Below are 210,429 nucleotides of genomic sequence, written 5' to 3'. Positions count from 1 at the left end.
TTTAGCTCACTGAGTCTCTCAGTCTGACAGGAGAGGACTCTCCTCCACTTTGTTGTTGAAAAAACTCCTTATATCCGTTAGCGTAGCTCGTTAGCTCCAGAAGCTATGAACAACGATCTCCGGTACCGGTGCGCTCTCTCTCTCTCTCGCGCACACAAAATGGCTCGTTCCACACACACAGAGACCCAGACGTAATAGTACTGTACTGTATCATATTATTTTCGAATCAATAATTTTTCAAATTATGATTTTTTTTTTTTTTTTATATAACCATTTTTCCTCCTGGTCTCTCGCGCCCCCCCTGGCATGCCTCTGCCACGCCCCACACTTTGAGAACCACTGCTCTAGGTCGACCTCAGACGAGCCCTCCATCGTTGCTTCCAGTCATCCCGGTTCTCCATACATGGCCAGTTTATTGGTACTTTGTGCTCCTACGTCATTCTTGAGTAAACCCAATTTATGTTAATTTGTAAAAATACTGTGTTGATTGGCTACTACATCATATCAAAAAATAAGCATATCATGTGTTTTTATATGTGAAAACACATGATATGCTGTGTTGAATAAATGTTAATGAGTAAAAAATACAATATCTGCCTCTGAACTGTATACCATTGAAAATAACTACAGTAATGATTACTGTGGTATTTGCTACCGTGTTTATAGATATATACCTTTCTTTCTCCTGAATGAAAACAGCAATGGATCAATGGAGTATCAGTGACTCCACGGCGACACTATCTATAAATACCACATCTGTAGTGCTTTATGAAGTCAGTGAATTATATTATCATGATATTCATAACGATTTATGTGTAACCTAATAAATACACTTACAGTACATAGAAGTGGACTGATAAGGCTTTAACATTCAAAAGTTATACTCACCTATACGTCAACATTCAGCTGTTGTAAGGACTCATAGTATACCATAATAGTCCATGCATTTGTTACATAAATATTTTATGTGTGGGAGTGAGAGGGTGTGTTTCAAAAGTATGGAACAATCATAACAAAGTAATTATCTGCTGGGTGTAACTATTACAATGGCTGTACAGCTGATGATTTGTTAGAACATCCCAACCTATTGCTTTGGAGAAGTATTGAAGTTCGTTACGGAAGCAACATCGGAAATATCAGTAGCAAGATGTACCTTAAATACATATTCTTAAAAGGAAAATACAGTTCAATTAATTAATTTTACAATATATATTTTATAATTGATATTTGACAAAGCTGGACATGACGATCTAACTTCCAATTTATATTTATTTATCACATTTCAAATTATAATACATACACATTCCAGTATCTTTGTTAGAGCATGTCATTGAACTACATCTTAAAAAAGCATTGCAGAGACTCTGAGGCTCGTCATCAACACAACTTCTTTAAGACGAGCAAACCGTTTCTTGCTTCCATCACTCTGGAGGGGAAGACTGGCCACTCTTCTCTGCTGAGGACGGGAAGCACATTATGTGATCCGTAAATGTCTCCATGGATATCTCATCTGGGACCGCACCCTCCAGAGAATACTCAGAATCTCCACCTGGACACACAGTAAAAAGTGATGATGTATTTCAGCTGTTTTTTGAGTTCTTAGTATTGCCTGCTTGTTAGTGAGGTTTAGCATTTACATACTCTTAGATGTATTTTTGTCATGCCCAGAATGTTGTCTTCCTCTGGCTTCTAGTGCCTTTTCTTCTCCTTTTTCTTTGTCTTTATTGAGGCCTAAAAGTGTAGTGAAACACTCTGCCATCTCTTCCTCTGTCATGTGTTCTCCTGTCAAAGATAATATATGATAATGAATTTGCATGTAGAAACTGGAAGAAGAGCAATGTGACAGTATTCTGACTGGAAAGACTGCAGCATACCTTGAGCCTGTAGGAGTTCCAGCAGTTCCTGTCTCTGCAGAACAGGCCGTCCTCTCTTATCAGGGTCTCCAAGGATATGAAAAGCTTGAGCAAGCTCATAGTTAGAGATGCCCAATGCTGGCCGGTGGTTGACATACAGCTTAATTACCTCCTCCAGGTCAATGTCAGTCACATATTTTCCTGTTTCTGCATACTTGCTGAACTTGACCTCGTTATGCATATTTTCTATCTGGTAAGAAATAGAATGAGCAATTTGTTACCACATTTGAGTTATTTGTAAATCATTTCTCTTGTAATGAATCTGTACTGTCAGATAGAATCACATGCACCTTTGAAACATGTTGCTTCATTTTCACACATTGTACCTCTTGCTCAGTTGGGAAATAGGCCAAAGCTCTCATTAGAGAGGGAACCTCTGACAGGGGGATTTTGGTTGACAACTGCCATTCCTTCGTTGAGTCATTGCCTTGATGACGGAGTTGGCAGTAATAGAAAAGGTCCTCCATCTCCTAAAGACAGAACAATCTCATAAAACTGAGAATCTATGGATAATACCATGAATGCAATTATAAGCTATTATCTTGATAGTGTGGCATTTTATAATCCAAATATATCATATACAGAATGTGTGAATATGGGCAATGCTCCCCTATATAAAATACAACATTTTATAGTAAATGTTACATGTGTGTTAAATATTGTGCCACTAAAGAATCCACTGTCCAAAATAGTCACTCACCCACCTTTTCCACTTGTTTAGTGTATTACATTTCTGTGACAATTAAGATCATACTAACATACTGATAAAGAGTACAACTCTTACAAATGGTAAACAGGAAAATGCAAGAACATATATAAGATTGGAAAAAATACAAGTGCAAGCTTTCTTAATATAACAGAGCTTTAAATAACAGAATAAAAGATGAGTGTTAACCATAAGGGAACTTACAAATGTTGACCCCAAAAACTGACCAACAAACCAAGTTCTTAATCAAAATCGAAATGCAAATGATGCATTTTAACCTTGATGACACTACACCTTAACGAACAGAGCACATGCTTCTTCTTTTAAGTAAATGAAAGAGAAATATGTGGCTGTTGATCAGTGAACACAATTGTAGGTAACAAGGAACTCTTTCAACGGACCCTGTAGAACTTTCCGTCTCTGCCTCCCTCTAAAAGAGCATAAAAGGGCAATATGTTCTTTCCTCCCAAGGCAGCTGCCCCCTCCAATGCACTGCAGACACAATAAGAGAGACAGTTAAGAATAGAAAACTTGGCCACACTGCAACAATGCATTTCCTTCTATTATCTGGTTGGTACTATTTGACTTTACTTGAAGCTTATCTCCCAGGACAGGACAGTGCTGTCAGATCCTCCTGCAGTGAAAACAAACTGGCCATCGTAGGAGCAGGCTAAAGTGGACACCCCTGTCGGGTGGCATACCACAGCATTGGACTTGTAGGGGTTCCCGTCCAGAGGCAAAATCTGGAGACCAACCTGAGAATATTACACAGTTTTAGTGGCATTATCTTTATTGTGAGAAATAGTATTTTCTTAAGTGAAAAAGCCCACTTTCATCTACATCCTTTCTTATATCCAACTGGCCTATCTCACACTGAACCAAATACTGTGACAAGAAGCCACAGAGAAAATAATGAATGAGAAATTAAAAGAGAAAAGCCTTGCACACTGAGCTGCTGGCAAGGTGATCATGTAAAAGTGTTTGTACTTGTGACTTCCCACAACCTGTACAAATATAATTACATTATTTGTAATAAGACTAAAAAGAGCAACAACTTTTCTTAAAGGCTTGTAATTGTTTATAAAACGCAAACATTTAAGAGAAATACTTTACACATCTGACGCACAAACCTTAATTTTTGATCACAAACAAAATAAAATAAGCATTAACTTACTAGAAAATACAAGACACAGATTCCAGCACTGACCTTGTCCTCTGTGATGTATACCATGTAAAATGAGTTAGTGTCAGGGTCTTTAGACAGAGGAAGGACCATGGATTTCTTAATGGGCGAGCCATACGTTGGGCCAAGGAGAGTCTTTCTGTTTTAGTGAAAAATGTTGTAATGTATATAACATACAATACAATATAAAGTATTTGTAAAGACAGTTTGAGAAATACAAATACATCTGATTTCTATATATCTCACAGACCTGCACATCTTGGTGGTGCTGTTGAAAAGCTTAATCTTGTATTGGTCTGAGGAAACAAGTAGAAACTGCTCTGCAGTGAGGGGTGGATACCAAGTCATGCCAGTTGGCACTTCACTTTGCTCAATGCGCTCCGAGCTTAGGATGAGAAGTTCATTCACGTCACTTTTTTGTAGGTCATACTCCACCTATTATTCACAAAGATGTGTGTGGGCATTAAACACACGACTCTTAACTAGTCCACAGTGATGCAACTTTGACAAAGGGGACTAACCAGTCTGCGGTCCATTCCCAGAGAGAGCAGTCTAGGTTGAGTGCTGTCCAGGTGAACTCCAAAAAGAAGGTCTTTAATGGGCTTGTAGTGGGAGTAGTATCTGCCCAAATATGTCCAACGAGGCTTAGAGCCTTTACTAGTCTGCAAGCGAAACACCGTTACTGCTTTCCCATCATCCTAAGAGAGAACATGGAAGTAAAACATGTCAAACGTGAAATCATAAGAAGATAAGGATGAAAATATACTATTGCAGTATACATTATCAAAGCCTTAAACCTATTGTATTTCGTTGCTCACCGCAGTAGCAAGATACTTGGAGTCTGAGGAGAAAGTGATGTGATGGATGCTGTCTTTACTGTTATGGAAACACTCCGCGGGATCACTTTTTAAAGTCCTGGAATTCAATATGTGAACGGCTCCACTGCCAAAGCCAACTGCCAGGTATATCCCTGTCCAGAGACAAGGAAGAAGAAGAAGAAGAAGAAGAAGAAGAAGAAGAAGAAGAAGAAGAAGAAGAAGAAGAAGAAGAAGAAGAAGAAGAAGAAGAAGAAGAAGAAGCAGAAGAAGAAGAAGAAGAAGAAGAAGAAGAAGAAAGAAGAAGAAGAAGAAGAAGAAGAAGAAGAAGAAGAAGAAGAAGAAGAAGAGAAGAAGAAGAAGAAGAGGACATACTTTATTTATCTCCAACAGGGACATCTTTTCACTCTGTTTGTTTACACACAGGACACACAGGCTTGTTATACATGCACAAACAGAAGCATATGCAGGATAGGAGAGGGGGCCTGTCAGGAGTGGAAGGGGCAGCCAGTTAGCCGGCACCCAGAGCTTTTGGGGTTCAGTGCCTTGCTCAAGGGCACCTCGGCAGTGCCCAGGAGGTGAACCGGCACCTCTCCAGCTACCAGTCCACACTCCGGATTATTTTGGCCTGATCGGGATGTGAATCGGAGACCATTTGGTTCCCGGCTAAGTCCGACTGAGCCACTGCCGCCCAACAAGGCTGGTGTTTACATAGCAAAACACAATGGCAAATTCCTGCAGCTACTGGCTGGTAATATGCAACATGTGTTTGTTACAAAGAGAGTCAGTAAGCAAGTTGGCTAACCTTGAGGGTCAAAAGTGACACACTGAATCTTCTTCTCTGTCTCAAAGACCCTGCTGCAGAGGATCACTTTGGTGTCAGAGTCCCACACTTTTAAAACACCCTTATGGTTGCCAATGGCCACGGTTGGCTGCTCAGGGTGGCAGGCCACTGCATGTATAGGACCACATTCTTTGTGTAGCAGGATGTCGAGCCTGCCATTCTGTGTATTTACATGTACCACTGTGGAACTGACTGTGGACACAACAAAGTTCCTGCAGAAAAAGAGAGGTTAGAATGGATTCAGAATCAGATACACATAACATCAAGACTGAAGACATAATAGATTGTGTTTCCTCTACCTGATGATCAAAGGTTTCGCCTCCACAGTGCAGTCCTCTAGGTATCCCTCTGTACACTCTTTGGAAAAGGAAATGGAAACAATAGCATCCAGGTGGAATTTAGTGTACGAAGTGAGAATCAGGAATTCTTCATCGTAAAAGTTGATGTGGCCTTGAGTGTCACCCGTCACGAAACAGCTGTGATATCACAAGACAAACAAACAAAGAGACATTAAAGACAAAATACATGACACTTTTCTAAAACATTATGAATATTATGTTCTGGCTACCTGTCAGTTACAGTGAGAGCAGTGATCGGGTGCTCCTGAATGGGAATCAGCTTGACTGTGTGGAGGCTTTGGTTTGCAGCTAAGTCTTCCTCCAAATCCCACACCACAATGCTGCCTGCTGCAGTCGCTGTTATGATTTCAGGCTTGCTCCAGTGGAACACAGACTGGCTCAGTGACCCAGCCATGAAGGTTGTCTGAGAAGTGTTAGAAGAAGACAGAAAGTATCAGATCCATGGAAAGCTGCATCATCAGACTGCAATGTTGAACAATGATGTATATTTATCAAAAAATGATTTGCATTAAAAGTCAGAAATATCTTCGATAATTTGATGGCAGCCTTTAAGAGATTTTGATTATCATGTCACCTTTTTAGCCTTCAGTGCAACGTATTGAAGAGCCCCAGGGGTCTGAAAAAGACCAGATGATTATCGCAATAAACACACCACATAACAGCTGGATTAACTGTTTAAATTAAAAAAGAACAAGTAAAAGCAAGACTTACCCTGCTGTAAAACAACACATGGCTTTCACTGCTGCTGAGCAACTGAGTGCTATCATTTGGATTAAAAATGATGTAATCCTAAAAAACAATCCAACATTTAAACATTTGATCTGCTGAATGCAATATATCTAAGATAAGGTGGCATTCAATTGTTAGAAGAAGTTACCTGGAAACCATGTTTAGGATCGAGTTCAGTAAACCACAAAGGCTTCATGTTGGTCATGTCTGTTTCATTTGTCCAATCCCAAATATACACACACTGTAAAAATAAATGTCAAATGGTTAATAGATTGTGACTAGATGGTGGTGTTTGGTGGAGCTTCATTTAAGAAGGTCAACAGTCCTGGCTGTCATTTCCTTTCATCATAAATGAAGACCAGAAGGTGATACTTTGTATAACAACAGATATTATTATGTGTCTCCGTTTTTTTTTTATGGATTGTGTAATTTACAATCTATATTAAATAACACTGTTAACTTTATTTGTTTAACTGCTGTGATACTCACTTGAACTTCCTCAGCCCCAAGGGTTACCAGATGCTTCGTGTCTCTTGAAAACGCCATTGCCATGACATCACTCTTAAGGTGGCATTCAAACAATGTATGTACAGGAATGCTGAAACATTTATCATTAATGTGGTTACCATTTAGAGCAAAGGTTAATACATAAAAAGCCTTTATACATGTAGAATAAAAAGCTACCCAGAGTAGGAGTCCCATATGATCACTGTGCTTTTTGGACCCCGGTCTGCTGTTGCAATCCAGCGTCTGTCTTCACTCACACACATAGTTGAGATGGGATGGCAGTGACCCTGAAATAATTGAGTATATACAGAAGGTTATTTGAATCAACACTGCAACCTGCATGATACTTGTGAAAAGATTGCTGTAGCAGTGAAAATATTCAGATCCATAGGTAAATATAAATACCCCACTACAAAAATAAATCCTTTACAATAAGATTCCTACATTGAAAATGCAACTTAAGTAAAATAATGTAGTATTTATCAGGTGAATACTCAAATTAAATGCATTATGTATTATATCATTGGGTTTTTATTATGCATACTATAATTTGAAAGCAGGATTTTACTGATGTAATGTAGCAATTAATTAATATTATGTTATTATTGATTAATCTTGTTAAATTCTGAAAATAGTGAGAATGTTTGCAATAATCTTAATTTGTAAATTAACTAGTAAACAAAGCTCAATAATTGTATTTGGGTTAAAATTAGACTAGAATCTTCTCTACAATACAAACATTTCATTAGACTCTGAGCTGCATTGGAGTAGATCTGGATTGTGGCATTATGAGAAAAGACTCAAGTAAAGAATAAGTACTTGTAATGTGTACTTCAGTACAGTATCTGAGTAAATGCTTACTACTTAAATACACCGCCACTGTCTGGAGATGTTTACCTATAACTTAATCTAAAGGACGCTGTCTCGTCTCATTTTCATAACATATTCCATTAAGTTGTAAACTGTTTATTATGTTTTACTTGAAGTATGTGCTGGGAGTTGGAGGTGTGATTGTAGAGGACCCCGACATGAGCTCCAGCATAGAAGACCACCAGCTGGCCGTGGTCTTGCAGACAGAAGGCAGGCAAAGCAGGATTCATCCCAAATACCCATTCTAGGGACTGAATGAGGAGCAAAAGCAATTGTTACTACAAGTGCAGAGGGTAAACATAAAAAAAACATTTATTTTAGTAGAAATATAGGTCACCTATATTCGACAGAATATGCTTACCAATGCATGAGTTCCATTATGAGTAATCTTCTTTGGGAACAGTGTGTCTCTGGTTGCAGTGTAGACCTGAGACTGCCTCTTGATCTCAGCATCTGTTTCTTCTCTTCTCAATTCTAAACTCTCCGTGAATTCTTCCTTAGCCTCAGCACCTGACATGATGATTAACCTCTCACTTGTTGAAGGTTATTTTCTCTTTTTAAACAACTTTAGAGAACGTCTGCCATTGTCCTGTCCTCGAAGTCTCTTTTTGTGATACGAAACATACTATTCGAAATGTAAACAGAAAACACATTATCAGGTCCGCTCTTGAACAACTGCCTCATTCGTGTCGAACGCATACACTTTTTATTTGGGTTTAGCTGGTAAATTTGATTAAAAAACCCCACAATCTCTATAATTTTGCTAGCTCCTGCGAAGCGTTTCGTTGCCTGGTTACCGTAGCGAGGTTGGGGAATGAAGGAATTGTTTCCTGCTATTCCTTTCAAGTTAAAAGCGCGATCATTTTATAATCAAATAAATTATATCAGACTTCAACATTTGGCTTTAGTTCGCTTTACTCAAGTGAGTGAGAGAGAGTTTTAAAAGTGCAGGCCTTGTCTGTTTTATTTCAATGTATTTATCACAGAATCATTAGCTTTCAATAATGATGGTTCTCTTTTTAAAACAACAAAATAGTGATGCTTTTTTGGTTGAATGGACAGATAAAATTCATTATTCAAAAATATTTCATCAAAACAGACACTAAAATGACAATGAATGCAGTAGTTAGCTTAAAAAAGCACTTATAAATGTTTTAATTTAATAATGTAGATACAAACCGCAAACACTTAAACAAATAATTGTAATTTTTTTCTGTTTTGGTCATTTTTTATAACTACCGTTATGCTAGATACGATATTATAATAAAACTTCTGGTTAAAACATTAAAATATAAAACTTGTATAAGAGACATGGGTGTAGTCACGCATTGTGACCACTAGAGTGTAATGTAGACACGGGACTGTTTTTTTTTTTATAAAAACAATGTTATTCTAGTGAATTTATTTATTAATTATTATTTGTATTTTATGTCATTGTATTCATTTATTTATTAATCATTTGTACTGATGCTTTTCAATGCTCTGGGGACAACCCCAGAAGTAAAAGTCAAGGCAGGCAAAAGCAAATAAAGATTTCTGGTACAGATTTTCAAAACAAAATACGTATGTTTCAATTAGAGAGAAATCAGGTTATAGCGATTACGGAACGTGTTTTTATTCTATATCTATAGTCTTGGTTGAAGGATAAGTGATGCTGACTTGATGTTCGTGTTTTGGAGGTAAAAATATCGTGTTTACTTAGGGAACAGGTAACATTTGTTGCGATATCTTTGCTTTGAAAGGACGCTGCCTGGTCGATTACAGCTTGCAACTTGACTTTTTATTTCCCTCAATACTTTCCGGTTGCACAGGTTTGAAATCAGCTGATTTTGTCTGCGTTTCTAATTAGTTCACCGTGAAGTTTACCTACCTTTGTTTAATTCTTATTTAACAACATCTCATCGACCTCATCGCTGAAGATTATGGTTTTCATGTCATACTTATGATGAGTTTGTGACAGTTAAGAAACCAGAAAGGCGACACTGCGATCAGGAAGCGGCTAACTTAGTTATGATGTCACCAGCTGACAGGTGAGGAGGCATATCAATAACTGGACCTTATCATTACACTTATTTGCTTTTTACCTGCGACACAAGTTAAATTAGATTATACATTTAACTACAATAGTTGTCAGCTTTAGCCAATCGGCGTTAGCTAACAGCCATTGGTTCTTATCGCAAATCCCCTCAGCTGACAGGCAGCTTTTTACTGTTAGCTAACAACTTAGCCAACACTCATGAACACAGTTTTGTATAGGAAATGTAAGCCTGAGTTTCAGCTTATTTTCTTACTAGACTGCTGACGCTTTCATGTAGTATTAATCATTTGAAAACTTTTAGGAAAAGACTATTATGGACTTGCATGAAATAATTAGAAAGAGGAAATAAAAGCAACAGGAGTGAAAAGATACAAAAACGTACTTTCAATTAAACTTTGCATGTTTAGGTAAAAACATTGATACATTATTGGATAGTATTTCCTTAAAATGTATCTTCCTTAAATCAATATGTTTTGCCTGAGCACAAATCTTAATTTTTTTCAATTACTGGATAACACACTATTTGGTTATTTTCAGTACTTAGCTAAATATTAAATGTAAACGTATTTATATACGCACGACACTATGTTAGTTGTCAAGTGCTTTTGGTTGTTGTTTTCTGCTGTTTATAAAAGAAGCTGTAGTTTTTATTGAAGCAGAATATCTACATTTTTAAACCAGTTCAAGCTAAAAATACAAAATGTCATCCCTTTATGACACAATGTAGTGTAGTGTTCCTCGGTTTTAAGGGCTGAATTGCAGCATTGTGTGTCCTAAAAGGCTGTCTAGATGAACAAGTAAGATGCCTGAGGTGATGTGCCAAGTTGAATTCAACTTTAAATATGAATGTTTTGTCCAATAGGCGAAAGTAGTATATGAAAGAGCTCCACAATGTCGACAGATAAGCAAAGGGGAATCCACGTTTCTCAGGAGGAGCTGCTCTGCAAGAATTCCTGTGGGTATTATGGAAACCCTGTGTGGCAAGGCTTCTGCTCCAAGTGCTGGAGAGAGAAAGCACGTATAGCTGGAGCTTCTAGGCAAGACACAAGGTAAATAGAAATATTATTAAACAGTCATTCTGACTCAAAGGAGCCTTTTAGATCTTGATATATTTGCCAGCAGTCATGTAAGTCACATCTGAAAAGCAACACGTGAAAGAAACGTCATAGTTACGACCTTAATGACTATTGAAGAAAACAGTTTCACATATTAATTAATTACACATTTATGGGAAAATTCAATACCATACCTAGTAAAGTTCTTACTTTATAAAGTTCATTGTAGTACCAACTGGATTTGTAAGGGTAACTAGTATGTCATAATGATATAATTGCTGAACATAAAATAAGTAACGTACGGAACATAAGTGCTTTTGGTTTGAACTGTCTACAGATTTGAGGTCTTATGTTGTCATTCTTTGTAGGCCGAGCAATGATGGAACTCCTCTCACCTTCTCCAAATTTGAGGAGAAGAAAAGCACTGAGAAAGGACGTCGTATTAACACAATGAGGAGACTCTTTTGGGGCAGCCCATCCCCTCCTAAACTTCAAGGTACTTCTGTTTGCTTTGTGTCCTCTGATTCATTCTCTGCAAAACAGTATCTGCAAGCTACTCCCAACCAATTTAAGAGACCTAGTAACAAAGGTAGAATATAAAAGTGTAACCAATGTGTAGCTTCGACTGCACACTGCTGCATATATATGTTTTATTATCCTTAAAATAAATTCAGTCAAAGTTAAAACGCACCTTGATTTTTATCTGCGCCATAAACCAGCACATTTAACATTACTGCTTCATGAGCCATAGACCAAATATTCACAGCAGATAGCAGGTTTTCAACCTCAAAGGATTCTGAAGGTATCTGCTGTGAATTTTGTCCGCTTGGTGATTCATTTTTTTATATTCTCTGAAAAAACGTTTTGATTTCTGTTTGTAGCACTTAAAGGGGGTGACGTATTTGAATCCAATGAAGTAGCACTTAAGATTGGTTTGCTTATTGAAAGCTAATGTGCTTGAAAGATTCAGGCGGTTTTTGGTCTCTTCATGGTTGATTACTGTAAATCGCTTTGGATAAAAGCTTCAGCTAAATTAAATGTCATTTGATTTTACCAAAAGCAGTGACTGGGCCGGAAGTCTTTCAAAAATCTGACGCCATTTCAAATATGATATTAAGTTTAAACACGTGTTTATTTATTTATCTAACAATAACATACACCTCTTATCCCTCTAGAGTCTTCTGAAAGCCATGCTAATGTGCTAAAAGCTTACCAGAGCCTCGGGGCCGGGGACTTCACCGGTTTCCTGAAGATACTAAAGAGCCCTTCCTCACAGCGCTTGCAGTCCCGATGTACAGCCTTCCTCAACACAATGGAAGCTTATCATGTAAGTAGCTGTTTAAACGTTTGACAATACACTTATTTTAACCTTTCTTTGAATGGCCAGAGCCGTTCTGATAAGTGGCTTCTCATCATCTTTACAGGATCTGCCGGTACAGAAGCAGTCAGATCTCGTGCAGGATTTCTACCAATCCTTTGCTGAATATTTTAATAGTGAGTCAGATTAATTCAGTATTTCTTGTCCTGTTTATTCTGAAATCAAAAACATTTGAATGACTTATACATTTTAATAATATAACTGTATATGTTTATTTTAATTTCAGGTTTTCCTGAGGCTCAGGTAACTCAAATAATGGAGCATGTGGAGAAGCTAATAATGACCCGGTTGCACAAATGGGTTTTCTGCCATGACAGCTGTGATGATGAACAGAAGGACCTGGCTCTCCAGAGAAGGATACGGTAACCCTTATATACCAATCACCTCTGTTGATTTATCAAAACCTCTTACCTACAACCCTGTTTAGACCATAATGTCTTTACTTTGCAGCTCTTTAAACTGGATCACTCCTCAGATGCTGAGCGTACCCTTCCCTGATAAAAAGATTGAAGTCACAGGCGACCCCTTCCTGCCTGCTATAACAGGTGATCACAAGGACTCTTTCGTAACTTTGGGAAATATGTTTATTGTTTTTCTGGAGGATAGTTAGCTGAGAAGATCAATATAACAATCACATCAGATCTGAGAGAAGGGTAGGGAAGAGCGAAACAGGACAAACTGACTATGTTCCTTTTCTTAGATTAAGTGTATTTGTATTGATCTCCATGTACCTCTTGAGCGGAAGTATATTTCCAAACAATAATTCCGTAAATGTGGTTGGGAAAAGCCCTTTTTTTAAGCTCATTGGAGAAAGTAGTAGGTTTCCCATATACTGTTAGCATCACTGGAAGGTCTGAAGTGCTAGCCTTTGATATTTCGTTCTGCCCTCTTATTTCTTAACAGCCATAATTGAAATGGATGCCAAACGAGCGCCTCAGGACAAACTTGCATGTGTGTCCAAATGCAGTCAGCATGTCTTTGAAGCGCTCTCCACCTCGAACAGTGAGCCCGCTAATGCTGATGACTTCCTGTCAGGCTTGGTTTATGTGGTGCTGAAGGCCAATCCACCCCGCCTACACTCGAACATGCAATATGTGATTCGCTTTGGTCTTCCTCACAGTCTGATGGCAGGAGAGAGTGGATACTATTTCACTAACTTGGTAAGTTTATTGCAAAGTGACTCATCTGGTGACCACGACAGGATGCTGTGGAGCGAGGTCAGTTATGCTCACATCTTTGCTTTTTGTCCCCTGTCTTAGTCTTGTGCAGTGGCCTTCATCGAAAAGCTGGATGGACCGGCTCTCAACCTCAGTCAGGAGGAGTTTGAGGGCTACATGCTGCGTCAGCGTGCTCCTTCTGCAGGAAAGAGGCAGCGGGTTGTCAGTGACACACAACATCTGTTAGAAGAGCTTCAAGGCAGACAGGAGAAGCTCGACCAAGGGATGGATTCTCTTAGTGTGCAGCTACAGAGTTGGGTCCATGCTGTTAATTCACAACTGGATGAGGCCACAGCTCAGTTTGCTCTGGTACAGACGGAGGTCACCGCTAAGACTGAGTCCTCACAGGTTTTATCATCCTCATCTCATGATGCGTTACTGCAAGGTGACGATAAAGACGAGTCTGTGCTGAAGCTTATGGATCAACATGCAGGTCCACAAGATACAGACTGTTAGTTGTATTTAAAAAAACACCTAATCTGGTACTAAGCTCTTTTTAATCAGCATTACTAACGAAACAAACAGATTTATATTTCACACATTCCAACTACAGAAAACCGGGATTTGGAAGCCAGTTGAACATGAAGGAAAGCTTTTTGAAGGGAACCTTTTGCATTTGGTATCACGGAGCACACAGAGGTTTTTAATGGCATTGATTAAAAAAAAAATTGCACTTGGATCCTGTTTCAGGATGAAGGACATTCAAAATGCATTCCAATTTGTATTAACAGATATGATCAGAATGAATACTCAAGCACTCAGGGTACACAATACTTGGAGCTGTCAGCTAATACTTCAAGAGTGCTTATATAATATTCACTTTTTTATTTACGTGTACACCAGTGTGCCTCTATGTAAACCGCTGTGAAATGTAAATAAAAATGCTACAGAGGAAATGTGAGATGCCAGATGTAGACCACTACGAGTCAGAAGGTGTATTTAGTTATACAATGATTTTTTTCAGAGCTGTGGATCTGTTCTCAACATGCTGCCTTGAAGAATAGCAACACATTTTGTCATCTGCATTAGTGTGCTAAATGTTTCCGTTGTTTACAACTTCTTTCTGAAGTAATTATAGTGTAAATGTTATGAGGAATTATGTATCCAAAATTATATTAAAGGTTACTTATATATAAATATAAATGATGTGTTTTGTGAGAAAAAGAAATCGACGGACAACTCTTAAAAATGAAGACATTAAGAGTACAGCTTTTATTAAATGGTGTTGCTTCAAACACAAGTAAAGTATTTAAACACCAGGTTAAATCCAGTTCTTAAATAATGACTATAAGAGTAAATGTGTCTGTTTGGTTATTTATTTGAGAGGGGTGCTTTGAAGTGGGAAGTTTAACAGGTATTCTTTTGACTTTATTTTTTATGTTGGTGATATAAAAAAATAAATAATAAAAACGTAGTTCACCTAATGGTAACATACTGTATCTGCTCTTCAACGGTTTGAATAATAATCCTATGTTTATAATCACTTGACTATAATCAATTTCATGTATTGTATGCTATTCAGGAGCTAAATACATACTTTGAACATACTGTATAATAATGCACTTTACTGTGAATATCTGAGGGTTAGTAAAGTAAACATGAATATAAGAAATCAGATTTGTTTTTGTAAATGATCTGGTAGAAAGAGAAATACCAGTAAAAGTATCCTTATTATTTTAGCCCTAATTTATCAGAAATGTTGCATATCAAATGTAAATAATAATAAAAAGGGCATTAAATGCAAAATAATATGTACTGCCTATTATGCCTACCCTTTTAACATAGCATATTCCAATAGACAACTTACTTTTATAAAAATATAAAGATTAAAAAAAACGTTTTTCATTTCATTTCAAACCTTTATTTATCCAGGTGTATCTCATTGAGATCATTGATATCTTTTTCAAGGGAGACCTGCTGCACGTTCTTAATTACTTATCAGTATTATTCCACAAACTACATTTTTGACAGATATTCATCCTTTATATATATATTTTTAACTTTATCATTGTTTTGTAACCCCTGCACTTCCCTTGGAGAACAAACGTATTTATGTATTTAATGTAATGTTCACATCGACCAGTTGGGGGCGGTATAGCGCGAACACTGCCTTAAAGCTACCAGATAGAAGAACCTGGATGGGATGTACGACGTGCAACCATGAAGATGACAGGGGAAAACAGTGCTGGAAATGTGGAAATAACAATGGATGACGTTAAAAACCTGATGAAAAAGAAAGATGAAATTGAAGAACAGATAAAGGCTTATTATGATGTTTTGGAAGACGTAAGTGTGTCTGTTAGACATATTAAGAAAGCGACGCAAGGCTAACACAAGGCTACATACATTAACTCTGAATAATCTAAACATGCCTTCCTTTATTTTTTTATGTTTACAGCAAGGTGTCGGAGTTGAAGGTTCCTTGGTCGACCCGGAGGGCTTCCCCCGAGGAGATGTTAATGTATACCAGATCAGGACAGCAAGGCACAGTATTTCATGTGAGCAGCGTGGTTGTTGTTGTTGTTGTTGTTGTTGTTGCAACTTGTTCCTGTTCGCGGACGACTCAGCCCTGCTGGTCTCTGACAGGAACGGGTTGCAGGTTGAAAAAACCCTCAGCTCCGAGCTCGGCAGAATCTGCACCTGGCTCGCCGATAATAAATTATCATTACACCTGGGTAAAACAGAGTCCATTCTCTTCGGTTCGAAACATAATCTCAGCAAATCCGACGACTTCTCAGTTGCAGTGGGCGACATTATTGTCACAAGTAAGAAGGAAATTACATACCTAGGATCTATTCTTGAGGCAAACCTCTCATGTGACAAAATGGCATCCAATGTAATAAAAAAAGTCAATCAAAGAACTAGATTCCTATACCGGATCTCCTCTCTGGTAAACAAAAACACCCTGAAAACTCTGGCAGGAGCACTCATTCAAGGGTACTATGACTATGCTTGCACGTCATGGTACCATAGCACCTCCAAGGCGCTAAAAATAAAACTTCAAACATCGCAAAATAAACTGGTCAGACTACTGCTTGACCTTTCATCTAGAACCCACCTCACCTCTGCCCACTTTGACAACCTAGGATGGCTTAGAGTAGACGACAGAGTACAGCTACTTGCAATGGGCCTGCTCTACAAGATCCACTACACCTCTATGGTACCCATGTACATGTCAACATTTTTCCCAAAGGTCAAGGAATACCATGATCATAACACCAGAGGGAGCTCCACAAATCATGTGAAACCCAGATTTGGCACAAAAAAGGGGGAATACACGTTTCGCAATTATGCCACATCAAGGTGGAACGCTCTTCCCACAACTGTAAAGGAAAGTAAAACTATACTTACCTTCAAAACCTCTCTTAAAGAGCACCTTCGGGGGAGAGCATTGCAAAACTGGCCCCGGTAATGGTACAAATCTCAACCTGTCGTTCAATGGACAGCTTCCCCCCCCATCTATGTATATACTCGCATTTTAGACTCTGTTACTAACTGTATATCTGTAGACTTGGTATGTCTTAAATGTCCGGTTAGGATGTATTAGAACGAAATCTAAAATGAAAATTGTAAATAAGCAATCTGTATGTAAAAAACCACCTGTATGTAAATTGTAAATAAGCCATCTGTATGTCAAATATGTCTTATATGTCTTAAATGACATGATGAATTGGAAATGGGGGACCCTGATGTAAACAAGACGAAAGTCTTTCTCTGGTCTGCATCCCCTTAACAATTGTATGTTTTGAGCTGTACTGTACTGTACCCAATATACAAGCTGTTAATAAACTTTTCAATCAATCAATCAATCAGTTGTGTAACTTAGTCTGTGAAAGCCTGTGATGGAACAACAATTTAGATGTTTTACTTGGGTACTTAGATACCCAACTGTAAAAATACTATGTTACAACTAAAAGTCCTGCACTAAAAGTGTTACCTTAGTGAAATGATGTATGTATAATCTTGAAAATGGTGTTAAGAATGGAAGTAATCAATGCATTTCTCACATTTGAGAAGCTGAAGATTCTGGGAAAAACTGCAAATCTTATTATATTAACAGTTTAGTTGCTCGTTAATGGTTAGATCTTGTTTTCCAGGCCTGCAGAATGACCACAAGGATGTGATGAAGGAGATAGAAGAATCCCTTCACCAGCTGCATGCTCGAGAGAAAGCCAAGCAGGGTGGGGACGCATCAGGAGGCCAGGAGGAGCCCATGGAGCAGCAGGTCACTCTTCATGCTCCCTTTGCACGGGTGGACGCTGTCACACAGGGCTCTCCTGCCTGTAAAGCTGTGAGTGATGTGAATGGTGCTTTGGTATCTGATTAACCGTCAGTATTCTTTGACGAGTTGAAATTAAGAAGAAACCAATCTGCTTTTGATCCTGGCATTAAAGTAATCTTTTTTTCTTTTCAAAGGGGCTGAGAGTGGGTGATGAAGTCACTGAGTTTGGTTCTGTGAACACGGGGAACTTTCAGAACCTGCAGAATATTGCTTCTGTGGTACAACACAGTGAAGGGGTAAGCTACAGCAGCTGTTTGTATTGTCACACTGCACAAAGAGTACCTTTTTCTTTTTAAAACAACGTTTTGACCCATATATCCTTTCAATAATCTCCTATAGTGCCTGGCGTTGTCTGTACCTTCAGAGACCCGCAGTCCTCTGCCTGTATTTCTTTGTTTGCAGTGTTGGGGAAGTTTCTGGGTGTCAACGTCTGTAAAAACATAGAAACCAGGTTCAGGCATGAGCACACATCTAAGAGGAAGCTATAGAGATGGAGGACAAAGCCTCGAATACTTGCAAACATAGGAAAGCAAAACATCAAGCTGGCAAAGCTCTTTGAAATAGTCTCTGGGATTGTCTTTCACATGCTGGCAAGAGCTTTGAGTGTTGTGTTGGAAAACCACAACCATCACATTCTACTCATTGTGCCTTTAATTGTGTTGTGGTAGTTTTATTATTTTGTGATACAGATGGATGTGTGAGTTAACCCCAAAACGATTTTAATAACCAAGCATTTTTAAATCCCATTTGAACTACATTTTTATTTGATTTATTCAATTAGGTCTGAGAAAACCTATCTGTCCTTTAGTTAAAATTAGAAGTCTTCTGGTAATCACTGTATCCTTTCTCCTCATTGCACAACCATAGGTTACATTTTGCTGAACACTCTTAATATCTGGAGTGTAAACTGTAATATTGTGTCCTTTTACAGAAACCATTACGTGTCGCAGTCATCCGGGATGGCCAGAGAGCTCAGGTGAGCCTGACTCCACAACGATGGACCGGCAGAGGTCTGCTGGGGTGAGTGCTACAACACAGTCATGTACATGAATTGGCACAGATTTATTGGAGTTAATATCAAGAAACAAAAATAGCTGTGAAGCCCATGTAACATATCTGTTGAAGGCTTTGAGTGATCCAAGCAGACATGTTAATTTATAATAATAATAATAATATAATAGTGCATGTTTTACATGACCACACGGCAGGGATATTGGTAAGATATTCTTTAGTACATCATACTTACAAAACTTAGTTCACGAATGGCAGTAATAAAATTGTTCACTGGTCCTTGTTCTTTTTCAGATGCAACATCGTCCCAATTATACAATAGAAGTCTTCTGAAGGGGATTTATGAACATTGAGTGTCACAGTACTTTTGTTATGACGACATGCTGAGTTTCCCAAATAAACATTGGTTGACCAACTTGTAATTTTTTCCTGTCCAATGCTGTTATTTTGTATCTATGAAATATTGCTCTTGGGGAAAGATGCCCCATCGACTATTATGCATGAGCAATAGCAAATCTGGGATTTTTGTGTGATGGTAAAATATCAGCAAAAGGTTTATTCCACAAGTAAGATCTTATTTTGAGTAAAGTTCAACACAGCTTCTTTACCCATTTAGAGAACCTCGACCAAATCCATTGTAGTCATCTAATCTAAGTCATATATTACGTCAACACATTGATTCAGCCACGAATTAAAGAATATTCAGAGCAATATCTGAAAATCCCAAAACTAATGAGAACGGCAACAAGCTGGGAGACAATTATAGGATGTTTTTTTATTTTATAAAAATGTTCATAAAAAATCAGAAAGGTATTTTTTCCAAAAGCAGTGAATCCATTGACATGTAAGTACATTTAACATGTTCATATGGCTAAAGGATGTCACTGAAGCACGTACAAATCTATACCAAACAAAATGGTATAATCCTAATATAAAAATGAAAACTAAATCCACTACATTATTTCTATTCTAGCAGAAATCATGTTTGTTGCTTGAGTTTCTTCTTTTTGGGCTTGACCATCTGTGGTAGTTGGATTTTGAAGGCAGTCCTGAAAAGAAAAGGAATTATAGAAATGTGAACCAAAAGGAGATTAAATCAAACTGCATGATTTCAGGTGAATAACAGTAGTTCAAATTTAAGAGGTTTTGTATTGAATATTTGATATCATTTTTTGTTAACTCACTCGCAGGTTGTGCAGATGGGGCTGAAGTTGCAGAATACTTAGAGATAAAGAGAAAACAGGAGAATGCGTCACCACAACAAATAACTAACTGCAGCTTTTGACAACTATTTAACTAGTATTCAAACTTACTTGATAGACATACTGAGCACACATAGCCAATGTCAATGAGGTTCCTGTGGCAGAAGCATGCGGCTCTGTAGTCCACGTGCACAGGTGGAGGGAGAACCAGCTGGGCCCGCTGCTCACAGTCAGGCAGGAACACCCACTGTTCAGAAAACACCACCATAAACAGAAAGCAAAGCTCATAACAAAAACATGAGATGAACGATACTGTGATATACATTGTGTAAATCTGTGTTGCACTCTCACCAAAAGGTATTGTGCCAAAGCAACTTTTTGTGGTATCTTGAGGTACAATCCTCCAGTTATATCGCAAGCCTACAAAGGACAAACATATAAAAGTAAAACTGAGTATAAACACACAGGTTAGGACAGCACAATACAGTTGAAGTATGACCATTCAAAAAAACCTGTACACTTGGCCAATAGAGTGCCACAGTGACGCGTCCTAAAACCCGGAAGTAAGTTAGCATTTTACCACTTTCGAATCCTAAATCTTATCGATAGATTTATGATCGATAGATTTATGATTAGAAAATTATAAAAGTAGGGTAGACATGTGGATATTATCCGGCTGAAGAAAACGTGATCTGTCTCTTAAATGTGTGTCAACCACAGACCTTATTTCCAGCTATTTTCCAAAATCCTATGGAGAAATTGCATTGCTTTTTGTCGATGGAACCGGATGGAGTTTACTTCCGGGTTTTAGGACGCGTCACTGTGGCACTCTATACCAATGTATTTTTATTTAAAGCTTTTTTTATTTCATTACATTTGAATCTCCAACAAAATCCTCAATTATTTTGTATTAAATCAACTTCCTCTAATAATTATACATTTTCCATGCATGACTCACTCTTGTATGGCAAGCAGGAGAGCAAATTGTTTTTTTTAATATGGACGGAAGCAGTATATTTGGCAAGAAAATGTATTTGGTAAAGATTACATTTATATATTTTCAATTTACTTGGGATTTCAACCCACTGGAGTTATTGAACATGTTTGGATCACAGAAGTCTAAAACAATCCTGATGATTTTAATAAACTAAAAAAACACTTAAAAAGAATAATATAAATTATATTGGTTTGAGAGACAATTAATGGATGTTGATTTTCCTTTAATTGTTCTACAAGTTATCCAATATTATTGCATAGTTGTGTTTGGTATTCTCCGGTTAAGCCTTTGGATGGAAATGTCCATCATAATAAAAGTATACAATTAGATTATTGTCAACGTCCTAAGAAAGCCATAACATTGTACCTGCTGAAGGAGACCCGAGTCTGAGTCCAACACACAGGCATCTATCAGGATGTTCTGTTTTAAAATACAAAACAAATGTATTATAAACATATGTAAATGTTAAAACAAGTAAAATAATACAAAACTAAATTGCGATCAATGATTGTACCTGCTTCTGGGAAGCAAAAATGACATTCATGAAGTTCATGTACTGTAGGGCACAGTCCTCGGCTGCTTTTATCACCTATTCAGTCAAATACAGAGATTGATTTCAAAGGCACGGACTAAAACAAAAGCACTCTCAAGCCAAATTCTACTTTTTAGGGCTTACCAATATTCTTGATTTTGTTTCTTGTCCAACTTAAAAAGAAAAGACAGTATTATTAAGTATGACAAGGAAAACAGAACCCGTTAAAGAGTATAAATTAAGATTAATAATAAAATAAACATTTAATTACCTTCATGATCTTTTGCGACTCTGTTAATATCTAAAGTTAAAGGATTAAGGAAAACTAGAAACAAATGTTTTGCCTCTCTCTCTCTCAACCACAATCATTGCTGTGTACAGAAAGAAAATGAGAAAAGCAGATATTACTTTCAACGAAGAATCCATCATCCAAGCAAGGGAATGTAATAGCATATAAAAACACAAATGTTATCTTCCAACATATACAATTCAGTATCATTCATTAAAGTAAATGTATTAGTCAATGTACCTGTTCTTAGATAAATCCTGATCTTGTAAAAATGTCAAATTATTATTGAAAGGATACAGCACAGAGCTTTGGCCAGTGACCCAGCCAACAGAGTATCTGTTGAATTTCCCATCACATCCGCTGTAATCACATAAGACACATTGTACATTTTAACAATGCACAGTGTCATTAAACACTTGAACCAACAAACAAATCAAAGCTACAAATACAAGACATATACAACGCATTATCGTAAATTCAACAACCAAACTTTTTGATATTAGTATTTTGAGAAAGCTACTGTCTGTGTGTGTGTGTGTATATATACATATATATATATATATTGAAAGGTCAAGATACCCTACAACAACAGACGTGTACTTACTTTTTGCAATAACCTTCCTGATTTCTTCAGCGATAAAGTTATTAGCGACTGACAGGAGTTCATATTTTCCATCCCCACTGGAGGAAGCATCCTCCTCACAGCTGTCGCCCGCTCCCCAGCTCTTACCGGGATATAGGAAGTGACTGAAATAAAGGGAAGTTGGATAAATGAGGCACAGGTTTGTCTTCATGCCTTTTTATTTATTTTTTATTTTACTATACTTACTTGTTTGCCTGTCCTTATTTGTCTATCCTCCCTCATACTGTAAAGCGTCTTTGAGTTGTGAAAAGCGCTATATAAATCAAATGCATTATTATTATTATTGTTTATTTTGTTGTCTGAAAATGAGAACATTTACGACAATAGTCTATATTCCTAAGGGCCATGAGTTAAAAATGAACAAACGTTTTTTAATGTAAACAATTTCAATTCTTAAACTGAAAAGTCACTTGCAACTACAGCTCCCAAATAAAGGTAGTAGAGTAACATATAATAATACAACACATCCAACCCCACCCCCTTCAGTAAATGCACTTGTATTAATTATATATTGCTTTTCACCACTGTTAGCTGCTCTATAATTACTTAGACCTGAAAGGGTTTGGATTACCAGAAACTAATTTACTTTCAGGATTATTGTGGTTCTGAATTGTTATCCTTGTGAATGATTGGACTTATTGTAAGTGTATTTGGATAAAACCTTCAGCTGAATGAAACGAATAAAAGAAAAGAAGACCATAATAAAGTTACCTGTCCTGACAGTGGCTGGCGATGACAGCCAGCTTGTTGGTCCTGGACATGGCCATGTGGGAGTTCCCCAGCACCATCACTGCATCCAGACACTTGGACAGGGTGAGCTAAACGGAGACAGGAGGACAGTACGTGTTCTTTAGACATGTAATAACTACAAACTGAAAACCATTTATAAAAAGGTCAGAGAAATATCTGATTATACTACCTCTGTCTCGCGTTGAGCTTGCTGCCCCCACCATATCGGATTTACATCCACGACGATGACCAGCAGATTAATATCATCTTATAAAGAAATGTTGGAAAATTCAAGATAAACCAGTGTGTAGCCTACAGGAAAAGGTAACTGTATGAGATAATCATCTGGACCACCTACCTGATGCCATGTTGGGATTTATCTTTCAATGAAGAGAAACAAGAAGTGATTATTGTTGTTCTCCTGGTGCTTTATCTTTTGTTACATTCCATTTTTGCTCTGAAAATACAAAACACATATTCAACGTTTTTTTTTTAAAAGTCTGGATATCCCTACTATGATATAAAAACCCTGACATTTGTAAAGTGCAGCCCTTTTCATTCACTGTTGATGTTACCCACCGTATTAGCCACATTAGCCGACCATGTTCTTCTTCTTCTACTGTTCATATTGGTACCACACGGTGCATTGCTGACACCTAGCGTTAGTTTACGTAATGCCTCCTACACACACACGCGCGCACACACACACGCGCGTGCCCACACACACTACTAAAAGTGTACTGATAATGTATGTCATGATATAACAATGGAAAAAAAACTAAATTAAAAATAGTTGGCAAGTATATGTTGGCTTCTGTAAGTATCGAAAGTAAATTAGGTGTTAAGCAGAGAACACGTTTTTGTATTACATAATTGTACTGTTTATTAATACAAGTGGAAGTAGTATTGTACTGCTGTAGTTGGTTGATGGTCATCCCTATGTTCCAAGGGACCTATGTTCTGATGTAAACATTGGAAGTGTTGGTAAGGGCTATCCTTGCAGTTCAAAATGCAAAAATACAAAGGGACCATGTTTCAAATGCAGTTTAGTATACTGTAAATCCATTTAGCCAATGTGAAGTTCAATTCTAAAGTCAAGGCAATTGTTTAGATAGCAGATTTGAGGGTAAGGGTTTCCTAGACCTAGATTATAACATCAGAAAGCTTTAAGATACAGTATATGTGTTATATTTCAACATATTAACCATGGGAGACATTCAATAAAAAAAAACGTTTGAAGGTCTACTTTATGTCTCATTAAAAAGGACATTGAGCTGTGAATTAGGATCCTGGAAACATACAGTACATCCTCTTGGTTGATTTCTTTGTACACTCTGTACTGTTGGGTAATCAAATTGCAAAAATCCAGTGATAGAGTAAACTAGAGTTATTTCCAAATAATTCCCTGAGTGTCTGGTTATTTTTAGGGCTTTGGATTTGTCTGGGCCTGAATTGAGCCAGTCCTGTATCTCTCAGTCTGGTAGACATCTGACTCGATGGCCTCGCTGCAGTCGTTCAGTGTTACATATACACTCCCTTTGACCTCAGTGACCTTGTGAATCCTCTGCTTGACACCCTTGGAGCGCCAGTGTGTCCTCAGGGGTTTGACTGTAGGGTCATCCACGGCTTGGTAAAGCCCTTCCCCTTCTGCTAGTGTGATCTTGTACTTGTGCCACGGACACACAATACATAGCCGCCCATTAAACTCCTGATGTTGGCACAGCATGAAGGTGATAAGAGGCATAAGAAAGACACTATTAGCGGTTTTTGAAAGTTTTGAAAAAAAAGGCAATGTTTTTTAGAGAATATGTAAACTTACCTCGATGTCTCCATGCTGTAATGGACCACCTGCATCTGTAAGTGGAACATTTGTGTCATCATCAGTAGTAGTGTTTCACAAATGTGATGAGCCATTGCATTAATTTTAAAACCCTTAAAATAAACATTAAAATAATGAATGTCAACATCTTTCTAAATGTTTCAACAGGAAATACCTAAGATTATGACAGGATCTTACAATTATAGCTTTATGCATAACATTTCCATACATTTTTCAGCCCTCAGTAGTATGGGAGATTTCAGTGTTTGCTTTATGCATAACATCAACACAAACACAGAGCTTACGATAGCAGCGCAGGTCCATTGCATGAAGTGTCCCTTGGTGGTACAGGACCAGTATTTCCCTGCATACATTCACAGTCTTGATCAGGCGCCCTGCCTTGACAATGTCCTCCTTCCTGCCGATGAGATGGGATGCAGGGGCAGGTGAGGAGGATGGAGGGGGAAAGGAAGAAGGAGTGGATGTCTGAGAAGTCTCCTCCTCAGAAGACATTTCTTGATCACTTCTTACATCAGTTTTCCTGATAAAAATAAGAATATAGTTAGACAGATATTTGAGATATGATATGGTTGAAGGAACAAAATATTTTTTAAAGATGTTTTTCTTTGCACAGGGAATTGTAGACAAAGCAAGGCAAGGCAAGGCAAGGCAAGGCAAGGCAAGGCAAGGCAAGGCAAGGCAAGGCAAGGCAAGGCAAGGCAAGGCAAGGCAAGGCAAGGCAAGGCAAGGCAAGGCAAGGCAAGGCAAGGCAAGGCAAGGCAAGGCAAGGCAAGGCAAGGCAAGGCAAGGCAAGGCAAGGCAAGGCAAGGCAAGGCAAGGCAAGGCAAGGCAAGGCAAGGCAAGGCAAGGCAAGGCAAGGCAAGTTTATTTATATAGCACTTTTCAACACAAGGCAATTCAAAGTGCTTTACAAAAAATGAAAGACATTAAGAAAATGGCATTTAAAATCAGTCATTAAAAAGAAAAGCTAATAAAATAAACATTAAAAGAAAAAATACATGGATAAAAGTTACAGTGCAGTCTAAGATATGAATAGTTCAATTAAACATTAAAAGAAAAAGTACATGGATAAAAGTTACAGTGCAGTCTAAGATATGAATAGTTCAATTAAAAGCAGCGACAAAAAGAAAAGTCTTCAGCCTGGATTTAAAAGTAGTCAGAGTTGCAGCGGACCTGCAGGTTTCTGGGAGTTTGTTCCAGATATTTGGAGCATAATAACTGAACGCTGCTTTACCATGTTTAGTTCTGACTCTGGGGACAGAAAGCTGACCAGTCCCTGAAGACCTGAGAGATCTGGATGGTTCATAATTTAGCAGGAGGTCAGAAATGTATTTTGGGCCTAAACCATTCAGTGCTTTATAAACCAGCAGCAGTATTTTTGAAATCTATTCTTTGACACACAGGAAGCCAGTGTAAAGACTTCAGAACAGGAGTGATGTGATCCACTTTCTTAGTGTTAGTGAGGACTCGAGCAGCGGCGTTCTGAATCAGCTGCAGCTTTCTAATAGATTTTTTAGTGAGACCTGTGAAGACACCATTGCAGTAGTCGAGTCTACTGAAGATAAAAGCATGGACAAGTTTTTCCAAATCCTGCTGTGACATTAGTCTTTTAATCCTAGATATATTCTTTAGGTGATAGTAGGCTGATTTAGTAATTGTTTTAATGTGACTGTTGAAACTCAGGTCAGAGTCCATGACTACACCTAGATTTCTGGCTTTATCTGTTATTTTGAATATTGCAGACTGAAGCTCAGCGCTAACTTTTATACGTTCTGACTTGGCTCCAAAAACCATTACCTCAGTTTTATCTTTGTTTAATTGGAGAAAGTTCTGACACATCCAGTCATTGATTTGTTCAATGCACTTACTCAGTGTTTGAATTGGAGCATAGTCTCCTGGTGAAATTGTTACGTAAATGTGTGTGTCATCCGCATAGCTATGGTAACTTATTTTGTTGTTTTTCATTATCTGAGCCAGTGGTAGCATGTAGATGTTAAAGAGAAGAGGCCCCAAGATGGAGCCTTGAGGAACCCCACATGTCATATTTGTCAACTCAGATGTGTATTTACCTATAGAAACAAAGTTGTTTCTGTCCTTTAAGTAGGATTCAAACCAATTTAGAACTGCTTCCGAAAGTCCCACCCAGTTTTCCAGTCGGTCTAGTAATATGCTGTGGTCAACAGTGTCAAACGCAGCACTGAGATCTAATAATACTAACACTGAAGTTCTGCCACTGTCTGTGTTTAAGTGGATGTCATTAAAGACCTTTACAAGAGCAGTCTCAGTGCTGTGGTTTGGACGAAAGCCTGACTGGAACACATCAAAACAGTTATTTAAATGCAAGAAATTACTCAACTGTTGAAAAACAACTTTTTCAATGATTTTACCTAGAAATGGGAGGTTTGATATGGGCCTGTAATTGTTCATTACTGAAGCATCTTGATTATTCTTTTTTAAGAGCGGTTTAATGACTGCAGTTTTCAGGGCCTGTAGAAAAATACCTGAGTGAAGAGATTTGTTTACTATATGAAGTAGATCTGAGGCCATGCAAGGCAAAGCATCTTTGAAAAATCCTGTTGGAATAATATCAAGGCAGCAGGAGGAGGATTTCAGAAGTTGAATAATGTCCTCTAGGTTTTTATCATTAATCTGATGGAATTGTGTCATGGTGTTTGAATTGATATTAGGTGGACACAGAGACAACACATTTGCTGTTCCTGATGCAGAGGCACTGACTGCTTGTCTGATTTTCTGAATTTTGTCAGTGAAGAAGGAGGCAAAATCATTGCACGCCCTGGTGGATAGAAATTCAGAGGCTACTGACACTGGGGGGTTAGTTAGTCTGTCGACGGTAGCAAACAAAGCATGTGCGTTGTTTTTGGTAATGATGTCAGAGAAGAACGATTGTCGTGCGTTTTTCAATTCCAAATTATAAAGGCCAAGTCTCTCTTTATAGATTTCAAAGTGAACCTGGAGATTTGTTTTTCGCCACCTGCGTTTAGCTTTTCGACATTCTCTTTTTTCTGTTTTCACGGTCATGGCCTTTCTCCATGGAGATATTTTCTTGCCAGACACTTCCTTTACCTTAGTTGGAGCAATGGCATCTATAACATTTTTAATTTTTTAATTAAAATGATCTACTAGCTCATTTACTGAGATGTTGGCAGGGGCAAGTGTGGAAGAGAAATTCTGAGTAAACATTTCCCTAGTATTTTCAGTTAAATATCGCTTTGTGGTTACCTCTTTTTGAACATTTTTGTGAACAGAAATAGAGCTCTCAAAGAAAACACAGGAATGGTCAGAGAGTGCAACATCAGTCACCACAACCTTAGAGATATTCAGACCCTTTGAGATAATTAAGTCCAGAGTGTGCCCCTTATTGTGCGTGGACTCCGTCACATGCTGAGTCAGTCCATAGCTATCAAGAACACAAAATAGTTCTTTAGCCCCTCTGTCCTGGGGGTTGTCAACATGGATGTTAAAATCACCAACAATGACTAGACGGTCAAAGTCAATACACACTATAGACAGCAGTTCAGTAAAGTCATCAAAAAAGCTTGCACAGTATTTGGGTGGTCTATAGATATTTAGGAACAGAGCTCGAGAGGAGCATTTCAGCTGAAGGGCCACATATTCAAAAGAATCAAAGTTCCCATAAGATGTCTTCCTGCATTGAAGGGAATCATTAAACAGAATAGCAACTCCACCCCCTTTCTTATGCATTCTTTCCTGACTCATAAAACTAAAGTTGGGAGGGGTTGATTAGCCTATTTGGGGAACATATCTGCTGAACTATTCCTAGGGTCTGGTGAAGCTCCTGTAACATGCAATATGTCTATTCCTCCCCAGTCAAAATGTTTACCTACTTTTTTACTTTTTCAAGGTGATTACATTATTTGGCATGGATTTTTGCAGAAACAAACTAATGGTTGAGTAGTTCCTAATTTTACCTCCAATAATCCTATGATTAATCTTTGATTCAAAACATTAAATCTACCTACCCATATGTTGAGGGTTCACATCTCTGACACTTCCCAGGTCTCTAGTAAACGGCTTTGGTCGTCATCTTTCTGAATGGGTCTGGTAACCTGGCAACTAGTTTCTGGTTAAATTGTCTTCAAGTACTGGGCCGGAAATGAGAAACTTAACCTCACTAAAATTACACATGTTGCTAAATATGTATTAAACAGGCTCTGTTAATTGAGCGTTTAAAGTTATCTACGGGTCCAGTCTGATAAGTTTGATTTGAGCAGAGGTGGGTTGAGGAAGTGCTTATGTTGTGTGTTACGTCCAATGTTGTCCCCAGTGAAACACGGGTTGATGACATTGATTCCTCGATTTCCTTCACGTCCATGGTTTAACCAGCGCCGTATAGATAGATTATATTATACGGCTCTGGGTTTAACTAAGCATACAACACAAGTATGCACTCATATGTTCCCTGCATGGATGTGTACAAAAGTTATATAACATCGCCTTCTAATATCATGTATATCATGATAGTTGCAGAGATGTATGAGGACCCGAGTGTGTATAAACAATTATAATAATAAGAAAAATGAATAGACTCTGTTAGTATTAGATACAAATGTATACTTGTCTTTTTCGTGTTTATTAATCAATCTATGCATTTATCAATTTGTTTTGTTAATTTTTTGTATTTTTTGTATTTTTATAATATATTAAAATGTGCACCAAAAAAACCTCTAGTAACAACAATATTAAACAATGTGTGTTATCATTAATAAATAATAAACCATAACAACACATTTACATCCATTGTTCAGCCCTCAATACAATACGTCGTAGGGCTACAGTCATTAGGGCACATGTCATAATAGTTTAGTCTAAGAAGGCTTTTGTCCTAGCAGGTTTGTTGGTGGGTATTAAGCCCTCCGAGGGATTATCTCTCTTTCATGCTGAACTGAGCGTAATTTGACCGGCTGTCCTTCTGAATTCTGCATTTAAATAAGATATGATATCCTTATTTCTGCCACCTGCCACCTCAGGAGTTGTGTTCACGGATAACGGGAACTAAAATCCCCCTCCCAAAACCGTTTTCGTCGCTATGGAGACCTACTCTGTGTACGGAAATAGTGATACTCCTCAAGCAAGCAACTTTTTAAACATTAATGCATTTTGTCAGTTCAGAATGTTCCATCAGATAAAACGTCATGCTCACTCATTTGCCTTTTCAGGTAAGTGTTCTATTTACTTTTGCCAATTTATGTTACAGTATTTACAGCTTTTCACTCAGTCATTCAATTATTTGGGAAGCACAAGCTCCCAATGATAATAATGTATTGCCCAATGTTTGATGTGTATTATAATGTGACAATGATTTTAAACTGGAACTTACCTTTTTTTTTTATTGAGGGTTTGTTTGATAGGCAAGGCAAGTTTATTTATATAGCACCTTTCAACACAAGGCAATTCAAGGTGCTTTACAAAAATGAAAGACATTCAGACAAAGGCATTTAAAAAAATAAAAGATAATAAAAGAATATGATAGATAGGAGTTAACAATCCTCTTCCACTTTACTTTGTGTTATATGGCTAAACCAGCCCTGTAATGTAAACTGCTCTGCTGGTTGTCTATCTAATTTGCAGAATTACCAGTTGCTGACTCTCAAATTCCACCACGTGTTCAATGGGACTGTGACCCCACCTTATGGAAATATGGAGCTCTAGGAGGGGGATGATTCGAAGAGGTGTACTGTTTCATAAACACAGTAATGAACAGCACTCTCACCTTAATGCATTTGAGTCATATGGTAGTAATATTGCAGCTGCCAGCCAATCTACTGTAGAAGTCAAAGAAGCAACAGTTGCATTCTTATGTCTGCTATATTTATCATGATACGGTGCATGTGTCTGCCCTGGTTCATTGCTGACCAAGTGTCACATTTCAGCATCATACCAGTGTCGTGTGCTTTGCTTGACACCACAACTGTGCAGTGTGGTAGTATGACAAAGTGACCAGCCAGACCATTGGCAATCGGTCTCTGACAGGAATCACTGAGGGAGAGAAACAGACAGCAAGGGTTTACTGTGTTGGAAAATAGCAGTGTGGAGCTTGTGTTGTGGGGGGGGGGGGGGTTTAGTGTGTAGTTGTTTGGAGTTTTTTTTTAATATTCAGCCTGTGTCATAGAATTTGTCTAGCTGCACAGTCCTATCTTTCTTTCTTTCTTGCCTTTGCTTTGTGTGGCCAACTGATGGAGAAACTAAAGCGATATGTCTACCGCCCCCAGGGTAAATGGAGGGAAGAAAACGAGAAACAAAAGAAAGGGGAGGAAATGTCACTTTCCCTGTATGAGTGTCTGAAGGCCATTGGGCTTCAGCGTCACTATGCTAGGTAAGCTCACTCACATCACTTCCAAACTAACACTTGCCCTGCCCCCTCCTCATCTGATCATATGTCTCCCTCTGTTTCCTTTCCTTCAGGTTTACTTCTGTGGGTATTTGTCGTGCAGCCCACCTCTCAGCGCTGACCATGGAGGACTATCCAATCCTTGGGATCTGCTGTATGGAGGACAGGACGAGACTCTTCAATCTGGTCCAAATGGTCAAAGCTCTTGACCTAGAATATGAAAATAGTGAAGATTATGGTGCTGACAGTGGTGATGAAGGCTACACTGCAGCAGATAGTAGCTTTTCTTATGTTGGTGGTGAAGATGAAGAGGATGTTTACAATGATGAGAATGAGAGGGGTGCTGCTGAAAGTAAGCTTAATTCAACGCGTTTTACAAAACCCTCATCCGTTCGCAGACGGCTTGATTTTAATTGTGAAACCATCGATCACAATCTGAATCTTTTTGTTTATCCTGATGCCTCTGTATATGTAATGAATAGTGAGGCAGGGCAGGGCAAAGGGTCGGCCCTATCTGTGCAGCTTGACTCTGGAAGTGCTGCGGTATGTGGCTGCAAGTGGAAGAACAACCACAGGCTGGATTATCATAGGTATCAATCTGGTCGTCACACAGGAGCAAACACTGAGCCAAAGATTATGGAAGGAAAATCCATGTTAAATTTTCACACCAGATTATCACCAAAGTGCGAATCATCCATCAAACCAAAACCCCAGCCTGAAACAGTGGCATCAAAGTTGTTTAACAACAAACTATTTGGGCATAAAGATAGAAAGGGACTTTTAAGGAAGAAGAAACCCTTGACAGAAATTAGCAGTAATGCGGCTTCTGAACACACGCCTAAGCCAACACCTGTTTATGAACTAATGAGAACAGCTGGCTACAACTATGGACTACCACTGAGTTCCCCTCCTGCTCCAAACAAAACGTGAGTGGCAGTGGTTTGTGTTGTTTTTGTGTTTAGTCCATATTTACAATTAAGTATCTTAGTGCAGTAACAGTACTAGATACATGTATTGAATATGAAATACATTTAGATAGTAATATCAAGTATCTAAATGGCTACAACATTTACATCTAGGCAATGATAATCATGTTTTTCTTTGCACATGATAATCATGATTTGGTTTGTCTGTGATTGGTGTGTGTTGCAGACGACCAGGGGCGCAGCGGATCAGTGTGTGTGTGAGGAAAAGACCTCTGACACGCACAGAGTGCAGGAGAGGAGAGACAGATGTTTTGACAACTCCAAGTGAAGAGTGTGTTATTGTTCATGAAAGCAAAGAGGCTGTGGATCTCACACAGTACATACTAAAGGTAGATATAAAGTCAAGATATGAGGCAATGTCTGAAACATCATGTAGGAAGAAGACAGCATTTTCTTCAAATAAACACTTTATCATTAAACTGTGATGATGTGAAATAAAGCAGGGTGGATTTTCACTTTAAGATCTACTTCTCAAACCATTTTGCTGTTCTTCCTCCTTGTTCTTTGGTCCCTGCAGCTCAGGTTCTACTTTGACCAGGTGTTTGGGGAGGAGAGTTCCAATGAGGAGGTGTATCAAAGAACAGCATATCCTCTGGTGCAGCACATGCTCAATGGGTAGGTTAGCAGTAATGTAGTGGCATTTATGGAGTTGTGTGTGTGTGTTGTCAGCTTTACCTGCCTTTCTAATGAAGTCAGGGGCGCCGTAAGGGGGTGAAAAGTTAGGAGGATTCTAAGGGCCCGTGACTGACAGGGGCCCAAACAATTTTAGAAAATTAAGAAAAAATGTTTAAGTAACCAATGTGATTATCTTTTCATGGGGCCCAAAATCCCTGGCGGCGCCCCTGAATGAAGTACATGCTTGTACATGGTTTTGGCTTTATGTTTCTACCAACCAGTGCTCCCTAACTATCTTTATTTGTGTTGTGTTTGTGTGTCCATAGAGGCAAGGCCACCTGCTTTGCATATGGCCAGACAGGTGCAGGGAAGACTCACACCATGCTCGGTTCCCCTGTGAGACCAGGGTTGTATGCTCTGGCAGTCCGGGACATTTTTGCTCACCTCTCCACCACACACATGAACTCTCCCTTGCTGGTGTATGTCAGTTTCTTTGAAATCTACTGTGGTCAGCTGTATGACTTGTTGGACCACAGAAAGAGGTGCGTGTTTGTATCAGTAAGCGTGTGTATGTGTCTTGTTGCGAATACAATTGGTTAAACGTTTTATGGAGTAGCTATAAAAAAAAGTAGCAATTGGTATAAAAAACAGATGAATAATACCCCATTTGTTCCATAGGCATGATTATTTTTTTGGTAATCCACCATCAAAATGAACCTCTTTAAGCTTGATTTTTCTTCTTTCTTGAGTTATTCTCCCTCTTAATCTCGTTCTTTTCTTTCTTTATTAGATTGTTTGCCAGAGAAGATGGACTTAAGGTGGTTCACATTGTTGGGCTGCGTGACGTCAGAGTGAACTCAGTCAGCTCACTGATGGAGGTTCGCCCTTTTCTTTCTGCTGTCCATGCTGTGTAGACAAGAGCTAGTCTTCTGGTTAACACATTGATGCAATGAGCAATTCCAAAATCAGAGATCTACCATTAAAAATAAACATCAATAGAAAAGTATAACAATATATTGTGAGGATTATTCCAATCTTAGGTCACGCTTACTTGAATATTACCTATCATTATGTTTTCTTTGTCTCTCTTTTTAATGATTTGTCCTCCTTTCTAAGGTGATTTCACAGGGAACAGAGGTGCGCACACAGGGGGTGAGTGGGGTGAATCCACTCTCCTCTCGCTCCCATGCCTTGCTTCAGATTCAGCTAAGGGATGCAAACCAGCAGATAGCTGGAAGGTGAGTGACAACATGTGCTTTTATCATATTGTAGGCTTATTATACTGTACACACTATCTGATTGTATTGTCTTGTGCTCCCTTGTTTGTGTGCTTTCAGAATGTGGTTTGTGGACCTGGCAGGAAGTGAGCGGGCATCAGACACCAAAGAAGACAGGCAGAGTCGCATGGAGGGAGCAGAGATCAACCAGAGTTTGTTGGCTGTAAGACACATGGACACACACAGACACACACACATGCTGGGATTTTATATATTTTTTCATTTGTTTGTCTTTCTTTTCTTTTCTCAGCTTAAAGAATGCATTCGGTCCCTGGATCAGGAGCAGTCTCACACACCTTTCAGACAGAGCAAACTGACTCAGGTACTGCAATATTCTGTTGTGTGTGTGTGTGTAATTATCATGGCTGATTTTTTTGTCCAGCTTGATCAATAACCTCTCCTGTGTTTTGCAACACATTGTTCCTTTTCTAGGTTTTGAAAGACTCATTTGTTGGTGACTCAATGACGTGCATGATTGCCAACATTTCACCTGGTCACTTAGCAACTGAAAACACACTAAATACACTGAGATATGCTGACCGGTAAGTGCGTGTGTTTCAATATAGTTGCTGGAACGTTTTTTTTCTTTTCTCAGAGACCTAGTGGATTGCATTCATCCTACTTTGAATCCTGATTAAATGACTTTGGAAAATGTAAAATATAAATGTGATGTTTAAGAACAAATTTTATTTTCATCTTACTCCCAGTGTTGACAACTTACCAAGTCTTTTTATAACGTTTTGTTATGGACTGTTAAGGTAATAATCAGTAACTGCTATTTGAGATATTACATCTTATATTTTTTTCATAGGGTGAAGGAGTTAAAGGGACTACGAGGAGGAAGAAGAGAAAAGACAAATCACTCCCCCAAGCGTAACTTGTCAAACAGCAGCAGCAGCAGCAGCAAAAGCACAAGCAGCATAATTGGCACCCGAGGGAAAAGTCCTCCCAAAAAGCCAAAGTTAGGGAGACATAGGGAGGATTTTTGCCCCATCTCGCCTACCATTAGATTGACCATGGGAGGCGAAAATCTTTGCTCTACACCCAAAAACAGCAGATGGGGAGAGGAAACAACTGCAACAACAAGAAAGGGAATTGACTTTGAACATATAACACCTGTTGGAGGTTTGCTGGGAATGAGTGGTAGGAGGGACAGGATGGACAGAGCAGACAGGAGAGAAGGTAGAAAAAGAGAAAGGTATGGAGTATCTGACAGTGTAGACAACACAGTTGGTGACCAAAACATAGAGGCAGAACTGGTCTTGAGACAATCAACAGATGAGCGGCTTCACTTGTGGGAGGTACCAAGAGAATCTGGATTATGCTACAGAGGAAAAGAGAGACAGCGAAGTTCAAAAGGGGCAGGAAAAGATGAGAATAGAGGGATGGAACAAAGAAGAAAAGTGGGAATCAGTAGAGACACATGTGATGAAGCAGAGAGGCTAAGGGAAAAATATTTGAAAAAGGCTGATGAAAGGGAAAAGGACAGAGAGAGCCATCTGAGACAGTATCACCAGCAGTTACAGCAGTTCATGCCCTCATCTTCATCTGTCCTCTTCTCATCCTCTACATCCCCATCTATTTCTTCCTCAAATCAGGCCTCTCTCTCTTCTTCTGTCTCTCCTTCTACCTTTCAACAATCTTCCAGCCTCTCAGTTTCTGCCCTTATGTGTCATGGTTTGGAAGGAGTTTTTGATACATACGGGGCTAATGTTAAGGTCAGGGTAGATAGTAACAGAGGACAGTCATCTTTCTTCCCCAGTCAAGAGATTTGCTTACAAACTAAAACCTCCCCTAGCTGCAATACAAACAAGGCTGTGGTTAGTCCTGGTGACTCAGGTGGATCTGGTGATGCTTGGAGGGTATCCAGGGATGGGAAAGAGGAAAGATTTGGGCAAGACAGAGATACACATGAGAAGTTAAGGTCACTGAAGGCAGCAGGGGAAGGTGAGGTCAGAGTAAGGAGGGAGGAGTGGAGACCAGCAATGGAAGGAAAAGGAGTGGGGAGATGGACCTGGGTAGCATCAACAGAGACAGAGCAGGCACACAAGATGACAGGTGCAATCCCCGATGAGGCAGTAGTGTTGTACAACCGTCACACAGAAGAGGGTGAGGAAGGTCTTAATGTTTCAGATGTCACAGCTGATAGAGTGTGTAGTACTGAGGAGCGAAGAGGAGCCGACAGTTACGGTTGTCTGTCCTCCCAAAGAAACATTGACAGTAGCAGCCTTTTTAACCGCCCTCTGGATGAGTCATCCCGTCAGCGAGCTATAGCAGAACAACCTCTCTCCCCAGCCTGTGGACAACCAAACACGCCCCTGACCCCTAATCCCTCCTTTGAGTTAAAACACACTACATGCACCTCAAACATCGAGCCAATACCATTGGAAAATGCTCATCAGGAAGTACCATTAAGCAGCTGTAGAGTGAAGCCACCATGGTTCAATGCCCACGACAATATACCTGATTTTTCAAACTCTCAATGGGCCACACTACCTCTCACTACTCCCACAACACAGAATAGAGGTAAAATACCAGCAGAGCCTCTCAACATTTCATCTGAAAATCCAGCCTACACTATGGCACACAACGGTCCAGATGCTGACGCCAAAAAGTCAGAATTACCTCAGGAAGAGACTGCAGGTTCAATCAGCTTCGTCATGGACCCCCTCAGCATCTCCTTGCTTCAAGTGGACCAACAGGCTGACAACCTTTCTTTCCTTCAATGGGATCAGAACAGAACCACTGCATCCCCACCCAAAACCTCTACACGTTCTTCTATGCAAACTTCTGTCATGCAGTCCAACTCCTCCTCTGTCAACCAGTCTGCAAACACAGGTTCACTGAGCACACACGATCTAACGACCAATGGTCCCAACCAGAAGCCATCAGAACATGCACACAATATGCACAAAGAACTTTCTTTGGCCATTTCAACACCACAGTCAGAAAGGGTCTTGGGCCAGTTGACCACAGTGCCAAAGCATTGTCAAACTGTACATTCAAACACCTCAATCCAAACCAACAGTCCTTTACAATTAAATAATCAAGAGAGCACCAGCAATCAGCAAATTAGACCCATCTGCCTTTCTAGGCTGGAAGACTTGGATCACGGCCAGTAAGTACCAGACATGTCACAGTTTTTACACAATCATTTTAATGTTGTTAATGAGTGTTTCAGAGGCCAGTGCCCATTATAATGAGACAGACTGGATTGTATAATTCCCCATTGTGTTAGGTTGATATTTTACTCTTGTCACAAGTTGCTTTGTTTTAACATTTGATTTCATTTACATTTAAGTGGATCCTGCAGACATGATACACACCTTTTTGGTGGTCAATTTAGAAAACCTGCTGTTTATTTCAGAGTAACGGAGCAATCACAACCTACAATATTAGATGAAATAAAAGCCTTGTACTGTAAGAAAAGTATGTATTTTTTCCAATCCAATTTAAGGTGGCGTGTTGTCCAGGCCCACTGGGAGCAGCTAGAAGAGATGGAAGCTTTATGTCGTAAAGAGGGGATGCTTCTGTGTCGTCAACCTGATATGGTCAGAATAGATCAAAGCCACATATGTGAACTCCTTCATTTTTGTATATTACATTTTAACTTGCCCATTTAACCTCTATCCCAAGCACTAAGGCTGCTTTTTAGATCATTCTGCAACCAACAACATCCCACATTTATGTATTTATATATAGGTAAATACTGCTGAGTATCAAGCATTGTTATAATGTTTTGATGGACTTGCAGAAAGATCAATTCACTCATCGCTTCTATCACTGTCACAGATTTACAAATGAAGAATTGCTGTGTTTTGTCTCATATGCCACTGCCAAAGGCATTTTTGTTATTTGATGCAAGTCTAATAAACAATAAAGTTATTTAGATCTGAATACATTTTAAATTAACGTGTGTCTGTCCTTACTCTCTGTCTCTCTCTTTATAGGCATTTGGGGATTATATCCACAAACTGAAGGAGATCATGGAGAGAAAAGCTCTGTGTGTCCACATCATGAAATCTCACCTACAGCAATACCTTAAACCCAGTCAGTGTAATCAACCACACCACCAAGAAAAAGAATAATCATGATCCAATTCATTGAATTAAATTAATAGGCATATAGGAATATTTGCAATATCTTTAAGAAATGGCAGGTTTGCTAAGGTGGGCTGTTGATGAGTGAAATTTTCCCTGACAGCACTAAGTTTGTGCATTATGCACATTGATGTGGTCTGTGTATGTATGTGTGTATATGTATGTGTGTGTGTATGTTTGTGTGGGTTTTGTTTTTGTCTTCGGTGCAGGAGTGTGGTTGTTTGGTTTGTGGTTTATTTTTTACATTCTCAGTACTGTTGAAATGCTTATTCAGATAAATACTGTTATACTGTATACTATAAGACATATTGCCTGGGTTCTTTGAATTATAATTTCAGTTTTTCTGCACAAATACCCACCGAACCTGGTCTTCCCTTTAGCTATTACTTAAACTGTGACTCTGTAATGATGATGCTCTGAACTTTTTTTTTGTTGCAATTACAATTGGAATTTGTTGCTACTTGTTAAATACAGTTCTTATAAGACTTTAAGATTAAATGAAGTTTGTCTAATGAACTGTTCTGTCTTGTGAAATATGTATCTCGCGTATAGGGTGAATATCATTTGAATAGAAAATGCCATCATAAGACAGTGGATTTAGTTGATGCTAGTATCAGTAAAGAAACTTACAAAAACGGTTTGGCTGAAGAAGAAAAAACTCCCTCTTAAACAAAAAATAAATAAAACATAACCTATCATATGTGTATTTGATATCGTATCAGAAATTACATGTGTGCCTAATTAGCTAAATATGGGAAAAATATCAGCATATTTTATTTGTAATAAACTATTTGTACAGTATAAGGTTTAATTTCACCATGGTTTTCACTTGTCCTCAGACTCAAACATAGGCTGGACTCAACCCTGGAAATATTACAGCAACGCGCGCTCCCACACAGGAACGCGCACGCAAGGGCACGTTGTTGAACCACGTGATCATCTTGTAGGGTTATGGTTGGCAGTGTTGGCTTCTCCTCGTTGAACAACGGCGCGTTGGGTCACGTGACAGCATCTGCTGCTGCTGGCTGTGCGAAGCGTGTTAGCAGGTAAAATGAAGAATATACATTTTGTTGTTATATTGTTTTCGAATTGAAAGCCGTTTGAACGACACAGTCAGCCTATCGTACAACTTTTACAGTAGTTTATAGAAAAATGATCGGTCGATTCAGAGAAACAGTTTGTCCTTTTCGGTGGTGTCCTAACTAGCTAACTTACTAGCTAACAAGCTAGCGTCGTATCCGTAATGCTCATTGTATGCGGACGGGCCGTTCACATGCCGGGTCAGTTCGCTAACGTAACTGCTGATAGCCGCTGGAGTTAAACATGAAGGGGACACACGATTCTTCGATACGTCCCCCCACACACAAACAGTAATACAATATCAGTTTAGATAAATGTTGATAACCTCTCGTGTGTTCGTTTAGTTTCGGTTATGTTTGCTGCTGCTAACTTTAGCTACATGTAGCTTTGAGTGACTAACGTTAGCTTCTCTCTTGGTTAACACAATAGGGTACATCGTCGCACTTTGTTTATTATTTTTACGTGAGTCGAGGTGACTTCACGAACCCAATCACAATAACGCACAGGTTAACTTACTATATAAAAAAACACTGATATCTTGGCGGTAGTTGTAATATTATATTTTAACCTTATACACCGTGTGTGTATCGCACACGGAACAAAGACGAGGCAGGCTAAAGCTAGCCCGTGCTAACGTTAGTTGACAGAGCTAAAGCTAATGTGAAAGTTAGCAGTGTGGCTCATATTTCCTTCGAGCTTCTTGTAACGTTCACTTTAATGCGTTTACGATTCCGTATGATCCGAGCCGGTCGACATCATTTGTTGTGTTAACAGGCTGACATGTTGTCACTTGTTAGCGTTAATATTACTTGCTCAAATGAGTCACTTTATGTGGTACAATCTAACCCACGGAACGTGTGTATGCTTGCAATTTCCTTAGACACAGCTCAGCATGGCGTTAAGCCCAATATATTTTGTGTTAGGTTACGTTATACTTTTAGTCGAATTCCGAATCGCTGTCGCTATCTAAACGTATTTATTAGGTGACGGTTATTATTCTTAATACCCTTAACATATGGTGGGGCATACTCGTTGTGTTTTTGTGTGGTAGACTGAGGGAGGGTTGTAAGTTGACACCCGGATAGTCCCCTCTTGGCTGGCTAAATTTAACCCGGGGGGGGGGGGGGGGGGGCGACAGATGGGGTTATAGACTTACATGGTATACTTAACAACAGTAAGTCTCAGTCTGCTCTTAGCTCGTTTATTGTACTTGTATTCGACATTTATTCAGTATTATATTTCACATAGCGATTTTACTAACTCACAATTCTATGTCATTCAACTTTGCTTATGTTCCCTCTTCCTCTCTCCCCCAGATTTTTCTATTTTGTACATACATTGTTTTGTATATACTGTATATGATGACTTCAGTGGTCAGCAATCCAGCCCGAGGGCCTCGGGACAGAGTGCTGCCCGCCACCACACAGACAACACAGCCACAGAAACAGATACAGGTGAGGGGTCACTGTTGGACATTCAGAGGTGAATCCAGGCCTCTCCTGTTCAAGTATTATTGTTTAATCTAACCAAAGGTTGCCTCAAAGTGATAAATACATTTTTAGTTAAAAAACGTTATCATACTGAATATGGATGGAAAGATAAAAGGTATCACAGATTGCAAAACAAGTTAGGTCGATTGAATTCCCATTTTTGTGATAATCGTGAATATCCTCACATTAATGTCTTCAGAAAGCTTCTTTGCTTACAAGCATGGTAGATAGGTGAGAAATAGTCTGGCATTAAAAGATAAAGGACAGACTCTGTCTTCTTAATGTATTGTTTTAAACTGAAGTCTGTTTCTCTACCAGGCAACAGCAGAACAGATTCGCTTAGCCGAAGTGATCTACGACAAAAATGATGCTGACTTTGAAGACAAGGTTAAACAGGTAACAGTCTTCTATATTCAAACTTAACATTTTGAACATTACAGCCCTCATTGATGATCTAACATAAGACTGTCTGTTTTTCCTACTCAAAGCTGATTGAGGTAACTGGGAAAACTCAAGATGAGTGTGTGGTTGCCCTCCATGACTGCAACGAAGATGTAAACAGAGCCATCAATTTTATGCTGGAGAGCACCTCTGACCCAGTAAGAGTCTTATAGATATATTCCTGAGCCAAACTGATATGATACTTTTTATTATGCTTGTGTTTGCATCTGTTTGCAATTCCTTTGGGTTTTGAAGAATTCACATATGCACAATACAAGTGTTTTTAAAAAAAATGTATTTAAAAATTCTTCTTCTCTGGTTTACCTCTGTCAGAGCTCCTGGGAGACGGTGGGGAAAAAGAGGAGCCTTGTGAAAGAAGGACCCTCAGAGATAAAGGAGAGCAGAGAGAAAAGGGGAGGAGAGAGAGAGGCTAGTCGAGGACGTGGGGCGTCCAACAGGAGGGGCAGAGGCATCAGTCGAGGGCGTGAAGGTAAGCCTCTCTATATGTTTTATGTATCTGCTGCATGTTCCCTGTTAGTTTGTTGAAATAATGTCCTCATTGACGACTGTTTATTATCACTGTTATGTTGCTTAAAGTATGGTTGGTATATGGATTTGTCAACTAACCGTCTCTCCCAGATTTAATACACTTTAATTTACCAGCAGGTTTCATTAAAAACCCCCACGTTATTTTTTTATTCCACTTTATTGTTCACAATGAGCTTCCTAATTTAAATGAATCACTGTTTGTTTGGTTCCAGGTCGGTTAGAAGAGAATGGGTTTGAGGTGGCACCTGGAGAAAGGGGGGGAGACCGTGGGCGCAGAGGGCGTGGCAGAGGTGAGTCATATGAGAAATTACACTCCTTCATGGATTATTTACTACATTGCCATTTGTTAGCAATGAAACCAAAAGCTCACAGTTTGAGTATACAATTATTATGGAATAAAGCTGGATCCAAAGCTACAACCACATTTTTCAGATGCTCTTTTTACGATACATTAAAAAAAATGGAATGACTGCAGGCTAGAAACTGAAATGTATGCTTTAAGAACATTTAATAATGTCTTCTTGTCAACAGCGATGATAAGATAGGGTTTTTTATGTTTTGATGAAGTAGCTGGCAACACATCTATTTGTGTCTGCAGGCATTTAGAGTGTTGCAGCACTCAACATGTGTGGAATGTGCTCAGTCCCTGCAGCTGCTTGAGTGTTTGGTGAGGCAGGTTGTCAATAGATAAAGAGATTGAAAGGGAGTAGGATCTGACTTGATGTGTTGGCATTTTGTGATAAAGAATGGTGAGGTTGATCAAGGCCTGGTTCAGAGGAAATTGGGTCAGATTTGTTGTGCTTTTAACAGCGGAGAAAGGAAACTTATTTAATATCTATGAATGTTTTAGCAGTTTAGTCGCTAAATCAATATTCCCAGAGGTTCAATGATTCTGAACATAGAAATGCAGACCTTATGAGTTGTTCAGACAGCCTGTCAACAGTTAATAGCTCAACCTCAATAGCTCATGCTTCTTAATTTGTATCCTACAGATTGGTTTGGTATCAATTTCAGGCAGTTAACTGCTATGCTTTCATTGTAGAACAAAAAAGGGAAAATATAACTTAATATTAAAATAAACAGACACATTAATGCAGGTATGCTAATGCTCAACAAAGATCAATGATTACAACAGATGGTTGTTTTGTTTCCTCAGGGGCAGGGGTTCGCGGTAGAGGAAGAGCAGCTGATGGCACCAGGTTCTCCGGTGAGGGAATGGGGTAAGAACATGTGTCCATTGTGATCTTAAGTCGGATGAGGAGGTGATGATGGTAATAACAAGCACATATCTTAAAAAACAAACGTGTAGATGAATAACGTTTCTGAATCTCCTCATTTATTAGCGACAGCATACCAGATGATATTCTCATTGATTTTTTTTTCTTGGCTCATCTACCTTACCTGTCTCCTCACCTTTCTTGTTTTCCACTGTCTACTTCTTTCAGCACCTTCAATCCATCTGACTATGGAGCTAACTCTCGAGCTCGCCAGGAGGCATGGGATGGCAATGGACCTGCCGAAGGATCTGGTAAGTAAAATAACAGAACATAAGATGTTTTGAAGCAGGCTTTTAATTTGACTTTTTTGATTTGGTATCAAATTTGTTTCATATAGCCCAATATCACGCATTTGTCTCAGGGGGCTTTCATGGGTGTGCAGCAGACAACACCCTCTGTCCTTAGACCCTGACAATGGACATTGGAAAACACCCAAAGTAACTCCACAAAAAACCTTTAAAAAAGTATAATAACATTAAAACATGGCCAATATAAAATGCAAACTTATATATAATAAAAAAACTATATATATATAAACGTTTTGTATTATAGCAGCTATCGGATGGAATCAATACATTGGCTGCACAGGTTGTCATGTCCGACTATCACAAGTAGAATCATAATGTAAAATGTGCCTGTAGAAAACGGCTTATGCCAAAATAGGATAGCAACAAGTTGTCAAGAGTCAGTTTAGCTTCGGTTGCTAAGCTAACATCACCCATTTTATACCAGAGAAACTTTCATAACAGCGTTGTGATGCCAAACAGCGAGCAGCACTGCAGCGGTCGGTAAATGCCGCTGAAACACATTAATAAACAATGAACCACGGCACTCTGGAGAAAAGTATAAGTTTGGAGAAGTCGTTATTTAATTTAATCTGGCTTCGTGTGATTAAAAGCAACACGATCATTGACCCGACGCAGTCCCCCATTGTTGTTGTTGTGTGCGCCGTTGGGGAGAAAATCAGCGACGTAAACGGTGACGTCATGACGCAGCAGCGGCAGCACCAGTCGGGCTCTGGGCGGTGTGAACAAAACGGGGGGCTGAAAAGGAAAACCGGTTCCGAACCAGAAGAGCGCAAGCACAGAGCTGCGTTGGTGTGAACGGGGCATTACTAGGGCCGGGACTTTAACGCGTTAATTAAGATTAATTAATTACACAAAAATTAACGCGTTAAAAAAATTAACGCATTTTAATCGCACTTATTTTTGCACCACGGAACGTTTCTCACTGGATGAGTTTCAGGCGTACCGATTATACTGGAGCACCAACTAACGTTCATGACTTCAGACAACAACAAACCACAGTGAACAACAGTGGGAAATGTTGTTTTAAAAAACGGACGGATGGAAGCGTCGATAAGAGCACGGTTGTGTGCAAATTATGCAAAAAGGAATTCGCATATCACCGCAGCACATCAAGCCTCAAGTATCACCTCAATGCAAAAACATATAGCAGCTAGCGTGGACGTTAGCCTCTTTTATCGCGTTCACACCATACAGTCTATGGTTCACACCAAAAAGAGCCGGTACTAAAATTAGTTCATGAGAACCTTTTTACCCCCACGAAAGTCCCTGCTAGAGAGCAGAGAGCTGCTAGAGAGCAGGGACTTTCGTACGGCTCTCTTGTGAGAAAAGAGCTATATTTCTGATTGGCTGGGCGGATTGCAAACCACGCCCCGTAAAACTCCCAAAAAGTTTGGTGAAGCCGCCATTTTATTATCCTCGCATTAGCATTATTAGCATTAGCCCAGCGCAGAAACGCAGAGAGACTAACTTATGGCAACACAAAATAAAACATGGAGCGGTGGAGATGAGGAGGTGTCGGCGTTCTGGCGATTTACTCGGAAGGCTTCAGTAGAAGCTGCTGGGACTCCCAGCAGCTTCTACTGAAGCCTTCCCCAACTCCGGGGACTTTGGGCGGCAGTATACGCCGTGAAGTGGTTTGCTGCCTGCCAGTAAACCCAAAGCAGAAGAAGAAGAATTGACGTCAGCGGCTTCATTTGTTCTCATGAACCTTTGTGGGAAAAGTACTGCGGTGTGAATGCGCCTAATGGTATACTAAAATCCATGTGAAAAAAATTGCTTCTCACTGTTCTCGGGTCAAATATTTATATGCGATTAAAAATGCGATTAATTTCGATTAATTAATTGCAAAGCCTCTAATTAATTAGATTAATTTTTTTAATCGAGTCCTGGCCCTAGTCATTACATTACTCTGCAAATGTGGCTATATAAGGAAATAGCCTTTTTGCATAAAACAGTTGTGTTAATTCAATTATTGTGCAGTTGGGTTATTTGAATACTAGACTTTCTTACCGGATTACACCAGACATTTTGGAAATATATATTCCTTGATGACTTTGGACTGGAGATAATGATGACGTTATCAAGCACATATCCTAATCCTTTATGTGGAAATAATCGACTGAATCTCCCATTCTCGTGCTAATGTATTTTGTTAAAGGTTTTTATTAACCCAGTTCAGCAGATTGAGCACTGAGGTTGTGCTAACCAATTGAGTAAAATTGCCATTCTTGAATCAAGCGTTTATTCCTAATGGAAATTGACCAAACGATAAGTCCTCCCCTGGTAACCTCAGTAGCTTTTAATACTGACCAACTTCCAGCTAAGAGACACAAAAACTCTAGGGATGCTTAGTTAGTAACATGCATTTAGGGCATACGAGTGCATACATGTAAAAACAAAAAAAGTCCCCAAACAGTTGAACTCATAGCACTGAGTATGTGAGACCCTGGCAATACTAACTTAGCTGATTTCCTTGTCTTTTTTTTATTTTTTATCCTAGGGCCATGGACAGGCCAGGTTGAAGACTGGGCTTCAGAGGACTGGAATGAGGATGTAAGGCTAATGAATATGGCTCTGAATGGTTTCGGCTGCACAGCACATATGCCTAGATTAATCTGATGGGTGCCTGTGTTTGCCCATGTCTTTTTTTACAGTTGTCTGAGACCAAAGTATTCACTGCCTCTTCTCCTCCAGCCAACATCACACCTGGACAAAAGTAAGCCACCCTGCCCATTTGTGCATTCAACTTAACACACTTCATAAAATAAATTAAGCTTTTTACACATCAAGCTTATTTTGGATAAACACTTTATTTGATCAGTTTGGTTATCTTTTCCTTTTTGACCCACTTCATTAAATTCCTTATTTCTCTTCCTCTCTATTCCCCTCACTCTTTCTGCTCCCTTGTCCATTGCTTCTCCTCAGTGCGGACCTTGCTGGTCTACTGCCTAATTCTGGAGTGGACTCTGACTTGGGGGCCATAGTTGATGGACCTTCAGCTGAGGATTTGGGCCAAAGCCTGGTGTTTACCAATTCCCACCACAATGGACGCACTGCAACACACAGCTACGCACACGCAACAGCCAACAGCTACGCCCATGCCGCCTCGGCTAGTTCCACCTACGCACATGCTGCACTGGTACAGAAAGCCACACATACATGCACTTACACATGACAGCACCAGCAAACACTTGTACATGGTATCAGTGTATTCAACTCTTATTTTGTTTCTCTCATCCTACCAGTCCTCTGTCCTGGGTTCCGGGTTCGGTTCTCTCAATGCGCCTAAGCCGACCCCTGCCGCTGATGTCCGGGCGTCAGAGCCACTTAACGGGCCTCGGCTCGGTCAGAGAGCTGGTCCGACGTTGGCATCAGCCAGCAACGTCAGCGGTTCCAAAGACGCAGGGCCATCCCCGATACAGAACCCTGCTCCTGTCCCCTCTGCAGAGATCAAGACTCAGAGAGTGGAGAATGGCTCTGTTACTGCCCATCACAGTAAGTGGATGAGAAATCTAACACATTGTAAGACATGCCTATTACCTCTTTACTATGCAAGATGTGCACTGCAGTAAAATGATAAATGTATCTCCATTCTCTTCAGTGGCCATGAAGCTTCAACCGGAGCCTTCAGCGGTGCTCAGCCAGCTGTCGCTGAGGCAGCAGTCCTCCAACCTCCCCAGCACAGAGCCTCTGGGCATGTTGCATGCTCCACACGTCCCTACACCGCCAGGTACGGCTGCATAGCGGTGGTATATTAATAATTAATAGATGTATGATATAAGGCTAGCGAAGGTGAGGGCAACATTTGAAGTGTACCTTTTGCCGTTGTGGACTGTGATCACTGTGGACTGAAAAACACAAAATTATTTTAGCCTGCTATACAACTACCTAAGCAATTGTTTTTCAGTGCATCTGTAGAAGTGCAAACGCACTAACAGTATCTGTGAATTATCATTGTGTTCTGCTCTGACAATTACTTTGACTTTAACAAATGTGTTAATATTCTTTAGGTCATGAGTCCTCAGTCTCTCTTATGAGAGATGGAGCCTCTCCAGGAATGAAGTATCCAGGCATGGAGCCTTCTGTCACAGAACCCCCTCAGCGGCAGCTAAAGACACAGAGACGCCGAGTACCTCCTTCCTCAAAGGTAAGCGCCTCTAAAATATGAAGGTTCTTATATGACAACACAAGTGTTAACTTCACTGAAACCATAACAAAGGACTGTTACTTGTTAGACATAGTAGAAGCTGGAATTATTTTCAGTAATAGATCTGCTCTTGCATGCTTGACAAGACGATGTGACAGGCTCAACAAATAGTTTCCTAAAGCTGTAAACTGAACTCTCATGACTTTATTTTTCATAATCACAGAGAATATCTTGTCAACAAACACAAAGGGTGCAAATAAATATTCAATACTTTTTCGGTATATCCATCTGATACCTTTTTATTTGTTAAAGCTTGCTGCTTAAGTCATGGCAATTTATACTGTAACACATTCAAGTGGCAATTTGAAATATTTTGACTGAACATTGCCATTAACAAGTTAACACCTACATTCATTTTTGGACTAAAGAGAACCTTGCACACACACTGAAACATCTGATGCTTTTATGTATCATACATAGTAGAAAAACACATATATATATATAAAAAAAAACATATATAAAATTGGTTATAAAGTTATCAGCTATACTCAATCCCCTCCTGTCTTTTCAGATCCCGTCATCGGCAGTAGAGATGCCGGGCTCAGCTGATATCCCCGGCCTGAATGTTCAGTTTGGGGCTCTTGACTTTGGCTCTGAGGCTGGTGGTGGAGCAGTAGACATGGGACAGAAAGAGTCGTCCAGGGAACACGCCCTGACTCAGGGCCAGGCTCCGGCAGCTCCGGTTCCCATGACTGTCCCCACCGCTGTCCCCATGCAGCAGCAACAGCAGCAGAGCAGCCTGTTCTCCCAGCCAGGATCCATGAGGTTTGTGTGAGTTGTTTTGAAATGGTGTAAGGCACAAGTTACAAAGAGAAAACTGCTTTTATGTTTTCAATTAAATCAGTAATAATACATCCCACCTTTTACTCCAGCAGTACAGATTTAAACACATGTATCTAAATGATGTTACATTTTAACACAATTACTACCTGTTTAATGAAACTACACACTATGTATCTTTTATTTATTGCGTCCCCTTTTTTTCCTGGAGATAATGATGACGTTTACAAGCACATATCCTAATCATTTTATGTGGAAATAATCTACTGAATCTCCCGTTCTCGTGATAATGTGTATATATTTTATTATCCCAGTTCAGAAGATTGCATTTAGCACAACTGACAACATTAAGATGGACATTTTAGGCAACTTTCGCAATGTACTTTCTTTTTCTTATTTGGTTGCTTTAGTGCAATTTTATGTTGGCTGTTTAAATTAAATCAGTAATAATACATCCCACCTTTTACTCATTTAGCTTTCTCAATGTTATTGTGTATTCATCCATCTTTTCCCTTCTCTTGGTCCTGTGAACAGTGAACACATGAGCAGCCTACCCACCATGGGCGTCTCAGATCCCAGTTTCCCGTCACCATCCTTGGGTTTACCCAGCGCCACGCCCTCCCCCTCTATGGGTCTTCCCAGTGCATCGGCTCCACCCTCTTCAGTCGCTCCTCCAGCCAACCGGATGGACACCAGTGGGCAAAGGTCCCTGCCCCCTCATATGGGCTACTCTCAGAGCCAAGATGTTCAATCAGCTGCTTCTCTTACAGTGAGGACAAACCTTTTTCTTCAAGTGCATAAGGACCCCCCCCCCCCCCCCTGAAAACGAGATCATCTCAAGGGCAGAGTTCCCGTTAGAATATTTTTTCGCCGGTCAACATGTCCGTTAAAGTTTAAATCTTCCGGACAAAATTTGAAAAGTGCCGGTCAAAAGTCTTCTTTGTTATGTATTGTGCTTTAAAACAAATTGATATTATTCGATATTAACCAAACTAATTATAGTAGATTAACTATTCAAAAGTCTACAGTAATTATAATAACACAGGAATAATAAACGGAGCGCTCTCTCCTTCTCCTGTCAGTATCATGCGGCTCACGGATCAGTAATGAGTGACCCGACAGTAAAACTAAACTTATCTATAACTAGTTTAGGTAGTTTGAGAGGTCATTAAAATAGCTACGTGTGATATTCTAACCTGAAGTGTGTTTTGTTCCGCTCACCGCTGCAGGTGATCATGCAGAGCTGCGTGTCGACTTGTCAGCAGCAACTGATCTCTCTCTCCTGTCAGATTAGACTTCACTCGCGTTTATGTCCATATCGATCAGATCTAGCTGATGATAGGACTACCTGCTTATTAAAAGACATTTAAACAATAAGCGTTGCTATGCTACCGGGTGAGGCCACAACGTATAGCGCAGCATTATGCATTTGTTTACATGCCCCGAGGCATTACCAACAGATCAACGCACAATCAACCCATACAGGACATCTCTTTCTCCACATTAAGTGTTAGACATTAGAATTGACTATTCTTGTCTGTCACATCAGTGGCGCAACTGATGCGGTATTGCGCTAAGGGGAAATTATTTTGACCGGAGAGATTTAGATTTGCCGGTCTACAGCATATTTTACCGGTCATAGTCTGGTAATTAGCGGCTAACGGGAACTCTGCTCAAGGGGCTTATCCTAATAATGCCTCTAATGACAATAGGATGTGTGCTAACTTCACTGTTATTTCTAGAAACGGTCTACTTAAAATCTGACATAACAAATCAAATGATAACACTTAGATGATTTCTTCTTTTCATAGAATGGCTACAATGGCATGAAGACACAGAGCAATCAAGAAAGTAAGTACACTCGGCAACCGGAGTGGCCAATCAAATCCAATATGATATTGATTGCTAAATGCATCCAGTAGTAAATGGAAACTGTCCTTTTACTGAAAGTGAAGGATGTTTGATAATCACCAGGACATACTCAACCATGTCTGGTTTTTTTCCGATTACTTGTCATTATTTTCTCTCACAAACAGCTTGTAACATCAACCCACAAAAATTGACATCAAACATTTTATTTTTGTTCAGCTACGTCAGCGTCCAGAACAGTGATGACTGAGTCTCCCATTATGACGAGTGACAGTGGCCACCACATCCCTTCCCCTGCTGTTACACCCTCCCACTCAACATCCATCCCCTCGCTCAGCAGGTACGGTGGTTTAATGGTATTTTGTATTGCACCTTGATTAATTTATTTTGTCCCTTTTTCCCCCTTGGAGATAATGATGACGTTTACAAGCACATATCCTAATCCTTTTGTGTGGAAATAATATACTGAATCTCCCATTGTTCTGCTAATGTTTCCTGTGTAAAGTACTTTTGTCGCCCTAATAGATTTAAGCAGGTTTACTGAATTATTTTTGCTTCCTCTAGTCATGTGACCAGTACTCACTCAACTGGATTGGCCCTTGCCACAAGCTCCTCCCTCACTGTAAGTGTTTGTTTATGCTTACACACACACACAATTACTCTTACATTACTTTGCAGATATGGCTATATAAGGACATGGCATTGTTGCATAGAACATAGTTGTGTTAACTCGGTTATTGAGCAGTTGGGTTATTTGAATACTAGACTTTCTTGCCGGATTACACCGGACATTTTACAAGAAAATATATTCCTTGATGACTTTGGCCTGGAGATAATGATGACGTTATCAAGCACATATCCTAATCCTTTTATGTGGAAATAATCTACTGAATCTCCCATTCTCGTGATAATGTATTTTTAAAAACAAGTTTTGTTTTTGTATCCCAGTTCAGCAGATTGAGCACTCTGCTGAAGTTGTGCTAACCAATTGAGTACTATTGGTCCTTGAATCAAGCATTTATTCCTAATGGTAATTGACCAAACAAGAAGTCCTCCCCCCGAACGCAGGACTCCATTGTAACCTCAGTAGCTTGATGGGGGTTGGGCCTGGCAAAGGATCAATGAGCAAAAACATAGTTATTGTTTTAACTCAGTTATAGTGCAGTTGGGTTATTTGAATACAGGACTTTATTTTAAGCTAAGCTCTCAGGAAAACTAACAGTTGATTTATGAAGATATCATGACCTGATCTGAAAGACTAAGTGGTTACTTCCCGCTCACTCACTCTGCTCTTGTCCTGTAGCAGCAGATGAGTCATGAGGAGAGCAGCCACCTCCATGCCTTTTCGTCGGCCAGCCAAGCTGTCCATTCCATTCCCTCAATTCCTATGGCTGTCAACAGTTCAATCTCCAATGGTATGCACCTATCTGGAGCACCAGGACTTACTCCTAACGGCACAACCGCTGCGCTCTTAGCTGCTAGCAACCGCGGGGCCCCCCTGCTCACCGCCACCTCTGGTAAGCTCAATGTTCCCATCACCGTAACACAGGAACTCATTTACAAAAGATTCTTTCAAAGGAGAATGACTTCCTCATCCCAATTGCCTTTGGAATCAGGCACTTTTGACACTCATATTAGGCAGATGTTAAATTATAACAAAATGACTTGCTGTTAAATGAAGCTACACACACATCTGTATGTATCTTTTATTTATTTCGTCCATTTTTTTCCTGGAGATAATGATGACGTTATCAAGCACATATCCTAATCCTTATGTGGAAATAATCTACTGAATCTCCCATTCTCGTGATAATGTATTTTTCGTATCCCAGTTCAGAAGATTGAGTTTAGCACAACTCATTAAGATGGACATTTTAGACCACTTTCGCAATGTACTTTGTTTCTTATTTGATTGCTTCTATGCTATTTCATGTTGGCTGTTTAACAGATTATCTTTCTCAACTTCCATTTGTTGTCTTCTTTACTGTCATTTTCTGTAGTATTATATAAATCCCAAGATAAGTAATTACTTAAACAATGTCTGATTTAATTCAAGCCAAAAATCCTTGTTTGTCCTCTTCAGGTAAAGCTCCTCCCAACTTGGCACAAGGAGTGCCACCTCTCCTGGCAAACCAGTACATCATGGGCCCGGGGGGGTTGCTCCCTGCTTACCCGGTAACTATACACTTTCCTGATATCTTTGATGTACTTGTTTGTGTATTCATTAGTTCCCTAGTGATCCAAAGGCTTGATTACCAAAAGGAATTGAAGTGTTATATTATATGGAAACTGTTTAGCATCTTCATTCTGTCAATCTTAAAGAGCCATGTGTTTACCAATAGTTAATAAACTGAAATGTGTTTTGGTTTTGACACTCCTTGTTCTATAGAGCTTGTGATGACTGGTTTAGTAGCTTCTGATCAGACATGACGTCTATGGCACGCACTGATTAAAGCAGAGTAGATGAAAGTTGAGTTGGCAGGAAACCGTGAGGTTAAGTAGGTACTCCCATAGATGTGTATCCCATACGCAGTATTTTATCATCACTAATTCTTCTCCACATTATCTTTTTATTTCGACAGCAAATCTATGGATACGAGGACTTGCAAATGCTGCAGTCTCGCCTTCCTATGGTGAGTCTGGTTATCCTGCACTGTACCCGGCTTTCTGGAAATCAACACATTCCCAAAGTAGTCAGCTTTGATGTATTGATTGGCCACCTTTGGCTTTTAAATTAATTTGTTTCTCTTTCTACTCAGGATTATTATGGTGTTACATTCCCTGGTACTACGGCTGCTATGCCTGGAAGAGAGAGCCTGGCCAATAATCCATATTCTGGTAAGTCCATTTTTAACACAATTACTCCCGGTTTTATGAAATGTCTGTCTTTTGTATTTATTTCGTCCCTTTTTCTGGAGATAATGATGATGTTTACAAGCACATATCCTAATGCTTTTATGTGGAAATAATCGACTGAATCTCCCATTCTCGTGATAATGCATATTTATCACAGTTCAGCCGATTGAGTTTTGCGCAACAGATTACATTAAGATGGACATTTTAGGCTCTTTTCCTTATTTGGTTGTTTCTTTTGCTAATTTATGTTGGCTGTTAAACGGATACTTTCTTTTCAACATCCGTTTTGTCTTTACTGTCATTTTCTGTCAAGGTGAGGCAACAAAGTTTGGCAGGAATGATTCTTCATCTCCAGCCCCCCCCACCAGCCTGTCCTCTGCGGGGGTGCAGTCGCAGGCTCCACAGGCCGGAGTGCAGGGGCAGGTCCAGAGCCAGGGGCAGCAAGCTCAGAACCAGGCCTTCCTCAACCCCCCTCTGCCCCCTGGCTACGGATACACTGGTAAGGAACTGGGATGCCATTCTGTGGAACATTTTCAACCGTTGACTTAATTGACAACACCATTCTTACCGGATTACACCAGACATTTGAACAAGAAAATATTCCTTGATGACTCACGGAGTTAATTTGATCTCTGACGTTGTTTGGCCTGGAGATAATGATGACGTTATCAAGCACATATCCTAATCCTTTTATGTGGAAATAATCGACTGAATCTCCCATTCTCGTGCTAATTTAATTTTAGTTATTTTTTATGAGGTTCAGCAGATTGAGCACTTTGCTGAAGTTGTGCGAAACAATTGAGCACAATGAGTATTGCCAGGCCACTCATCCTTGAATCAAGCATTTATTCCTAATGGTCCCCCCGAACGCAGGACTCCATGGTAACCTCAGCAGCTTGATAGAATAGCAGCGAGGGGTGGGACTTCGCAAAGGATCAATGAGCGATGGGAATTTATCATTTATTTTTTACAGGTCTGCCGTACTACGCTGGTATGCCAGGTGTTCCCTCAGCGTTCCAGTACGGCCCCACCGTCTTTGTGCCTCCTGGTTCGGCCAAGCAACCGGGAATGGGCCTTGCCAACCCCTCCAATCAGTATCATCAACAGCATCAGCCCAATTACGGACAGCATGCATATGGCGCAGGTAAGACTAGAACAAAACAAGAAGGTTCTGGCTGTCACTGCACTGACTGACTGACTGACTGACTGGTGTTTCCAGACAGCACATCGTATTTTAGTCAATTAATGATAAAATGTTTGAAATTAGGAATTCATCCAGTTTTTATTTGATGTATCTTACTTAAACCTGTGCGTTGCATTTGAACACAGGTTTATCTTAAAAATATTACTGCAAAAATATCTCAATCGCACAAACTGTCACAGCCACAAGGAAAAGGTGGAAAGGTTACTTGATTTGATGGACTTCACCAGTTGGAAAAGTGCTGGTGGTGATTGGTGCGTTATCTGGCCAATCGCTTCTGTGTTATGATTCTAAAAAGTACACAAGTTACTGTCTTGTAGAAGTTTTGGCGTAAGGACTCTTTGAATTCCATAATGTGTATTCCGAGACCTTGGAATGAATTGGGGGTGGACAGTGTAGAGGGAGAAAATACCATTTAATTTCCAACCCTTTATACACCTTATGCTGCATGTGTGTGTGGACTTGGGCCTGTGTGTTTTTGGCTTGTGCTGCATGCATAGCTCAAACCCCCTGCTGAAGTTGAACACGGCTCAATATAGACACAGCTGCCATTTTAGTCAGGTTACCTTACTGCCTCTCTCTCCCCTGCCCCCCTCTCTTTTCTGTGCCCATCATCTTTCCTCTTCTTCTCTTCACCTTATCTCGTTCTCTTCTCTCCCTTTCCTTTGCTCGCTCTGCATCCTCTCTTCTTCTGTACTCCTGCTCCTCCTCCTTCAGCCTTTGATGACCTGTCTCAAGCCCACGGTGGGGAGTACAGTAAGGGAGGGTACGGAGGCTCTGTCCAATCACAGGCCAAATCAACGGGCGGCGGCCCAGGGAAAGGTACATACACAACACATGTGCGCACACTCTAAAAGCCAGTCAATGTCAGTGGGCATTTCCGTGTAGGGGAAAAAACGGATGTACTCACAATTGCAGATGATTCTACAGTCAAGAGTGTACTGGAGGGAGGTGTGTAAATGCACGTGTGTGTGTGACTGGACTTTGATGTGCATTTAAATGAATATAGGCAAAAGTGAGGAACATGCCTCTGCACCTCCTCACTTAATATGCTTCTTCCTACTGGCTGGCCCCCCTCTTACTAACAGTGGAGATTGAAATGTTTCATATTCAATTATCATCAGTGAAGTGACACAGTTGTACTTCTTCTCCCTTAACCCCCTCTACTCTCCTCTTCTCTCTATGGTTTTCTTCCCTCCCTTTTTGCTTTCCAACCTTCTTCATTTCAATCTTTCCTTTTTATCTCTTTCCTATTCCCTCCTATTCTTCTGCTCTCAGCTCCAGGACTGTCAGGCTCAGGTAACAGTGGAGGCGTACCTGACATGGGAGGGTCAATCTACAGCAAAGCTCAGGTGAGTGACTTCTGCCTGTATTTAGTGCAAGACGTAATGCTTGTTAGATAATGGTCTTAAAATAACTCCGGTGACCCATTTAGCAAATAAGTCTCTTCATTGAAGCTAGAAAATACTGTCACTTTATCAGCACATTTTGAATTGCCCGTTTACTTATATTGTAAACTTTGGTTACAGTAGCATGTTTATTGAAAGCTAAATGATATTAGCTCTTTTTCTGGACTTGCAAATGTAACGTCGTATGTCTCTGTTCTCTCCAGTCATTTGACAAGCAGGGCTTCCACACGGGGACACCGCCTCCCTTCAGCCTGCCCTCTGCACTGGGGGGGGCGGGGCCCTTGAACCCCGGGGGGGCTCCTGGCTACGCCCCTGCTCCCTTCATGCACATCCTGCCACCGCACCAACAGCCCCACTCCCAGCTGCTGCACCATCACCTCACACAAGATGGACAGGTAAACAAAATGTCATGCATCACATTCTGCCTACCAGGGTTTTCACAACACAAATATGCCAAAAGAAAAGGTTGGGCCTAGTTGGGCTACTAGACAAGTCAACTCCTGTGCAATAATGGAATTCTTCACCTACAAAAGGACCATTTTTAGATCAATCACCCGCCTCATGTTGCCTTAAATTCTTGAGAAATGTTTTTCCCTTGCATAACTCCACAGTGAACGAAAGATTCCCAAAATACGTAAACGAGGGCCGCGTTGAACGATTGCAAAACATGCGAATGGTCGGTTTTTGTTTATAAATGTAACTTTTGTGGGTTAATTATTCTTCAAAATGTAATGGGCCTTTATGAAGAAAATAGTTAAGGATGGTTTGAACTTTAGTCAGGTTCTCTTAATGCTTAAGGCTAAGCAGTCAGTAGCATCGGGACCAATTCTTGATCTATAGATAGATTTTTGTGTCCGTGAAAAGGTTCATGGAAAATATTCCTGAAGCTGGAAGTCTATCATAGAAACAAAATAAAATGTAATAAACCTGTTTCTCTTTTTTCACCATTATTGACTGAATGGCTTGTTTCCCCCCACAGGGTGGTCCCGGTCAACGCAATCAGTCCAATAGCATGCAACAGAAAACCCAAGGCAGCAAGTCCAGCTATGGCAGCTCCCCCTACTGGGCCAACTGAGGAATGCTTTCCGCCCCCTCTCCCCGAAAAGGATGTGTGTGTGCGCGTGTGTAAAGCTAAAACAGAGACACACTACCTTCACAATGAGCAACCTTGGGCCTCCTCGTCCCGCTCCCCCCACCTCCACAAGTCCTCATAAGTCTTTTGGATTCTCTCTTCCTCCCCCATTTCAAAATTGGTTGTACATGTAAGATATTTATGTATGTATTTATATATATATATACTGTATATGTAATAGTAGAACATAAAATGTGGTTGCTGCATTTTATTTTTGAAGGACTTTTTCTTTACTTTTTTCAAAACTGCAGGAAAATATGTTACATTAAGACGGAATGGTAATTATGATGAAGAGAAATCTAAATCTAAAACTTCCTGTAAGAAACCAGAAAAAGAGAGCTATAGCACTGATTGCGTATGAGGACATTTCAGATGGGGGTGGGGTTTATAATAACTAACTGCATCTGTCTAGTCTTTTTTCTTTTTTTATACATAACTTCCTGAATGACCAGGCTCATCCCACAAACTTAATTTTGTAGCTTCCTGTCGTTCCCCTCCTGCCTCTTCCTCTTCTCCTTGTGTCAGCTCCCTCCCTTTAAAGACAGACCTGCCCATCTAAATTTTATATTTTTATTTAATTTTAACCCTGATTTCCCTCGAAATAAAAGTTCTGAGCAGTTCAAAATCTGACTTCTGAGTTTTTTTTGTGTATGTTGCGCATGATAGTTTTTTTCACATGGATTTATTTTACATTCTTATACAGGCACACATTTTCTGATCTGTCAGATTTCAAATGTCAAAAGCCTTCTGGCCACTCATCCATTTAGATTTACAGTTCATGAAGAAACAGAAAAGGTAACCTGAAGACGTTCTCCTAATTGCATGGAAACATTAGTATAGGTGCCTGTATATAGCTCATACATTTATTTAAAATGACATTTCAAAATATTGTATTTTTCATTTGTCAATCATTGCTTAAAGATAGATCTTTCAAATATTCACAATCAGATGTGACAAAAGTTTACTTCAAAATATTTATATTTAACTTGAACCAAATCTGGAACAACATGTTTGGTAACACTTCATTGGGATATCCTTAAACTCCACTTCCTAAACGTTTATAAGATGTACTATATGCTACAGTTCATTACCATGTCTACATGTACTTGAATTACGCAGCCAACCATTGCTATACAAAATAAATCATAGGTTGAGTGAGCAGTTAAGTATATCATTATACATTGTGGCTTATATGATGTCTCAACAGGCCTTTTAAGCAGACATAAGTTATATAATACACAAGAAAGATCACACTAATTGATTAATTAGATTTCATTTGCATTACTGTAGCTCCTCAGTGAACTAATGAGATGTTTTCCTTTCATTAACTGGTGAGAGGTTCTGCTGTAAATATGCAGAGTTGTGTGAAGCACTGAGGGAGCTGGGTATGTTTTATCCATGGGCAAATGAGCATTTTCTGTGATCAGGTTGCCATAAGGTTCTCTGTAATAGTCTTTTAAGCCATATGGTAACCCAGCTGGTGTGAGATGCAGGTGGCTCTATCATATGAAACCTGCATATTACACGATGGTATTAATTAAAAACTTTGTACAAAACCAAAGGAACGAAAATGAAACGGTTTTAACTCAATATTGGGAATGTATTGTGCTTGGCTCTGCTCTTATAGTTTAAAATAATTAAATATGAAAAGAAGTAACAAGACAACGGAAGAATTTGGCTTCCAGACTACAGCAATTAACCAACATCACGTTGTCTTAGATGTGACGTATGCAGCCTTGCAAAACAAATGTGAAAGAGTAAAATGGTACACAAGATGCACTGGGATATCAGCCTGTTTCAGACCTAGCTAGCCCCATTTGCTTTTCTTAGAGAAGTAGTAGCGCAAGAGGGAGGTGGATACAGTTTTGTCAAAGATAATGTTCTCTAACATGTTAAGGGTAAATCCTCTCCTCCTGTAAAAATGTAAAATGGCACGAATATGATAATATTGATAGTATTTAACTGTTAACTCATATTTGTAATTCTATTAGTGACCACTAGATGGCAATATATAGCTATGTATCGTGAAGCAACATGCCGGTTCCATACGTTCCATACCATACACAGCAGTCTTTTTTTTAAACAGGAAACCAGACCAGGTGGGACATAGCTCCCAGGTAGGCCTACAAAGAAAATAAGTAATTTCATTCAAAAGGTGATTTATAGTGCATAACATTGACCTCTGTGCTGAGTAAATGCCATAGACTGGTAAATGCACAGTCACATTCAGTACACAAGAAGATGGGAGGCTGTGGCGCAGTGGGTGGTGCTCGGATCAAGGGAGCACAGGTTCAAACCCCACTACAGTCAGCATGTTGTGTCACTGGGCAAGATACTTCACCCCAAATTGCTCCTGTTGGGATTGTCCACAGTATTGAGTATGTAAGTTGCTTTGGATAAAAGCGTCTAACATTAACATGTAATGGAATGGAATACATCATAGTAAAAAATGCATTGTCAATAATACACAAATTAAAGGAAGTCATGTAAAACAATTCATCTTATGTGTTGACATCTGTGTGACAATGCCTGCACTTGAGATAATGAAACCTGATAAACTCTTCTTACATTAATTGACTTTTTTCAAACTGTTGAATTGATACACATTACCATACTGAATGAGTCCATTGAAGATAATAAAGGATATTCCTTGTGGATGCAGGAGACCAGACCTTGACTTGCATTGCTATACCGCTCTATCTCTCTCTGTCTCCCCCTTCTTCCATCTCTCTACAGAATGTATAGTAAGTGTGTTACCCCAGAAAAGCCTGTCTCACACTGGTATGTGTCTGACAAAGGAGAGGGTGAAGAGAAGAAGAACGGAATGGTGGTGATTGGAGGGTGAGATGCAGAGCAAAGAGGATGGAAAGTGGGTGAGTGGCAGGTTCTATTGTGGCCTAAGTGCAGGAGCCTACAGCTACAAGGTCAAAGGTCAAAGTGAAGTTGAAAGGTCAACCTTTACTCACAGGAAGCCCACCCAGGAAGAGATACAGATAAGGGGGGTCATAGAGAGCAACTAGCCCGAGGCCATAACTGAAGGAACAGAAAGGTACATGAATGAAAAAAGAGTGGAATCAAGATGCAGACTTGGTGAAACGAATGAAAAAACCTCTGAAAGAAATACAGGCTATAAAGAATGGATTCAGATTTATAAAAAAAATACAAAAAGTGGAAAAACATAAACAATCAAAGCAATAATCGTGAAGCAAAGGCTTACCCCTAAATGCAGAGACATTAAAGAGGTATGGGGAAGCAGTGGTTGATGGGTAATCGCAAGATGCCCTTGAATGCAAGATGGGCACACGTTTGATAACGCCCCTGTATTGATGGGATGAGAAAATCACGTGGGAGGTTCTCCCCTTAAGATGTTGGGCTTGCTACTGAATGAACAAATTAGCTGTGTCCTTGGTGAATAAAGCGTCTTGGCTGCTGTTCCCAATTGGAGCCTTCCATTATGTTGTATCCTGGGGGTTGTGTGAAGTTTTTTTTAAAGTTGTGTTGGGCCTAAACACGCGATGCACCACGTTTTTTTAATTGAAGAGGCGCAGGAATGCACACAGGAATGCCCCTCAGACTGTTTGTTGACACTCATGACCGATCCGCTCTCACATGTTGACAAAGACGTTTTGTTGGGGTTCACTCGGTTCACTCCCTGGAGAAACCCGGGGAGCTGTGAGTCTGTCACACAGGATATCGCGACACTTCGGACCTGAATGGAAATTGGGGGCCCTGGTTCTCAAGGTGGCCTCGTGACCTGGGTACTTGATTTAGACACTCAAATTAATTTCTTCTGTGTTTCGTCTCCTCCCTTTATTTATTTTTTATTTCAAGCCCCTTCATCTGCCTGAATGGAGAATGATCACTGAGTGTTTTTTTTCTTATTATTCTCTTTGATCTCCATCTGGGGGACCATGAGATGTTCTTGTCCCCCTGTGTTGTGAGATGTGACAGCGGGGTCCATTCAGTGAGAAATTGGCTGCAATTAGTGCAATTATGCTGATTTTCACTTGTGTCCCATGAAGAACAGACTTTTCGCTGTGCACAGAGACATCCCCGGGAAACTGCTGCAAAACAAAAACCCATCGATCAACAAAGGCCTTGAATGAAAGGCTCAACACGGATAATACCGGGCACATTCCATAATGACAGCGTTTAGTCAGCTGTGACCTGTGCTGCGATGTGGGGCATGACGTCTAGAGCTTCACTGATTCAGGGGGAATATGCAATAAAGTTGGCCAGCGCATGGCAGTGGTGGTCATGTAACCCAGACACAAATGAATATCCCTGTGGTTGTTTACAGGATGACAGGTAAACACATCGGACATCAGCTCAAGACCAGCGATTTAGCTGACTCAATCTTGTTCACCCACTCTGCTGCAAGATACATTGCAAGCTATTCAAACGGTCAGCCATAAATAACTGACATTCACAACAAGAAAATGATCAAGTTGAAAAATGGCTGGTTGTTTTAAGGGAGAAAAATAGTAATATCATGTTCTTTTTAATATATATATTTTTCTGTGGCTGTTTCCCATTGGATGATGACTGAGGTGGAAGTCATGGTTTACCTAACATTGCTTGTCAATATTTCCTAGGAGACCAACAAGGCTTGCTTTCAACAGCAGATTTAAAGGTGTGGGACGGGGAAGCTATATCCAAACGTAATGCATCCACTTGTTAACAGAGGGACATTTTAAAGTAAACTTTCAGAGGAGAATAATTCACTTTTCTTGCCGTGCATCAGATTGTTTCACTAGCAAACATACTAATATTTAAGTCACCCACGGAAATCGTTAGAACACCACCTTAAAAGTCTTTAAAGTAATGCTTTAAAAAAAAGTCACCGGTTTTTACAAAAAATAAATATGTCAAATGCCTGTTACTACTTGTATTTTTTTTAATTTCTATCGGAGTTATTGGAATTTATGACCTGGGTTATAGGGTCAGTGCAGGGTCAGGGGAACAGGGTCAGGGTTATGGTTACTATGTAGGAATGCACCACAAAAAGAACCATATTGTAGCAGTTGTGATGTAATGCATTCTTGATATGGAAGTAACAGCATTGACATGAGCACTGCCAAATATAATATGTTTCTTTTGTCATTTCAATTATGACAATCAATACAAATAATCAATTTTTATTTACTTTTTGACCATTTTCAGTAAATTATTCTTAATTTTAACAATAGGCCCTCCTGGAGAAAGCCCTGGAAGCTGGTCCCCAAGTGGCTCCCTGGCCCCCAGTTTGACCCCCCTGTCTGTGTCTGGCTGGCGGCGGAGTGTCTTTAAGACCCAGCGGAGCTCGGCAGGGAAACCCCGCGGCTTCAGTTGTTTCTACTCTCCGGAGTGTCAGCTAGTTATTTGTGGGGAGGCGCTGTAGCCATTTCGCCACATGAAAGCCCGATGAGTTGAACGACCAACATCCGAGTTGTTCGTGGAGAAGAGAAATCAGCTTTGAGGAGCTCCGCGCGCACACACACGTACACGAACTCACGCGCAAAGACGCACGGCGCGCAGACACGTACACTTCTCCCTCCTCCGCCGTGGAAAAAAAAATACAGCGAGAGAGGAACAGAGAGAGGGCACACGAAACGCAAACTTCCAACTCTCCCATGTGGAAAGCAGAGGTTTGAGGATAAGGTCGATTTTTCCTCCTTGGGGCTCCGTTCCTCCCCCCCCCCCCCCCCTCTCTCTCTTTAAACGTATTTGCACCGGATAGTTGTGTTTCTATGAGAGTCTTGCTCGGCAAGAAGAGAAGTTTGGTTGTTCGCCTGGTCGGCTGAGGAGGAGGACAAAAGTCGGGTTAAAGTGGGGGCAAGATGGTCCAAAACGCCGCTTGTAGAAGAAGCTTGCTGTGCATCCTGGCGCTCAGTCTCAGCTTTGCGTGTCCGCCGTGCAATGCTCGGATTTACACCAACCACTGGGCGGTCAGGATAGCCGGTGGACCCGATGTCGCCGAGAGGATAGCGGATAAATACGGCTATAGGAACATGGGACAGGTAAGTCGTCTAATGCTCTATCAAAAGTTGCCTCTTATTTGTAGGGATGTGTCGTTTCTTGTTTTTGACTAATGTTGTTATTACTTTAGCAGTAGACAAACAATAGGAAGTCAGTGGTCTGAAGTCCAAACCTGAGCCACAGACCTTCTCTAACTCAGCCTGGTCTTTCTGTAGCTGTGTGTCCCCGAGACAAGGAGAGAGAACCTGCAGGGAACAAGTAAAGAAGGGCAGAATGGCACAACAGGTGCCTCTTCACTGTTTCTGCGGTTCATGTTCAGCCACAGGGAGCTCTCTACCAGCCTCTCAGCCACAGCAGTCTTATGTGCTCGGTCCTTTTGACAAACAAGTGAGACTGCTGTTTGGCTTGTGGTCTGGGAATTGACATTTAAAAGAACCACAGTCAAACTGAGCCTCATCGTGGTTATTTGTTATTTGTTTGGTAGTTTCCCATACTTTCCAGGACTGTTTGATAACAACAAAACAACTCCTGATTTACTTGGAAACATTAACTATTTCATTTAAGAACGTGCCAATATTTTACATTACAGAAGAGATGATCCTATGAGTATTAAAACGTATCCATGTGAGCCCACTGGGTCAGCTGCTAGTAATCAGCACTGTTGAGCTTTGCCTTCAATTAGGATAATTTGTAAAGTAAACACTCGCATACACCAACATAAATGACAGTTTAGTTGTTTTTCTTCTGTGTTTCTTAATTAATTATAATCCACCACTAGCTGCACACATTGAAAATAAGCTTGTCATCTATTGGTAGTAGTAAACCACCAAGCACATGTGCATCAACAGTGTAACACCTTACAATTCAGATCTGACCTTCAAGGCCAAATGGAGGTTAAATCTAACATGAATTCCAACCCGAGCTGTAAAAAAGGTACATAAGTACGGGAGGGAAACACTGCGGTTTGTCTGTCTCTCGTCACATTGTGTAATTTTATTATCCAACAGGGTCTGTACAGGTCCAGGAGGAGGGGTTTTAATGGTCACTTTGTTTTGGCAAAGTTTAAAGAAGAATCCGGTGTCCCTTTTGTAATGAAAAAGAAATGCACCACACAAGCATGGACCCCACACATACTTCAGAGTATCGTGACCAAAATACGTGGGTAGTTCATGCCTGCACTTTCCGACGCGAAAACGGCGTGGAACAGAGGGGGGCATTCTGACAGGTTGTTGTGGGGTAGCCTAGTCAACAGCTATTGAACCCCCCCCCTCCCTTTCCTCTTCGCCTTATCCAGCCCGCCCACCCACTATACTCCCCAGAGAGCAGGCCTTAATGGCCTCGTTTATCCCCTCTCTTTGACGGGAACTAATGTGTGGAGTCCTCCCCCCCCCTTTCCATACCAGCCCCCATAGGAATTCCCCTGTGGAGTGCACTGTCGCCCCCAACCCCCACCATTCGCTCTAATTTCCATCTCAATATGGAGTGTTCATTGGACTTTGACACCTCATAGACAAGAGTTTTACTTCACTTCCTGGTTTTGGGGTCAGCTGAAAGCCGCTCCCATGGGAGCGATAACAGCACACTCTGGTTTCCTAATGTGAACTTTGACATCCCCATCATCAACCCCCTCCCTCATATATCAGTGCAGCACTAATCAATATTGAACATTGATTTTAACTTGTCAAGTGAGAACACATATGGCATTTGTTTGCAGTTGGAAATTACTGTATATTGCGAAGGCACACAGTAAAAGTTATTTCAACTAAACTTGCTTTGACTATTCATAGTCATTGGACTGTTTGCAATACACTATTTAGGTATCGTACTGATAAATCTAATGGGGTTATTCCATGTAAAGGAAAGCAAAACAGGGGGATGGGTAAGGAAAACATGTGACATTGGGACAATATACTCTTCTTGACAGGGGTGTAAAGAGAAAAACAGACAAAGATAACCACACACAAGGAGATGGAAGGAGGAGGGAGAAAAAGAAGGGACGATAGATGGACGGAGGGATGAAAAGAGTTGGCACGGAGTGAGAGAGCATCTCGTTGGGGAATTCTGGGTAATCCTCTTAACCATGGAGCCCCCTTCCCAGACTAAGACACTGGCCCAAAATGAGTCTAATCACAAGACAAGATCCTTGATGTGGATATCTGTTGAAACTGAAGAGAGGAGTTGGATCCATTGAGAGGTAGACCTATGATCTGTACCCAGAAAGGGGGCATTGCATCGATAACGCGTTCTGAGATTATTGGTTGATCTGTCGGTTCTTTAAGGAATCAGGCCTGGGATGTTGTTGTTAATAAGAAATGTATCACTCATGCTGATCATTTGAACCAAGCTGATAATCCAGTGTTGATGATGATTAACAAAAACAATCAGTGTCTACCCTGATCCATTTTAATTCTTATGATGGGCCAGTAGATTATATTGCAGTGTGACAACAAGCCTTAACAGAATAAATACAATCTCAGTGTCAATTTGCCTCCATCTATCCATATGGGGACTGGATTGTATCAGCGTCCACCTTGATGTCACACCACGTAGGACAAAGTTAGATAACATTTATTTTGTAATTCCAATTACACTTTTGTAGGCACACCAGATGTTTACCTCACGTCTGTGGCAGCAAATATTTATCTTATTCTCACTTATTCACGTCAAGCCTACACCTATATCTTTGAAGTCTAATCCAAGTATTACACACCCTGAATCTGTCCCGGCAAAAGTGGTATTACTGTAAGTCATCTGTGTCAAGTAAGATTGAAATGGTAATGCATAAAATAAAAAACGCCTGTGGCGCAATACATCATGAATCAATGTTGCCAGTTGTTTGGCTTCACACATTTGTTACGACATAATTCCTGGTAACCAAAGATGAAGTTCCGATTAATTGAGTTCAGTTTACGTCATCACCGCTGCCGTTTGTTATTTATTCTATTTTCAAAACTCAATAGGAGGATGAACTCCTCGAGATGCCACAAAGGTGTCCTCAGACACAAAAAGTGGAAGTTAACAAACATTTAAGCGAGGGAGATGTATTACAAGTGGTGTTGAAGCTATGATTAGGATGTGCATGTCACTGTATTAGGTGATTCTTCTAAAAACACACATTGTAGATGGCTTTAAAAAGAGCAGTGCAGTCAAGTTTAAAACCTGCCTTTAGGGTTTTTTTAAATTCTGTGTGTAGAGCTTTTCCCTACAGACACTCGTGGAGTGAGGGGTGGCCTGCTAATGGGAGTGCAGATGTTGGGTATATTAAATAGGCATTGGAAGCACGATATCTTTGGACCTGTTTACATTATGAGAAGTATCCAAAGTGGTAGCCGTCTATTATGGCAGCACATTTTATGCAGAATGTTTAGCCGCATGTTTAGCTAGTGTTTGCTGGAAGGTGATCAAGAAGGGCCAATTGGCACTTTCTTGTTTCTCATTTCATCTGCCTTGAAGCTGTAGAATGTGTGTATGTGCATGAGCTTTGAGCTGAAAGCTGATCTAATGGGTTGTGTAGCGGTGGAGCTCAACTGTGGATCAGTGACGCGCCACAGGACCCTTGGCAGCCATGACAGTTTGGATTGTATGGTCTTTATCAATTATTAAAAGTAATCACCACTGTCCAGCAGCTTGACGTTCTCCTCATCCCTCTGTCACTCAAAGTCTGTGTACACTTGTCCGTCTGTCTCATTCTGTCTTTGTGTGTTTTTGTTTGACTTGTCTGCCCTTTCTGTCTCACCTTTTAGTCCACGTCTTCTTCTCTAATAGTTTAAGACCTCAACATAACCCTTTAATGTTTGTTTGTATAGGGGCAGGTATGTAATATCGACGACTGACATAGCCAAGGAATTGCAATGCCTATGCCGAGATGGGCTTTTTTTTTTTTTTTTTAGATACAGCAACAAATAAACAGGAGACTAAACAAAACACAATCTCAACAACAGGTACATACATTGAAACACAAAGAACTAAACGAGAAATACGGTTAATTTAAGACAAACCAAAGCTGCAGAAAAGAAGAAGCATCATATCACTTATGATTACTTCACTGGTCCTTTTATAAAAATGATCCCAGTCAGGATACACTTTTTAGTTTTCTAGGAAAGCAATTCCACATGTTGATCCCCCAAATAGGAAAAAGCTGTTTTCTATAAAAAACGAGGATTCATGCAGGGTCACATTTCATGTTGTTTTAAAAAAACTCAAGCTTTGAGTGGAACCACAAAATCGCTCAGCACCGATCAACTTTTCAAGGATTTTAAGATTAGAAAACCGATTTAAAATGATCAACAATCAAGGCTACCCTACATCAACACATTTGACAAACATGGGTATTAAAACTATAACCTACTCTACTACTTTGAGAGAAGGACCTCAAATTACACATGTGTTCTTTAAAGTACTCAGTCACTCACAACAGGACGTTACTCTATTCATAATTTCTGTCTTGTGTTTGTACAATGTGTTTACAGCACGTGTCTATCTGTTTCAAAATGCAAAACGTCTCTAGAAGAATAAATAGAGGACACGGTTGATGTTTACATTTAGTTGGTTACAATAATGAGTTATGTGAGGTAGAAAGGGTTATGGAATTCATAAATACGTTTTTAATTAAATAATAGATCACAATAAATAATGTATACATGTGTTTTGCAGATCGGGGATCTCAAAGACCACTATCACTTCTTCCATAGCCGGACCATCAAGAGGTCGACATTGTCCAGCCGCGGTCGCCATAGTTTCATCTCCATGGAGCCCAAGGTAAGCCTGATGTATTGTTTTGTGAATGATGGGTTGAACTTGAGAATCCAAATACTTTATATCTCAAAGATTTATATTTAAATATCTGTCCTATTCCATCTGGAAATGGAGTTATTTAATAGTAAATTGCCCTATGGCCCGCTGATTAAAGCCCTTTCATTTGCAGTATTATAAACTGGGTGTCTGTGTAGTCACCCCTGGGGAAAAAACAAAAAACGGAGATCTTCAAGTATCTGGAGATAATTTCTTTAACTCGAGGTTCCAATATCAGCTTTAACGATTAATCAATAAAGGTCAATTATCACGATAAATGACATTTATTTGTCTTATTGACTTATCGATTAGCAGTCCCAAGTTAATTAATTCAGAGTAAAGGAGAAAAACAAATCTCATATGTTTTCTACTTCACGTTGTTTTGGATTGCCTTATTAAGTCTAAACAACATGTTTGCAAGGCATCCTAGTCATCTGAACAATATTTAGTTTTGTGTGAGTTTGACCTCAGCTAAACCCTTCCTCTTGTCCTGTCAGTGCTCCTCTCATCACTGCCCAACCCTCGCTGCATTATTAATGAAGCCTGAACTTTACACCACTCTGAACTTAATCAAAATACATAGAACAATTTGCCAATTCAAAGCAGCACATTGTTATTGTTTAGCCATTTTCCTTTACTGATGATTAAGAGATTGGTGAGTGTTAGTCATTTAAATGACATTACATTACATTTAGCTGACGCTTTTATCCAAAGCGACTTACAATAAGTGCGTTCGACCAACAAAATACAAACTTCAAGAAAACAGAATCATATAAGTACATCAGGTTTCATAGAGCAAAAACATTTCAAGTGCTACTCAACTGGCTTTAGATAAGCCAGTCCTTTATTAGTATATAAGTGCTTTGTTAATAGTTCTATCGCTCGAAGTGGAGTCGAAAGAGATGAGTTTTCAGTCTGCGCATGACATGACAATACAGTTTGATTCTAAACTTGTGAAAGCCTCACTCTAATAGAGTATTGTTTTGTTAAAAGTGGATTTTTGCCGGTTTTATGAAGTGAAACCAAGCCGGCTGGCACATGTCTTGAGAAAATAAGGTGAAACTCTCCTTAGAAATATTGACTTTTGGAAATGAAGGGATTTCATCCATCAGCAATGACTTTGTGAGAGTGTTAAGGGCAGTCGAATCACGAGCATGCAAGTTTGTTTGCTTCTGTGGTACACATGGATGCATGCTGACCGCTGAGGAATAATAATGACGTATCAGTGTGGCTATAAGAAGAGAGGATTAAATAGGAACAGACATAGTGAGTGAAACATAAAGCAAATATAACACAATGGCTGTCACCTTTTGTTATCAACCTAACTTGTTTTTTGCTATCTCCTTGTTTCTTTTTAACTCTTCCTTTCTCTACTTTTTGGTCCACTCAGCTTGTTTTGTCCACCTGCTGTCCTTACCTGTCATCACGTTCCTCTTCTTTTCTTCCTCTCCTATCTCCTTTTATCACTTTCAGCACACTTGTCTCCCTCCCTCCGCCTTTGGTCCTCTTGCTCTCTCGGGCCTGACACTGTGCCACAGTGGAGGGTGGTTTGTGTCCTGACGCCAGCTGGCCAAGAGATGGAGATTTTAAAGGTGTAGATCAGAGAAGAGAGGTTAACGGAGAGAAGAAGGAGCTTCAACAACAGGAGAGGAGCTGAGGAGAGAAGGGAAGAGGGGAAAGATGAATTAGAGAAACTGAATAAGGGAAAGGCAGTGTGGAGAGGAATGGAGCTGTCAGTGTTTTCGCGCTCACTGGTTCTACTTTCAGCGTAATCTGCGACCTGTGTGTGTGTTTGGGATCAACATGATGTCTCGTTTGGCACCAGCGTAGTCTGGCATTGTGCTAATGATGTTTTGCAATCAGGTTTTGTAATAATGACAGCTTGTGTGCAAGTGAGTCAGATGGGTGTAGCGGTGCCATGAAAGACGCACCCTGCCATCCACAGTAGTTATTGGAACGCATGTTACCATGGTGATGCAGTACAGCAGCGATTACTGCTTTATGGCATCTGCCTTAACTGCAGTGTCACTTACCTCTCAGGTCAAAGATAGATGGCTTCTTATTTGTTCACACTGGTGTATGACTCTGTGAAGGCCGTTGACCTGGAGAGAGTGTGTCTTGAGTTGGAAAGCTGCTCCATTTGATTCTGTTTTCAAATATAACATTTAGATTTTAAGACTATTATGGGATTGTTATATGATCATTTCTGGAAGACAGAGAAGACCCAAACTAACTTGTAATCTCAAAATAAGGACATTTCTAAATGACCACAATTTCAATAACACTCTTATAAAACAACTTTTTGTTCTCAAGTTATTGTAGTGTCGTTGTAATTCTACTAAAATGCCAGTTACACTCAATGTTTGAAATGTAGGTTTCCCTTTGTGAATCACCATCTGTAAATCAATATGAGAAAGACAAAGTGGTGAAATGCATCTGCAGAGGCATTAAACAGGCATATACAAACGTGTATGAGGAGACCTTCTCTTCGTTTGTTCACCAGCACTCGGCTTGCACCTTGCACGGCTCTGCTGACGTGCGCACATGACTCATTCATACTGGGAGTTCCAAGAAAATGTGCACAGCCAGATTTTTTTCTTGTAGCTCTGCACTGTTATTAGTTTTTGTTGTGAAATGAGTTCAAGTAGACTCGGCCTGCTTTGTTTAAAATCCATTTCTAGCCATGTTGAGTTTACTGTAAACACCAATTGGAGTACTACAGTGATTGTGCCTCCTTATATAATGGCTTTTGAAGTCTGTGCAGAGATTAGTAGAGAGGAACAAGTGCTGGATGCCGGCTGTCTGTCCGCGGCAGGAGCGTGGTGTTTCCATACGGTTTCACTTAGCGAGACTCTTATTTACTCAAAGTCATTTATCCAGAAATCTGCTGGAAATCTGAGAGCCAGGTGTGGTCCGCAGCTGAATCCTCGATGGGATGTACTGAAATGCAGAATTGCTTTGACGCCAAAATGTAATTTCAGTCTTTTTATAATATCTGAGTTGCAGGCTTCTAGAAGTCATGCCACAAAGAAAACTATATTATTACATTTGAATGAGCTCAACTGATTGAACAGTCTGCTCAATAGTTACCCATTACGGCGGTTGGATATTTTCTTATATTTATGATCATGTTTGGAAGACTCACAGCATTGTGGAGCGTGTGTACCTTGGGGGTAACTTCACTTGCATATGCTTAGGTAACATGAGCCTCCACACAGTCCCAGATACATGCATCCATAAAACCAGAATGCTTCTGGGACATTCTGCCAAATACTCCCCGATCAGTTTTTGCCTTTAATTTGTTCACCAGATGACCCATTAAGCAGTGGATGCCCTGAGAGGAGCACCTACAGCTGGCCAGCACAGCACCACAGGGCTCAATCCGTCTGTGAAAAGTTGGGCTGAGGCCCTAAATTGCACTTAAGAGAGCAGAAAGACCGGCTCCTCATGTCGGTCCAAGGGTTGTTGTGGGTGTTCTGCTACACAAGCCTTTTGACCTTTTTTTAAACTCCCACATTTCTGTTCATTTGCCTGCAACTCAAACGGCGTCTCAAAAACAGCAGTGAAAGTGGATCAATTTGTTCCCATTTGTTCTTTTGAAGTGAACTCTTCCCCAGTTTCCCCTGGTTACTGACCCAGCCAGCAAGAGCCACCTGCTAACTCTTACACAGAGAGGGAATGAGAGAGAGAGAGGAGGGAGGAAGGGGGTTGGAATGGGAAAAGGAGAGAAGGACAGGCAATCTAAGAGAACAAATCGGCATCTGCGGAGAAGAAGACCTGAAATGCCACCAAGGAGAGACGGCGAGGATGGGATCGAGATGAGAAAAGTCAAAGAGTGAGATAGGAGAGGGAGAAATGAAAAAAGCAGGGTGACGGTACAGGTGATCGCACATCATTCATCTGCTCCACCAAGCTGGAGTTAAAAATATTGAGTAGATCATATCTTCATGCCCCAAAGCCTACCCGCACATTGGCAAAGAAACATTACATGTTACTTTTATCCAAAGCGACTTACATACTCGATACTGTGGCCAATCCCCACAGGAGCAATTTGGGGTGAAGTGTCTGCAGTAGGGTTTGAACCTGTGCTCCCTTGATCCGAACACCAAACGCACTAGTCCACTGCGCCACACGCCTCCCTCCCAACAAAGGCAGTGATACATGGCCACGTTTTAGAGGCATAATGGAGAGCAATATTGTCTTTGTTTGGATCGGGATTGGCAAAGGTGACACAATTGAGGCCAATAACCGCAGGCTGTTACCATTGAGTGGTGTTCTTGCAGCGAAAACAAAAAATGGCATAGCCCTTGATTGCTTTAGATTAGCCCTTGATTGCTTTAGAGTAGCCCTTGACTGCTTTAGAGTAGCCCTTGACTGCTCTACATTTGAATACCATTTATTCACCTCAGGTCGTCCTGCAAATAGAGGATGAATGTGTTTTTAAAATATATTCATGTGAAGAAAGATGTTTGTTCCCAGTTCTTTATCTAATAAGATAGGGGCTCGTTTAAAATAATCTGTGTTCTCTTTTTTTAACTTTTGAATGTAATCGCATGAAATACCTGAAAAGACACATTTTGTAGTTCAACTTTTTATTAGAAAGTAACACGAAAGATTTGAAAAGCAAACCAATATTATTTGGACTAAACGGCACAAGGTAGATGAACACTTGAGTGTTTCTGCTCCTGCTGTTAAAACAACGCATTAGAAGATCTTGTAGCACCAAGGTAAATGTACCGTATATAGCTAAAAATAAAGCCTGGTACTTCACTGATCCTAAATGCTTTATTTAGCACCTCTTCAGGGAGGATCAAAGACATTATTTTCTGCAGAGCAGCACCTGACAGAGGTGTAAGTGTGTCAGTGTCTTGTGAAGGACACTTGTGGATACTTGCCAGAACCCAAATGCAGGAACTTGTCACATTCAATTTAGCTGATGCTTTTATCCAAAGTGACACACAATAAGTGCATTAAACCGTAAACATACAAACTCAGTACAACAAGAAACATTCAGGTTCATTTGCTTTGCTTCAGGCAACTTCAACACAAATCTGAGACATCTGAGGTTAACTACAAACCAATTTATTTCCCCCCGCCATTTGTTAAGGGTCCATCTCGTCTGTCTGCAAAATAATGTATGGCTTAGAGCACAGATGGCAGTGATGCATTATTTGTCAGACCTTTTATTGAATTACCAAGGAACAGACGAGAGCAGTTAAGAGTTACGGTGCTGATCAAAGATTGAGGTTGATGCGATGCTAATGCGTGCAAATGTTAACGATACGCCAGAGCTTCAGCACAGATCCACACGTATGCACATTTCCTGATGACAGTGTTGTTTTTGGGGCCAATGGCGTGTGTAAACGGTCATTTTGAAGCTGATGTTCCTGACAGGACTTGGCGCGAAATGAACTGAGACCTCAGCAGACGTACGAGCACAATGCTGAAACGAAACGTCTCCCTGCGCTTTGTACTCATTCTCTTCCCTGGTCTGTCGTTTCTTTTCCTCCCATACCTTGCCCTCGTATAAGCAAGGTCTCCACTCTTGGGTGTCATTTACCGACTCATTTTCTGCTCTCCCTCCTTTACGATCTATAAAAAGCGATATACTTGAGTTATTAAATCAATTTGTAAAGTCAATCATCCTCCCTCCACTTGCTGTCTTTTGGTCTCACTTGCCATTTGTTTTCTCTTCCCTCCTCCTCGGGCTCTGTCTTTTTTTGTATTGACTCTCCAGGGTCTCGTTCTCTTCAGCTCTTTATCACCTCTCCTTCTCTCGTCTTATCTTGTCTTGTTGCCTTCCTCTCCAACTCTCCGGAGAGCCTGGCAGATTATTTCAGTGCATGAGAGCAGATAATCACTCTGCAGTCATTATGTCAGCTTTTCTCTCCTCACTGTCTGCTAGAGTTGTATTGATGTGGAGAAAGGCTCTCTCTTTGTAGTGGGACATTATTCACCAAAGCCTCAGACTCCTGGATCTAGCAAACGGAGCATCCAAACACTTTTTCTGTGTGAAATGTATTCTATTGATTGATCTGTTATAGGCAGAGTGTGTTTGTCAGTAGATGTTCATCGCTTCAGCAGGAGTGCACATTATTTACCGTATAAATAAAAAGTAGCCGTCTGAACTAGTTGTTTTCCCGAAGTCTGTTGAAAGGATCCTACTGAAGTCTGTGTAAGCTGTCACTCAACCAGGGTTTTTGTGTTAAGAAATCATTTATTTATCCACATTAACATATCAAGATGCTTTCATACAGCTTCGCACATGCTCCCTCTCAGTTTTATGCCTGCTGATATTTTAGGTTGTGTGTTTTCATTGTTGCTACAGAAACACTTCTCATGGTGTCTCTTTAGACAGGTTAAGTTTGCAGGACTTAATGTAGACTAAACACAAGATGTCAGGTTTTAAAAAGAGGTGACCAGCCCTCTTGTTCAGATCCAATAATGCTGATTTTGAAATCGGAAAATTCCGTCTGAAAGTGAAACGAAATTCCTGCCAAGGAATGCCTTGTGCCTTGAAGCGAGCCCATAACATTTGAGAGATTGATGTTACCTGAGAGACATTTATGTCTTTGGTGCATATGTGTGTGTATTAGTCTGTCTATTTTGCAGATGGGAAGAAAAGTACTGATGGAGAGGGAACATTGGGTCCACTAAAAAACCCTTGTAGGCTAAAACTAGAGAGAATAAAAGGTGACACTTCTTGAACGCAGGATTTCGGTTGACTTTTTGTTCTATAGTTTATCTCAGATAAAAGTCTTAATTTACTCATCTTTGTTGCAAGTTATTCAAAAATGAGTCATATGGCTGAAATCACTTTACAGCTGAGCATTGTCACACTTTTAAAAATGTTTTCTTAAAAATGAAAATCACCTTTACAAGTGAAAGACTGCTTTTTTTTATTCTGCAAGTAAAATGTCATCTGGATTCATGGCTCACCCATAGCAGGAATGTAATTCTCCTCTGCTGCTTTTTTATGTTTTGCCTGTGCTGGTCAGGCACCTCAGTATATTCGCCATATCTATTCTGTGAAGATAGATATTCCAAAAAGAGGAAAAAGAACCAGGATGTTCACTTTTCTGTGGAAGATGCAGCACTCATTCATTAAAAAGATCCCAGGTTTTTCACAACGGTATATTTTCCTGAGTGTAAATGTTGAATCATTTACACACCATTTCAAATGAACTTTGATGACATTCCACCTTTTGCCCGATTGCACTGGTCATCCAGTATTTCTATCACTGTGTGGTATTGCTCGATGCTTACTCCGTTTGTGTGTGTTTCAGGTGGAGTGGATACAGCAGCAGGTGGTGAAGAGGAGGATCAAGAGGGATTACCAACTCGTCCCGCCCCTTTCCCTGACAAGCCCCGCCCACAGCAGCCCGGCCCAGAACAACATATTCTATAATGACGCCAAGTGGAGCAGTATGTGGTACATAGTGAGTACGCTGTATACTCCTAACGCAGTTTGCATGTTTGACGCACCAAAACACACATATCGCAGTCCGAGGCAAATGCTGCGCAACATCATTTAGGGTCCTTTATGCTGTCTTTGTCTGCTCCCCATATTTATCGGGTTTGTGGGTCAAAGGTCAGCCGAGATCATGGCATGATCCTGATTACTGCAGGGTCAGTGAAGCTGAGGGATTTGCGTGTCTGTTTCTCTGAATGAAAGGCTAGAAGAGCCATAGTGATGACATTTTTTGACTTCATTTGAAAACAGAAAATGTAGGGTCAGGGTGAGACATTCAGTCCACAGCGTCCTGCTTTTTCAAATCATTTCCCATTCAAGCGTGCACACACAGAAGCACACACACTCACACAGTACATTCAGATTCTCATTGCAGAGATTTGCCTGCTTATCACGAGTGTTTGCATACACCCATTAGAACATTGCTCTTTAAGATACGCATTTGTGTGTTTGTGGTGGAGTGTACTCTGCTCTGTCAATTGTTAACTTTGTGAAGATAACTGCTAATACTTTGACCAGAGGTTTAAAACATGTTTTTAGTTGTAGGAAAGACTCTCTGAACTGTGTTTGCAGGTGTACTTTGAAACAAATGCTTCCTCTGCTCATTTTACTGACAAAATACTTGTCATTTGACACACATAATGACACTGAAATATGTTGTCAGTTTGTCCACAAGGGATTTTGATCCAATTTATTAAAAAAAAATCCAGTTGCGTACAAATGTTAAAAAATAACTTGGACTTTTGAATCAAATGAAAAGTTTAATTATTTAGTTAACATACTTTCAAATGTATTTAAGGTATCTAAATGTTTATTTGGCATGTAAATAAATGACAGCTGTTAGCACATGCAGTGAAGTGGAGGATATTGAATTGCACAATAGCAGCAAGAAAAAGTGTTGTGACTGAAACAGCTGAGTAAGAGTTGTTTTCCTAAGTTGTCTGAGATTTCACTTTTTCAAACACTTTGAGACTTTACTTGTTTGGACTGGTTTATATGTGTCCGTGCCTCTATGTAAAATAAGGTATGGCTCACATACCATTTTTGAAGTAAAGTGGAAAATGTCATTATTTGAGCCTTTTCATATTTAAGGCTCTGCATCTGTTTTTGTTTTGTTTTCCCACTCCTCTTATTTGTCACCTTCTCTTTTTTCCCCTCCTGCCCCCCTCACTGCAGCACTGTAACGACAACGTCCATAACTGTCAGTCGGATATGAACATCATGGGGGCTTGGAAGAGGGGCTACACGGGTAAAAACGTGGTGGTGACCATACTGGATGACGGCATCGAGAGGAACCACCCAGACCTCTTTCAGAACTACGTGAGTGTGTATGTATGCACGTGTAGGGCGGCATTGTATGTGTGTGTGTATGTGTGTACATGTTGATTCCTTAGTGGTCACTGAAAATGTAAAAAAACAAAAAACCTTTTCATCTTTATGTCTGGGTGTGAAGTTTATAGTTATCAAATGTATATATGGAATCTGTATTTGTGTGTTTGGCTACAAGTTTGCCTTATTGAGGATTAACAAGTCCCATTGGTAACAGCATTTCAGTTGTCTGATTATAAATATATCAACAATGATTATCTTTTTAAATAAAGTACTATTGTTATTATACTTTGATTTCATACATATTAATTGGTTATTCCCCTTGGAATGTTAAAAGATACCTAAGTCTCAAAATGTAAACTACATTTCGATACTGTACTATGGATCAGATAATCATGCGTCATGGATCACACTTCCAAGGAAGGCTTCCCGGAACCTGTGGGTGTTCAGGAATGCTGACATGTTTATTTGTTTGTGGTTACCTTACATTATGTGCATGCAGAGGTATGTCTACGTCAGACCAAGGCTGGATAGTTAGAGGAACTTTTTTGGCCTGTGGCGGTAGGTAAGGCCATCAATCAACTGTGCAGATAAAATGATTTGCCCCCTGTGTGACAGCGCCTGCTCTGCTGTTATTAGCTACTCCTAATGCCTGGATTTGTTTATGCCGAGGGGGGTGCGAAGCAGCAGATGGAGTTTGCTCTGATTGCATTCGATTTACAAAACTGTTGAGTAATGCTAAAGTGAACTATTTGATTGGGTTAGAGAAGCTTGTTTGTGTTCTAATGATCTATTACTTAAACGCACACCGCACACACACACACACACACACACACACACACACACACACACATACACACAGGTAGTGTTGAACCTACCTTTCTAATGAATTTATATTGAATATTCTCCCCATTTTCATTATTGCAACTGTCATTTTTTTTAATGTTTGATTTACTTGCTCTGACCTCCATATCTCCTCCAGGACCCTCAAGCCAGCTTTGATGTCAACGGCAACGATATGGATCCCATGCCTCGATATGACGCAACCAATGAGAACAAGTAAGAATAACAATCTTTATTAAATCATTTGAAAAGGAGACATTTCATTCTAATTCTTACAATATGATTCAGGTGAAAATAAGGATGTCAGTGTTGCGGGGTTACATTGAGCCAAATGTCCGTCTGTGTGTTTTTCTTATTGATTTTTACCAGAATTGCTTTGCCTCAATATGTTTGTGTTTGCTGAGCCTGACCTTGTTGTGGGTGCAATGAGTTACATTAGAGAATTTATTTGTGACAATTGTGGGTGGGTTGTGGTTTTTCTCTCTTGAAGAATTGTTGTGCATATGTGTAAGCAAGAGTGTGTGTGTGAGAAGAGAGGGGAAAAGAGAGGCTTGCTTGTCTAAGCACTTGTCTTGTGCCAGTTTTGGCTTAGTGAGTGATTTTGCGTCTGTGTGTGTGCAAGCGTGTGTATGCGCTTGGCTGCAGCAACCCAAATGCCTTGGCAGCGGCTCAGTCCCTGCTGGTAATGCATTGTCTTAAAGAGACATGAGGCCTACAGATGCAGCTTAATGATCGGGTTTCCTTTTTTTAGGCTGAATTCATACTTGACTATTATGTTAAACGTGTGGACAGAAATCTTGTCATATTACTATTCTTTTTCGAGGGGTTTTGTAGGATATAAACGCTGGAAGTAATGTTGTTTAGTCATAGCATTATAGTACTGAGAGAGTCTGATGGAATAGATTTGAAAGAATGGTGCGTTGAGGTCGGCAAATTATAACTGGTTATTATGCTGGAAAGGCAAGAAACACACTCTTAAAATAACACACTATTGAGGAATAACGCTAACTTTGTTAACTAGTTTTAACTATGTTTTGGTTATCAAAACTAATGATACAATGCTGACTTTATCATAATGTCAGTCGACATTAAATGTGAGCAGGAGGAGGAAAAAAAGCAACTTAGAAGTAATACATTTGGATGCACCAGCATCTATTGCTAAGCCAGTCCTTTGTGTAAACTGACTTTTAAATATTGTCCACAGAAAATCTATCCAGCCCACCACGGATTTAAAAGGATGGTATGACAAAACAATTTGCGGAAAATCCTGTTATGTCTGAGTAGATGGTTCGTCACTCAGCTTCCTGAAAGTTTTAAACAGTTGGGAATCTTTGGGATTCTCTACCTGCTTCTGAACTCGCAGATCTGCTGTGCATTAGTCACTTTGTGTGTGTGTGTGTGCGTGCGCGTACGTGTGCGCGTGCGTGTGTGTCCAAATGAACAAAGCTGCAAATTGATTTTTCACTATGACCTTCTGCTAACTTTCATAAAACACAACACAAAACAAATATTACTCTCTAAATAGATCTAGGAAACATAAAATGTTCTCCAGTATTCTGCCATACTAAAACTATAAAACAAACCATCAGGCACACACTGAAAAGCTCTAAAGAATATATCTGAATTGGAATTAAACTATTTGAAATGATTGAAAGCCTGAATCACAAACAACCAACAAATAGGATATTTTTAATTGTTAGAGTTTAAGTTAAAGGCAAAACACACATTTCTCAATAAATGTGTGTACTACAGAGAGTTGAATGTGAGTTTTAAGAGGCTGTGCCCATTGAAACCTTCAGAAAGGGTAAGAAGTATGTGTTTCAGTTGAATAATTACTCTTGTGTATTGTTCCGCTTGACTTTTATCGATTGCACAAACATTATAAGACTCGGGTTGAAAAGAGAGAGCTCCCTGAGTGACACAGATGTGTATACAATGGAAAATGCAGGCAAACACAAAGACTGGAAAGGCAGCCAGACAGACCATTTTATGGATTAGTGGAGTGAAGTGATGTGAGTAAAGACTGCTGGAGCGTTTTGAAAGAGGAAGCCAGCAGTTTGGCTCATTAACTGTGACAAAGCGGCCTATCACGGATGTGCAGCCGTTTAATATATTAAAGCCTTCTTTAACCCACACCGTTTGATCTGTGTTCACTTTTCTGTAAACTCATACTCAACAGATGATAAGGTTTCCACATAAACACAAAGGCTGACACATCTAATATATTTACTGGATATGAGTTTAAACTACATCTGCATATCATTATTGAGTAGTTTCAGTTGAACACGTAGAATGGGTTCTGAGATATACTGTGCAATGAGGAATGCCAGAATCCCGTTAAAGTCGAATTACTTGAAAGTAAGTACTTGAAAGTTGTCAAGGTGTTGTTGACAGAATTATTGTTAATTTTTAGAAAATACACATTCACTTTCCAATCGGCAGTAGATCAGAATATGGATATGACCCTTTATAGGCTGTCTCTTAAAAATGAAATAAATGCAACCAGCTGTTTAGCTTAGCATTCACCAAGTGAAATAGCTAGCCTAGCTCGGGCAAATGTTAATCTTCCTATCTTTTGAATTCACATATTGACAAATTATATATATCTTGTACTGGATTGGCCTGATGTTGTTACCTTTGGACACTGACAGTCTAGCAGTTTCCCCCTTTTTCTATTTTAAAAGGTTGAAAAACATCCACTAATTTCATGATAGGTTCAATTAAAGTTCTCAAAACGTTTGAATCACCTTTGTTTTGTATTGCACGAGTGTAGGGGATTATTAAATGCTGGAGCAGATTGTGGGTGGAGAAAAGTAAAGAGAGAGATATCAAATTCATACATTATAGAATATTTAATTTAATGGTAGTAGAAAGAAATGACCATTGTTTAAGAATGTTCCAAACATGGATAGTGCAGTATACATCTTAGATAAGTGAGGACAGTGATGATTAAAAAATATTCAAACATTTGATCAAGGTAAATAAATGTTGACCTGAAATCATTAAGTTAGTAAAAAGTTTAAAGGTCCAGGGAAGCAAAGGAAAGTCTGTGTTCCTCAGGGGTTTGGAAAGCTAGGTGCTCGGTCTCCATGGCAGCGGTCAGCAGTTTTCCCGGGGGGTGTTGTGTTGCAGATGTTCTCTGCAGGAGGTGTGTGTGTCTCTGTGCGTTTGTGCCGATCCAGAACGTGGTGTTTTTGAGGAGGCGGCGGACGCAAACATAGTGATGTTTGTTTACGCTGGTTGCTGACCCGGGCCGATTGTCACCACTGCAGTTACTGGTGGAATGTTACCCTGGTGTGTGTGTGTGTGTGGTGTGTGTGTGTGTGTGGTGTGTGTGTGTTTGGGTGTTTGGTATGAGATTAATCACGGATGTGTTGGATATTGTTTCAGCTACGGCTGAACAACTACCACTTATCTTAGTCACTAGCGATTCAATTGCAATTTGCCCAAAAATATATTCAAATTTCAGGAAGCACAACATTTGTTAGAGGCTAAATATGTGTTAAATGTTAAATTACTATTTTGAATGAAGTATTGTGGAGCTTCAGAGTTATTCCGGCCTACAGATCCGATTCTACAGACTTAGCAAAACATTTGTGTTTGTTACAGATCCTGATTAAAAGAGACACCATAATTATCTTGCAATTTTTAACATTATTTTAAATGTTTTTTCCCCCGCATCGTGCAGCCCTTCTAGTAACTTGTATCTAACCCTATCTTAATCACAGGAGGAGAAATATGTTTGACAAACTATTTGTCCTAATTCTGAAATTCAGCATTGTGGTGTTGCAGAAATATCCGGACTACACATTGATTTCTGAGTTAAGAAAGCTTACCTACAACGGCCTGCAAATCCGCGAAGTAAAGAAATCATAATTGGGTGGAGATCCTCACAGATAATTCATTCCATGATCATTTTCTATCTTATTTACTGCAAAATAGATTAATAATTTAAATAGATGATTCCCACCAATATCATGAATCATGTCGCGACTGCAATATCAGTCAAATCTCGTTTAGCCTTGTTATAGATGTTGTTGTTTTTGTGTGTCTAATACAAACACAACATTGGCATAAGGAACTCCCAACATGTTACCTTTTTCTGTTCTGTTAGGTGAGGAGGAAATAGGGATGAGGAATAAACAAGTTTAGTAGAAATATTTACAGTGGTTGCTACATTTGTAACACTTATTACTGTAAAACTACTTAGTTTAGGATTGCATTTACAGGAATGTACACATCTATTTGTGTGTGTTGATGTGAAAGTGTCCTTGCTTTCCACTTCAAAAGCTGCGTGTTTATCTGGTAGTTTGTGTTTGCTCTCTTTCCTGTGTACACACAACATTTATTTTAGCTTTGTGTAATAAGATGTTCATTTATCCCGCTTTCCTAAGGCATGGGACACGGTGTGCGGGCGAAGTTGCTGCAGCCGCAAACAACTCCCACTGCATTGTGGGAATTGCCTACAATGCCAAAATAGGAGGTGAGTTATATTTTTTCTGGTTTGACTAAAATGAACTCTGTGTAATTAGGTTGTCTTTTTTTTACAACTGATTGATCTGAATTCTAATCAATACATCAGACTGCTTCTGCACACACACATTCTTGTGACAGCACCAACTAAAAACGGATATGTCATAGGAGGTGGAATCATTGAAACCTTCCCCTGATAACCAGAGGCTCAGCAGTGTGTGACACTGTACAATTAACCGGAGACAACTTTACTGCTAATTTCCTTTTGGCCTCGAACTGATCTGCTCTGAATCCATCCACCCTGCTTTCCCTCTCTCTCACTCAAAACACACTTTAAGTTTCACGTTTGCGATAAAACTGAAGTAATTTACTCATTACGCCACATTTTTTTCCAAATCTGATTACCCACTTAATTTTAATTTCGCACACTACGATGACAACCTGTGTGTCCTAAAGACATCCACCTCAGTGGTTATGTGGGACCAGCATACTGAAAAGCTTGCTCACTAATGTATTGATTAATGACGGTTTTTTCCTCACTTTTTCCTGAATTTGTTATCATTATAATGATAGAAGCTTAACTGGCTTTATTCATTTTTTCATACCAGGTAGTTCAGTGGAAAACCATACAATCCATTTGTGTGTGTTTCAGGTGTGCGAATGCTGGATGGCGATGTAACAGATATGGTGGAGGCCAAGTCTCTGAGCCTCCAGCCGCAGCACATCGACATCTACAGCGCCAGCTGGGGACCTGATGATGACGGAAAGACCGTGGACGGACCGGCATCTCTGGCCAGGCAGGCCTTTGAGAACGGCATCCGTATGGTGGGCACATGCACGCACACATGCATACACAATTACAAGAACATCATCGTATAATTGAACATATGCTTCATGCTCCGCTCAGACTTAGACTCTAGTATCCATCTGTTGAGAAAAAAGTTTGCACTGCACAGATGTGTGTTTCACGCTCATTTACTTGTATCCCAAAGTCCTCCCTGGCTACCTCTACCTGTGAAGCTTCGGACATTACTATTAGCATACATTCATTTACATATTCATCGCTTCATTTGCATAACGACAAGCTGCCGCTGTGTGGTGGCTGTGTGGAGTGGAAAAGCTATAACAGAGGTTAAGAGGGGCGATGTCATTTACTGGTCACACTTTCACACACACGTCTTTACACACACACACACACACACACACACACTCACACTCACACACACACACAAGTTTGCCTAGACAGCTCTCTGTTATTTGGTCGTGCAGATGTACTTCTTCGAGGAGGTGAGACAGAAACTGTTGCTTGAAGGCTAAGTGCCTGTGGCACAGGGACGTGCAAAGGTAAGGGCTATTGTTGCCCGCCATTTTTGTCTGACCTGCCCCTCTGGAGAGAGTTTTTTTGTTTTCTATTGTGGCTGAATCAACATGATAAGCCCACATTGTAGCGTCTCACAACAAATATACTTGTTATTGTGCTTCTGTCTTCCTGTGTCTTTTACTCTGCTCCGTAAGGGGCCGCTCTCTCTCTTTTCTTGATCGCCCTCTCACGGGTGAACACTTCACTGTCCCGCTTCATTGTAGGATTTCTGCCATGTCTCTACTTTAGTTTGAGCATCTCTGTTATGAAGTTATGGAATACTAAATAAATTTACCGTCACTGCGCTCATAAAGAATGATAAGAATAATGCGTATTGAACTGGTTTCATTAATTAGTAAGTAATTAGCCTATAGAAGCCCCAGTTTATCAGTATGTCTGCACAGCAGTTACAATGGGCAAACTACATTCAAACAGGATTGTCCCCATTGTTTCTTTAATAGTTACTAACATTAGATATTTTAATGAGATATGGACCGCAAAACAAAAGATGTGCCTGAATGACGAATTTAGCAGTTGGACATAAAAGTAAATTGAGTCACTTGCAATGACAGTGTTTTATTTTATGAACCTTTTGCGTTACAATTTTCAAAAGGTCTTGTGTTTTTTTTGGGGCGGGCCCTTTTTCCAGTTTAGAGCAATAGCCCCTCCAAATGTCTGTGCACGTCCCTGCGTGGCATGTTACAAAAAAGAGAGTAAAAAAGGGACGGTCAGGTGGGGAGTGTGAGTAAAAGAAAGTATTCGTGGCTCCTGACAGGCTGGCCTTGAAAGAGAACAGAGGTGAGGGAGACATCTGTCCAACTGCCAAGAGTTGGGCGTGTGAATATGTCTTCAGCCCTCACACTGTGTGTTTGTGTTTGTGAAGCCGAGTGGACATGACATGCTTGTGAGTGTTACAGGTATCTATGTGACACTCTGAAGAGACAGTTTATCACAGAGAGCTGAGGTGTTAGATTTCACTGACAGATGTGGAGAGGGTTGTACTCAGGTTTCTGTAACTCTGTGTGTAAAATCTGTAAGAAAATGTCTTTCCTTTCCCTAATAAGGCCAACCCTGTTTTTGTGTATTTAGCTTTCAATCCAAACAGTGACCAAAAGTAGGACATTTAAAAACTTAAACTTAGTATCCTCTTTATTGTTGATTAATCGGCCCTATTTTCTGACACACGGGTTGACTGTTTTAAAAAAAAAAAATGTTATATAAAACGAGCATCACAACTCCAAGATAACAATAATAATTTTGATAAGTTCAAAACCCAGAAATATTTGATTTACAATAACAATGTAATCATTGCTCTCTTTTCATTATGATTGCTCTGAGTTTCACATGTACCTCTCTTGACCTTCATCCTCCTCTCCCCCTCCCCCTCTCTACTCACTGTTCCCTCTCAGTCTTTGTCCTCTTTATCTGTTCAAAGCGCCATTGCTCTCATCTGTCAGCGTTTGCTCTTGTCTGATCCCCTCTCACTCAGAGGGGCTCCACTTGCTTATCGCTGCCTGACAGAAGTCCCCTTTTGAAGAACTTTATTCCACCTTTTATATATTTTGTGTGTGTGTCTGTCTGTGTGTGTGTGTGCACAAGTGTTCTTTGAGTGTGCCCTGACAAACCCTGTGAATCTCAGTGTCACTCACTTTGTCAGATGTCTTTTTTGCTGACTCCCTGCTGAACCCTGCCTTCACACTTCAGTTGGACATCACCAGCTCAGTGACCAGCTCAGTGTGGCTCCACCAGGGCGGGCTTTAGATTATTTCCAACTCTGCCAACTTTGGACTGACAATGTCTAACCCTAATGGTACAATTCATTTTGCCTTCCAGTGAAACGTTTCCAATTAAAACGAAAAATAGCAAGATCCTTTGAATACATCTGGGATGAGTTTTAATATATTTTGTAACAACTTCTGGAAAACTAGATTTGAATATTAAAAAGCTGCCTGTTTGCACATGTATTGGGCCTCAGGTATAACAAATGTGAATATTTGTGCATGGTTTAACCAAATCACGAACATTCAATTATTGTAAAAACACTCGCTTATTTGCTGAAAACTTAAAATACTACAAAAACATATACTTTTTGTAAATAAGAACAATAAGGGGAATGGAACTGACTTATTCTTTTCAACTCTTTATTGCAATACAATGTGCGAACAATCTTCCCTCTAAAAAACCAAGGGCAAAAAACCTAAACTAAAGCACAAGACCTGATGCTAAAAATGTACTTCCCCAAAAACCACTTTTTAAATAATGTCCTTTACCTGACTTATAGTGCTACTAGGACCATGTTGGTAGTAAATAAAGTCTGATGTCAGTGAGTACATATCCTAACTTGTCTTTTCTGCTACTTATGTGAGAATAAATGGAAAAGTCTGAGATGGGGAAAACAAACAATTTAAGTCACTCGCCAATGTCAACTTTTCAAAAGAGAGAAAAACCACCAATGTCTTTTGCCCAGTTGAATTAAAAAGATGTACTTGTGTCAACACGTCAGACCTGCTGCCAGACACTAACAATATCCTGAGTGCTAACATTATATCCCAACTGATGTTCGCAGCTCAACCCCACTGTTTCTGTCATCCCCAATTTATTTATACAGTGATTTCTGCACATTAAACACATACATTGATACTCTGCCTCTTGATTTAAAGATCATGTGAAAACCAACCTATAACAAAGGCTGGTGAGGAATAATCATCTCTAAATACTGAGACAGATCTGCAGCCTCTTACTGTGTTCTCTCTGCATTCTTTCCTTCCAGGGGAGGAAAGGTCGTGGCTCCATCTTCGTCTGGGCTTCAGGCAACGGCGGGCGCAGCAGAGACCATTGCTCCTGCGACGGCTACACCAACTCCATCTACACCATCTCCATCTCCAGCACAGCAGAGAGCGGACGCAAACCCTGGTACCTGGAGGAGTGCTCGTCCACACTGACCACCACCTACAGCAGCGGGGAGAACTACGACCGAAAGATTGTAAGGACTGAAGTGTGTGTGTGTGTGGTATATTTGAACATATCATGCTGAATGCACACACGTTCTTGAAAGAAGCATCCATGGCATATTGTACTGCAGGTAGAGAGTTCTTGTTCCTTCTTCCCTAATTTCCAATTTAGACAAGATTTATGTTTCCTGTCTTCAAATATAGGACTCTTTGAGGTATGCCTCGCTGTCCTAGATAACTATTGATTTACATCTGAAACTGCCCATATGTGGAATGGGAAGTTTCATTTGGTTTCCATATCATTTCTGTTAAAAGTACACGATTAATAACTTGGCCTGGTTTGTCAGTACTTGAGGTTCGAGTTGTGTGGCCTCTTTTCACCCAAATTGACAAAACCACTCCCATAATCCACTGGGATGGACATTAACAGTTGTACTCTGTAAACTAGCTGGTCTGGCAGTGTCTTGCTACATTCCTTGTACTGATGCTACACACACACACACACACACACACACACACACACACACACACACACACACACACACACACACACACACACACACACTACAGTTTCCCTCCAGCTTTGTACACTTACAGTAGAACGTCATATATCTGAATGTCAGTCTAATGTTCTTGAGCACACAATGTCCTGTCCACTAAATGCTATTGGACCATTTCACGTCTTACTCTACAGTTTCACTTTCTGTCTGTGTGTGTTTGTGTGTGTCTTCAGTCGATCCCTCAAAGTCAAGGAATGGTCCTTTTTGAAGAGGGCTCAAACTGGAAGTTTGCCAAGCTTTTCTTGGCTTACTGACTGCCAAGCTGTCTGACTAGTTGGCTGTCTAAAGTCCATACAATTAAAGCGTACATACATCACTTTAACAACATTTTTTTTGATTACTTCTTTCGTACTCTTTGTCCTTGAATTGTACTCGGGGAGGAGCTTTACTGAAGGGCATTTTTCTACATTCAAAGTTTCTTCAAATTTAAGTTTTGCATTGAAGCTTTGAATGACATTTCATTATATGATTTTACAATGAATCTTAAAAAAAATCCTCAATAGTATAAAACGATTTACAGGATTGAATAAAAATAAATAAAAATTCTGCTTTTTTTACTTTACAACCCCCTGGGGTTATTAGAACATGTTTGGATCAAACAAGGGTGAAACAATCCTACACAGCCACCACTAGAATGTAACTCTTAAAATAGTACAATACAAATAATATAAATGTAGTCTAATCTTTATCTGCAACTGTGTAGAAGTATCTGGTTTACAAATATGTACAGAATTGTAATCAAAGGTTCAGTACAGCTCTAAATTGTGGATTTCATTGATTCCTTGAATTCTTGGGGAAACTGGTCATTTATGTTTCACAGTTTGAATGTGAGTTTCTGGTGTTACAGAAGTTTCCAAATTCTCCTTAACCTCACGACTTCTATCTCTCTCTGTTTATTTATCATTCTCCTCCTGCCACCACTGTAACAGTCTTCTCTTCCTCTTCTTTAAACTTTTCCTTTTGAGTTCTGTCTCTGACTTTTACTCTTTTCTCATCTGCGGTCTCTTCCCTGCCCCATTTTTCTACTTGTTAATACCTGTAATGTGTTTTCATCTCACTTTCGTCCCCTGTCTAACTTTGTCTTACCTCCCCTTCTGTCTTCAGATCACAACAGACCTGAGGCATCGATGTACAGACAGTCACACAGGGACATCGGCCTCAGCTCCCATGGCTGCTGCCATTATTGCTCTGGCCCTGGAGGCAAAGTATGATCCACTTAACTTCATCCCTTCCCTTCATCCCTTCATCCCTGTGTCCCTTTCTTACCTTCTAATGCCCTTTTGTCCCCTGGCCTCACTGATCTATAAGGGGAAGCACTTTCTCACAAATACTCCATTGTCAAGTCAGCACACGGAGATGCATTTAAATACTTTGAAAAGCCGACTCTGTTTAAGTCAGTAACCCAAACAACAATTCTGCAGCGGAATACCAAAACTATACATTGACTCTTCAAAGACACTCAGCTCATTGCTTTTAGTTCGAGCAGTACAACATAAGTAATTGTACTTCTGTATGATTGGCTTGTGAATGTAAATGTTAGAGCATATTATCTTAGTATCTTACATTAGGAACCGGCATCCGGTTAGTCCAGAGTTTCAGCACTTAAACAGCCTCTGAGGAGTGATGTTTTCACATTTACTGATTCTTCTTCAAAAGGGTCTGCTAAATAACATGTCATGTAATGCCTTATCTTAAAGGGCTGTATAAAGACAGGACTCCTTCTGGTTTGTCCAAAGCAGATTGGTCACAAATATCATTTTATTAGCTGAATGCTTGTGCAGATGGTACAATTGAAAAGCCTGAGTCATCAGCTGTTAATTGTTAACCATTATTCTCGATTCAAGGCTAACATCAATGGGAACAGTGTGTTGATGTGATGGGAAACTATAATTTTCTTTGTTGAATCCCTCCCCTGTTTACCTAAGCTGGGACATATCATTTTATTTTATAATTTGTATTGCAAAGCATGGCCTTCAAAGAGAACTGACCTCCTTTAAGGCTAATGGTGCATTCACATGCTGTTTGAATGGTCCCATTTCTAGAGTTGGAAAGTCATTCCATGACTATGTTAATGAGCAAAGAAGATATGATCTATTTTAGTGTTTAAACAAAACGTTTATAGCTGTTTCTGATGATTTTGCCGGTTGGGAATACATTTTTTTCATTCACGCAGCACAAAAACCCTGCGACAAAGCTGAAAACATGATAACTTCTGTGGTTAAAAGGTGTCACAGGGTCCTGAGTTTCAGAGACCAGGGTGTTTGGACTCTGTGCTGATCTACTTTCTATCAGTTTATGGTTGTCCCAATGATGGCACTCTGGTACGCAGTGTTTTATCTCATGTTTATACACCTATAAAAATAGTCCATGTCTATAAAACAATAGTCTATTCATGAGATCGTGCATAGACTACTGTATGTTCCTGGTTAGTGCGTGTTCTTAAACAAGTGTTTCAGTGTAAAGGCAACAGATGTATTAATGGTTGTCTTAAGATATTTCTGTTATTTAAAACACAATCTCCTGGATAGTGATGTCATCATTATTGCGGAAAAGGTGTGATAATTTAAAACCCAATTCTCCTCATTTCTTGTTGATTTAATGCTTAGAACATGATCGTGCTGTGTGCTACCAATAGACAATTGGGGCTAAAATGCTTTCATGATAAACATTTCTGTCAAATGTGCCAACTTTCAAAGTGTGTACTGTGATATAAGTTAAGAACATTTGAAAAGTAAGACTTATTTTCAAGATTTTTATTTTCAATTAACTATTTATTTGATTGTCCTTGGTTGATGTTTAGTGTGAGAGACCAGAGATCCCCACCCTTTATAAAACGTGTTGATGTGCTTCATTTGTGTTAAATGAATTAATTGGATGAGTGCAGTACAGGTGCAGAGACTCTGAATTGGGCTTTACCTCATCATCACATGTTGAGCGGCTCAGTTAGAAGAGGTCACTTCATTTAACCCAGATGATCCAATCCAAATCCTCCCCAATTGAAAATTCTCGGTTTCCAGGCAGTGCTGTGAACATAAGCCTGGTTCCTCAACAAGATTATCACACAGTGCTTCTTGCCTGTCTGCTTTTTTCTTTTCTGCTAGCTCTTTTCTTTTCTGCTGTCATGCATGCGATGCCTCAACCTCCATCATGAGTTCTTTTTTTTTTTTAAATGCGAGCAATTTTCCTCCCCTTCTAACCTTTCATTGGCTTTCAAACATAGATAAACTTGCATGCATCCACATGTGGGCGAAGCGGATGAAAGGGAAACGTTTAGACAAACTCTGTGCGATACCGATCGTATCTGCTTTTATCTGGTGAATGAAAGCGAGGAAACTCTTGTGGAGGCGCTATTACGCTAGACTTCTTTAAACTTTATATTGCCAGGTCTTTTCCCTTCCCTACTTAAAAAAGTGTCCCATGCTCTGTTCTCTGCCATTTTGCCAAGTTTAATATGTTTTAAGTCAGCCCGTGATGTATCCCTTTATGAGCGTCAGTCTAGCACGGCAAGTGGCAACGCTTTTGAAGTTCAGAAACGTTCCTTTCTTTCCCCTTTCCCTTTGTCCTAGTGAAGAAATAGGAAAAGTGAAAATGGAGACAGGGGACTTCAGTGAGGAAATCGGGAGGGATAAACATAGACGAGTAGGGATAAGAATCTCATTTACTGGGAGGTTTTAAGCAACCAAGGCAGCTAAAAAGAACATTTGATTTCCTCTACATTTGTCAAATTTAAATATTAATCTAGAGAGGCAGATTTTTGTGTTAAAAAAGCAGACTATAGTTTAGTGGGTAATCTTACAGACAGATCAAGTTAAGACGAAGATGGACCATTGTCATTTTGCGTCTTAATTTTTCTCTTATACATCCCATTTAGCTTTTTCTCTGCAAATTACCCATGTGTGTTTTTCCATAATTACACGTAAAAGAAGCACCAAGTAACCTATATTGGGCACACTGATCTGCTGCTGGTTTCTCCCAGTATGCATGCATCTCCATTAATTAGCATTGGCTTGTTTATGGGAGACTCTGGTGGCCTAGATAACGTTGCCAAAGTTACTTTTAATTAATGACCATAAAACATGTATGGAACCTCAATCACACAGTGGCAGCTAAGCCTATTAATATTGATCCGAATATTAATTATGCTGAATTTCTACGAGTAACTGTGCCTTTTATTAAGTTCACTTGATATTTTTTGCATCAATTAAATCTATGTATTCAGTTGGATTTGATTATGAATTCAGGCCATGAGTTAATTTTGAACGTGTTACAGACTTTGTTATGTCTTAATTACTGTTGACATCAGAAAGCAGTTTGTCTTAAATATAACCTGGATAACTCAAAAGTTAATTTGATTAGTTTAATTAAAATCCAAGAATGATTTGACAGCTAATGTGTAAAAAAACAACCTTGCACCCATTGACTCTAGTGTGCATTTTCTAAAATCGCAGTGTTTAAACTTTAAAAACTAGTTTTATGTAGTGCAGATTGTGGAGGTCTGGGATGGGAGGGAGTGACCTGATGGGAGGGAAAAGAGCATCTGGTCGGCATATGAGATGGAAGGGAATCCCAGGAAACTTGGTGACCCACTTCTTACTGGTTTTTCCTTTTTAATGTAGCATTTGGACATCAAAGCAGTCGAGGCACATGGCTGCCATCTCGTAATGGATCTCACGTGAGATCTGAGAGACTAGTGACGGATGAATGGGCATCTATGCGCTCCATCTATGCCTCTCTGTAATTTTCTCTCTCAGTAATCTTCCACCTACTGTTTATTACTATGTTTTATTTACCTTGTTATACATTTAAGCTGTTTTCCCCCTCCATGCGCTGCATTTTTAACCTCTTTCACCTTTTATCCTACTCTTTTAATGTTCCTCCTTCATCTATCCATCCTCCTTCTTGCTCATGTCTGAATTTCCATCATAAGGAAGATTTTGTGCCTAATGACTTATTCAAAAATTATTTTTTTTCATAATGTCTGCATTTAAATCCTCAGTCTTGCTTTAAATGTGATTTATGTATAAATGTATGTGTGCTTAAGTAAACGCGCAGAAAAAGCATTTCTTAATGTGACATTGTTCTTGCTCACTTATGCCTTCCTAATGTAATTGTGTGTGTTTTTTTTCCACCGTAGTGCCCGTCTCTCATGGAGAGATGTTCAGCACATCATTGTAAAGACCTCTAGAGCTGGACATCTAAGCGCCCCTGACTGGAAGACAAATGCTGCTGGTTATAATGGTACACACACACACACACACACACACACACACACACACACACACACACACACACACACACACACACACACACACACACACACACACACACACACACACACACACGGTAGTCTGTTCAGCTGTGACTTCTCTTTGTTTCCCACAGTAAGCCACCTGTACGGCTTCGGCCTGATGGACGCTGAGGCGATGGTGATGGAGGCGGAGCGATGGACGCACGTTCCCAGTCAGCACGTTTGTGTGGAGACCGCAGACCGACAAATAAGGTAAAACAAACAAACACAGACATGTCCTGACTTAGCCTGCCAATAACAAGTATTGATTTTAAAGTGTGCGCGTTCCTCTTAAAACCCAGAGAACCATCAGTCTGCTTTAGCATTTTCAACATTTCTGAAAAGATATGGACAAGCAGACATTACACCAAAATGTCATTGTTAAATCTTGATTTGCAGGTTCTTCCACACTAAAACTCACTTGGTTAAAGGGGGAAGGGGGTTCCTCGAACCAATAATTCTGGGAATCATCCGCTGTACTTCAATAATGGATGGCTATCCAACAAATCATGCTTCATTTGTTTAGCACCTTTTTTATGCAAGTGTAATATAACACAAAGTGCTATACACAATAATACAACGCTCATTATCATATTTACTTTTTATGTGTTATATATTTTTCTTTTTAATATAGCACTAAACAACACCATTCAATAAAAACAGAATCATGACCTACATAAAGGCAGATACAAATATACACCATATGTAGTAGTAGAACCTTTATTTAGCCAGGAAACATAAATATATACACCAAGTTAGTATGAACCAAGAAGCAAAACAGACTTAACACCTACATACATTGACAGATAAAAAGAATAAAGCTCAGTTAAAAGCTAAACTAAAGGCTCCAATGCAATGAAAAAATAAAAGGTACATTAATAAGGTTTAATTGAAGGTAAGACTAAAAAGGTCAAATACAATAAATTATTAGACAGATAAATAAATAACGCTCAAATAAAAGACAAACAAAGGTCAAATACAATACAAAGTAAGACGGATAAATACATTAATCTCAATTAAGAGCGAGGCTAAAAAGCTGGGGCTTGAGTTTACTTTAAAAACTATCATCATTCTCTGCTGCTTCAGTCATTCTTTAGTCAGAACAGATCTGCAGAAATGACAAAAGAGCTCTCCTTTTCCTCATCTTTGTGTTTTATGCACCGCCATGTGTTTGGGATTGCAGTTGTGAAAGTTGTACCTTGATGGGGGCCAAGCATTAGTTCTGGCAGGGTGATTCTCACATAAGACCTTTAACACACACACACACACACACACACACACACACACACACACACACACACACACACACACACACACACACACACACACACACACACACACACACACACACACACACACACACACACACACAGAGCGCTTGTTATTCTTGATGCAGCTGGAAGCCGGAGCTCTGTTCTGTGTTAGGCTGGCTGAACTTGGGCCCTGAACTGGTTAGCTTTCAGTCTCAGGCTCGGTGTCTAGCGACTGCAGCATTATCAGTGTCATTCTGTCTGTTCTGCTCCAGTGAACAAGTCAGTCCTCATGAGGCTTATGTAAAGTCCGGCTTGTGCTCAGACCTCAGTACTTGTGTAATTTGTGTTGGCTCATGGAGAGATTACCAGTGTCGTTGCATGAAATAAATAAAACCAAGACCGTCTTTTTAGCTTTCTTTTTCCATGTGCAGAGAATTTATGAGCAGCCTTAGGGATGTGTGACATGGTCACCAACACATTTGGCCAGTAGCTTAAGCCTTGTTCATAAACAGTATCACCCCCGGCAAAATTAAATGGCAGGCCTGCAAAGAAGTAGAAGTAGGCAATCACCTGGACATGGATTGATTTAGTTTTTGAAACAAAGGCAAAGGTTATGAACGTTCAGTGTGCAGCACAGTACCAAACTACCCCAAAAGTCTGAAACCACTTTATTTCACAAGTTTATGTATAAACATCTGTGTGCTCACTTGGATCACGAACATCGAACATCTTTTCATAGATGTGTTTTGTTACAAGGTGGATATGCAACTCTTTTTCTCTGTTGGTTCATCTGCACGTGTGTGTAGTCTTTTTCTGTGCCCCTAACTCGCTACACAAGTGCAGCCCTCACCTCACTGCTGCGTTCTCACACACCCTCTGGCTGGCCCCTCTGACTGCGTTCGGTAATGTCTGTCTGCAATCGCTCGCCTCAATCCACTTGGAAAACTGGCTGATCTGAGTGCAGGCTGCTGTTACTCAGCTGTGCATCTGCTCCGCTCGCTCCCATGCGTATGGTTTATTTATCTGTGTTGTGTTATGGAGAAGCCAGAACTGTGATATCAGTCCGATACTCCCCAGCTATTACTGCTGTCCGCCTTCCAAACCATCATCGAGCACTTACGATGGACAATCTGTGTTTTCTCTCGGCTATTCATTCCATCATGTCTGCTGGATCTCAAGTAATTTTCTTGCGTATTTCTCTGTTTTCAGTTGTTTTAATGTTAAATGTTTCTATTGACTATTTGTCCCTGAAGAATTATGAAAGTGATGACAGATGGAGTCAAAGGACAGATGAAGAAATTGTTATAGGTTGTGAAAATAACTTCTGGTCATTGGAAAATACAATTTGTATTAATAACAATCTGCTTTTAATAACAATACACCAATTTGACCTATTCAATACTAATGTGGTGATTTGATTGAAACAGACGAGTTTGTCTCATCCATCTTAGCAGTTTAAAATTAATACTTTTTAAATACACTCCTCAATGGAAGCCAGTTTTGGCCTTTCACAAACAAATTGATATATTTAGCTTTAATAAATATTCGATAGACTGCACAGACAATAAACACATCGCTTTCTCATCATTTCAGACCTGGTATTTATCACTGTAGTTGAACTCCCTCTGGGTATTGGCAACATTTGGTCTGAATCGCAAAAGGGAAAACTTAGTTTTTGAATACACCCTTGTATTGCTCTTTGTCTCAGTTAATCCTTAAGCCAAGTTTGAGTAATATGTTGATCCCAGAAAGAAACGTAATGTTCATTGCAACAGCTTATGGCGGTCTTAACTAGCCGATAATTGTCCTGTGGTAATTTTCCATTTTTTAATGATAAACATCTGTACTGTATCAGGCCCTAAACATGTCATCACTTTCATTGTAACCCTGACAACAGGGTATATAATGAAACCGTTTCCAATACAGGTTCAAACGGCCCAAGTCACTGGCAATAATTTCAACACTCTACCATACAAAAAATAATTATAGTAATTTGTTTTATATGCAATTTTGCTAGCAAGTGTAATTCACCAGCTCTGTTCAAGTTTCCAGCGAACAGACCCTGCATTAAATGCAGTGCTTCTGTGAGGTATTATGTTGTCATGGCTCTGCTATAATAAAAAAACAAAACTGGACATGTCCATGTTTTCACTGTTTGTCATTGTGCCGCTGTTATATTAGATCATACCACAGAAGTTATTCAAGGGGTCATCAGCTGTTTGGGTTGGCTGTCTGGTGATTTATTTCTGCCGCTAAGCTGTGCATAGCAGACAGAACAGATAATGTTCTTGGTCTCTCTTATCATGCTCATGCTTCTTGGTTTCTTTGGCCGGTTGAAATGGAAAACCTTAATATCCTCTTGGTTTTGTGAGGGAGGCTGAATCAAAGTACACCTGATTGCTTTTAGGGAATCCTCAGTGTATTCAAACGTGATACTGAGTGTTGTTTCAGCCACTAGCAGAATTCTTGGTGAGGCTTGACTGAATGTGTCAGAGTTGGGAGGCAGCCACCGTCCCAACCTCTCACCCTGGTAGAGAAAACAGACGTTACGGCTGAGGGAACGCGGAGTTAACTTCAGCAGCTAAACCCTGGGACTCAAGAACCATTCACCATTTTCTTACATTTCACAGACCAAACAATCACCAATAAATGAACCTGCAAATAAATCGACGTGAAAATAATTTTTTGTTCCAACCAAAATCATTACTTACTTAAAAGGAACAAATATTTCATTTTGAAAGATTAATATATATCCTGAATTGTAATCAGAGTTCTCTCGAGTATCTTATGTGATTTGTCCCTGATGATTTTAGCTAAAAATGAAATGTACTAGTGATTCTTATTGTCCATAGATTTGTCATGTTTTCCCCAGCCTTTGTCAATGGAGCTGATTTTGGTGTGTCATTCTTGTTTTCATCAGTGGACATATCAATACAATTGATTTCAGACTACATTGATCACATGTTTAACATTCAATTCTCCCAGAAATACCAAACTGTGGATATTTCAGTTTTTTTCTCCCCATGTCTTATGTTTGGTCCCATCTCTTCCTGCAGAACTATCCGACCAGAGCACGTTGTTCGGTCAGTGTACAAGGCAACCGGATGCAATGACAACCCCAACCATCATGTGATCTACCTGGAGCACGTGGTCGTCCGTATTACAATCACACACCCTCGCCGTGGGGACCTGTCAATCAATCTGACCTCACCCTCGGGGACCAAATCTCAGCTGCTCGCCAACAGGTAAAGAAACGCATAGTGAGATTTTCTCTGCACTGTAATACCACATAAACGGGCAAGACAATGCAACATAAAAAATATCTTATGTCCATGTGTTGTATTTAAAAAGAATAACCAGTGTTTGGGTATATTAAAAAAGAAGTAAGGGGAGAAAAAATGATTTGCTTTGAGTTAAAATAAGTCAAGGTGCTTTTTAAATTTAAAATACTTACAGAAGCTAAATTAGATGCGTTTTATTGTATTTAAATACATAAGCATTATTGTATTAAAATGTGGAATAGCTATCTGTGCTGAAAGAGTGAAAATGTTGTAACTTTTAGGCAATTTGATTCTAAGTGTATGTCTGGCTGTACATTACCTTGGGCTTATTCACCTCAAATACACCACAGTCATGTAATGTTTGCCCATGGCTCATTAGACACTGGTGGTTGAGATTGTTTGTTCAAGTATTTGTGGTACTTAAGCTGTTTCCCCATCTGATATCTTCTGTGTGATTTTGTGTGTGTGTGTGTTTGCCTGCATGTGTTTTGATGTGCAGGTTGTTTGATCACTCCATGGAGGGTTTTAAGAACTGGGAGTTTATGACCACCCACTGCTGGGGGGAGAAGGCGGCCGGCGACTGGGTCCTAGAGATCTACGATTCACCTTCTCAACTCCGCAGCCAGAAAGTGCCTGGTATGACATCGGTGCTCTTTTCTTTGTCATAAAACATATAATTTTTTTTTATATGATTGAATTGAAAGACATAGCACGAGCACACATGTTTCTCTGGAGGCAGTGAACTTAACGGCTCAAATGACCCACCAATAACAGCATAATAAAGTCTCAAATGGAGAGTAACAAGCTGTTACGTGGGTCACCATCCTCCCATGTCACTTCTGCGTAGTTCTCTCGTGTATTATAAACTGTTTAATATAATGTAATCTACTTGGGGTAGCTGAAAATATAAAGAAAATTAGAAAAAGGTTAAAGATGGCTGACCTGCTGTCCCCAAATTGACATAACGGAACGGAAACTAGATGATCCTAAGATCAGTTGTTGTTGTTTTTTAAAACAACTCTCTGTATTAAATATTCACATCAAATATCAAATTCAGCTGCTTGATGGACTAAAGTGGATCTGTGTCCGAGACTCTTACAAAGATTCTGTTTCCTCAGGCAAGCTGAAGGAGTGGTCCCTGGTGCTGTACGGCACATCTGTGCACCCGTACTCTCTGCGCAGCGACAAGACCCGCTCCGCAGAGATGGTGGGGCCCACCGAGGAGGAGCTCACAGAGGAGTACATCGGTACGTGATAAATCTGTACACAGACAGTGGCGCCACAGTAGCAGCATCACAAAGTAACATGAGTCTATGGAAGCTGTGTTTTTAATGTCCGGTCACAATGATGGCAGGTTATACTGCCACAGAAAGGAATAAGGGTATTTAAAAATGTGCAATATAATGTAATCAATAATTCTGTTAAGATAATATGGACCAAGATTTATTAGACTGTAAAACCTTACGTTCATGGTCTTTTTACGCTGTTGGTAACGTGTATTTTCCTGCAGGCCCCTGTGACTCTGAATGCAACGAGAACGGCTGTGAAGGTCCTGGACCCCATAACTGCATCAACTGCCTCCACTACTTCCTCAAGTTCAAGAACAACACCAGGTCAGTAATATCAACATGATATCAATTAAGACATTATGACTGTATATTGCTTCCATGCCAAAAATGGATCTGTATCACGTTACAACATGAACGTTTATTGTAATAAAAACACTTTTTTTATGACATAAAAACTTAAAAAACTCCACATTAAAACAAGAAGAAAAAAAAAAAAATTGATGTTATTTTGTAGTATTTTCTTTAAATTGTTTCAAGATACAACATAACCATTTTATATTCGTGTAACATCAAACACCTCAAGTTTTACCAGGTTAAATTGACTATCCATCGTATGGTAAGGTTGTGTACTCGCGTATATAAAGTGTGAATTAAGTGAAGGAGTGAATCAATGCACTTAATGTATTGTACATATGTAGTTTATGGATAGCAAAATGTAAGTGTTATTCCTACATTTGGACTCCCTCATGTTTATAGACAGTTTATAGATCCTCAAAGAATACATTCAGATATAAAAGCTATTTCTCTGTGGACTTCACCAGATCCAATTGTCCTCTATTAAATTAAAAAGGGCACCTGAGCTACGATGCTTCAGATAGAAGAAACATCTGGCTCATACGTTTATTAAACATATGCTTGTTGTTCTCTTGATTGTTGTAAAGAATGTGGAGTTCAGAGACAGCCACATGAAGAAAGGGATCAATATTAGCCGAGGGTCTCAGTCAGAAAGTGAAAGAGTCTTTGCATACCAAATCCAACTGGATTTAATCAGCCAAAAGCTGTTTTCCAGTTTGTTCATGCTTTTGGGTAACAACATGAACTGATTTTAATCATCTTAATTTCAAATGAAACTTACTTTGCATGTTTTTCTATGTAACAAAATTACTAAGTCTTCTTGACATGTTGTTACAAAATAAACATACTCGGGTAATTATGTGGATATACAGTAGATGGTTCTTTGAAGAGTAGGAAACGCAACAAGCAAGCAACCTTTCTGATGCTGTTGAACAGCAAGGTGGCAAATGCTCAAATTTGTAAAACATAAAGCAGAGAAACAATGTGTAAACAGTTGGGACTTGTGCTGCTTTTTAAGAGTTTCCACAGTAGGAGCCAACATTTCAAAGGCACCAAGTCAATGCCCGGTACCATTTTTCTTGTATGTGTCACAACTACATGACCTTATGCCATGTGTTAGTTGTAGCTTTCTGAAGTTTAGAAAGTCACAAAATAAAACCTCTATGAAGAACTCCCTTGCTCAGGATAATTTAGGCGTCCCCTTTGCCACCATAAAGGACACTGCTTGCCCCTGTTGTTTGTTGAGCTTAATGTGAAAAAGGTTAAGAAAACAGCGCAGGTGGCGACCTGATTATTTGACCTTTTCAGTCTGATAACTGTGGTTTCCTTTCTGGTAAGTTACGATCAGTATCTCCCATCCCCCTTTTTAACAGGTGTGTCTGTGTGTGGGACCTTGAATGTCTTTGTGTGTGTGTGTGTGTTCCCGTGTGTGTAGGTGTGCCCTTAGGATCCCATTAGGATCAAAGTCTGTTGTAATTGCCTTTGTGTCGGCAGGTCTCTGCACTAATAAAAGGACAACAGATGCAGGTGCAGGAGAATGTGTGAGCTGAGCCGCTGCCTTATCATTAGCACACTTTAGAGGTGTGCTGCCCTTTTCTGCCACCACAGGGAGCAATTGATGAATAAAGATTGGGGGAGTGGTGGGAGGAAGGAGGAGGGATGGTGGTGGTGGTGTTTAATGTTCGGATAATTACATCCCTACATGCGTTTGAAGGTCTAGACTCACTAAAAGTTGTGTGGCTCCTTGAAACTATGTAGGTTGGACCTTTCTGTATTTGCACATGCAGGTGTTTTTTTTATATTTAAAACGTAACACATTCCGTGTAAATGAAGTTATGACGTGTAGACTTCTTAGCAGGAAAGCATACTGAGGACTGTCTTTAGACGCATGTATTGGAATATATATTTAAGTATCAATTCATTTCAATGTATTGATCACTGCTTTATTGGCATGAAATCTAACAAACACTTTTAATTTCACCTTCACCAAAAGTGACTTACAAACCTGGTGTTTGCCTGACTGCTTGTGTTTCTTGCCCTATAGAAAAGAAATAGCTACATTCAAATATCTTGGCAATAAATACAAAAATAATGAATGTTGAAAAACAAAACGTGAAATGTCCTGTCCGTACGGTTTCAAGGTCTCAACCACTTCCATCTGCTGACAGTGTGCTCAGGAACATTCAGTTTAAAGGTGTTCTCACATTTAGTGGTGTCCTTGGTGTAGGCGGTGCATTAAAGTGTTTTTACAATCTTTATTAGTTAAATAATCATTTCAGCACAGCAGAGAAACTGTACTGAAGCTGGAGGACAAACGCATGGCAGTTTATACGTGCACATGCGGCTTATTCGTTTCACACATGCAGTGTGTGTTTCTTGGCAGAAAAGTCTGCAGTGTGTGAATGAGGCTTAAGGTGTGTGTGTGTATTTTGTGCTCTTGAGGATTCTGGAGTCTTTTTCACCTTAGAAGGGAGCCTCAGGCTGAAATGAGGGGGTGACGGAGGGCTGTGAAGTTATCCAGCAGATGTTACACCTGTTCGCCATATAGCACCGGCACGCACACACTTTGTCCCTCTACTTCTGCTTGTCCTAACTCATTATGTGCTATTGGGACATTAAAAAGTAGTTGTGGTTTACAGTGGGTGAAAAAAATAACTATGCTTCAGTGCTATAAAATGATATTTCACTTAAACGTATATTTATCATCGCACAGAATACACAATGCTCATAATACCCTTACTCAAGGGGCTCATGTTTTTTGTCTGACATAATGTTTTGCATTTTGTGCCTAACATAAAACTGAGCTGCGTGATAGCGAGTGTTAATCTTGGAACATTGAGTATGATTTGGTTTTTATTATGTTGCACAGCATAAACTGAATATATTTATAAGAAATACATAATATATAATTTTTGTTCCACTTTTGCCTCTTTTCACGCTTTCTTTCACCTCGTGCTCATCATCGTCTGTCCCTCCGATCCCCCTCTCCAGGATGTGTGTGTCCGAGTGCCCCAGTGGCTTTTTCCGTGATGACAGGAAGCGCTGCAAGAAGTGCTCCTCGTTGTGTGAGACCTGCGTTGGTAGCCGTAGCGACCAGTGCACCACATGCAGGACTGGTTTCCACCTCAACGAGGGCTTCAACACATGTGTCGCCAGCTGCGGGGACGGCTTCTACCTCGACCTTGGTAAGTTCCCTGCTGGCCCAACTGGCTCCACAATGTACACACCTTCTCAACTAGTTAATGCACACCTGATAGCACATCATGCAGCCCAAAAGATATTCCCAAAACTCCTCAGTCATCTTTCCTTGTTCCCATTTGGGGATTTAATAAGCTGTCTTCTTTTCTCACTGCATCTGTTTTCTTGTAGTTCATAAACAAACATATAGACTTAACAAAACGTAATAGTTCTGGAGATGCTGCAGCAAAATGCCTCCTACAACCAAAAATCAGGCTCAGCCCATGATCACTCAAAGCATCAATGATTTGTTTTTGCTGCCAATGAATACAATCCTCAAGTAGTTGTGAAGTTCATAATTAATTAGAATAACAACGTACTCTAACTGTAGTCCTGTAACTGGCACTGCTGTAAACAAACTGGACGTATAGAAACATCTGTGAGCTTGACGTTATGTCTAGCCAGTTGTTTATTATCATGCACTTGCTGAACCAAACAGGACTGAAAAGTTTCTGCTTGTAGATTTATTCAAAAGTGGAATAAGTCAGGATAAAACCTTTTATCCATAGTGAAATGTTCACGAGAAGTCAGCTTGTTTTCGGGTTTATAATAAACAGTAGTGCAGTAGGGGTTTACATTCAGTGTCTACTGCTGGTATATACTTACTGGTTTGTCTTATGTTGAAGACGTAGGCCAGCCTGGCCGAGAGTAAAGCAGAAATGAGAGACTGAAACTATGTATATCTTATAATTATGTATGTTGGTTGGCAGCCAACACGGTGTAAGTCCTGGCAGCGTACAGTCTCTGGCAGCAGATCTGATGAGATCCAGTCCAAGTTCAATCAAAACATTTCAACGGGCCAAGATGTAGTGAATATTTTTTCTTTTGAAATGTTGGCACTGCGGAGCACCGCGTTGTGTTAAAGGAGTTTATGTTCTCTTTGTTAGTCCGACAGCAAGCCGAGGTGAATTCCTGCCTTTTGTCAACGCATGGACACTTCCATGTAATGATTTGATTACAGGTCAAAATACTCTTAAGGATATGCCAGACTAATGAATGAAAATGTAATGTAAGCAATATGTTGTGTGTGGTATCAACAGAATGAAAATTAGAGCATTGTGTTAAAAGTCAGTTTGAAATCACTAACAGTCCCACGGCCATAGCTGGAGTTTTTAGATTTGCTTGTGTTGTTTAACCAACGGTCTTAAATCCAAAGATATTCAACCTTCGGCCCTGAAGCTAAACTGTTTTGAATTTCTATAACGACTGAAAATTGTTGACGCATTTTATTTTAATCTTTTTTTATTAACTTTAATAATAAACTCATCGTTTCAGCTATTTTCTTTACCTCCAGTTCTCTTGAAAGCTAAAGCGAAATTGCCTTTTTCTTTTCACATCAATCTGTCTGTGACCTGTCCAAATGCTTCCTCCTCCCTTTAATGCTTTTCAGATTCCTAAAAATCTAGCCAACAATCCTCACTTCTCTGTCTCCACTTAGTTCTGATCATAAGACTTCCCAAACAAAACCAAAAGGATACATGAGCAATGCTTTTTGGAAATCTAGAAATCAGTCTTGATTAATAGTACAGTCTACTCAATAGCTTCCCTAGGAATAATAAATCACCTTATACACAATTCTTATTTAGAAATCGTCATCAGTGTCCATGTGTACTGTGTCAAAGCGTTTCATTGCCATGAGTCTGCCTTTTGAAATATGCATCTATATTCCTCTCCTCCCTCACCCAACACTACAATGTACTTTTCATCCCTGCAGCTCGAGCCTTTGACATTTCCTTTCCTTCACCGTTGTCTTCTTCCACCGCTCCCTTTGTTAATCTCAAATGCAGCCAGACTTCTGGTTCCTATTACTCACTGTTTATGACGGTCTCTTTCAGATTCCAACATTTGCAGGAGATGTCCAGAGAACTGTAAGAAGTGCACTTCCTTCAATATCTGCACAGAATGTAAACCTGGGATGAGGTGAGTTAAAGGCCGCTGAGCACCGCCCAAGTCACACTAAAAAGAGTTTATAGCGTTGATCGTTTGAGTGTCTTGACAGAAAGTGATTTAAGTCTGGCTGTGTCTGCTGCTACCTAACTTTGGATTATACACCTTAGAAACGCCATACTAACGATATGGTTAGAAATGCTGCAATCACATTCAAATCATTACATAGCCTCGCAGAAAAGTTGCCACTTTGGTGTCCGTCTGCTTCAAATCAAGTGGTCTTTGAATAGACGTACAGCGTCTAACCCCCCCCCCCCCCTCCTCACACCTTTCTGATATGAGACGTGGGGGCTTAGTCTGATTCAAACGGAGAATTTATCGTCAATGGAATTGCCTCAAGATCAAATAATAAATCTAGATATCATGATTACATCGCCTAAGTTGATAATAACAACCATTAATATCTCAGAAAATCTGAACAAGTTTCAGAAATAATGTTTCTGTGTCTGTGGTGTGCTGTCCAGGAAAAAGCCTTTCAAATGAAATCTAACTGAGAGCCAGTTGCTACAAGACCTGCTGGTATTAATCATATGAAGACAGTCAGTCTTCTGTCACACGAGCACAAATAGCCCAGGTTTTGACTTCTGGTATTAATTCACTGGCTCAGATAATGAAAAACAACAAAATAAGTTACCATAGCTATGCGGATGACACACACATTTACGTAACCATTTCACCAGGAGACTATTCTCCAGTTAAAACACTGAGTAAGTGCATTGAACAAATCAATGACTGGATGTGTCAGAACTTTCTCCAATTAAACAAAGATAAAACTGAGGTAATGGTTTTTGGAGCCAAGTCAGAACGTATAAAAGTTAGCGCTGAGCTTCAGTGTGCAATGTTCAAAACAACAGATAAAGCCAGAAATCTAGGTGTAGTCATGGACTCTGACCTGAGTTTCAACAGTCACATTAAAACAGTTACTAAATCAGCCTACTATCACCTAAAGAATATATCTAGGATTAAAAGACTAATGTCACAGCAGGATTTGGAAAAACTTGTCCATGCTTTTATCTTCAGTAGACTGGACTACTGCAATGGTGTCTTCACAGGTCTCACTAAAAAATCTATTAGGAAGCTGCAGCTGATTCAGAACGCCGCTGCTCGAGTCCTCACTAACACTAAGAAAGTGGATCACATCACTCCTGTTCTGAAGTCTTTACACTGGCTTCCTGTGTGTCAAAGAATAGATTTCAAAATACTGCTGCTGGTTTATAAAGCTTTGAATGGTTTAGGCCCAAAATACATTTCTGACCTCCTGCTAAATTATGAACCATCCAGATCTCTCAGGTCTTCAGGGACTGGTCAGCTTTCTGTCCCCAGAGTCAGAACTAAACATGGTAAAGCAGCGTTCAGTTATTATGCTCCAAATATCTGGAACAAACTCCCAGAAACCTGCAGGTCCGCTGCAACTCTGACTACTTTTAAATCCAGGCTGAAGACTTTTCTTTTTGTCGCTGCTTTTAATTTAAACTGAGCCGTTGTGTTCATCAGTAAAGTGGAACTTCTGTGTGAACTAGTCATATCTTAAACTGCACTGTAACTTTTTATTCATGTTCTTTTTATTCATGTATTTTTTCTTTTAATGTTTCTTTTATTATCTTTTACTGATTTGTAATGCCTTTGTCTGAATGTCTTTCATTTTTGTAAAGCACCTTGAATTGCCTTGTGTTGAAAGATGCTATATAAATAAACTTGCCTTGCCTTGCCTTAGATATCAGTGTTGTGGTTTCAGGATAAAAACCTTTTGTGTTCATCCTCTCTAACGCAGCAGGTAGACAGTGTTGCTAATTTGAGCACATCTGCCCTGTGGTTTAGGGTCGCAGAATGAACCGGTGACACAGGGCTTCCCAAATGCGTCCCACTTGGGACCTTGTGTTGGGTAAACAGAGTTTCACCCCGTGACCCAGGCCTTTTTTAAAAGCCTGCATATACTCGTATCATGCGGAGACCCACAAGAAGTGGAGCTGTTTTAAGTTGTGGTCCTCACTTTGAAGAACCTCTGATATACTGTAAGCATTTCAGTTACCCAGACATGTTGCAGTTCATTGTATGTTCTCTTCTGCAGCAGCCTCTCCAAAACCGCACCACTACACTTGACTTGACAAAGAATAGGGCGTTTCAAAGTGCTGGAATTCCTGATAGGTCATGAAGGAAACACTTGTGAAGCGCTTAAAACATATTGCGGTTTTGAACTCGGCTTTCAGTGTTCAGGGTAGCCAGAGGTGGAGATGGGGACACTTGTAAGCCATCATTTCCTCTTAATGCCAGTGAGACCACAGAAAGACACATGCTCACACACACACGCGCACACACACACACAGTCTCCCATTCATGGTCAGTTAGGAGCCGAAGAGAGGAACAGACGAGATTGTTTCTGGGAAACGTTAGCTAACACAGACCAGCTGTTTTTCAGTTTAGCACGTCAAGCTCACCAACCTGTCCTCAATGTGACTTCAGAGAGCCGACTAAATATCCTCCAAATCTACTTCCTAACTGACCTCTACATCTGATCAAATATATTTCTATATATATGTATGTTAATCTCTGTATACACTATTCATAACAACAAATTCCCTTTTTAAAGACAATTGAGTCTTGCAGAAGTTATAAACCTGCTAAAAGGACCAAGGCCAGCTGCTGTGAACGCCCACGTGTATTTAATGTTGCTGCAGTCTTTTTCTTCTTCCTAAATACTAGCCCAGAAAGAAAATTGCTCTGTATCTGCTGGCTTTTAACAGGCAAACTTTGACTGTTTTAAAACTGGTGGGGAAACTTTAAAGTGTTTTCACAAATGTTTACTTTTTTGAAACTCACCTGCCGCCTGTATGGAATGTATGTTGCTTATTAATGATACATTTATAACTTTGACTTACTTTGGTTACTTACTACATTTAGGATTTTAATGTTAATTTTTTTGTATTTCTCTCTTAAGCCTTCAAGGAAACAAGTGTCAGATGACCTGTGACCCGGGGACTTATTACAACGGCCACAGGAGGACTTGTGAGCCCTGTCATCGGGCATGTGCCACCTGCGCAGGTAGGATGTCATACAATTTATATTTATCATTTAGGTCAGCGGGCTCTTTTGTTGTTTAGCAGACATGATGAATACTAGAAACAAGATTTCTGAAGTGGTTCTCTGTGTTTTCCAGGCACAGGTATAGAGGCGTGCAGTAAGTGTGCCGAGGGCTACTTACTGGAGGACTGGCGGTGTGTGTTGACGTGCAGCACTGGGTACTACCTGTCAGAGCAGACCTCAGACAGCGGGCAGCTGCAGAGGTCCTGTAAGAAGTAAGTCAGCACACCTGCCAACACCTCAGTGACCCTGCAGATCTCCAGTCAGCAAAGATAAACAAGGAAATCAGTGCAAATAACTTCTTTTAGCATCATATTTTCTCCCTACAGTGCCAGGAACATATTTTCATGCAGAGGTTGCTTTAGATATGTGCTCATATTTATAATTACTGATAAAAGTAGAACATTTTCTGAAGTGAAGTCCAACACCTGTGAGGAAATAATAAAACAGTAGGATACACGGTATGATCCGTATCATTGAGACTATTTCACCCCATAATGAGCTCATCTGCACAATATTAGTGATGCTTCATGTTTCAGATATTTGTCTATCCTGTCTCATCTGTTAGTCCTCAGTCGGTACATTTCAAAACATTCTCTGCATATGGCATTTGTACTTAATCCCCTTAACATTAAGTTGATATTAACACATGGTTGCATGTTCATCTGAGGAACTGGATTCTCATTGTTTGAATGATTAATTGATGTTATTAAAACAAGCTGAGCTGCCCCTTGATTTCATCTTAAAGCTGTGAGCCGTTTTCCCAGTCATGTTGCTTCACTCCTCTCACCGCGCTAACCTGCTCATATTCCTGTGTGATGACTGCTTTGCCTCCTATCCCACCCACAGTCCACCTCCTCCACACAGGCAGACATCTTGTCTGCTTTTCTTATCTTTCCTTGAGTGAACTTGCCTCCCTGTTTTCTCTCTCCCACCTCAACCTATTTAATGCATACTTGACCTTTTACATTGCTTTTAGTTCCCTCCTGCTTAAATCGTTTTGATAAAAACCCATTTTCACGCTTAATATGATAGCTTTTTGTTGCCTTAATTGACCCTTTGCTTCTAAAGGATTATTTGCTTTCAGTCCTTTGTAAAAGCTACCCACCAACACACACTGAACTACCGTTTAAAAATGAAAAGCTTAGATGAATAAAGCAGATAGTGTTGAGTTTTGTGCAGAGGTTTGTCATGTTAAAGTAAATCCAACATAGCATTTAATTTGGATTTTCTATATGCGTGTTGATCCGCTCTTTTGTAGGTTGACTATTTATCCACTTCCAAGTTATGATGTACACCAGGACAAAAATGATATGTTTAATTGTTTCGTTTTTTGGGCATTTATTGGAAAGAAGCAGGTTAGACATGTGAAAGCTCTGCAGGGACAAAAGGAATGACATTAAACAACTATAGGCAAAAACTAGTGAAAGATAGTCGATTATTCTTAAAAAACAGTTCTCAAAGAGGATATGCGAGTAGAGCATAGTGCTGCATAGACTTTGACATACAGTAACTCATTCTTCATACAACCATGGACAGGTGTGACCATAGCTGCTACGAGTGCCTGGGGCCCGGGGAGAGGAACTGCAGCAGCTGTGTCAGTGGATACAATCTGGAGGCAGGAGCCTGTGTGGTCAGCACCATCTGCAAAGATGGTGAGTTGTCAGCTTTCTTAGCTACAACATGACCTCAAAGTGTTTCTTTATACCTGTTGCATTGCCTCTCACAGGCAGTGCATTTTCACAATACATGACTATGGTCTGGAGATAACATGTAAGGTCTTGTAGCAGTTAGATTATTGAATGGACAGAGACAGAGAATGTTAGAAGAAGTACACACATTTTGGTCTGAACAATCCTAATCAAAGAGCCAAAGTTTTACATCTGAAATCTCCCCAAGACAAATTTGCATCTCCAGATTCAATTAAGTAATGACCCAAAGGGTATGTAAATGAAAGCAGAAGGTATAATTATTGAGTAACTGCGAAGCATTCACCTTTTTTACATTTATTTGAGCATCGCACTAACTCCTTGCATCAAACTGTTTCGAGGCAAAGGGTGGACTGATCTTGCTTTGCCCTTTTTTGCTCTTTAACTTAATGTCTTTTGCAAATGTACTAATGTAACATCTCTCTGGGAAGACACACTCACATTCTTGTTGTTTTAACACAAACTAACACTTTCCCCGTTATTTACTGGTAAAGTCAGACTGCATAGGCTGAAACGTTTACTTTCTCCTTCTTTATTTCACTCAACTATTTCTTTCCCTTCTTTCATTTCTGAATAATGCATGTTTGGCTTACAGATCTTTAAGCGTAAATCTTCCTGCTTCTCACTAACTGGCTGAGGTGATGGTCTAATTATAAGGCTTCTACTACAGTGTGCGACTTGCTGCTCTAGTCATGACCTTTAACTTCAAATGAACCCATGGCCAGAAAGCTCCGAGGAGGAAAATGTGTGACCTTTCTGTTAATGATGAGTACTTAAAGTGCACACCCAGTCTGTTTCCGACCTTTCTAAACCAAAGCGGTATGTTTCAATGCTGCTAATGAATGAAATAATTGACTTTAAGCATTTAAAGACTGGTGGTCCACTTTAAGATTTCTTTATTACACAAGTTGTGAATTCAAAAATCTTCAATTTGCTAATTTTGTGACGTTTGTTTTTTTCTCTCTTTTTCTCCGTTGTTCTCCCAAATCCCAAATTTGATCATGTTTACCTCTCTCTCGACGTGGATACAATCACCCCGCTGGACAACAATACTTTTCCACCACGATGAACATCACCTGTGATTGGATGAACAAACTCTTCCTGTCACCTGACCAATCATACGGCTCTGCCTGCCATTCAACCATTTCTAATGGTTCTCCGCTGTGTGTTTTTTGTGTGTGTTTCCACATGCATTTGTATATGTGTGTGCATGTTTTCCCTCTACCTCCTTCTTATCTCTTCTTCCTGGTCTGGGGAAAGCAAATGAAGAATCTTGGGCGGAAGGTAGTTTCTGTGTGCTCGTTAAAAAGAACAATCTCTGCCAGAGGAAAGTGCTGCAGCAGCTGTGCTGCAGAACGTGTTCGCAGAAGGGCTGACGGGACGTACTCACTGGGCGTAAAGGGAGTGCAGTGGGGGCAAAGGGGGCACCCCTCCTTGTCAAACCCCCCTGCCCACTCATTCACAGTCACATAATTTATAAGAGAATCTGTGCCTCTTAAAGGGACTGCATCGGAGGTGCGATGGCAGGACTACAACAAACCTACCTTTTTCTGTACTGGGACACACACACACACGTGGTCAGGGTGTAAAATGACTGGGACTTATTTCAAGAACAAACGAGCAAATGAAAACAAAAGTGAAAACAAACAAAATAATAAAAGTGTCGGTATTTTGTGACCAAAGCATCGATGCCAAAATAATTGAACCTTCTATTTTTTGCCAGTGTAGGAAGCATAGCTTAAAACAGGAGCCACTTAGCGTCTGAATACATCTGTGTGCAGTTTTTTTGGCTCTTTTTTTTCCTCCTATCTTTCCCGTGTTAACGGTAAACAGATGGGAAGTGAATATACAGTAGGAAAGGCTCTGCTTTTTCTGCCTGTAAATATATGTCAAAGAAAAGAAAAAAAAAAGCTAACTCGGTAATGTGAAAATAATGTCTGTCTGGGTTGACTTTGGCTGTGTAGGAGTGGGAAGACAAACACACACACACACACAGATGAATATGTAGCTCACACATACTCTAATAAACATGAACTCGGACACCACTTGCAACAATGTCACGTTAACCAAAATCACCACCTCATTTCGTTTATTTAAAATCATCAAACTGCCCTTGAAAAGTGTGTGTGTGTGTTTGTCTTTATTGGTGTGCGTTAGTGAATTCCATTAATTCTTAATGTAAGCCCAGACAGCATTGATTCATTCCAGAGGTACTACAAGACGAGTCGATAGTCATTCCTTCCGGAGTTTTCTGCAGGGAAGGAAACGCTGCAGTGAGTTGTAATGAATTTGTGGTACGAGGGATGCACAGATGCCTATTTTCCACTCATGATGCAGATCCTGGATTCTTACATTTGCCCAAAACTGAGTATTGATGCCATCCATTACTGTGACAGAACAATTTGAAGCTCCATCATTACTTTGTTGTCACTGGATATAATAATTAAAATATAACTCGTATTTGTTACAGGGAACTGCAATTGTTTTATAAGTCTGTTTGATTTCCCAGATGCCATATGTAACCCCCATAAAAGGGAATTTTGTCCAATAGTAATATTTGATCTGTATCGGTGCATCCCTACATGTTACTGTTCTCAAATAAAATAGAGTTTTAGAAGTTTCTACTATTCGTCATTCCATATAATGGCAATTCATATCAACGAGTATTGCTCGACACTTTCAACACCGAAGGTCAATAAACGGCACAGGAAATATTCTGTCGTTACCATGTTTCATGTGCAGGTAAGGTCTCTGACACACAGACCATTTTGCTCTGTTATTTTAGAAATTGGATTTTGCAAAATGTTCAATATGGAAACACATTTGGCTTCAGTCAACCCACGAGAAATCTGAAAATAAACATTGAGTAAATCATTTTTTTTGTATTTACATTTTAACCGAAAGTGTACTGACTGCAGTGTGCCAGAAATGTTGAATCATATTGAGCTAAAACTGTAGATGTGCTGAGGTCGGCAGACTGTCTGTCTCCGGACCTTACCTGGTGAAACTCAAAGGTTATTCTGGTGGTGCTGGTTTCTAATAAAGAGCCGCAATTATAATGTTTAAGATTCTTATTCTATTTCTGTGGGTTTTCATACCCGCAGCTTGAGCATTTACAGTATTAGATGAATTGTTGTACTGTCAACTGGTTATGGTTCTTGATGATTTGTAATAAAGATTGATGACTCCCCTGTTTGGTTAACAAAAACTTATTCCTGGTCATTGTTTAAGATGACTTGAATTGACTTTAGATTGTGTGGTAGTAGAGGCACACACACACACACCCCTCGTATAAAAGCTGTTCTTATTGTGTACCTGTGACATATCTGTGACAATGCATTATTAATGTTACTCAAAGTCCTAGTTTTGAAAATCTTTTTTTTTTTTTACTTAAGTGTTCTTATTAAAATGTTTAATCTGTTCATGTTTTTGTTTTTAGTTTTCATTGATTATGTTTCAGAGTTTTAATCTGTTTAAATCATCCTTAAGTATTTTTGTTCAACCTCTCCCTTCCCGTTTTATTTTATTTTACAAATGACCATGAATGGTAATATCATTATTGAAATTCAGATCAATGCCTTTAGAAACATTTAGTTTTTCAGCACTCAACTGGATTAATGAAATACAAGTTGCACATATAATGAAGTAGCAGGTGCTGCTGCTTCATTAAAGGTGCAGCACTTAGATTTGCTAACCCTTTTCTGCATTATCTTTTCTTTCAATACTGCAGCTTTTAATATCGTACAAATCATATTTTGAAGAAAGAACTCCAAGGCCAAAATCAGCCTTGTTTGAGGAAATGGATAACAACTTCCCAGAGTAATTACAGTTTAACCCAAAATACATTTGTCAATGCTAGTCTTGATACACTTACAGTATATAGGATATACAAATACAACTGTGACCAGTATCTAGATTGATAGACACATTTTCAATGACGGAGTTTGTGTGGTAAATGATTGTTCTAATTTATTTGAATAATCCCTCACAATTTTCTGGGATTCCTACCAGACTCAGTCATGTTTTTTCCCCCGTCCTTATTCTTTTTTTCTCATTTGTTAATTACGAAGTACACTTCTTGTCATGGCTTGAGTTTTCACCAGAGCTCATTTGGAGTCTCCTGGCGTTTGAATAATGTGGGCAGCCATGAGAAATCTTAGTTCATCCTGCTGTAACTCCTGCGCGGGCTGCACTGTGGCTCCATGTTCATCAGTATGTGTTTTTGTCCCATCCCAAAAGGAATTATTAGGTAATAATCCTGACATTCCCCTTGACCAAGGCATTGCGTTACTGAATAGTTACCATGGCTGAAATACTGAGGACAAATTACCTCTGGGGGATTAATCATGTCCAATTTAACTCGGGCCAAGTAGAAAGAACCCTTCCCTGTGGTAATAAATACTGTCAGATTCATGATGTAGTTAATATTCTCTTGACCACCTGGTGAATGTAGTTAATATATATGCTCTCACAGCGAGGTATCAGAAGGTGGAAGGGCCATGGAATTGGGATGCAGGGCCAGATGTGGTGGATGTCCGTGTGATGTCTGCCAGCAGATTGTTCTCACCTGACAGAGTAGACTGTCAATGTCCTTCTAAGGTCAGCCCAGTCCACAACAGAGGGAAAGTTTTACTCCCCTGAGTGACAGGCTCTCTTTCTTCCCTACCATTCTTTTTCTGTTTGGGGGTGGGAGTCCAACGTGTCTGCTTTTGCTGAGTAGAGTTGTGCAGCTTTCCGTCCCTAGAGAACTTGGCTCCCCTGGTTGTTTGTGTGCGTGAGTGAGGGGGAGACAAACAGAAAGACAGGGAGAAAATGTGTGTGTGAGGGAGAGTGACGGTGTTTATTCGGGGGCCGTTTTAATGGTTTCTGCAGAGCTCTACTGAATGGGAAGCCACCGCCTGTTGTGTTTGTACACAAAGAAGCTCTTTTGTTTTAAAAGGAACAATTGAGCTTTTCACAGAAAGCCAGAGAGCACAGACAACCTCGCTGCTGCCGTGAAGGATGCTCACACACACACACACACACACACACACACACACACACACACACACACACACACACACACACACACACACACACACACACACACACACACACACACACACACACACACACACACACACACACACACACACACACATATACACACAGAGAAAACCACACAGCTCTTTCCTTATGCCTGTGTCACCTTTGTCTAATACAAAGGTGGGATTTGGGACAATGTTTACTTCTCTTTTGTTTTGGCTCTTTTCAGTGTTGTCAAGTGTAAAGCTCAAGGTTGTATTTTGGTTTGTAACTTTTTGCTCAATTCTTTAGCAACTTTAGACACAATAGCTTACAAACTTTCCATACTGTCTACGACAGAATATCAGCCTATGTGTTACCTGGGGGGTTGTGATCGATGTTTGTGTATTCATGAGGGTTTATTTATAATGTATGTGTCCGAAAAGTATGCTTTTACTGCTGCGTACTGCACAATGACGATGAAATATCTATAGAGTGATAGTGCTTTTGGTAAATGTCAGTGACTCAAGAATTGCTACGCCAGGTGTTGAGATTTCTGGCCCTCATAGCTCCGTTATGCAACAAAAACGTTCCGACTTCTCCAAACCTACAAACGTTTTCTACATCCTCTACAGTGGAGGCTGTGGCCAGTGGGCTACAGGCCCATTTCATTCTTGAATAATACAAAATAAAATTATACATTTTGTATCTCTATGATATGATAGATTATCTTTTATATCTCCACAGGGATGGCTTAAATGTATGTTCACCTGAAAAAGTCTTGAATTGCTTTGGGAATCTTTACCTTCGCTCACAAGGATCAGATCTACATCATATCTCTGTTTACTGTAAAAACATTGCACTATTAGAAATAATGCTTACTGCTTCACGGACATTTTGAAATGATGTTTAATAATTTCCTTCTCAGAGATGTTTTTGAACCTGTGAAGTGTATTTGCACACAGTATGAGAACAGGACAAGAGGAAGAAGACAACAAAAGGAGATACACCTGTCAGAATCCAGAGGATAATGAGCTAAACCTTCAATGCAACCAAAACAATAACAACCGACTGTTGCTTATAATTGCTGCACATCACAGCATCTCGAGTCGCTCCAGTAAAAAGAAAGAAGTGTGGAAGCGAACACATAACACAGCTGGTAAACAAATAATGACCATTTCTATAAGAAAACTGTGTGGATAGGTCTCCCATGAAAAGATGGTTCTATAATTGTTGTACAAGAACTTGAGGCAGAATTTGTTCACAGTTGCTCTCCGTCTGTAGGACAGTACATGAGCCCACATGGATCGTGCCACTTCTGTTCTGTGACCTGCCTGCAGTGCACGGGTCCGGAGAGAGAGGACTGCTCCAGCTGCCCTGCAACACGGTGACAACCATGCAAACACATATATTAAAAAGAAGAAGTCTTATTTATCTTGTCAGTACAATGTAGGCTATAAGAGAAACCCCACCGGCACAGTGTTAATCACTATAAGTACTGATTTTCCACTGGGAGATTTTTAAGTTGAATATCATCTGATATTAGTGGTTATCAGTTCCTAGATATGGGTTAGAAGAGGCCTGCTTCACCTAGTAGCAGATTAAAACAAAACCAATTGATAATGGCCATGTAATGGACTGATAACTGCGTTAGGACAACAGTTGCACCTAAATGATGTGTTTTATTTGACTAATTTCAGTGGCTGAGGCAGAATTGTCATGTTCATTGTTAACCTCCTTCCCTCCTTTAGGTTCTTTGATGATGGCAGCTGTGTGATCCGCTGCCAGCTGGGGCGTTATGCCATGGAGAGGCAGTGCCACCTCTGTCACCACACCTGCAAAGAGTGCTCTGACCAGGGTCCTGAACACTGCACCAGCTGCGACACAGGTACCTTACCTGGTCCAGAATTAAAAACACTATTTTTAAAGGATGAAAGGCTCAGACAACCAAAACACCGTGACGATTTTCCTTACACAGGATCAGTTAGTGCGGATTTTTTTAAATACGATATAAGATATTTGTAATGATAACCATATTATTCGTAAAACATCTATATACACATTACGTAAATCAGACTTAATGGTTGATAATTGGTTTGTAAACCTTGACATTAGTTGCATGGCTGTTATAAAGTTGCAAATGATGATTATAACATCTTGTTCAATTATTAATAAATACATTGTAAAGCATCTAGAAACATTATTTAGATAGATAAATCAAAATGTAATGGATATCGTCTCTTATCAGCTATAATACAATATATAATTTACACAAACTGTTAAATTATACATCGAAATTATAGCATTGTCAGTAATAAGTTATCAATTAATAGTGTGTTAATATAATGATAAATCAACTCATTGTTCACAGTAACTATTTGACGGTAGTTAATATACAGCTTTGCCAGCTTTATCTTACAGGTTGCTTTTATCAGAAGGTGCACAGTGTTCAAAACACATCCATCTAGCTGTAGCGGCATCCATCTAGCTGTAGCGGCATCCATCTAGCTGTAGCTGCAGTGTCAGTGAATCGTGCTTTTTTGTGACATCACATGGATCAAGCCTCGGCTCATTTATGCCAGACTCCACCAATCTATCCTCTGAAGGTAAATGAATCTAATTAAAGCTGTAATTCAGCCGAGGCCTGCTGATAGATGTGCTGAAAAGGGAAATCATTCATTTGTTCTTTGTATCCTCATACCGAGGTCACTGCACATCTCTCAGGGTGAAGCTCAGTTAAAAGAAAAGCTGCGTTTACATTTCACGTCAATTAATACATCCTCTCGCCTTCTGCTAAGGTTGGTAATCCTGCTGAGTATCAAGACACAAAAAGTTGTCCCTCAGTGTGAAAAAAAACGTTATTATAAAACCCGGATGATTAAAGGCTCACAGCTGTCGAAATATCAACTTTCAGCAGGTTGTAAAAACGGTGTTTATCACAGAGCCACAGACAGTGTTATGGCTGTCAGAGTGAATGTATTTACACTGGGGAGATTCTGTTACGCACGCACTCACCTACACACCGCCAAGGAGGAGATTAACACCAGATTTCTCTCTCTCTCCCCCTCACGTGTGCACACACACTCTTAATTAGGCTGCAAGTTTGTCAGACTGTGTTTGCAAATGTGGTTCCATTTAATTGCAGGTCTGTCTGAGGCTCAATGAGACATAACAATAATAACATGAAGAAACCCTCCATCTGTCTCTCCCTGTGTCATTTCTCAAAGAAAACAACCACACACACACACACTCACACACACACACACACACACACACACACGCACACGCACGCACACACACACACACACACACACACACACACACGCACACACGCACACGCACGCACGCACACGCACGCACACACACACACACACACACACACACACACACACACACACACACACACACCATGTATACATCACTTCAGGGGACATTACATTGACTTACATGCATTTCCTGGAGCCTTATCCTAAACTTAACCAACACATGCCTAACCATAACCCTAAACCTAACCAAGTCTTCACCCTAACATGAATGATTCCCCTTATGGGGACCTCCATGTTATCCCCATAAGGGAGGCGAGTCCCCACACGTGACTGTGTAAACAGATGTAGGTCCCCACAAGTATAGTAATGCTAGGCCACACACACACACACACACACACACACACCCACACACACACACACACACACACACACACACACACACACACACACACACACACATACACACACACACACACACACACACCCACCCACACACACACACCCACACACATTTGATACTGACTTTTGATAGTAATGTGGAGTCTTAAATTCCTCTGTCTCTAGAGGAGGGGAAGAATGAAATAACTGCGTTACAGAGAACAAGGGAAGAGGTGAGAACAAGAAAAGAGATAACATACAGACATTTTAGTTTTTTATGAAGAACATGAATACTGTTGTGAGATAAACCACTGCTAAACAGTTGATATTGACATTAAAGTATCAGTCAAAATGTATTGAGTGTTCTTAATGTAGTTGGGGTTGTACTAATTTAAATGGCCAGTAAGTCCTTTTAATATGTGCAATAACAAAAGCTTTCCAGCGTTCACACATTGAGACAGAATGTGTTTGACATTCTAAAATGAATATTTAAGTTGCTCACACTGTTGTTTATTCATCTCTTCCAAAATTCAAGTTGAGTCACAGAATCAGATTAATAAGATTATAATTCAAATTCATACATAAAACGTGCACTAAGGATAAGCAATAATGTCTGAATTAATTTAATCTACTCAAAAAATAAAACAGAAGAAGGAAAAAGAACATATTCAAGAGAGAAAAGTTCACACGAGCAATATGAAAACCATGGATTCGGGAATTATAAACCTAAAGAAAAATAATTTAAAAAAATGTAAATGTAAGATTTAAGGAGACGTATTAGAAATGTCAACGAGTGGAATTCAAGCCACTTTTATCCAGATACAGTACGTGGTTTTAAAGTAAAAACACCAGTTTTATCGATTAAGTGGTATAGCATTTTTAACATAATGAATAGTGGTTGCTTATAAAATGTTTGCTTCCATACTTAATTTCTACTCAGTTTCTTTCACATTGCCTCACTGTGAATATGTATTTTTTCAAAAAAGCTCATGTTTATATAATGACTTTAAAAAAAATGTTTACCTGCAGTAAAATGTGGCTGCTGTAACATTGTCAATCAATGTTTATATAGTGAATAACAGACAACATGTGTATTAGTGGGGTGTTTCTGTAATTGTATGTGTTAGACTGGCTCATTTGTTGTTGATTTCCTCTTCTATTTTTGCTCCCTCTAGATAAGTTTAATGTGGCAAGGTACCTCTTCCACAACCAGTGTCGGGATGTCTGTCCAGAGGGGTTCTTCCACTCACGATGGAGACGGTGTGAGGCTTGTCCCGCAGACTGCATCATCTGTTCATCCGCAGATCACTGCCTCCACTGCGGCCCAGGACACCAGCTCAGAGACAGCAAGTGCATCCCCTTGGAGTGCAGCGCAGGTGAGAGGGCCACACACTTTGTTTACTCTCTTTGACTAACTCAACTATGTACAGCACAGTATTTAAGTAATGTTGTATTACACATTAAGTATGAAAAAGAATGCCAGTTACGTCAGTGGTATCCAACCTTCTCCCTTAAATGTCACCTATTATTCAAAATGCACTTTTAGATGTCTTACATACATAAATATGTGTCCCCGGGGTGTAAGGAGACTCTCAAAGTGTCCGAAAATGCAACCCTCTCTCTTTTCCTCCTTACCCACATCTCTAAAAACGGCGGTACAATGGAGCTGATCCAGATTTGCTGCAGTCATGACGACATTACTAAAAATGTGGGCTGGCTTTACACCCACGGTACTATCAGAAACGTTGCTGAATCAGAAACAATGCCCGACTGTTTTGGAAGTAATATGGTCTGTGTTTACATTAGCAAGCATCACTAACACTCAGAGCTATCGCTGTACTCGAGAGAGTATGTGTAAAGCAGTCGGATATACAAATGTACTCACCTTGTGGTAAACCCGCGAGAGAGAAAGAGTTTGAGCTCCATACTGTTTCAGAAATAATGCTTGATGTGGCGTTTAAACACAGCAGCATTTAGCTGAGAATCTGGGTAGAATTCTCTTTCTACAGAGCAAGAATCAGCGTTTCTCTAACAGGGCTGAAATAGAGGGCATGGCTATGGGTGATCTGCAAAATACTTAAAGTGGACCTATCATCCTATATTTGAATAATATATTGTAGGGCCATACCTATATAAAACATGTCTGTGAAGTTTTTTTTTCAAAATACCAAACAGATCATGCATTTTAGCCATGCCTCATTTTGCTCTATTTGCTCTATTCCAGCCCTGTCTTCACAAGGGCTGATTCTGTGGCAAATGAGCTGCAGCTGACCACGCCCCCCCTCGGGCAAGGCACGAGCGTCATGTTACCATGCTGTTACCATGCTGTTACCATGCCACGCAACCTCTCATTCGCCTGATAGGTGGAGAGTTGGCCATATAGGCGGAGCACCCCTTTTCTGACGTCAGAACAATTTCAAATCTGTATCAGTCTGTATCAGATCCGTTAAAGCCCCGTTTTTAGAGATTTGGGTATGGAGGAAAAGAGAGAGGGTTGTGTTTTCTGACACTTGGTGAGTTCCCTGACACACCGGGGACACATATTCATGTATAAAAGACGTACAAAAGTGCATTTTGCATGATAGGTCCCCTTTAATTAATAGACATGTTTTTTATATACACTGAACAAAAATATAAATGCAACACTTTTGTTTTTGCTCCCATTTCTCATGAGATGAACTCAAAGATCTATCTTGTGTATTGAGTGGCCCATGGTGGTGGTGGGGTTATGGTATGGGCAGACGTATGTTATGGACGACGAACACAGGCCACTCGATTCACAACATTACCCTAACCCTAACCCTAACCCTACCCCTAACCCTAATCCTACCCCTCACACCAGATACTGACTGGTTTTCGGACCCCCCCAGACCCCCCCCAATAAAGCAAAACTGCACGTTTCAGAGTGGCCTTTTATTGTGGCCAGCCTAAGGCACACCTGTGCAATAATCATGCTGTCTAATCAGCATCTTGATATGCCACACCTGTGAGGTGGGATGGATTATCTCGGCAAAGGAGAAGTGCTCACTATCACAGATTTTTTCAGATTTTTGAACAATATTTGAGAGAAATGGTTATTTTGTGTATATAGAAAATGTTTTAGATCTTTGAGTTCATCTCATGAAAAATGGGAGCAAAAACAAAAGTGTATATTTTTTGTTCAGTGTATATGAGACCTATAATATATGCCTAAAAATAGTATAATAGGAGACCTTTAAGAGTAGGAAGTGAAGTGAGAGAGGAATGAAATAAATACATAAATAAAGGCCAACTGTTACAAAGTTGTCTTACACCCCTTAAGAGCAAGCTTCGCGACCCCTGTAAATATTTTGCGACTCCTACTGCGAATGGGAACCAGTTCAGCAAAGTTCAGCAATGTTGACTAAATAAAGATTTTGAGCATGATTTTAGCTTCTGCCACTATTCAGCACCCCTGTCACAGAGCTGGGCCAAACATGCAGCACAGTGACCTCATTTTAAGAATTGAAGTATTCAAATTCAAATACAAAATATGCCGAAAGAAAACATGCCAACACCCAGGGCTCTTTGGGCTTCTTTGAATTTGAGACATGGTAATATGTAGGGTTTTAAGCTCCTCAGGATAACAGATAGTTTGTAACGCTATAAGGATCAAGTTTAGCAATTAAGCAATCTTCATTTATTACGTGATGTCGAATGTTTGAGCTAAATACAAAACAAAGAACATATTTAATTAGGGAACAAAAGAAAATTCAAGATTTGACAAATACAGTTATCTGTTCAACAAAAGACGCTTTACTGAATTTGTTTACTATCCACAGGCAGATTGTGAAAGTCAAACACACTTATCTCATCGTATGAGATCAAATATGAAGGCCAGCCAAAGGAGGATTGAAAAAAAGCTGAAACGCTTTAAACAAGATGTTTCGTTTTGTTTTGAGATATTTCCGATAAAGAGGAGAGGTGAAGGGAGTTCCAGCTTCACAGCATTTAATGTGAGAGGAAGTTGAAGGTTAATGATGAAAGTTTGTGTGTGAGGATATAAAATGTATGAGTGTCAGGAAGAGACTGAATTCTCCTCATATGTAGCAGGCAGGTCTCAACAGGCTTCACAGGCAGCTTTAACTCAGTATGCGTAATATATAACTACAGCTATTCATTTGGCAGTTTTGCTTTTCTCTCCTCCTGCCTTTGTTCTCTTCTCTTATGCAGAGCCATGACACCACATTGATATATGTGATATTCATATAACAAATAAACATTACAAAAAGAAGCTCAAATGTAAATAGATGGGAAAGTTATTCTGAATTAAGTCAAGCACCGTAAACTGGTAACAATTAATGACAAAAGGTAACTGTGTTTTCCTGTATTGAGCAATTCACATGAACTCACATACTTTTCACAAATGGACATAGGCTGGGATTGGGACAAATTTGGATCAATACAGTTCTATCTTATCTTATGCTATTTAATCATCATTATTTTCTTTTGTGTTTCCTTCAGGTCAGGTTGCAGATGCAGACGCAGAAGGCTGTGTCCCCTGTGACGTGGGCTGCAAGCAGTGTGAACGCAGTAAGTAGACCTCACCTCTGTCTCACTTGTTTCCCTTCATCATCAATCAGGTGTGGGACTAAAACTAAATACACTATAGCTTCAGCAGCAGCTATACTGTATGCCACACCACAACATCTGGCAGACATAGTGACTGCCAGATGTTGTGTGTTTTCCCCATTTAAATACTTTTTATTTTAATCCTTAGGAGTGAGATACAGTTAGAGATAAGGGGAGATTGTTTACAGTACTAAATCTTTTTCACAGTGTAGTTGCCAGGTGGGCTGACTGCATTTAATAATGATGCTGCCACTAATCGTTGTTGCACATCTCTCTTTCAATGCAGATAAATCATCCTTATTGGACTTAAATAAGTCCTAACAACTGAGCTTGTTTATTAAAATACAATTTGTTTTGCAATTAATGAGCATTTTGTTTATTCTCATAAGCCTCATTCATTAGGGAAGTCATTTAGACAAACGAAGGACCATCTCTTACAGGTGCAGTGCACTTTTTGCAGGAGGAACACTACCAGAATATTTACATCAGAGGTAGATGTTGTCGGTAATTATTTGTCCTTTCACTGCTGTTTCCTTCCACTATGTTAAATACATATCAAAATCAATATACAGCTAAACAGGATGCTGAAAGGCATTTTTTCTAAAATGGTGCTGTGATTAAGATGCGTTGTTTTTTCTTGAAAGTGTGAAATGTGAAACCACATGAAGTAAATCAGTATTAAATCACCATCAATTGAATTCCTTATGCTCTCTCACCTCACCCTGTCAGAACAAGCCACATGAAGACCAGAGCACTTCCTTTTCCCAGAAACTCTTACCGACATACCATAGAAAGTTGTTGTTGTGCTGAACTAGTCTGAGGTGGAGACGGGTTATTATGTCATTATGAATTCTGGGTGGAATATCTGTCTTCACTCTCACCCCCACCGCAGTCTCCCTGCCACCCACCCTCTCTTAGTGATCACAATTCTCCAAGCTAAACAAGTCAGTCAGCAGATTAGAGATTTGCGATGATTGGCCCTGTGACGACGTGATGCTGCGGGCTAAAGTGAAGAGGAAACATGATGAAACAAACATGTAGTGTCTGGAAGCTTATGAGTGCATGCTTATAATACAGTACGTCCTCACTCTGCATTTCGAAGCATGAAAGCCAGCAAAATGACTGTAAAGACATGTTTGGAATAAAGGCAGTTTTGGGTGCCACCCACATTTTGTGGGTCTAGTTTGCGGTTAGGATTAAAGTGTAGTTCTTTAATTACATTTTGGTTTACATATGGTTAGAATAAAGACATACAGCGTTTTGTATTTATATAAAGTTTACCACTAAATGGTATCATCATCTTTTTAGGCATGGTTTTAGAGAAATGCAACACATTTTGGTTTCAATAAGGCACCAAAACTAATAAAACTAAAAACTCTATACGTTCTCTGAGGCCAAACATTTGCACAAGAGATTTGGCTTTTGACTATTTTTTGGGTGAACTACATGAGGTTGGGTTGACACGTTTGTGAATGGACTGTTTTGAGTTTGTAGTTGTCTCTACCAGCAGCCCCCTCCTCAGCCCTTCCTCCCCTCAAATATCTTCAGGGTTTCTTTTTAAATCATCATCAGTTATTACCCATCCTCCTTAAACATAGGATGAAGGTTTTCACCTGTCTTTTCCTGCTAAAGTGTTTTAGAGGGGAGCTTTCCTTCAAATGAACAGATTCATAAAGAGGGTGAGTTTATCAGATTGTAAAGCACCTTGCAATTTTGATATTGGCTACATCAAATAAATTGGCTTGACTTGGCACTGAGTAACTTGCACTTGCCTAATACCCCAACCGTAAGAGCTCTACCAGGCTGGTAAATCCACCAGAATAGTTTTTATCTGAAAAGAAGACCTTCATTATCGATGCCCTCCTGTCACATGGCTCCATATCTTCCGCTGCAGTTTTGTGTGCTCTTCAGAGTTCATCTTTACTCTGAACTTTACCAATCCTCTTCTCTGGGATTCTTTGCCCTTACTTCTTTCATTCCTTAACTTACAACAGCTCAATATGCTTTTTTTTTCATTGATGAGGTAGTGTTCAAGACAAGATGATACGCACCCTGTGCAATGCAGCGTGATTTGTGGACTTTGTTTCTATACAGTATGTATTACTTTGTATCTGTATTAGTCATATCAATCTTCAGTTAAAAAAATAGTCTTCGCTCTGGTTCTGTACTCTTTCTGCTCAGAGGCCGTCGGCATGCTGAAGCTCATCCCACCTCCAGCTCTCAGCGGTGCGGCTCAATCTGCCTTTCTCATGAATGTTTTGCTTCACTACACTCTCACAATGCTTCTGTTATCGTCATCAGCAATCAACTCATCAAACACTTCTTGATAAACACACGTTCTCACACAGAAGCGATGATTTGTGATAGTAGTATGGCGTTCATCCATTCCCACTCCTGACTGTGTAGCACTTCATATTTCTGACACTGGGTGTTAATCACCTAAATGTGTGATTGTATGCATATTCATGTACATCATATGTGAAAGCCCCAGATGTAGCATGTTGACTAAATGTGTGTGTGAGAGTTGCACATTCCACAAGTGCATACTCCAGGATGTGTATGCCAGTTTAAATTCTGCTGAAATCCCCCCCTCCCCTGGCTTTCACAGTTAATATTTATGCGGGAGCTATTTTCTCGCTTCACATAGACACAGCCTGGAGGCATGATTTCCGGCTCCACTGTCCCTCCCACCTTTCCTTTGTCCCAATCTCTCTCTGTATGAGTAATTGCTTTCGCAGGTAGTGGCTTGTCGACTGCATTGAAGTGCAAACCAGTGCAGTGTTAAGTTATAGGTGCTGGAAGAAGACAGAGAGAGGAATGGGGTGTGGGGGTCGATGGAGGCTTTTCTGGAGAGCATGAATGTCCCTAGGGAAAGTCTGGAGAAGGGGCTTTTTTTAGTAGTTATTTCCACCTCTCTCTCTCTCTCTCTGTCTTTCTCTATCTCGGCTCCTGTCTGATCCTATCTTTCTCTTCCTCTTGCCCCCCTTCTCGCCCCCAAAGTCCTTGGAGATGTTTTGACATCTTTGGACTATTGGATGACAAGGTGGCGCTTCCTCAGCTGGATGATTTTGATTGACAGTAGGAATTCATTATTTGGAAGGAAAATGAACTTCCTCCCTTGGTGTGTACCAAAACAGCCCCTCAAAAACACCTGGATTACTTATTTATATCCCTTGCATAGGTGTTCAACTCTACAATCACAGAAAACAACAACACCAACAGCAAATATGCAACTGTTTTACATAACACTTCACTCACTTTATTTGAGTTGCATACACCGACACCCACACACAGACAAAACCCAAACACACACAGTACAACAGAGCATCTGCCTTCTGACTTTTTCATATATGAGAGAAACTAACAGTCATTATTGATGTAAACTAAAACTCTTTGACTTTTACTTAAGTTTGACCACTTCCATGTTAGATTTATTTGCTAGTTCATCATTGATCACATTCACAAGGATCATTGATCCAGGAGTGTCACTCAACTCTAAAGAATCTCAACACATTTATTGTGTGTTGTCAGAGTGCCTCCTGCTGGTGTTTAAGGAAACTGTTTTTTTAAAACAGAAACAGCCATGCTGCCTTCGCTGCAGGTAGATGAGATTAATTATGGAGAGAACGTTTTGTAATCAAATCAAATCAAGTTTTATTTATATAGCATATTTATAAACGATTTTTGGTCGAGCCAAAGTGCTGTACATAAAATAAAAATAGCCTACAGTAGAGACACTTTACAGCAAATACAACAGCACAGATTGTTCAGAATATCAGTATGAGAAAAACGACACCCTCTATCCTTAGACCCTCACATCGTACAAGGAAAAACTTCCAGAGAAAAACCCACAGTTTAAGTAAGTGCAAACAGTGTGAAAAACAACTTTTTATATCTGATTTTAGCAGAAGCTACAACAACTGATATACGGCTGATACTTTAGGCTCTCTTTTGACCTGCCTTTAAGTCCAGAAATCACACAATGCTTGATCTGTTGTTAATAACTCATTTAATTTCTGCTCTTCACCACAGAGGTTTCAAAAAACGAGGCACGGGGGACTGTGTGCCTTAAATGTGAAGATGGTTACTACCAGTAAGTCTCCTAGATTGAGAGTTTATTTGCACTCACATATTCATATGTTCTCATATTAATTGGCTAATATCTTCTGTCTGCCTGTCTGTCAGGTTAGGCTCAGACTGTCATCAGTCCTGTCCAGATCGGACCTACAATGAGAAGGACAGCATGGTGTGTGCTCCGTGTGAAGACAAACAGTGTGTGATCTGTGACCCGTCTCAGTGCTACTGGTGTGAAGAGGGATTCTACGTCTCTGGTAAAATGTCAACTATTTACAATTTCGGTTTATGCTGTGAATATCAGCTGGACATATTTCTTGGTAAACTGTGATTTGCATCGGATTTTAATCTGTGTTCCTCAGACGACAAATGTGTGGATCACTGTAAGAAAGGTTTCTATGTGGATGAGGAGAGCCGGGAGTGTGAGCCTTGTCACCGCGCCTGTGGTACCTGCGGAGGGCCACAGTATGACGACTGTGACTCCTGCGAGGAGGAACTCACCCTGAAGAACGGGGAGTGTTTAGAAAGCCGACAGCTGGCTTCCTGTCCAGAGAAACAGTTCAGAAACAGTACGGAACATTTTTATTTATCTCAGTATGCTACTAAACATTAGCTACTTGTCTTTACATTTATTTGTAAACTGTAACCAGACCAGACTTAAAAGAAAAGTACTATTGTCAACTACTAAAGCATGTATCATTAGGGTAGCCAATAATACCTCATTTATTCTAGTTTTCATCCCATGGTGGGGTCCTCCCCTCTCATTACTTTCTCTATTCCATGTCAATCATGTCTACATATGTCCTGGTTTCTGTTTGCTGTTAACCATCAGGTCAGGGCGAATGTGAGGTGTGCCACTCCTCCTGTAAGACGTGCTCTGCTGAGGGGAAGGAGGACTGCAACAGCTGCTACTCAGGTACAATCTTGCTGTCAGTATGCAACAAGACTGAGCCTCTGAAAATATAAAATGTTTACTCGGCTTGTCTTCTATGTTTTGACACATCATTTGCGATTTTCTTTCGCTGTCAATATGGATGAAAAGGATACTACCCTAAATGTCAGATTTTAATAAAGAATATAACAACAAAAAATACCTAAAATGTTTATATTCAAATATGTACAATTTGTTTTGAATATTAATAATCACATGTATGTTGAAAACTATATGATTGCTTGAAAAGTACAGAATAAAAAAGTGATGTGAATAGTGTAGAGTTGTGTTTTTTGTTGTATGCTTTTGACCACAGACAGTCTTTTCTTGTACCTTTGTGTGATTTTTCCTTCTGTCATCAGGTAGTTTTTTGACTGCTCATCAGACCTGCATGTCCCGCTGTCCAGCTGGCACGTTTTCCAACAAGGCGTCCAGCCAGTGTGAAGACTGTGTGACAGGCTGTTTCTCGTGCCAGGACGACAAGCACTGCCAGCGCTGCCGCAGGGGGCTTTTCCTCCAGGACGAAGCGTGTGTGTCGAGTTGTCAGAGGTGCATGCCCTGTTCTCACATTTCTGGGCTTGCAAATATACACACAATCAAAATGCATCAATGTTACAATATTCTTTCCTGTTTCTGTTTAGAGGGTTTCCTCAAGATGCTGTGTGCTGGCCGTGTGCCACAGAGTGTGCGTCCTGCAGGGGGAACTCCTCTCACTGTCTGAGCTGTGAGGAACACTTCTTGCTGCTGGAGCACTCATGCAGGTCTCACTGTCTCGAGGGATATTACGCCACCGAGACAGAATGCTATCGCTGTCCAGCTCAGTGTACAGAGTGCAATCAAGATGGCCTGTGTAACAGTAAGTAAGCTGAGGAGAGAATTTGAAGGGGGAGAAAAGGAAGATGTGGAGAAGAGAATTAAAGAGAGGTGCTGTTTTGAAAGGTGACATAGGAGACTAGGAGGAGAGGGAAGATGAAGAGAAAATGAGCTCCTTCTCTGCTCACTGGACTGCAAATATTTCAGCCATGAAGCTTAAATGTGAAAGGTGAAGAGTAAAGGACATAGAGAAAATCACATGACAAGAAGGTAGTGGAATACAGGAGAGAGAAGAGAAAAGATTATTATAGGAACAATAAAACAGACAAAACCAACATTAGTCAGGATCCGAGTAGTTTTAATAATAGCATCTTTGAATAAGATAAGATAAGATAAAATGTATCTTTATTAATCCCCGTGGGGAGATTCAGGAGCTTTAGCAGCAACAGAGAGAGATCGAACGTACAGTTTTCACAAAAGATTATTATAATTAAAGATAAAATATAATTGAAAAATGATATATATATACATATCTGAGTCTGGATTGTTAAATATATTTACATGTGATGAGATTGTTTATAAGAGCATGAGGGCTTCCCTCGACTAGAAAATTGTTAAATTGACTCATTATAGGTCATAATGTCCAGTTTGCAATATTAATACTTTTTTTGTCACCGGACCATATTTTTCTATCATTGTTTTACATCAATACCAACAACACTGCTTCTTCCACTTCTTATTTCTCTTTCTCTCTCTCTCTCCCAGAATGTGCTAAGTACTACTTCCTGCATAAGGATAAGTGTGAGGATGATTGTCCCAATGGCTTCTTTGCCAGCGAGGTGTCACAGGAGTGTATACGTTGCCATGCCGATTGTGCCTCTTGTGACGGACCGGATTTTGATGACTGTAATGTGTGCATCAACCCGAAAGCTGTGCGCCACAACGGAGAGTGTCGGGTTAATTGTCCAGACAACACTTACTATGATGCCTCTACCAATGAATGCAGAGGTAGGGACGTTTGAAATGTTTTTAATAATGCTAAATAGATGAACATACTACTCTATTCAATTAAAGATATATAGCTCTCCTTCTCCCCAGATTGTGACAGGTCATGTCTGACCTGCTCAGGCCATGAGCCTTCATCCTGCCTCAGCTGCAAAACCAACATGACGAAAGATGCCAGCGGACACTGTGTGGGGTTCATGCAGTGCCCTCTGACCTCATACCTGGACCATAACAAGGAGTGCCAAAAGTGTCACAAACTGTGTCACCGCTGTTCAGGGCCGGACAATGACCACTGCCTCAGCTGCAGCGAGACACACTTCCTCCTGAGTAAGTAGTTTTAATGATAAATGTTATGCTTGTTGTCCAGCAAAGGGGATCTTCTCCTTCTTAAAATGTTAACTTTGTGTCCATCAGACAACACGTGTGTGCAGGACTGTCCTGTGGGTTACTATGCAGAGGATAGGGGTGAACGTGTGTGTGAGCGCTGCCACTTCAGCTGCAAGTCCTGTGTGGGCCGTCACAGTTTGCAGTGCAACGACTGTACATCTGGATTCTTCAAGCAGGGCAGCAACTGCGTGGAAACCTGCTCAGAGAGGTTAGAAGAACAAACTGAAATACAGTCTCTTTTTAAAAATATTCCTTTAAATAACATCATCAACTAAACAGATTCCTTCTCTCCTTTTCAGTCACTTTGGCAACACCACCACCATGGCTTGTGAGCGATGTGACCCCTCGTGTACCCAGTGTTGGGGTCGTGGAAACAGAAACTGTCTGGACTGTCGGGAAGGCTACGTCTACCTGAGGCAGTTCGGGCAGTGCCTGAAGAGCTGCCCTTCAAGCTACTACCAACACAGCCGGTCTAAAACCTGTCACAAGTGTCACCCCACCTGCAAGACCTGCAGCGGTAAAGGAAGCCTGTCTTGGCCTAAAAGATAAAACAATTATGTTTATTTTTTATTTCTATCTCTGTCCCCCTGAACACCAAAGATGCACATCCCTGCATATTATAGATTAGGAAGGTCTATTCAACTTTGAATGTTGTATCCCAGTAACTTGTTAGTTGTGGACATGACCAAAACACGAGTGTACAATCTGCTGGTTAATTGCAGCTATTCATTTGAGTCTCAAATGTTTGGAGTGAGGATAATTTCGGTGATGCAGTATAGCCACTGTGTTCTTGTGTGATAATTGAGCATTAATTGTTGTGTAGACGTTTCCTAAACCCCTAAAAGCCAGGACACACCAGAACAATTTATTTAGTATAATATGTTTTATTAGAATAAATGTTTTATCAATCACATTTTCCCCTGAAGCTATATTGATTTCAGCTGCTCCTTTGTATATGCTTTTTTAATCTGAAAATTCCCCTTCAACCTAGTGAGGACATTTGACAGTATTTCCTGTTGTGTGATCCCTCTCTAACTTTCTAACTCTCTTTCTCTGTGTCCCTCTCCTTCCAGATGAGGGTGCTCTTGCCTGTCAGTCCTGCTATGAAGGCTACACGTTTATGGGAGGCATCTGTTCATCCCAGTGTCTTTTAGGCTTCTACGTTGCTCCACAGGTGACAGCAGCGTGACTGTTATATCATATAGTGTTTGTTATTTATTATTCAGCTAACTATCACAATTGCCTGAGAATAAAGTGATAGCTGCAGACTGCAGTTTACACAAGGCTGCTTTGTACTGTAAGTCATGAAGCAGTAGTAAGAGATTAAATGCAAATGACACAGAGTTCATATGTTGCTCTAGGCGGGGTCTGATTCCACGAGCAATGAGCCAAACTGCCAGGCATGTGACCCATCCTGCCTGGACTGCCGCGGTCCCGGCGCGTGGTGCTGCACAGTGTGTCCCGCACTCCAGATCCTGTCTGAAGATGGCCGCTGCTTGTCCTGCTGTGGAAATGAGACACACCATGACAACAAACCAATACCCTGGGAGTGCTGTGACTGCAAGGCCTCACAAGGTAAACACGAACCTTCCAACAAAACACATACAGATCCAAACTGTGTTGAGTCTTGTTCCTGGAATATAGTTAGCGTGTGTGTGTGCGTCATCAGTCACATTCTATCAGGGCATCTGTAATTTGAAATGGTTACCCTGTATAATTCATGTAATTGGTGGCCTTCCCACTGTGTAAACACGAGTTGTATCTTCCTGCCTAACAGGGGTTTCCTGTATTTGATAATCATGGAAAATATGTTCCTATTTTAAGTCATTTCCGCAGCTCTTTTGGCCTCTAGCAATCACAAACAACCCTGCATTCAAGCAAAACAAGAGCATTGTATAACACACTTGTGCTAGAGAGGGATTCATCAAAAACACATACCCAGTATACAAATCACATTTGTAACCTAATTGTGTGCTTCATCTCCTTCTTCTCAGTGGAGTGCATCAAGGGTGTCAACTTTGTTTTGAAGGAAGCAGAAGAGTTACAGGCTCAGGGCAGCACTGCCAAACTCTTTGTCACTGTCTGTGTTCTTATTATCCTCTCTGTGGGCGGAGGAGTCTTCCTCTTCCTCAACGCACGATCTAAAACACTCGCCATCATACCCAAAACCAAAGCTGGAGGCTATGAGAAACTGGACACCCAAGTAGGTATTGCCTCACAACCCACAACCTCTTCCTATGGGGAGTACAATGACCGAATCGTTGAATGTGAGGGTGACGAGGAAGACAACGAAAATTATGAGGATATTGTGTACATGGGACAAGATGGGACAGTGTACCGGAAGTTCAAGTACGGACTCTTGGATGAAGATGAGATTGAGTTGGAGTATGATGATGAGAGCTACCAATACAAATGAAAAGAGGACACAAAAGACTGGAGAGAAGTGGCTCCTCCTTTAAATTGTTTTTCACCATGCCTGTATTTAATCATTTTTTTAAAGTTGGAAATCTTCATATGACGTTAGCTCAATCAGCAGTAAGAGGAGACGTGGTTGAGGGAGGGTTACAAGCACACATCAATGCTTTTCAATAGCTTTACATTTCAAAGACATTTAAGTTATACTAGCTATTTACCAATGAATATGGGACATAATAAAACATGTATAATGTCTGGAACTGAAATGCTATCTAATCAACATAATTCAACCTATTCATTTTATTGGAAAGAGGAATTAGATGTATTTTTCAGAACCTCAGGCGTGCTGACAATCTTATTAATTTCATGCTTTTGTTTACTTTTTTTTTTTATAGAATAAATAATTGTATTTGAAGAAATTATTGTATATGTACACAATAGTTATTGTCCGCTAATATTGCTTAATATTAAGACAACCTTTCTCAATTATACATTCAAATTAGTAAGACAGACACCTACATTTGCAGACACCAAAATACATGACGTTAACCTAATACTCACATTCATTATATATGTTGAATACATAGAGATTGTCTTTGCAATGGTACTAAATAAAAAATAAATAAAAAATGGTTTTATACATAAATTGCAATTTATTTAAAATGCCAAGTTCCAGGAACTGCCTTGTCACTTTGATCATACATGGAAGTGGAGCCTATAGTTTTAATTTTTCAATAAATAAATCTAATTAATATTGACATAACATTACATTAAATATAACACTGAAATGGTAATTTTTTTTATTATTAATATCAAATAAATGTCAGTCACCCACAATTACAGTGGCAAGTTCTTCCGGCATATGCCACAGAGGCCACTACTCTGTGACAGAGCCCTAGAGAGATATCTCTCTATCTCTATCTATTATCTCTCTAGGGCTCTGCTCTGTGGTAGCTGTGGTAAGTACTTCCGGCATATGCCACAGAGGCCGCTACTCTGTGGTAGCTGTGGCAAGTACTTCCGGCATATGCCACAGATGACACAACTTGCCGAGGCATCTGCCGCTGCTCAACGGGAGTTGCCACAAGATGCCAGAGTAAGAGAAGGTTTACGGTAGCTGCCACTCGCCTTCCGTGGCAAATGCTGCTATTTAAACCCGTATTTATCGTGTAAAATGTCGCTGTTTTGGCATGACTTTATCGAATTGATCTGTACACAGGACTGATGATCTGTGCACAGGGTTGGGTTGTAACTGAATACATGTAACGGCGTTACGTAATCAGAATACAAAAACCAAGTAGCCTAACTGTATTCAGCTCGAGTTACATTTGAAAAACAACTAATCCGAATACAGTTACTTTCGTAAACCTGAAGTGAATACATTTTTGGAATACTTATTGGAATTATTGGTGGAAAAGTTTCCTCACAAAATGTATCCTAATATTCATTGCCGGCAGAACTGTGTGCACTAGGGGTGGGCGGATCGATCCCAAAATATCGATACCTCCGATATTACGTTACGTTTCAAAATATCGATACTAGAGCCAATAGGATCGATACTGTTACACTTTTTTTCTCGTCTCCTCTACTCGTCAATTTCTTCAAAAAACTATGTGCAGACGAACACAAGTATATGCTCTTTTCTTCTCTCTCCACTGCTGTCCTCTTCTCCTCGAGGCTCCCTGCCTGAACGCCGATTATCAAGCTGACTGACAGCAGCCAGCAGGGCAGGACAGCAGCAGCCAGCGACTCGCGAGTGCAACACACACACGCGCATGATGGCTGAGAGAAAGAGCAGCGTTGTGTGGAGCAATTTCACAACTGGCCATTAAAACTTAGCGAACTGTGATGTGTGCAAGAAGACAGTTCGCTACTTTGGCCACTTTGTATTGTTATTTTTCATGTTTGCACTTTAAATGTGCAAAAGTAAAACGTGTATTTGTCTATAAAAACTGTCCTGTCTTTATTCATGAAAATTAATTCAGATTTAGTCTATTTATGATGATTTCAGCTCAAAAATCATGTCATGCAGCTCTCCCCTATATGAAAGTACATAAGACGCTTTTCATTAAAAAAAAGTATCGGTATCGACGATACTGGCCCTGAAATACTTGGTATCGGATCGAATCCAGATTTTGTGGTATCGCCCACCCCTAGTGTGCACAGCGCAGCAGCATGTCTGTGAGGCCCCGCCCCCGCACGCAGATGAGAGAGAGATCTCTTTTTAAATATATTGAAAGTTAGAAACGGCGATGGTTCGATAAAACGTGCAAGATAACGTTTATGTAGCATTTCTTTATTGTCGAAATTATGACATTTCATAACTGGATCAAATCAAAGTGAATGGCCTGCTGCTGCTGAAGGCATGGGGCAAATATAAGTCCTTTGCCTAATTTATAAAGTAAACCATAGCATCTCACTAGCAGTGGCAACTGCAATCAGTTACAGCTGCCCTAAGTCTGTAGACAAGTCTAATAACACCAGTGTACACATTGCTGTGTCAATACAGATATGTATTTGTTAATTATTTGTCTTTCTAGTCATACACCTGGTTTATCGTAGCAAGCAGTGGAAACTCCCCTCAAGAAGCGAAAATTGCCAAGGGCGTTGCAACCCTCACTCGCCAATATTTCATCATAAATATAGCACGTTTGTTTATTTTAGCAAACCATGCTCCAAGTAAAATTGAATAGAAATTATAATGTTTAAAAAAATAGAGATCGGACCATCAGTCCTGTGTACAGATCATCAGTCCTGTGTACAGATCAGTTCGATAAAGTCATGCCAAAACAGCGACATTTTACACGATAAATACGGGTTTAAATAGCAGCATTTGCCACGGAAGGCGAGTGGCAGCTACCGTAAACCTTCTCTTACTCTGGCATCTTGTGGCAACTCCCGTTGAGCAGCGGCAGATGCCTCGGCAAGTTGTGGCATCTGTGGCATATGCCGGAAGGACTTGCCACAGCTACCACAGAGTAGCGGCCTCTGTGGCATATGCCGGAAGGACTTGCCACTGCCTACAGATGCCACGAAATGCGCTTGCTGTCTCTCCAAAATTACGTCATTGGTGTTACTGCTACACAAAACGCTTTTATTTTTGAAATAATGTACTGTCTCTGAAGTGCCTCCTGTAACAAGAGATAATTTGAGGCAGTGCAGTGGACAAAGACATAAGGAAAGTCAGATACTTCTTACTTTGTTTGTTAAAGGTGTCATTTTATCTTCAAATTTTACGTGCGTCTTTCAAGTCTGTCATTAGTGTTACTCATTGCATAGCCCTAGGGGTGAATATTTGAATGGGAACATGTATTGTATTGAAGAGTTAAACGATTTTGATATTGACTGAAGCCATATTTGGTCTGACACATTGCAGCCATTTTGTTAAATGGTAGTGTTTTCTCCAAATTGTCACTGGTGTTACTCTTCTTCCTGGTAACACGTAACACCAGTGACATTCCTATACAAATAAGCTTTGTATAAAGTATAACAAATTTGTAAACAATGTAAGCTCTACTTGTTGTGGATTCATCAAGTTAAGAGTTAGTTATTGCTATTTAACAGGTTTTAGATGTTTTTAGAAGGAATATATTTCAGCAGATTTGTATCACCCAGATTCCACCTTTTCTGTAGAATGACCCAATATACGTTATCTAGTTTAAAGCTTTGATTGAGTCACAGTTGTAACTTTAGAGTTGTTTGATTTTGTAACCTGGACTGTGTATCGCACAGCAGGAGGCAGCTCATAATTCAAAGAAAACTTTACACAAAAGCACAATTTGATCTGTAACCTTGCACTGTTTGGATGGGTTCAGGTTAGTTTACAAAGAGAGCAAACACTTTCTCAGGGGTTTTTATCTTGTTTAGGCCTCAGCCAATCCTGGCATCTGCTTGTCTGTGTGTGCTTCCAGATTACTGCTCAAAACATGGAAGAAGCTTGCAGTAGAAATTATTTTTGGAGGACTTTTCCCTCAAAGATATTTTAGCTTAGGTTTGTGTATTTGCCTTTAATGGCTGTCTCCCTGAGATAATAACAGGTCTTCATCTCACCCACCCACCCAGTGTGTGAAGAGTACATAACTAGGATATTTATCTGTGCTTGGTTGAGGTTAAATGTGAATTGTTCTTTCATAATAAAGTTGGATTTTAAGTTGTGTTAAGAGTGTGCATTTTCATTATATTGTCTGCTGTTGTACAGAGGTGAGTTCAGGTGCATGCAGTTAGCTGTTCCCTTTTATGGTTGAGCTTAGTACACTAATATGGTTGCATTTGAGCCTTGGTCCTTATTAAACTGGTTCCTTATCTGTGTCACATGGGGTTTTTATCAGATCACATTGTTGTCTGTTTAATGTTAAGAACTGTATTCTCACACAAACCTAAGCCTGGCTGTGTGGTCATTAAAGATTCTAATCTAATGAAGGCACCCAAGTTATAAGTCTTAACGTATTACCAAAAGACAGATTGTAAGGTTCCAAGTTGTGATCTAATTCATAAGTTCATGATCAACCTTCTTTATCCTGAGCAGGTTGAGTCCAGAGTCTTATCTGATACCAGACTAACAAATAGACACAACGTTGACTCAGGAACATCTGCCAAGGTACCTCCCTCCCCATTGAGTGTTTTACGTTGACAATGGCCTTCATTTCTTGAGCAATAACATGTTAAATGCTTTGGACTGAAATGTCAGTAAAAACAGTAAAAGGAAAACTTTAAGAATCAGCTCTTAAATGAAATTACAGGAACACGTTTTTTTACTGTAAACACCAACTTCCTTTTAGCTTGTGCTGTAAATATCACATTTCTACAAACGGGACCCTTAAGGAGTCGAAGGACTTGCTTATCTTCTAGTTTTTGAATACACAGTAGTTTAAAGAGGGAGCAGCAGGGGAGAATATAAATATAGGGGGGTTGTATATTGTATAATTTTTATTAAATTGTTCAAATACAACTAAATCTGTGGATAATGTGGCAATGGTGTCAGTCACATCATTATGACTTGGCTGCCAAAACAACAAATGCAGTATGCAAGAACGCACAGTACCCCTGGTGCATGTGTACTAGAGGAACTACAATAATGAATTGCAAGAAATGAGGCCTTACTTACTCCAGACATGCAATGAAAACGCTCCTCTTAAAATCTTCGACCGGTTAGAAGAAGCACATCACAATTGACAGTTGCGCTGAAGTTTATTATGTACATTAAGTGCTTTAGAGGATGAATTTATGGGTAATAATGTAGCATTCATTATGTACGAAAGCTTTATACAGCAGACAGTTTGTCGACATGATTAAAGTACTGCTTCCTGTGTTGATTCTGTCATTCCCTGTCAGTAAAGAAACTAAACTGAGAAAAGCAACAAACACAAACTACCAGAGTAATAATAGAGAGGGAAAAACAGCTAAGCTCTTGTTTGGAAATGAACATATAGGTACTGTGGCATGATGAATGTCCACATTCACACAGTTCAGTCATGTCTCCCTAAATAACACAAATGCAATACAGATTTTAAACCCAAAATCACATGACTACTTCATTTAAAACATATTTACACGGGATCAAATAATTGTACACACAGAATTGTAGTTGTATGTTAGAATGTTTCGAGTTATTTTTTCTTAACAGTTGTTCACACCCACAGACCCAAAAACCCCCGTCAGAGCAAACTGTTTTCCAACGTCTGTTGACATAAAAGATTCAAATGGAAAAAGGGTAACACTGTAATATATATATATCAAGAATATAATGTGTATTTGTGTGACTGTTACACTTTGTACAGATCAGAGCAGGGTACTGTGACCCTATACGTTATCCCATATCATCCATCAATGTTTTACCACACACACAAACAACCTGTGACTGACGGACTGTAGGTCAGAGCATCAGCCAAGCTAAAGCCAAAACTTTATCTCCATTAAACAATAATCATTTTGCTAGTTATCAAATAACCATAGCAATACCATATTCTTCCTGCATAATGCATCAAAAACCCCAAATCAAAATGTAATTCCAGTGTAATTGAGTCATTCGTATTGTTAGGGCAGTGATAAGGAGTACCCCACTGGAAGGGAAATAGTTTTCTCACGAAGAAAGCTAGAAGATACTTTAATACCATTATAATTGTATAATTTAAGCTCCACTTATTCATTGCATTTAGCCACATTGTTGCATAAAGTCATCCAACAGTACGACCGGTTCTTTTTTTTTTACTGATAATAATGCCCAACATTTGAAATAACATGTATCGTATGTGTCTTTAACCAGAGAGAGACGAGAGTTGGGTCTACAGGCCGTTAGTGTCTTTTGGTATTTACAGATCAAACAAAATGACCTCATTAGGTCTCAATAGGTACCTTCTCACATAACAGATTCCAAATATACAGCAGGACCAGTGAGAGCGAGAGATTCATACACAGTTGTGCATATGAGGCAATCTGGTGTGGATGTATACAAATAAACATCTAACTGGCTGTGTGCAATAAACACAAACTTAAATAGTTGAGACACATTGAGGAAGTGAAAGAAAAATACAATAAGAAAAAAAAGAAGGTTGGTTGTTTACCATTATGCGCAGTCATGGTGACAGCTTAGAGATCTCAGTATGAGGCTGTGCATGTTAATGAGTGCAAACACCTGTGTGTCAATAGAAACCATTGTGTTTCTGGGGTGTGTGATGAACGTGTGTGTGCACAAAGTGCTACAGTCATAAGCAGCTGTTAGTGACCGTTCATAATAGTCTGTGATGTGGATGCGGTGGTGGGGGGCGGTGCTGACGACAGGCTGGTAACGCTGGTGAAGAAGTTGTCTTCTTTTAGTTTGAGATGCTCCGGGAGCTCCAGCTTGAGCTTGGCTTCCTCAATGTCGTTGTTTATGGCTGCAATTAGCGCTTCTGTTAGGGAGGAATGAAGACAGGCAGAAAATAAGTCAGGTGCGAAGAGAAGAATAATGAGAGTATAGGATGTGGGAAATCATGGAGGGTAAAGAGGATAATTGGACCCGGGTTATATTTTAGATCTTTGACTGAGTGAGTTATAATAATATCCAAATGGAAAACTGTTACCTTTATTGTGTTAGTGCTCAAATTATTGGTTTTGTGTATTTTATTTGTGTTCAATTTATACTTCAATGCTTTTGCAAAATAGTTTTTATGCTTTCATTCCAATAAATCTATTGAATTCCACTGTGTGAGTGCGTGAGAGAGAAGGATTTCATACCAAGTGAGTCGTAGCTCTTCTCTGGACGAATGTAGCCCACCATGACCACATTGAGAATCTCTCCATAGAAGTCCTCATTGAATGTGTGAATCACATGAGTCTCCTATAAGAAAAAAGATCATGTTTACAAGAGAACTGCTACTGTCAAATGTGTTGTACCACCACATTCCTGTTGTGGTGTTTGTGGGGGAAACTTCTGTAGCATTGGAGTCAGGACTCAGAGAGACGAGGAGAGCTGGAGCTTTGATGGCAAACACTGACGGTTTATTTGGAGCTTCGGCCGGAGAATTCACAAGAAATATCACGGGGCCACGATCTGACCACACGGTAGAGATGCCACATCAATTCTGTAGAACCCTCCTGTAGCTCCAGGTTTTAACTAGTTCAGAGTGTAATAATCAACATTCTTCAATAGGTAGACTAAACAGCTGAGGACACTGAATCACATTTGTTGTAGCTTATGGCTCGGGGTCATCTACACCCCGAGAAGGATGTGTTCCAGGTGTCCCACAACAATAACTACCTCTGCCCGAGTGTTGCCCGGTCATAAACTGGTAACATCAACAAAATGCTTGGGCAGCCCCTCCTTGAGGGAGATAGCGGCTGCCCAAGGCTGGGCATCTGCGTCAGAGGGCAAAAGGTAAACATGTATACAGAATTATTCCCTGACAGTGTTAACAAACCAGGATGTATTACAATGTCTTGCATTCAGCCCTGCTCCTGCGTCTGAAATCATTCAACTTAAATCAGATGAGCAAAATAAATGCTGAAAAATGTACCGAGGCTGTCCAAAGTTTACGGTACTATCATAGTCATAATAAAAACATCCCTATTTCCACTAAACAGTTTTGGCTGCTAATTAAAGCAGCTTTAGCCTCTTTTCTACAATATCAACACATGAGTTACTAATCTTTTTTTAATGAGCAGTTATTTCTTTATTTTAAAATTAAAATATGTAATGTACCATTGTGGAAGGACCACAGCTTTTTTGACTACAACATTACTGGTTTTAAACCCTTGTCAAAGACAACAGATTTGATAACTTATACATAGATTTGCAATGCGAACACTTTCTTAAACTGAAAAACACCAAGCAGTTTGCAGTGAATACTGGCTTCTAATAAAACTGACCATGGACTTCTTGGTGTTTTTGTAGTATGGGTTCCAGCCTATGCTCATCACCATCTTGAAGACATCACCGGTACCGACGCAGGCCCAGCCGTAGTAGATCCCTGTGCCGATATCTGCAGGAAGATGGTCCACCACTGAGACTGGGAAGTTGGCTGGAGATGGGAGAGAGAAGAGGGGGAAGAATCAGAACCTGTCAGCATTAGAAAGTCTGACTTTTTATTTAAAACAGAGAACACTTTTAGGAGAAACATTTACAAATGAATTCACCGTTTAGAAACCCTGCATGCCTAGACATACTACTGTTCTGTAAATCTGATGTGGATTGCTCAATAATCAACCTGTCTCAGTTTGACAGAAGTAATACGTGTTTTTACAGGATTGACAGTACAAGAGGGCCGGTTTGAAAATGTTCATATAACAAAACAAACTCTTTCTTGGACCTTGTGGCTTAATCATTTTAGATTATGTAAAAGGTGTTACTTTATTATTACTCAATGCTTTGATGATTTTACATGAGACTATTTTCATTAGATTTTACACTTAAGTGATACATTATCTTTACTGCGTCATGTTATTAAGTTATTCTCCATTCATTTGCACGCTCACGACGCGTTTCTGGAAACATCCCTCATCTCATATAAACTATAATTTCGTATCACAGTTTACCTCATTTTTTGTAAAGCACTTTGAATTGCCTTGTGTTGAAAAGTGCTATATAAATAAACTTGCCTTGCCTTGCCTTACATCATCTGTCAAGTTATTTTACTCAACTGACATTTACCCCAGTCCAAAAAACGGTGCGCACTCGAGACCTGCTTAAAAAGCTGTCACTAATGCCGTCGGTAACTAAACTTTTGAAACCATTATACATGATAACTCAGGTACCTGCAGAATCGCCAGAGTGCACATTTGGGTAGATAATATGTTTATATAGATGTGTTGCATAAGAACTACAGACTGTGGATGTTAATGATATAGTCTGGTTCTCTCTCTGATGAAGTTACTCTGGAGTCTGGACCCAATCAGACTGACCTAACGTTGTCTACGGGAGCTATCAGCCACTTACAAACCCTAATATATTAATGGAAGATAATAAACTCACCAGTGGGGATCCCCAGTTCTTTGCTTCCTCTCCCGAAGCCTCTGACGACCTCTCCCCGGCAGAAATACGGAAGACTCTTCATGACCGCTAGCTTCCCGATAACAGCTGGCTAGATGGGCGCTACAGAATGACCTCGAACAAGACAAGGAAGTCGGACTGGTAAATCAGCCAGCAGCACCACCTAGCAACTCTTCTGACAATCAACAAAACCAGAATCTCCCCCCGGTACAGTTCAAAGTCCGTCCTAGCACGAAGCTATACCTGCCTGGTTAGCTTGCTCGAGTTAGATAACGTTGATTGTCAATGAGCAACGACGGTAAAAGTTCACCAGCTAGGCTAGCTACTGTTAGCTTCAATAGAGACTCCTGGTTCCTGAAACGGTTTTATCCGACGCTTTTGGGAGTTGAGTTCTCAACTAATGACGGTCCCGGTTTCGCTTAGCTCCACCCTCAGTATGTAAGTGACCATTAAGTAGTATACATATTACATGTGTGGTGTAATATTACATGTATAGTTACATATCAACGTCAGTAACGCTGCTGCTGATGTCATTGACCGCGTGACCAAAGCGGCAGTTACGTGTTGTGTTCAGGTGTTGTAGGAAATACAGCTATTACGAGTGAGGCATTCACAGTCTCATCCGTGGAAATACGACGCAGGTTTTCTCATGTGGATGATTAATTGATAACAAATAAAGTGTTGCACCTTTAGCGACGGGTCGCACGACCAGTTTTAGGAGAGACGCAGTGTACTGTCGTTCCTATACAACTTTGTGTGTCTTGATGGTAGCCGGGCTTCTTGACTTAACTGCTAGGTTTGCTGGTAGTCTCCTGAATCAAACCACAAGAGGGCGACAAGCGGACTATGCTTCCCCTGGCACCCTAACCATGGCCTTTGACCATGGCTCAGGGAGCAACATACATTGACATAATATTGACTGTCAGTTAAATACAATTTAACAATTATTGCTTTCAGGCCTCGTTCAAATGCTTCCACATTAATTTCATTTCATTTCAATCTTTATTTCGAACAGATTAAATAAATAAAAAATAACAAATGTGAAAAAACAGAATACCGTATTGTTAAAATACTGTATTTATCCACATTCATGATACAAAAAAAAGTCTTCATATTAATAATAATAATAATTTAAAAAAATCATATGTGTCCGAAAGGGAGTAGGAGGAAGCACATGCTTATTAATTCCCACCCCTTACTTGATCAATGAGTGTCCTTTAAATCATTATGCAAGTTATTCCTACTTACATTTACATATACAATAATTTCTCATCTTCAATCACCTCTCTTCATTCTCATAGTTTTCCAAAAAAGTGTTTCTGTACATCCTTTTAAACTGAATTATGTTTTCTGCTCCAAACCATTCCACGAAATCACCCCACAGATTGTTATACTCAGGGATGCACATAACTTTTGTTGCCCTGGTTCTCAAAGGAGCACCTGGAGATGTTGCTTGGTGCTCATCCTTAAAATGAAATAAACCGTAACTTTTGAGGGGGTCTTGACTTTATTTGCCAGACACACGCGCTGAACACACATGCAGAGGTGAACACAAGACAACATGAGCACGACCAGTAATCCTACAAGCTGTCATCACGTGTTCTCCTCCTGACTGTTCTCCTCACTGTCTTCCTCTCTGTCAGACATGGTAGCTGATGATGTAGGCCTCCTACTTCCTCTCTGGTTGAGTCTGCGATTAGCTGCTTGCACCCACAAGTCAACAGCTGGTTTTGGGTCGAAAGTCTCTGTTGTCATCTTAGACAAGTGGATGTAATCAAATAAGTATGTGAACATAAACAATAACCTACCATAGCCAATAACAAATGAATGTAACTTATTTTATTTTTGTTGTTCATTCATATCTTATTTTACCTTAACATTTATTTATTTATTTATGCATTTTTTTTTATCTTTCCAGTTTTAAAGGATATTTTTGGTTTACTGTCCTATAGTATACATTGGAATGATTTCAAACCTGTGTATCCAAATAATTATAAAGGAGTGCCTTGAAAATATCTGTTTACATAAATTGTGATCAAAACGTTTGAGACCCACTGAGATAACTAAGACTAAAGTGAATTATCTAAACACTCAAGAGTCCTTTTACCTCACTGAGCTGTAGTCATCAGCCTCTCAATCTGACTGGAGAGGACTCCTATGGAAGCAAACAAGAGACAGAAGTATTTGAATTTTATTAGACACCGAATTTATAGCATTGAAAATAATTACTTTGAAAATCATGTATCTGAATGTTTTTGCTCCGAATTTACCTATGTGAAATAAAAATGTAAAAATTCAAGTGAAAAAAATTCGAATGTTCAAATTCAGATCCCAAAAATTCGACGTCAAAAAATTCAATGTCAACAAATTCGGTGTATAAATGTCGATGTCCAAAATTGCGATGCAGCATCATCCGGGCTACTCAGACAGGATAAGCAATCGAGCCCTAATGCAATCAAACTGACTTGGCCTATCAGAGCACGGCTTTGCCAGTCATGTGATCACAACAACCCGGGAGAAAAATGACGGAGAACAGCGGGGCTCGCCGCTCGGGTAAGTTGTCAGTTTGTGCTCTTTATTTTACAAGCAGTGAGGGCTCGACAGCATTTGTATCTTACATTAGCTAGCTAAATGAGTGAAGTAGCCTTGTGCCTTGCTGTTAGCAAGCTCCGTAGTTATCATTAATTGAAGTGAATCACAACGTTACCGTGTCCTTTTGTGTGTGTGAGGGGGGGGGGGGGTGACGGTTTGCAAAGTAACGTAATGATCACTTCGGTTAGATAAGTCAAGTAGACCATGCTACACTATACGAAATACTCTCTTACAAAAGCCCTGCATTTAAACATGTTACTTTATTAAAAGTATGCTAGTATAATTAGGAAAGTGTTGTTAAAGTATTTAAAGTAGACAAGTTATACTATTATATTATATCATTTGATTTATTGTTATTACCGATGCACGAGTTGACTTAACTGTTGTAGTTGGAGCTCATTTTGAACAATGAGCTAACTAATTATTACTTTCATAATGGTTTAATGTGCTGACTATTTTCTACATTAATAGATGAAGGTCTGGTTTGTTCAAAGTCTCAAAATAGTAGGACCAGAGCCCTAGAGACTCTAGGGCTCTGAGTAGGACATGCTGTCATAATTACCCAGAGTCCGAAGTGACACCTTTACAATGTTAAAGCTGTTAGATAAATGTAGTGACGTAAAAACTAAAGTATTCAAGTTAGTGTAGTGAAAAAGAGATAATGTTTTTTTTAAATGTTACTAAAACAAAATCTCTTGTTTTGGACTGACAGTAATGATTCAAGAAATAGTAAATAAATAAATACACACACATCGATCTGTTGTGGATGGAACACAACAAATGGTGCTCTTACCTGTGATGCCTCCTCCAAACATTATAACCAGACTGTATCATTCAAACTATAAGTAACAGTTCTAGCTACTTGACTTTAGACAAAGAATTCAAAAGACTTGAAAAACCAATCATTATTTTACGGTGCCTCTCCTTTTGTTTGTATTATTAAACCCTTTCAATCTAAAAAACTGAGCAACTCAACAGTTAACTTTATATTTCTTATTGTCCAAAGCATCTAATAATAATAATAATACATGGGACTTCTATATAGCTTTTCATGAAACTCAAAGACTATTACACAATTTTGTTCCCCTCTCATATTCACAGGATGGATGATTAGAGACTTTGGGGGAAACCTCAGCTTTATGAACGTCCTGTATGTTGGTTTGGCCGGAGAGGGCTGAGGGTCTTTCCCTGCGAGGAGTCCTCCTCGCAGGGAAAGACCCTGCAGGCCTGAGGGAGGAGGACCAGACCTGATGGAGGAGGACCTGCACCAGCTGCACCTACAGAACTTAGCCCATGCTGGGCATAGCTGTTACCACCTGCACAGGCCTAGCCTGTCAATTAACAGATTAACATTTAGTGTAACTTATGTATATTATTTCGTTTTTATTTAAATAAAAAATGGTGATGGTTCATGCTTGATAACTTTTAGTTCACATTTCAATAAATTGTATTTGCACTCCTTTTGTCCGTTATTCTTACTGAAAATGTTAGATTACACATTCACATCTGACTGAAGATTGGTACCATTTATTTATGACGTTCCAAACTCCGCGGTACAAGGCACAAGTATTGTGAAGCTCATAAAGTGAGGCAAATGCATTTGATCAGCTGACTTTTTTTTTTTGCCAAACTTTATAGGCCTGACAATAATCACACTGTCTCTGAGGTGCAACGTAAAACACAAAACAACACAAATGAAGTTCCTGTTAGACTACAAAACTATTCAGTGTGCAGGTCTTTGTGTTACAATACAAGTGTCTCTTAGTGAATGTCCTGTACTGCTCTTAAATCTCATCACATCAGCTTCTCCTTTCCCTCTTGGATGTTCTTCTGGACCCTCAGAGAAAGAGAACATGGTGAAGCAGTCCTGTCTCTCAGGCGTGTCCTTTCCTAACAGAAATATCAAAAAACATATTATTGCAGAGCAAGTGTGTTATTTAAGAAAGAGGTGTGTTTGTTTGTTCATAAATATAATGATTTTTTTTATTTGAATGTGTTTTTTAAATCCAACAGTGTACTACAAAGATAATCAGATTATGAATAAACCGTTCTAAATTCATCAACATTGAAATAAATGTATTATTATAATAATATTTAACGGTTATCAAAACTTAGTGCAACTGTGGAAGCTTGCTCTGTTCGGTTGTCTCACTGAAAGACAAAGGGTCGCAGTTCTCACTATGTTCAATAATATTTGCCTTAAATACATTGAAATGTGAAAGTTGAACAAAAAAGTGATGTTGCTTGGTAAAAATGTAAATGTAACGTTTTGCTAAGAAAGTCCACTCAACATCACTGATGTGTAGGTGATCTAGTATTCAGTCATGTTTAATGGCATGTATATCAGTGTATTAGAGTCATTACTTTATGCATTCTTTGTAAAGCATGAAAAAGGTGTACCTTGGAATCCGTGCTGAAGTTCTCTGCTGTCCAGATCTGTCTCTCCTCCTCTGGTCCAGCCTGTCTGGATCACCTTAAGGAGACTTTGAACAAACAGATGTAAAGTTACATGCATGGGTTACAGACTTCTTTACATGCAAACAACTTTTTATCTTCTTTTAAAAACAGGTCATAATCTTATTGTTATACTTAAGAAATTGCTGGATATCACAGTCCTTATACTGTATCAGTTTGATTGAGTATTATTGTGTAGGTCCTTTTTATTTTACTGTTACTTTGGACGAGGTTTCATGAGTCAGTCAAATTAATTTGTTTTCAAATGCCATATTCATATGTATCACACACGTAAGGGTAAGACACAAACCTATTTAACAAATACAATGCAATGGATAAGCTTCATTCTGACTGAAGTCACAGATAACGTCATACTGCATCTAATATTTAAACAAATAATTTCCTTGTCACTAAAGCATTGACTACGCTATTCATCGTCCTTAAATGCAGGCATTAAGTTACATGTTCTGTTCTACAGCCACGATGAGGCTGTTTCTCAAGTGTGAGGATAATACAATTAAAAGAGGCATTGGTAATAATATTAAAAACAACAATGTTTGGGTCGTTCGTCGGATAGGCGGTTAGCTGCAATAAATAACTCCAGTTCATCAAACCATATTACAATATCTAAGGGAGCGTTATTATCTTGAAATGTGACGTTCATATTTTAAAGATACACACATTTCATTGTGAGGTTGATTTAATATACACTAAGCCTCTCTTCAACAATACGTTGACGTTAGCTAGTCTATTTTATGCTATAGTAGAGCATAGCGAATTTAAATGAACCTTAACAATGCATACAGTAACCTAACTATCTAACGTACAAGGATGACCTTATTTTAGCAACCTCGCACAGAAGCCTTTTGGTATACAGTAGCATCCCACTTAATGTTTTACACTCTTGGATGCTACGCATAGCATCGTTAGCACAGATGGAACTACGATTGCTCAAATGCTAACCCAACTCTAAACATTCATTAACGTTAGCTTAATAAAAACACCAGTAACATAACATAAAGTACGCAGGCTTCACTTACCGAATAAACTGCATTCATGGACGGTCTGTTTTAACCGCAGATAAATCCTATATTTGCATGACGAATAGTCCACCAGGAACCAACACTACAAACACGTTCCGAGTTCAAGTAGTGTTCTCCTCATGAGCTGAGCCGCTGTAGCATCACGGAGCCAATGGGGCTAACGGAGCTAGCAGAGAGGAGCTAGGAGCAGCAGTCCCGTTGTCATGAAGGGGGAATCTAACTATATACAGAATATGTTTTTGTGGATCCAGGCTAGAAACATGTTCATTTTCTGCTATTAAGTTGGACATTTTAACATAGGGTCTACAGGAATTGCTCCCATCTGCATCCATCGCCTATAGTTTGCAGCATTGGGCTTCACCGCACTGTCCCGGGGTTTGCCGCTTGGCTCTGATAGGCCAGAAGTCGGTTTGATTGCATTCGGACTCGATTGCTTATCCTGTCTGAGTAGCCCGGATGAGGCATCGCAATTTTTGACGTCGAATTTTATACACCGAATTTTTTGACATCGAATTTTAAACACCGAAATATTTGACGTCGAATTGTTTTCACTTTAATTTTTGGGATCTGAATTTGAACATTCGAATTTTTTTAACTTGAATTTTTACATTTTTATTTCACATAGGTAATTTCGGAGCAAAAAAAATTCAGATACATGATTTTCAAAGTAATTATTTTCAATGCTATAAATTCGGTGTCTGATACAATTCAAATACTTCTGTCTCTTGTTTGCTTCCATAGACTCTCCCTCCACATTATTGTAGACACATCTTCTTCTTCCGTTAGAGCAGCTAGCACCAGATGCTAATAACAACAGCGCCGGAACCGGTGCACCCTCCCTCGCTCCCACGCACTTTGGATGTGAGCTGCGAGTGCCAGATAAGCCAACATCCCCCATTTTCATCACTTACAGCGCCCATCGTACAGGGCAAATGAAACGTGTAACCGGGGTGAAAAGGGTGTTACATTTACTTCATTATGAATATTGTTACATCAAAGCCGAAAATTAGGATGAGCCCCAACGGTCAAAAATGTTTTTTCCCTCCTCTCTCTCTCTCTCTCTCTCTCTCTCTCTCTCTCTCTCTCTCTCTCTCTCTCTCTCTCTCTCTCTCTCTCTCTCTCTCTCTCTCTCTCTCTCTCTCTCTCTCTCTCTCTCTCTCTCTCTCCCTCTCTCTCTAAATTTCAATATATTTGATACTCTGCAAATGTCGTTGATGTATATTATGAACAGCTTTGGACCCAACACGGACCCCTGAGGTACTCCACAAGTTATGTTCATGTATTCTGATTTATGTTCACCAATTTCAACAAATTGTTGTCTGTTGCTTTAATAATCTCTCACCCAGTCTAATCCCACCCCTCTGATGCCATACCGTTCCAGTTTTGTCAGTAAAATATCGTGATCTATGGTGTCAAATGCTTTTTGTAAGTCTATAAATATTCCCACAGCTTGTTTTTTATTGTCCATGCAGTTTGCTATTTCCTCACTTAATTCCATTAGTGCCATAGATGTTGATCTATCTTTCCTGAATCCATATTGACTGTCGTCCAAAATCTGATGTGTTTCCATGAAATTGTCAAGTCTTTTTGTAAAAAGCTTTTCAAGGATCTTGGAAAACTGAGAGAGCAATGAAACAGGTCTGTAATTTGTGTAATGGTGTTCATCCCCAGTTTTATATAATGGTATAACTTTTGCTATTTTCATTTTATTTGGGAATTTACCAGATTGAAAAGTCAAGTTAAAGAGATGTGTCAATGGTTCTGCAATTTCTTCAATAACGTTTTTTACTATAATCATATCAATATTATTCCAATCGGTCGAGGATTTGCTTTTACATTTTCGCACAGTATCTATGATTTATTTTTCTTTGACTGGTGTGAGGAAGAAAGAGCTATTGTTTTCATTCCAGAGGTCCGTATCTCCCCTTTAGTTGTTTCTACGGTTTACATTTTTTCTGCCAGATCTGGCCCCACATTTACAAAGAATTCATTAAAACCATTAACCACATCTTCTGTATTATTAATAACATTATTTTTGACCACAAAAAACTCAGGGTAACCTGGACTTTTTGCTCAATTTCTAATGACACTATTTAATACTTTCCATAAACCTTTCATATTATTCTTATTATTCTCTAATATTTTATTATAGTATTCTTTTTTACATATCCTCAGAATATGGGTTAATTTATTTTTATATATTTTTTTCTGCTTCTGAAGTTCTATATTTTATGAATTGTCTATATAGTGTATTTTTCTTTTTGCAGGCATTTTTTAGGCCATTAGTGATCCATGCACTGTGAGTTTGTTTGTGTCTCGCATTGTTTCACAGGACAGTTTTTGTCATAAAGTGATTTAAAAATGTTTAGAAATTCATCATAGGCCTTGTCAATATCGTCTCTCTCATATACTATACTACCCTCCAATTCTGATTTAGTAAGTCATTCTTAAATGCAATTATGTTATCTTCAGTTCTCAATCTTTTGTATTTGAAATGGCTGGCGACTTTAGGTTTCTTAGAACTACAGTAATAGACAATAAAAACAGGTAAATGATCACTGATGTCACTATATAATAGTCCGCCTATTGTATTGTTTTCCATAATGTTTGTGAATATGTTGTCTATTAATGTAGCAGAATGAGAAGTGATTCTACTAGGTCTGGTAATTTTAGGATACAAACCCATACTGTACAATGTATTGATGAAGTGTTCTGTCATTTTATGCTTATTTGGATTCAACAGGTCAATATTGTAATCCCCACAGATAAACATAATTTGTTGTAATGATTTAGTAAACATGTTTTCTACCCTATCTGTAAATGTGTCAATACAGGTTCCAGGAGCTCTGTATATACAACTCACAATACAAATTTTAGACTTTTCCATACACATTTCTACTGTAACACATTCAAACAAATCGTCAACAGCTGTTGTCATGCTCTCCGCCACCTTATACTGTAGTTCATTCCTTTATCCACATAGATTGCCACACCCCCTCCACTCTTATTCCTTCTGTTTGTATAATTCAGTTCGTAGCCATCCATCTCAAAGTCCACACCTTTCTCAGCACTGATCCAGGTCTCTGATATTGCTATGATGTTGAATGGGTTCTTAAACTGACTTCGATATTCTTTAATGTTGAGGAAGTTGGCATATAGGCTTCTGCTATTGAAGTGGATAATTAACATTGAAGTAATTGTTTACCAAAAACCTGAATGTCCATCTACATTAGTAGTTTGTGGGTTGTGAGTAGCCAATGTGTTTGGTAAATATTCTTTTTTTTTTACTTCATGATCCTGCTTTATGAATTGTGTTGTCTAAAATAAACCAGGTCCTGGTTTTAAATTGATACAGTGTCTAATTTCATGTTTATTTTAATATGATTGCATGCAAAGGTAGACATAGGTCCTGTATGCAACCTTTGGTACTATTGCCAGTTTAGCAATTCAGCTAGTCTCCACCTTAGTTACACTAATAAAGGTTTTTATGACTTCCTCCCTGAGATGTGTACATTAAAACAAGACTTAATCATGCCACACTACAACCTCATGAATTCATTATGAGTGATTGCACTACTTTCAGATATTTGTATAATTAAAGCAGGAGCATGCAGTAAGCACTGCAGGTATCTGTATTTTATACATATATATGAAGTCTAGACATTGTGCAAAAGAACAGTGTCTCTGGAAAATATCTATTTTCCAGCAAAAACAATGGCACCAAACCTATACAGGAGTCTGAGTGACACAATAATGATGTTAATGAAACTCTTCACTGCTGACACTGTCAACATAGATGAGATAATATCTGTGTTTTAATCTTATAGAACAAAAACAGTGAAAACTTTTGATTATTAGGCAAGCACTGTGTTTATTGTAGTGTATTGTATATGGTACTTTTTGACAGGAATGCCAAGGAGGAACAAATCTTTAATTAAGTCAAACAACTTTAACAACAAATAAATACCTTGCAAGCAACAAACAAATCTATACAAATATAATAAGAAAAGCATGTTAAAGTAGACACACCTCTCTCTCTCTCTCTCTCACACACACACACACACACACACACACACACACACACACACACACACACACACACACACACACACACACACACACACACACACACACACACACACACACACACACACACACACACACACACACACTAGTCAAGTCAAACTAGCAATTGAAAGCATGCAATATGTTACTGCAGCTACGATGGCCCCGAGAGCTAAACGCACTGCAACTTAAGACAAACTAAAGCAGGGGTGTCAAACTCCATTTCATCGTGGGCCACATTAGCATTATGGTTGCATTCAAAGGGCCGGTTGTAACTATATAAATATACATATATAAATACATAATATATATGAAATAATGTATTATATTATTGCCTCTGCATTGGATTTGTATTGGATAGGGTAATAACTTCATAATTAACTACTTCTGAAAGCAGAAGTCTAGGGCACGCCTCTTCAGTGCGCATGTCACAAAATGAGATGCATTGTGGGACATATAGTTTATGGGCAACATGCTTCTGTAAAATAAGATAAGATAAGATGGACCTTTATTAATCCCCGTGGGGAGATTCGGTAGTTTAACAGCAACAGGGTAATACTGAAAAACAGGACAGCACAGATTAATACAATTAAGGATAAATCAAAGATAAAAATAAGAAATAATTATAAAATAAGAAATTAATTAAATTATATACTGTAAAGTAGCATGTAATCGTATAATAAACGTATTATATTCTTTGCAAGCTCTTGCGGGCCACATAAAATGAAGTCGCGGGCCGGATTTGGCCCCGGGCCTTGAGTTTGACACCCCTGAACTAAAGTAAATACAGAATCACATTGCATATACAGAGAACTTTGTGAAATCTGCATTCTATATTTGCCTATGTTCTTTATAGCATCTATGCAATTGCTTTTGTGTTCTGTTTTGGTTCTGAGTTTTCTTTTGTTTTGTCTTTCTGCATGTGTTTAATTGAGTTTGCAGTGCACTGAACTTTAAGGGCAATCATAGATCCCTGCTATTTTGCTACCTTTAAGAGTGCAAGTACTTTCACAGTGACAGTGTTAGTGGAACAGCCGAGAGACAGCCTTTTAGAAGTTTCCAGAGATGTTGAGTGGGATGATGGAATAATATAAAACTCACTGTGACAGGAGCCATCTGAACAATTGTAAACTATTCACACAACAGTTTTGTTTCATGCCATTACAAACATACCAGACATTTACAGTACAAATACTTTTTTTGTGATTGGATCAACTTTTTTGTAAACCTTTAATACCTAAAACTATGGTCTGAATAGAGTATCCCTTAACATTACAGTCCACACCAATAACCTATTGCCAAAGCAAAATACGTGTTTATTTGTGAACAGATGGGATGTAATAAAACTTGTCTTTTCATGTGTTTGGTAATAAGGTAAAAGTCATGAGCCTTTCTACGTCTTCGAGGAATCCACACTTATTATTACCATGGTTTACAAAAGGTACAGATGGCAACTGGCAGGGTAGATTAATACATGAATTAAAAATAAGCCTGTTAGTAATTTCTCCACAGTAAATGACATAATAATACAAGTTTTGTTCAAATTAACGATTAAGACAAAGGAAATAAAAGCTACAGAATGTGTAACACAATCAAGTGCTGTGTGATGTACAGTAATACAGGATAAAGCATCTTCCCTTCAGCACAGTGACAGTCTCTGCACTGTAAATACAGTATTATGTCCAGCACCCTCAGGTTGGTACTCTGCTCAATGAACAAGCAGCTGCCTGATGTTTTGTACCACAGCATCTTCCTTTTCTAACCATTTGCTAGTTGTTGTTGTAACAACTATGTGCCGTACATGTCATGCTACAGACTAGCTTATATTCAAATATGCTACAGCAGAGTACAGCATAATGCAGGGAGAAGACAGGCAGCAGTCCGGGATCTTTTACTGTCAGACAAAAGAGTTCCCCTTCTTGTCGGCTCTGAAGTGGGGAGAAGATGAGAGGAATAATTGTAATACATCTTTGTCATCATGGCATTAGAATTATACATTTATAGCAGGGGGATTGGCAAACAAAAACTGAATGATATGTGAGAAATAAAAACAGAAGTCAGATCATAATACCTCTGCAAGGGCTTCTTGCTTGTAGCAGATGCACATATATTATCACCTTAATTTAAACGGCACATCTCATTATATACAGCGTTTTTCTGTTAATACTGGTTACCAGGCCAGCTCTTAGATTTATTCGCAGTGGCACTTTTTGAAAGACAGTTTAATAAGTATTATAATAAAACTCAGAGTGATGTGTTTGCTCTGCAGGAGGTTAACTATGATGCTCACCTATGTCTACTATAGACTAATCAAATACATTATTTTGGACAATTTAGTTGTTAGAATTATATTAGTATACTTTTTAGGATGTATGTTAGTTGTTATGTAGGTTCTAAATGTTTCTGTACAATAAATGAACTCAAGACTATTCTAGTAAGATATATTTCAAATACCTTTTCTTTTCTGTATAGTCCCCTATTCTGCTTCAGATAGTTTATTAGTATGTCCTATTTCTCATCTCCATTCTGTCTTATTATTGTACTTTGTATTTTAACTGATTGTAAATAAAATGAGTTGCCTTTATCAATTATCTTCCATTCTTCACTTATAAACACCGATTCATTTAATACAGCAGGAGACCGGCTTTGCTAAAGTATAAATTACCTCAGAAACCAGCCAAACACTAGCACATACTTTGTAGGCTAAAGACACATAATTGTTCAATGTTCTACTGCAGGGAAATATCTAAAGTACACTTGTGCAATGTCAATATAATCTTAAATATAAACATTTATTTTCTTGAGGCATATCCGTGCTGTATGTGTCCTTGTCTTGGCTAATCAGTACTTTATCACTAAGACCTGCTTGGGGTTTAAAGCAGTTAGATGAGTAGATAAGAATGTTGGCCAGTCAAGTTATTGTATGATTGAAAGAGGCAGAGCTTAAGACAGATATAATATACAAATACTTGGCACATTACTACAGGAAAAAAGATTGTTACTATTAAAGAAAGTTGTGGTCTCAGCATGTTTTCGTTCAGTTTCTCTTAATCTCTGCGGTGTCTACGTGCTGTTTGATTGGGTAAACACCTATTTTTTAATACATTTTTCTAATTAATCGAATGTTGGTGATTCAGCAATCATGTCCTTCTTTGTCTCTGTTAAATTCCCTTGCTGACAGAGAGTGGCCCACTACTTACTTAGCAGATGTGTCCTGCAATTCAGTATCCAGTCTGGTTAAGCATTCAGTTAGAGGGCAGAGAGCAAAGGTTAGTGAGGGAGGTGAACAGCTGACAGGGAGCAACCATATTGTCAGTACACATGCAGTTGCTGGGGATTAGTAGCCTGTGTCCAGACTGCCATTGGAGGGTGGATGAAAGGAATGGAAAACAAGCATCAGTTCTCTAAGTTGGTAGTGTTTAAGGTTGAAAGAGGGAGCCCCAGATACACTGCAATGCATATGGAGGATAATTTACCAACATTAAACCAAAGAACATTGTACCCTTATACAGTGAACACTTTTTCACGAAAACTGGTTTTAGGTCAGTCTCTAGTTTTCAGACTCAAGACACCCTCCCATCGATAATGAATAGAAATTAAGTATAACATAAGACAGCTTTAATTTTTCCATGTTCCCAGCATTGCTCTATTTTCATCAAAGCACCAGCAAACATGTGCATGTGTTAGGATGTTTGTTTGCAAAATAACTCCAAACAGCAAACAGACATATACAAATCATAAAACATATACAGTATGTTCCACAGAGATACGGCCCTCACCACAAGAAAACAACAGCATTGGTCATTTGTTTATTTTTTCTTGAATAGCAGCCTGGTAGTGGTGTACATGAATGTTCTCTAAGTATCAAAGATGAGTGAGACTGTGTTGGCGATTTACACCAACTACTGTGTTTTGCTTTGGAGGTACCAATAAAGTCCCACCGAACAATTAACACTGCTACCTTTATGACTTAGTTTTAGTTATTGTGGTTGCTGGCCAATAGTTTGTGCCCAGTCTCAAACACACGATGCTAATAGTTTTAACTCATCTCACTGAAATCTATCATTAGCCAGCTGCAGTTAAAATACTGTACCTCATATTATTTCACACTGTGGTAATATGTTGCTGCCAATTATGAGAGAGTCCAGTCTCTGCTACTTGTCTGTAAGGTTGACTGAAACTCAGCAACAATTCCTACAACAATTCCTACCGACAGAGAACTTGATGTTTTCCTATGATTCGGTCACATTATGCATTTCAGGTAAATTGAAAACAAACCGTAAGACCTGCCCCACGTATGGAAGTCACTGTGTTTATTTGTTGGTTTATAACTTAGGTTGTATGTGGTCTTTAGATCTCAACTAACATTTAACAAAATATTAGCCGAGCTACAGGAACAGGCACATCACAAACTGAGAGAAATAAGCAAATCAAAATCTTTCTCATTTTATGTTGAAGAAGAAGGCAGCCAATAGTCAGTAAAAGGTTAGTCCCTGCATGTGAAAATTCAAAAAATGTCAGTACAGACAAGTTAGTCGATTTACCTCATGCATGCAAATTTGTGTATACCCCTCTCCTCGTCATACCTTGGGGCAGAGTGAGAAATGTTTTAGTCCACAAACAGCCGCCAAAAGAAATGATCCTATGACTGAGGATTTAAACTGAATATACTAAGGAGGGGGACGCATTGGTTAAAGAAGTGTACTAACAATGGTTACATTGTCAATTCATGGGGATTAAGGTGTCAGACTGTTACCAAAAAAATAGACAAAAAATAAGGGGTTTCCTGAGAGTAAGTTTTCCAAAAACTCAAAGAAATACAAACATTGTTTTTACACAAGAAAAAAAAGAAAGGGTAATCGTTTTCAACTTGTGATGTGTGGTTTCATATGTTAAACTTTAAGAAGAGCTTACTCACTTTACAATGCTGGGGGGAATGTGGACGTACTCCATTGGGATGATTTCTCCAAGCTCTCGCAGACTGTTCACATACTTTATCTTGCTGCTGAACTTGGAGCTGCAGAGACAGAAACATATAGGGTTTGTATCAGTAATGTGAAATATTGTGTTTCCAATGTAAACAAAATGTGATTTTGGACAAATAGGTTGTTGTATTTTGATTTGTAGTGTTGTCAAGTGCTAATACTTAAAAAAGTAAACCCATAGATGCAGAAAGTTAAATATAAAAACCTGGAAACACATACTGTTGGTGGAATATAAGTTAAAAGAGGAATGTGTACATTTAAAACAAATGTAAACCTCTGTTGCGCTTTACTTCCTGTCAACTACTGTGATGATGTGTGTGTATGTGTCATCTAAATGTTTACTACAAAAATTAAACCTTATGAAGGGTCTGGTGATTCCCAGCAGAGTCCTTATGAACCAGGAAGGATGGACAATGATGAACATCTTGAGATTTTTCTTCAGTCTGTGAGGAGAAGCAGTAGTGGTGTAATAAGATTAGTAAAGGTGTAACTAATACCATATTGACTTATTATTAGGTATTCCATGTGTATCATTCCTGCTTGCTGCTATAAAGTATACTTTATTATAGGAGTAGAATGAAGATAAGAGGTAGTACACACAGGGAACTAAGCTCCTATGATTTATTTCTGTCACTGACATTATTTACAGAGTTTTACCATTATACATCAATGAAGCACAAGTATCTGAGCATTTATAGATCTGCCTCAATGATCACTCATTGATGATTCATTCAGTGTCTGAAGTCTCAAATGAAAGCTAAGTGAACTGACTGTCTGTCAGTATAGGGAGTAGAGGGTTGAGTGAACTAGGTAGTACTTACTGACACAGATCATTCTCTTTTAAAACAAAATCTACAACTGAGTTCATCTCACATCTTTTGTTGAGCATTTAAAAAAGAAAGTTTGCAGTAGGTTTATCCCTACAGTCTATCTATGGTTTACTACGCCCCCTTTTGGTCTACTGGTACAACACAAGCGATCGTCAAAAAGTATTTACAAAATAATGTAGGCCTAGCAGAGCTTCCATAATTGTATGCATATCAACTTTTGCTTATATAATTAAAACTTACACAGAAATGTTTGTGTGCTTCAATAATAACAGTTATACATTGCATTTTCTTGTTTGTATATTACCTTCTGTCAATCATTTGGTAGCACTTTTTCATCCAGGTAAAGCCCGGCATCCTTCTGCGAGGTGTGGCACCATTCAGGTAAACAATCATGTAATCTTCTGCCACCATTAGTTCCAACGTACTTATTACATACCTACGGAGACATAGAAAATGCTGTGTAAAGACGATAATACATAATAACTGCTACAAAAGCAACACCAGTGTTTTTCTAGTTAATTGAATTGTATAAAATACAGTAAATAATCAATTCCAAGTTCACATTTAAGTGAGCCGTTTTGATCAGAACTGTTTTTTAATGGTTTGATGTGGCCCCTATGCTCCGATGAAGGAAAATCTTTGTGCAACAAATGAAGACATCATTTGATGTTGGCTTGTATTACACTACATCATGAAGCATAGCCATACTTACAGAAAAAGGTTTTCCATCACATAATTGTAATTGTCAAAGTCGCTGTCTGGTAGGAAGCATGCTGCAAACACGATGATGGCATTTTGTTCAGCATAATAACCTGACAAAATAAAAAGAGACAATGGGTGTCACAGTTATCCACCACTTAGTCATTTCTAACATTGAGTTGGAAATGATTTACTATAAGTTAATTTAATCATGAACGAGGGAAGACACACCAACTGTCAAAAGGCAGAGCATCACTAGACTCAATATGATAAAATGAAATGAAACATGAAGAAACAGGTACAGCTTTTAAACATTTGTATTTGCGTACCTCCATGAGAAATGACTCTTTTGTATGGCTCAATGCACTTCATGTCAATGCGATGCTCCTGCTCTCCGATCACCACACTCCTCCACAGACGGTTTTCCCTGCTCTCCTCAGCTGCTCTGTGTGCTGCAATCGCATCACCTGATGCTGCTCCTGCATCCATATTTGACTCTTCTGAGTCACCTGTTTGTCAAATAAAGACAATTTTACAGGACAAGAACTATTTAATATACTTTTTTAGATAATATGTAATGTCAGTGTGGCTGTGTGCATGTTTGTATTGTGTCTTCAGGTATTTGACCGTGTCTGTTGAACTCCAGTGAGTCGGCCTCATCAGGACTGTCCAGCTCGTCTACATTGACATCCAGGTCATCTCCAGTATCCAAGGCATCGTCCTCAGTGTCCAGGGCCTCTTCTGAGATAAGAGACCCCTCACTGCGGTCCAGTGACACATTCATTGGTGGAGCTGTCAACTTTCTCCTCTGATTGGAGCCCCCTGACACATCAGCTGAGGATGGTGCATCTGGTCAAAGAGAGATGGTTTGAGTTTATTCTTAGACTCAAATATGTTTTTCAGAGAAATGTTTTTGATCACTGTTATTTCCCCCAATGCAACTTAATTTTTGTATTAGTCTTATATCTGTATATTATTGTACATTTAAAGTGTATTCCCTTAAGAAAACAATTTCCCCATATTATGGAAATAATGCTAAGTCTGTAAAACATAATAATGAAAAGAGATTATTCCTTGATAGGGTAAACCAGAGAAGTTTAGTTTATCTTGCTGTTTATTTACCTTCTCTGTTATCCATCTCCTCAGCAGCCTCCTCACTGGAGGCCGTCTTCATCATAATCCCCGATGCACCGTCTCCCTGTTGGGAGTGTCTGCTCAGAGGCACAGAAACACAATAATGAGCCACAACATAAATTATAATCGCTATCACCACTGCCACCAGAGGCACAGCTACAAATAGTATTGGGCCAAACAAGACAAAGACAATCATCTACAAAGACAACTTTTCCCATGACAGTAAATGAGAAAGTTTCAAATCTGTTCATTTGACTTTGGACATAAAAAGATAACAGAAGCAGACAAGAAACTCACTGCTTCATTCCCTGGCTGCACGTGTGGGAAGAGGAAACAATACTGAGCAGTGTTGCTACCTCCCCCAACCAAAGCCCCTCTAACAGACTCGATTAACATAAGGCCTGCTAACAATAGAGGGAAGCAGTATACTGAGAAACCAGTACACATGATTATAGCAACAATGACACCCGCACATTTCCTCCTCCCTTTTTTCCATAATCTCTGTCACCTACCTTTCACTTACTCCTTCTTCTCCTATCAGAGGGACTGAACCACTCTTTCCACAATCAGGTCATGTGACCACCTGATTATGAAAATGTCTGCCGTGTATGCACGCAAACACACAGAGTACAAGACAGGGGAGGGTGGTGCATCCCAAAGAGGGGGCATGTCATCACAATTACAAAGTGGGGCAAAACAAGTACCATGGTGCAACTGCTAACAAGGAACAATTAAACTGCAGAACACACACATGAACACACACGAACACACACACACACAAAATACATGTATGCATGTACACCAGGGGTGTCAAACTCCATTTAATCGTGGGCCACATTAGCATTATGGTTGCACTCAAAGGGCCGGTTGTAACTATATAAATATACATATATAAATACATAATATATATGAAATAATGTATTACATTATTGCCTCTGCATTGGATTTGTATTGGATAGGGTAATAACTTCATAATTAACTACTTCTGAAAGCAGAAGTCTAGGGCAAGTCTCTTCAGTGCGCATGTCACAAAATGAGATGCATTGTGGGACATATAGTTTATGGGCAACATGCTTCAGTAAAATAAGATAAGATAAAATGGACCTTTATTAATCCCCATGGGGAGATTCGGTAGTTTAACAGCAACAGGGTAACATTGAAAAACAGGACAGCACAGATTCACACAGATTAATAAAATTAAGGATAAATCAAAGATAAAAATAAGAAATAATTATAAAATAAGAAATTAATTAAAATGAACATATATAGATATACTGTAAAGTAGCATGTAATCGTATAATAAACTTATTATATTCTTTGCAAGCTCTTGCGGGCCACATAAAATGAAGTCTCGGGCCGGATTTGGCCCCCGGGCCTTGAGTTTGACACCCCTGATGTACACTAACTGAATACTCATTCCAATTTTGATTGAGCCAAAAAAAAAAATACATCTTTGGTGAGTAATCATTTGAAAAAGACATTCTGACTTTTGTTCTCTAGTATGTGTCCTGTATTTCCCATAATGCAACTCAACTGCATATTTTTCAAGGCCGTCCCTTATAGACAAACACCCTTTGATGTTCTATATTGTATCGGTATACGCTGGTCAAGTCAGTACTCCTCAGTTCCTCCTCCTGCAGTTCTTTCTATTTTTCTTAATCCTTATTGATGGTGTAAGAAAGGGGGTGTCATGTGTGGACTAATTGAGGGAACATTGTGGTATTGGTCTCTATAAACAAAACTGACACTTCTTTTAAATTTCACTCCTACTAATTTGGGTAGATTATGTTTTGCATGACCTAAGCACAGCCACATCTTTGTACATTTTGAGTTCTGTAAATCAGAAATGGACCCAATCGCGCTTCTTCAAACCATTTTGTATTATGTATCATGTCACAGGATGCACTGAAATAGTAATAAATATATTTGAACCTGTTCATCAAAGTACAACATATTGCAAGGACTGCAGCGTTAAAATGATCTGTGCTGCCTCTTTGTGGTAAAAGTCAGTAGTACCGCTTTTAGTCTGTGGAAAGTCTATGCACATCCTTAGCGCTCTCTTTCTCCCTCATTTATAATGAACAGTAAACAACTATGATCATGTTTCAGCTTTTAAGAAAAGACAATGAAAGAAAATCTCATTTAAATTGACATTGTCTTTGGAGGCTAACTTGAAAAAGGGATGTCTGATACAAAAAGGACATGAGAGCACCCACATTTTCACACAGTGCTGGGTCTGTTGAACCTACAGAGCAACATTTAGTCAGTATGAGCGAAAGCTCACCTTGATGGGAGAGAGTAAATATTTTCCTCTGGCATATACAGCGCATGATCTTCCCTCTCAGGATGGACATTTGATTGGTAGAAAGGCTGTCCGTCAAACTCGTAAGTCTCATTCCGACTCTGGCCATCAGCTTGATACTGAGAGGACTGGAGTTCATAGGCGAACATGGAGTTGGAGTCATCTCCATACTGGCTTTCAGCTATATATTGAAACTCAGAACCATGATCATCCATACAGGCTGTTTGGGCGCACTGGTTTTCAGTTCTATGGTCAATGTGGTGGTAGCTGTAGCCGTATTGTGTTTGGCCCTGGGTTACATTCTCAGTTCCTGTCCACTGGTAAGCAGCGTTCTCGTTGGTTGGTGGGGAGGAAAGCTGTGAAGTCACATCTTGTTGTCTTCTTTCAGGGGAATAGGGGATAAGGGATCAGTACAGAAAGGAGAAATTCAGAAATAATTGTAAATTCAAATGAGACAAGGAACCTCATCCATTTGCCTTTAGTATTTTGTATGACTCGTGTTTTTTGACGTTAACATTTTCATGTTTTTCTTTAAATTACTATATTCAATACACTCATGATCTGCTCCACTGTATTCTATATGTTATACTATATATATACTATATTCTGATGGATTGCAAGATGAGATCTTCATTGGTCAATTGCTGTTCTGTGGCTTGTCCAACACACTGTTGAGTTTAAATCCTAATATTAGCTTTACATTAAAGGTAACCTGTGGAGTTTTTGACCACTATAGCAATATAAAGCACGGTGTTTGCAGGTGGGTGTGGCATCTGTTCTCACCACACACATGAAGACACGTGTGTGTGGTGAGAATGCAAGTGTAATATACATTCCTGCAATTATAAGTCATTGAAAGATGTCAAAGGAAATGTAGAACTGCCCCAGCAAAAACAGGTTGCAAAAGCTACAAATAAGATGTATTGCAAATGTTTTCTGAAGAAGGAAATGCATTCAACATGTTAGGCCTCAAGGACACACATTGTGTTTTGGTGAGTAACACCTATTTAAACAGAACATTTGTTTACAAAAAAACTCCACAGGGTACTTTTAACAGTGTTTAAATCCACACCAACCATAATCATTTTCTGCTTGTTATTCATTAATTTAAAAACCAAATCTTGCAATACTTGTCCAGAATAACAAACATTGAAGCAATGAGTCCACTTCACATACAGTATATCAAAAACAATTCAACAAAAGCAAACAAAAACATAGACACAAAGAGGCTATTGTATTCAATCATTGATAATGTAAAATTGAAACTACACGGACAAACTATTATTGACTGATACATTGGGTATTACCTAATCACACATTCAAACACAGTCCTGTACGCATGCACTCACACCCACACCTTCTAAGAGAGCTAGGGGAGCTGTTTCCATTAGCTGTGGTGGGGCTCCAGCTGTAATGAGGCAGGTAATGCATATTTAATGAGGCGTAAACAGATTTATAAACACACACAGAGCTGCAGATCAAAGCTTGCTGATAATCACATGAAATACATATACAAATGCAGTTTGTTTTGCGCTAACAATACACAAACACACAAACACACAGACGGACACAACATCAGTTTCTGTCACACCACTCATATTCATTTTCACATCCTCACTGTCAATCTTAGTCTGTCACTCACCAATACAACACACACACACACACACACACACACACACACACACACACACACACACACACACACACACACACACACACACACACACACACACACACACACACACACACACACACACACACACACACACACACACACACACACACACACACACACACACACACACACACACACACACACACACACACACACACACACACACAACTAATTTCCTCACGAGGGCCTTCTAGCTCAATTCCGACCGTCTGTTCAGTGATTCCCATATTCCTCTGACATTCACACCACTGTGAAAGCTGTAGAGACTAAAACACTGAACAGAGAACTAAAGGAGCGTGAGGGAAGGGGTGGTTGGCACGGCACGTGTGTGTGTGTGTGTGTGTGTGTGTGTGTGTGTGTGTGTGTGTGTGTGTGTGTGTGTGTGTGTGTGTGTGTGTGTGTGTGTGTGTGTGTGTGTGTGTGTGTTTGAGCAGAACCAATACATGTGCACAGGCATATTTATTCGCTAGTGTAGAGTTAGAAGTCTCAGTAACGGATATCTAAAAAAAATTGGAAATCAAACAATAACCATTTGCAAGGCTACAGCAGATGTACATGACAAAATGATGTTGTGTTTTTTTAATGTAGTTTGGTTTAACAAATATTTTAAGTGTGAGTATGTTGTCTTTTAACTTGAATATCTATTTAATTTTTTTTTGGTATGACATAATTGTTCTTACTTTTGAATAATTATAAGTGTGTCCAAGGTAGAATAAAACAGAGCTTAAGACATAGTTGTTGCTTACCTTGAAACAGGTGAAAAGCGATCTTGAGAAGACTGATGATCTCCAACGTGTTGTTCAGTCAACCATTCATCACAATCAACAGTCCTTACAGGTTGGCCATTATAGTAATCCACTGTATTTGGTAGGAGCCTCTGTGGCTCAAGAGTTAGTAAACCTGTTTGTTGAAATGATGAACCTCCAACCAGCTCCTCAGTGAAGCTTAGCAGATCGCAAGATCCTGAGTGTTGTCTTTCTGTGCTCTCTTTATCAGTTATCTCCTCCAGCTCTTCTTCCTCATTCTCATCCTCCATCAAATCTCCAGAAAATGGTAATCCAAGTCCTCTTTGAGTAGAATAGCCAGATTCACTTAAAGGGGTGCCAAGCAAAGAGCTGGTGTGTGAGACTGAACTGTTGGTAAGTATAGGTGATTGTGGTTCACATGTGGTTTGCGGTGCATCCTGTCCCACTAACTGGGACCCCCAGCCTTGAAGGTTTCCCAAAGAAGTGGGGCACTGTGCAGGTGCAGAGGGTGACTGCCCACCCTCGTCTGAATCTTCCATTGAAATCTGTGAATGGACATAAACTTCCTCTCTGGTCTTCAGGAAGTGGTCTGATGGATATCTAAGTGATGGGGACACACTTCTGGCCACAAAGCTTGACTTATCGTCATAGTTGCCTTCTTCTACCTGTGTTGGACTGCATTCTGTTGATCTTGAATCTGACTGATGAAAAGATTCAGAGTTAGTTTTTGACTGGCTAGGACTGATTATTTGTGGCACCATGTAATGCTCAGTGGTATTATCAAGACTTGCTTGGTATTGTGGGCATGAGACAGCTTGACTTTGCTCTGTTACTTTGCTTAGTGTGCTGTCACTACCTCTGATCATTTGGTTTTGTATACTTTGTTCTGGGTTCTCCTGGTGCTCTCTGTTTGCAGCTTTGGCTTGGGCTTGTAGAACAGTGGCAGCATAAGAAAGCATGCTAAATGTCTCCATGGACTTTCTTGTACCTTTTGATTGACTGACACACTGTTTAGGCCTATCGTGCCATTCTCTCTCAGCTTCTTTTACTGTGCCAGACACAATGATGTAATCCATTTCTAGGCCTGATGATGAATCTCCATCTGAATTGGATCGGAGCTCGTCTCGACTACCTGGGTGAAGGCTGTCGGGGCTATATTTCAGCGTGTCTCTATCCCCCCCAGAGCTGGAGCTTAAGGACATGGTTTCTGTAGTTTTTCCCACTGCATTTCCATTGCTCTCATTGTCATGACCACTTTCACTTTCAGTGGCATGATCTTTCGAAACAGGATTGTCAACAAGACTTGGGGATAATGATTGGTCACACGGCACTTGAGTATCAGCAGCTTCTCCTGGACATGAATGATGTTTAGGTGAAGTGGTCTGAGTGACAGTGGAGTAGTCCACCAGGACAAATGGGGAATGATCACTATGTTGCTCAACCCAATCAGCTTCTTTTGATGTTGTTTGGTCCTCATTACTCTCATTTGAACTTACTTCACTGCTAATCATGTGATCCAACTCACTAGCTACCTCAAAAAGGAACACTTGGTTGGTCGTCTGTTCTTTGTCTGAAATATCTGCTCTGGATTCAGTGTTTCCCAGAGGGTCAGCCTTCTGGTATTGATTGGGCTCCTCGATCTGATTAGGTCTTGTCACAGCTATAAAAGGGCTAGACTGCTCCTCAAGCTGTATCATGTCTACTGCGGGGCTAGAATGAGCCTCAGGGGAGGATGGAAGGCTCCAAGGGCCAGCTCCTACATTTTCATATTCTGAAGTAGAGGTGACCATGCCAGGCACAGGTAGGTCCCACATGTCAGTCCCTTGGTGGGGGGTAGTCTCATATTCTGAACGTTCAGATGCTAAGTCCTGCAAGACACACTCTTGGCTCTGAAAACTCTGGAACTCATCGTCGCCTGTTTCTTCACACTGTGTTGTACCTTCTGCGGCCTCTATAACTATTTTCACATTGTGTTCGTAACCTTTCCAACCCACTTCTTCAGGTGATTGAGTAAGTACTTTATTCATACCTCTCTCCTCCCCTTTAGCGGTTTCTTGTTCTACCTGTTTGTTTACATGTGTCTCTGGAGAATCACTGGTGTCCAGGGATCCCATGTGACTAAGGTTCTTTCCATTTTCAGGTCCTTCGGGGCTTGTTACTGTGGAAGAGCTGTCTTCCTGTATGGTAGTATTCCACATCACCATTCCACCATCAGGGAATCCTTCTGGACTTTCCACAGATGCACCAGTCTTAACGTTTGGGATCACCCCACAGAAAGAACCTGAGTTTCCAGACAAGTTGTCAGGGGTCGTGAGAGGCGATAGACTGTCATCCCTGATTGTCAAATTCCACAAATCTAGGGATTCAGGGTAAGACGTGGTGGTTCCGCTATCTGATTTGAGAAATCCCTTCTGAGCTGAGTATGTCCAGAAATCAAGGAGCTCCATTTGCCTGTCTCCTTTTTTCCCTTGGACCCCTTTGTCATCTTCTTTAGATGTGTCTGGCGTTAGAGTGTTTAGGATTGCTTTCTTTCTCAACAATGAGGATGTTTTTTCTTTCACTCCAATGATACCAGCCCTGCATGTTCCAATAAATTCCTCCTCTGGTGGTGTCAATTGCAGACTATGTAAGGTAATGGGGTTCCACTTATCGTGACCTACAGACTCTGGGTTCCAGGTGTCGTATGATTCAGTCTGCTCAGTGATCAGACTAAGCTGGGGCTCAAGGTTCTTTCCCCTCTGTAGGGCATTTTCTGATTTTAAGATCTCTGCTTTGCTGTTTTGTTCAGTCATATCATCAAGTGAATCTTCCTCTATGATATTCAGCGGGCTCTCAGATCCTTTGGTCCTATTCCAGGCATTACTGTCACTCAAGGACATTGCTCCTTGTGTTTCAAAGCCAAGTTCATCCCAGGTCTCTGACAATGATGATGACACACTGTCCTTGTGCTGCAGGCCATTAATCCTTTCAACTACATCTTCTGGAAAGAACCGGACCCCACAACTGCTGGGTGGACGGCTACCTACCAAGCTGTTGACTGGAGTTGGAGGAACCACAGTGTCAATCATGTCACTACCATGGATTTGACCATGGTCGTCAATTGAAAAATGTCTACTGTCAAGCCCACCTAATGAAGCAGAGAAATCCAACAAGCTGAGCTCATCAAGTTCTGATAAGCTAGAGCTACCTTCTCTTGTTTCTACTTCATCTACTCTCGCTCCAGAAGTTGCTGATTCTCCTCTTGTTTGCATTGACTGGTCACTGCTATTTAGTGGGTCAAAACTAAACAGGTCTAAGTTTTCATTCTTATTTCTACCGGAGTGGTTCTTCCTCCTCTCAGGTGGAACAGGAGGTGAGAGGGATAACATTCCCAGGGGAGAAGGGTTTCTCAGGAAGAGTCCTCCTGGTCCTGCAGCTGGTCCTCCTCCTGCTATAACTTCCCCGACTGGGCTGTCATCACTGAGGAACACCGAACTCTCTTTGGAGGAGCGGCTGCTCCGGATGGTGGTCATACCACTGTCGGGGCTCACAAGCTCCCCACCAGCACCAGCACCTACCCCTCCTGTGACTTCTTCTCCATCAGTCATCACTCTATGTGCAAAGATAAAACAAACACCATCACTGAATTGTGTCGATTTCTATCCATACGTTTTTTCAAGATATATATGAGATTTGAACCAATACTGGATGATACAGCAATGCATCTAAGTACCTTGCTATTGGCACCACATCTCCACTGCCTCCCTCGGTTCTCTCAATGTCAGAGCCATCCATGTCATTGATACCAGATGATCCCTGGGAGAACTCGACACTGCCTGCCACTCCCTCTGTGGAAGAGGTCCTACTGCTGGGGTGGCAGGCTAATACAGAGCTCCGCCGATCGACAAAGTCCCTGAGGAGGCCCTCTATTTCTTCTACCAGCAAAGGAGGAGTACCGGAAGTTAAGCAGGTGTTTATAGGAATGTGATAGACCTGGAGACCCCCCCTGGCCTCCATTTCACCAGAAAGAGACCAGCTGGAAGACTCTTCCAACTCACAGCAGATCTGCAATATAAAGCCATTATGTTTTACTTTTTGGTTTATTCTAAATGTATTTTCTTCAAAACAATAGTTAGCTTATTTGTTTTCCGTCCCAGGGTTAGGAGAAATAAAACTGTGGACGACTGTTAACTGTTCAGTAAATGAGGCTTCAACAGGCAGCTGGTAAACTAAGATTAACAGTAATAAACAAGGGGAGAAGCTTGCAAAACTCCACTTACAGTAGAAGTAACACAATCTGCCTACCAGTACCTCAAAAACGAACTATTCGAGAGAAAATAACTTGTTTGCTTTTTTGCTAGCTGTACCTCTGGTTTTGAAAAGTGAAGCCAATACAGCAAAGCCTTAACGCAGCGTCCACACGGCGGCGTGCGTTGAAGCTTGTGAGCTTGTCTGAAACTCGACCAACAACCAATCACATGAATCTCCCGCCCCGGACACACAAGCACGCGGTTTGATTGGCTAGAGCTTGTACTGGCATATGATTTGATTGGCTGACGCTTCAGCCGAAGCTTCAAAAGTTGAACATTGCTCAACCTTTGAAGCGAGCAACACGAGCAAAGCGAAGCAACGCTCCCATAATGCAGTTCTGCAAAGCGTGACGTCAACCCATTCAAAGTGAATGGGCAGAAGCGTTGAAGCTTCAACACACGCCGCCGTGTGGACGAGCCGTAAATATGCATGCTTTCTAAAATTATGCTCTAGCCAATCAAACCGCGTGCTTGTGTGTCCGGGGCGGGAGATTCATGTGATTGGTTGTTGGTCGAGTTTCAGACAAGCTCACCGGCAAGCTTCAACGCACGCCGCCGTGTGGACGCTGCTCTTTTTTTCACATTTTTGATAGTATATAAGTCTATGGGAATATTGATAGGAAATCCCACTTGATTTATTATATTATTAAACGTTGTAAACATTATATTCATTTTTTAAATGATGGTCCCATTTACAGTTAAACAATGCTAAGAAGAGTATGCTTTGGAAGTGACTACTTTTTGATGGAAAGTTTGCTACCACAGCGTTGTAATGTCTGGGGTTTTCCTGTGTTTTCATCTTACAATTTAAACGTAGACAAAAACCCACGTAAAAGTTATAGGTATAAGTCTCCTGAAAATATTTTCAGGTTGTACTATGCTCCACTTAGGGTTCCAAAAAGGATTAATTAAATTGAAAAATAAATAAAACACATTACAATGCAAATTGTAATTCCTCAACGTTATTCATAGGGGAGTGTTTATAAAAGAAGCACCATTATTCTTGACATGTGTGTGCGTGGCTATGTTGGTGGTTGTAAATGTGATTTACCTGGTTTAGGAGATCTGTGTTGTTAGAGTAGACAGCCACCTGCTGGCGGGGATGGTGAACTGTATCATTGGTGGATAGGAGACCCACCAGAGCATCATAGCCATGGCGATGGCTGAATGATTCCAGCCCGTCCACATAACCATGCCAGTCCTGGGAGATTATATAAAAAAAGACAAAAATAAGCAGAAAGAAGGGGCAAGAATCAATATCTTAAATGTGTAATTACTAGGCCAATGCAACTTTTTTTTAAATATAGTATTAATGAACTCATTATGAAAAAAAGCATCTATTACATTTTATTTGAATATTCCCAAAGTGATTAATAGACATTTTGGTTACAGCTGTATGGGAAACTTTGTCAGACCCCTGCCTTTCATTGCGCATATGATTAACACATTTTAGGAAAACTGAAATGGTTTGAAGTAAGGCTTCATCTGTAGCAATGAGAGACGAAGCTGTCAAAACGCACAGAGGGGTAGAGACACTTTGTGATTTATTGTTTTGAAATGAACTGTTTGCTCTTAAAACAGCCACCATGCACAGATTATGGTAATTCAGTGACACACACAATGATCGATGGATGGAAAGTTGCATTAATTAATTGTTTTGCTTGTCAAGGAAACTTGCTTTTTCTTTCTTTCTGAAATGATTAACAACAATCTTATGGAAACCATCATTTGAAACGCTGGGTTACACACAAAGTGATACTTTTGAAAACATATTTGCTTGATTAATCTAGATTTGTTGTACAACTGTTTGTTTTGTAAAGTTGTCAAAATTGTTTTTGTGCTTATTTAAGTAGAACTTTTAAACAAAAGAGATACTGTCGTTTTAGTAAAGCTAATAGAGGCAAAAACATTACATTAATGTGTGAGTTTTTATCATTTTGCTTAACGTGTCTAAATAGAATGATTCAGCCTGACTTTAAAAGTTTGTATTCTTTTCTGTGTGCTGTATCTTACAGTGTATGTGGTCCTTCTCTCTGCTTGAATGTGTGTATGTGTGTGTTTGGGTCCAGTGAAAGTGATTGATGATCGCTGCAGGCACTGTATCTGCCCAGGCTGTGTCAATATTAACCTGTGAGGATGAGGGGGCTACAATACTCCTCCCTCAGTTCCTCCCTCCATCCCTTCATCCTTTTCCCTCTTCACAATATGGCTGCTGTCAGACTAAGGCCCATCAATCCTAACACACACACAACTGTCACTTCACTGACACTGCCATTTCTCAACACTGATATCCTGATGAGTGCAATGACGCTTCCCAAGATTTGTTAAAACACACATATTCACTCACATAAGTACAAACACACAAGCAAATGCACATGTAACCCTGACACATGCAGATACACACATGAATCCGCCTGCAGTCGTCTACTGTAATCTCAGTGTATGAACAAATATGTACCATTACGTACACATATGAGCGCTGGTAAAGCCATAAAGCCTTCATGATTTGCAATACAACAAAGCAATGCTCAAATTATGCTGATATTCTAAAGCTACTACCCAACTGTGTGCATATGCACACCAAACTGCACAACACATTCTCACACACACACAGGCAGGGAAATAGTCAGAAAGCGAGCAGAGTGCAAATCTCTGAGATAACACGCAGAGCGACAGTCTGTCTGCCATTTGGCTCTTAACTTAGTAAATTACTACTCATATTGCCTGCCCCTCCTCTTTCACCCTCTTTCTGCCACCCCCAGATACACAGATTGCTTTTTCTTATAAATTACCAACATGTTAGCAATAAAAATCCACTTGCTAACTGTCTCCAAGAACCTTAGGATCCGGACAAAGAAACCTGTTTATCATTTGTTGAGCTTTTAGTAAGCTGAGATATCAAAACCCAACAGTTTCCTTTTAAACTCTTAATTTTCAGAAACGTCCTTTTTTATTTAAAAGCTAATTTTTCTGTAAAATGTTCAACATCAATAACAGTAAAGCGAAAAACACCTAAAATAAATGTTGCAATAGCAATACTAAAGAAAAGAAAACGTGCAACATAACAATAAGATATGTAAGGGAAAATACCACGTAAAACCCTGAAAACCCTTAAGCAATATCTCTACAGTAGGTTTCAAAATATTTCTTAACAAACACAATGAAAGGAAAGATAATCTGTTGTGATGATGGTGATAGTGCAACATAAGCTAACCAGATCTTTATGGCCTCTGATGAGTGAATCAGCAGAAGAACATTGACCCAATGAATGACAGATAAATCCAACTTTGGACTTTGTGGAATCAGTCACTCACCAATGTCAATGGTCAAAACAGTCAGAACAGAATTATTCTACCTTTAACTGAACTTTGGGTGTATCTATTTTCTAATAGCATAATTTCCTTTATCTTATATTTTTCTTTAACCAAATCCTTACAGTTAATTTGATTCGTTTCCCCCCTCACCCGTGTCTCTTGATTCCTTCACACTTAGCCCTTATATTCATTTCATTTAATTTCAAACCTTTATTTAGACAGATAGGTCCCTTGAGATCACGGATCTCTTTTACAAGGGAGACCTGCATCAATTTAGTTCCACATGAAACATAAAAACAACAATATTACTTTATTTCACATATTTTGCTCACACCAACACGTGTGCACACACAAACAAACACAAACATATACAAACAGACGCACACACACACACACACACGCACACACACACACACACACACACACACACACACACACACACACACACACACACACACACACACACACACACACACACACACACACACACACACACACACAGACACACACACACACACACACACACACACATCCCTCCCTTTCTCTTGGTTGTCTTTGCTCCACAGGTAGCAAGTCTTTAGCGGCTGCTTGCAGTTCTCCCAACCTGCCATCATTATGCACAATAGCCTTAGGTACAAAACTCAGGCCTCATAACTCACGCCCCGCGCGAGTAAATTCCCGTGCAAACACAGTCAAAGCAAAAACACATTTCCTGCTGTCGCCAACATCTCCGGCAAAGAATTAATCAAGCGTTCATCCATTTAGGCTCTTTGCATACCCTTTCCGTCAGAACACAGAACGCTAAGAGACTTGCGAGTTCTTCTCAGGCGATCGTTTCGCCACCCTGATGAATCCATCAAGCGAGGTTTGATTTATACATCTGTCTGTGATCACAGCGGTACAGCTACAGCAAATGGGGTGGCAAGGAGCGAGCTGACACCACCCTGCTCAAATACACACATGCAAATGCACGCACACACGTGCAACATATACTACTTGCCACACACACACACACACACACACACACACACACACACACACACACACACACACACACACACGCATGTGCCTACAAACCAACAGTCAAACGCTCTCGTGCACACACACGCGTACACAAGAGTATTACTGCTTATGAAGTTTTTGGAGAGACAGAGGGAGAAGGGGAGGGGGGTAAAAGTTTGCAGAGAAAGGAGCCCAAATGTCTTTCTGTCTGCCTTTCTCATATGGGCCTTCTCCGCATGCTTCATTCGCTCAGCTCTAAGTGCAGGGATTTTGGGGCCAAGATGCAAGCACTGAGTCTATAAATGTTTTGTTTTATTTATTTGTTTGCCCTCATAGCCCAAGGAAGCCACAGGGGGAGAATGAAATGTGGGAAGAGAAAGAATGAGAGGTTGCGGAGGAGATGATTAGGAAACAACATCAGCGCAAGTTATTTTTTGTTTAAATTAAGCTACAGAATGAACGACTTGTAAAGTGGTTTTCCAAACTTGTTCAAATATGTATATGATTTTTTCATAACTTTATGTCTGTTACAGTCAACAGTGAAACAGAGAAAAGTGATTAATCTTTGGTTACATTATTCTCAATGTATTCCCATATTAAGATATAGAATACTACACATATATATTAAATGTGTATATTATGTGTTTTATTGTGTTCATGGAATTAGCTCATCTCAGACTACAGTCCATAGGATGTCATGTTTATGTAGATTTAGAATAGGAATACAATACAGTGGCTAAATCAGGACACTCACCAAAGACAGTCACTGAAGAGCCAGAATAAAGAGAACCAGGAAGTCAGAGAGGAATAGAAAAATAGAGGGGTGGAGGCACGGACCCCCCTGACTTCCTGGTCTTCAATCTTAGTCCCTGGGAGGCCCACCCTGCACCTGCTGTCTCCTACTGCCTCTCATCAGAAAGGCATTTACAGAGTGCTGTGGCTGCGGGCCCCTTCATTAGTGAGCATAATTATTTGTGCAAGTGGCGTAGGGCAAAACTGGCCCCGCATAAACAAACAGAAGGGCCGGAGGACTGTGAGCAAACAAGACATTAGAGACAATCAACGTTTCCGTTGAAACCTAAAGCATACTTCAGATGGAGAGATGGACACACAAACACACACACACACACACACACACACACACACACACACACACACACACGGTCACAGAAAGAATAGAAAAAGCACATCAACAACATAAAACATAAATGGAAGAATACAAATCCACAGTAATGTCTTAAGTCATAGATGCATTATCCTATAAGCAGATGTGTTTAACCTTCGACAATAAAAAACGTAAAACACAATTATTCAGATGTCAGGTTTGAACATTGGATTAGCCTAATCCTTGTATTGACAGCTCATACAAAAATAACAAAGTTTAACTACTTTCTCATCGCTCTTCCTGTTCAATCTTTAAAAGTGCAAATAGATTTTAAAAGAGAGAAAGCAAAGAACATCAAAACATATTCTTTAACTAAATGACCATGTTAACATGCAAAAAACACATCATTCACATATTCATGAGTTTGTGTGTGGGTGTGTTTGTGTGTGTGTGTGGGCTCCTGTCCTTCCCACAGTTCATCAACTCCACAGCATGATAACTATTTATCCGACCAATGTTTCATCTGCCAGCGCTAATTACTGAGCCATGACAACCTCTGATACACAAACACACACTCGCTGGCATGAACATGTGAATAATGTGTTTTGAGTGTGTTTATTCATTTGAGCTCCATGTAAGTCTTTTTTTAAAACATTAGAAGAAGAGATTTGAAACTCCTCTGTTACCTTGAGTCAATCTAGCTATTGGCTGTCATGTCTCCCACATCCACAGGTGCTGCTGCACAAACACTGTGTGCCCTTGAGCAAGGGTCTTGACCCCTATTGGCTCATGCGGTGAATCTTCCATAGCTGATACAGTGCTGCTACCAGCCTGTTAGACAATATAACAAACACTGTACACAGGGACAAATGGTTGACCCTAATAAAATAGCTTGACCACATACAAGTTCACACCCCTCTGTGTGGGCAGAAGCAACAGCAAATATTGACACTTAAATAATGCATTAGACACACTACATGTCTTTCACAACACGAGAAACAGCCACGCAAAAATAATGTAAAACTAGGACATTACTAGAAATGACTAGCTGCTGATAATTTTTTATTCTGTATAAAAACAATTTCATTTTTTCTAGAAATACTTTCAAATCTGCTCAATAAATCAAATGACTAACCTACAGTATGTATTTGCTGGTATTCTCCAAATGTATACAGATTATGCAATATTTATTGGATCTATGAGCACTACAAATTAGACCTAAAGTTTGAACTCCATAATGGTTATGGTACTTATTTATTTACTAAGTTATCAAATATCAGCTCAGTCTCTTGGTCATTGCCACTAAATAGTTTGTGAGGCAACATTAGAAATAAAAGGTCTGGGCTCCTATGACACAACATTTAAATCACAGTTTTGTTCTTATATGCCGAAATAATAATAATTAAAAAGGTCAGACAAACAAGCAAATGCTCTTAGCTGACAACTAGAAAAGTCTTATTTTTGTGGTACAGACTGAGAATTGGTAAACTAAAGCAACATTATTTACAATATGCAATGAAGCAAAGCTGACAAGGTTGCATTGCAAATGTATTACTTACGGCTTTCACAGCTTTATACACTCCACTCAATTATGCAATGTGACACCTTCAATACAACTATGCTTATACTGAATTACAAAAAGCATTTTCTCATGATAGTTCTTGAGCAGTATTTTGTGCCGTTGTAGCAAAACATGAAAATATTGTTTGAGGAACGGAAATATTTGCCTTTACGGCTTCAAATGTAGCGCACATTGATGAGCAGATACAAATGACACACAGAAACATCCAGACAGGCGCTGTGCTTCTAAAAGAATGAAACTCCATTCATTTCCACTTTTCTCTTCCATAATAAAGGAGCACACAGACTGACTAATGTATGTTTGTACAGTATACAAAAATACATTAGTCAGTCTATACGATGTGTCCTTGTCGTTGCACCAAACTGAAGCTTTTTCTTCCTCTAACTAGGCAATCACAGACACATTTTTTCAAACCCGAAATCCAACACTGTCCTCTTTAACGGCGATCAAACACACACACAGACAAAAAACACACGTTGACAAACACATAACACATAAACCATTAAAGACTAATTGAATCTAATTTATTTAGTTTTCTGGAAAGAATCATTTAAGGCAGAACTTCCCTAAGCCCCCTCAATAAATGACACTCATACCGTTTTACTCTCTTTTCAAACACAATTAAAAAATAATATATAAATATATACACACTGCAAATGACATGCATATAAGGAGTTCATTTTTGAGCCCGATCTCAGGTCATTAGTAACCCACCATGACGCTGTGGAGTTGGAGGGTCCGCTGGCGACACACAGGCCCCTGGCCATTTATTCTATATTAAGTCTCTAATGGGCCCTCTCTCACACACACTCCCTCTCCCTCTCTTCCTCCCTCTCTCTCCTGACACACAGCATGCAGGCACAGCACTGGTAAAATATGCACAGAGAGTCCAGTGCTCACACACAGACAAAGCCATTCAAATGAATGGTTATTTATTCGCTAAACGAGGATCTGGGTGTTTAATGTTCCTTGGACGTTAGGTAGTTTTCTGGGGGAGGCAGAGCCATACCCCTACGGCTACAGACATCATTTATTTTACACATAGCCTAATACCGCACGCTAGGCAGCCGCTGAGAAAAAATGGGCTTTGGAAGTGAAAAGGAGATATAAAAGAAATAATGAATGATTTTTTGGGGGGTGTAGTGTTGGTGATGGGAGGGGGGTGAACACATTAGAAGTTACAGCAGGGAGAAAAGCAAGGGGCTTACAGGGCTTAAAGCACCCTCTGTGTGTTTGTGTGTGTGTGTGTGTGTGTGTGTGTGTGTGTGTGTGTGTGTGTGTGTGTGTGTGTGTGTGTGTGTGTGTGTGTGTGTGTGTGTGTGTGTGTGTGTGTGTGTGCGTGTGTGTGTGTGTGTGTGTGTGTCTGTGTGAATGCAAATATGAAGAGGAAGAACAATAGAACAACAGAGATAGAAAGAGAAAAGTGAACATAATCATCCTACTATTGTGTATTAAAATATGTGTGTTTCAGTGTGCATGTGTGTTTGTGTGTGCGTGCGTGTGTGTGTGTGTGTGTGTGTGTGTGTGTGTGTTGGACTCTAGTATATCAGTGGGGAGCCAGGTGATACCTGGTTGTGTGTGAGGCTCAGGATGCATCTGCATCTCATCCAAATGCAGAACATCATTACATCAGAGGGGCTCCTCTACATGCATAACAATACTTCCCAAAAATGCAACAGCGCTAGAGTGATGTATCCAAAACAAAAAGCCATCAAAAGTAACTTCTTTTTTTTTAAGGAGACATTGTCTATTCATTTATACATTACTTTTGGCAACATGTCTACATGTTTCTCACACTTCTCTGTTTCAAAAGACTATGCAAGTTATCATGTTTTAAAAACAACGAACAGAGGGAAGTGGACTACATTATATCCAACTTTAATCACCATGATATATTAAAAAGAACCAGTCAGGGTAATGAGGCCATTAATGTAAGTAATAAGGGTGTTAATTAGCAAATATTTATATGTCTGCACACAAGCCTATTATCACATAAGATATATACTTAGAAGAGTCTCCATGTAATCATGGCGTGAAATGGACACATTTGAAATGTATTTAATGGAGTTGTAAATTGTCTTTAAATGTTATTGACATGAAATGGTTATTTAAACTAATACTCTCGCAGTTAACATGTTCGACTGAGCTTCAGATAACTTCATCTTTATTGGGATTTCTGTCTTGCAGAGCAGGGTTCATTATTCCCTTAATTAAAGGAGGCCATTATTGAACTACCCTCAAAATTCCAATATTAAGAACGATTTTTACCATGCTTCAAAAGAAAGATTATCCATAATATTGTTTGTTGATTGGTTTGTATTAATGTTTTGATTTGACAAACGGTAAAGTAATTGGAATCCAACATTTTTTCAGTTTTACAATAAAAACGTACCTCCTTATCTGTAGTCACTGAAGTGAGTGCTATGGTCATCTCTCCATCAGAAAACTCCTTCAGCTCCAGAGTCAGCAGATGCTCCAAGTCTACATCCAGTCAGCACACAAACAGACTGACAGTTATATAAAACACACACAAAAAATACAAAACAAGTTCACAACACAACACCTTTTTAAACTGGCGTATTCTATTTCTTAATCTCTGCTAAACTGATTGTTGTTTTTAAGTCTCTGTTTTTTTTTAAGTCTCTGTTATTTAAGTATTTTTTTTTTAAGTCTTGTATTACTGTGTGCTCTTCTTTGTTGATTGTTTTTAATTATGCTCTGTAAGGTGTCCTTGAGAGCTTTGAAAGGCGCCCATAAATAAAATGCATTATTATTATTAGTATTACAACAGACAGAAAGAAACACAAGCATGAATGCCCTCTCCAGATGTGAGAAGTAATTGAAAGGTTTTTGAAATACTTGGAAAATGTGCCATCGAGCTAAATGTTACGATTAGATAGATAGATAGATGAATAGATTATCCCACATTTTCAACATTTTGGATAATAATGAACTTGCAATCAAATGCAGGACAGTTGGCATTACAAGTGAATGGGGCCATAATTAGTTTAATGCTTATTATGACAACTCAAAATATCTGCTGTAAAAAAAGCTCTTTAATAAATATTTAAAAGGTGTTTTAAAAAGGCCTATCCTTCACCTGTTGACCTATGATGACAAGGATGATAGAGAACTTTACCATTTTTATTTTTAATTATTGAGTTGCATGAAGGACTGCAAATCACAAGTTAAGACAGTCCCAAAATGCAAGAGAGATCAGTTGCAAGCCCCATCTCTCTTTCTTCTATGTATAACTCTTCTGTTACAATTAAAGCCTAAATAGCTCTGTGTGTTCAAATATGCACCTTGCAGCTTTGCCACATCATGTTGAGTGGCAGTGACATCACTCCATTGCTCCCAGGATCTCATGAGCTCCTCTAGTTGAGCTGAACGACGGCCGTGTTTGATCCACAAAGCTTCACTTTGCAGCTGTAAGGCCTCTGTAGACACACACACAAACACACAAACAAATTTGGGTGAGTCCAGGATGACTTCATGTATATTAAATCATGGCTCAATAACAGCGTGAGTGATGATGATCAATAGAAGTTATCGGGTTCATGATGCATTTCTGCCTTTCAGAAACTTGTCTGAACTTCTACTGTAAGGCAACTTACCAGCACTTTTATGTTGATGTTCAAGAGATTGGTAAAAGCAAATCCTTGATTGATAATACTGAATCGATAAAAGTCATGGATTACTGAATGCCCTTTTAACCTTTTGTACAGGATTTAATAAACGATGACAGATTGACAATGTAATCTTTCAACCACACTCAAGCCATCGTGACCAGGGAGAAAACTTCTGACCAAAATGTGTCATCTCAAAACTCCAAGGAAAGGTTGTTCTTGTACTGTATGTGCACAGGGCTATCACTGAGGTGCTACACTAGTAAGTATTAGTATTCTGCATTTTATGAATGGCAACAACAATCTTTTTGGAATATTTCTTTGTACTATTTCTGGTTTAAAATATGTTGTGCTTTGCATGCTACATATACATATTGCATGCTACATATTTCCAATTGGTCTTAATCCTTTTAATCAAGACAAATTCAAAATATGCAGTTTATAGAAAAAGCTGCAGTACAATTATACATTAACATTTACTGTACTATTAAGAGAATGAAAAAAGTATAAAGAAAGTTGCTTGTTAACCGTCAGTTCTATTTATGAACCAATAAAAACTATTACATGTCCCTCTGGTAACATCTTTCTTAAGAAGACGTTTATAAGAATCAGGAATACAGCTGGTCCACTGCCTCTTTAGGAATCAATGAGCCTGTGTCCAAAGAGCTCTCAGAGAGAAATACAAGAACTAAACTACACACATAACTCTATCTGTTTCCCTGAGCTTAACCTAGCTCTTTTCCCTTCCCTTTATCCACCTTAGCCTGTCCATCTAAATAATCGTGATATCCGGCAGAGAAGAGAAGCAGCAGAGCGTTATTGAACAAGGATCAGTCATGTCTCCTGACCGACCTTTACACAGCTGCTTAACACTGACAACGTGAGTACATGCTTGGCAGGCTGTAACTGACTTAACAACACACACACACACACACACACACACACACACACACACACACACACACACACACACACACACACACACACACACACACACACACACACACACACACACACACACACACACACACACACACACACACACACACACACACACACACACACACACACACACACACACACACACACACACACACACACACACACACACACACACACACACACACACACACACACACACACACACACACCAAAAGGTACTACCCTGTCTCTGTTCTGCCAAATCACTCACAAGTATTTGAAAGCAGCTCTAACTGGTTAAACTAATATGATACGATGCAGTAAACTAGTACCTATATTGTTACTTGTTAATATCATTGTACCCAAGCCCACACAGAGACACTCTATGTACTATGTTGCAAGACTCTCATACGTTGTTCTCACCTCCTCTCTTTCTACAGTTTTTTAATTGGCTTTCTATTCGTTTCAAACATTCATTGATTTCTCTTTGATTTCCTGCAACAACTTTTCTTTCTTAAGTGTAAGAAATGTGACTGCCTGATAAAATAGAAACAACGCAACAGACACTAACCTGAATAAAAAAAGAGTCACATTACGGGACTGTGTCTTTGGGCACTCTTCCTTACTCACACTCACCACCCCTCATCTCTCTCTTTCTCCATCTCTCCTGGTGGGTGTTAAGCGAGTCATGTCAGGGGATTTGTGTGTGTCCTCCTTCATCGCCCCATTACTCCCCCTGGGGGGCGCCTGCGCCTCCCTCACCTCCGAGAGTCTCCCCCAGCGCTGCTCCGATGTGCTCTGATGCCTCTTGAAGAATCTCCCCGGCGACTGTCGACACCGCGGACGATGCCCGATCATCCCCTGCGTCCTGCTGCCCGCCATGATGGACCACTCGCAGGATGCTGGACTCCAAGGTGTGGTACTCAGAGCTGGAAGAGTGAGAACATGGGGGTGAAGGGGATGTGCATGGCTGCAGGGGAAGGAGCCATGATTGTGAGGCATTTGCATAAATAAAACTCCCCTTTGGGTCATGAGTGATGAACACACGCAGGTCTGAAATGCACTCCAAACACATTCTCCGTTTTATTTTTCCATCAACAAATACAGTCTTCTGAGCCAGAACCCCCTATGTCCGGATATGTTTGTGAGCTAAATGGGTATGTATGTGTGTGTGTGTGTGTGTGTGTGTGTGTGTGTGTGTGTGTGTGTGTGTGTGTGTGTGTGTGTGTGTGTGTGTGTGTGTGTGTGTGTATCAATAAGTGTTGCTCCATTGATACATAAACCTCATTTTAATTCACTAAACCCTCTTTCAGGTAAGATTTTAACGACTCCCCGAGAGTCTCATCTTTAAAGCAGTTAAAGATCAGTTGAAGTAAAACCGACCTGGTGTGTGTGTTTTGACGCAATGTGTGTGCATATATAAATGTGTGTTTACCTATCTAGCAGTCCATCTCGCAGCAGTGTGAGTGAGAGTTTTCCGGTGTGATGGAGCTTTACGAGGTCTACATCCTCCCTCCACACCAGCGAGCTCTGAGAGATTTTCACCCTCCGCAGATACCTCACCGTCTCCTCGGGCAACGCAGCGTCACAGTGCGGGCGACACAGCACCGGCACACACACCCCACCTGATGTTTCCTTCTGGAACACACAGACACACAGAGAAAATCCAGCTAAATGTACAAATGAAAAAAATAAACATATTAGAATCCGATTACCAACTAAATTAAGCAATTTTTAAGTTTGATTTTATAAAATAAACATTTTAAATGTAAGTTCAGTATGTTATGAGAGCACGAAAAAGTGTTAAAATCTGAATAATTTGGTCAATATTTTACAACATTGATTGAATAGTTTTCAAAAAATTGTATCTTAATATTTAAGATTCCTAAAACCTAAACTAAGTTGTTGTACTATAACAAAGTGTATGTTTCTATATGGCAAACAAAGGCAAGTGAATCAAAGTAAGGAGCATTTAAGTGGGACAGATTGATCTCTCTCTCTCTCTTGAAACCAAACTGAAAGCCATTTTTGTAGTTAATGAATTTAGTTTGATATCTGACTGATTTGTGGGCATTTTCTGCCATGGTGCCACTCCACAATTTAAGCATATTTTTATATTTGCCAAAGCAACACTCAGGGTTATCTGTTTTATTATTGTAACATTGTGATAAACCATAACAATCTTGCTAGTTCTCAAATGATTCAGATGAAGTTTTGGGTCGAGCCAAAGTGCTGTACATGCAAATAAAATACACATTACTGCAATCGCAAACAGAAGACAATAAATTACAACAGAAAATATAAAAATCAAACACAGGGAAATGTCATGAGTCGTGCTCCGCTCTGACTAGAAGGCCAGGGAGTAGAAGTGAATTTTTAGTGTTGATTTAAAAACCTCTAGGGTGTGGGCCGACCTCACATGGAGGGGCAGAGTGTTCCAGAGCCTATAGGGCCAGCTGCTGCGAAGGCTCGGTGACCTTGGGTTTTGAGCCTGGTCTTGGGCACTATCAGCAACAGCTGGTCAGCAGACCTTAAAGCTCTGGCTGGGGTGTAGCGATGGAGGAGTTCTGATGAGTTTGATTTGTTATATAAATAGGGGGCCTACAAAACCTCAGCCCCAGGGCCTGATGGCAGGTTAAGGCGGGCTTGGCTGCAGGTGCATGACTACATCCGAGAGAGAAGAGAGGGATACAGGCTCAAAGTGGTAGAGGACAGCAGGGCACAGAAAAGGAGCAAGATCTGGGGTAGCTAGTGTGGGCTAGCCTAAGAGCAGATACTTTTTCAATAAAAAATGTAAGCTGTTTTTGGAGATTAACAGAGAACATGGAGTTTATCATTTTTCCATTTTCTCTCTGCACACCTGCAAGCGCGTCTGAGAGCACGAGTAGTCATTGAGCCACGGCTCTGAGAGAACTTTGGTGCGTCTAAGCGTAAAAGGAGCACCATAATTCAATATTAGTGTACATGTCGAGTCAAACATGGAGATCAGCTCATCCGCACTAAGAGCTAGGGATGGCTATCGTTAAGGTTTTAACGGTACTACTACTTTTATCAATACCGCTTATCGGTCCGGTCTTTTAACGGTACTCTTATCGGTTCTTTTGGAGAAAAAAACAAGGTAAACTAACTTAACAAATTGGGAACAAAACTAACATTGCTTTTTATTTAAATTAAATAGGCCTACATAATATTTCACATCAAAAGAAACAACAACGTTTTAACAAATCATATTAAATAATCTGATGACAGAACTGTAAACAGAATAGCTGAAACTTTAACAAACTAAATAACTCAGTTACCTCTAATCATTAACCCATGTTTGTATAATGGAGTTAACTCCGTGTGTTGCTGCTAGCATATAACACCAACACATCCTCACTCCCAGGTCGGCCTATGTTGACGTTATGTCAAGTTCCCTGTCGGCTTTTTCCAACGCAAGGGGGGGGCCTTAGCGTCCATTTTCAACGCAAGGGGGGGCCCCTTAGCGTCCATTTTCAGCTTTCCGGGATGTCCATATGCTTCTATAGACGCTCATGGAAGCACGGCATTCGTTTGTGTCGGCTGCCCTTAAAGGCAATGTGAGCGTCCATTCTCATTGGATAACGGAGAATTGTACACCCGGAAGTAAGTATTCCCCTTACTGTCGATTGATTTTACAGTGATATCTGCACTACTCATCGACTAAAAAACACCAGATTATCCTTGTTAATTACACAACATTGATTGGTTTAAATTATGTGCAATGCTTTTGTATTTTTCCCCTTCGATTCGGAGAAACAAATGTTTTTTCTGAGTAAAGGATGGCAGAAGACACTACACTACCCAGAATCCCCAGCTATCGTTTGGACTACACCATGTGCTCTGTTTGACAAACCCCGTGATAGTCCTCAAGCTCTGTGATTGGAGAGTGTGCTCCGAGGGTTACGCCGAGCCTCGAACAGCACTTGAAATGGGATGGAACCACGCAGACTGTCCAAAACTGGATTTGAACGGGTCCACAGCGTCCCCCCCTCCCCCACCCTGTCCCCAGAACTACAAATGCTGGCTATTCTGTTTCGCAACATGTTCTGTATCTATGGCACGTCTCTACTGGGAGTTGTAGTTTTAAAAGACGTTTTCGTATTTCCCATAATAAGAAGTTGCCAGTATTAAACTGTGTACATCCCTGGAGGTTTAGGGGATAGGAAACACTCACATTTAAAACATATAATTAATAAATGGGTGAAAATTGCTTGTGCCCATAATGGGCAGCATTAATATATATATACACACATGCCAGCTAAGGTCAGAAGAGCTTTATTTAACAGCTGGTCTTATGTTTGTGACCCCTGTTGTTAATTGATAACATTACATTACATTACATTCATTGATAAGCCTGAAACATGCACTTGTTAAGGTTCAGAGGCACATTTTGCAAATATGGCAGTATAGCCATCGATCAGCTTAAGATAAGATATACTTTATTGATCTCAAGTTGGAACATTTGCGTTACATCAGCATGTGTAACAGTTAAATATGCAGTGGTGTTTATTTGTAAATAATTTAGTATAATCACACAAATTCTGTGTTTTATATTCAACAATTCTGTGTTCTTTATTTATTGATTGTTCAATACCTGACAAGGTCGGAGATGAAATATCTACATACATCTTATAAGAGTATAATACATTATGTATAATATCAGTTAAAATAAGTGCTTCAACATAGTTAACATTGCTGGAGGTACGCACAAATATTGATAGATGTCTTGTAATGCACTATTGAGGAACCTGCGACCCAAGTTTTTCATTCAATGCATAACTACACCATAGTTGTGTAGGCCTATATGATATGTCAATAAACCTTAGAAAATCTTGAAATCTTGAAAGGGATGTGCAAAATAGTCATTATATACAGTCTTTAATGGACTATTAATAGAGAATAACGAGTAATTAATATACTTTATAGGGATCCTATTAATATCGAATGATAAAAATTATGAGATTCAATAACATGCTTTAACCACTAGGTTTATATCACCCTTTATATCAGCTGTGCACCTTTATGGTGTAAATACAGCCTATCTACCAATTGGATCAAATATAAAAGTCAGCCGAATTAGTGTTGATACTGCAAGGAGACGTATTGTGTGAAAAGAAATGTAAGATGTTGTTTAATGGCTGATATATTTATGATCCACGTCACGTTTTCAGTTCCTCATGTTTGTCTAGAAGTCTTCTCATCAGGGCTCTATAAATACAGAACTACGGCAGATATGTAATATTTAATGCAGCCGAACCGTGTATTACAATGCCGTTATGTGATGACTTCCAAAGAGAAAAGCAAGCACACTCGGAATAAAGTATTATTTTATTTTTTTAAAATGTTTTCGGTCTGTTTCCGTTATTTGTTCATGACGATGTGCTGTGAGATGTGATACTGGAATTGCACAGGGGAAAAATAACGTAGGCTATCTTTAGATGCGGATTTTGTTAAACTAATATGTTTTCGCTGTGGACCAACACTATACATTGACGGGGAAGGGGGTAGCAATAAAGATAACACCATTAAACAGTTAAACAACATAACAGAAATAATATCGATAGCAGCGTCCCTAGCAACCACCTTGGTAACAATGAAAACGTTATGGACGCAATTTCCTGAAGTAATCTTCGTAATAACTAGCAAACTAAAGATCATGTACATCCACTGCACACATAATCTGAAATAACAACTCATATTTCTCGCATCAAATGACATCAAAACGCATTCTAATGGCCAAACTAACTTTAAAATAGGCATTTTCCATCGAGAATAAAACGAAGTTCGGCTCGGCCATGTTTTTTTTTTCTTCAGGGAGAAATTTGAAGATCACGTGACGTCAAACAGAGCACATGGTGTAGTCCAAACGATAGCTGGGGATTCTGGGTAGTGTAGTGTCTTCTGCCATCCTTTACTCCGAAAACATATTTGTTTCTCCGAATCGAAGGGGAAAAATACAAAAGCATTGCACACAATTTAAACCAATCAATGTTGTGTAATTAACAAGGATAATCTGGTGTTTTTTAGTCGATGAGTAGTGCAGATATCACTGTAAAATCAATCGACAGTAAGGGGAATACTTACTTCCGGGTGTACAATTCTCCGTTATCCAATGAGAATGGACGCTCATATTGCCTTTAAGGGCAGCCGACACAAACGAATGCCGTGCTTCCATGAGCGTCTATAGAAGCATATGGACATCCCGGAAAGCTGAAAATGGACGCTAAGGGGCCCCCCCTTGCGTTGAAAATGGACGCTAAGGCCCCCCCCCCCTTGCGTTGGAAAAAGCCGACAGGGAACTTGACATAACGTCAACATAGGCCGACCTGGGAGTGAGGATGTGTTGATAACACCTGACGTGGAACCGTTACTCGTGGATGGGGCTACAGAGCTACTAGAAAGACAGTCGAACCCGGTGCATTTCTCCGTCTGAATGTGGTGCACTTTTGCTAAATGTTTAGACAAACTGCTCGTGTTACCGCCGTTACATGCTAAACTCTTATTGCACTTTAGGCAACGAGCATTGTCCACATCGAGACGGGTAAAGTTTAACCACACCTCGGAGCGCGTTCTCTCCACCATCTCCTCCGTGTGTGTGTGTGTGTGTGTGTGTGTGTGTGTGTGCGCGCGTGTGTGTATGTGTGTGTGTGTGTGTGTGTGTGCGTGCGTGCATGTGTGCGTGTGTGTGCGTGTTGCTGCATGTAGCAGCTGCGTGTGTGTAAACTGCGTGTGTGTAAACTGCCCCGCCCCCTCGCACACAGACGGGAGAGAGATCGAAAATACTAAAGATAATCATAGACGCATTTTGCAGTCTTTTGCGTATTAGAAACGGAGTTGGCGACACTAAAACTGCAATATAATGTTGATGTAGCAATAATAAATACGACATATATTTGTTACATGTCTCCAGTAGGTACCGATAAAAAAGACCGCTAACGTCGGAGCTTAACGGTACCACGGTCTTTAATAATTCAGCCCCGGGGCCCGTTTAATACCGGGGCTCGGTACCCATCCCTACTAAGAGCACAGTTCACCTCTAATTTACAGATCAGGGAAGCATTAAAAACATCAGAAAACTGTGAGGCAGTCAAGGAGTTAATCGAACACAGACGATGCGCAGGGGCACGTGATACGACTCCTGCGGAAGGGATCGAAGTTGTAAACAGAACCGGTAAATGGTCTGAGATACGCGTTGCTGCACATATTTCATCCACAGAGACAGAGAGTCCAAACGATAATACTAAATCTAAAGTGTGTCCTTTTTCGTGTGTTGGCCAGCCACGGACTGAATGAGACCAAAAGAATCAAGGAGATTTAAAAAGCTCAACTATACAGGAAACAATAACACAAATCATACAACAAGGCATGAGTACAATTTTGTTTGCAAATTTGATAACATACTCCATTCAAACAATGGAGTATGCATTTTAAATATGGAAAATGGAGGCGCTGCTCACAGTTGCAATACAACTCAAATACATTAAGGATGAAACAGTTCCACTCAGATCCAGGAAAAATAGAATAAGTGTAAGAAAAATATTTTGATGTCTATTTGTGAAGTGTAATCGGCTGTTCAAAAGTCACAATTTCCTTGACATCTAATCTTGCAGGTATTGATTAATTTCCTGTGGAAATAAAATGGTTTATATGTTGATTAATTGTATATTAACTAAAACAGTATCCTATGATGACTAGCATATATATTTAAGTAAAAAAAGAGACACATTCTCACAAACAGACGTAATTTGTGTTACCTGGCTGAGATGCAGTGCTATGCACAGTGTTGCAGCCACAGTATCAACATCTGGCTCTGGTCCACCTAAAACAGCATGGATGGTATCTTCTGATGCATCTGACTGGAAACACACACACACACACACACACACACACACACACACACACACACACACGTCATTGTTTGATTGGATGGCTGATATAACTGTCACTTGAAACTCCTTGAACCAGCATGACGACTGCAGCATTTAGAAACCAACAGTATTTATTAATAACAAAATCATGATACTGCAAGGTTATGCTCATTTTTAGAAGAGAAAGTAGTCAATATGCACTACACTGGAGACCAAATCAGTTGTAATGGTGATGCAATGTTCGAAATAATAATGATAAACGTTTTCACTGCTGACTCAGAGTGACGCTCTGTATTAGAGAAGTGATGAGTTCCATTAATTTCACTCTTTGTATTAGAATTGAACATGGCATTCCAGCCTTGGTTTTTAAATACAGATGTGCCTAGAGTTACATTGAAGCACATATCCAAAAGTCAAGTGTCTGGCCCTTCAACAGCTGCTTGTGAAAATGTGAAAAGTACATATTTTTATGGAATTTGAACCATAATAATAAAATATTTGCTAAGGCTTTCTGTTATTGACATCCTAATTCATATGCTTACTGAAAGTTATCATTTTTGGATAATTGGGATCAAATGACGCTCACCCACATCCCCACAATGCACTGGGTGTTCTGCGTCAATCAGAAATGTTTTATCTCACACAGATAAGCTGACTCACCATAGTACAAGCCTGCCCTGCAGCCTGCACCATTAATCAAGAAGCAAAATGTGGATACAATGAATATCCCGTCTATCATAGCTCATCTTAATGGGCTTAGGACGCTTTGATGGGAGAGGATGGCACGGTGGAGGGGAGGAAGCACGTTACGAACGCTGATAGAAAGCTTTGATTATTCGTGTTTCCTGGCATTTTTATGCCCAGACTGCATGGCAACCCACAAGTCACAAGCAGAGTTTGTATCTTAGCATCTCCCAACATTAGTCTTGCTGTCCTCGACCAAAAAACCTCCTAGAAGTCCATCGAATGTGTATTTGAAGGGGTTCCATTTTTATAATTATGTGTTCTTGTCGTCACCTTAGCCATAGTTTTGTCTATTTGCTAAACATTCCATCAACGGTTTTTTTCATTTCTTCTTTTTTTAAATTAAGAACATCATCATTGTAAGTAAATGCAGTTGCAAAGATTTACACAACAGGTAATTCCTGCAGAACAGTGGAGATTTATCATATTCAAGCAATGTTGTTGTATGGATGAGTCCTGACCAGTGGCGGTTCTAGAACATTTTACATGGGGGGGCAAAGGGGGGGCAAGAGGTCATGCCAGGGTGGCATGGGAGGGCGGACAGTACGTGGTATTTTATACTGTATATAACCTATTTATTGTTAATTCATGCCCTAACACAAGTGTTCTTAATGCACAAGAGAAACAAGGTGTTCAGACAAACAATCGGGTGCCCTTTGAGTCCCCCAAGCTTACCTCAACCATTTTAAATGAAAGGAAACTACAAAATGTATTTTAAAGCAATGAATTAATGGAACAGGTTTTTTTGCATTACAATGTAAAACTAAATATATATTTTGTTTTAAAAAAATTGGTTTTCTTAGTATTAGACAGACATATTTGCATGTCCTCACTAAGCATTATTACATATTAATTTAATATTAAACAAATCAAAATGGCCAATTATCCCAAAATGTTGCTGCTAATATAATCATATGCTTGTCAACTTTAACTGATCAAAAATAAATTCTGAAAAAATACTTGAATTATCTATGAAATTGCAATATTGTCCCTCAGTTTGTTTCAACCCCGTCACGCCATACCATTTACCCTCCTATTAAAATAATGGATCAGTCCATGTGTGATCTGCATTGAGTGAATTACATCACAAAAGTGTCAGTTTCTTCTCTTACCTATATTTCAGTTTTTGTATTTTCAGATTAAGATTGATAAGCTCAACATTTCAACTTATAATTAAGTACACAAATGACATCACCCATCTCTTCAGAGAGCTGAAGGTGACCTGTGCAGCAACACATTTCAATCAATATTTGCCAATACTAAGAGCTGCTAGATTGTGCTGCTGTGATGGAATATGTAAGGAGAATAAGAACATACCATGTGGTCCAGCTGGAGTTTCATCTGCCTCCTGATCCCTGCCTCTGTCCCTCTTTCTGATACTTCATCTTTATTCCTCACATACATTTCTTCTTCTTCACTAATGTCTTCATCTCCTCCTCCTGCTCTGACCCTCCTGGTCTCTTCATCTCCTCCTCTTCCTCCCGCTCTGACCCTCCTGGTCTCTTCAGTGAACTCTCTTTTCCTTTTCCTCTTTCTGTTCATCCTGATCACTTCTCATATGTCTTTAGGCACATTAGGCGCATTCACACTGCGGTACTTTTCCCACAAAGGTTCATGTGAACTTAGTTCATGTGAACTCTTTTATCGCATTCACACCAAAAAGAGCCGGTACTAAAATTAGTTCATGTGAACCTTTTTACCCCCTCGAAAGTCCCTGCTAGAGAGCAGGGACTTTCGAGTGGCTCTCTTGTGAGAAAAGAGCTATATTTCTGATTGGCTGGGCGGATTGCAAACCACGCCCCGTAAAACTACCAAAAGTTTTGTGAAGCCGCCATTTTATTATCCTCGCATTAGCAATATTAGCATTAGCCCAGCGCAGAAACGCAGAGAGACTAACTTATGGCAACACAAAATAAAACATGGGAGTGGTGGAGATGAGGAGGTGTCGGCGTTCTGGCGATTTACTCGGAAGGCTTCAGTAGAAGCTGCTGGGACTGAAGCCAGTCCCCAACTCCGGGGACTTCCGGCCGGGGACTTTGGGCGGCAGTATACGCCGTGAAGTGGTTTGCGGCCTGCCAGTAAGCCCAAAGCAGAAGAAGAACAAGTGACGTCAGTGGCTTCATTTGCCTAATCCACCCCCAGGGACTTTTTCCAGTGTGAACGCGATCTGTACTTAGTTCATGCGAACTAAAGAGTTCACATGAACTAAGTTCACATGAACCTTTGTGGGAAAAGTACCGCAGTGTGAATGCGCCTATAGTGTTGTTGTTGAATCACTCCTATACTCTGGCCTGCAAGAGTCTACTTGTGAAAAGCACTGGTACAAATGCTTGTATAACTTTACGCGTTAGGGCCATGTAGCCTAGCTAATATGTAGCATATCATATAACATCAGAAAGTATTGATCAAGCGCACACAGGCAGCTGTGTTTGGATCCAGTTTTTACAGTAAAGGATGTATCCTGGTTTCATTGATCTGGCCTCATTGCTGTGATGTGTAGTTTACGTGGATTTAATAGTAGGCTACCGCGTAGTTTAGCAAAGTGATCGATCTCCCAGCTGACGGTGTCTGCGTAGTATTTTGTAACGTAACGCCCCAAACAGCGCCCGTCTGTTAAACGCTATCGATTCAAACGGCAGCGTTTTATTAATATTTAGTTTCAAGCTCTCGTCCTTAGTAAAAACAAAACTAGTGGAAAGGGAAATGCTCCCAGGGGAAGCTGATCCATAGGTGCTGGGACAGCTCGCTCCCTCTCTGCAGCGGTGTGAGCCGCGGTCTGTGTGAACGCCGCTCCGCAGTTTAATGCAGGGCCGTAGCTGCGTTTTTAACGGGCCTAAAATGATATTTAAAATGATTCAATTTTAACTAATGTAATGCTTGTTTTGTTGCTTGAGAAGCTTGTGGAAATAGTGTAGGTTTGTTTTAGTACAGTTTTAGGGAAACAAAAGTTAGGGGGGCAGCTGGGGGGGCAAGGCTCTACAGTGGGGGGGGGCAGCTGCCCCCCCTTGCTCCCCCGTAGATCCGCCCCTGGTCCTGACTCCTGGATATCAAACAAAGTTGTGAAAATGTTTTTATAAATTTGAAGAGGAATACAAAACACTCATGGCCTACAGATGTAGGTGTAATCTGCTGCTATAACTTCCCTGTCCTATACATGTTACAGATAACAGGTGGACATGTTTTTCCGTTGTGGACAATCTCCAGATTTTATTGCATGAGAATTCAAACAGTAATGACTTAAAAACCAGTTCCATTATACGCTTTTCATCCAAAAACAAAGATGACTAAATGTTAAAGGTGGAGTAGGTAAGTTTGAGAAACCGGCTCGAGATACACTTTTTGTTATATTCCATGGAATGCTCTTAACATCCCGATAGCAATGAATATCTTAAATGCTTTGACAAAAAATCCATACAAAAATATCATCTGTGGAAGCCGTAGTACTGTAAAAAGCACGACCAATCATTTTAGCCGCCCGGCTAAAATAACTGGATGGCTTACCTGCCTGTCAGCCTTCCATCTGTGCACAAACTTAACTCCTGCCCTCATTGGTCATGTGCGCGTTCGTGTGTGTTGGAGGAGGGGCTCTGTAAGGAAGTGGCAGATTTTTTTCGGTTGTGTATTTTCAAATTCTAGCGCACTTTAGCTGGTTTCTCCAAAAATTACCTACCCCACCTTTAACTGCGATAGATTGACTATAATGACACAATCAATGAAAGTAAATCGCTGCATTGAAAGTAGAAAATCAGTCTAGCAACATGGTGTGCTTTGGAGAAAGGTCAGCAGGAATATAATGGCGCGTTTCCACTGCAGGCCTCGCTCGGTTTTGTTAGGCCTTATTAGGCCCGGCTCACTTTAATGCTGCGCTTCCATTACAGTTTAGGAACTGGGGCAGTTACTATAGTAACGCAGTGTAGGCGGAGCCGTGACGTCATCTTCAATGAGAGCCCCAGAAAAACAACACAGCCGTTAGCTCTTAGCACTCAGAGCTCACAGCTCCTCATATCTGTTCAGAAACTAGACAAAAGTTAAACAAGTACAAACCACAGACTGCCTGTGTCATGGCGAATACAGTCGCTGGTTTATTTATGTCTGTATAGGCCGTTGTTGTGAGTGTGGACGGTCGGAGCATATATAACGTTAGCTTAGCCAAGCTACATTTAGAAAACACGCATTTTAAAAGGGTTTTTCGCCTGCCGTCTGTCTGCAGACTTGTCAAAGCATTAATTCATGGTTTTTACTAACCGGTATCAGTATGTTGTTACTTCGGCATCATTTTGAAACGTGTATTACAATTAAATCACGGTCAAATATGTTCATCTTGTTGTAGTTGTAGCCCCCTTGCCAGCGATTCTCTCTCTAGCATACTCAGTCCGACTCAGTCTGGTTTTTCCTGGCCCTAGAACCACGATTTAGTCGGGCCAGAAAAAAGGTGAAAAAGTAGCCCCGGGCCAAAACTAGGCCAAGTGGAAACGCAACCAAAAACGGGCCCCGCACGGCTTGGCATGCTTAAAGCGAGCTACCCGCTGCAGTGGAAACGTCTTGCTCGTGCGTTGCATGATGGTTAGTCATTTTGTCCGACTTGGGCTGCTTCTCAGGTCGACTATTTTCATTTCGTCGCTCCTCGGTCCTCGGTCTCACCGGAAGTTGATTTGCCTGCGCCATCTTGAGTACCGTCCCATGGCTCTTATTTCTGCCGGAGGACCGAGGATCGAGGAGCGATCATGGAGGAGCGATAACCGAGGAACCACCAGACCATCCTCCGATGAAATCCTCAGATACTCACCCCGCCCCCTTACTGTGTTTCGCTCACTGATTGGACGAGGCAGTGCATGCACTGATCTGATGCTTCTTGACATGAGAGCAATACCCCAGCGGAGTGAAGAAAATATATGAACCTCACGGGACTCACTCCTCAGTTTATACCGTGTTTTGTTTCAATTAATGTATCATTTAGTTACAAATATGAGATATATCTGAACAACAAAGTGGTCAAAAATCATTTTATTCATTTATTGGAAACATTTTCATGATCGCTTTTTTCGTTTTACATTTTCATTTATTGTCATTTCCATTCAGTCATTCATTAAGTACTATTTAAAATATTAATTTGCTCCACACAAACAAACAAAGTGTGCAGTCCAATGAATGTTAATCTAACTGGGTTTTGATAGATAACATATCACATATTTTTGTTCTCTGAATAGTTGTATTCCTATTGTGCACTCTAATCAATATTAATCAAACTATTGTTCGTTTAAATACATTTTAAGAATGGCGTTTATCTTTTTTGAGAATGACTTCTTATTTTATTTCATGTATTTGGATCTACAACAGATGATACTAATGTTTATGTCAGTAAATGTGCACTAACAGAGGCGGGGGTGTTTGTGGAAATAACGGGTACAGAGCTGGCTGCTGCCAGACGAACAGCTGTGCAGCGTCATCACAAACGGACGTCGCTTCACGTGACGCTCCGGAGGAAAGGACGTCCCATTGCTCTTAAAACTAATTTCCCTGCTTCTCGTGGTTTCCTTGCGTTCCTCCATGCTTCCCTGGTGGGAGGGACTAAACGCAGGGAAACGACGCAAGTGAGGGAAGCAAGGATTTAATTTAATCGACCTGAGAAGCAGCCTTGCTCTGGAGGCTCGTCTACATGAGACGTTGAAATCTCGCGGGACAAAGACGCCCGCAGACTTGAGAGCGAGGCGCGGCGAGGCGGCGCAGTTCCTCTCCACGGGCTGCGGAAGCGAAATGCTTGATGGGAAACGACTCGCTGGTATCTCGAGCTGAGCGCTCATTGGTGGTTTTTTCCACGTGCTGGTGATGAAACTCTCCAATTGGCTGGGCAAAAGTGTGTTGTTGTTTTGTGTCAGTTTTACGTCGCCACTTCCATTCACATTTTTCACATTGTTCCACAATATTTATCATCATTAAATTAATATCCATATATTTTATACTATACTTGCATTGCTTACCGTTTTCATACTTTATATATCTTAGCATATTCATACACACTGTTCATACTGCTCTCAGGCTGCTGTGTATATCTAGTGCAGTGTTTCTCAAACTTTTTCACACCAATGACCACTTAACCAATAAAAAAACACTCGCGGACCACCTAACTCCACAAATATCCAAAATCGCATCGTTTTTCTAGAACAGATTACAAATCGCCTGAAAATGGTACAAACAAGTGGCAGCAAGTGTGGTGAAGGTGTTGCGCTGGGCTATATCATGCAATCGAAAGTGAAACTTTAGCGCGCTCCATTGCGGAGATATTCCCGCGAGAGTGCGGAAAACTTACATTTATTTATTTATTTCAAATGTGAAATGTTACCAATATACTCACGGACCACTAGGGAGCGCTCACGGACCACCAGTGGTCATTGGACCACACTTTGAGAAGCACTGATCTAGTGTATTCATACCCCTCACTGTTTATTCATCATTCAATTCATTCTATATGTTATTCTGTAGATTGTGTACATTACTTTTCACTTTACTGCTTGTTGCACCTGGTTAGAAGCTAAACTGCATTTCGTTGTCTCAGTACCTGTAATATGTGCAATAACAATAAAGTTGAATCTAATCTTGAGCAGGAACAAATGTATTTACTTAGTGCATATCTGACATTAACGATTAAACACATGTGTGCATTCTTTATAAATGCAAACCGAGTCAAGCCGACTCCGGAGGCAGCAGTATGCACCTTCTAGCTGTTTGCAATCCGCCAAAAAACCGAGAGAAGAAGAAGACGAAGCCGACTCCAAGCTGTCCGACTTCAGGCAAGCTTTTTGAGACCTCCCCCGGCTGCGATCGGCTATTCGCGTCTACTTTCGAGGCGAGCCGCAACGCGTCTCAAACAAGCCTAATGTGTAGCTAAGCCCCCCAGACTGCAATAACTTACAGTTACTTACTTTCAAGTGGTTGATACATTCTCAAATATCACCTTGATGCTGAGTACATTTGACAGGTAAAATAGATAATGGAGTCTGGTGATTTAAGGGAGCTTTATGCTATGGATAGCAGAAATAAAGTACCGGTAATAATGCATACAGAATGGAGGTGGTGTCTTGTTTCTGTTCATAGGGCCTTACCAGATTCATATGGCCAGATGGATAAATGAAATTAGTGGAGAAGAAATTACAGACCAAAGCACAGATAGGGAGGCTGAGAAAGAGACAGGAAGTGAGATTGGAGGAAGGATGGTAAAGTTCTAAGAGGCTTATGAATACGGAGACTGAAATATAGGTGTTGGAATGTGTTCGATAAGTCAGACATGTAAAGGGGATGGTGGGGAAAGGAAGAGGAGAAAATGTGGCATAGACGGGTGGGAAAACATGATAAGAAAGAAAAAAGAGAAGGAAGGAGGTAGAAATTAGATAACAGGGAGTGAAGACGAGAGGCAATGAGTGGGAATGGAGGGAGAGATCACTATGGAGAGGAAAGAGGAGATGGTGTGCAAGAGAGGGAAGGAGAGGGGGTGGTCTGCAGCCAGTTCCTTTATAGGAGGGAGAGAAGAGAATAGATCAATACTAGCCAGAGAAAGGAAGAGATGCATTAGCAGGAGAAAAGGCCACTCAGTGTCTGTTCTACTGCAGCAAGAGAACATACTGTAGGTGTGTATGTGTGTGTATGTACGTGACTATGCGTATGTATGTATGTGTGTGTGTGTGTGTGTGTGTGTGTGTGTGTGTGTGTGTGTGTGTGTGTGTGCACAAGTAGCATTGACCATCTGATACCCTTCAATCTGAGTGCTCTCTCCCTCTGAGCTCTATCACCCTCTCTCACCATATATCTCCTCTCCGCTCCTCTCTCCTTATCTTAGGCCAGGTTTGGAATATATTGTGAATCTGTATTAAATGCGCTGCTTCCTCAGTTTGTATTTAAGCCCACTGCTCCTAGTACTAGGATGGGTAAAAAGCAGAGACCAAATGTCACTGTGTGTGCTGTGTGCATGTATGTGTGACCAATAAAGAGGGTTTCATCCTCCGATTCTATCCAAGCCAATTTACTCTCTACGATGATAAGACTTACTCGCCTACAGTAACTGCTCTATGCATAGGAGCCATGGAGCTGTTCAAATACCACCTTTAAATTAATTGTCAAACAGTAAATGTTTACATGATCTGGTGTTTGCAACCATTGGAGCAACTAGAGCTTGTCCAAGTATTATATATTGAAGTCAAGAAAACATGTCACCAGTCTATCACAAACAGACAGCTCAACTATGGTAGTCTCAATTTCATCAGAAATGCACAAAAGTGAAGCACCCAAAGGAAACCCTCTTAACAAGGCAGAAAGCAAGAATACACAGGAAGGACATGGACTGAGGCAAGTTATTTTGCTGTGTGGTGACTGTGTTTGACACCGAACCACAATACCACTATTTACAACGAACTATTTACACTTTTTGTGAATTTGTCATGACGTCTAATGTCTGCCTTGCAGTAGAGTGGACACTCTTTATATTAGGAAGAAGAAGACAGTGATGTGTGTCGAATATGCTCAGTGAACAACTCCCCATTTTCTTCACACAAAGAGAACAGTAAATGTTTTCAGGAAGTTTAGGGGACTCAACGCAGTAACTTGTTAAAGATTGTATCATTATTCGGATTAAGGACATGTCAGTCAAAGTTGCCTGTGTTTTCTTTTTGTAATATTCCATTCGGTACAGTCATGCCAACTTGTGCTTTTAAAGTTATTGCACTTTTATAGCCAACCTTCCTTTTCACAGCAGGAGTGTCTCGAAAGGCAGTGATGGATGGACTTCTTTCTCGCATTCTGGCAACTTGTTTTACGTGTCAAACATTATTTGTTGTGCTGTATGTAATTGTGGTACTAAGATTGTTCTTTGTGTGTGTGTGTGTGTGTGTGTGTGTGTGTGTGTGTGTGTGTGTGTGTGTGTGTGTGTGTGTGTGTGTGTGTGTGTGTGTGTGTGTGTGTGTGTGTGTGTGTGTGTGTGTGTGTGTGTGTGTGTGTGTGTGTGTGTGACTGAGAAGGACAGATGGTGGAAGTCCACTCCGCACATTGCTACAGCTCTATGCCAAATGATGGGAGAGTGAAGGAGGGAGAGTTACACACACAGAGAAAAAGTGAGGAAGAAAGAAAGATTCGGTAAGCGCTAAGTGCCAGGCCAATTAGAGGTATGGATGTTCTGGACGGCAGCCATACAGAGAGTAGAGAGGGGGGGGGGGAGAATGACAGGGAGTGGTCAGCAGAATAGCGGACCATCAAAGTTCATAATAGAGAGCTGGGAAAGAGACATACACGAATGTGTGCGAGAATGTGTGTTTGTGTATGTTAGAGACATGGTTGATAATCTTGACATGTGTTACACTTTATCTGCAACCTCCATGACACTCATCAGTTGCCCTCCTTATCACTCAATTGCCCTGCTGTGCTCTGATCTGTGGATTTGCTTATTTGATCTTCTCTTCAGCCTTCCCCTACGTTTATGTGAAGTACACACCAGATAAAAGCTCTTATCCTCTTTAAATTGAATTCCAAACAGGCTGTCCTTATGCATGTTTGTATTGTGCCGACAGACACCTGCTAACATGAATAAACTGAATGCTCTAAAGAATGTAGTATGGTTGAACATTGTATAAATTAGGAGAATAAAGTAGATGCATGTCTTTGTGGATAATATCAACAATGTGTGAACTGTAGTAACATTATATTACTCTCCATTTTCTAACATTAGCATTTACAAACTTCAAAAGCAAGATTTGCTATTATGTACTATGAATTGATTGCCTGATGAAGGTCATGTGATATGAAAGTGCCTATAAAAGCCACCTAATGTGATATTACGGTGAGAAGGAAAGCTAAAGCTCAGTCTCAAAGTACGGCTTTATGGAGAATAATTGCACATCACAAAAATGTTAAATCAAATCCCCCAAAGACGATATTGTGATAATATAATAGGGTTGGTGCCTTCACTGAGAGTTTTGAAAAACATTCATCAGTAATGTGGATGTATTGAGTATATTAAAGCAACTAAAACAGTCTGGTTAGCACACTCAAGTCTTTCAAACAAGAAAAAGACAGCAATGCCAAATTCAAATATCCAAAACCTAAGAAGATATCTATTCTCATATCACAATATTGATTTGTTGCTATATTGCCAGTTCTACTTTGAAGTACAAATAAAGAGGATATGTGAGAATGTATGTTATTTTACAACAATGACTTAGGTAAACTATGGTAAACATCATGCAGAAATGTATCTGTCAACTGTGGATTCATAATTTAAGAAGTTACAACAATGCCTGCAGAGAGTAGGATTTGCTAACTGGGATGAAGGGAATGGGAGAGAATTGTATTCTAAGGAATCGATCCGATGGTAAGAAAACATAAATAAAACAAGTGTGCAGGTTTGTGAAGGTACAAACATACGTAAATAAATATGTGTTGCATTTGTTTGAGTAATATACTTTTATTAAGTCACTGATCAATGGTGTGTGTGCATGGATATTTCCTATACTAATCTCAGAAATAAAATAAATAATACAAGTCATGTACTATTGCCTATCGGCAGCAATCATGCCATCATGAACAATTCTCTTTAAACTGTGTTCACAGATAAAAATCCTTTGAAATATATACTTCATGGCCATGCACTGTAACTGATATTATGGTCATGCCCCTGAAACAAGAATATATACAGTAGAAAGAGCAGTATTACTGCTATGGGCCCTAAAGGCCTCAAGGCATGTGCATCATCCATTAAAGGCATTAAAGGGTGATGTAAACATGTTCAAGGGTCGCAGGACACTCCTAACAGACTACACAAGCCAATGGTACATACAAAAACAATATATTATATAATTATACAACTCATATATGATCTATACCAATATGCAAATATGTGTGCCCCATAGGCTCACCATTTAGTCTATATCAATGTGGTTGTTAGTATTTGCATAAGGCTTTTTTCAAGTGTTAACAGACACATTCCTTGATCAAATACAAATCACGAGTCAGTATCTGCAGAGCAGCCAGATAGCAGGGACAGACAGCCTCTGGCTACACTTGTTGATGTCACGCCTCCTCCTCATTAGAAATCAGCTCGTCACACACTGCTGTTCCCGTAAACACAACGAGCTTATTGTATGGGGCCAAACACGCCTTACTTTTTCCCCTTTACTGCTTAAATGTCGATCTACAGGTGCTTGGGGGACCGATGGGACGTGAGAGGCTTTTGCTGTGCGCTTTTCAGCAACAGGAACGCAGCCCGTAGCACACCAGCGTCAGCCTTCCCGTCATGGTCTCATCCATTTCACCCACAACCTGGTGTTAACGCCGCTGATGGCTCAACTCACCCCGAGTCTGCTCTGGACCCTCCGCAAATACTCGTCCATCTCGGTCTGCGTCGCTACAGCGTCGCTGCAGATCTCGCCATAGACCAAGTTTCGGCAATAGGCTGGATGCGTGTGTGTGTATGCGTGTCTGTATGTGTGTGTGTGTGTGTGTGTGTATGTGTGTGTGAGTGTGTTTTCCCCCCTCCGCTTCCGAGTCCCCCGCTGCGCTCGCACTGCAGCACTCTCTGCTGCTGTGTGTGCCGTCGGTCCTCCCCTTCTCTACGGGGTGAACCCACAACACCGAGCAGTGGGTGTGACGGCAGGAAGAGGAGATCCGACGGAGGCGCGCTCGGTGATTCAGCCGCGCACCCTGCAGCAGGGAGCCCCCCCAATCGCCGCCACGTATCTACACAAACACACACACACACACACACACACACACACACACACACACACACACACACACACACACACACACACACACACACACACACCACACACACACACACACACACACACACACACACACACACACACAGTCAGACAAACACAAACACACACCTATCCTATAGCGTACATGGCCTCAGCGTCCATCAATGAAGAAAACGTAGTAGTAGCGCTTCAGCACTACGGACAGCACCCGTTCATTGCCAGTGGCCTGAGTGTTGATTTCAGCACCATCACACTCCTGGTGAACATATTACTGAAATGCGTATTTATTATAAGATTTGAAGCAATTTTCACACTTTTTTTCCTTTTTGCCGCAATATCAAAACCACTGCCAGAACCAGAGTGCACTGCAATATCCTAGTGTTGGTAGTGTGTGTGACAGGAAGCACTTTAATTAATCTGAAAGATGACCTGTGAGTAACAACCAGAGAAAACACACGAACAGAGAAGCTCTCTCTATTTCTCTGTCACACACAGACACACATGCATACACACTATGACAGCTGGCCCTAAAACTTTACTTTAATATTTAAAATGGACAAGGCATTTATCATTTGGTCAGGGTGTCTCTGGATTTATATTTTTCTTTATGCCTCCCTCTCTCTTTACTTCAGACTTTAATACATTTAATTACAGCAACATTTACTAAATTAGGTAGAAATATTTATACATGCAATTCCTAAATTAAATTCCAAAATTGTTAGTAGTTTGAAAGGTTACTACACAAACATGAACACAACACAATGATTCAACTAATGTACCTACAATGGATATAGGAACGTTGTTGAAGTACCAGCAAGATAGAACATGTAGGCTGGTTAAACTACAAGTTCAACCTTTCAATAATAACATGGCACCACAGGGGCACCTGGGGTTCTGGGACACCAAATACAGTTGTATACTTTCTACTTGGGTAGGATATGTAGGCCTCAACTACAAAAAGGAAATCATGCAAGTTTTTGAACTGAGCTGTACTTTACGTAGTGGATATGAAACTAGTGACTGCTAACCATTTAAAAACTAAACACATTACAATATGTTCACACATTAATACTTAAAGCATATCAAGTGTGTGTCTGAATTGTTTAGTTAAATTATTAAAACTCACTCCTCTGATTCAGTACGATACTCTGATTCAGCAGTGAAAATGCTTATCTCTATTATTACGAACATTGCATCACTATTACAAGTGATTTTGTCTCTAGTCTTGTGCATATTGAATATGTTTCTCTTGAAACATCAGCCTTACCTTGCAGTATCATGATTTTATTATGAATGCATACTGTTGGTTTCAAAATGCTGCATCTCACACAGTCATGCTGGTTCAAGGAGTTTCAATTGATACATTTATATCAGCTATACAATCATATAATGATGTACAGTACCGTCATCTGATTCACTTGTTTGACGTTGGAAAAACGATACAATTATGACTGATTGATATCTTGTCAAGCATGTCTAGAAATGAAAAGTCAGCAGTAACCTTGTGTGTGTGAGTGAGTGTGTTTGTGTGTGTGTGTGTGTGTGTGTGTGTGTGTGTGTGTGTGTGTGTTTGCTTTTTTTCATTTTACTGTCAATTGCTTTTAGGTGAGAACAACATTCATCGACATTGCATCTCAACAGATGCTGTGATTTCCTATTTGTGGGAAAGGCAGTGATGCTCTGGTCTGACAGTAATGGAGTTAGTGCACTTCCAATGTGGTGAGCCAAATGGTCTTTGTACTCTTAGAACAGAGCAAGCCATAAAAATGATTTCCGGCTAAATCTTCCAAATAAAACCCTCACACAATCGGTCAAAGCATTTGGCAGAAAGGTGAGCTTTTGGTTATCATAATATATCTAGTGTTGTGCATGTATGTTTAGTGTATATCTAGTGTGTAACTGACTGCAGATGGCAAAAGGGAAAAGTACACGACAAATCAGTTAACACACCTATAAATAAAATTTTCATCGTCGATAGTTCCAGTAAAACACCCAAAGATTTAGGTATAAGGAACCAAGGTTTAAGGTTTTCCTTTGAGAAGTGATCTTCTGTACTAATTCCCATCCTATTGTAAGGTTGCTGTAAATAAAGGATAGAGAAAAGATGTCAAGGTTCCCTTTGGAGTTCAGTCTATTGCTGTATTATCAGGACTATTTTAGTCAAGTGGATACTCCTTTAATAAAAATACCCTGACAATTTATGAAAGCAAAAGGGAGGTGGAAGAAACCTCACAGCTCCATCGACTTTAACACAATTTGGGATATCCACACGAGTAAATCTGCTTTACGTTTACCCTTGTGGCTGAGATAAGATAAAAGGCCCTCAGTATACAAATAATTTAGAGATGGATATGAGAGAGGGATCCCTCAGTATAAGTTCAGGTACGGATACTTGTTCCACATCCTTCTAACAAGCTACGTCTTCAGTGGGAACACAAGCAATTTAAAAGATACATACACAAGTTAGTGAGGAAATGTGTGGAAGGGAAAACGTGTTTCTCAAAGTCTAAGTCTCTGAAAAACGAATTTTGGTGAATTGTTCAAGGTTTGTATTGAAATACTTTGTACAGTCAGAGAAAGTATACACTCTCCCCTTTTACTTTCATGTAATTGGATCCATTCTAGTAAAGTAGCGTGTTGTTTGGTTTTGGGTGTGTGTGTGTGTGTGTGTGTGTGTGGTTATGTGTGTGTGTGAGAGAGTGCTCAGGCCAAAATTACTACAAAACCAGCAAAAATATATTACCAAAATGGGTAATGTCAAAATTCCTTCTCCAATGTATTTTTTACATCACCAACAGGAAAGGATGGTGCACATGCCTTTCAAAATGTACATTTTATTGTCAACTGCAGATGGTAAAAACTACAGCTCATACTTAGGGATCGCTATTCTGCCCGTCCAGTAAAGAACTAGATATGAAAAGTGTTCAAATCAGCTGAAATGATTCTATGCACAATCACATCTGTGCTGTGCTGTGTGAAAGCCAGCTTCCTCAGTATGAAAATATAGACACTCAGTGTTTAAAGAACAGGGACAAAAACGAAGTTAAAGGAATATTGAACAATTCAGAGCAGTCCAATGCAACAGAACCACAGACTACAGTCTCTAAACAATAGTTTAGAGCTTTATGAACACTCTGGCAAAGTCAAAATTAAAGCAAAAACTACTTATGGTTGGTGTATTGATATCGATTTCATTGCATTGTTCTCTTATTTTGCCCACCCTGTAACTGTTTACAATATGTTACTACTGTAGCAGACAAAAATGATGTTGCACATTCAAATATTTATTTTTAATATAATGCTGACGCTTGTGTACAATGTAAAATTGTTACTTGGGGTTGTTCAAAAGAAAGAAACATGAAACATTTTTCTGGTTAATAATTATTTATTTTCTTCTAGTGACAGTTTTGTTGTTGTTATAGAAGTTTGAGGCCAGAGAGGTTGCCAAATACATGACTGAAAGCTTCATTTGCAGAATACTAAGTAAGTCACTGCGATGTATAATGATAGTTTTACCTTTACTGACTGAGATAACTCTTGAAGGCAACAGGCAGACACGCAGCAGCTTTGATCCATTAGTGCCCATTTTGCTCGCTCTTTTATGGGGAAACTGTTGTATTTTTCCTCTAAATAATTTCCCATTACACGAGTAAGGCTTACAGCGTCTGCAACACAGTCCTAAACTGGTTTAATTTTCCATTGAAAACAATAGGCCTCCTCGCTAATTGATTTTAATTGCTCTCTCCGTGACGATGAGCCCCTTATGACTTGGAGAGAGGTCTTTAAGATTATTATTATTAGTATAATTGCCATTACCCCCACACTTTCCCTTTGCGAATGGGAGACAGAGAAACAATATCTTTGCCCTTAAGCTGAACAAATAATTATTAGAGACAGGAAACAAACAGACGACCGTCACTCACACGCACTCACACACGCACACACACATATAAACGCTCCACCTTGCATTAGACCCCCTCCTGGCGACCCTCATTCCCTCCGCCGCCCTCTTAGTGCAGCATGCCGCTTGTAATTTATGCAAAATTAATTGATACATCTTTTATAATTGATGTGCTGTAAACTTAATGAGTAATTTATGTAATTAGTCAATTAAGGATAATTCCAGCATATGTTCCATATGCCCAGAAGGTGTGCTTTACAACTAGTTATTTGTCCAGGAGTTGGGTGCAAGCGAAGACTGCCATAGACTACCTAATTAATTTTGTTATGCAGATCAGCCACGGTGTCTATTTAACAGCCCCCTTTGTGAAAACAGATTTAATATTGATCTTTCTCGGGCGTTTAAAGAGGATGCTTTTACCCGCGTTGGCCTCTGAGGGCCTCAGAGTTTCAAAACTAATTTTTCAGGCGCCAGGAAAACAATTATGCAAAGAAAAACAGAAGCAGAACAACGACTATCTTTATTTAGCTATGAATATATGTTCACTCTTTGTCAGGCAAAGTGGCAATAAAAAGAGCTTTTCATCACAATTACATGATCTCTTTAAAATATGCTCTCCGTCGACACAGTTGACCTTTTGAGTGGGCTTGAAGGACTGGGGCATAACGGGAGAGATACACCGGCTAATTAATTGACACAGTTTTGAATATTCATACCTATAACAGCAAGCTTGCCCTTAATTACATTGTTGGACTTCTCTCCTAGGAGGCTAAATCACGAAAGGCTTAATTATTGTAATGTATTCGGGGCCCCACCGGGGTACCAGGGAAGACAGGAGCCGTCAAGGACCCAGTCATGACACCTGGCTCGAGAAGAAAATATACTGGAAGGGGAGCAGCTTTTGTTGTTCTCCGCTGAACAGAATTCAGAGCAGGGGAGGAAGTTTGTTTACATCCTTGTAGGATTCACCGGAGACTGTTTGAACAGACAGACAGCCGCCGGACTCCCCTCTCAGCAATTAATCAACAACAGCCCCTCCCTCCCTCTCTCTGTCTGTGTGTGTGTGTGTGTGTGTGTGTGTGTGTGTGTGTGTGTTGTGTGTGTGTGTGTGTGTGTGTGTGTGTGTGTGTGTGTGTGTGTGTGCGCGCTTGTGTAATTCAGAGCAGAGGAGTAGCGCACTGATGATTGTGCGCAAAGGAATACGTGATTTATTGTTTGCAAAGTCTGAAAGTGCATTCGAGCAAATTTAACAAATAAGTTGTATTTATATATTCACTTCTTTAAGTATTTCCTCAAGTAACATATGCTAAGGTGGCAATTAAAAGCCACATTATGTCAATCACATCTCAACACAAGATATCTTGACGTTATTAATAGACAATATACTTTCTCAAATGTGTATTACACAGCAATCTAAGCAAAGCACAGGAGCTCTCACCATAACATGCAGATCCCATTCAAATTGAAAATGTAATTGAGAGGTTTTGTAGACAGACTTCAAAGGTCAGGGGCAGGCTTGTAGCTATAGATTAAGCAACATGCTGAAAGATATTGAGTTTAGGTTAAAATCAGTTACTCTCTGTCACAGTGATACGCAGGACTCGTTGATTGGCAAACAGGAGATTAGAAGCAAACGCGTCTTAAATGAACCACCCACTACACCTCATTTTTATTCATCGCTCTCATAACACACACACATACACACACACACACACACGCACACGCACGCACACACACACGCACGCACACACACACACACACACACACACACACACACACACACACACACACACACACACACACACACACACACACACACACCCCTCTCTGCTCTCCCCTGACGTGTCCCCTAAGTGTCTGGATAACAGATAATAGAGCAAGCGACCTGCGGGGGTCTTACAAAAACGGCGTTTGGCGAGTGCGAGCATCGCACACGAGGAGAGGAGCACACACCGCACACTGGCAGCGGAGCAAACTGGCCCCTCACATCCTTCAAGGGAAGAGAAGACGGGAGGAAACTGAGAGGACCTCTTAACTTTTACGCACAGAGACTGATTTATTCGCACAACGACAAAAGCATAAATTGAAAGATAGTCTTTATAAGAAACTTTCCTGGGATGCAGGAGACTCTCACGGATCATACTTGACATCAGCGGGCCTCGAGGCTACTGTATAGAAATAACAACAATTTACCAGCTTCTTATCGGATGGCACAGCACTTTGGATCCGATTCGTCAGATGGAGACTGAAATTAAAACTGTCAAATTAGCTACTTAAAATATAGCACTTAAAATATATCTTAAAGGCTGTTTTATTTAACAATTTAAACTTATAGAAAACAGTATCCAGTCATGCCTCGTCCTGGGAAGAACTCTTACAGCGACCAGAAGCCTCCATACTCCTACATATCACTGACAGCGATGGCTATCCAAAACTCATCCGAAAAGATGCTGCCACTGAGTGACATTTATAAGTTCATCATGGACCGGTTTCCTTATTATCGAGAGAATACTCAACGATGGCAGAATTCCCTGCGACACAACCTGTCCTTTAACGACTGCTTTATCAAGATCCCTCGGCGGCCCGATCAGCCCGGGAAAGGCAGCTTCTGGGCTCTCCACCCGGAGTGCGGTGACATGTTTGAGAACGGCAGTTTCCTGAGGAGACGAAAGCGCTTCAAGGTGCTTCGGGCTGAGCAAATGGCCTGCAAGAGCTCCCCGATGATGCATTACTTTCACCATCACCACCACCACCCGGGAAGCAAGCTGGGCACAGCATCCGGCCATCATGAGCACACAGGCGGCCCGGCAAGCACCGTGGGTCGAATCCCCCACTTTCAGGGTTATGGGGGCATTACGTGCGCACAGTCCGGCGGGTTTAAACATCCATTCGCCATTGAGAACATTATAGGAAGGGACTACAAGGGTGTGATGGCCAGCGGGCTCCCCCTCACCTCTGTCATGCATCACCTGGGGTACCCGGTGCCCCCTCAGCTCAGCAGCGTGGTCAACTCCATGTGGCCGCATGTCGGGATGCTGTCGGAGTCCATGGGTGGCGTGCACGTCCCCGCATCATCTGAGTATGCACCCTTCAGTGTGTCAGCGAAGGGCCTGTACCACAATGCCAACGGGCAAACCCTTCCCGCCGTACCTCTGCCAATAAAACCCACCCCATCCCTGGGACCCATTCCCAGTTTGACGGGGCTTCAGAGTGGCCCTTCCCAGCTTTGCTCAGCGGTCTCACTGATGGAGAAAAGCGACCTGCTTGAAGGGAAAGGACACCCGCTTCACCCGGCTCTCCTGCTGTCCTAACCGGGTAACTTGCGGGTCATTTTTGAAAAGTAACGCAAACAAGAAGGACATTGTTATTGCATAAAGTAAGACAGAATAGGCCTATCAGTGGTGCAGCTGTGGGAGAGTTGTAAAAACTAAGTAACATTGTGCTGTGAAATGCATTTTTCATTAGACCCATGTTGATTGAAATCATAATTTATTTGCACAATTTGTGAGGGCATTTACCACATACTGTAATGTGGCACTGATAAATACAATCAGAAAAAAGACGCTGAACCCAAAGAAGTCTTTGATTTAGGAGACAACAATCTAAAATGATTTACAATGCAAGCCAACAACTCTGTTTATATATCGTTTGCTCTTATTCTATTGATTCTATTTTAATCTGGCATGCCGATCGGTTGAAGACAAATAGCTCTTCATGTTTTGTTTATTTAAAGGCCTGTTGCACTTATTTTGTGTGTTATTTAATAGTAAATTGAACATGTAATGCTTGTATTATAACAATATTTATCTGAGAATATTCATAAAGAACTTAAAAACAAATCTTTTTTGGTGTTGTAATTATTTAAATACTTGGATTAAGTGTCCACACGTTTTTCGGGGATCACTTTTCACGGATCGTAATTGAAGTCAGTCACACATAGATGTATTTCATTAAACGGGGCTTTCTTTTATACATTGTGGTGAGATAATGTGATGTCAAAGAAACCACACAATTTCAAATGCACTCAATAACAATTTGCAGAGTTAAGTATGTTATAGATTTTATTTTAAAACACACACTTATTAATTATTGTATATGTATGTACTTAGTTGTGATCATTTTACAGTCTACAACATTAAACAATAACAGCACAGCCAGTTGCTCTCAGAAATTCATATTTGATGACTTTATAAGTTTACCTTAATTCATACCAGGAGTTTTTAAATACAACAACCATTTAATTAGGACCACTTATTATTTAAATGTAAACGCTTAGGCTGCAACAGCAAAGGGGTCATACAGTTATAATGGTAAGAGGGAAGTCTGGGAGTAATTTTTCATTTTCAAAACATGAAAGTCCCTTGAGCTTTTAAGACTTTGAATTTACTATAACAAAGTTCCTCTTTTGAACATCTAACTATGAGTTGGAGGAAATATACATTATATATTAAACAATTTAGCAAGAGGATGAAGTAAATGTTCATCATTTTAACATGAAATGTGATTCGACAAATTCAAGATAAAGAAAGTACCTGAGACAAACTTTACTCAAATAAATATTGAGACTAAAGTCAAGCTATCGTCTTCCACAAGTCATTAAGTATCCACATCATGACAGCGACACCTTGACATGAATCACATCTTGAATTAACATTTGGGTTAATCCGTGATGATCTTCATAAAATGCATATGAGTGGCTTGATAACTTCAAAAGCAGGCAGGGTTATCGGATCAAGTTTTTCTCTTTTGTTTGCTCTGTTTAAAAGCTTTGAAGCTTCTCCTCTAGCCAGCACAAACAAAGCACCAGGTCCAGCCCTCTAAAAATGTACTTATATTAAACCTCATGTCCCCTGTTTAGCATCCCAAAGGCTCCCAAAGCCGACACTATTGTCACACCAGCGTCTGAACAAATAATTGAGATGCACCAGTGGAGGAGAGGCGTGGGAGTGAGGAATTAATATGATTATTAACCTATGTTTGCCTCATTGCTAACAAGCAGGATAGATAGTGATTACACACATCTTCTTCTCTCATCTTAATCATCCAGTTTTCTTCCTAATTTTCTCTACTTTTCCTCTATTGCGGCAAGATCTCTAGGTTATCTCTTCAAATCTATCACTTTCTTTTATACACACATTTTCGCACACACTTTCACTACAGGGTGTCTGTGATTCCTAGTTAAAAGGAACTTCTTTTTTTTGCTTCATGACAAAAGTGGTTGTAAAAAGTGTGTGTGTGTGTGTGTGTGTGTGTGTGTGTGTGTGTGTGTGTGTGTGTGTGTGTGTGTGTGTGTGTGTGTGTGTGTGTGTGTGTGGGTGGGTGTGCGTGTGTGTGTACGTTGCTTTAATTCCCCAATCAGCAGGCCTCTATGTCTTTAATAGCCCTCACTGCATTAGTGTGTAATTATATGCCACTAATTAAGACACAATAAGAGGAGTAATAATGCAGCCATTATTACCCTCCATGATCCTCTGTCCTCACAACACCGTAGTAAGATGCCTCTGGAATAAAAATAGGTCTCCTAATGGGCACATATGTTTATGCACAGGCTAATAGGAGGTATATGTGCAGTTTTATTTGAATAAGGGTACACTGTGTTGGTTATGTCAAAGCATTTAACAGCATATGTTAAATTACTTTCAGGAAAATTAGATATAAGTGTAGATGCTCTTATTTTTTAAGGACAAATATTATCGTGTTAAATCCATAGACTGTATATGTAAAAGTTAAATCCCACCCTGTGTCTGGATTTGTGTGTGTTGTATACAATATACAGATTTCGGGAGCATGTGTTCTTAAAACATTTGGATTAAACATAACTATTATTGAAAACAGCTGCATTTGGAAGTGATTTGTACCATGAACAGGCATGCACACACACATCTGATTCAAATGTAATCATCAGTTACTGTTATTTCTTATTAAAGGATCAAAACAATCTAAACTGAGTGGAAATATGCCAGCTCAATAAAGCTTCACTTCACATCTGTAAATTGGATGCACAAGACGTTTTTGTAGATATGAATTTGAATTAGGAACTAAATGTCATGTCAAACTCATGTAAAGCATTTTAGATGAATCACAGTAAATAGAAAAAAGAATCAAAACTACAGAGCATTGTTCAGTGTCGTGTCTTACTCCAAAATTAATATCACTACTGGTTATCTACTTTAAAAAATATAAAGATTTAATATAAAATCACACAGACTTCTTAGACAATATAGACAACACTTTTCAATCACCCGCTTGTGACTATTCTCTAAATATATCAAGATGTTAATGTCGATCAGCACTTTTTTGGAACCCTTACATCAACACGATATTAGCTTTTACAATACATTCTAATGCACCCAAAAAATCAGGCTTTTTAAAAACATTTACAAAACTAGTTTGGTTACTAAAGCAGGCATACAATATACAATAACTACAAACTTATAGTGAACAACATTGATGACTAATGAAAAATAGTTTAAAATGTGTCTTCTATGAGGCGTCAGTTATAAAGGCTGACAGTTATATGATGATGTTTCAATACAAATATAATATTATTCTATATGAACTGTTAGCACTTACAACACTGTACGGGATATTAATATGGAAACTGTTAATCATGTGGAATATGACTTTAAAATGAATAATAGGAGTCTTATGAATAATTGAAACATTTAGGTCAGAGGTGTTTCACTGTCGCCCTCCGAAACGAAACGTTATGTTCTTGAATAGGCGATGATACATTAGTGGTAATTACCCACACTTCATAGGGGCCAGGGTGGCAAATTCTACATGCGTTTTTCTTAATGACCAGCAAGAGCAGGCCATCATAATGAGCAGCTTAATTCATTGATCTGATCCGCTAACTAAATCAAGCACACTGCACACATTCACACACATGAACATGAGCAACCTTAAATATTATTCTTTGTTCCAGAGAGCAATCTTTTATTTAATATATTGGCAACATTAGAAAACAGAAGTGTGTTCTAATTTCTTTAAACCTATAATTGCTGTAGGATTCCTTGTTCAGTGGAGCCATTTCAACCATTAATGGAGGCAATAAACTGCATTGCAGCAACTACTAACTTTGTTTAACAGTTTTATCAGAGATCAGACATCTGCCAAATTAACTTCATAAAGCCCTTAATATTAAAAGTTTAAACGCATCAAATTGTTTCATCAGAAAAATCTGAATAGAGCGACGGAAGCA

General features: G+C 39.9%; 11 protein-coding genes and 5 non-coding genes across 35 annotated transcripts; 11 read left to right on the top strand and 5 right to left on the bottom strand.

The window, feature by feature from the left end:
* Nucleotides 1-1,255: 1,255 nt before the first annotated feature.
* cfap251 (cilia and flagella associated protein 251) lies at nt 1,256-8,724 on the bottom strand. The gene is made up of 20 exons (XM_034212612.1): nt 8,288-8,724; nt 8,037-8,177; nt 7,234-7,343; nt 7,039-7,147; nt 6,698-6,790; nt 6,532-6,609; nt 6,395-6,436; nt 6,030-6,223; nt 5,761-5,937; nt 5,423-5,673; nt 4,621-4,772; nt 4,324-4,500; nt 4,053-4,237; nt 3,827-3,941; nt 3,211-3,374; nt 3,021-3,111; nt 2,240-2,383; nt 1,875-2,103; nt 1,642-1,782; nt 1,256-1,549 (listed from the first exon to the last, which is right to left on the bottom strand). The coding sequence occupies exons 1-20, from the start codon at nt 8,441-8,443 to the stop codon at nt 1,422-1,424; spliced, it is 2,877 nt and encodes a 958-aa protein (XP_034068503.1). The 5' UTR covers nt 8,444-8,724; the 3' UTR covers nt 1,256-1,421.
* A 975-nt stretch (nt 8,725-9,699) lies between these two features.
* LOC117543846 (rab5 GDP/GTP exchange factor-like) lies at nt 9,700-14,907 on the top strand. Of its 2 annotated transcripts, none has more exons than XM_034212424.1 (9): nt 9,700-9,956; nt 10,866-11,013; nt 11,388-11,515; nt 12,195-12,346; nt 12,444-12,513; nt 12,624-12,759; nt 12,848-12,942; nt 13,301-13,557; nt 13,657-14,907. In XM_034212424.1, exons 3-9 carry the CDS (start codon nt 11,470-11,472, stop codon nt 14,068-14,070), a joined length of 1,170 nt encoding a protein of 389 aa, XP_034068315.1. In that variant the 5' UTR covers nt 9,700-9,956; nt 10,866-11,013; nt 11,388-11,469; the 3' UTR covers nt 14,071-14,907. The 2 variants fall into 2 exon arrangements, with proteins under 2 accessions (XP_034068315.1, XP_034068314.1); XM_034212423.1 differs by having other exon boundaries at nt 10,827-11,013.
* An 814-nt stretch (nt 14,908-15,721) lies between these two features.
* Nucleotides 15,722-19,333, top strand: psmd9 (proteasome 26S subunit, non-ATPase 9). The gene is made up of 6 exons (XM_034212616.1): nt 15,722-15,900; nt 16,013-16,112; nt 17,712-17,905; nt 18,031-18,132; nt 18,828-18,916; nt 19,202-19,333. Exons 1-6 carry the CDS (start codon nt 15,775-15,777, stop codon nt 19,227-19,229), a joined length of 639 nt encoding a protein of 212 aa, XP_034068507.1. The 5' UTR covers nt 15,722-15,774; the 3' UTR covers nt 19,230-19,333.
* Nucleotides 19,334-19,662: 329 nt separating this feature from the next.
* gtf2h3 (general transcription factor IIH, polypeptide 3) lies at nt 19,663-25,493 on the bottom strand. Of its 3 annotated transcripts, XM_034212614.1 has the most exons (15): nt 25,424-25,493; nt 25,119-25,153; nt 23,658-23,756; nt 23,490-23,566; nt 23,282-23,388; nt 22,532-22,674; nt 22,225-22,287; nt 21,910-21,939; nt 21,783-21,811; nt 21,621-21,695; nt 21,473-21,526; nt 20,461-20,529; nt 20,221-20,356; nt 20,092-20,128; nt 19,663-19,956 (listed from the first exon to the last, which is right to left on the bottom strand). In XM_034212614.1, the coding sequence occupies exons 3-15, from the start codon at nt 23,665-23,667 to the stop codon at nt 19,887-19,889; spliced, it is 900 nt and encodes a 299-aa protein (XP_034068505.1). In that variant the 5' UTR covers nt 23,668-23,756; nt 25,119-25,153; nt 25,424-25,493; the 3' UTR covers nt 19,663-19,886. The 3 variants fall into 3 exon arrangements, with proteins under 3 accessions (XP_034068505.1, XP_034068504.1, XP_034068506.1); XM_034212613.1 differs by lacking the exons at nt 25,119-25,153; nt 25,424-25,493 and adding an exon at nt 23,879-24,013; XM_034212615.1 differs by lacking the exons at nt 21,621-21,695; nt 25,119-25,153; nt 25,424-25,493 and adding an exon at nt 23,879-24,017.
* Nucleotides 24,157-29,417, bottom strand: LOC117543943 (Rieske domain-containing protein). The gene is made up of 4 exons (XM_034212617.1): nt 29,141-29,417; nt 25,424-25,659; nt 25,119-25,153; nt 24,157-25,007 (listed from the first exon to the last, which is right to left on the bottom strand). Exons 2-4 carry the CDS (start codon nt 25,629-25,631, stop codon nt 24,723-24,725), a joined length of 528 nt encoding a protein of 175 aa, XP_034068508.1. The 5' UTR covers nt 25,632-25,659; nt 29,141-29,417; the 3' UTR covers nt 24,157-24,722.
* Nucleotides 29,418-30,213: 796 nt separating this feature from the next.
* Nucleotides 30,214-38,962, top strand: LOC117543954. Its single transcript, XM_034212646.1, has 14 exons — nt 30,214-30,337; nt 31,391-31,494; nt 31,584-32,435; nt 32,662-32,824; nt 33,013-33,110; nt 33,437-33,652; nt 33,901-33,988; nt 34,227-34,348; nt 34,448-34,550; nt 34,638-34,709; nt 34,820-34,929; nt 35,199-37,505; nt 37,845-37,938; nt 38,338-38,962. Exons 1-14 carry the CDS (start codon nt 30,314-30,316, stop codon nt 38,473-38,475), a joined length of 4,491 nt encoding a protein of 1,496 aa, XP_034068537.1. The 5' UTR covers nt 30,214-30,313; the 3' UTR covers nt 38,476-38,962.
* A 454-nt stretch (nt 38,963-39,416) lies between these two features.
* On the top strand, nt 39,417-57,711 carry LOC117543889 (ubiquitin-associated protein 2-like). 7 transcript variants are annotated; one of them, XM_034212515.1, is made up of 29 exons: nt 39,417-39,533; nt 40,884-41,021; nt 41,376-41,453; nt 41,546-41,656; nt 41,832-41,988; nt 42,260-42,337; nt 43,204-43,267; nt 43,493-43,575; nt 46,133-46,185; nt 46,287-46,348; nt 46,558-46,771; nt 46,878-47,127; nt 47,234-47,362; nt 47,643-47,779; nt 48,351-48,604; nt 49,154-49,388; nt 50,431-50,470; nt 50,708-50,828; nt 51,053-51,110; nt 51,792-52,005; nt 52,572-52,663; nt 53,071-53,121; nt 53,248-53,326; nt 53,658-53,843; nt 54,318-54,488; nt 55,263-55,367; nt 55,824-55,897; nt 56,158-56,349; nt 56,934-57,711. In XM_034212515.1, exons 2-29 carry the CDS (start codon nt 40,926-40,928, stop codon nt 57,027-57,029), a joined length of 3,480 nt encoding a protein of 1,159 aa, XP_034068406.1. In that variant the 5' UTR covers nt 39,417-39,533; nt 40,884-40,925; the 3' UTR covers nt 57,030-57,711. The 7 variants fall into 7 exon arrangements, with proteins under 7 accessions (XP_034068406.1, XP_034068408.1, XP_034068405.1 ...); XM_034212517.1 differs by having other exon boundaries at nt 48,351-48,610; nt 51,798-52,005; XM_034212514.1 differs by having other exon boundaries at nt 48,351-48,610; nt 51,795-52,005.
* LOC117544025 lies at nt 45,690-45,766 on the top strand. The gene has a single exon (XR_004568631.1). It is a non-coding gene; the product is annotated as a small nucleolar RNA SNORD121A (small nucleolar RNA).
* On the top strand, nt 48,822-48,900 carry LOC117544026. The gene has a single exon (XR_004568632.1). It is a non-coding gene; the product is annotated as a small nucleolar RNA SNORD121A (small nucleolar RNA).
* On the top strand, nt 50,890-50,968 carry LOC117544029. Its single transcript, XR_004568635.1, has one exon. It is a non-coding gene; the product is annotated as a small nucleolar RNA SNORD121A (small nucleolar RNA).
* On the top strand, nt 51,313-51,390 carry LOC117544027. The gene has a single exon (XR_004568633.1). It is a non-coding gene; the product is annotated as a small nucleolar RNA SNORD121A (small nucleolar RNA).
* On the top strand, nt 53,401-53,474 carry LOC117544028. Its single transcript, XR_004568634.1, has one exon. It is a non-coding gene; the product is annotated as a small nucleolar RNA SNORD121A (small nucleolar RNA).
* A 4,708-nt stretch (nt 57,712-62,419) lies between the features above and the next one.
* pcsk5b (proprotein convertase subtilisin/kexin type 5b) lies at nt 62,420-131,535 on the top strand. Of its 3 annotated transcripts, none has more exons than XM_034212500.1 (37): nt 62,420-63,085; nt 67,698-67,802; nt 75,122-75,274; nt 76,483-76,626; nt 77,618-77,694; nt 81,873-81,961; nt 82,604-82,776; nt 86,082-86,294; nt 87,927-88,027; nt 91,957-92,060; nt 92,205-92,322; nt 96,419-96,607; nt 97,143-97,279; nt 97,762-97,890; nt 98,154-98,256; nt 101,278-101,471; nt 103,359-103,443; nt 106,406-106,509; nt 106,625-106,763; nt 108,088-108,203; nt 114,546-114,648; nt 115,013-115,149; nt 118,081-118,281; nt 121,388-121,456; nt 125,528-125,588; nt 125,681-125,826; nt 125,932-126,138; nt 126,402-126,485; nt 126,863-127,049; nt 127,142-127,356; nt 128,079-128,321; nt 128,412-128,645; nt 128,733-128,913; nt 129,005-129,222; nt 129,779-129,879; nt 130,067-130,280; nt 130,700-131,535. In XM_034212500.1, exons 1-37 carry the CDS (start codon nt 62,906-62,908, stop codon nt 131,119-131,121), a joined length of 5,676 nt encoding a protein of 1,891 aa, XP_034068391.1. In that variant the 5' UTR covers nt 62,420-62,905; the 3' UTR covers nt 131,122-131,535. The 3 variants fall into 3 exon arrangements, with proteins under 3 accessions (XP_034068391.1, XP_034068390.1, XP_034068392.1); XM_034212499.1 differs by having other exon boundaries at nt 76,468-76,626; XM_034212501.1 differs by lacking the exons at nt 114,546-114,648; nt 115,013-115,149; nt 118,081-118,281; ... (12 more) ...; nt 130,067-130,280; nt 130,700-131,535 and adding an exon at nt 109,518-111,448 and having other exon boundaries at nt 62,432-63,085.
* Nucleotides 131,536-136,288: 4,753 nt separating this feature from the next.
* rfk (riboflavin kinase) lies at nt 136,289-141,144 on the bottom strand. Its single transcript, XM_034212729.1, has 4 exons — nt 140,566-141,144; nt 139,464-139,615; nt 138,333-138,435; nt 136,289-138,007 (listed from the first exon to the last, which is right to left on the bottom strand). The coding sequence occupies exons 1-4, from the start codon at nt 140,645-140,647 to the stop codon at nt 137,835-137,837; spliced, it is 510 nt and encodes a 169-aa protein (XP_034068620.1). The 5' UTR covers nt 140,648-141,144; the 3' UTR covers nt 136,289-137,834.
* Nucleotides 141,145-152,032: 10,888 nt separating this feature from the next.
* Nucleotides 152,033-199,201, bottom strand: LOC117543953. 9 transcript variants are annotated; one of them, XM_034212636.1, is made up of 20 exons: nt 198,914-199,201; nt 186,726-186,827; nt 180,386-180,588; nt 179,713-179,879; nt 177,706-177,840; nt 176,793-176,881; nt 168,449-168,598; nt 166,821-167,152; nt 163,109-166,699; nt 160,670-161,068; nt 158,374-158,462; nt 157,879-158,100; nt 157,581-157,760; nt 157,265-157,364; nt 156,857-156,988; nt 156,079-156,165; nt 155,656-155,754; nt 155,282-155,323; nt 153,938-153,970; nt 152,033-152,665 (listed from the first exon to the last, which is right to left on the bottom strand). In XM_034212636.1, the coding sequence occupies exons 1-20, from the start codon at nt 198,950-198,952 to the stop codon at nt 152,635-152,637; spliced, it is 6,222 nt and encodes a 2,073-aa protein (XP_034068527.1). In that variant the 5' UTR covers nt 198,953-199,201; the 3' UTR covers nt 152,033-152,634. The 9 variants fall into 9 exon arrangements, with proteins under 9 accessions (XP_034068527.1, XP_034068528.1, XP_034068532.1 ...); XM_034212637.1 differs by having other exon boundaries at nt 160,670-161,065; XM_034212641.1 differs by having other exon boundaries at nt 186,726-186,823.
* Nucleotides 199,202-205,576: 6,375 nt separating this feature from the next.
* On the top strand, nt 205,577-206,745 carry foxb2 (forkhead box B2). The gene has a single exon (XM_034212740.1). It carries the CDS (start codon nt 205,577-205,579, stop codon nt 206,534-206,536), a length of 960 nt encoding a protein of 319 aa, XP_034068631.1. The 3' UTR covers nt 206,537-206,745.
* Nucleotides 206,746-210,429: the final 3,684 nt, after the last annotated feature.

This window comes from Gymnodraco acuticeps, unplaced genomic scaffold (assembly GCF_902827175.1).
Source record: "Gymnodraco acuticeps unplaced genomic scaffold, fGymAcu1.1, whole genome shotgun sequence".
NCBI classification, from domain to species: Eukaryota; Metazoa; Chordata; class Actinopteri; order Perciformes; family Bathydraconidae; genus Gymnodraco; species Gymnodraco acuticeps.
The sequence above is the reverse complement of the archived record's forward strand: the minus strand, read 5'-3'. Positions and strand labels throughout refer to the sequence as shown.

Bases quoted from the DNA above. Each gene is read 5' to 3' on its own strand.
- cfap251 (XM_034212612.1), bottom strand. From the start codon at position 8,443: ATGTCAGGTGCTGAGGCTAAGGAAGAATTCACGGAGAGTTTAGAATTG. The intron at 5,938-6,029 runs GTAGCCAGAACA...GTGATATCACAG, and splicing joins GCTCTCACTGTAACTGACAG to CTGTTTCGTGACGGGTGACA. The intron at 4,501-4,620 runs GTGAGCAACGAA...GTTCTCTCTTAG, and splicing joins CCAAGTATCTTGCTACTGCG to GATGATGGGAAAGCAGTAAC.
- LOC117543846 (XM_034212423.1), top strand. From the start codon at position 10,856: ATGTCGACAGATAAGCAAAGGGGAATCCACGTTTCTCAGGAGGAGCTG. The intron at 12,347-12,443 runs GTAAGTAGCTGT...TCATCTTTACAG, and splicing joins ACACAATGGAAGCTTATCAT to GATCTGCCGGTACAGAAGCA. The intron at 12,514-12,623 runs GTGAGTCAGATT...TTTTAATTTCAG, and splicing joins CTTTGCTGAATATTTTAATA to GTTTTCCTGAGGCTCAGGTA.
- psmd9 (XM_034212616.1), top strand. From the start codon at position 15,775: ATGAAGATGACAGGGGAAAACAGTGCTGGAAATGTGGAAATAACAATG. The intron at 18,133-18,827 runs GTAAGCTACAGC...GTCCTTTTACAG, and splicing joins TGGTACAACACAGTGAAGGG to AAACCATTACGTGTCGCAGT. The intron at 18,917-19,201 runs GTGAGTGCTACA...GTTCTTTTTCAG, and splicing joins ACCGGCAGAGGTCTGCTGGG to ATGCAACATCGTCCCAATTA.
- gtf2h3 (XM_034212614.1), bottom strand. The intron at 21,696-21,782 runs GTAAGCCCTAAA...TTGACTGAATAG, and splicing joins AAACAAAATCAAGAATATTG to GTGATAAAAGCAGCCGAGGA. The intron at 20,357-20,460 runs GTGAGAGTGCAA...TTTTCTGAACAG, and splicing joins CTTTGGCACAATACCTTTTG to TGGGTGTTCCTGCCTGACTG.
- LOC117543943 (XM_034212617.1), bottom strand. From the start codon at position 25,631: ATGTCTTCTGAGGAGGAGACTTCTCAGACATCCACTCCTTCTTCCTTT. The intron at 25,154-25,423 runs GTAAGCTCTGTG...TTCCACTTACAG, and splicing joins AATGGACCTGCGCTGCTATC to ATGCAGGTGGTCCATTACAG. The intron at 25,008-25,118 runs GTAAGTTTACAT...TGCCAACATCAG, and splicing joins TACAGCATGGAGACATCGAG to GAGTTTAATGGGCGGCTATG.
- LOC117543954 (XM_034212646.1), top strand. From the start codon at position 30,314: ATGCTCACTCATTTGCCTTTTCAG. The intron at 33,111-33,436 runs GTAGGTTAGCAG...GTGTGTCCATAG, and splicing joins GTGCAGCACATGCTCAATGG to AGGCAAGGCCACCTGCTTTG. The intron at 37,506-37,844 runs GTAAGTACCAGA...ATCCAATTTAAG, and splicing joins GAAGACTTGGATCACGGCCA to GTGGCGTGTTGTCCAGGCCC.
- LOC117543889 (XM_034212512.1), top strand. From the start codon at position 40,926: ATGATGACTTCAGTGGTCAGCAATCCAGCCCGAGGGCCTCGGGACAGA. The intron at 53,122-53,247 runs GTGAGTCTGGTT...CTTTCTACTCAG, and splicing joins TGCAGTCTCGCCTTCCTATG to GATTATTATGGTGTTACATT. The intron at 53,327-53,657 runs GTAAGTCCATTT...TTTTCTGTCAAG, and splicing joins GGCCAATAATCCATATTCTG to GTGAGGCAACAAAGTTTGGC.
- pcsk5b (XM_034212499.1), top strand. From the start codon at position 62,906: ATGGTCCAAAACGCCGCTTGTAGAAGAAGCTTGCTGTGCATCCTGGCG. The intron at 101,472-103,358 runs GTAAGTTCCCTG...GGTCTCTTTCAG, and splicing joins CGGCTTCTACCTCGACCTTG to ATTCCAACATTTGCAGGAGA. The intron at 115,150-118,080 runs GTACCTTACCTG...TGCTCCCTCTAG, and splicing joins CTGCACCAGCTGCGACACAG to ATAAGTTTAATGTGGCAAGG.
- rfk (XM_034212729.1), bottom strand. From the start codon at position 140,647: ATGAAGAGTCTTCCGTATTTCTGCCGGGGAGAGGTCGTCAGAGGCTTC. The intron at 139,616-140,565 runs GTGAGTTTATTA...TCCCATCTCCAG, and splicing joins AGAACTGGGGATCCCCACTG to CCAACTTCCCAGTCTCAGTG. The intron at 138,436-139,463 runs GTCAGTTTTATT...TTTTTCTTATAG, and splicing joins AAAACACCAAGAAGTCCATG to GAGACTCATGTGATTCACAC.
- LOC117543953 (XM_034212636.1), bottom strand. From the start codon at position 198,952: ATGGACGAGTATTTGCGGAGGGTCCAGAGCAGACTCGGG. The intron at 177,841-179,712 runs GTGAGGGAGGCG...GTGTGTCTACAG, and splicing joins GCTGGGGGAGACTCTCGGAG to AGGCCTTACAGCTGCAAAGT. The intron at 168,599-176,792 runs GTACGTTTTTAT...ATAATCTCCCAG, and splicing joins CAGTGACTACAGATAAGGAG to GACTGGCATGGTTATGTGGA.
- foxb2 (XM_034212740.1), top strand. From the start codon at position 205,577: ATGCCTCGTCCTGGGAAGAACTCTTACAGCGACCAGAAGCCTCCATAC.